The sequence below is a fragment of the Spinacia oleracea genome, chromosome 1 (genome assembly GCF_020520425.1).
Source record: "Spinacia oleracea cultivar Varoflay chromosome 1, BTI_SOV_V1, whole genome shotgun sequence".
NCBI classification, from domain to species: domain Eukaryota; kingdom Viridiplantae; phylum Streptophyta; class Magnoliopsida; order Caryophyllales; family Amaranthaceae; genus Spinacia; species Spinacia oleracea.
In genome coordinates this window covers 121,761,660-122,030,903 of record NC_079487.1, presented here as the reverse complement: position 1 = coordinate 122,030,903, position 269,244 = coordinate 121,761,660, and the positions used below count along the sequence as shown (strand labels likewise).

The 269,244-nt window shown below is 35.1% G+C and overlaps 24 protein-coding genes, 1 long non-coding RNA gene, 1 other non-coding gene and 3 pseudogenes across 34 annotated transcripts; 20 read left to right on the top strand and 9 right to left on the bottom strand.

Annotated features, from left to right (window-relative positions):
• Positions 1-9,643: 9,643 nt before the first annotated feature.
• On the top strand, positions 9,644-11,636 carry LOC110787435 (histidine-containing phosphotransfer protein 4). The gene is made up of 5 exons (XM_021992057.2): positions 9,644-10,258; positions 10,648-10,778; positions 10,859-10,927; positions 11,176-11,247; positions 11,379-11,636. Exons 1-5 carry the CDS (start codon positions 10,160-10,162, stop codon positions 11,476-11,478), a joined length of 471 nt encoding a protein of 156 aa, XP_021847749.1. The 5' UTR covers positions 9,644-10,159; the 3' UTR covers positions 11,479-11,636.
• Positions 11,637-14,609: 2,973 nt separating this feature from the next.
• LOC110787434 (uncharacterized) lies at positions 14,610-19,207 on the bottom strand. The gene is made up of 9 exons (XM_021992056.2): positions 18,802-19,207; positions 18,567-18,676; positions 18,338-18,456; positions 18,137-18,234; positions 16,297-16,384; positions 16,090-16,212; positions 15,764-15,872; positions 15,494-15,630; positions 14,610-14,819 (listed from the first exon to the last, which is right to left on the bottom strand). The coding sequence occupies exons 1-9, from the start codon at positions 18,861-18,863 to the stop codon at positions 14,775-14,777; spliced, it is 891 nt and encodes a 296-aa protein (XP_021847748.1). The 5' UTR covers positions 18,864-19,207; the 3' UTR covers positions 14,610-14,774.
• Positions 19,208-20,795: 1,588 nt separating this feature from the next.
• On the top strand, positions 20,796-26,049 carry LOC110787433 (phosphatidylinositol N-acetylglucosaminyltransferase subunit A). The gene is made up of 9 exons (XM_021992055.2): positions 20,796-21,241; positions 21,816-21,943; positions 22,362-22,934; positions 23,117-23,271; positions 24,279-24,369; positions 24,567-24,683; positions 24,764-24,867; positions 25,308-25,398; positions 25,504-26,049. Exons 2-9 carry the CDS (start codon positions 21,824-21,826, stop codon positions 25,597-25,599), a joined length of 1,347 nt encoding a protein of 448 aa, XP_021847747.1. The 5' UTR covers positions 20,796-21,241; positions 21,816-21,823; the 3' UTR covers positions 25,600-26,049.
• A 2,968-nt stretch (positions 26,050-29,017) lies between these two features.
• LOC110787407 (amino acid permease 6-like) lies at positions 29,018-32,985 on the top strand (annotated as a pseudogene).
• A 4,467-nt stretch (positions 32,986-37,452) lies between these two features.
• On the top strand, positions 37,453-51,230 carry LOC110787430 (amino acid permease 4). The gene is made up of 7 exons (XM_021992054.2): positions 37,453-37,716; positions 47,581-47,814; positions 48,568-48,661; positions 48,782-48,999; positions 49,114-49,253; positions 49,700-49,927; positions 50,688-51,230. Exons 1-7 carry the CDS (start codon positions 37,605-37,607, stop codon positions 51,114-51,116), a joined length of 1,455 nt encoding a protein of 484 aa, XP_021847746.1. The 5' UTR covers positions 37,453-37,604; the 3' UTR covers positions 51,117-51,230.
• Positions 51,231-56,756: 5,526 nt separating this feature from the next.
• On the top strand, positions 56,757-66,312 carry LOC110787429 (transcription initiation factor TFIID subunit 6). Of its 3 annotated transcripts, XM_021992052.2 has the most exons (14): positions 56,757-56,860; positions 56,959-56,996; positions 57,652-57,827; positions 57,952-58,038; positions 59,326-59,427; positions 59,508-59,616; positions 60,630-60,730; positions 60,814-60,951; positions 61,051-61,146; positions 63,395-63,519; positions 63,985-64,117; positions 65,015-65,140; positions 65,261-65,372; positions 65,563-66,312. In XM_021992052.2, exons 3-14 carry the CDS (start codon positions 57,702-57,704, stop codon positions 65,919-65,921), a joined length of 1,614 nt encoding a protein of 537 aa, XP_021847744.1. In that variant the 5' UTR covers positions 56,757-56,860; positions 56,959-56,996; positions 57,652-57,701; the 3' UTR covers positions 65,922-66,312. The 3 variants fall into 3 exon arrangements, with proteins under 3 accessions (XP_021847744.1, XP_021847743.1, XP_021847745.1); XM_021992051.2 differs by having other exon boundaries at positions 56,808-56,996; XM_021992053.2 differs by lacking the exons at positions 56,757-56,860; positions 56,959-56,996 and having other exon boundaries at positions 57,781-57,827; positions 59,330-59,427.
• Positions 66,313-72,615: 6,303 nt separating this feature from the next.
• On the top strand, positions 72,616-76,546 carry LOC110787428 (amino acid permease 6). Its single transcript, XM_021992050.2, has 7 exons — positions 72,616-72,995; positions 74,385-74,618; positions 74,708-74,801; positions 74,915-75,132; positions 75,218-75,357; positions 75,464-75,691; positions 75,994-76,546. The coding sequence occupies exons 1-7, from the start codon at positions 72,878-72,880 to the stop codon at positions 76,417-76,419; spliced, it is 1,458 nt and encodes a 485-aa protein (XP_021847742.1). The 5' UTR covers positions 72,616-72,877; the 3' UTR covers positions 76,420-76,546.
• Positions 76,547-77,274: 728 nt separating this feature from the next.
• On the top strand, positions 77,275-82,605 carry LOC110787406 (amino acid permease 8). The gene is made up of 6 exons (XM_021992027.2): positions 77,275-77,618; positions 78,743-78,976; positions 80,500-80,593; positions 80,709-80,926; positions 81,037-81,176; positions 81,807-82,605. Exons 1-6 carry the CDS (start codon positions 77,486-77,488, stop codon positions 82,458-82,460), a joined length of 1,473 nt encoding a protein of 490 aa, XP_021847719.1. The 5' UTR covers positions 77,275-77,485; the 3' UTR covers positions 82,461-82,605.
• Positions 82,606-93,310: 10,705 nt separating this feature from the next.
• Positions 93,311-97,227, top strand: LOC130459105 (receptor-like protein kinase HSL1). The gene is made up of 2 exons (XM_056842891.1): positions 93,311-96,152; positions 96,252-97,227. The coding sequence occupies exons 1-2, from the start codon at positions 93,530-93,532 to the stop codon at positions 96,689-96,691; spliced, it is 3,063 nt and encodes a 1,020-aa protein (XP_056698869.1). The 5' UTR covers positions 93,311-93,529; the 3' UTR covers positions 96,692-97,227.
• A 406-nt stretch (positions 97,228-97,633) lies between these two features.
• Positions 97,634-101,111, top strand: LOC130472299 (receptor-like protein kinase HSL1; annotated as a pseudogene).
• A 975-nt stretch (positions 101,112-102,086) lies between these two features.
• LOC130472295 (receptor-like protein kinase HSL1) lies at positions 102,087-105,434 on the top strand (annotated as a pseudogene).
• LOC110787427 (uncharacterized) lies at positions 102,437-118,103 on the bottom strand. Of its 4 annotated transcripts, none has more exons than XR_008932390.1 (5): positions 117,898-118,103; positions 106,022-106,345; positions 105,758-105,928; positions 104,092-104,172; positions 102,437-103,000 (listed from the first exon to the last, which is right to left on the bottom strand). It is a non-coding gene; the product is annotated as an uncharacterized lncRNA (long non-coding RNA). The 4 variants fall into 4 exon arrangements; XR_008932387.1 differs by lacking the exon at positions 117,898-118,103 and adding an exon at positions 107,507-107,643 and having other exon boundaries at positions 102,863-103,000; XR_008932394.1 differs by lacking the exons at positions 102,437-103,000; positions 104,092-104,172; positions 105,758-105,928; positions 106,022-106,345 and adding exons at positions 110,655-111,032; positions 113,708-113,788; positions 115,374-115,544; positions 115,638-115,961 and having other exon boundaries at positions 117,898-118,101.
• Positions 107,828-110,726, top strand: LOC110787391 (receptor-like protein kinase HSL1). The gene is made up of 2 exons (XM_021992015.2): positions 107,828-109,763; positions 109,941-110,726. The coding sequence occupies exons 1-2, from the start codon at positions 107,828-107,830 to the stop codon at positions 110,279-110,281; spliced, it is 2,277 nt and encodes a 758-aa protein (XP_021847707.2). The 3' UTR covers positions 110,282-110,726.
• Positions 111,669-115,050, top strand: LOC110787426 (receptor-like protein kinase HSL1). Its single transcript, XM_021992049.2, has 2 exons — positions 111,669-114,315; positions 114,461-115,050. Exons 1-2 carry the CDS (start codon positions 111,702-111,704, stop codon positions 114,898-114,900), a joined length of 3,054 nt encoding a protein of 1,017 aa, XP_021847741.2. The 5' UTR covers positions 111,669-111,701; the 3' UTR covers positions 114,901-115,050.
• Positions 118,104-119,189: 1,086 nt separating the features above from the next.
• LOC110787425 (nuclear poly(A) polymerase 4-like) lies at positions 119,190-129,943 on the bottom strand. Its single transcript, XM_021992048.2, is given in 14 exon segments — positions 119,190-119,729; positions 119,731-119,809; positions 119,926-119,987; positions 120,505-120,600; positions 120,700-121,638; positions 121,730-121,894; positions 121,983-122,312; positions 122,394-122,456; positions 122,553-122,666; positions 124,908-125,069; positions 125,208-125,270; positions 128,282-128,389; positions 129,293-129,370; positions 129,461-129,943. Coding segments are annotated over 14 exon segments (2,436 nt in total). The 5' UTR covers positions 129,599-129,943; the 3' UTR covers positions 119,190-119,690.
• Positions 129,944-134,609: 4,666 nt separating this feature from the next.
• On the top strand, positions 134,610-143,186 carry LOC110787423 (endoribonuclease YBEY, chloroplastic). The gene is made up of 12 exons (XM_021992047.2): positions 134,610-135,084; positions 136,557-136,808; positions 136,915-137,010; positions 137,501-137,678; positions 137,824-137,892; positions 137,979-138,079; positions 138,666-138,758; positions 140,356-140,427; positions 140,527-140,646; positions 140,771-140,821; positions 142,045-142,233; positions 142,731-143,186. The coding sequence occupies exons 1-12, from the start codon at positions 134,743-134,745 to the stop codon at positions 142,896-142,898; spliced, it is 1,731 nt and encodes a 576-aa protein (XP_021847739.1). The 5' UTR covers positions 134,610-134,742; the 3' UTR covers positions 142,899-143,186.
• A 502-nt stretch (positions 143,187-143,688) lies between these two features.
• On the bottom strand, positions 143,689-146,049 carry LOC110787422 (early nodulin-93). The gene is made up of 4 exons (XM_021992046.2): positions 145,809-146,049; positions 145,612-145,673; positions 144,456-144,531; positions 143,689-144,075 (listed from the first exon to the last, which is right to left on the bottom strand). The coding sequence occupies exons 1-4, from the start codon at positions 145,927-145,929 to the stop codon at positions 143,981-143,983; spliced, it is 354 nt and encodes a 117-aa protein (XP_021847738.1). The 5' UTR covers positions 145,930-146,049; the 3' UTR covers positions 143,689-143,980.
• Positions 146,050-147,061: 1,012 nt separating this feature from the next.
• On the bottom strand, positions 147,062-149,518 carry LOC110787421 (profilin-3). The gene is made up of 4 exons (XM_021992045.2): positions 149,264-149,518; positions 148,656-148,793; positions 147,705-147,847; positions 147,062-147,271 (listed from the first exon to the last, which is right to left on the bottom strand). The coding sequence occupies exons 1-3, from the start codon at positions 149,390-149,392 to the stop codon at positions 147,713-147,715; spliced, it is 402 nt and encodes a 133-aa protein (XP_021847737.1). The 5' UTR covers positions 149,393-149,518; the 3' UTR covers positions 147,062-147,271; positions 147,705-147,712.
• Positions 149,519-159,975: 10,457 nt separating this feature from the next.
• On the bottom strand, positions 159,976-162,879 carry LOC110787420 (profilin Sal k 4.0101). The gene is made up of 4 exons (XM_021992043.2): positions 162,553-162,879; positions 161,900-162,037; positions 160,415-160,557; positions 159,976-160,268 (listed from the first exon to the last, which is right to left on the bottom strand). Exons 1-3 carry the CDS (start codon positions 162,679-162,681, stop codon positions 160,423-160,425), a joined length of 402 nt encoding a protein of 133 aa, XP_021847735.1. The 5' UTR covers positions 162,682-162,879; the 3' UTR covers positions 159,976-160,268; positions 160,415-160,422.
• Positions 162,880-169,648: 6,769 nt separating this feature from the next.
• Positions 169,649-177,129, top strand: LOC110787419 (ATP-dependent 6-phosphofructokinase 6). Its single transcript, XM_021992042.2, has 14 exons — positions 169,649-169,977; positions 172,211-172,257; positions 172,352-172,391; positions 172,515-172,577; positions 172,664-172,801; positions 173,628-173,786; positions 173,888-173,941; positions 174,266-174,334; positions 174,485-174,614; positions 174,860-175,116; positions 176,098-176,143; positions 176,266-176,420; positions 176,530-176,686; positions 176,838-177,129. The coding sequence occupies exons 1-14, from the start codon at positions 169,882-169,884 to the stop codon at positions 176,894-176,896; spliced, it is 1,470 nt and encodes a 489-aa protein (XP_021847734.1). The 5' UTR covers positions 169,649-169,881; the 3' UTR covers positions 176,897-177,129.
• A 2,846-nt stretch (positions 177,130-179,975) lies between these two features.
• On the top strand, positions 179,976-181,193 carry LOC110787390 (YDG domain-containing protein At5g47150-like). Its single transcript, XM_021992014.2, has one exon. The coding sequence runs from the start codon at positions 179,976-179,978 to the stop codon at positions 181,191-181,193; it is 1,218 nt and encodes a 405-aa protein (XP_021847706.2).
• A 1,938-nt stretch (positions 181,194-183,131) lies between these two features.
• Positions 183,132-184,423, top strand: LOC130465648 (AP2/ERF and B3 domain-containing transcription factor ARF14-like). Its single transcript, XM_056834490.1, has 3 exons — positions 183,132-183,497; positions 184,146-184,206; positions 184,305-184,423. The coding sequence occupies exons 1-3, from the start codon at positions 183,132-183,134 to the stop codon at positions 184,421-184,423; spliced, it is 546 nt and encodes a 181-aa protein (XP_056690468.1).
• A 2,216-nt stretch (positions 184,424-186,639) lies between these two features.
• LOC110787418 (serine/threonine-protein kinase Aurora-2) lies at positions 186,640-190,214 on the bottom strand. Its single transcript, XM_021992041.2, has 9 exons — positions 189,951-190,214; positions 189,443-189,559; positions 188,129-188,275; positions 187,945-188,040; positions 187,627-187,722; positions 187,441-187,537; positions 187,226-187,343; positions 187,074-187,146; positions 186,640-186,994 (listed from the first exon to the last, which is right to left on the bottom strand). Exons 1-9 carry the CDS (start codon positions 189,984-189,986, stop codon positions 186,893-186,895), a joined length of 882 nt encoding a protein of 293 aa, XP_021847733.1. The 5' UTR covers positions 189,987-190,214; the 3' UTR covers positions 186,640-186,892.
• Positions 190,215-193,721: 3,507 nt separating this feature from the next.
• On the top strand, positions 193,722-194,731 carry LOC110787404 (oleosin L). The gene has a single exon (XM_021992026.2). The coding sequence runs from the start codon at positions 194,045-194,047 to the stop codon at positions 194,552-194,554; it is 510 nt and encodes a 169-aa protein (XP_021847718.2). The 5' UTR covers positions 193,722-194,044; the 3' UTR covers positions 194,555-194,731.
• An 8,510-nt stretch (positions 194,732-203,241) lies between these two features.
• TRNAE-CUC (transfer RNA glutamic acid (anticodon CUC)) lies at positions 203,242-203,314 on the top strand. Its single transcript has one exon. It is a non-coding gene; the product is annotated as a tRNA-Glu (tRNA).
• Positions 203,315-204,902: 1,588 nt separating this feature from the next.
• LOC110787417 (calcineurin-binding protein 1) lies at positions 204,903-220,940 on the top strand. 3 transcript variants are annotated; one of them, XM_021992040.2, is made up of 19 exons: positions 204,905-205,107; positions 205,222-205,296; positions 206,088-206,207; positions 206,295-206,335; positions 208,134-208,345; positions 208,518-210,355; positions 213,252-213,467; positions 213,552-214,142; positions 214,259-214,491; positions 214,573-214,783; positions 215,006-215,161; positions 215,650-215,807; positions 215,907-216,099; positions 216,580-216,968; positions 217,186-217,366; positions 219,008-219,240; positions 219,496-220,138; positions 220,322-220,400; positions 220,547-220,940. In XM_021992040.2, exons 1-19 carry the CDS (start codon positions 205,105-205,107, stop codon positions 220,819-220,821), a joined length of 5,847 nt encoding a protein of 1,948 aa, XP_021847732.2. In that variant the 5' UTR covers positions 204,905-205,104; the 3' UTR covers positions 220,822-220,940. The 3 variants fall into 3 exon arrangements, with proteins under 3 accessions (XP_056698849.1, XP_021847732.2, XP_021847731.2); XM_021992039.2 differs by having other exon boundaries at positions 220,544-220,940; XM_056842871.1 differs by lacking the exons at positions 220,322-220,400; positions 220,547-220,940 and having other exon boundaries at positions 204,903-205,107; positions 219,480-219,619.
• Positions 220,941-222,435: 1,495 nt separating this feature from the next.
• Positions 222,436-227,492, top strand: LOC110787416 (glutamyl-tRNA(Gln) amidotransferase subunit C, chloroplastic/mitochondrial). Of its 2 annotated transcripts, none has more exons than XM_021992038.2 (6): positions 222,436-222,623; positions 223,106-223,437; positions 223,531-223,571; positions 224,222-224,277; positions 226,949-227,000; positions 227,102-227,492. In XM_021992038.2, exons 2-6 carry the CDS (start codon positions 223,231-223,233, stop codon positions 227,175-227,177), a joined length of 432 nt encoding a protein of 143 aa, XP_021847730.1. In that variant the 5' UTR covers positions 222,436-222,623; positions 223,106-223,230; the 3' UTR covers positions 227,178-227,492. The 2 variants fall into 2 exon arrangements, with proteins under 2 accessions (XP_021847730.1, XP_021847729.1); XM_021992037.2 differs by having other exon boundaries at positions 223,102-223,437.
• Positions 227,493-227,762: 270 nt separating this feature from the next.
• On the bottom strand, positions 227,763-249,888 carry LOC110787415 (uncharacterized). The gene is made up of 22 exons (XM_021992036.2): positions 248,645-249,888; positions 244,746-244,861; positions 243,232-243,440; positions 242,816-242,935; positions 241,527-241,655; positions 241,313-241,438; positions 237,462-237,517; positions 237,283-237,382; positions 237,095-237,212; positions 236,035-236,244; positions 235,308-235,641; positions 234,677-234,770; positions 232,895-233,003; positions 232,395-232,666; positions 232,085-232,212; positions 231,726-231,960; positions 230,702-230,890; positions 230,309-230,580; positions 229,966-230,170; positions 229,619-229,861; positions 228,333-228,418; positions 227,763-228,227 (listed from the first exon to the last, which is right to left on the bottom strand). The coding sequence occupies exons 1-22, from the start codon at positions 249,472-249,474 to the stop codon at positions 228,080-228,082; spliced, it is 4,329 nt and encodes a 1,442-aa protein (XP_021847728.1). The 5' UTR covers positions 249,475-249,888; the 3' UTR covers positions 227,763-228,079.
• Positions 249,889-257,786: 7,898 nt separating this feature from the next.
• Positions 257,787-262,990, bottom strand: LOC110787414 (RNA polymerase sigma factor sigC). The gene is made up of 7 exons (XM_021992035.2): positions 262,683-262,990; positions 260,987-261,141; positions 260,363-260,905; positions 260,030-260,260; positions 259,269-259,409; positions 258,978-259,178; positions 257,787-258,301 (listed from the first exon to the last, which is right to left on the bottom strand). Exons 1-7 carry the CDS (start codon positions 262,777-262,779, stop codon positions 258,023-258,025), a joined length of 1,647 nt encoding a protein of 548 aa, XP_021847727.2. The 5' UTR covers positions 262,780-262,990; the 3' UTR covers positions 257,787-258,022.
• Between the last annotated feature and the right edge of the window lie 6,254 nt (positions 262,991-269,244).

The following is a 269,244-nucleotide window of genomic DNA, read 5'->3' as shown; positions in this document are numbered from 1 at the left end:
ATCACTAGAGTCAAGGTTCAAGTGTTTTGACTCTGAATCGTGCAATGCCCTCTTACCTACTTGGTAGCAAGGGCACAAGCCTTGTGTTGAAAGGGGCATTTTGGAGCTAGCCTTTGATTCAAAAAGGATACTGTTACCTATTGACGACAATAACGAGGATTGAAGGTCGATCAGACGCTTGTGCATGCAACAAGTACAATCAGGACCGACGACAAGAAAGTATATATTTCACATAGCTTTGTGGAATTTGGGTTCTTTAGAGATAGCGACTGCACAATATTTATAAAGGTGTACAACAAAATACTACTCATAGAGTAACAAAAAACACAAATGCAATAATTGGTGAAGAGTAAGAATTTCATTTATAGAGGTTTACTCATATTTTGAACAAGCTAAAAACTAATAACATTGGATTGATAACAACATAATAATTCTATCTAAAGTCTATAAACCTATTAGAAAAGTCATATAGATCATTAGATAAGAAAAATACTAAGTAAATGAAGATTGAATTTTAACAACTAGTAGTTAATAGATCGAACCAAGAGATCAAGTTGGATTGAGTCGAACCTAAAGTTTTAGGGCTATGCTATCCGCCCAAACTTCAAAAAAATCGAACAAGCTAGATTGATTCAAAGTTTACGGGATTAAGTTATTTCTTGTAACTTACTCATTCACAAGCCATATTCAACAACATTTTAGTTAACAACTAGCGTTTTGACTAAAATTAACAACTAGGGCTATACAAATTATTTTATGTATAACCGATTTACCACTTGTATGGTAAATATTTTTGAGTCGGATCGAACTTGCAAGGTCTAATACCGGTGGTACAGGTCACAAACTCCGTTACCGTGGACATTTGCCACCCTACAGTGCGATCATATGCCGGTGAAGTAGAGCTATTTCGTCGTCAATTGTTCTGAAACCACCAACCCCATAAGGTATTCCATTTTTTGATGAATTTCTTAATGTTTTCCATTTTTTGATGAATTTCTTAATGTTGGTTTTATTTTCTACTATATATTGATAATGATAAAGATTTTGCTGCACTGATCGCAATGCAATGATGATTCGCCCTAAATTTATTAACTTGTATCACAATGCAATGATGATTCGCCCTAAATTATTAACTTGTTGATGAGATTTGTGAATTTGGTTGTGAATTTATGACCCATTAAATTAACTTGTTGTTGATGTTGGCTGACTTAGTTGGTAAAGTATTACTCCTGTGAATCCACCATATTTGCCTGAAGTGCTACTCTTGACCTTACAATGTTGCGAGTCATGAATTGGGACGTAGGCAAGTATTTTGGGACAGAGAGAGTATTGTTTTCAGAGGTAAGTTTTAATAAATTTACAATGTTAGACTATTCAATCGTTTTACTGCAATTTGAAGTTGATTGAAAGGGTCTAGAGACCATATTACTGTAAATTTAGGGAAGAAGTGCTATCAAATCATTCCGCTTCCAATCAATTAATTAATTTTTCCTTCACACTATTTATTGAGTAGAATGAACTAATGGATCCAACAAAACTCAGGGTCTCAATCTGGGGGCAACAATGGATCCACCAAAACTTAGGGTCTCAATTTGGATAAATAATGTTGTGTTGCAAAATGATGAATGGACTTGCGTTTGATGCTTGAACTTATTAGTTGAATGTGCCATCAGTTTGATAGGACGAGTGGGAACCGGCATCGTTTTCAGATGAATACCATAGTTTTGAAATGAAGAATGGATTTGTAGTTTGATGCTTGAACTTATTTGTAGAACGTGACCTTTTAGTTGAGTACTGTGGTTTCAGAATTCAGATAGAACAAGTAGGAATCAGCATCGTGTTTAAACGAGTACCATATTTTTGAAATGATGAATGGATTGTTGTTGTTTGATGCTGGAACTTATTTGTAGAATGTGACTTTTAGATGAGTACCATAGTTTTGGATAGAACAAGTGGAACCAGCATCGTTTTCAGATGAATACCATGGTTTTGAAATGATGAATGAATTTGCGTTCAATGCTTGAACTTATTGAGTACCATGGGATAGAGCAAGTTGGGACCAGCTGTTAAAGCTATCAGGAAAATGCATGTATTCTAGAGATTTATTCCATGGAAAAAAGTGGGGCAGGGGGCTACTGGAATCTTCTTTGGTAGTTACACTGGATTTAGATAATTCTTACGCAAATGCAGAACTTTTCTGCTGCTGTCTTTATACCAGTTCAGATCTGAAACCAGTACCTGCATTCGAGCTCACTTGATGCCACATAGTTCAATTAATTGTATGGAAAGTCGGTAACAAATAGTGAAGAAAGTACAAGGATATGAACTTGCCCTCGGAAACCTTGTTCATATGAATTTGATACTACAAAGTTCAATTAACTTCTGGATTGCTCTTTATTCTTCTTTCCCTTTAGCACGTGAAGCCCACTTTGATGGGAGAACAGGACGCGGAGCTTGCTTTATTTTATCTCATGGAATTGTTGGACTTTAGATGATTTTTATGATCTAAGGAAGTTCTAAGATGGAAATTCAGGGCAGTTTGCGTTCTTCCGCATATGACTTTGAATATGGATTCCGCTCCTTTTTCTTGGCTGTTTTAGATTTTGAGGGTATCTATATTGTCTGTGCCAGGACATTACCATGGGGAAAAAAGAGAAAGGAACAAGGTCATTTGGTTAAGTCGGATTAACTGTTATCCTTTCATTTCTTTTATACTTTATTAATTAAGGGTAAAATTATCATTTAATTAGATTTTAGATGCCAAAAGTTTTAACTATTCAAATTTTTTCTGGGGGAAAGTTTTTATCAGATACTTCATATATGCTGGGTGGGGTGTATGTTTGGTGTTGTTTTCTTTAAATGCAGCATGGGATTATTATGACAAGATATTAGATATTTGTGTTAATCATGGAACTACAAGCTATCAACTGATTTATCCTCCGTTAGTGTATATAAGTGTCATATAGAAGTTGATGATTTGACAATATTGGAAAGTGCTTGATGATTTAACTGTGTTTTACTGGCAGAGTCATACTGATATTCCATCGAATATCGTTTGGGGATTATGTATGGAACTTTGAATCAGCTTCAAAACTTCAAATTTGAATGCATATTTTATGTTTTGGCATATGTGATAAAAAGGTATTTTTACTCAAATTTACTTGGTAGAAATTTTAAATTGATTGTGTTGATTACTTCTAGAGATTTGTAATTATGCTAGTCATTCTCACTGTTTGTTCTGTTCTGGCTTTTCAAGTCTGGACCTTCTGATCAGTCTTGAAGTTGATATGGTAGATGAAGGTAGAAATTGCCTGGCTATGTATAACTAGAGAAAGCTAAAACATAGTTGTTAAGTTGATGCATATGAACCCTCAAAGTCTAAGTAGATGTTTTTTTTTTCCGATGCCAAGCAGGGAAACATTAAATTAAATCGTCAAAGAAGCCACAAAAGTTTAAGCAGGCATTTCCTCCATAATAACATCCCTAACTAAACCGGATGGGTTAGCTAAAATAATTCCTACAGAGTCTGCATAAGTGTTACAATCATATTTTCTACAAAGTTTTGCTAGAATATCCGCTGCTCTTGTTTCTCGCCCTGCATGCTCCAGCTTGGATGATTTAATCCCACCTCTAAGCGCCTTGCATTGTATGATATTTTTATGATTAACATCATAAATATCATCAAGTGCTAAAATCCTATTTACAGCAGCCTTTGAGTCTGAATGAGCTAGGATTTTGCTCCACCTTGTTGTATTGCAATTCTCAATCCTTCTACAATTGCTAGATTTTCACCCAAGAGAACCGAGCGGACTCTGCACTTTCTTTGGAAGCCTAGGACTCCGTGTCCACAGCTATTCCTTAAGACACCTGCAATATTTAATATTTCAACCAGTCCAAAGGGGGGGGGGGGGGATCCAGTTCTGAGTAGTAGTGAGATGCTGAGGAATAAGCTGAGGTTTGGAAGCATAGAACTCCCAGATTTTCAATGGCTCCTCATTTGTTCTTCGCATAAGTTTTGCTGGTCCGTACTGGTCAAATATTAGTTAATAGGAGACTCAAGACTGTGATAGTTGGAGCAACATAAAATGGTTGCATCTTTAAGAAGTGCTTATGAAAGAAGTTTTGGAGCACAAAGGTTAATGAATGGATTTTACTTTTGTTTACTTTTTTATTTTACTTTTTTATTTTACTTTTATATATATTTTATGATACAAGGAGGTAACGCCGTGGTTTAGTGCTAAACTGCTAACCACTAGTTATGTAACCTTTAGTTGTAGCTAAATTGACTTGTGCACTCAAATTATTATGAATCTCAATGAAGGTGCTTCATGTATGATAGTTTTGGAGGTCTTCAGTGGTTAGCGATGGATATCTTTGTATTGTTCTATACTTGTGTAGTTATTCTGTTTTAGTGTTTTTAGTCCAAAGAAGAGCTCCTACTGGTTTGGTAAATTATTTGATAGGTAAGATATTTGTCATCATATGTCTAGAACTCTAGATGTACTAATATCAGCGGTGTGGTTCAGTGGTTGTACATTTTATTGACATAAATAGCCCTTGTCTAGCAAACAACATTTTGCCTGGGATATTTAGTTTTCACTTAGTTAAGGTGTTATTTTTCATGTTTAGGGGATAACATTTTCCATTGGCATTTTGGCCTAGTATTTAGAATCTCTGGTATCTGGGAGCAAATTAAGCCTATCAGGCTGTTGCCATAATTTGCTGATTGCCGTACAGGCCCACAGATGTGATATTTTATTATTATTGCTCTATCTCAAGTTGTGTGATGAAGAAATCAGACCAAGTTTTGTGTCTGATGATATAGATATGATGACTACTGAGTCACTAGCTTGATGCTGTGAAAGACACTTGTGAATTGGAGTAAGAAAGCAACTTTATATCTAGCTTTGATTGATTCCTCGTCGCCCACTAGATTTTGTATTGTAGCTACACAAGAATATTCTTGAGATGGGAAAGTTATCAACAAGGCATAGCGAATGCTTATATCGACCTCTCCATTTTTGACACGTGTGTGCTCTTATATTCTCCTTCAGGTCTCTTTACCATCTCTTTCTTTTTGTCTTAGGGATTCTGTTTAGTACTAGCTATTTCGCTATGTCTCTTTTTCTTTCACATTCCTCCTACATTATTTCAGGCACGACTCTTTCAATAGTTTTGATTTTGACTATTTATTTTTTGTTAATGCAGTCATCTATGCTTATAAATCATTCGTTTTCCCTCTTTAATTTTCACAAGTGTACTGCATATAAATATCACTTACTTACACTCACTTAAAATGCTTCTCAAAATGAACTACTAAAAATCGTATGGAAAAGACTTCGAAGTTTAAATTTCTAATTATGACGAAGAAGAAATAAGTGTAATTAGAGATGTTAAAGCCACAACTGCATGCTTCTGTTGCAAAACTTTAGCTCAGGGTTCCTGATTCCCAACCGACTCTTTCAATGACTAATTTCTTTGAAGGCAAGTGTTCTGCATGAATAATTGATTGACAAAAAGGATGATGTAACTCTTTCAGATGAAATTTCTATTTAGGATTTCATGATACATAGAATGTCGAAAATTTTAATGCTGTATACAGAATATTTCATTTATGCTTATTTCAGTTCATTGTGCTTACAAAATGGAGGATTTTCTTCGTTTTAATCAAAATTTCAGTCATAAATGTAGTGATCTTTCATTGCAAGTAGAATGCAATCCTTTTACATGAAATATGTCAAGTTGGCCGTATTGCAACATCTTTTCCACGGCATTTTTAGGGCTGGACCTCATTGTACGATTTTATCATGTCCAAGATGGAATTCTTATCAACATCAGAGTCCAGAGACATTGAAAGAAAGGTAGAATATCTTGTGTGGCATGTCTCAGAAATTAAAAGGGTGGAAAAAGAAAGTTAAGAATAAATGATTAGAAGATTCAGGTCACCAACCAATAGCTTTTGTTTATTTATCTGGTCCACACCCATTTGCAGAAATCACAGCAAAGAAGGAACAAAGGGTGCTCTTTTATCAAATGTGAATGAGATGTAGACTTCTTGGCTTGCCACGAGTCCTTTGGTTGAGGTACTCAGTGAGCTAACCTGAGAACGACTTGATGGACCGACCTGAGAACGACTTGATGGACCGACGTGCTGATTAAAGGTATGGGTAATGATTTGTTTTAGGTTTTCGTTAGCAATTTTTTTTTAGCTCTATGACATTTGGCTCCTTTCACGCGCTGTTTTTAGTACTGTACGTGTTTTAACGAGATCATAATTTTTTCTTCTAATGGCAAATACTTTGTGGAGATGAACTGTTAGAGGATCACACTGTCATCATTTATTGTGTTTATATTCTATCAGATTGTCATTGATGTGCATCTATGTTTGTGAACTCTGCTATGTGAAGGTTTTAAAAAAGTTTCTGCAAGCTCAAGGGTAGCTATTCTATTTCTAATGTATCTTGGAATACATAAGGTTTATGAAATTCCATCAAACATATTATAATTTTTAAGATTTTTGGCCCCCCTTTATTTTTGTTTTTGCGGCAATGGTCCTGCTTTATTTTAACATGGAAAAAAAAACCTCTTTTTTAATATCTTACGGTGATTATCTTTAGTGCAACGATGTAAGTTGCTTGATAAACTTCTCCACAAAAGCAAGGAGGAATACGGAAGTATAAACTTGATGATTTTCCTTTCTCCATGTTTTCTGGTTAAGGTGGCATTAGAAGGTATAACTGAGGGGAAATGATACATAAATTTGAATAATTTTCTTCGAAGTTGCTACTCATCTGTTATTTGGAGAAAATTGATGAGAGAACATGATATCCCTAGGGTTTGGTTTGATGATGCTATATATTTTTTCCACCGTTTCTATGATCATATCTACTGTTGGTTACATAGGTAGTACTAATAATTCTTTACATGATTACATAATTATGTGTTTTAGGAATTATTCTAAGATAAATGAAAATTTGTGAACATCGACCTAATATAACATGTTTTTTTTTAAGACAAATACGACTTTTTGAGTTTTATTTACTGAATTTAACTATGTAGATTTTTTTTCTTTTTTTGGCACTATCAGAGAGGGAATTTGTTCCGTCACAGGGGCCACACCTAATGTTTTTGGAACACAATCACCTCCTTTTTTAAACAACTGCCACTTTTGCATTTGCGCAATAATTTAGGAGGAGGAAAATGAGATGTTTTCTTTATCCTATAAGTCTATAACTAAAATCCTTTGAAATATTGTAACTCTAAATTCCTCTACAGGCATGTCTTTATACCAGTATTTCTGTGCAATAATTTAACTTATCAAAGTGGAAGCTACAGTGATATTCTAAAAATGATACTTATTTAGGAAAATGGAGGAAGTTAGTTAAAACGACAATTATTTAGGAACGGAAGGAGTATTTGTTTAAAAGTGTGTTACATAAGGTGTTGTTCACAAAATATCTTATGAATGTTTACCAAGAGAGAGAACTCCTGGTTGAATATGTTGAAGTACTGCTGCATCATTCTTTTTTGACTGAAGTGAAACTCCTTTTGTATCTAAAACAACTCCATGCTGCTAAATGATGCACAACTGTAGCAATTTTCTCTTGGCAGTTCAATTATCAGGAAGCTTGACATTTTCTCTTAGCTGATGGCACATTCAGCTGGATGATTAACCTGTGTATTCATGTTGTGAACTTGCATTGTTATGTAGATATTGTAGTAAACCTGAACAACTACAATATGTCGCGGTTAGGAAGATCAACCCTGGCACTTTTGGTTAATTGTTTATGATGTTTGTTTATGGACATTTTATGAATGAGTTTAAGACCCTTGTGAATGGAACTTCGCTTAGGCATTTGGAGACTGTGCATATAGAACTGACTCGTGGTGGAGGTTTTTTTATCCTTCTAGGCCCTGCTAAACAGGGGACATGTCCTTTAGAGATGATCAAAAGCTGTGATACTATAACTTACCATTACAAACATCAAAATGACAAGCCACTGTTTTGTATTGGATCTTATTCTTTGATAGTAACATTTCAGTTGGAGTTGGGTGCATTTTCTTTTCCTGGTTCCCAGAGGAATAAGGTAAGCTTAAAAAAAAAATTAAGAAAAAAAGTATTGTAGTAATTTAAAGAAGAATCGTGTCAATTACAATCCTCAAAACTGCAGATTATTGTCAAGAATGATTTTAGTCCTTATTATTCCCTTTGCTTCACAATGATTATCATCATTTTCCTTTTGCTTTGTTTCAAATTGGTTGTTCTTATTGTTCATTATCTATGCATTTTGTATACTGCTTCACCTTTTTTTATAGGTTCTTTCCACGTTACGTAAATCCTTGTGTTAACCCTCACTGTATGATAGGATTTTGCTGAGCATAATTTGGTGCCCACATGGCTGCACAATGCAGATGCGTTTTCAGTCATTCAACTTATGAAGTTCTGTCAATGAATCGATAGAGATTTATATGTTCAATAGGGATATTAGGGATAGAGCAGATTTAACTTTTAAGTATTGTGGATTATCTAGACATAGCCATACAGGTAAGACAAAAAGGATCAGACTTGAGTCCACGCCTAATTGATTTAACAGTTTAGAGCATGTTTGATATAGTGTTTTAAGTTCTGGAAATGAAATCAATTAACTGTTTCCACTGCCTAATGTTTGGTATTAGAGGTGGGGTAACAGTGTAACACAGTCCATTTCGCAAGGGTAAACGTTACCACTCATTTATTAGCCTTTCCAACTTGATGGTAACAAAACATGTTACCCTCAATTCCAAGGGATTCCTTTCTTAGTTATGTCAAACAACTAATAAATCGTAATACTCCCTCTGTCCCTTAATACTCGACCTGTTTTGACCGGACACGCTTGCCAATGTACAACTTTGACCACCAATTTCTTTAACTACATATTATAAAAACTTATAAAATATTAATATTTTGAAAATATATATTAAGATGAATCCAACAATATATTATATACAAACATTTGTTTTCATATACTAGAAATAAAATAGGGTCAAAGTGATTTATGTGAATAATGCAAAAAGTCTAAACAGGTCGAGTATTAAAGGACGGAGGGAGTAGTAAAGTTATCCTTTCTCCTTATTTGTTTCTATTCCATTTTCTTTCCTAGATTCATACCAAACATGTTCTAGATGGTTTCTCATTTTGTTCTTCTAATTTGCCTGGTCACTTCTATTTTTTCAGTTTGGAGTTGTCATTTGCTATTTGTTGTGTTTCTTTAGGCCGGGTGAAAGGCTGCTAGATGAAATCACATAAAGATTTTTACTCTATGCTTACCTCATATTTTACAGTTTTAATACAAAAGGTTAAGAAAAGGAAATGCCTAATCGTGTCCTCTAATTTTGACAGCATGACAATGGCGTCCAAACCCACAGTTTAAGCTGATATTTATGTAAAAATATCTCATGAAAGAATAATGCAACTCTTTAGCCATGTTAGATAGGTTCCCTATCCTCTTTTAATGAGAAAGAACTGTCCTAACATTCCCCTAAGTCAATTTTACAGCAAGATGATGGTGTCCAAACCCACCCTAAGATGATATTTATGTAAAAATATCTCATAAAGTATTATGCAACTCTCTAGCTATGTTAGATAGGTTCCTATCCTCTTTTAATGAGAAAGAACTTCCCAACATTCACCTAAGTCAATTTCGCAGCATGATGATTGCGTCCGAACCCATCCTAAGATGGTATTTATGTAAAAATATCTCGTGAAAGAATAATGCAACTCTCTAGCCACGTTAGATAGGCTCCCATCCTGTTTTAAGGAGAAAGAACTGTCCTAACATTCACCCAAGTCTTTCAAATCTTGCTTTTAATTTCTCCTTTTCATCTTCCTTATACTTGAATCAGTTTAATGTACTTATCCGTCTATAGGTGCAAGGAAATGATTGCATTGCAAAAGAAGATTCCAATTTCCAGGTTATTTTAACGTGGGTACAAAAGAATCTGCCTGGTTGTTCAGAAGGATAAGGATTTTGACTGCTGTCTATTTATATTCTCAGTCAACATGAAACCAAAATCTTGTATCTCTGTCTGCATGTTGAGAAATTTCAGAAATCATAACTATATAAATAGCACTTTGAGGCATTTAGACAATCAGTGACTAGTATCTATTGGTTTCTAAGGCATGCCTGTTAAGACCTGTATTCCACTAAATATTTCAAGAATGGATACTTGGTCTTTGAAAGAGAAAATTGTGCAACAAAGGAGGTCTCTATTTGACCAGGTTTTGTGCTTCTGTTCATTTGTGGATCTGAAATGTTAAAGCTGTTGCGTTTTTTTTTTTTTTTTTTTCACTTATAGTTTTGTTTTCTGCATTATTTCAAAGTTAATGAATGTTGTGAAAGAACTTCAAGATGGATTCATTGTACATGTGACTATTCTAGGAGGAAGTTTTAGTGATCGTGTGTGTATAGCTTGTGGGTGAGACACCTCAAACATAAAAAGTTTCCTGTTCCAAACTGCCAAAATTTCTTAATTTGCTCTGCATATTTATCTTTATTCTTACTGTTGGTCCCATTGTTGAGAGGCCATAGTGCCTGAGGAGGTCAGATATATGTAGCCTTCCCCTTAACTAGTTGTGATTAGTAGATTGATGTAATTTACATGCTGCAGGGATATCTTGATGAGCAATTTATTCAGCTAGAGGAATTACAGGACGGTGCTAACCCTAATTTTGTTGAGGAGATTGTAACCTCATATTATGCTGATTCGGTTAGACTAATCCAAAATATTGACCAGGCACTGTGAGTATACTCTTATCTGATCAATACTATAATATTGGCTTAATTCTCTCCGCAGCATATTGATTAATAACTTCATACAGAGCAAAACATCCATTTGACTTTGAGAAGCTGGACAACTACATGCACCAGTTCAAGGGCAGTAGCTCAAGGTATGGCTTGTTTAGCTAAACTAATGACTTTATGAGTCATGGCTTTGTTGTTTTTTTTTTTTTTTTTTTTGAGACGTCTAGGCGAAATGTATAGAAGTATTGGAGATCCATACATTTAGCTCAGCCATATTTTTAATTTTGTCTCTATTCACTAGTATTTTTCTGCTGATTTTACATGTTATGGATAATCACTAAATGAAATTGCTGAGCTTACCATATTTTGTTTCCTCAAATTGCAAAAATTGCAGTATTGGAGCTAAGAAAGTAGTACTCGAATGCTCACAGTTCAGGAAATATTGTGCAGCAGGAATAGCAGAAGGGTAAGTTTGATTTTAAATAACAATAGAGTCGCTTATTCTTTTACTTAGAAGAGTTACTACTTCAGTACAGTAGATCCCAACAGCAAGGGTTTAATATTTGAGCTGATCGAATTGGTTCCATGTGTTTCTAGGTGTGTCAAGACATTTCAGTTGATAAAGCAAGAACATGCGATGTTGAGAGTAAAACTTGAAGCTTATTTACATTTGTTGAGCTCAACTGGAAGGACTTAGAGAAAATACTTGGGCTGCTATCGTGTAACATTCAGTAATAATGTTGTGCTAAATTTAGTTGTAGAAGGTTGTATGTAGATGAAATGTTTGTAGTAGTCTCCTATGACTAATCAGAGCATTATATACCAATACAGCAGGATAAAAGCAGATTTGTTTCAGCTGATTTGAGTGCTAAATAAGGGGTAGTCATCCATGCCTTTGCTGGAAGTGTGGCGTGATTCCTTCAAAAAGTGCATACGTGTGAATGTACTTTGAGTCCTCTGCAATGGGGTTATGTACACCAGATTTCATTATGATGCATTACAATAACACTAGCCATACTAAGAAAAAAAGGTCTTCTTATGCTAGCATGTACCATACACGTGCACAAGGCACGGCGTGTTTGAGTCATGTGTTGACCACAGGCATAACACACGGTGCGTATCACATGACCCGACATATCGGTCTATGGGGTGGCCTTAAGTTATGAACTACAGTATTCAACAAATATTATGATTACCCATATTTACTCTCCAAACATGTCCAGCTTCATTTTTAGCAGCATTTAGTGAATCTATATGTTATGGTGTTTAAGTTGAAATAAAAAAACCTTTTCAAATGAAGATTTTTCTTTTGTTTTATTTAGTCCTCTCTTTTATTGAATTTTGCAACTGAAGATAGAAAAATAGACAATGCAATTATGTAAGAACTCTTAACAAGAAGCAAGAGAAGTTAGTTAAAAAAAAACATGTTATTGAGATCTAAATAATATGGTATGAGCTTCGCATCGTTGCGACACTCTAAAATTCTCTCTTAAATGGTACTCCACATGAACTTTGACATAGAGATGTATCACCAATTTCTAATCCCCATAACCGGTTTTAAAATAATCATCCAAGTAAGCCACTCAAAGAGCCAAAGTTAGATGACATAAAATCTACTTGGATTTTGAGTTTTGGGTCACTAGAGTTCGACTCAAGATTTTAACGAGTAAAATGTTTGGTACTTGGTACTCGGGGTGGGCATTTTGCGATCCGAAATTTCATATCGGAAAATTTTAATCCACTCGGACTGTAATGTCAATCGTCGCACCGTAAAAAGAGACAATAACGGCAACGTTCGGGTAATTACCTATCAAACGAAATCTAACCTCAAGATCGCAAGATTGGGATTGTCCTTCAACAAATTGGGATGAGATGCCAAAAGTTGTACAAAACCACTCGGAAAGCTAGAAACTGTAAAATGGATGGTCGTGCTAAGATAAATCATAAGCTATGATTATCTGTTTATTTGATCAGTTGAACTCTGACATCGAGAAATAACTCTGAACGTAATAAGGATGACCAGTCTTACCTTATGTTCATGAGCAGACATCAAGCGACAAATGAATTAGGAAATGCACACTAAAGACAAGTGGATACTGAAGAAAATATGTCCTTGGTTCAAATTTGCATTTAATGAATTTAATGCGAAATCTAATAAATGCGGTTCAGAACTAATTAAACAAGTTAATTATTCAGTGAGATCAAGTAAATAGAATGTCTAGCTAGAGACCGCTTCAGTTCAAGTGGAATTAAGACTGAACTCGTAGGGTCACACAAATAGTACGTGAACAGATCTACTCCCTCCGTCTCTTTTTGTTTTTTACGTTTACCATTTTGCACGATTATTAACGACTAATTAACGTGCATTGAGATTCTTCTATTTTTTTTTATTTAAACAAGAAAAATTACGTTTATTTATAATGTTTTCACTTTTATCAAAATTATGATATTGGGAATATGAGAAAAAATTTAATGTCCTAATAGAAATGTGTGAGAAATTAAATAACCAATGAATTTAATTGGTTAAAAAATCATTTGACACAAATTTTGATAGAATATTAAATCATTAATGTGATGATATAAAAGGAAATGTACAGAACATTTTGAGACACCCAAAAAGGAAAACGTAAAAAACAAAAAGAGACGGAGGGAGTAGTATTTAAGTGAACATAATATTTAGTAAATACTATGTATAAGTGAAGAACAAAAGTTGAATTTTATACAAATCAAGTAAACTACTCAAAAAGTTTGTTAACTAGTTTTAGTTCTTAAACAATATACCACATACGTAATCATTTGAAATTTACGTATACGTCAATGAAGGTTTTTTGTAAAATAATTTCAACATCATGTAAATCCCGGGACATCCCCGGGCCAATAGCACTAATTGACTTTAAAATTTACATGTGAAGAGACTGTAAAGTGTGTTTCGTGTCGAACCATGTACCTTAAGCCAATATAGGCCTAATCATCACTTGTTTCTTATCAGGCCAAAAATTTCAACAAGGCTGCAAGACATGACCCTAGCCCACGTGTCATGTTGTGCCTAAAAATTTCCCTCGATCGAACATAGCTTGTCATGATTTTAAAAGAAAAATAAAAAATCCTACCGGCAAGCCCATCCCACGATCAACAGTGTGCCTTTGTCGGCCGTTGTTTTTTGATGATAAGCAATGTCGTGCCTCAGGCCAGCCAGCCCAGTGCCATCTTTAAATATATTGAGCATGAATTGGCAAAGCAGTCTGGAACACTTGATGATTTGATGTTAAAGTCCTTGTAACAAAACTTGAATGGTGTATGTATATGAGGTGATTTGCGCATCCTTTTAAATTCTGCATTGAATTCGCTGAAGGCACAATACTTAACCCTAAAAGTCCAAAACTTAACGTTCTAATCTTATGATTGCTAAAACCATATCAAACTATTCTACCATCCATCCCCTGCTCTTGTAATTATTCAAACAGAGATGAAAACGGGAACATTTTGAGTCGGAAATTCAGTAATCCGAATTCAAACATAGTGCAAATGTGCAATACAACACCACAGAAGGGCTCCAAGTATTCGTGTAAACCTGATCAAAAGGCAGGCAGGACCGGGTTCTAAAAAATCAGCTCACGCTCAAGTTGATCAGGTCTACTTCCATCAACCTAGCAAATTTATCTCCAATAATTTTCCTAGATAGTATAAACTGACTCATTTAACCTTGTTTAGCCGAATGTAACTTTTATTTATTACAGTCAGGCCTAGCACTTCTTTCTTGACAACACATTTGACTCAACAAAGTTCTCGCTCGACAAAAAACTTGGGTAGTGACTAGTGAGGAACAACTGAAAGAAATAAACCGGAGTGTGGACTTTGCCACCCTTGCACAAAACTGAACAAAAATCATATTAGTATCACAATTGCTTACTACTACAGTTCCACCTCTCTTTGTTTGCAATGCAAGTATTACGTTACATAACCTAACCTAGTTTACAAAATTGAACGTAACTCTCAGTGAGTTGCTGCCTGTCTTTCTCCACCATCTTCATGTTCAACCTGCAAAACAGAACATGAATTCTGTAAAATGTCTACATCAACATATGTGAGAAAACACAAAACTTAGGGAAACAACAAACAACGATACGGGTCAACAAAAAGTTCTCGAGTTGCCTATTAGAGAGAAGGACGGACAGTTGGTATTGTTAGCAGACGGTTCCATGCAATATTACCAATAAGAAACATGTACCTCACAACGGAACAAAATGAACAAAAAAACACAACGGAACTGGAGGCCAGAAGAAAAACAAAGCTGCAATGAATTCAGCTCGTATCCACAAGGATGAAGGTTTTGAATTTTGAAGAAGAGGTGTGTCAAAGTGATGACATGCCAATACACTTCCCTACTTATAATCTAGCAAATATATCTAAACTCTCTCTTTCCCCTTCTTGATTTCTCCCTAATGGAGTGCTTATCAGAGAAGATGTAGGAAAACTTTCAGATTTATGATTTCACCCATGGAACATATAGAGAAAATGGATTAGTTAAGCAAGCTAGAAGTTTAGAACAATACCATTAAATAAACAAGGATACATTTAAAAACTTAGCTTAATATTCGCAATGAACAATTTGAATCCAAATAATCAATTGATTCTCTTGTCAGTACCGATAGGGCAACAATGATACTTATACAAGTCTAAAAGCACAAAATATAAAGGTTGCAAATATATACCTCAACAAGAACCCTTGCTTTCTTCTTTGACTTGGAAGGCTCATCTTTATCAACAATCTCTGAAGAGAATTTGGATTCTTTTCTGCCCCTCGTTCTAGTTGAACCTTCAGCATCTTCATCATCCGCATCCATGTCATCTGTTCCACGTATGGAATATATAAGTCAATAAAGAATTAAAGATCAAACAAAACAAATGGTAGAATTTACCAATAGCAGATTGATTATTCATGAACAGAAATCAAAATGCAGCCAGTAGATTTGAAAGGCTACCTTCGTCATCATCACCAAGGGGACCATTCTTTGCAAAAGCACCAAAATCTTCCATATCATCTTCCTCTTCTAGTTCTTCAAAGCCTTCCACATATTCAATCTCAGGTTCCTGATTAATCCAAAAGGTCAATATAGGGTCATTGAGCAATAAATTACCAAAAAAATCATCAATTAGCAATAGAAACATAGAATTGTACAAAAAGCATCCCAAACATCAATACAAATTTAAATATTGGACTTCCCTTCATTATTATCGTACTTCATTAAGTAAAGGGAGGGCCAACAAATTTATCGAAATCCTGATAGAGCCGCACTTTAACACATACCTCTTCAAGTTCCTGTTCAATCTCGTTTTCCTCCAGAATCTTTTTCCATATTTTCGTATCTAAGTTGCCAATGTCATCATAGACACCTCTGTTAAGACGTTCAAGCAATTCCTCCTCAATTTTCTGCAGCAAACACCAATTAATTATATAACTTTAAAGACCATTACAACAATCCCCTTCTGCATCAAGCTGTCAACACACTGTTACCTTCTCTATTACTGCCGCTATCTCAGCTTTCTCCAATCTTCTAGCATCCCTTTTCATCTCCTTTCTAGGAGTTGTCATAATCTTTTCCCTGCAACACATAAAACCAACAAATAGTTATAAGTTATTAAAGAATTTTGCATGGCTCCATTCCACACACACAAAGGGTAACAACAAGCTGTAGATATAAGAGGAAAGAAGATTATCAGTTTATCATGCAAAGCACTGCCAAATAATGCACCAAACTCAAAACATAGTTTATCAGAAGCATGCTTCTGAGATAACCCCAATCCAGTATGCATACTGACAAGCATATATCAGAGACGAGCAAAGTCTTAATTTTTGACAAATACTCCCTCTGTTCCTAAATGTTTTTCCCATTTCACTTTGGCACATTTACTAATGCGCGTTTTACATCATTAATATCTCTAATTACATGTTATTAAAAATATAAAATTCTCATATTGTCAAAGTACTCATTGAGACGAATCAAACAAGACCCTACATGACTATATTTTTTTTCTTATACTTCATATATTGGTTGTAATTCAAGAGATTTTTTTCCATTGTGAATATTGTCAAGATTCCAAATGGGAAGAACATTTAGGAACGGAGGGAGTACTATAATTTAAATCCAAAGAATTTAGGAAATCTGAGCATACAGACAATGAGACAATGGAAAGTGGAAATAACAAATAAGAGAAATGCAGTAAAAGCTAAAAAGAGCTCAGCTGCAAACAAATATCACAAATACTTTGTAGATGAAATGTTACAAGAGCCTTCTATTTCCCAGTTAGCTAAAAATCAACTACAGAACACAAGGAGAACATCATGTCCTGCTTTCATATTTACATTACTAGAAAGCTATGCAATGGCTAAGAGACGTATTGGACAGAAGTACTTGTCATTCTACAAACATTGGGGAAAAAACAACCATCTAATGTCTATACAAAATAAATACATTGTCATGCAGATGCAGGAAAGAAGATAGTACTAGAGCTCTTGTCTTTCTAATATTCTTTTTTAGATAAAAAAAAATTCCTCAATTTAGAATGCAAGCTAATACTTCTTTTTAATGGCTAGCAAATCTTTAATCATCTTTAGTAAGAATTATAAAAATTATGATATTTTGGAACTATAAATCGAGACGAATGTCACGTCTAACAAAATCCCACATGACTATATGTTTGATGTTTCGTTCCGTATAAAACGCAAAAGATGGTCAAAGAAGAATGTGTGAATACTGAAAAAGTCCAAATGGTGCCATTAAAAAACGGGAGAAGAATTTTAAAATACCATTCTTTGGATTCCATTTGCTCACCCTGGTATTAAGGTAACCTACATCCCCGTTTGTGCTTGTAATCGCTTTGGGATTTGGGGTAGGGTGGGGTGGGGTGGGAGGGGGACTCTCCTGTTCTTGTGTGACCTTTTTCTTAAAAATTACCATCTATCTTCATTTTCTGTTACCAGTTTCTTGTACTAATAATAATACATCAAAGCTCCACCTATCAGCTCCCACAAATCATGTTGATTTTTTCCAACAACCTAGGAACTACTACTCCATTACTTCCATGAATTATGAAAGATTTTTAATGAATTTCTTGGAACAGCCTCTCACCAAGGCCCATGCACCATGATTCTCAAATTTCTCATAGGTTGTATAGTTATTGTAAAGTTTTGGAGAAGTTCAAGTCATAAAACAAACTCCGGGTCAAAACAAGCCCATAGGCCCAATACCACTTCTGAGAAACTTGAACAAACGAGAAAAACATTACCCAAATGCCTCCTCTTCAGAAAGTGATTATAAAGCACATAGAACTCAGTGAATAGGAAAAAGAAGCACCTAGTTTTTAAAGCGAGCTTCCTCATCCGTATGCGCATTTGAGTCATCTTGGTCAGCCGCTGCTTTATCTTGTGCACGAGAAATTTCGGCCAATACATCTGAAAGTTTCAACGACACATCAGTGACAAACACCAACAAATCGATATTCAACTCAGAATTCAAACCATTCAAAATGAATGAACAGGAAAAAAAATCCAGTACCAAATGCTTATCGATGATTCCGAGCGCCTGCAAGTAATTTCTCGGCAACTTAACCCTTTCCCACAACTTGTTAGGCATATGAGCTCTCTCAATAGTTTTCATGTACAAGTAAAGTACCCCTGCATTTCCAAACCATAGCACATAGTTTCATTAAAACAAAAACTAAACCACCAATAAAAATTCAAAAGTTCACAACAACATTTATCATACAAAAAGAAAAGAACAGTACCGTCATGGTCTCGGATTGTAGCATATCGACTATTAGCAAGAGGGCAAGAGCTTCGGTTGCAAATCCCAGTCACATTATATGGATTTCGGCAAAATTTCCCCGTTTCAATTCTAATGAATTAATCAACAACACATAAAAGTTAACAAATCATTTAGACAGTTAGACAAACAAAAATCACTAAAAAAGGGGAAAATCAGATAAATGAGGGGATTGATAAAAAAAAAAGGGTTCATACTTGGACATGAAACTGCAGTGATTGTGGCGAATAACTTGCCAAATGACTTCATCGTGCTGCATCTTCGATCAAAAAGTTCTTCCAACAAGTAATAACTCAACAAAGAACGGGAATTTGAAAGTTTTGATTTTTAAGGAAAAATAATTAGGGTTTAGGGTTTTGTGAAGACAATCAAAACACCTTAGAGGCGGCGCCACCAGAGGATGAAGTTGAGGAGGTGGTTACAACTCAGATATTATTTTGCACCATTCCAACAACGGTAGCAACGACCGTCACGGCGGCAAATGCAGCAAACGGCAAGTTGAGTGACAAGGGAAGCAATGGGGAAGACGGATCAGGTTAGGTGTTGAGGGCTGGCAGTATCTTCTGGTTTGTTTGTCAAATATTGGGTGGTGAAATGAGGGCTACAACATTATTTTGGGTTTATTTTGGTTTGGTTTGGTTGGGTTAATGTATGTCTAGTTGAAATTGGGCCGGAAGTTTTTGGTAATAGTACCACTTTTGTAAAGAATAAGTATTTGGCATAAGCCACTACTCACTAGTAATATGGTTTAGTCTTTTATGCGTTTAAAAAAAAAATCTCTCTTAAATATTTTTTTGGCTTTTTTTATTTGTGTTTATAGGAAAAACTGGCAGTATCGTTAAGTATTATTATTAATCATGTAAAAATCCGAAGCAATTACATCCTCTAATATACTCGGGCATCCCCCAATCCAAACTCTTGTAGAGAATTCTTGTAGAGAATTTTTTTGGCTTTTAACCTAAGTAAGAAGGGGTTGCACCTTGATACTATCAGGGATAAAATGGTTACAAAGAGAGGTTTGATAGATGATAGCAAATAAAAAATGTACTCCGTAAAATTCGAGAAGAGAATAGAGAGATTACAAATGTAAGGGAAATTTTCATAAATTATGAAGGAGATAATTTAAAGATTTAATTTTATGATGGTTGAACATTATTTTAAATTTACAGTTAACTTTTGGCCGTCAAATTGCATATATTTTTTAAGATGAATCTAATAACACCCTCACGTAACTGTGTTTTTTAGTCATGTAAATAGAAATAGTGGAAATATAAAAGATTATTTCCTTAATATTAGCTATTAAAATGATATTTATAGTTCGAAAGGAAGTCTACCAATCCTGAATATTATAGTTTCAACAAAACAACATCGGGTCATCATCGTCCGAGACCACTTCTTCCATTTCGCGGTCATTCTCATATAGGGGGTTTCGCATTCCTCCAATTCCCTTTGCAAAAGGTGTTGCGCGCATAATGTGTACAATAAATTTATTGTACACCAAGATAACTTTAACCCTTTTTTTTTGTAACTTTAACCTAATTTTGATTAACTTTTATATTAGTAAAAAAAAATTGATAGATAAATATTTTAAAGGGTTAAATGATTAATTTTATACATTACTAGTTATTTTGAAGAAATAAATTTTACTAAAATGAAAAAAATTTATCACTGAAAAATAGATAACTTTTACTCCCTCCGAACCTAAATGTTATTCCCGTTTGTCATTTTACACGGTTATTAAGGAAAAAGAAACATTATAAGATTAACTATTATTAATGTAGTTTTATGGGGAATTGTTGCTTTTTGATTCCATTTTTACAAGAAAACAAAATAGTTGAACCAATAGAATTTAAGGAATAAAAATGGCAACTCATTAATCCATCCAAACTTAAACCAACCAATGAGAGTACAAGGTTTTTTATTGATAAACCAATAGAATTACAAAGTTAAAATTACAAGGAAGAGATTAAAAATGAAATAAAAAGAAATGGGAAGATTATTTTGGGACACTAAAAAAAGGAAACGGGAATAACATTTAAATTCGGAGGGAGTACATATATATATATACACATAACTTTTAAGCATTTAAAATTAACTTTTACTCCGATGTACAATATTATTGTACACCCATTGTAAATAAGAATTTGTGTTCCCTTAGTTGTTTGCACATACGAGGCATGCTTTTGGGCTCCTTGCATCTTACCCTGATATTGGTCCTGTTCCATCATCACCACATCTCTCCGCTCCTCACCATCCATCTCCTCGATCGGGTGGATTTCGTTAGCATTTCTCTTGAATTTCTTCGGAGATCATTTTCCTCACTTCAGAGACCGTGTTCCCTTCTCTCTCCATTTTCTCTCTCTACTTCCATTTTCCTCCCAAAAATTACTTCTACCAAAAAAAAAAAGTGTTCACTGTTCTATACTGGTACTCGCTTGTGTCTATCTGTCATAGTTCGAATACAGTCCATAATCATAGATCGAATAGAGGGGTTAGATTTGCAATTAGGCCACCAAATATGAAATTGTTCACTCAAAATTCTTTAGCTTTCTGCCATTCTCAATTTCTTTGAATAGACACCGAATTCCATAGCGCTTGTATTCAGAACTCAATTCTTTTGATCTTCTCTTCGAACTAGTAAGTATCCCATTGTTGTTTCCAGATTTTAATTACCACTATATGCGATTTCTTTTGTTTGATTTTGATGCTATGTAATCAGGATTCTTCAAAAAAAAAAGTCATGCGTTTATTTGAATCTTGATTATGCATTTGACAATTTAGTTTCCCGGTTTCTTTTTCATGCAATTTCCAGTTAATTTTCTCAAATTTAGCATTCTTCTCCTCGGAAAATCGTGGCATTGAATTTATTTTTTCTCAAACTGGGTAATTGTGATCAACACGACTTTCCAGAATAGGGTTCTTAGTTTCGTTCTAATTTGATTGAAGTTTCACTTAATTGATAAATGAAGTAGCTATTAATTTTGGTCTATGAGTTCAATTTTCATATTTTGAAATGGGTAACTGAATGAATGCGGATTTTGGAATGTTGATGGAAGAGGAGAACGGTGTCTTAGTTTTATAGTTTGATTAAATTACAATTGCAACTCAAGAGCATCTGATTCGATTTTCGTAGTCGATTTCAATGCTTCAATTATTGTAGAGAAATTCAGAAAGTAGTATGTTTCTCACATCTTGTTAACTTGAATTGCAGACTTCTCAATGAGTGAAAAGAAGAGGTATAGGATATTGATGGTGTCAGATTTTTTTTACCCAAATTTTGGGGGAGTAGAAAGTCACATTTATTATCTATCCCAGTGTTTGCTAAAACTCGGTCACAAGGTAAGTGATTCATCATTGTTCCACTTTGTTATTTAGTCTTTGTTTGTGACTTTGGTAATGTTTGGAGAAGTCGTATGTAAGTTAGGATATCATGTTTGATTGCGTAATTTCTGCAAGACTGTTGGTACGCACTATGCAGTATTGGTATCGAGTAGAGCTTATGGTGTATGTGCGTGATTCTACTGATTTAGTGATTTATGGATGTTTACTTTTATGTTGGTCCAAGTTTTATTCTAAATGGTGATTGCATTACTGTGTGATGAGTTGATGACTGTTCAGTACTCAATATTATTGGTTCTCTTGCTTTTTGAACTGCTAGTGTTTAGTTTGCTTTTGGGTGCAAAACTATTGGAAGTTCAAGTTGGCTTAGTTGGTTCTGGCGAGAAAACGACTTTGATGGTTTGTGGAAAATTTGTAGGTTGTAGTTTTGACTCATTCATATGGGAATCGCTCTGGTGTGCGATATATGACAAATGGCCTGAAAGTTTATTATGTGCCATGGAAGCCTCTATTCATGCAGAGTGTATTACCCACATTCTCTGGGACACTTCCGATTATGAGAACTATTCTTGTCCGGGAGAAGATTTCGTTGGTCCATGGACATCAAGCCTTCTCAACTCTCTGCCATGAAGCTTTGATGCATGCACGTACAATGGGATACAAAGTTGTTTTCACTGATCACTCCTTGTATGGCTTTGCTGATGTGGGTAGTATACACATGAACAAAGTTCTACAGTTTACCTTAGCAGATGCAACTAAAGCAATCTGTGTCTCCCATACAAGCAAGGAAAATACAGTGTTGAGGTCAGGTATTCCTGCTGAAAAGGTATATGTTATACCAAATGCTGTTGACACAGCTATGTTCAAGCCTGCACCCGAAAGACTTTCAAGTGACCAAATTGTCATTGTTGTGATAAGTAGATTGGTATACCGGAAAGGTGCAGATTTGCTTGTTGAAGTCATTCCTGAAGTTTGTCGTCTTCATCCAAATGTTAGTAACATGAGATTTTTTTTAATCTATTTTGGATTTAATACGAAATTAGTGTTTCCCGCCTACGTCTTAACTTATCAGAATTCAAATGTGGTTTTGGAACCTTTTTCATGCATAGATATTAGATATGTGGTTCATTTGTTTTTTTACTATTAACAAAGGATATCAACTTATCATCTTAGGTTCGTTTCATTATTGGAGGTGATGGTCCAAAAAGAGTACGGCTAGAAGAGATGAGAGAAAAACATTCTCTTCAAGATAGGGTTGAAATGTTGGGTGCTGTTCCACATGCTCAGGTTCGATCTGTGTTAATATCTGGACATATTTTTTTGAACAGGTAACTCTGTCTCCTTTAGATTTTAGAATAAGAGGAAAGGAAAATTTTCTCCATATTATCTGTCATGCTTTGTGCAGCCACTTACAATTTGTGGAAGTGTTGGATTTTCTGATATCTTTGTTTCTTCCTACTATGAACAGCTGTTTTTGTTGTCTTTGAGATAAATTTAACATCTTAATTGTTTCTTATCTCATTTAACTCCATGGAGGCTTGCTTTTAGCTTCACTTGGATTAGAAATATACAATTGAGTTATAATACGGTAGAGCATAAGTATAGGAGTGGCAGTCTGACTTTCTTGCAATAGATCCGAAGAATAGAATTGCTTAAACTTGTCTACTTTGGTTACACTTAACGAGTTGTATGCTGAGGAATAGAGTTGCTTACTTTTAATGCGTTTCTGAGGTCTATAGCTCTGTGTGGTTATTTTATTAAGTAAATAACTTACTGTGGGAGTGAATAGTTGAAGTATTCTTTTAATTCCATGGGAAGAATTTCAATTTGTGGGGCTTATATGTTCCTGAAACTTTCAAGGTATTTGGTTAATTTTGTAAGATTGGGTTGAGTAAGGATTCTCTTTCCAGCCAAACTCTTATTTTTTACTAGTTACACCAGATAAAAGCCTTTTGTTTCTTCTTTTGTACTACGTAGAAAAGATGAATGAGAAACCCTGTTGATTTCGTTCTATTTGTTTGTGGATTATGTTAGACCCTTTTTATGCTAGGAAATTTAAGGCTTTCCCTGAAGACTGAAGCCTTACAAGAACTCTAAGCTTTAATCATAGAACCGTGAATTTAAAATTTCAAACCTCATGGCTGAGTCAGATGACCATTTATGTCCTACTTGTAAATAAAGCATATTAGATCTAACGCTGAAGTTGTGAAGCTTCCTTTTTTTCTTTTTTTCCCCTACCTCTTCTGCAGTTGGGTAACCTTCCTGATGTTCTAAGTTCCAATGCTGCCTTGATGTTGGACGCTGTGTAATTTGCTTTGTTTTAACTTCTGGACAGTTCTTTAACGGAAGCATTTTGCATAGCTATATTGGAAGCCGCTAGTTGTGGATTATTAACAGTCAGCACACGTGTAGGAGGTGTCCCTGAGGCAAGTGTTAAGAATTACCTTATCAGCTTGAACTTCTCCTCATGTTTATCGTCCTCGTCTTTTAACCAGCCTTTGTCTGTGGATCAAACTGAATTTTCTGCATTTTAGAGGTATATATTAGTTGACTTAATACGAGGTATGAATGTATGATTAATGTTTTCAATACCTTGTGCAAATTTCCCCTTTTTACTTATTAGGTTTTGCCAGATGACATGATCGTACTTGCAGAACCGGACCCTGGAGTTATGGTGCAAGCTGTTGGAAAGGCTATAACCATGCTCCCTAACATTGATCCACAAGTTATGCACCTTCGAGTAAGTAAAATCATTTAAACTACCCACCTCCCCCCAACTCCCTTTTCTCTGCCAATATAATTATCTCCTGTTGCTGCTAGATGAAAAAGCTATACAGTTGGCATGATGTTGCTAAGAGAACAGAGAGAGTCTATGAGCGGGCTCTGACGTGTGCTGATCAGAGTCTTCTAGAACGGCTTTCAAGGTAATACGTGATGAATATGCTATTCTTCCAAGTTCCGAGGTATTATATGAGCTAAACTGTTGTAAGGCAGTACTGACTAGTGTGCTTGGTATCCCTTACGTGTTTGAATTCTATGCCCTTGAGCAGAAAGTGTCATCATTTGCATGGGGTAAATTTAGGTGAAAAAGTGCTGCTTGGAAAACAAACTCTTGTGATTGCATCCACAGTTTTTAGTCCTTCTTGCTTAACTTGAAAATTATAGGATCAGATGTTACAATGTATCAACCCGAAGCCTGAATAGTGTTGACAAATCCGAGTTGACAAATCCTAATTTTCTCTGACTGGTGCATATTTTCTGTTTGCCTGGATCATTTATCAGTGCTGGTACCCTTATATTCCTTTCGGCAGATTGCAAGATAAAGAGTATCAACTTGTCTTCTGATCAATTCGAAATTAAACAGGTACCTTGCTTGTGGCGCATGGGCAGGCAAGCTTTTCTGCTTGGTTATGATAATCAATTATCTTTTCTGGTGTCTGTTGAAACTATGGCAGGTTATTTTCTCACCTCAAGGCTTGAAACATGTTGTAAATGAATTGTGATGGTTTTGCATTATATCTGACATAATATTTCTTCATTTCACTACATTTTGCGTTTAGCCTGATGAGGAGATTGAGGAGGCTCCTGATGTTCAGTTATCTCATCAGCGAGGAGAGATATCAGAGTTTGCTACTGAGAACGGAAACATGAAATGACATGAATGTGTACCCCAGTTCATCTTTAGTTATGCAGTTTTTGCAGAAGTTAGGTATGGCTGGCAGATCATATCTGGATTATCTTGTTTTCACAACACTGACATGCAGTTGTGTAACTGGAAGCTTTCGCATGTCAATCTAAATTCTAAAGCATTTTACTGAAACAGCTCGATGAAAGGTCCATCTATTAAATTTCCTTGGACAAAGGCAGGCAGAGTTACTCCTTAGACCTAACTTTTCATTTCTTTTGTAGTTGTTAACATTTTTGTCTCCCATACTGTATATGTCATAGGAGGTACTCCGTATATCCTTCAGGCTCTATGTAACTATTGATTATACTTCAACCGTAGTACCATTGACTGTAAATTTACATCTGCTTTGTAATGGACGAAAGAAAAATCTTCCAAGTCATGATAATTGTTAATGATCAATGGATTATTCTGGTGTTAATATAGCAGTAGCAGTAGCAGTAGCAGTAGCAGTACCACCGGCTTCTCAAAAAACTATAGCAATACTGCTGCTTTCCTTTTGGCTACGATATGATTAGATTGCTCATAGCTGCCACTTTATAAATCAGGTACACGTACAGCTTATGAACGTGTATGATCACTGGGTACATAAGTTATGATTCATGATTTGGGATTTCTAAATTGTCAACTTTATTATCATGGCTCCTTATTTATGCACAAAAACAGGATTTTACCAGTGTAGCTATGAAATTTCCTACTATGGGTTCATGATTTCATGATTCCCCTCTCACAACTTGGTGGTCTTTGTACTACGAATTTCTTATGCCAACCAATATCAGAATTGCGAAAGTTGCTATTATAAGCGATAAATAACATGAAACGGATTCTCGTAAAATAGCAATCAAAGTTAAAGTTAAGGTAAAAAGATTGGTCTGGCCATCTGTTTGACATAAGAAGTTAAGAGCTACTCATAATATAAACTAGAAAAAAGAATAATTTTTTTTTTTTGGTTCTACTACGAGGAGTTCCCACCGCCTTCGACGAGGTAATCTCCTGTGGGAGTTTGCATAGGTACCTCGATGGACAGCATCCCTCGCAGTTGAGATTTTATCCTTAAACTAATAAAAAATAGGTAGTGTGATAAGATAAACTTAAACACATAATACTAAATGGATTAGTTTAATTTCCATCAAATCAAATTAAACACAAAACGTTTTCATCATCACAAAAGCTTTCCATCTCCTCATGGTTAATTACAATTAAACTCTAATTATGAATTAAATCAACACCTCTTCATTTCCTCTTCCATGATTAAGTAACTCTCAACTGACAACCTTAACACACTATATAATCTACCTACTTATCCCCATATTTCTTCATCTCTCTCCCTTTCTAAGTTCTAACCCACATATACACGCGCGCACACACATACACACGCGCGCACACACATACACACGTACACGTACCATGGCTATTTCACTAAGAATCCTCACCACAATTTTGGTAACACTTACAATATGCTCTTTTACTAGCACCGAAGCACGTCCTTTACTAGTCGAACTTAGTCCTATCGAGTCAACCAGCCTTATGACTAGGCTAAACTTGGATGGCAACTCAGTGAGTTGTTGGGAATCGTTGTTCAAGCTACAATCTTGCTCAAGGGAGTTGTTCATGTTTTTCTACAATGGACAAACATATTTGGGCTCAGACTGTTGTCATTCTATTCTTATCATAGTCCAGGATTGTTGGCCCGCTATGCTTGGCTCATTGGGCTTTACCGCTGAGGAAGGTAATATTCTTGCGGGTTATTGTGACGCTGAGGAGAATAATCTAAGCCCAAAACCTTCAAGCCCACCTCATGCCCCTGGGCCCGTTTAGGATGGAGTTGATTAAGATTAATTAATCTTGTTTAGTTAATCACTTAATCTTTAATGATTACTTTTGGTTCATAATGTTTGAATCCTTACGGATAAGGTTTGTTGGTATTTCTTGTTAGGTGTTGACTAGTGATAAGCGTTTGTTAGGTTGTTTTTTCTAATAGGTGATCTTATAATAAAAAGTTGGTCTTCTTCGTTACAATGCTTATTTTGCTGGAGTATTTGAAACTTCAAATCTATGTTTTTGGTTTTTTTGGGATTCATAGGAGGAAATAATCAGAAAATAAATAAATAAATAAATAAAGCATGTTTTCGGTTATTTTTATTTGTTTTATTCGAGTATTTCTACCATAGTTAACTCAAATAGCAAAGTCGCTTTAAACAAGAAATTGAAACCGTCTACATCATTGTTAACTGCGTCTAAATAAAGCAATGGGAATGCGTGAGTTGCTCATGTACGTGTAAAAACAAATCTAAACGCAAAACATAAAGGAGTTCATGTTGAATAATTATCCTTCAAAGTATGAAATAATTAGTCTCTTGAATAAGATCATTGGTCTACTTCCAGTCTACCACTAAGTTTATATGGTCATATTAGATAATCTTTCAAGACAAAAATAATTTTGAATTGGTAGGTAGCCATATCAAATCGAAGTACAATGATTCCTTAAAATGATTTTGTTGTTATTGTAGAAAATGATCGACAAAAAATTGGATTACATACAACAACAATAAGTAAAATTTCATTTTCAATGTCGATGCAGCATGAAAGACACATCCACCAACAATCTAGCCTCCCTATAGAAAAGGGATACACGCATCGGTTTTACACTATTCACATAATTCACTTTGACCCTACTTTATTTGTTGTATATGAAAGCAAAAGTTAGCATATAATATATTGTTGGCTTCATCTTAACTGTTTCGTTTTTAATTTGGTTTGTAACAGCTCGATCGTGGCAAATATAAAATGACATACAGTAGTAATTTGGGGGAAAAAAACATATAGATACCTGTAGTATTCAGTTGTTCACTAACATATTTCCACACCAAATCGACCCACATATATAAAATGATGTATCATATCAATTATTGTTGTGACTAGCCAAATCTAAACTATGCAATAACTCGTCCAAATTACTCTATCACAGTTGTTGTTTAAATTCGTATACTGATCATGACTAATTGACCAAATCGTTACCTTAAAACGATTACTACACTCAACTAACTCAAGCAAGAGTGCTACAAATACAAGTGAAATGATAAAGGTCGCAACATGCGACCTTTAAGCTGTGTCACAATTATGACATGGCATGCTTATGTGTCGCGATTTAAATAGGAAATTAAAATATTTAACTTATACTTCATGTTCTATTATTCATGTTTCAAAAAAAGGTAGGAAAATCTAAATATTCTAATTTGTTTCCTTCTTTATATTGATTACCGTATTTACATAATTTTATAGTAAAAATATTGCATTGATAGTAAAAATATTATGATGACGCATAGTATACGTGGCGCATACATGTACCAATTAAACTCCAACACGTAAGATTGCGACAACTAAATGTTTCGCCTGAATTTATCGTTCTTGTTGTATGATTTCTATATTATTATATATATTGTTGGAAGTTCTAGGTGAGAAAATCCAAGAAAGAGTAACATATATATTATATACCCTGTGAGGCTGTGATTCTTACTACAAAGTTACATCTAGGGAAGAAAATAAAATAAAATAAAATAAAATATGATGACAGGCACAGAAGATGATGAGAAGTTACAACATGGTGAATTTTCTGCTGATTACAAGATTTTTAGTGATGAAGTTGAGTTTGATGATGATGGCAAGCCTAGAAGAACTGGTACTTAAATTAATTCTCTTCTTTTTCATCAGCTGTTGATATATTTTTGTCAATGATTTGCTTAATTATTCGTTTATATATACTTGATTTATTGAATGATATATTTTGCAGGGACTGTATGGACAGCAAGTGCACACATTGTAACAGCAATTATAGGTTCAGGAGTTCTTTCACTAGCATGGGGTACAGCACAACTTGGTTGGGTTGGTGGACTTGCAACACTTATAACATTTTCATTCATCACGTATTACACTTCAAATCTTCTAGCAGATTGTTACAGATCTCCTGATCCTGTTACTGGAAAGAGGAATTACTCGTATATGGAGGAGGTTCGCGCCAATTTAGGTACCATAACATCATGCATCTGTACAATTACTTGTTCATCAAATTAAATGATTGACCTTATTAATTTAATTTAATTTTATATCATTATTGTAGGTAGATTAAGTTGTGTTGCTTGTGGGATAGTACAATATGCCAACCTAAGTGGAATGGTAATTGGTTACACAATTACTGCATCTATAAGCATGGTGTAAGTCTAACTATTTTCGACTTCATTGTAGCTGGGGTTATTTTGATATTTACCGCCTTTTAAGTTTCATGTTTTTGTATTTACCATATTATAAAATATGTTTTTATATTTACCACCTTGCCTTTATGAAATGTTTTAAATTCACTCCCTCTTAACTGTTTTAATCTAATTCTCGATCTATTTGAACCCTATTTAACCAACTACTTTAATTGGAAACCTAATGAAAGAGGAGGAAAATTAAAGATGTTGGTTAAGGGTAGTGCATTCTATTCACCTGATTTTCACTTATTTTTCCTGAACTTATGTGAACTTATCAAAACTTAATTAAGTTATAAATTATATTTGGTCAACCCTTATTTTTCCTGAACTTATCTGAACTTTTTTTTCCTGAAATAAGTGGAAATACGGTGAACAGAACATAGCCTAAGTGGAGTTGACATGGATGAAAAATATGATGAATTTCGTTATAAAGGGGTGAATATAAAACTTTTCATAAAGTTAAGAAGGTAAATATGAAATTACATTTCATAAAGTGGTAAATACAAAAACATGAAACTTAAAAGGGAGTAAACATGAAAAAAAATCCTTGTAGCTAGCTTACAGTTACAATTTTGATATTGACATGTATAAGTATAAGTGATATGATATTGATTAATCCAGGGCAGTGCACAAGTCTAATTGCTTCCACTGGAAAGGCCATGCTGCTTCCTGCAAGTTCAGCACAAATCCTTACATGATTGGCTTACTTTTTTGTCTACTCTTGCTGCGATTATGTCTTTTGGCTATTCCTCTATTGGTATAGGACTTGCTCTTGCCAGGATTATCTCAGGTACTTTTCTTTTCTTTTTTTTGTTATGTTTTGCACTTAATTAAGTAATGATATAGATCCCTAATTAATTATGATTATATCGAGTAATGACACCCAATTATAATTGATTGTTCAGGGAATGGAGGCAGGACAACATTAAGTGGTGTGGAGGTAGGAATAGATGTAACATTAGCTGATAAAATATGGACGACATGCAGAGCTCTTGGAGATATTGCATTTACATACAGTTTCTCTGTTGTACTTGTCGAAATACAAGTAAAATTTCATTGAGATTTTACTATGATTTTATCATCTGATCATTCACAAAGTTTGCAATGAACTTACTAGTACTGAATAATGATATCAGGACACGCTGAAATCGCAACCAGCAGAGAATAAGGTGATGAAGAAGGCGAATGGAATATCAGTTTTGACAACCACAACATTTTACATGATGTGTGGTGTGTGGTGTCTTAGGCTATGCTGCATTTGGTAATGATGCACCTGGTAACATGTTGACTGGATTTGGGTTTTATGAGCCTTTTTGGTTGGTAGACTTGGCCAACATCTTTATCGTTATTCATTTAGCAGGAGCATATCAGGTACGGAGTATTAAACAATAACAACATTTCTATATTTTCTGGTACCTAATTCTATTTTGTCATTTGTCATACTTTATTTGCAATAAAAGTTTGGATATTTTCATATTTACCACCTTTTAAGTTTCAGGTTTTGCATTTATCAGCTTATAAAATGTAATTTTATTCTTAACACGTACTTTAAAATTAGGGAACATTTGTCTTCGCCATTTTTTAACGGATTTCATCCAATTCTCCGTCCATGTGGGTCCCAATTAACGAATTAATTTTAACTTCCTTCTCTTTCGTTAGGTTTTTAATTAAAAAAGTTTGGTAAATAGGGTCTACGTTGACGGAAATTTGGATGAACTTTGTCAAGAGGTGGTAAATATAAAACATTTCATTTTATAAGATGGTAAATAAACGGTTAAATACAAAAACCTGGAATTTAAAATGTGAAAATATCCTAAAAGTTTAGATAATCTCGGGTGCACCTAAACATTGTTATGCTTATAGTTGAAATATTGATACTATAGAAAATTAGCATTGAGCTAACTAATACTTCGTACTTTTTATGATGGGTACTTAGTAGACCTGTCAAACGGGTCGGTCGGGTCGGGTTGTAAAAAATTATTTTCGGGTTCGGGTTGAATCGGGTCGGTCACTTTCGGGTTCGGGTTTATAAATGCTTGTTCAAGACCCAGAACTTTCGGGTTCGGGTCGACCCAACGGGTTGAGAGATTTTAAAACGCGCATTATATTTTCATTAATTTAGGTAATAAATATACAAAATATGAGCAAAAATTAACAAATTTTCCTACACAAGTTTATATTTAGTCAAATTCAACCATATAATGGCGTATAATTCAAATTAAAATTATATTACACACAACAATAGTAAAAACAACCTGTTTATTATGCTTTAATTTTCTCATAATCTCATTTTTTAGTATAAATACAATGATTTTCAATCGGTCGGGTCCTAAACGGGTTCGGTCGGGTTTTGACCCATTACATTTCGGGTTGCTCGGGTTCGGATAAAATCGGGTTACGGGTCACAAAATCTTGTTCAGGACCCATTATTTTCGGGTCGGGTTCGGGTCGGTTTTCGGGTCGGGTCGATTTTTGACAGGTCTAGTACTTAGGTATTTGCTCAGCCCGTATACTTGCTAATGGAGTCATGGGCCCGGAAGAATTGGCCCAACTCAAAATTTGTCAACTCAGAGTACCCCATCAAAATTGGCAACAAAATAGTGTTGAGCTTCAACTTACTTAGGCTAACTGGTAGAACCATGTTTGTGGTCTTAGCAACCACATTGGCAATGGCGATGCCCTTCTTCAACGACTTCCTTGCGCTGCTCGGGTCAGTCGGGTTTTGGCCCTTGACCGTGTATTTCCCGGTGCAAATGCACATTGCTCGAGAAAAAATCAAACAATGGTCGTTGAAGTGGTGTATGCTCCAACTTCTGAACTTTCTATGCTTGCTTGTTTCCTTGGCTGCTGCTGCTGGGTCCATCCAGGGAGTTGCCCAAGCTCTTCGTACGTCCAAGCCATTTCATTATAAAGTATGAAAGTACTTACTAATTATTAATTAAGTAATAATTGTATAAAAAAAAAAGTGTTATGGGATGAGAAATTTGTTAGGGTCTTATTTGTAATCATACATGTCACACAGTTTTGCTTGGACTCTTTAAAGAACCACTATACATGGACAAAAAAAATTGTACTTCTCGAATAAGAAATTTACACATCGTATACTATAATAACTAAGAAGTATATCATTCGAAGTGGCTCAAGCGTATAAACCTGCATCTCAAATATTTAGAGACTGAATTTTGACAATTTCATTACTAATTTGAGATAGAATTTTTGAACCTACCTATCTAAATCCGTCTCAAGTATGAGATGACTATATATAGTATCGGATTTTTGATATGATTATCTAAATCCATCTCAAGTATAGTATCGGATTTTTGAACTTATATTATCTGAACTTATTTAAATTAACTGAACTTATTTTATATGAGAAAAACTTATTTATGTGCGAAAATGTTTTATGAACTTATATTATCAAGACTTATATGAACTTATTTTATCTGAAATAAGTCAAAATATATCGAACAGAACAGAGCATAATACTGCATAATTCTGTAGGGAAAGACGATTACCCAGAGTAAAGTGAAGTAAAATATCCGCCTTATTTGCACTTCTTGCAAGGACTTCAAGGAATAAACCAATCATGCAAAGTGGGATATAAAGCACATGGTCAAAATTGAACAAAAGAAAGATAACCATGAGATTAGGTTTCAACCCCCACTCAGTCATAGTCATCGGACCGGACCAACCCACCTTGCTGATTTGCTGTGGCTGCTAAAGTAAACTAAACATGAGATTAGATTTCAAAATATCATAACTAACAATACTTTTCGGTTTTGGATCCTCTGGAGTTCTAAAATAATTCTACAAGGTAGAGTTTTAGCATATCAACCATTGAATAAAAAATCAATGGTTCATATATTATCTTTCCAAAATTCCTCCTATTTTTTCTAATCAATATGAGCCATTGATTTTAAAATGTATGGTTTAGATACAACTCTACCTTGTAGAGTTTTATTAAAACTCTAGAGGATCCGGACTCATAATTTTCTCTAATAAATATGACATTCAAATATTTAATTCCTCCTAATGTTATCCATAAGATGCTTATCAGATTAATACGGAGTACTAGCTAGCTATTGGTGCACGAGACGCATTCAATCGAACATTTTGAAAACTCTAGTTTATATGCGGGCTATTTTTTTGGTGTTAGCACCCGGTTCACCCTTAGGGCTAATCCAGATTTGGGGCGAGTTCTAGGTGGATAGATTTTATTCCCCTCCCAATTGTTGTTGCGGGGGATCGAACACGGGTTCTCCCTAACCAAGTTCAACCTCAATCACCATTGAACCAACAGACAATTGGTAGTTTTTTTTTTTTGACGGGACAATTGGTAGTTTATATGTAGGCTATGCAACTAATATTCCAATACTTTAAAAAATATAATTAACAATTTTATCTTAGTAAAGTAAGGCTGATTTATAGTTATTTCACGAGGGCGCAAAAGTTTTCAAGAGCTTTTTTATACAATAGAGATTTAATGCCTTTGAGATTTTGTTGGATTAACTAAATTATTAAGGAAATTACATGTTATTTTTTTTTTAAGAAAACAACACATTTTTTTTCTTTTTTTAAAGGGTAAAAAACAACATTTATAAATGTTGTGTTACTTAATTCTGTACGTCAATCCAAAACCAGTTGCTTGATTATTTTCATTTCAAATTGTTAAAAACTAACATGATTTTAAACAAACAATATTAATAATTGTTGTGTAACTTCTATCCGTCAAATGTAGCAGGGAAATAGCCTCATTGTTATATTAGGAAATATAATAACTTCAACTGGCTAAACAGTATATGCGGCTATTAATTAATTCCTAATCGGTAAATCAAATTAAAATTTTCATGCACTAAATAATTGAGGGTTGGTTCATCAACTTCAAACAATTAGGAGGGGTGGGTGGAGAAATCAAACTTTGTTTATCCTTTTACTAATAGATACGATTTACTTTGATAGTTTGAAACATTCTACTTGATAGTATAACGTAACGTTCCAAACATCAACTTTAAAAATATTTAATAAATATAAAAAAGCGATGGAACCTTAAAAGTATAATAACAGCCTATAAAGCCTTCACCAAAGATAAAAATGGATTTAAAGGTGAAGAAAAGATTAATTAAACCTAATCAAGAATATAACCATATGTTTAAAATAAAGATATAGGATAAAAGATGCTTCATGCTTTTAAAGTATGATATTATTCCATTGTAGAATTGTTGGATGTACACACTAATAAACTTGCGAATAAGCACCAATTAGCTAGATGCTTAACATGCATTAACGAAACTATTCCTAAAGGTCGTTTGGATCGGTTTCCATTCTGGTCATTTTGGGTCGGGTCAATTCGGGTGGAGAATAGTCCGGGTTAATTTCGAGTTCGGATATGTTCGATTTTGAGTGATATTCAGTTTAGGTCGGGTCACAATGATTATCGAGTAGTTCGAATAAGGTTGGATCAGGTACAATTTGGATAAAGTGATTTTGGGTAGAAGTTTTACCAGACCTATTAATAAGTAGTAACTCCAACATGTAAATTGGTGTTATCAAGTTTAAATGTTTAACGTAACAACTTATTTCGAATGTGTTATTTAATCTAGAGCTGGCAATGGGTTGAATTGGGTTGGGTCGAAATCAGGTCGACCCATTTATAAACGGGTTGAGATTTTTCCAACCCAACCCGACCTGTTTAATTAAACGGGTTGAGATTTTCAATCCAACCCAACCCATCTATAAACGGGTTGACCTGAAGTTGACCCGTCTAATTATTTTTTTTCCCACTTTTAAGTGTAAATTGACTTGACTATGGAATTGCGAGTTGATTTTTTGTGGCGTATCTCATAGCAAAAAGTTATACTTCAATATGTATTTAACATTAATCAAAACGTCAAATAATTATTCAATGTTGAAGGAAAAATGAGAAATAAAATCTTTCAAATAACATTCTACAGTTAACTATTACTCCATCCGTCCCTTAATACTCGACCTGTTTTGACCGAACACGCTTGCCAATGCACAACTTTGACCACCAATTTCTTTAACTACATATTATAAAAACTTGTAAAAACATTAATATTTTGAAAATATATATTAAGATGAAGCCAACAATATATTATATACTAGAAATAAAATAGGGTCAAAGTGAATTATGTAAATAGTGTAAAAAGTCAAAACAGGTCGAGTATTAAGGGACGGAGGGAGTACATACTTACTTAAACTTAAACGGGTTAGGCGGATTGTTTTCGGGTTGAAAATTTCAACCTAGCCCAATCCATTTAATTAAACAGGTTGAAAATCTTGACCCAACTCTTTATTATTATGGTATATTCGGGTTGGATAAGTGGGTTCGGTCAATTTTTGACAGCTCTAATTTAATCCCTGATCAAAGCTTGTCGACTTCATGTATAATTCATGATAGGCTAATCATCTAGGGAGTATTATTTTCGAAAAGGACAAATGTAAAATTATTTATTTCCACTACGAGTAAAACTTTAAGCATTCCGTTCCCACACCTCCTCCCACCAAGATCATAGTGATTGGTCAAAACTTAAAACAACCACACTTGTGAACTTGACTTTAAGCATTCTCCATTGACTGTATGTAAAAGTCAGTGAGAAGGTGACTTTTTGTTCAAAAGAATTTATTTATAATTTGTTTCAATTAAAGGTACTAACTTTTTGAAAATATAGGTAAAGAGATTTGTTTCCTTTCACTAAAATGTGAAATATATCCAAAGTCATAATTGCAAAATTAAGATGGGAGAATCATGTATGATACGAAGTACTCCCTATCCTTGAGGATTGTTTGAATTTTTTTGTACATGAATTTTCACTAATCATGCAAAATCTTCTAAAATTCGTCTATTTTTCTTAATAAAGTTTACTTGTATAGGATTGAGAATATCAATATTTGTCATAAACGACATTATCAAACCACGTATTTTAGAAAAATTAGTTTATACTCCCTTCGTATTTAATTAAATGATACTCTTTCTAACCAGCCGTATTTAATTAAACGATATACTTTCCTTTTTTGGTTGTCATGATCCCCACCTCAAATTATATTAATATTGCTTTTATTCGTTGGTCTTTAGTCTTTACCCTTACTCACATCATCTTTTTATTACAATAAATAATTCACCAACTACCCCACTTTCGTTTTTTTTAAATAAATTCAACTTATTATTCTAAAACTACGTGTTGGTCAAAGTGTATCTTTTAATTCGATACGGTACTTTGGAATCTAGTCAATTTTACATGAATAATGTTTTAAGAAGCTAAGTTAATTTTTTTGCTGGATTGTCCGTTAACAAAATTTTCCGGTGTTTGACTTTATTTTATACATTTTCCCTTTCTTTTCTTTCCTTTCCTTTCCGTTTTATTTTCACCCAATTTTTTTTTTCAAAGACGTGTCATGTTTTAGGAATGTGAATATAATAATTGGAGTAACTTTAATTGATAAAATATAAAATTTAATAATAAGCTTAAAATTAAATTTCCTTAAAAAATGAAGACATTAATTATTGTTTTGGACTAACCGGAGGAAGTTGTATATAAATAGCATGAGTTTCACACTAACCCAACTCAAGTCTCAAGTGACCACTACACACTGTCTCTCCCACTTGAGACTTGAGAGTTGAGAGAGTGTGTTTTGGCTTCCTCTTATCAAAATCATTATTCCAAAAATCAGGAATTTTGGTTTTTTTTTTATTAAAAAGAAAAAGAAAATGGGTGGCAAGAAAGATGAGGAATTCCAGCAAGGTGGTGCTGTTGATTTATTTGCTAACAAGTTTGCAGATGATGGGGAGTTTGATGATGATGGCAAGCCCAAAAGAACTGGTACGTACGTATTTAAATACCTTCTCTTTTAATCAAATCCCACGTATCAGTTAAGCTAGCAAACATTCATCATCTTTTTCTACCTTTTCTTTCAATCAAATCCCAAACAGACTATGTCAAAAAAAAAATCCCAAATAGAATAAATATAGACGGGATTTGATTTCAAGTGTTAGAATTTTGGTAGCACTAACTAAGTGATATATATACTTCGGTATGACGGATTGACGGTATCCATTAAGTAATTGACATCCCGAATAGATCATAATAATTATGTTCTATTCTTCTATGTTAGCGTTTTGAGGGGGTGTTTGGTTTGTGAATTCTAGATATTAGGTATGGCTTTAGAATGGTCTATACCCACACCATATGTTTGGTTGAAAATTTTAAACCCATACCTCACACCTTCAAGCAGTGGCGGATCTAGAATTTGAGAAATTGGGGTACGAATAAAAATTCTTATAGTCTACCAACGGAAAAAAAAACGGGTCCAATTTCGCTATAAAAAGGATCCAAAAAAGGGTTTAATTTCGGTATTAAAAAAGGGGTTAAAATTACATTCATTGTAATATTTTAGTCAAAGTAATTAAAATCTAAACCCATTGTTCACTTCATTTGTATTATCAATGATTGACTAGTCTTTCAATAATTCGATAAACAATAGAACAATTAGAAAAATAAAGGAAGTATTGAATTGTGTATATAAAAACCATTAATGAAATTGAAATCATATTAAATTTCAATAGAATTGAAAATATTATTCTTCACTATGTATATATATATTTTTTTTTGACGGGGACTTCACTATGTACTAATTTTTTTTTGACGGGGACTTCACTATGTACTTTTTTGAAATTGACATCTAGCATTGTGTTTACAAATTTCATTTTTTAAAAATTATTTATAACCCATGCAACTAATTTTAGCTAGGTACAAAAGTGAAATTCACAAAAAAAAAAAATATATCTATATAATTGAAATTAAACGAGTGAAAAAGAAACTCACAAATGATATAGCTAAAATCATTAAGGAGATGAAAAAAGGAAAGACTAAAATCAAACAATAGTTGAACGGTGGAAAAAATAGTAAGTGCTAAAGAATGAGAAAGTAAAACATTAAGTTCCAAACTCATACCACATTGATATCATTTCTGATTCCAACCCCACACACCAATTTGCGAACCACACACCCTAAGAGATCTGATCGCGCATGTGAGTTAAGTTGCAAACACCCCGAGTATGACCCTGTCTCGTTGCTATGACCATGCATGTAATTTTGGATTTGTTCCTAAGGTCGTTTTACACTTTTGGACATGCCAACTTGTGGATAAATCTTGTATATAAGGACATGGACCATTGGACCGCATTAATTATGACCTTCGACTCTCTGTTTTTTACTTTTAAAGTTTTAATATCTCGGACATATTACTCCCTCCTTATTTTTTAAGAGATATACTTAGTCGGACACGGGTATTAAGAAGAATAATTGAATAAATAAAATAATAAAGCAAGTGGGGTTGGATAGATATTTTAATAATTAAATATGTGGGAACCATGTCATTTTGGTGGGTGGAGGGTGGGGTGGGTTTATGAAAATATTTGTTTAATAGGATGGTGGGTGAAAGGGTATATTAGATGTATTATTTAATTAGATGGTGAGGTTGATAAGTTACTAAAAATGGCAAGTGTATCTCTTAAATAAATACGGTCGGAAAAGGCAAGTGTATCTCTTAAAAAAATACGGAGGGAGTAGGTGTTTATGTTTAGATTAATTTTTATATTATAATTTTTTTGATGGATAAATATTTTAAAGGGTAATATAGTTTTTTATTTATTTTTACGAGAAAAGGTAATATAGTTACTTTTGCATATTATTGGTGATTTTAAAGAAATAATTTTATTAAAGCAATTTTTTTTTATCAGATAACTTTTATTGCAACTTTTAAACATTTTGACTTTTCAATATACAATTTTAGTGTACACCACTTTTAAAAAAGAATTTATGTTAAGTTTTTTTCTTAGTCAATGCGAAAAAAGTATGACAATGCTAAATATCACAAATGATGTGCTGGATAACATAGAGATAAAGGATGAAGATGTGGTGAGTAAGGGAATAAAATAACAACATTATGAATTAGGAAATTAGATATTGCTGCCATAAATAAAATATTATTGGAATAAAAAAAGGTAGGAAATCGATTATATCCTAATTTGAATTATTTTGTTATTTATAGGAAAAATTGTAAGAGCATCTCCAATGGTTGTAGCTAGAGACTAACTTGAAATTTATAAAAGTTTCAAGCTAATAGCTAGATCATTGGAGTGAAAATAATAAATTAGTTTGGACAAGCAAATTAGTTTAAACAAGCTAATTTGTCTAACAAGTAGCTCTCAAAATTGCCAAATAATTAATTGACAAATGGACAGGTGGGACAAATTTAAATAAGAAGCTAGTTGCTAGCCATTGGAACACGAATTAGCTAGACAACAAAATAGCTTGAAATCTTATGTGACATAAGAGCATCTCCAACGGTAAGCTAATTTCTAAATTAACTTGTCATGCCACATAATATTTCAAGTTACTTTTCTTTCTAACTAGTTAGTACTGTAATACGGAGTAGTTAGTTACTAGCTTGATATTTAATGTAGTTATATTTGTCAATCAATATTTAAATTAAATTAAATTTAATATTATTTCATTGGCCAATTTTTTTCAAGCAAATTAGCTTAGATGAGCTAATTTGCTTTGCCAAGCTAATTCATCATTTCAACTCCAATGGACAAGCTAGTAGCTTGGAATTTCTAAAAAATGTAAACAAGTCTCTAGCTACAACCATTGGAGATGCTCTAACAAGCTAATTGTCAAATTAGATTACCATTGAAGATGTTATAATATATTCAGTTTTTTATATAAAAAATTAAAAATTACGTAGTTCAGTTTCCTTCTGTGGCACTACCAAGTACTCCGTACCAAGTTACATAATCCGTCTATTTTTTTTTCGTTTCATGGCTCGAAAACTACAAGGGAGATTGGAAATGGGAAAGAAAATTATGTTATTTTGGTTGGTGGGGGGGGGGAGTCATAGTAGCGGACCCGGTGAAATGAAAAAGTGGACGGATTCTTGCAAATCGGTAATGTCACCGAATATTTTTTGTTAGGGATAGTACGAGATAACAATCTAGACAAAACACAAACAATATAAATAACGTGGTAAACCCATGTTCCAACTTGTATTATTAATCAAAATCGTTATTAACAATACAATCAATCAAGCTCACAAGTGTTTTTCTCAAACTATGCTCAAGCTCAGGATCTCAAGCATATCCATCATTATGGTATATAAATCCCTATTTATATACCCCAACTTTCTAACCCTAGTCCTAGTATTAGGAAACACAATATTACTAGAATATTACAATTTAGGAGAGAGCAATATACTGACAAATCTATCCCTAAAATACAACTCGTAAAACAGGAATACAATTACATAATATATCTCCTAAATAAATATCCAGTAATATACCATAACTGAAACTCATTGCCATATTGGGTTTAATATTAACAATTCCTCCCCTTAAACCCAATATGGTTCCACAACCGATTTAACGGTCACCATTGATACATCGTCGTCCACCCGACAATGCCTCCCCTCGAACAAGAACATCTCCATCTAACCCAAATAGATTTCTTTTATTCTTCCAACCTTTGAATATCACCGAACCTTTTTTAGTGACCTCCAAACTACTGTTGTTCACCATAACAGTATAACCCAAACCATCTAACCTATCCAATGAAATTAGATTCCTTTCTAGCTTTGGTACGTACCTCACTTCAGCTAACTTCCGAACACGACCATTGAAAAGTTTTACCGCAACCTCACCAATGCCGTCAACTTTTACCTTCTTACCATCCGGTAAAGTAACCATCTTCCCTTCACACTCTTCATAGGATGAGAACCATTCCCTCCTAGCACATATGTGATGAGAACTTCCAGAGTCAAGCACCCAACCGTCTTTTGGCCCCTTATCGTCTTGAACCAAAAGAGCATCACCAAAATCATCATCATCTCCTTCCGCATACGAAACACGTCCCTTCTCGCGAGTTTTCTTCAACTCCTTCAAATCTTCTTTTGCTTTAGGACACATAGTTTGTATATGACCCAACTCTCCACAATAAAAACACTTAATATTAGGGTTATGTTTCTTACCAAATTTATTTCTCTTGTCACGTGCATCTACCACGAATGCTCCTCCTTCTGATGAGTCACCTGATCCTTGCTTCATCAATTTTTCGTTCTCTAGAAGAACAACACTAGTCTCTTCCAAAGCCAACTTTGTTTTCCCCTTCAACAAAGAAGTAATCACAGTATTATACTTCTTTGGTAGGGACACAAGTAGAAGAATAGCTTTGCCCTCATCCTTTAATTTTTCATCCAAATTATTCAGTTGGTTAATCAAACCCTTGAAACGATTCAGATGATCTCTCAAATCTCCATCTTCTTCTATCTCGAGTTGAGAGTATGAGACCGACATACGTAAAAGACGACTATACATCGACAAAGTGTACGACTGTACGTAGCTATTTTATTAGATGGTATGATTATTTGATTATAGAGAATAATTAATTGAAAATAATTGTGATAATTTACAATGGGTGATGATAAAGGTCGCAAGTTGCGACAATATTTAGTTGGGATCTTTTACCAAACTAGCTACTTCTACAATTTTATTTACCAAAATGACTATTTTTTAATTTTATTTCCCAAACTAGCTATTATTTTGACTTTGAAATAAAAACTAATGAACCGGTTTGAGTTTTTTTTTTTAGTGAACCGGTTTGGTTTGAATTATTTTTTAAAAATAGTGAACCGATGTGGTTTTTTTAGGGACTCCGACCAGATTTTATATAAATTTTGGGTTCTTTTTATCTTTCTTATATTTGAGTTGACATCATTGGAGCCTGGCGTTTTCTAATTTCCCCAACTGACTTATTTTTCATGCATATTTGAGACTCAATTATATTTCATTATATTCAATGTTCTGTAATTTTGGTTTCAATCTAATAAGAAATCGAAACTCTAAGTACTCCGTACAATACAAGAAACTTTTGATTGAATGTATTTTGTTTCAGATGTTATATTCTACTTCAAATGCATGTTAATTTTGTTTCCTTATGTTTGTACTATAGTTTTTTCTAATGTATAATATGGAATTATGGAGTATAAGTTATTATTTCTTTACAAATAAAGTACGGAGTAATTGTTCTTTGGTTTGTGATTTATGTTTTGGATTGATTATATTTGAGTATACTTTGCGGCTATTAGCAAAGCAAATGGTTCATTTTTGTTTTTTGCTTTTTTGATAAAAAGGGGAATGGTTCATCTGAAAAATAAACTCAAGAAAATACAAATTACTTACATTTAAGTAAAAAAAAAAAAAATCCAAAAAAATTGGTTCACTATACATTACGGAGTAAAAAAAGACCAAACCAAACTAGTTTAATATTTTTTTTACTCAAAGTCAAAATAGTCATTTTGATAAATAAATAGTACGGATTAGCTAGTTTGAGAAATAGAATTCAAAAGTAGTCATTTTGGTAAATAAAATTGAAAAAGTAGCCAGTTTGGTAAAATATCCATTTAGTTGTTGCAATCTTATGTGTTAGGGTTTAATTGGTACATATAGGCGCCACGTAAACTATGCATCATCATAATATTTTTACTATCAATGCATCTATATATTATACTAAAAGAGAGGAAATCAATGTGAAGCTGACAAATGTCACTCTCTGATTTGCCTCTCTTTTAATTAAAATAATTATTTTAATTATAAAACTATATTATTTTCTTTGGTTTATTTTTGTTAAAAAGGTCTCATACTGTATAAAATATATGGTACATAAATCATAGACCTGTTTCTACTTTAGAATGAAATAATAAGGAAGATAATTAGCCGGAGAATAAATTATGGGAGATATATAAGGAAAACTGTATTATCGATACGTTTTTGTCACTTATAAACTAATTGCGCTTCATTGCAGTATTATGTAAAAACCAGAAAATAATATAGTATATATAGTCTTATAAACTAATATGATTGTGAGGATACTTTCATACTATTTAAGGTGATCGTGTGTTCAAAACATAATATTGTGGACTAAGATATGTTAAAATTTAAACAAAATAATTATTCAATTAATAGGTACGTATAAATGAAGGGATGACTTTTACTCAATTAATATAGTTATTCCACACTACAAGAAATTGTACTATTAATGACAGGAAATCCCGTCGCTAAAGACAAATAATTGTTGGTTAACGACGGGATTTTCCGTCGCAAACCCGTAATAAAAGAGAGTCGTCGTTAATGGAAAATCCCGTCGTTAGCCCGTCGTAAAAGACATTTGCGACGGTTGTTCCCGTCTTTGTTGGGTTGTTATCCCCGTCGCAAAAGCCCTTTTGCTACGGGATTTTTACCCGTCGTTATTAGGTTGTCATAAAAGATACAGATTTTTTTAATGTCTTTATTGGCATATAAGTTGAAAAATAACATTTACAATTAGAATATTAAAGTTGCATGCCAACGATGAGTAAGATAACTATCTATACACTATATTAAAAGAGAGAAAATTAATGTGATGATGATAAACGTCACTCCATAATTTACCTCTGCTTTAATTAAAATAATTATTTTTAATTATAAAAATATATTTATTTTCATTAGTTTAATTTTTGTTATAGTAATCGTAAAAATACTTCATGAAAAATATCTTTTGATATTTCTAAATTCAAAAATATATTTTTTATATATTCTTTAAAAATAAATCATTTTCAAAAGTAACATATGAGTATGGTAATTAAAAAAATATTTTAATATTACAAGAAAAACGGATAGCATTTTGAACATATTTAAATATGCAGCTTCACAAATAATAATATGTTGAAATTAAAATATGACTATTACTAAATTATACTTATCGTTACAAGAATTCTTTTAAGAAAATGTATAAAATGAAATATATCTGATCGAGTACTACCTTCGTTCCTAAAATATCTTTAAGTTCACTATTTGCACGGTAATTAAGGAACTTTGGTGAACATGTGATGGCGGGGTAACAAATGGGAAAATGAGTGGCTATTAATTGTCCAACAATGTGACTATGTGAGTGGATGAAAATTCATATTAAAGTATTGTGAGTGGGTAAGTTATGATAGACTCACATAATACACAATATTCAAAGTTGTATGTTGTAGTGCGCCAAATGAAATAATGAATGTAAAATTTATATGTTAAAAATGGAATAAAGTAGAGTGTAAAAACCTTTCAGGAACGAACTAAAACGGAAAGCGTAAAGAACATTTAGAAACGGAGGTAGTGTGTAAAATTGGTATGTGCTTCCTCAAATACTATGAACAATATGACCAAAATCAAATTCTACAACTGGTGGACTATGGTTTATAGTCATATATGAATCAAGTCATGAACCCCAATTTACTTTTGGGACATTAGTACTTAGGAAAGGGCCCACATGCAATTATATTATTACTTCTTTTTTCCCACTGCTAATACCAGGGTCTCACACTCTCTCTCATCAATTAAAAAAATCACTATCTTGCATTTTATTTACTTTAATTTCTCAATAAAATAATAATTGATAACCACACTTCAAAACTTATACTAAAATTATTTGTCATGATAAATGAACACTTTAAATTGGCATGGAGGGAGTAGTTTAAGAATTATTTAAAAAAAATTAATGTCAATCAATATATGCTCAAAAGTATAAGGGTTAGTATGCAATAAAAAAGGTGGTGTTTAAGATGAATTATTTATCATAAGTGATAAACAATTACTTAAATAAAACACTTCGTATTAAGGCGCGCTTTGTTAAGTTATTTGTGAATAATATTTTTTTTAGCCGTAGAATATATAATAGGTTAATCCAACGAATGCAATATCACTTATGTATAAAATTTGTACAAAATTAATATTTTGATACGTAAATCAACCTTTATTTTTCCAGAATTTAACTCATCTGTAATTATCTGAACTTGATTGAACTTATGTGAAATTATTTTTAAAAATAAATGAAAATAAGTTGAACAAAACAGAGCCTTAGATTGGAAACGTCTTCCTAGCTTATCTTTCATCTAATTGATTATGAATATATCTACATCTTTTCACTACTAACATGTATATTATATATTCTGCTTATTACACTCAATCGCTTGAATCAGACAATCGGATTAAATTATAGAAAAGAACAGTGTTTTAAAATTCAAAACTCTCCTACCAAATAAAATAAATTTGTTGGGTCTAGGGTGAGTTTGAGATGAATCATTGATCTTATTTATTTCTTAAGATGAATCACTGATCATATTTGATACAAAATTACTTAAATAACACACTACGTCAAAATTCATCCACAATAGTAAATTTTGTTGGATCTAGAGGTGAGTTTGAGGCGGGTGTATATATTTGGGGGGTGAAGGTGGGATAAATTTTATTTTGTATCCAGCGAGGTGGTGATTGAGGTTGGGATGGGGATGCGTACCATATACTATCGTGGGTAGCAGAGACGGAGATGACATTATTAGGCGGGCATGGAAGTGGAGGGACCATATACTATCGTGGGTAGCGGAGACGGAGATGACATTGTTAGGCGAGTATGAAAGTGGAGGGACCATCTCCTGCACGCACCCCACTTCAGAGTCATCTCTACCTGAATAAAGTAGATAGTGTGGACATATGTTAATTGATCGGGTAATTGGTAGATGATATATAATCGGGTAATTAGTAGATGGTATATCGAGTATTATATGTTATTATTATCAGAGTAAAGATTGATGAAAATAACTTTATATATGTTGACATGGTGATGAACAGGGTCAAAATAATCTTTGTGTGGAATAGGAGGTTCTCCAACAAATTTGCTTCAAGTGTGGTAGATTTAGATTTTAATTAGAATAATATCTATAGGAACTATTCATAAGACAATTGTATATAACTATAGTTTAGATTTCATGAAAAAAATATTTAGATCATAAATCGTGCATCGCACGAGTACTATACTAGTTATATTTACTATGAAAATATGTAAATAAGGTAGTCGATATGAATAAGGAAATAAATTACTTCCTCCGTCTCTTTTTGTTTTTTACGTTTGGTATTTTTCACGCGTTTTAATAATAATTAATTTGCATTGAAATCCCTCAATTTTTTTTATTTAAACGAGATAAATTACGTTTATTTATAATGTTTTCACTTTTATCAAAATTCTAATATTGGGAAATGAGAAAAATTTAATGTCTAATGGAAAAGTGTGAGAGATTAAATGAACCAATGAATTTGATTGGTTAAAATAATAATTGGACACAAATTTTGATAGAATACTAAGTTATTTATGTGATAATATAAAAGAAAATGTAAAGAACCTTTTGAAATACTCAAAAAGGAAAACGTAAAAACAAAAAGAGACGGAGGGAGTAGAATATTAAGATTTTCCTACCTTTTTTTTTTGTAACAAGTATAATAAGTTATTTAAGTTAAATATTTTAGTTTTCAATTTAAATCATGACGCATAAGCATGTCATCATGTTATCATTGTGACACGGATTAAAGGTCGCATGTTGCGACCTTTATCATTTTCGTAATCTAAATACTAAGCGTTTAACAACAAAAACATGAACTGATAACCTAGTGTACGCACTAATTAAAATTTACTCTAAAATAATTTAGTTATAGACTCTGTAGCCAGAATCGAACCTTATTTCGTTTAATGAATTCTTAATAGAAGTTTAGCTTCAACTTAATCCCATCTACATTCACAATCTTGTATTAATTACCAATTTGAATTTTGTGTTTATAGGGACTGTATGGAGTGCAAGCGCACACATTATAACAACAGTTATCGGTTCTGGAGTTCTTTCACTAGCATGGGGCACAGCACAGCTTGGTTGGATAGGTGGAATTGCAACCCTTGTAATTTTTTCCTGCATCACTATCTATACTTCAAATCTTCTGGCAGATTGTTATAGATCTCCTGATCCAGTTACCGGAAAGAGGAATTATACATACATGGAGGAGGTCCGCGCCAATTTAGGTATCATACTGTAACCTGCATCATTGAACTAACAAGCTACTCTCTTTGTTCCGGAATACTCGTAACGGTTTGACTTTTTACACAATTCACAAATTCACTTTGACCCTATTTTATCTATTGTATATGAAAATAAGTGTTAACCTATAATATATTGCTCATCTTAATATAAATTTTCAAAATATTAATATATTATAAGTTTTTATAATATATAATTGAAGATATTGATGGTCAAAGTTGTGTATTGGCAAGCGTGTCCAGTCAAATCGTTGTGAGTATTCCGGGACAGAGGGAGTAGTTGACATAGATGGAGAAATACACAATTATAAATTATGCAGCACCCGTCACAAGCTTGCCTAAATCTCCGTTTGGTAGGGTGTAAAGCATTTTCATTGTAAAATGATTTTCCATGGAAAACATTTTCCAAGGGAAAACGCAATTCCAAACTAGTTTTCCTTTGTTTGGTAACTTAAAGGAAAATGGGAGAAGATTGTGAAAATTGAGGGGAAGAAAGGAGAGGGAGGTAAGGAGAAAAGAAGGAAAAGTAGTTTCCCTCCCTTTCAAATAGAAAAGGGTTTTCCACCTTTGGAGGAGTCATGGAAAATTGTTTTCCATTCCTTACCCAACCAAACAACATAAAATGAATGAAAAGGGGAAAATCATTTTCCATTAAAACGTTTTATGCCCTACCAAACAGAACCTAAGTTTGGAGATGCGGATTGCCTTGACTGATAAAACTATATTTCTGGATTGTAGGTAGACTGAACTGCATTGCTTGTGGGATAGTGCAGTATGCCAACTTAAGTGGAATGGTAATCGGTTACACAATTACTGCATCCATAAGTATGGTGTAAGTCCTTTTATATATGCTTTATCAACTGAAACTTTCGCTTCTAATTAATGTGCAAATGAATGTGTATATCTATTATCTAACTAGGGTATGTGTTTGGTTTGACTGGAAATATTTCAGGGCAATCCAGAAGTCAAATTGCTTTCACAATAAAGGACATGGTGCCCCTTGCAAGTTTAGTTGCAACCCTTACATGATTGGTTTAGGATTTTTTGAAATATTTTTGTCTCAAATACCCAACTTTCATCAGCTAACATGGTTGTCAACTATTGCTGCGATTATGTCTTTTGGGTATTCCACAATTGGTATTGGACTTGCACTTACCATGATCATCTCAGGTGATTGATTTGATTTACCCCTAACCGCGATTAATTACTTACTGGATACTTAATAAAATGAGATTAATTAGCTAGAAGCTAGCTGGTTATTTGGTTAATTATGGAATTATGCAGGGAAAGGAGGAAGGACAACATTAACAGGAGTTGAGGTGGGAATAGATGTAACATCTGCTGAAAAGATATGGACTATGTTCCGAGCACTTGGCGATATCGCATTTGCTTACAGTTTTTCTCAAGTCCTGGTCGAAATACAGGTACAAAATAGAAATACTTTCTGCTTCATTATCCAACTCTAACAAAAATTAATGAATGTTCATGTAATTAACTAATCGAAAATGATAAATTAAGGTCGCAACATGCGACCTTTAAGACGTGTCACAATGATGACGTGTCATGATTTAAATTGGAAACTAAAATATATAACCTATTATATATGTACAAAAAATGTAGGAAAATCTTAATATTCTAATTTGTTTCCTTTTTTATATCGAATACTTTATTTACATATTTTAATAGTAAAAATATTGAATTGGTAGGAAATATATTCGGATGACGCATAGCCTACGTGGCTCCCATATGTATTAATTAAACTGCGACACATAAGATTGCGACAACTAAATGTTATGGCAACTTGCGACCTTTATCATCACCCTTAACTAATTAACTATGTTCTAATCTTGTCCGCAATCTGTCACATTAGGATACATTGAAATCGGAGCCTGCAGAGAATAAGGTGATGAAGAAAGCAAACTCAATCTCAGTATTCATAACAACGTCATTCTACATGATGTGTGGATGCTTAGGTTATGCTGCATTTGGAAATAGTGCACCAGGGAACATGTTAACAGGGTTCGGGTTTTACGAACCTTTCTGGTTAGTAGACTTGGCTAACATCTTCATTGTCATCCACTTAGCGGGAGCATATCAGGTATATATTAAACGATATTCTGATCTTACCTCAGTCATTTTTTTACTTACAAAGTTGTCCTAAGAGTGCATAGAATCAGTCTAGTTTAGAGTATTGAACAACCCAACCAAACACGTGTCACGATAGGGCTGTCAAAAAATGACCAGATCTAACCGATATCTGACAAATTTGAAGTGACCCGAAAATCAAAATTCACACATTCAATCCGCATAAGCATAATAACCCCGTACAACTACATTATCCGATTATACCCGACCCCCAATCAACCGATGACCCGATTTGACACCACTAGCCACGAACGATTATGAACAAACCCTACAAATATAATGTAGAACAAATAGCAAAAACAATAATAAAAGAGTGTTTATGAGGAAATTTAGATTCTTCCCCTCAAATATTATCGTATTATTAAGTTCCTGCAAAAAAACACAATAACCTCAATGGAGATTTTTCTCACCCATGTATTTTTCCCTCATATTTTCTAGCAAGGCCTAACCCTCTTTTATAGGCTAAACTAAAAACCTACATCTACTAGAATTATATTTGCTCCTCAACCTCTAAATAATTATAGAAATTGTTACGTACCAAAAATATATCTAGTTTCCTAATTACTATTCTAATTAAACTAGGAAACAAGATATTAAACCAAACAAGACTTATATATGACTTCAATCCCATTTCGTATTCTTATCGACTTAACTAAGTTGTGTTTAATTCCTAACGCCTAGTTTAACGATTATTTCGATCCATGATGGAGCAGGTGTTTGCTCAGCCTGTGTACAGGCTGATCGAGTCACGTGCCAGCGAGAAGTGGCCCACCTCAACATTTGTAAAAGGAGAATATCCCATCAAAATAGGTAGCAAAAAAACTCTGTTCAGTATCAACTTACTCAGACTTACTGGAAGAACCATGTTTGTGATTATAGCAACCACATTGGCAATGGCGATGCCCTTCTTCAACGACATTCTTGCGTTCTTAGGGTCACTCGGATTTTGGCCATTGTCTGTGTATTTCCCAGTCAGGATGTTCATCGCCAAAACAAAGATCGAAAAATGGTCCATGAAGTGGTCTATGTTACAACTTCTTAACCTGCTTTGTTTCCTTGTATCGTTAGCTGCTGCTGTTGGGTCAATCCAGGGAGTTAGTGTAGCTCTTGGTTCCTCCAAGCCTTTCCAATTTAAAGTTTGATTGGATGTTGATTTTGTTAGACTTTTGGCCTTATTAAAAGAGCTATGCTTGGAGAGTGTACATGAAATTTAGATGTTTGCCATATTTGAAGCAAGGTCTTTTTCTTTTGACAAACATCATACTCCCTCCGTCCCTTAATACTCGCACCGTTTCGAACTTTCGACTGAACACGCTTGCCAATGCACATCTTTGACCACCAATATCTTTAACTACATATTATAAAATTTTATAAAAATATTAATATTTGAAAATATATATTAAGATGGAGCCAATAATATATTATATACTAATATTTGTTTTCATATACTAGACATAAAATAGGGTCAAAGTGAATTATGTGAATAGTGTAAAAAGTCAAAACGGTGCGAGTATTAAGGGACAGAGGGAGTATATACTAAGAGTATCGCTAATTGCCTAACAATTAAGCATTTAACAAGAGAGTTAGAGAGGGGTGACATATCGATAGTTCCCTTAACCCGAGGTTGACCATAATATGTTAATTAATCGACAATGAGTAATCTATCGACCTTGTAAAATATAAGACAGGGCATTTCCCTAGTCACTTTATTGCCACGAGCCCACGATCATACGTTTAGGTAGATCTGTCAAACAAGTCGGTCGGGTTGGGTTCTAAAAAATTATTTTCGAGTTCGGGTTAATTCGTGTTGGTCATTTTCGGGTTTGGGTTTACAAATGCTTGTTCAAGATTTAGAACTTTCGGGTTCGAACGCATTGTGAGACTTTCAAACGCGTATTATACTTTCCTTAATATAGGTAATAAATATACAAAATTGGTCATAAATTCACAAATTTTCCTACACAAATTTATATTTTAGTGCAATTATATTCAACCTTAAAATGGCATATAATTCAAAATAAAATCATATTACACCCAACAATTGTAACAACAACGTGATTATTATGCTTAAAATTCCTCATAATCTCATTTATATATTACTATAAATTTATTGATTTTCAATCGGTCGGGTCAGAAACGGGTTCGGTCGGGTTTTGTCCCATTACTTTTCGGATTGCTCGGGTTCGGATAAAATCTGATTTCGAGTCACAAAATCTTGTTTAAGACCCGATTTTTTCGGGCCGGGTACGGGTCGATTTTCGGGTCAGATCTACATTTAGATACCAAATAGAGCAAACAATTAGAGACGGAGGGAGTAGCAAAGACGAGTGCAAGTACATGTGTTGGTTCTTTGACACTTTGCCATGGATGGAACAAAACTTTTTTCTGTTCCAAAATCATGGAACTTTTTACACAAAATAGCTGAAAATGATACTTGGACCCGTACACAAGTATTCGACTCCAATTAACTTTGTTTTACTCCGTATTAAGGAAAATTGACCAAAATAGTGGTCTTCATCTAGACTTAATGACTAGAGGCCGGCTATCCATGAATATATTTTTTTTGTTTTTTTTTTTTTTGACATAAAATCCATGAATATGTTAGATTTTGGTTGCAAATGCTTGGACATAAACAAAAAATTAACTAAAAACAAACCAAAGCCACGCCAACTAAGTGTTCTTGGAGAATAAATTCCAATGGTAGCATTTGAATTATATCCAACTTTAATTTGTAGCTTGATGTACCGTGTGATTCATTCCACTCCCCATCCCCAACCCCAACCCCAACCCCAACACACACACACCGCCTAAGCGAAGTTATTTTTAAGTCAACAACCAAATTGTAATTGACACGAAAATTTAAATTATGGCCTCGCATGTATTACGAACACGAACAGTGTTGGTCCATGTCATCGTTAAATGTTATAAAACACCTAAAATATCACAGTCTAAGTTAATTATAGCGTGGACCAGATCCATGCAAGTATGATTGATAAATGAATACGTTCAAGATTTATTAATTACGCATTAATTGTAAGGGATAAAAAATTTAGTTAAATATTTTATATTAAAAAGATGGTTAAATAATAATTTTTGAATATGCGTGCGTGTACGAGACCTAATCTAGTCGATAACTAAAAGACACACCAAGAATTACACATGTCATCTCCTAGTGAGTTCTTAACATATTTGTATTTTTTATTTATTAAATTATCTAATATGGAAAGAATAGTTTCTAAAGGTTCAAAACATATGCTAAAAAAAATATGCGCCTTATCAAATAATTTTACAATATGATGTCAAACATAATATGGAAATAATAATAATAAATTTTTTTTTTTAAAAAATCTCATTAAGTTAGGAAAAGAACCAATAATTAAAATTTTGCATCACTCTATTTTTAATCATCTTATAGAGTAAATTCCAGGTAAATATTACGTCATATATACATATAGAATTTAAGTAGAATTCAAGTTCATATAATTTCACTGGGACCTATTATTATTATTATTATTATTATTATTATTATTATTATTATTATTATTATTATTATTATTTAAGTTTAATAAATGAATTTAATAGCATCCGTACGTGTATGGATTCTAAACTAGTTGGCTTATATAAAGTGGCTTTTAGGAGGTGAAAGAAAGAAATGGAAGTTTGATACAGGACAAACCGACAAAGGCACAACCCCACATGTCATAGTTCAACCAAGTGGTAAAAAGTAGGGTTGGGTAAATTGGATCTTCAATCCTAACACAAGGTAAATTTCGACCCAAATTCGATCATAATAATGGGTGATGATAAAGGTCGCAAGTTGGGACAACATTTAGTTGTCGCAATCTTACGTGTCAAATTTTAATTGGTACATATAGGCGCCACGTAGGCTATGCGTCATCTGAATATTTTTACTATCAATGCAATAATTTTACTATGAAAATATGTAAATAAGGTAGTCGACATAAAAAATGAAACAAATTAGAATATTAAGATTTTTTAATAAAACATGTATAATAAGTTATATAAGTTAAATATTTTAGTTTCCAATTTAAATCATGACACATAAGCATGACATATCATTATTGTGACATAGCTTAAAGGTCACATGTTGTGATCTTTATCATTTTCGCATAATAATTTCGGATTCGATTATGATATCCTATACTTCCTTGTTAATTATTTAAATTATTGTACACATCAACCTACCAAAACTAACAAAAAGGAGAGGGGAATAGCGACACAATTTAGATGGTCGACTAAGTTGCATAAATACACAATAAGCATGGTTCACCCAAATAACACAAATTTATAGCTAAAATAACATTAGTTTATGTGAAAAGATCATGAATATATTTGTAACTAGATTAGATCCCGTACACGCACGGATTTTGATAATTTTTTTTTACAAATTATTTAACGGATTATCTCCCAAACTACTGCATAATTATAACATTTTTACCATACTCGTTTAAATTTATTCATCTAATGTGCATATTTAAAATGCTAATATGGTAATTTGAGCAAAATATTTTGAGTGATATATTTTTCATTATTAATATAGCGATTTGACTAAAATATTACCAATTTAGAATAATTATTATTACGTCATATCTATTATTGCTATAGTTTATAAACTAAATTTTGTTTCCATACATAAATAGTTTTTAAAAAAAGAAAGAAAATAAAAGAAAATAAAAGAGATACACTTTTTTGGGAAAGTGATTTTTGGCGGGAAAAAATCGCACCAGGAATTGACACGTGTCATTCCCGGTGTCTCTTTTAGTATATAGTAATAGATTTACAATTTTAATAAAATAAAATAAAAGAGTGTATCGCCTGTTCTTTTGTATCTGTACATATGTTCTTTGGGGTGCATCTTTGTCCATAGTCCACAAATTAAATTGGATAGCGGCTTGAGATTGAACAATTTCTCAAACCTATATTAATCTTTTATCTGTATATTAAAAGGCGTTTATAAGAAAGTATACATGATACGTGGCGCTCTGTTTATCGGTCGATCGCTCCATGTAATCTTCATATACATATTAAATTTAAACAATAAAGTGTTTACCACTAGGCTATTACATGTGTTCATGTTCATCATTGTATAAAAAAATATAGGTAAATGTGAATATTATTAATGTATGTAGCCGCCGTAAAAAATAAAAATAAAATAATGTAGTAACCTGGGGCGTCGCCCGGGCCCGAAAACTAGTTAATATTTAATTGCAGACAAGTTTGCAACAAACGTAGAATACCACGTGTCCCTTCTAGAAAGCATCTTCCTATATTATTTTATTTTATTTAAGTTTCATGTTCCTTCATCTCCAATTTCATGTTTTTCACCAACAAAAATAATTCATGCCCTTCACCTCTAACAAATTATATGCCCCTTTATCTTACTAATCTATCTATACTAATATATTAAAAGGCGTTTATAAGAACGTATATGTGCCACGTAGATCCCTCCTTATTATGGCACATCACCACTACTAAGTATCATGACATGTAGTTGACAACAAAAACATGTAGCAAGGATTGAACACTAGACCTCTTGAATTAAAAGTTACCATTCTTACCATCTTAGCTAGCCACAATGATGTTATATTTTTCTATTTAAATAATAAATACAACCTTTTTATAATGAATTAAAGGGATAAAAAAACAAAAGGGAATTAATTACATAACTTATAAATGTACAATACTTCTCTTCTCAACTTAAGCTTGAAAAATAAAAAAAAACTTAGGGTAATGGAGTGTAATTATGAGTGTGGAAGAGGGAAACATTGACAAGAGTATAATAATCAACTAATCATGAAGAAGAGAACTCGACTTTGTTTTGATTTTCGGATATGGGAAGGAAGTTTGTTGATAGGCCACTGATCTTGCATGGAAATCAGATAATAGCACCACATATGCACATATTTAAAATAAGTAAATCCCACTAAAAGTAAAACTCGGAGCAACGCCCGGACCACAAACTAGTTAATATTTAATAATTCGTAGCAGACAAGTTTGCAACAAATGTAGAGTGTCACGTGTCCCTCCTTGAAAGCATCTTCCTATTTATTTTATTTAAATTTAAATTTCATGCTCATTCCTTCTCCAATTTAATGTCTCGTCACCATCAAAAATAATTAATGCCCTCCACCTCCAATAAATTTTATGCTTCTTTATCTTTTATTTTTTCCTATTAATTTCAAGTAACATAGTAGTTTATATTTCTATCTTAATTGTTTTCCTAGTTAACACAAATGAAATATATTTACTCTTTTTTGATGATATGAAAAATTAAACTCACCTCTAAACATAACAAAAGCCGTGCATAGCACAAAGTCAATACTAGTAAGATTTTATGGTTTTACTTTTAATAAATCTAAAGTATGAAAACCGAAAATTTAGAAAGGAGATTCAAATCCAATCCAATAAAATGAGAAATAGCGACCCAAATGTAAAAAAACGGATATCGATTTTGTCAGATTGAAACAACCAAGTCAGTGCCACTAGACCGAATTTGTTTGGCCAGCCCAAAAGAAAGAGGAGACGACCGTGTAATAGACCTGATCAAGATGAGTCCGGCCCGATTTTTTACTGGTTTGGACACAATTTTTCGGCCCGTTTTTGGGCCCGACCCAACCCAAAATTTTAAAATTTTACGTGGGGTTTAGGCACATAAAACTAATTTTTTTTGTTATAAATTTATTTCCACCCAAAAATGACCCGAAACTCCGGTATTTCAGGCCCGAAGAAGCGGGACTTGGCATAAATTTTCGGCCCGGATCCTGGCCCGGCCTGGCATTTAATCAGGTCTACCGTGTAACAACACTCAAATAAAAAAAGCTGATCACTTGCCTTTCCCCGCCGGATTCCTCTTCTCTCTTATCAGGTTCTGCTCTCTCTTCCTTTCTCCTCCAAAATCTGCGACGTTTTACGATCAACTTTTCGCATTCTTACTAAACACGGTTTTTTTTATTGTTGATCTAGGGTTTCATTTCCAGCATCAATGGCTCCCCCTGCGAATGGTACTTCCTTCACTAATCACTTTCTAATCTTCCATTTTCAATCCTTTTTATTTGATGTTTTTGTCATTATTTATTTGTGTAGTTGTTAATTTCATAGGGTTATATAAATTATTGGGTTTTATTTGGTTGGTTTATGTGTAATTGTAACAACATATGATCAAGTTGAATCTGGATTAGTTTTCTGGAAAACCTAGATTTTCCTAGCTTTTGTCTTAATAATTTTGTTTTCCTAAGCTTATTGTTTTATTAACAGTAATGTGCTAAATCTTGACTAAAAACAATCACATTGGCTTCAAATTGTTTTGCTGTTTTTTTTGTGTATAATTAGTCAATACCCACTCTATAGTTCTACTCTAAATCAGCTAATTAGCCTCTAGTAGTGCGGAATTGAAACCAATGTGATTGTTTTTAGTTGAAATTGCTTAAATTTTGTTCACTGTATTGATATCTAGGTTGTTTATTTGTGTAATGATAACTATGAGTTTTATAGAATTATCCGAACAAGTGTAGAAATTGATGGTTTCCGTTGTCGGGGTATGGTACCATGAAACTGAGATTTTATACTTTGGGATGCTGGGAAAAGGGAACCACTGCATTTAGTATACATTGTTATGTTCTTTCATTCATTGTAATATTATTATTACTCTTGATGCAGAGTTGAATGTTTAGAGTTGAATTCGTTATAAGACGCAAAAAAGGGGAAAAATGAGCATCGTCCCCAAGGAAACAATTGAAGTCATAGCCCAAAGTGTTGGGATTAATAACCTCTCTGTAGATGCTGCACTTACTCTCTCTCCTGATGTTGAATATCGAATGCGCGAGCTTATGCAGGTAACCAGTTTTTTTTAATTGGACTTTTGGTCCCTTTTTTTTGTTTTTAATTCCATTGTTTTCTTTATATTTCTATTGTTTTATTACTTAGACGAGCTTCTTCTTTTGCTTCTGTCATGGACAGGAAGCTATTAAATGTATGCGTCATTCAAGGAGAACTATTTTGACAACAGATGATGTAGATACTGCACTAAGCATAAGAAACGTTGAGGTGTGTTTCCAGATGTTTGGATAAAGGGGCTTGCAGTTTGTATGTAGTTTGATCCAATTTCATTAGTTAATTTCCATTCCCATATGACTTATTGCACCTATTGAAGTACATCTGTTGGAGTTTGATACATGTTCATGATTGCTTTGATTTAAAATCAAGATGACATCATGACAATGAAGAAGCTACATGAGATGTAAATTGGATTTTTCTGATGTGATATTTTGGGTATCAGATGTACATTCTCATTGGGATGGAACATTTATGCTTTACAAGTATGGTGATTGACGTTAGAGCATCCCCAACTAGCTCTCCACTCTTTCTCTACCACCATCTCTCTACAAGATACTCTCTCGAACCATTTCCAAAAAACACTCAACATTGGTGACTTCTTCAAAAGAGCTCTCCTATCTTTTTTTTTATTCAACCTCATAATTAATTGCCTTTCACAAACAAAGTGACTCCAGCCAAGAGCTTCCTTGAAGTAGCTCTCCATGAAGAGCTACTCAAGAGCCTCAATGTTGGCCAAGAGATAGTTCTCGTTGGAGAGCTACTTGGAGAGTCACTTCAAGAGCCCCAATGAACATGCTCTTAATGGTTTTCTGGAGACTTTATAAAACTGCAGAGAGTCACACATTGGTTTCTACTGTATTAAACTTTTTTTCCCCTGGGTGCGGGAGGGCGTGGGAGGGAATTGTTGATTTTTGTCTTCATTACTTGAACTAGATACATCATTTGATGTTCTCATTATGTTTTCATTGCTACACGGACTTCAATTAATTATGTTTCACTTGAAAATCCCATCTGTGTGCAATATAGTATTGTGAGATTTGAAAGTTTCACCAATGGCAAGCTTATGAGGCTTTTTGGATCGTTAAAGGCTCAATTTCTGAAGGCTCTGGTTCCATTTTGGCTTTTTAAACCAAAGCTCTTAAGTAGTTTGATAAAAGTGAAGTATGTCAAGATCTATAATTTTAAATAATTAAATCGATATGATTTTGTTTACTGTCACTTTGTTGAGATACTGGAACTAGTTACTCATGGAATACTATAGGTACCGAGGTATCCCCAATAAAATTATGTGAAATAATGACCTCACCTCTGAGAGTGTACATGCTGGTAGTGGTAGCTTTTTAATTGTTTGCACTTTTATATATTAGTACATTAATCAATTAAAGAGAAGCTGTCTTTTGTGTGTGTGTGTGTGTGGGGGGGGGGGGGGGGAGAACTATTGTGGGGTTGCCTTCAAACTGTCTCTTTTAATGAGTCTACTGTCTTTATTTGTCCCAGCCAGTTTATGGCTTTGCTTCAGGCAATCCTTTACGGTTTAAAAGAGCTGTAGGACACATGGATTTGTTCTACATTGAGGACAAGGATGTGGACTTCAAAGATGTAAGATAACCTAACGTCCTAAACTTTCTTTCTGGGTATATTTGTCTTTGCAACATATCTGAGCTCCTATCAACATGCAGATAATTGAAGCTCCTTTACCAAAAGCTCCGTTGGATACATCAATCATGTGCCATTGGCTAGCAATAGAAGGGGTGCAACCTGCAATTCCAGAAAATGCTCCAGTGCAAGGTAGGAGTCTCCTTTTGTTTGATTTGTAAATTTTTGCTAAATGTTAATAGCATTGTGTTAGTCTTGGAGCTTAAATACCAGGGTTACACCAAAATATTGTGATTATTTAATACGTAAAAACTCTAAGGGTGCGTTCTATTCACCTGATTTTCTCTTATTTTTCTGAACTTGTTAGAACTCAAAAGTTATTTTAGTTATAAATTGTACTTGGTCAACCCTTATTTTTCTTGAACTTATGTTATCTGAACTTATTTTTCCTGAAATAAGTGAAAATAAGGTGAACACAATAGAGCATAAAGTAACCAAAACAACTAAAGTTATTCCCAAAACAAAATAATCTACTTTGATCCCGCTTCTTGTTTTTAATGTCAGATTTGCTTTATTTGCTTCTTGTATCAAAGCAGGAGGTACTCTGATCCATCAGCAAAATCTTACTAGAGTTCTGCACTAGGGAGTCAATGATAGTTCTTATATCAAGATGATATAGAATGAGGACATATTATCTTAATGTATGTGCGACATATCTTCAGTTCTGCCCTGATTGGATTTGCCACTATAATCAACTTCCTAAAATGAATGTCATAAAGCAGTAAACTTGCTTTGGATGGTAAGAACTAGGAACTCCTTGTTCAAACATGAGAAAATGCGAATCTGGTGTACTTTCTGTAGTGTTTTGTCCGTGTAGCCTGCTTCATAGTCCTACTTGGCTATCATTTAAATTTTAGTTTGGTGATCAATATCTTGAACTCATTAATGGGAACTGATTTTTAGTATTAAGTCCTCCATGCTAAATACGAATGCAAAATTTCACCGTTTTTGTTTATACAATTATACTTGCATACATAAAGTTCCAATGACAACCTTTTTTAAAATAAACTACTCTTGTTCAAGTTATAGTTTGTATGTGCTTGCTTGTGTATGTCATGTTCTTGTTGCCTCTCATGTTTTGTTGTAGAATTTATTGCTCATAGATGCTCAACTTTTGATTGTTTATTTCTCTTTATTATGCATAGCTATCACTGTTCCTGATGGAAAGAGGTCCGAAAGTAAGGATGATGGTCTTCCTATTGACATCAAAGTACCAGTTCAGCATGTACTATCTAGAGAACTTCAGGTAGCCTTATGAATTGTTTCCTTTTCGCATGTATTTCATCTTGAATGCCAATTACTAATTTATTCAAACCATCTGTTGTATAGCTATACTTTGACAAGATCACAGAACTTACTATCAGGGGTTCTGAAACAGTTCTTTTCAAAGAAGCATTGGTCAGTTTAGCAACTGACGCTGGGCTTCATCCCTTAGTTCCTTATTTTACGTGTTTCATAGCTGACGAGGTATCACTCGAAACTTTCCAGGTTCTGCAGAAAAAGGTTGTGTTGGAAATGTTACATTGTATTAGTGCCAGCTGACATTGACTGTTGCAATTATGCCAGGTTGCTCGTGGTCTGGGGGATTTTAGTCTGCTGTTTGCTTTGATGCGCCTTGTGCGTAGTCTGCTGAAAAATCCTCACATACAAATAGAACCTTACGTGAGTTCATTTTCCTGCTCAACTACACAATTCTGTAATTTAGTAACTTTACAATGTTTTGGAAATTAGTTTTCTATACCTCTCTCTTACTGAGCTGAGTAACTAGATGTCAAAGGGGTTAAGATGGCAATTTGATTTTAAGGTTGGCCAATGTCCTGTTTATTTTCACCACTAGTCCCCAATTCCCCATACCCATTATTCATATTTGCTTGACTATTTATACTCATATATTATATTTATTATTTCCGTATAATAACTACACTATGCAGTTAATTCATCATTTACTTGTTATCTGTAGATGTTTTTGTAAGAAGTTAGTTGCTAATAAATCCCATTGTAAACGATATCTTACTTTTATCCTACCTATTCTTTTCATCTTCCTTAAATGAATTTTACCTTTAAACGAGCAAGTCGTACGCTGGTAGATCTTGATGGGAGATATTCTTGAAAAAAAATTGACAACAGTTTTATAACATACTAATAGTAACTTAACGTTTTGTTGATTATTTAATCACAAGTTAATTGTAATTTTTACTATTTTGTTTTCTTTGGTTTTTTCCTTCCATGATTGATTTCTCATACTTGCTCTGTTTTTTTTACTTGCACCATTTTCCTTTTATTGAAGTTGCATATTACTTGCACCATTTCCTTTTACAATATATTTTCACATTCTTTTTGGTGTGTTCACACTTCACACACTGAATACCCACTTACCCTACGCACATTTCACATTTATTATTGTTACCTAATATTTTCCCTCTCTTTTGTTTGTTATCATATCAACAATTTTTGGTGTGCAAGTAAAAAACGAATTGAGGAGTATGTGATTTGACCTCTATTTACATATACGATAGTAATGTAGCATTATTCCATATTCTTTAGTGATAGTTAGTTAAAACATACGCCCTGGCCTGTTACTCTTAAGCTTACTCTTAAAGCTGGATCCCCTCAGCTTTCCTTTCTGTTTTGGGTTGTTTTATAAAGTTCTACTCACTTCTCCTTTGTTCTACTTTGACAAACTCATTTTACTATCCTACCCTCCTCCCAAAACGGTACTTACACCTTCTCACCCATTTTCTCTTACTTTATCTACAATTTTCTTACACCCACCCACCTTTATACATTCTCTCTTACTTTATCAACATTTTTCTTACATACTCACTCTTCTCAAACTTTCCAAGAAACAAGTGAGTAGACCATTAAGGATTGGAGGGAGTATGTAGTATTAAATTAATTTAAATAGGATTTAGACTCGTATAAAAATATATAATTCTGAAGTTCTTCTATATCTTAAAGTATAAGAAAGAGTTTGTCTTTGTTGGGACAAGGTACAACACAAATATTGCAAGCAAGTTAGTATAACATTATTATTCCTCCATATTCCTAAATTGGCTAGTTCGCTGGAAGGATAAGGGGCTATGTGTGTGAAATATAAATCTATTCTTTTTTTAATTGAAACAAGGGTGTGAAGGATATTGACTATAATTATGATGATGTGTAAGATGCACACTTGTTAGGATGGGGATGCCTAATGGAGAGGTTTCCGGAGAGACCTGCTCATAAATCATAATAAAATAATATATAAGGCATTTCCTTATGCTTTACCTGTTGTCATACACATTCCTCACTATATTCTACTACGTATATGTTGACTGTTATATCATTTCGAAACTAATTTGATTTTAGGTTAGTTGTTTACTTTATCTTCGTGAGTGCCTTTTGGTCTTGTTACATTTTTAACTTTTTAAGTGCAAGTTACTTGTCCTATCCGTCACATCCTTTCTCTCACTATTCCGACACTTTTTTTTCTCTATACCTACTTTACTTCACATTTAGACACTTTTCTTAATCTCCGTGCAATAATCAAATCCAAATTAGCAACTACTGTAAATTTGTTTGTGGATTAGATAGACAGAAGTGGAAATAGTTTTGCTGAAGAATTTTCTTTCAACATACCAAAATTTTGTTGGCATTATGTCTGAAAAATAATGTAATGATAAATCGGTTTTTCTCAAAAAAGTGTAATGATACATCAGAATGTTATCTTAGTAACCTTTCTAGTGATATTTTATTTAGTTTGGATATCTAATGCCACCAAAAAACAACATATGTTGCAACGTTTAGGAAGATGTATATATTATAGAGGGTTAGATTTTGCTGACCTGCTCTGGTTACTAGCTGATTAGTGATTGAGCCAATGACAAGCGTTATTTAGTGATCTTTATATTCTTTTTTTCTTTTGAATCAGCTACACCAGTTGATGCCCTCCGTGGTTTCCTGTTTAGTGGCCAAAAGACTAGGCAACAGATTGGCTGACAACCACTGGGAGCTGAGAGATTTCGCGGCCAAACTAGTTGCTTCAATTTGCAAAAGGCAAGTCTATTTTAATTGCATATTGTTCAGCTTTCTATTAGTCAAAATTTTGTCGGAGAGTTGTTCAGTCGATCTCATGTGAAACATAAGTATTTTTTAATCCCGGAGATCTGATGGCCCAAGTACTGAATCTGCGTGTCTCATCTTTTAATCTGACACTTCCTGCACCTTTGGCATTTGACCGTGAAAATTGTTAATAAATTGGAAGATTAATGAAGTAGTTGTGGGATAATGAAATGAGATTTCCTTCTTTTCAAGAACTGCCTACTGCACTTTTATATTTTTCATTTCTTTTGGTCGGATAGTTGGTATAAATTGCCTCCAATTGTAAGTGTACTGCTCTATTTGCTCCATGTTTTAAAGTATTTCAATATTCAAAGAAGAGATTCATGTTTTCTAGTCTACGGAGTATATTATAATTTCATGATATATGTATATCTATTTTAAATATTGAATGATTGGCAGATTTGGGCATGCATACAGCAATCTCCAGCCACGCTTAACAAGAACATTGGTAAATGCATTTTTGGACCCCAAACGAGCCATCACTCAACACTATGGTGCAATTCAAGGATTAGGCGCCCTTGGACCCAATGTGGTACATTCCTAAATTGGACTTCTGCAATTTATATATTAGATTTTTTAGAGAGTATCTGATATAGAATTGGAATGTCCTTTTTGCTGTGGTAGTTTAGGAAATAATGTTAGGTTTTCTCCTATGTCTACCAAAATCCAGAGGGAAGGAAGAATAATGGGGAAATTCATTTTTAAGAATAGATGTAAATAGGTGGTTGCCAGTCTTGTCACCATCACTACTGTAATCCATTATCTGCATCATAACCAGTATTATTAAGATGATTGATGACGGGGAAGTCCTGGCTGCATAGTATGTTGGTGAGATATCGCCTCTGCCTCAAAAATTCATCTTTCATTGTCAAATCATGTTAGTCAGCAGCAATGCTGCAATATGTTGCTCCTCCAAGATTATCCTTCTTGCCTTTTCTCCTTTTTGCTTGTTTGTTGGGGTTCGTGGTCTGTGGTGGTGGTTTGGGGGGGGGGGGGGGGGGGGGGGGGTTGGAAAAGGGTTGTGGTTACCTTTTCTCTCATTTTAGGAAGGAGTTATTCAAATATAAAAAATCTCAATTAGAAATTTGTAATCAAGATATCATCAATACATTCAGTGGGACTCCTCGAGGTACATTAGCATATTAATGGTGACAATATCTTTATAAGTAAAAATGAGACGGAAATTGTTACCTGTGTCTTACGTCGTATTTGCCAATTCTATGTCAACAAATACTTGTACTTCATTTATAGAAAAGTATATATGTACAACTGTTTTTGCATGCTAATATTTTTGTACATCTGTTACTCTCTTGACTCTCGAGCCTAGTTTTTCGTGGTTAGAAAAACTTTGGTTAGGTCGTGTTGCTGGATTTTATTATTTGTTCTAAACATCATATAGACTATTTGAGCGTTTTACGTTTCTTTATAGGTCCGCCATCTTATTCTGCCAAATCTGGGGTCATATATGCGGCTTCTTGAACATGAAATGTCGCTTGAGAGTCAAAAGAATGAAATGAAGAGGCACGAGGCTTGGAGAGTTTATGGAGCGTTGTTGGTTAGTTATTTCTCTTATCAATGCAATATGAAGATTTATTTGTTACAGAAGAGTTCCCAGAATTCATTATTAAGTGTAGTAAGTCAATTATCACATGATCACTTGTGTATTGTCTTTCAGCATGCAGCTGGTCAATGCATTTATGGTATACTCAAAATGTTTCCTGCTTTGCCGTCACCACCATGTCAAGGAGTTTGGGGCAAGAGTGAAAGAGTTAATACATTGGCGCCAGGTGAGGAGCTAGGATGTTATCTTTTTTTTTTGTGTGTACTTTAATGTTCTGCCTCATTCCCTTCTGCACCCGTGCCTAGTAAGAGTGTTAAGGTCAAAACAAGTGATTTGATAAAATTTTCATATACTGGAGATTTCGTAGATGAATGAGACATTGAGTTTTTTCCTCTGTCATATTTTATCTGTGCAAGGTAAACGTAAGGCAAGCCTGGACCACACAGAAGAGCAACCGCCTCTCAAAAAAGTAGCCACCGATGGCCCTTTGCTGGACAACAACACCTCACCTTCTGTCAAACTAAACGAGGAGGAAGAAGTAGGTGGTGCATCAGATTTACCATCAACCTCCAAGCAGATGACTGTTTCTGAGAAAGTAGGCAGCAGAGATGACAAAAATAAGAGTGATGAAGAGTTTGTGAAGTTGTCAGGTGTCCTGAATCAGGTTTGGAAGGAAGATTTGAAATCGGGGCAGGTTCTTGTATCAATGCTTGATCAGTTTGGTGAGAGCATCTTCCCCTTCATACCCACTCCTGAATTGTCGTTGTTCTTGTGACACTTTTTATAAATATTAAGTCTCTATTTGTACATAATCATGTGATCCTCTTAGTGAGAGCCTTGAACTCTATAATATCAACCACTTCATTGAGATTTGAGATCATGGTCGAACTCGAGAAAGAGTGCCCCATAAGTGGTGGCAAGCTCTTCTGGTTGAACCTTGACATCAATCCCAAAGTGTGTCTCGAAAACACGGAGGCTCTTAAGCTCCTTGAAAGGATACCGTTTCATGGTTGGTGTAGATGTTTAACAGAGCACTAGAGATATGAGAAACCCTAAATCTCAAGTGACTTGTGTTAAATTAATTTAGTATTGATTGAGATTAGTGTGATATTTGTATATCAATACACTGCTAAGTAGTACCAATATGAGTAATTTTCCTTGTCGTACCAACATATTCTAGGTATCAATACTTTTTTTTTTGGGTGCAAAATGAGCCACAAGGGCGGGGATGAGAATCCCAAGTCATCTGGAACCGGGATGGAAGCTCTAACCAACTAAGCTATCCATCACTCTCATTCTAGGTATCAATACTCGATATAGGTATTACCGTTTTTTTTATGTTATAAAAATTTCACTATTTACTAGGGCCTGATTGATAAATCCGTACGATCAAACCGACTTTTTTAAAGTTTAAAAGTAAAATTTCTAATTTGAGTTTGGATATATGTTGTGCTTTTTATTTTATTTATTTTTAAAATGTACTTAAAAATGCAAACAATGGTGTAATGATAATGAATGAAATCAAGCTAGAAACAAAAGCAATAGGGTAATGATGTTAAATGGAATTAATTCTTTGGCACGTTCATCAAACGGGCTGATTATAGGAAACAAGAGACGTGTATTATTCACGGATGCATGCAGAATATGTTCCTCCGACTTAACAAAATATACAAATTATGAAATTAACAGTAGTCGATTATAGTTTACAAAGTAGTCTTTAGTAAATGCATATATCTTACATGAGGACTTGATAGGATTTTAGCAATAGAAACTGATTTCTGAAAAATTAGTTCAAAAACATTGGTTAAAAATTCCAAGATATGACTACATTTTCAAATTAATTTTAAGGTGGACTCCGGAAAAAAAAATTGCAATGAGACAAAAGATGCAAGTTATACTTGTATACAGTGGAGGCAAACAGACACATACTATAAGAAATTGTATCATTAATGATGGAAAATCTCTTCACTAAAGTCAAATAGTGGTGGGATTTAATGTCGCAAACCCGTCATAAAATGGGGACTTCATTGATGGAAAATCCCATCGTTAGCTCGTCGTAAAAAGCATTTACGACGGTTGTTTTCGTCTTTGTTTTGTTGTTAGCTCTGTCGTAAAAGGCTTCTGCGACGGGATTTCTGGCCCGTCATTATTGAGTTGTTATTAATAATACAAATTCTTGTAGTGAGTCATAGAAGACAACTGTACCAAATCGTTAGCCCGTCATTATTATGTTGTAACTAGTTTTCTATGCATACGATGTGTGCGTATAATTTAGAAACGTACACATAATAATACTTATTTGGTTATTATTTTTATTTTATTTTTTGTGATTTTAGTAAATATTTTTTAAATTGATTCCATTTTCCATTTTATATTGTAATATAAAATATTTTTGTGTTTAATTTATTTTTATAATTTTTGTAAAGAGTAAAATGAGTCCGGATCCTCTAGAGTTTTAATAAAACTCTACAAGGTAGAGTTGTATCTAAACCATACATTTTAAAACCAATGGCTCATATTGATGAGAAAAAATAGGGGGTATGAAAGATAATATATGAACTATTGATTTTTCATTCAATAGTTGATATGTTCAAACTCTACCTTGTAGAGTTATTTCAGAACTCTAGAGGATCCAAAACCAGAGGGTAAAATTGGCTATTAATATTTAAGTCGCCTCACACGTTGTTTTATATAATAGAGATCCTTTGTCTCTTTGGCTTTGCTCCACTTTCTTTTCAGTTGTCTCATCATCAATAATCAATAGTTACATTATAATAAAACTGACAAATACATGTCACTTCGTGGTGCAAAAATTTTCCGTCAAAAAATCCTTTCCTAATAAAACATATCTGCTTTTTTTCCTCTACTTTTATATAAACTAAGAGTAGTTATGTATGGAAAAAAAATAAGATTATATTATAGAATATGACAGTATTAGACGATTTTGGTAATATTTTAGTCAAATAGTCATTCAATAATGGAAAATATATTTATTCAATATTTTGGTCAAATTAACATATTTCGTATCAATATCCAAATTACGCAACAATGGGATTTTTTGGATAATATTCTTTCGTCGCTTTCTCTCTCTCCTTTTCTAGGGTTTATTTTCTTGGCCGTCGTAGGCTGGAAATAGTCTAATTTCGTCGGAAATGAGACTATTTCCGACTCTTTGTCTTCAATTAATTCATCTATTTTCTCTTAAATTCAATAAAGTTTCACCATATTGGCGGGGGTTCGTCCTTGTTCGTTAGTCTCCCCATGGTGGAGTTTGTTTGGTTGTCGTTTACTCATAGTGGATTTATGTAGAATTGATCCGTTGGTAAAGTTTTATGCGGGATCGCAACATATATCAATTTCTCGAGTACATTCAGATGAATCAAGTGGAAATCATCCTTCCGGCTACAACAAATCGTTAGAACGTCTCTCTGAAAAGGCTGCATGTTCTAGCGTTATACACGGGATACGTTCTACAGTGCAAGATCAATTCAACAACGGTAGTTTTGATGAAGGAAACATTTATTTGATTCAATTTGTCATGTATTTTTTAGATCTATATGTTTAATATATTATAAGTAGTAGGGCGAAAATTACATATTAAATGAGTATAAACACTATTATAAACTTGGTCCATATGCTAACTTAGCGTGAACTAGGGTAACATAGTAGTTTTGGCTGGGCAACAGGTGTAACTGTCACGTGACAGTTATTTTGCGATTTTAAATAGTAACTATATGACTTATGCAGTAACTCTTGATCTAAAGAGATATTATGTAATTTTTAGAGATTTTATGCGATTTTAACTATAACTATATGAAATATGCGGACTCTAACTCTAACATTTGCTTACTGTACGTTATAACGATTTATCAACTACTCCCTCCGTCCCGGAATACTTGACCTGTTTTCCTTATCGGGCCGTCCCTTAATACTTGACCTGTTTCTAAAAATGGAAATATTCTAACAATATTATATTTTTTCTCACTCCACCCCTATTAAACTACCTACCCCCTACTCCATACAAAAATTCAACCCCTACTCTCCCATAACCCCACCTCTTAACCCACCTCCCACTAACTACATTAAAATAATACCCCACTATCAATTACTAACTATTAAATTAAATAAGTCAATTCAAGTCCCTTAAACTCTGTGCCGGTCAAACCGGGTCGAGTATTCTGGGGCGGAGGGAGTATATTTGACTATAAATTTCATGATTATTTGATTATAATCGAAAAATTTTGTGCTCTTCTACAAATCGACGCAAGAATTTAAAAAAATTATATCTCGGTTCATTATTGTTAAAGTATTTTTAATTAAATTTGAAATAGTTACTATTTAAAATAGTTACTATTTGTATTATTATGTTCTTTATATGTTCTTTTTCTACTCCATATGTACATAGAGATGGGCAAGTAAATAAGGAAGGATAAATCGACTATGAATTAGGTAAAAACAGTGATTTAATGGTCAAGAATAAAATCTTTAAAGATATAGAATTTCATATTCGGTGCCCATAATAAACATGATTAACGCTACATAGAAGCTGACCACACGTTGATAAATGGAGAATTTTATAAGCTTTTTCTTTAAGCTATGATCACCTTACATAATTACATCCTACAAAGTTTTATTCCTAAAACCACTGGATCGTAAGATTAAGATGCTTTTAATTAAGTTGTAATTAAATAAATCCTTAAAAAACTTGTTGTAATTAAATAGAGATAATTACTATGGTTGGCCATCCCACCACTCTTATAGGAAGTTTAGGCAACAAATCCGATTATTTAAAGGGGGTGTCTACAATTAAGATTATCATTTATAGAGTGTTTGCTTTCTAATAGAATGTCCGAATAGTTGAGTATTGGCTTTTCATGCATTTTGTAGAAGCCAACCTAAAAAGCAATGGCATATTTATAGGTAGCTCCAATTCATGAGACCATATCTTTGTAGATTTTTTGTTTTCTTTTAAAAGTACGTTTACGCCATACCGTATACCAGTAAAAGATCATCTTGCAGATAGTAAACTGTCAAACTAGTTACATGTCTGGCCACCCTTATTTAATACTTCTTCTGTTCTTTTATTGGGTATCACAATTATTTAGACATGTTTGTCAATGCACGATTTTAAATATTAATATCTTCATTTATGGATAAATATCTTTTATAAAAAGTCGATATTTAAAATATATTTATTGAGACAAATCAAATAAGACCGCACACGACTATAAATCACAAAAAAAGTCAAAGAAGTTGGTGTGAATAGTGTCCAAGACCCAATTATGTCATGTAAATAAGGGCGAAGGAAGTATATATTTAAAAGTATCATCATCGTTATTAAATTAAAATCACTCTAATGTCGCTAACACAAACAAAGGAAATCAGAAAGTTAGTGAAAAATAGGTCCATTTTTTACTACTCTGTATTTGGGTAGGAAAGAGAACACAATTGGTTAAGAAATCATTGGGGGTGTTTGATTAGGAGAGGTTTGAGGGAAAAATAGCTTTTGGGGTGAATTAGAGGTTTGACCTTTAGAAAAGCTAATTTGGAGTTGTTTGGTTAGGAGAGGATTGGAAAAGAGTTTTGGGTGTAAAAGCTAATTTTGAAAACGCTCAATATAGGAGCTTTTTGCAATTAGAGGTTTGTGAAAGTGGATGAAAATGACTATTTTGTCCTACTATTGCCTATTATTACAACAACTATCAACCTTGTTACCCTACATATTTTTCTCCTTAAAACATTACTCACACTTTCTTTTTCATATTTACTAGATTCGTTTTTTGTTGTAATAAATTTTATATTAGTTCTTATTTGCCAAAAAAAAAAAAATTTATATTAGTACTTTGAAACAATTGAAGTATATATTGCAATCATGCTTAAAATATCATTAGTAATATTTCTCTATTGAAAAATAAATATTATTAAAAAAATTAAATTAAGAATATCTTTTTTTTAAATAAATAAATTTATTTTATCTAGTCAATGTTTATTAGAAAAATATAAAGAGAAAAAAAATTAACACAATAAACTAATTGTCTAATATTAATAAGAAACAAAGTACGTCATGTCCTTAATAGTCATTTTACATATTAAACAGTTAACACCTATCAGCTAATTTACCAAACACGTACTTTTATACAAACAAATAATGCAACCAGCTAGTCCAATCAGCTAAAGCAAACAGCTAACAACTAGTCAAATCAGCTAACAACTAACAACTCCTAACCAAACAGGGATGTTATTTAAGTAGTTTAACCTGCAGTTATATGTTCTATCCATAATTAATTAAGGATAGATTCTCCCTAAAATCAACCCTTCTTATTATTATTGATTGGTTCCCTAATATGTTACTTTTTTTTTTTTTTTTTTAATATTTTCATTTCTTTCCTTTCGATCCTAGAAAGGAAGGAAATAATTTAAACAAGGGAACATATTAGAGAACAAATTAGTAAAATGAAGGAGGTTTGATTTTATCCCATTATTTTTTTCTTTACAATAAATGAAATTAGACAAATAAAAACAGAACACCCTTAAACAGAAAGTAAAAATATTAGTGGTTATTACTTGTACTAGTAGAATAAAGGTGTATACAATTTTAATACTTACGGTCATGTCCGTTCCTAACTTTTTGGGGGGCCTAGGTAAAATAAGGGATTAAGGCCCCTTTTAGAAAAAGACGCATCAAAATTTTCGTCAAATCAGCTACATATTCATATTCAAATTCAAATCAATAAAATAATATTTTATCCCCTCCTAAAATTTCACCGGCCTGCTCTAAGCACTTGCAAATTATCAGTAAAATGGATAATCATTTAATTAAGGTATTAGGTAGTCAATATGAAGAAATAGGTTTATTATTTATCTAAAAAAATAAGATTTATTTTAGTATCATTATCTTTATATTAGTAGTTATTTACTCTTAGTTTCATTGAAGTTTGAAATTTGATTTTTCATAGTCCATCATACAGGTAAATCCGCCCACAAATATTACATGAATTACAATTGAGTATTAAAAGCTAAACTGGGTGTCAAGCAATACATATATAAATAAAAATTAACATACACAAAATATATGAATGAGAAAATCAATTTCTCAAAAATAAAAGTGATACAATGAATTAAAAAGGAAAAAAAGCTAAAATAAAATGAGCAAAGCAGAAGATGGAATGTTAGAGCAAAATAAAATGAATCAATGCGGTTAAGAGGAATCGAACTTGCGTTCCTCAACCACAAACATAATCGTTTATTTTTGTTGTTTATTAACGCGTTTATTTATTATTGTACTAATATACTATACATATTTCTATTTTGAGCCCCTTTTTGTCTTGGGCCTTAGGTAACTACACTCCCCGCCTACCCTCAATGTCGGGGCTGATTACGATTTTATGGTATGTTGATCTCACAAGAGACCTACATAATTTAAAAATATATAACAAAATTCCTTAACAGAAGTTTAGACATTCAATTAGTGTTTGGGATTATAGTAATTTAAAAGTCAAAGGTTAAATATGAATTTGTTTACTAATAGTAATTGTTGTGTTGCACCAAAAAAAAGTAATTGTTGTGAGCTTATAAATAGCATATTTTTTTAGCAATAGGATAGTTGACGAAAAACACTCCATTTCTTTCGAGGTTGTGCAATTGAGTTCTCGTTGTTGTTCGTTTTTTAACCAAGTAACAAGTCCACAACTAGTAATTTGGAGCTACCTTCAATTCCCCAGAAATTAAAAAATGGTTAGCAAAAGAGATGAAGAATCCCAGAAAAGACATGGTGTTTTATCGCCTGTTAGTTACCAATTTCCATACGATAGTGAAGAGTTTGACGATGATGGCAAGCCTCGACGAACAGGTACTTTCTCTCTCTCCCCCTATCAATCTAGCTTCCTCAATTTCGCAAAATTTAAGTGATAATTCGTAGTGACGAAGATGACATTGGGACGACAACCGAACTATACCAAACCCTAGCTTACTCGATCATGGCCCCAATTTCATCTTCGTCGTTTCATTGTTCAGAATTGAGACACTGCCCAATTATTAATTATTGGGCATAACAAACTTAATCTTTTAAAGGGTTTTAAACTTTCAATCCAGAATTTACATTTCAATTTTTATTCATTTCAGCTAATTGTTAAATGCAATTATTTATTTATGTTTGATGCATATATTCATGTGACAACAATTTAGGGACAGTCAGGTATGTAACTATAATACCTTTCTTTTCTCCTGAAATTATTATCAGATCTTGAAATTGTACGATTCACACATCACACATGTCCTACATTCCTAATTGAATCAAAATAAGTTCGATTCTCCAACATGTGGGGTTTATTTGATTCTTCTCCATAAAATATTTTAATAATATCAATCTTTTAGTTAATACTTCTTTCGTACTATGTATGTAGTTAAATTATTATGCTCAATCTTGGGTGCTCATTAGAGATTTAGAGGTGGTGAAAAATAAAGTATAGCTAGTTTAGTGGCTAGTTTAGTGAAACGGATGGTTTATAATCGTGTATGATTTTAGTCTAACTCCTAGCTAGAGGCAGAGCACACAATTGTCAAATTCTCATTCTACTTCCGTTTCAAAATAATATTTACACTTTCCGTTTTAGTTTGTTTAATAATGTTTTTTACACTCTATTTATTGGACATGAAATTTACTACCTTACTCTTCTTGCCCTACAATATTTACAATTTTCCACCCACTTTATCTTATTTTATTCAGTTTTCACTTACACCTACATAAAGATGGCCGTTGGTCGGGCCGGGTCGAGCCGAGCCCACGGGTTGTGGCCTGACCGGGCCCACGACATGCCCATGTTGTATTGTATTGGGTGGACCGAAAAATTCAAAACAAGTCCCAGGCCCGGACCGAGTCCACGGGCTTTCGGGCCTGGCCGGGCCGTCGTGCCTAAGGCTAATTTTACTAAATTTAGCGTGTTTTGTCGTGCCGGGTTGAGTCGTGCCGTGCCTTATCGTGCTTTTTCCAAAATATTAAGGCCCACATCCCACGTCTTCATTCCCGTGCCGAGCCGGGTTTTTTCCGTGCTCGGGCCCGGACGGGCTTTTTCCGTGTCGGCCCGGCCCACAACCATCTTTACCCATACCTACTTTTTTACACATTTCTCTTATTTTATCCATATTTTATTATATTCAACCAATTTTTCTACATTTGTCTTACTATTTATGCAAATAGTAACCGTAAAGATTTTTATGAAAAAATGGCGTATTTTTGCAGGGACTGTATGGACAGCAAGTGCACATATAATAACAGCAATTATAGGTTCTGGAGTTCTTTCCTTAGCATGGGCCACGGCGCAGCTGGGATGGCTAGGAGGAATATCAACTCTTTTAATATTTTCCGGCATCATGCTTTACACTTCCAACCTCCTTGCAGATTGTTACCGGACTCCTGATCCGGTCACCGGGAAGAGAAATTACACATACATGGATGAGGTCCAAGCCAATCTAGGTACATACTTGCTATTAAACAACCAAGTCTGACACAAAGACACATACTTACTCCGTATAATGAAATATTTGGATTGATTATATTTACAGGTAGGTTCAGTTGCATTGCTTGTGGGATACTACAATACGCCAATCTAACTGGTTTTGTAGTTGGTTACACAATCACTGCACCAAAGAGCATGGTGTAAGACCTTCTGTATAATGAACCGATCAATCTTGTACATTAACAGTAAGGTTAATGAAATTAATTAAGTGAAACTAACAAAATTAAGTTTATGATTGGATATTTAATTTCAGGGCGGTCCAAAAATCGAATTGCTTCCATAAAAAAGGACATATGGCATCTTGCATGTTTAGCAATAACCCTTACATGATAGGTTTTGGTGTCTGTGAGATATTTCTGTCTCAAATACCAAACTTCCATGAGCTAACATGGCTGTCAACTATTGCTGCAATCATGTCTTTCGCGTATTCTACAATCGGTATAGGACTTGCACTCTATAGGATTCTCTCTGGTAATTGCTCTGCCCCTGTTTATAACTAACTAACTATGATTAATTTCCCTCTTTTTTTTTATGGAGAATTGAGTGAATTGTGTAGGGAATGGAGGGAGGACAACATTAACAGGAGTAGAGATAGGAATGGGTATATCTGCTGCTGAGAAAACATGGAGGATGTTAAGAGCAATTGGAGACATTGCATTTGCTTATGGTTTTTCTCAAATCCTAGTTGACATACAGGTGCAATTTCCTTGATATGAACTTCAATTTATTTACATTTCAAATGGAAAACATACTACGTATTACTGTCTGATCATGGATAGAATTGGTTAACGGATGGACTCAGGATACGTTGAAGTCGCATCCAGCAGAGAATAAGGTGATGAAGAAGGCAAACGCAATATCAATGTTAACAACCACAGTATTCTACATGATGTGTGGTTGCTTAGGCTATGCTGCATTTGGGAATGATGCACCTGGCAACATGTTGACTGGCTTTGGATTTTATGAGCCTTTCTGGTTGATAGACTTGGCCAACATCTTCATTGTCATTCACATTGTCGGAGCATATCAGGTACTGTATAAAAACATCCCCTCGACTATAAACTTCATAGTATTATATATTCTAGACTTCTAGTGTGACATTATTTTAGGGCTGTCAAATCGGGTCAACAGTCGGGTATAATCGGATAATTTAGTCGTGCGAGGTTATTGTGCTTATGCCATATTGGATCGGGTCAGTTTTGACAGTCCTAATTTTTAGGACGGCCATAAAATGGCCTATCTTTTAGGCCATGTGTATAATTTTGTGGACTGCTAAAAGGATACAGAATGTGTTATTATTGGACCCTAATGGTTGTTGTTATGTTGGGCCAGGTACTTGCTCAACCCGTCTACAAAAAGATCGAATCATTAGCCACCGGAAAATGGCCCAACTCATTTTTTGTCAAGGCAGAGTACCCCATAAGATTAGGCAGTAAATTAGTGTTTAGCTTAAATCCACTGAGGCTAACTGGAAGAACTATCTATGTGGTATTAGTAACCATATTGTCAATGGCATTGCCCTTCTTCAACGACGTAATTGCACTTCTAGGAGCGCTCGGGTTTTGGCCGTTAGCCGTGTATTTCCCAATCCAAATGCATATTGCTCAAAACAAGATCAAACCACGATCATTCAAGTGGTTCTTGCTGCAACTTCTCAACGTCCTTTGTTTTCTGGTTTCGTTGGCGGCAGCAGCTGCTTCTATCCAAGGCATTGGTGAAGCTCTTCGTACTTCCAAGCCCTTTCAGTTCAAAGAATAGTCACATTTTTGTATGACAAAAGTAAGGCAATTGCGCAATACTTTTAGTATAATTTGTATTTGAGGTCATTATGTTGTATGCTTAGAACCAACCCAAGTATATGAGATAAAGAAATGAGTTATACCCAGTGGCGGTGCCAGCAAATCAGTGTTAAGGGTTCGAAAAATTAAAACATAAGTCGTATTTTTAGAAAACGTACATTAGCATATTTAACTGATTTGTGTGTGCAAATAACAGGGTTTATACGCACTATATAAGATAAATAATTAAAATAAAAAGTTTCAAAGAAAATGAATAAAACAAAATCCATTTTTACTTGAGCATTAGATAATTTTCAAATTTTGAAAGAAGTTTAGTAATAGAAATGTATAAAAATATGTATTTATTAAAAGTTTTAAACTATTGCTAAAGGTGCGAGAAACAAAATATTACTCCACCAAAACAAGAAAGAAAGAAAAATAAATCAAATGTTTAAGAATTCATGCCCCTGTGGTTTAACCGCTTCAACCAGTGTTCCAACATTCATTTCTTGTCTCATTTGACTAAATCTCATTTGCACAAACTTATTAGTCCTTAATCCTTATATTCTTTTATTTAATAGAGAAGACATTTTATAAAATAAAAAAAATAAAAACAACTACCAAATGAATCTAGTCTATAATCAGTTCTCTGGGATGGAATTAATTACCTCATGTTTTCACTTCCAACATTATGTACATAATTGGTTTGATGTATCTTGTTCATTACCACGAGTACATTCTAATTAACTATAAAAATAAGGTCAATTTGTATAATTAATGTTGTTTGAAAAAGTCCAAAGTATGTATTAAAGTAATTAGAGAAATTTTAGGCAAATATCGCAACCCCCAAAAAGAAAACACCATTCACTCCTTCACTCGTTCAGTATTCATAAATGTTGACGGATTATAAATAGTGTTAGTGATTTGTTTAGTTTCTCACTAACAACAATTCCTACTATCCCGTGAAAAACAATCTACTCCTACAATTAATTACTAAATTGGGATTGCAAATTAATTTTATCAAAGAAGAATTGGATTAATTGAAAATGGCGGGCAGAAAAGATGAAGAATCCCAGCAAGAAGATAATGGGGTTGATGTATCGGCTTCGCCTGCTATTTTCCAATTTCCAAATGCCGAGAAGTTAGATGTCGACGATGATGGCAAGCATAGAAGAACGGGTACTACTATCTTCATTCTTGACCTCTCCCTCTCCCTCTCCCTTTCTCAGCTTTCAAGACCTGTTAAAATTTACCCGACTTGATTGAAAACACGATCATCAATCAAATTATTATATATTGTTATTATATTTTTTTTTTTGACATAGGCTTAATATTGCATAATAAACGTTTACAACTACAAAAACAAGATTACAAAACAAACTATGAAAAAACTACAATAAACTGAAAAGGCAGCAATCCCTTCGTTGTTGGATCCTCGGTTGTTGATATGACTTTGTTTACACCGCCAATTTTCCAATAGCGTGCCAAAGCCATCTTTAGTGGGTTCCTTTGAGAAGATTGAGTTGTTGGGGAAGTAAGCAATTGAAGGCTCCCTTATAAACCTGTGACACTTTAAAACCAAGGAAAGAAGCGGAAGAGTGGTAACGACACAAGCTGGTTGCGAAAGGCTTGTGAAATGGTCACAAGCAACCAGAGTCACTAAAAGTGACTCGAAAAGCATGCTATGAACCCCCACAAAATGGGGAGCAGCGTTCAAATAAAAGGTTTTGAAAGTGACAAACAAAATTGTCGCTAACCTAAAATGAGAATTCTTTAGTTAATCTCAAAGACCAACTGACAACCAACACCCATGTTATTGTTATTATAACTCGTAAAATAAGTAAAAATTAGTTTGTCTACTAGCCCCAATTTACTCGACTAATTGTAGCTAGAGTCTATATCTCTCGTGCATGTTGCCTATGTTTTGTCAATTAATTTTGTTGCAATGCATGTATGCCTTCATGAAATGTTTTGCTTTGTTTGTCTAAAATGAACAAAAATCAATGTTTTAATTAAACCTTTACTAAAAAAGTTATGTACAAATTCATCTTGTTTACGGTAATTTATTTATTTATTTTATGGAAAACTTCTATCTTTATTTGGTAGGATTGAAATGCGTATGTGACTTTCAATCTTGAACACTAAGCCAATACCTCATCTATATCATATCTTAGTTTGATTATAATTTGATTATCGTCTAGTTTCGATCATAAGCTACTTTTCTGCTAGAGTACATAATTAATTGTCAATTTGTTTCCTTAATTTAATTTGTTGGTGTACACACTTTTTTGAACCGTACACAGGGACGGCATGGACAGCAAGTGCACATATTATTACAACAATCATAGGTTCAGGAGTTCTTTCACTAGCTTGGGCCACGGCGCAGCTTGGATGGTTGGGAGCAATCGCGACAATTCTAATATTTTCCAGCACCATGCTTTTTACTTCAAACCTCCTTGCAGATTGTTACCGCTCCCCTCATCCGGTCACCGGAAAGAGAAACTACACCTACATGGAGGCGGTCCAAGCCAATTTAGGTACAAACTTACATACCATGTTATACTTAATTGTATGTTATAACGTACGTAGTAGTTACCAAGCAACTATGTAGCATGGAAACGGGTACGGGGACAAAAACCGCGACGGGGACGGAAAACGGCAAAATTAAATTTTCAAGAAACGGATACGGCAAGGATACAGCAAAAACATCTGATTTTTTTTTAAAACTTTTAGCCAATGCATAAATCCTTAAAGAGTGTTACAAACCATTGGCATAAATACTAATTTACTTAACTAGGAGATTGTTTGGTTGATTGTTGTTTACTACGAAGTACATCATATGATATAAATTGCTAGGACTAAATCAAAATCAATTAAACCAACAGCCATGGCACATAACTGAGCACCTACATTATCATTCCACATCGACTTTTTATTAATTACTGAATAGTCAAAGAAATGCAAATATTATTGAATACAAGTATGCTCTTGGGTTCACTTCGCCATAACTCATTCTAAAATCAGTTAATCCCTAAAAGAAATTAAACAGAACAGACCATATTCCAATTGAAATCAATCGCCAATTAAACCAACAACCATAACTCATTGTCAAAAAATAAAATTAACTGAAATCAATCGTCGGAGTAACAAGTTAACAACCATAACTCATTCTCAATTAATCGAAATTAACTGAAATCTCAAAAAATAATGGAGAAGAGGAGGATCGAAAAGATGGATAAAAGGATATAGGGGAGAAAAGGAGTAGAAAGATGAAAGAATTGCTTCCCGGAGATCAAGTCGACCTGCCGGAGTAGAGCCACCGGTGGAGCAGGCTAAGCAGAGTCTGATTGCTGGTGCAGTGGTGGCTGGTGCTCCCTGGTTTTGCGTCAGTGTAGGTGGTCGAGAGAATATCAGTGCTTGAACCTAATATTTTGCCCCATTTTAGTATGGGTGCCTTTATTTTAGGCCCAAAGGTACCCGATACGTACCCATGAAACTTGTTGACCGTACCCGTTAACGTTGACCGTACCCATTTTAAGGATACGAATCCGGTACGTACCCTTGAAGTACCCGTACCCGAGAGGTACCCGGTACGGATACCTCAACAAAATGCGGTACCCGTGCTTCGTAGCCAAGCAATGACTTAGCCTACTGGAAATGATTCCACCTTCCAACCAAAATGTCGAGGTTTCAATTTATCTAGGGATACTTTGAGGGAAGGGTTCCCCTTACCATTCTCACAATTCTCAAAGTGTCTAACATGTTAATCTGGACAGGTTGACCCATGCAGGATTTTGACCGACAAGACACTTCATCTTACCTTTAAAAAATAAAAATTATTATAACGTAGTTTGCTATATTGTATTATCTTATACGTCAACCTTCACCGGTGGTTGATGTTCTATGGCTTCAATGGGCCAGCCCCAGTTGAAAATTTTCGTAGTGTATTTTTAGTTAAACCTTCACAAAAGCGTTTAAGAACAACAAAAGAACGGAGGGAGTAATAAATTTCGCTGTTTGAATTCCTGACTGACCAAAAATGCATGTTTTAATGATACAGGTAGGGTGAGTTGCATTACTTGTGGGATATTACAGTACACCAATCTTGGTGGTTTTGCAGTTGGTTACACAATAACTGCACCAATTAGCATGATGTAAGACCTTCTATGACGAATGGAGCTTCCATTTCTACACTTAATTAACAAATGAAGTGCAAGTAATTAGCTAACTTGAGTTTTTTTGGTTGGAAAATGGAAATTAATATTTCAGAGCGTTCCAAAAATCCAACTGCTTCCACAAAAAAGGACATGATGCATCTTGCAAGTTCAGCAATAACCCTTACATGATTGGTTTCGGAATCTGCGAAATCATTTTGTCTCAAATACCCAGTTTGCATGAGCTAACATGGTCATCAACTATTGCTGCAATTATGTCTTTCGCTTATTCATCAATTGGTATTGCACTTTCAATTGCTAGGATTATTGCAGGTAATTATATTGCTTCGATCTTCTCCTCCATTATTTCCTCCCTTTTGTGTTGTATAAGGGATGTGTAATAATAAAGATCGAGAAAACATAACATCATTAATTCTATGTAGGGAAAGGAGGGAAGACAACTCTAACAGGAGTAGAGATAGGCGTAGGTTTTACCGCGGCTGATAAAACATGGAAGGTGTTGACAGCACTTGGAGATATTGCATTTGCTTATCTCATTTCTCAAGTCCTCATCGATATACAGGTAACTTTGTACGGAGTACTATGTTAATTAGATCATACTGCATTCGTTTCAAAATGATCTTTATATTTACTATTTGCATAAATATCAAGACAGAAAATGAAGAGTGTGTAAAAACTAAGGTGGTTGAATATAATACAATATGGATAAAGTAAGAAAAATGGGTAAAATGGTGGGTAGGTGCAAGAAAATAATGAATAATCTAAGAGAAATTGAGTGGAAAGTTGTAAATAGTATAAAACACATTGTAAATAACATTATAGAATAGACTAAAATAGAAAGTGTAAAGATTATTTTGAATTAGTATGACGTATAAAGTAGTTTTTGCTTCCAAAAATGAAATTAGCTAGCCTTGACAAATAATGTGAAAGTTTAAGGCTATGATGCACGGACATGGTAAAAAGATGACACTAACTGTTTCCAAAACGTGCCGGATACGCCAAAACTCGGAAATGGGCTTATCAACCTATGATACCAACCTTTGATTACTCTTTCACCGTATCCTTATATTCGTATCCGTTTCCCGTATCTGTGCAACCTAGGTTTTAAGTGTATGATAATCACCTTTTTAGATGGATATTTGTCTGATCAATCGATCACAATTCACAGTGTTGGTTACATTGATGACTACAGGATACTTTAAAGTCAAGTCCACCAGAAAATAAGGTAATGAAGAAGGCGAACGCAATATCAATGTTAACAACCACAATTTTCTACTTAATGTGCGGCTGCTTTGGCTATGCTGCATTTGGGAATGATGCACCAGGCAACATGTTAACCGGGTTCGGCTTTTACGAACCCTTCTGGTTAGTAGACTTAGCCAACATCTTCATCGTCATTCATTTAGTAGGAGCATTCCAGATACTTGCTCAACCTGTCTATAAGAAGATCGAATCATTATCCATCTCGAAATGGCCGAACTCAGCGTTCGTAAAAGCAGAGTATCCCATTAAAATAGGCAGCAAAACTTTGATAAGCCTAAATCCTCTAAGACTAACTGGAAGAACCACATTTGTGATTCTGGTAACCGTATTGGCAATGGCAATGCCCTTCTTCAACGACGTTATTGCCTTGTTAGGAGCAGTCGGGTTTTGGCCATTATCCATATATTTCCCAATCCAGATGTATATTGCTCAAAACAGGATCAAACGATGGTCATTCAAGTGGTTAATGCTCCAACTTTTTAACTTGTTGTTTTTGCTTGTTTCGATAGCTGCTGGTGCTGCTTCTATACAAGGTATTAGTCATGGTCTTCATACATCAAAGCCCTTCCAATTCAAAGTATAACGAAATTGTTTGATCATCTTATTTCAGGTTTAGGCAGTGCAATGTACGTTTTGTATGTATAGTTTATCTACTAGTTTGTAGTTAAGTCTTGTGTGCAGGATGCTTAGAAACAATTTTATTAAGAAAAGTAAGTGTTTTTCCCCTAGTGTTTGATTAGTGTACCCGATTACTATTACCATTACGTACTACCTCCGTTTCAGAAAGATCTTTACAATTACTATTTGCACAAATATTAAGATAAAAGTAGGAAAGTTGGTTGAATATAATACAATATGGATAAAGTAAGAGAAATGTGTAAAAATGTGGGTAGGTGTAAGAACAAAATGAATAAAGTAAGAGAAAGTGAGTAGAAAATGGTGAATATTGTGGGGTTAAAAGGGTTAGGTAGTGAATTTTCATGTCCAAAAATAGAATAAAGCAAATTGTAAAGAACATTATGAAACAAAATAAAACAAAAAGCTTAAAGATTTTTATGAAACGAAGGCAGTAGTGATTACATAGAAAACCTTCTTATGATTACTATTATTACTACCCAAGTCAAAACTTCGGACAAATTGGCCGGAATGTGATGTCAAAATTGCGTACATCGTGTATGGGTTTGGCTGATTCCAAACTCAAACCCGATTTCAAACGTTGGTGAACAAAACGTCCTTTTAGTGATATGATTTATCAGGGGAGTGCCAAAGATATCGGGGGTCCTGTGCAATATCATAAAATGGGGTCTTTTTCGCAATTCAAACATTACATTGAAATTATTTAACTCAAACTAATAAATGATCAATTTCGTTTTCGTTTACTACTCTGTATTTCTTAATTTTACGGTGTACATTAATATCACTTAAAAACCCATCTTTTCTATTGACATATTATCCATATTTTTGTACTTGTATTTAAAAAGTTCATCAATTTTAGTGGCACAATAAGTGAAACAGACAAAAAATAAATAAAAGAACTTAAATTTTAGAAATATTACAGTTGAAAATTTTAAAAAGGTATTCCCTCCGTCTCTTTTTGTTCTTTACGTTTGATGTTATTCACGCGATTTAACGACTATTTAATGTGCATTGAGATTACTCCACTTTTTTATTTAAACAAGAAAAGTTACGTTTATTTATAATGTTTTCACTTTTATCAAAAACCTAACATTGGGAAAATGAGAAATATTTAATGTACAATGGATTTAATTGGTTAAAATAATATTTGGGCACAAATTCTGATAGAATATTAATGCATTATGTGATAATATAAAAAGAAATGTAAAGAACAAAATGAGACACCCGAAATAGAATACGTAAAAAACAAAAAGAGACGGAGGGAGTAGGAATGGCAATGGGTAGGGTCTGGGTAGGGTCTAGCAATACCCGGACCCGGACCCTAATTTTTTGACCTATACCCATACCCTACCCTTACCCTATAGGGTCTAGAATTACAAGACCCTTACCCGGACCCTATGGGTCCAGTAGGGTATGGGTAGGGTCTAGGGTCTGGAGCGGGTTCGTATTGCCTAATTTTTCTTTAACTTTTTTCAATTTTTTTTATATCCAGCCATATGTAATGCACAAAAAATAATACAAGACAAACGATTAATTTGACATTTTAAAACAAATAAATCCTAGTGCCCCAAATCATCCTTGTATTTCCTTAAACATATTACAATTTAATGTACCAAGGTCACGAATTAAAAAAAACTCAGGTTCTCAAGTACACAATGTCAATGTTAGAGGTTTTTTTTGACTAGTGAGTGGTAGTGTTGGATGGTTGTTAGAGGAGTAAATGTGATTTTGTGGATTGCCATAAGATTTTGTGTTATTTTTATAATTCTTTAATGAAATTTGAGCGGATTTAGTTTAGGGTCCGGGTAGGGTATGGATCTTAAGGGTCTATGGGTAGGGTTTGGGTAGGGTAAGGGTCTGAAAAAGTTGGACCCTTACCCTACCCTATTCGATACATCATATACTCATACCCTACCCTTACCCTATAGGGTCTAGAAAATTTAGACCCATACCCTAATTTTAGGGTAGGGTCCTGGACCCGTTGCCATCTCTAGGAGGGAGTAAGTCATAAGTAGAAATGTAAAAGGAAGGATAAAAATCAGAAAATTAAGAGAGAGAAACTACAGTAATGGGCCCCACCAATTAATGTTTAAAAGCTAAAAACGCAAAAAGGGGGGGGGGGGGATAGGTGGGGTTCGAACTCCTACCCTTGTTGTATTACATATAGAAATTAACCACCGAACCAAGAATTACCACAAAGAAATATTCGCGTTATAATACAAGTATTTACATTATGGGGGGCCCTTTGATGCGGGGCCCTGTGCGGTCGCCCCGCTCGCACCCCCTTCCGCCGCCCCTGTGATTTATACGTATAGGACAGAAGTATTTTTCAATTTTGGACTTTGTATATGCATGAACAGATGAATTGGTCAAGGATTGCTAAGAGATCAGATATCTATACTAAAAATATATTAAAAGGCGTTTTGGAAAACGTCTATGTGCCACGTAGTACTCTTCCCTTTGTGCCACATCATTCACTTACCAAGTGGTATGTCATGTCATAGGTAACCAGAAATCAATACAATGAGGTTCGAACTCTAGACCTCATGTTTGAATGATAATTCTCATTACCATCTTAACCAACCACCAATTGTGGTTTATTTCTTCACATTAATTTAAAAGTGAATGTTAACATGAAGTCTAAACCAACTTTTATTTGATTTTTTATTTTCTATGGAATATTTTGAAAAAATAAAAATAAATAATTAGGACAACTATGAAGAAACATGATGTCATTAATCTCATAAGCATCAACTATAGAAATACCTTGCATGGCTGTTTATATCTAATTTGGTGTTATTAATGAGAAGCACTTAGTTCCACTAGAAAACAAATTATACAATTGTAAGATGACCTAATTGAAAAATTACTTGGCATGATAAATGACGTACTGTGTCTATGTAGTTGACAAACTTAATTGATGTTTTTCACTTTAAGGTATACATGCATTTCGTCAAATATTGAGATCAAGAAAAATCTAAAATTTTAACTATTTAATGTAGCGATCGGGGCATCACCCGGGCCACACACTAGTTTCTTTCTTAAAAGTGAGACTGTTTTTTAAATTGCAAGAAGGCATAATCTCATAAAACTCATAAAAATGATATTTTAATAACTATTGAGATCCCAATTGACTAAAAGAAGAAATTATTATAAAATTTAGAACATGTGCATGCTTTGATTAATAACAAAATGATGGACCAACATGAGGTTGGATCAAGTGGTAAACTACCCGATATTGTTAAAGAAAGGTATCAAGGTTGAGTTGTATGTACATGTAGAAATCTTCCTTAGAAGACGCACTCGTTATAAGCCAAGTGTATAAACGGAACCGAATATGGTTGTAGTCGGGGCATAAGCTCTAGTAAATCGGATTAGGGAAACCCCCCAAAACAAAGTGATGGAAGTTAGAGATTCCTAATAGATGTAATTTATAGTTGTTGATTTTGGTTTGACGGGGTGGGGAGGAACCTTAAAATTTTGCAGCTAAAACATAACATTTCCACAAATTAAAGGGATGGAGTTGATTACCTACATCTTTGTAGGCTTTTGGTTAGTGAAAAATCTAGTGAAAAGTTTATTTTCATTTCTAATAAAAATGAAATCAAATACTTCATATACTCCCTCTGTCCCGGAATACTTGACCTGTTTTCCTTATCGGCCGTCCCTTAATACTTGACCTGTTTCTAAAAATGAAAATATTCTAACAATATTATATTATTTCTCACTCCACCCCTATTAACCCACCTACCCCCTACTCCATACAAAAAATAATTAAAAATTCAACCCCCACTCTCCCCAACCTCACCCCTTTACACATTTCCCACTAACTACATTAAAATAATACCCCACTATCAACTACTACCTATTAAATTAAATAAGTCAATTCAAGTCCCTTAAACTCTGTGCCGGTCAAACCGGATCGAGTATTCCGGGAAGAAGGGAGTATGTTCAAACAAACGACCACGTACAAATGTACAAATATATACTCCGTACAATACTTCGTACAATAAAATAATAATACTTCCTCCGTCCCGGAATACTTGACCTGTTTTCTTTATCGGGCCGTCCCTTAATACTTGACCTGTTTTTAAAAATGGAAATATTCTAACAATATTATATTATTTCTCACTCCACCCCTATTAACCCACCTACCCCCTACTCCATACAAAAAATAATTAAAAATTCAATCTCTACTCTCCCCCAACCCAACCTCTTAACACACCTCCCACTAACTACATTAAAATAATACCCCACTATCAACTACTACCTATTAAATTAAATAAGTCAATTCAAGTCCCTTAAACTCTGTGCCGGTCAAACCGGGTCGAGTATTCCGGGACGGAGGGAGTACTCCACTAAATAGGGAAAAATCAGACCAAATCTCCTTTCTTTTTAGGTAAACGTGCATGAACTAACTCTCCTTTCTTATTAGGTAAACTTGCATGAACTACAAAGTCGGATTGGTTGAAAACAATGGGCAACAAAATAGCTTTGCACTAAAATCACTATCTAAATAGTGAATAATTAGATAGCATTAGAGTTAAATCACTAGCTAAATAGTCAATGTTATGGCAAAATGGCATTTCCACTATTTTGATGGAAAACTTTGTACCAAACATTATTGTTTCACTTTAGAAGCTTTCTCGAAAATGTTTATCACTTTTGAGTGAATTTTCTTTTTATTTTCATTCGGCAAAAGTGTCCAATCATTTTCTTTACGTATGTTTTCCACTTCTATATGTCCATGAATTTAATTCCAACTTGGTACATAATGGTCCATGATTCTTTTGAAATTGAGGGATTAAACATTTATATTAATACTCCCTCCGTCTCCGTCTAAAGTAGAATGCCCAATTTGACTTCTTCGCTCTAAATACAGAACTTTAAACGTAAATATATCTAATTTTATGTGCGTAAAAATGATAAAAAAAAATGATATTTCAAAAATATATATTGAAACAAATCTAACAAAATCCTACATGACCATATTTTTTTTTTCTTATATGCTAATGTAAAATCATGGTGGGTTTTTAAAGTTTGTCCCAAAGAATCAGAATGGGGCAATCTTTTACCAGCGGAGGGAGTATCTTTTAAGCATTATCTTTTAAAAGCATTAAGTACTTTGTACTTCCTCCGTTCATTTTTACTCGCAACGTTTGTCACTTTCACGCATTTCAATGCACAATTTTGATCATCAATATCTTTAATTCTCTTTAAGCAAAAATTATAAAAAGTTAAAAGTTTGAAAATACATATTAAGACGAATCTAACAAGATCTCACATGACTATGTTTTAACTTACGTATAAATCATCAACAATAGTCAAAGTATAAAATGTGAATAGTATAGAATTCACAAACGTTACGAGTATTAAAAATCGAAGGAAGTATATGTTACTCCGTATTGATTACTCCTTCCATCCCTAAAACATTGTTTCATTTGGCTTTTTACTGTCTCCAAGACATGATTTAGTAAATATCAATTCTATCTGCATAAAAATTATAAAAAGTTGATATTCCAAAAATATAAATTGAGACGATTACTCTTTCTAAGATTAATGATAATTTATGTTCAAATTTTTTAAGATTTGTAACGAGACATCTTTTAAAAACATAAGGACTGAGGAGGTAATCGATATATTATTCTTGGAACATCTAAATACGGATTATTCTTCTTGCGTCTCCTGTAAAGGATTTACCTTTGAAGGCAAACAATAAATTAAATATAAGTTTTAACTTTTTGAACGTAAAGAGAGCCTCAAAACCTATGACGATAAATTATATAGACGGAATTCGATCTCAAATGTTGATAATACCATTTTTAATACTTTACCAACTAAATCTAACATTCACAACAAAGTAGTTTTCTACTTTATAAAGAAACACGTGCACCGCAGTTTGTACAATGACCCATGAACCTCAATATTGTTACGAAAGGCATAGAGTCAAAGTTTTTGTGGGCTTGGTAAAAGTCAAAGATAGTGGCTCTTTAACCAATCAATTAACTTGTCTTCTAGAATGTTGAGGCCCACAAAACACTAACTTAAGTGTAAACGGCTAATCCCACTTACCATAATCCCATTTACTACATACGTTTTAAAATGATCTTTATATTTTTCGCATTAGTCCGTTTTATAATATCATTTATACTTTTTTAATTTTATTTTTAGATATAAAAATTTACTCCCTTATCCTTCTTACCCAACAATATCTATAATTTTTCACTCACTTTCTCTTACTTTTTTTATTTTTTCCTTACATACATTCACGTTTTTACACAATTTTCTTACTTTATCCCTATTTTATCATATTCAATCAACTTTTTACTTTTATCTTAATATTTATGCAAATATTAACCGTAAATATTTTTATGAAACGGAGGTAGTAGAAATCTATAATCTCTAGTTCCCTATATTTTGGGCATGAAAATAAACGTTGGGACGAAATTTCTATTCTTTGATTTCCTCTCAATTTTGGGAAAGCATGCCATATGATCCTGTATTTTAGGTACAAAAGTAATCCGACTCCGACTCAGACTCAATCCAATCCGATTCAAGGTAAAATAATCAAGTAGACGTCCGATAAATTTAACCTAAGTCTAAATCCAAAATATGTCAGATATGAAGTTTGTAAAGTTCAACCCGACCCGAAGTATGCAGCTAATATTTTCAGCAAAGGACATGAAGTGTTATCAAAGTTGCAAAGTTGAGTGAAGCAACTCTCAACTCTCAACTCTCAACTCTCAAGTGATTGATTTATTAAAACCATGTAAGCTTCACGTGTGCTTAGGTAAGGTTCAAGTGCACGAGGAGAGACAAACTAAAAAGGTTCTTGCCAAGAATGCCAACAAATTTTGACTATAGGGGTGTGCCAATGTTATTTTGATTCTAATTTGTGTTTCAAAATCTTGCGATTTATGTAAATGTAAATACTTACGGATTCACTTTTTTGGAATTTAAGGAATACATGTACCAACTACCAAGTGATCATAAACAATTTAATTATCGGTATAAGTTTACTTCCTTATACGTAAACACCATAGACATAAACAATTTAATTATCGGTATAAGTTCACTTTTTTGAAATTTAAGGAATACATGTACCAAGTGATCATAAACAATTTAATTATCGGTATAAGTTTACTTCCTTATAAGTTTACTTCCTTATACATGTACAAAGTGATCATAAACAATATTTATTTTGGTCATATAAAATTTTTATTACAAAGTGGACACGTATAAGTACAAAACACAAAACCTCGGCCAACTTGCAACAACAGGAAAAGGCAAAAACAAAAACAACAACGAAACTAAAAAACTGAGGTACGAAGCTTGCTAGCTTCTTAACGTTTTTGACATAATGCTATGAGTATCTCTCTTCGTAGACTTAAATCTTCTACTATTTCTCTCCTTCCATAAGCAATAACAAAATGTATAATTTTGTATACCTAATGCTTTGTTTAATTGGTATTTTGATGTTGAATAAGAAACTGAAACTCCTCTAACCATGGCTTAGGATCTGGGAGGATAACTTTTATTAGAAATATGGGTAAATTTGACAACCACTATTAATGTGACAAGTGGCGAAATTTAACTTGTCAAATGTTCCTCTTGAGCACATGAACTATCCTCTCCAAATAGAGGATGAATGCTATTCCTCTTCAAAAAAGGATTCCTCTCCTCCATTTCTACAACAATGAGAGTCCTCTTAGGAGGAGAGAGAGTGCTAAGAGGAGGGTAGATCCTCATGGTTATTCATGCTCTTACCCGACAAAGACTATTTTTTGTTTTTATTTAAAGAGTTAAATAAACAAATGAAAAGAAAAAAAACATATTATTTAGGATTATTATAAAATTGGAGTGTCACTTAGTACATTGAAAGAGATCCCATTCTCCAAATCTTTTATTCTATCCAAATAACCAAACTTAAATTCGTAACCTCACAATCTTATCTCATATCATTATAAAAGAAAAAATATAAAAAAAACCATCTTAAAACCTTATACTAATGTCAAATAAGATATGTATCATGAGGGAGTGACCTAGACAATGCAATACATCTATAAGACAAATGACTTACACCCTCCGTCACTTTTTTAATTGTCTTTTTCTTTCTACAAAAGAAAAAACAAAAACAAAAAACAAAACCAAAACCAAACTAGTCAGACTCTCTAGCAAAAGTAATCCGAGAAAATCCCTCTTAAATTGCATTTCATGCACGATCATGCGCCTCCTGCACCTGTTCTCGATTAACCTTATAAATAACGCACCTGCAGAAAAACCTACCCAGTTGTCGTATCATGTCAATCGTCCACTGCTGATGAATATCTTGTGTTTGATGCTTTTCTAAAAACGAGACCAGAATAGAAGAGTCGGTTAAAATTAAGACTGAGTCAATCGAACAAGAGATAACCTATTGCATTCCATTTAGACACGATGTAACTTCAGCCTGGACCGTAGAATGTGACATGCCCCAGGCACGAGATCCAGTGTGTGATAATGTATACTCTGGAACTGATACTAGTGACCATCATGTTCCAGTACGATGATTGGCTTTATTCAACCTGTAAATGAAAAGGGGTATGACCATCCGTATGTCTCCCTATTTCAACCTTCCAAAACCCCGACGGCTGAATAGGGGTTACTTCAGTAAGACCGGAATGCAAACCCTATCGTTGTTTAAATTTGAGAAGGGTTCCCATCTGTTGCAGACCATCCAGAATATGGGTGATCACAATGTCAATACTTCTTATCTGATTTCGGAACACTCTATTATTCCATGTAATCCAAAGAGCCCATAAAGTGCAAATAAAGTAGGACAATCTTTGACCATTCTTCCCATCCGAGCTGATAAACGACCGGACATAATAGAGAATCCATTCCGGAAAAGAAAGATTCTCATCATAATTAGAGTGAATACTTAAATAACCATTCATCCAAACTTGTTGTGCTAGCGGACACAAACAAAACAAATGTTGCACATCTTCCTCATGTAAACTATAATGTGCGCATATAACCTCAGTACATATTCCACGATCCCGGAGATTAGTGCAAACTGCTAGTCCACCTAACAAACACTTCCAAATGAAAAGTTTTCGTTTTTCTGGGATTAAAAGCCCCACAAGATTCTAAAGAAATTCACTATGGATTGAGGGGTATCCCGAGATAGATTTTGTTCACGTGAATCACACATGAAAGCATAACCTAACTTCACATTGTACCTACCTGACTGATATTTTTGCCAGAAAAGATCATCTTTCTTCCCATTAACTAGCAATTCTGTAGACAAGATATCTCTTGCATCATCCCATTGAAAATTTTCTCACCATTGCAGCATTCCATTGAACAGGATTTTTGATGCAAAAGATCACAAACTTTCCAGCGTCGTGCATTACTGAGGCTTACTGTGGAAGAGAAAATAGGTACACGACCCTCAACCCATTTATCTCCTCTTGCTAGTACTCTATTTCCCGAGCCAAAATTTCAGGCACAACCTTGCAACAAAAGGTTTTATGTCTTCCTTATACCCTGAAACCCCCAAGAAACACGACCAGTGATACGAGTTTGAGCAGCTCATGTTAACGAAGAGAAACCCTTGGCTTGATAAACTTTTAAAAGCAGAAGTTGGGGATGAGTATGAAGACGCCAAGCCTGTTTCATTAACAACGCAAAATTGAACATAGCGACTTTCCTAATACCTAACCCTCCCATCCCTTTTGGTAAATGGATACTTTCACGTCGAATACAGTGCATTCCCCTTGCTCCTTGCTTAGCCCAAAAGAAAGCAGCTATCATCGAATCTACCTTATTTGCAATACCTAAAGGGATTTCTAAGTAATTGAGGATATGAGATATCATGGCGATGGCAATTGAATTGGTTAAAATAAGCTTCTGTGGCCGGGAGAGCTTGATCACATTCCAAGAAATCAGGAGATCATCAACATTTGCACATGCTTCTCGATTTTCTTTGAAGAATATCATGGCATCATCCGCAAAGAATAAGTGCGATATACAAGTACCACGACGGATTGGTTTAATGACCTGGATTTTAATTGTCATAGTCAAAGTTTACTTTATTAAGAATTAGATGTCAAATTGCTTTAATGTTAGTTATTGATGTATGTTTAGATTGTTAGATATCCCTTTTTCTTTTTGGTTCTACTACGAGGAGTTCCCACCGCTTTCGGCGTAATCTCATGCGTGAGTTTATATGGGTACCTCGATGGACAACATCCCTCCCAATTGAGATTTTTTCCATATCAAGGGCTCGAACACAAGACATTGGTTATGGAGCAAGAGACCCTTAACCACTCATGTCAACCTCAATTGGTAGATATCTCATTTTAATTGCCTTCAAAATTTACTTTATTAAGAATTGAGTGTAAAATATGTGTATAAGTTGATAAAAGTATGTCCATAAGAAAAGACATAGAGAGAGAACAAGTGAGAATAATTTTTATTCAAGGTATGAAATAATCTCAAAAAGACACCCAAAAAGAAATATGAGTCAAACGGAAAAAGACGGAGGGAGTATATACGAAGTATCTATATGACTTATATGATCTCATATATGTTGAGATTAGCATCTAAGCTACTCAATCTGCGTGATCTATGACTTTTCAACACAATTAATACAATATATTCATCACATATTTATATGTATAGTTGTCATTCTAGATAGAAATAATTTTCTGAAGTTTTTTGATTTGTCATTATTTGGAATATTATTTTACATTTTTCAATCTATCAATAATGACAAATGATACACCACTATATTTAACTTTCATTGACTTGACTCACAACTTTTATGGTCCCAATCACGATGCAGTGTGAAATTACGGAGTAATATAAACCCCCAATAATCAAAACTAAGCACACCAAATATGAACACGTTCATTGAAAGTCCTAACCAAATTTCTCTCTCCTAAAACATGTGTTCTCACTTCTAAGCTCCTCTGTGTCTGAAACAGAGTACCCAAAAACAGAGCAAAGAAACTACCCAAATCCATTTACAAAATGACAAATCAACCCTTTTCACACACCAAATTCCTCCTCCTTTTCTCCACACTCCTACCCTTTTTGGTAATTTCACAATCTCCTCCTTCAGACCAAGAAATCCTGTTGCAAATCAAGCAGGAATGGGGTAATCAATCACAAATACAATCATGGAATTCCACCACCTCCCACTGTCAATGGGTTGGAATCAATTGTACCGGTGGCGAAAGCGTCACCGGTATCTCCCTCAATAGCCTAAACATCGAAGTTGAAATCCCATCATCCATTTGTCATCTCAAGAATCTCACATACCTTGATCTTGGAAACAATAGAATTCCAGGTAATTTCCCTACATTTCTATACAATTGTACAAAGCTCCAAACTTTAGACCTATCTGCAAACTACTTTGTTGGGGAATTACCAAATGATATAGATAACCTTTCCCTTGATCTCCAACTCCTTAATCTTAGTCTAAACAACTTCACTGGTAATATCCCAACCTCATTAGGTAGAGTTAAAGGGTTAATCACCTTGCATTTAGACAGCAATTTGTTTAATGGCACATTCCCTTCTGAGTTGGGTGACTTGGAAAATCTTGAGACATTGGTGTTAGCTTACAACCCTTTTACCCCTACGAAATTACCTGAAAATTTTGGGAAGCTTAAGAATTTGAAGTTTCTTTGGATGACTCAATGCAATTTGATTGGCGAAATCCCAAAAAGTTTCGCTGATCTTGCTAGCCTTGAGCATCTAGACTTGGTTGACAATAGTTTGGAGGGTGGAATTCCAAGTGGGTTGTTCTTACTCAAGAACTTGGAATTTTTGTACTTGTACCAAAATTTGCTATCAGGGGGATTACCAACCTCAATTGAAGCCTTGAATTTGGTGGAATTGGACATTTCGCAGAACAATATGACAGGAATTATCCCTGATGATATTGGAAAACTGCAAAATTTAACGATTTTGAAATTGTTTCAGAACCAATTCCATGGAACTTTACCACCAAGTATAAGTCAACTTCCTTCTTTAACCCAGGTGAGGGTGTTTAAGAACCGGCTTTCTGGTACACTTCCCCCAGAAATGGGGTTACACTCGAAACTCGATAGTTTTGAGGTGTCAGAAAATGCATTCACCGGTCAATTACCGGAGAATCTTTGTCTGAACGGGAAATTGAGGGGTGTTGTGGCATTCAACAACTATCTGAATGGGACAATCCCAAGCTCTCTTGGCCAATGCAAGTCCCTGCTCGTAGTTGAAGTCTACAACAACAGCTTGTCAGGTGAAGTTCCTGAAGGGTTATGGACTTCGGAGAAGATGATGTTCATGCAACTTAGCAACAACCAATTTTCAGGCCAACTTCCCGAGATGACGGCTGAGAACTTAAGTCTTGTGGAATTGAGCAACAACAAGTTTTCTGGAAAGATTCCAGAAAGTATAAAGACTTGGAGGAATTTGCAGGTGTTTAAAGCTAGCAACAACATGATCACAGGTACTGTTCCATTGGAACTAACAACCCTATCACAACTGAACACTCTGTTGCTTGATGGGAATCAACTCTCAGGTGAGCTTCCCTCTGAAATAATCTCATGGGAGAGGCTAAACAGCTTAGATCTCTCTCATAACGATATTTCTGGTTCGATTCCTTCTGTTTTCGGGTCTTTGCCTGTACTTACTTCTCTTGATTTGTCTAATAATCAATTTTCTGGCCAAATTCCACCTGAATTGGGCCAAATAAAAGCTCCTTCACTTAATTTTTCCTCAAATCAACTCACTGGGGAAATCCCATTTGGAATTGATAACAGTGCATACCAGGCTAGTTTCTTGAACACCCACTTATGCTCTGATACCGGATTCTTAGACCTCCCAAAATGCTCAATTCGTCAAAGAAACCCGAATTTGTCTTCCAAATATCTTGCTTTGATCATAGTCCTTGCATTGGTTGCCTTAGTGGTAACTTTATACTACATGGTGTTCATAATCAGAGAAATCCGGCAAAGAAAGAATAGGCAAGATCTAGATACATGGAAACTGACCTCTTTCCACAAGCTACATTTCACAGAAGAGAAAATCCTTGCTAACTTAACTGAGAAAAATATGATCGGGTCAGGAGGATCTGGTAAAGTTTACTGGATCCCCATTAACCAATCAGGTGATGCCGTTGCGGTAAAGAGGATATGGAGCAACAAAAAAATGAGCAGTCATCTGGAGAAAGAGTTCCTTGCTGAGGTCCAGATTCTGGGTACCATAAGGCATCTCAACATAGTGAAGTTACTTTGCTGTATTTCTAGTGAAAACTCGAAAATGCTTGTGTATGAGTACATGGAGAAACAAAGCCTGGATAAATGGATCCATGAGGGTAAAAGGGAAACTATTTCATCAATGAGTGGGTCGATTCATTATCCGGTTCTGGACTGGCCTGCTAGATTGAAGATTGCTATTGATTCTGCTCAAGGATTAAGCTACATGCATAATGATTGTTCACCTCCTATAATTCATAGGGATGTGAAATCCAGTAATATTTTGCTGGATTCTGAATTCAATGCAAAGATTGCTGATTTTGGGTTAGCAAAGATTTTGGCTAAGCCAGGTGGAGAGCCTTACACAGTGTCTGCTGTTGCTGGATCTTTTGGTTACATGGCTCCAGGTAAAATTTCTAACTTATTCTTATCAAAGGACAATATATTATTTCAAAGATGATTACTACTTTGATAATTAAGCTGACATGGAAGTGTTTGTGTTGCAGAATATTGCCACACAACAAAGGTGAATGAGAAGATAGACATCTACAGCTTCGGAGTAGTTCTACTTGAGCTAGTAACAGGGAAGGAGCCACACATAGGAGATGAACACACAAATCTTGCAGAATGGGCATTGAGGCATTACAACGAGGGAAATCCAATAAAAGATGTCCTTGATAAGGAAGTGCAGGAGCCTTGTTATTTGGAAGAGATGACCAATGTGTTCAAGATAGGGTTGATGTGCACCAGTGCATTACCTATTTATAGGCCAACAATGAAGGAGGTTTTGCAAATGCTTCAACGACGTAGCATTTTAGAAGGTTCTGGAGGAGCAAAGACAAAGAATGACCGAGATGTTTCCCCTCTTCTCGGGGGTGAAAACTATATCTCTAGTTGTAAGAATAGCAAGAGGATAGTAGAAGAAGATGTCTACAGCATGGTTTGAGTTAGTACCCATGACAGGTGTCTGTTGTGTTTATGTAAGATAATAGGAACTAATTTTAATAAGAACTAGGTAACTGAATATGATGTAAATGAAAGTATATATATTTTCTTACCACAAAAGACGGGAAGAAGAAGCTGGAGGATGATCAAACTTCGGAAGGGCATACTTGAATTCACAACCAAACTACCAATTGAACTATGGCATCAGCTAAGAGGTTTGTATCAATTGTATGAGCCCCTTCACACAAAAGGTTTGCCACTGGAAACTGGTCGAGGAACATCCTGCAGCTATACACCAATGAAGTTAGTCTTGTTTAAACTGGACCCTGGATCCTGAATACATGAATATAAGTTGAGAAGATTAACCCACATGTAAGTTGAGACTAATTGTCCCACGTGGAAGAAATAAAGGGAGATTGATTAACATATAAGATTGGTGGGCTACTCCACCTATCACCACTTGGTTTTAGGATGGAACCCCGTTGGTGTAAAGTACCGTAAAAAGATCAAAACAATTTGGTATCTTCTTGTTTCAGAGTTGGAATTGGTTTAATTTACTGTTTTCGTGGAGGACCAGGAAGTTTAGAATTCACAAGGATTAACAATCTTCCCTAAGAAAAATATACATATGTAAGTATGTATTAATATTAACCTATTCATTATTTTCACCTATCTTCAACAGAGGACCCAAATTAGAAATGCCTGTATCATGACCAAAGAAAAGAAAAATTGTCCCTCTTCCTATTTTACGAGATCATGAATGCATTTTTGCATTTGGACGTGTGCAATACTTGCCAAATTGCAACGGTAGCTAATGATCAGGACAGTTATAGCGTTTACACTGCATTTGCGTGACTTGCAAAGTTCGTGGAAAAGAGCAAGGGCATGTTCCCCGATAAAGCCCTGTTTTTTCCTATGGTATTGACTATTGACTAATGACTCACAAAATAGAGAAGAAAAGGAAAAATATGTTTCGCCAATGTTGAACAGTCTACAATTCTAGGCCTGTATTATTTGATTATCACAAAATACTCCTTTATACAGGGGTGTTACTTTCATGGTTAACTACAAAATTTATGACAGTTTATCACGATTAGTTACCACAAGTTAAACCAACCACAAGTTAAACCAAGTCTAAAGAAAAACTCCAACAACAAGCCGCGTTATGGGGTAACAAATGAAGATATGTGGAGAACTTACCAGTCAATTGGTGGGATCTCTTCGACTTTAATTTTATTGAATGCTTCGAGCTCCTCTGCCTTCAACACCCACAATGTCATCCTGCTCTGTTTCATGCCCTTCTTCCTGCCTCACTTTCCCAATTTGGTAATTTCCCCTCCCACCTCTGATCAGACAATCCTACTTAAAATCAATCAGCAATGGCAAATACAGTTACATGATTCTGCCACTTCTCCTTGTAATTGGCCCGGAAATCAATATACCGGCGGCAAAACAGTCATCAGAATTTCCCTTAGTGGCCAACACCAACAAGCAAACAAGATTAAGCAGGGGGATTAAACGATGCTGCTTTCTTTCCTCACACTCTTCCTGTCTTGTTTTCCAATTCTGGTAATTTCCCTACCTCCCCTCTCTGATCAGGCTATCCTACTTAATCTAAAACATGAATTGGGATTACAATTTTGGAATTCCACCATCCCTCCTTGTAATTGGTACGGAGTCCAGTGTACCGGTGGCAAAACAGTCACTGGAATCTCTCTGAATTTCAGAAATATTGACAGAGAAATCCCACCATACATTTGTAATCTCAAGAATCTCACCACCCTTGATCTTAGTGATAATAACATCCGAGGGAACTTCCCAACAATTTTATACAATTGTACCAAGCTCCAAACATTAAGCCTATCCTTCAACTTTTTCAACGGGAAATTACCAAGAGACATCAACAAGCTATCTCCTAATCTCAAACACCTTGACCTTAGTTATAACAATTTCACTGGAGATATCCCAACCTCGTTGGGGAACTTGGAGAACCTTGAGGTATTGGGGCTGGCTTACAACTCATATTCCCCTCGGAACCTTCCCAAAGAATTTGGGAAGCTCAAGAGTTTGAAGTTTCTTCAGCTTTCTCAGTGCAATTTGAATGGTGAAATCCCAACTGAATTTGCTAATCTAACCAACCTTGAGTTTTTAAACTTAGGGTGGAATAACTTGGTTGGAGGAATTCCAAGTCACTTGTCAGCACATCTGGTTTTGCTAGATGTAAGCAATAACAAACTTTCAGGCCCTATTCCATTCAATATTACCAACTGTAGAAATCTAGAAACATTTCGAGCAAACAACAACAACTTCTCCGGCAATATTCCAGTGGAGTTAACTGCTCTTTCATCTCTTACTACTCTTCTCCTCAATGATAATAAATTATCTGGTGAGCTACCTTCGAGAATAATATCATGGAAGTCCCTGGAAAGTCTCAATCTTGCTAGAAATAACCTTTCAGGAACACTCCCACCAGCTTTAGGTTCTTTGCATAGAATTTTTGGTTTGGACTTGTCCAATAACAAGCTATCGGGTCAAATACCTCCTGAATTAGCACAGCTAAACCGAAACATGCTTGACCTCTCTTACAATAAATTCAGTGGGAAGATCCCGCGTGCTTTTGACAGCAGAGATTATGCTCTCATTATCACAGGCAATGCCAATTTGTGCTCGGATAAACAGTTAACAAACTTTCCTCGATGCTCTTCCTCTCGACGCAGATATCTTGCAACAATTCTGGTTCCTGGAGTAATAATTTTCCTGATATTTCTGTATTTCACATTCTTAAAAGTTAATAAGGGGAGACAAGCAGACTGTAGCAGTGAACAACAGGTATGGGAAATGACACCATTTCACAGGATAGACTTCACTGAAAAAAAGATTGTATGTAGCCTGACAGATATAAACATGATCGGATCTGGCGGCTCAGGAAAGGTATACAGAGTTACTGTGAATGATCAAGGTCAACAAGTTGCCGTCAAAAGAATATTGAACGGAAAAAAAACTGAAAGGAGCACTTGAAAAGCAATTTCTAACAGAAGTTGGATTTCTCAGCACTTTTAGGCATTCTAATGTAGTGAAGTTGCTGTGTTGTGTCTCAAGTGCACAAGAAAAGCTTCTTGTATATGAATACATGGAGAACCTGAGTCTTGATAAGTGGCTTCACAAGAAACAGAGATCAAATGAAACATCATCAATGAGCAGTCTGGATCCTAATAATACTGTTCTGGATTGGCCGACGCGATTAGGGATTGCTGTTGGTGCTGCAAAGGGACTATGCTATTTGCACAATGACTGTTCTTCTCCCATCATTCATAGAGACGTGAAATCAAGCAATATCTTGTTAGATTCGGAGTTCAGTCCCAAAATTGCAGATTTCGGACTAGCCAAGATGACAATCAAGACTGCAGAACCTCACACTGCATCTGCTGTTGCAGGCTCTTTTGGTTACATAGCTCCAGGTAGTAACCTTTTGATATCATAGTTTCTAATATTTTTTCCATTCTCATTATTAATCTGAAAATCATAAACTAAACTTCCTCAACCATCTGGTTAATATATTAAGAATAAGAACCCACATTCACCCTTTTCTTTTTCCGTTCCTGATTTCCTCTTTTCTTTTTCAAATGGTCATGTAGAATATTGGCGTACAAAAAGGATGAATGAGAAGATCGATGTATACAGCTTCGGAGTTGTTCTTCTGGAATTAGTAACAGGAAAACATCCGTGCAAAGGAAACAGTCACTTGAATCTGGCAGACTGGTCATGGAAGCACTGTTGTGAGGAACATCCCATCATTGACGCCTTAGATGAGGATGTCAAAGAACCAAGCTTTATTGAGCAGATGGTAAATGTGTTTAAATTAGGTCTCATGTGCACAAGCCAGATGCCTAGTTCAAGACCAACTATGAAGCAGGTACTCCAGCTCCTCATTGAATGGAGTGACCATGAACAGACACAAACAGCACTCCAGGAATGAGTATGTTGAAACTTGAAACCCTCTCCGGCCGGCCTGGTGGATAAAGATATTTCTGGTTCATTATTATTACCCCATTGCCTCAAAGAGGCTCCCGCAAAGAAGCGGGGTAAGGGGGGTCGGACGTACGCAACCTTACGCCTGCAATTGCAGAGAGGTTGTTTCCAATTGACCCAAAAGCGATAACGGGACGACAACGGGACGACCATCTTCTACTTCATGGAAAGGAAGCGAAGAGGTATTAAGAGTCATTTTGATTTAGTCCATTACATCCCACAGTCAAAAGAACAAATGAATTTTTGGCTCCATCGGAAGTAGTAGAAGATAATTAAAAACAAGGAAATAACAATATACGATACTCTGTAGTTGGAAAGTACAATATTAGCTAAGTGATTGTATAAATAATATAAAGTTCGTTACAAACTAATAGACAACATTGGCATTCTTATTTAGTCGATCAGATTGATACAGCTATACTATGCCACCTTGTTTACTTATTTCAGCTATCATTTCAAGATCAAGTTATACCAAGATATACAGAATCAGGTTGCACCATCTGAATGCATGCAGCTAAACCAAACAAATAAGTTTTTTCGTGTTTTCATGTATTTACGGGACCCAAAATCACTCCATTTCACTCTTCCCCCAGTGTTTCCTTGCTTCTTGTTTCCACCCCAATACCCCATGGTGCCACTGTGTGAATTTGTGCACTCATCTATCCCTTCCTGTTGTTTGTCTTGGAACTACAAATAAGCTGCGACTAAAAATAAGAATTTATAGACCGAGAAATAGAAAATATTCTGATAAAAAGAAGATTACGGAAAAAAGAAAAAACTTTCTAAGCCAGAAACCCAGAAAAAAGTACCCAACTATCATAAGGAAGTTCAACCCAATATTCACCCTGCAGTAAGGTAAGGTTTCATAAAAGTGCAGAGGGATACGTACAGATTACAGAAATAACGAACTACGAAAATATTCTTGGACATATCAGAGCACTATGATGAACGATGAAAATTTCAAGGAAACTCCAATTTTAACACAGAAATATAATGACCAGTTGGTAGGCAGTAATAAACTATGGTAACAGTGACGAATAAAGAGTACGAGTACTTGGTATTAGTCACTGGTCAACCAACAAGATCAAAGCTAAGTTTTGGATCTTTTTGATTTTGACTCCAGTTTATCAAGGAAAGCGTGGAGAAGGTCAGTAAAAATTTATCTTTGACTTGTCAGCCAAACTAACAATAGACTGTAGAAAATTTGATAAAGAGTAGCCATGATACCCATGACTGAGGTGGCCCGCTGCATTAGTCTTTTTTGACTATGATGAAGACAATCTTTAGGGAGGAGCTACTTATATTTTACACGGCATTTTCAAGTGATTAATTTCCAAAACACAAACTCAGCAGTATTTGCCAAAAAAATGTCGAAATTCCTGCTTTCTTTTCTTTCCATCTTCCTGACTTGCTTTCCCTTTTCTGTAAGTTCCGAACTTACCGTCCCAGAAAAGGCAATCCTAATGAAAATCAAGCAGCAATGGGGTAATCAACCCTCAATGCGAAACTGGACTTCCGCCACCTCCCCATGCCTTTGGCCTGGAATCAATTGTACCGGTGGTAAAAGTGTTACCGGAATCTCCCTGAATAGCCTAAACATCGACACAGAAATCCCGTCATCCATTTGTGATCTTAAAAATCTTACCTTCCTTGATCTTGGAAACAATACAATCCCAGGTAACTTCCCCACATTCTTATACAATTGTACCAAGCTCCAAACATTAGTCCTATCTTCAAACTTCTTTGTAGGGAAATTACCAAATGATGTAAATAAACTTTCTTCTAATCTTCAATACCTTGACCTTAGTCTAAACAACTTCACTGGAGATATCCCAACGTCATTGGCTCAACTCAAAAGGTTGATCACCTTCGTTTGGATTCCAATTTGTTCAATGGCACATTTCCTGCTCAGCTTGGAAACTTGGAAAACCTCGAGGAATTGGTGTTAGCAATCAACCCATTTTCCCCTACCAACTTACCCAGAGAATTTGGGATGCTTAAGAGTTTAAGGTTACTTTGGATGACTCAATGTAATTTGATTGGTGAAATCCCAAAAGGTTTCGCCAATTTAATTAACCTTGAGCATTTAGACTTGGTGGAAAATAACTTGGTGGGTGAAATTCCAAGTGGGTTGTTTTTGCTTCAGAACTTGACATATTTATACTTGCACAAAAATAGGCTATCAGGAGGGATTCCAACATCGATCAGGGCCTTGAATTTAGCAGAAATCGATCTTTCAACCAACAATTTGACAGGAACCATCCCGGAAGAAATTGGAAATCTGCAAAAATTAGAGATTTTATATTTATATGAGAACCAATTCTATGGAACAGTACCACCAAGTATAGGCCTGCTTCCTTCTTTGGAATGGCTTAAGTTGTTTAATAACCGGTTTTCGGGTCCACTTCCCCCGGAAATTGGCCGACACTCGAATCTCAAGGGCTTCGAGGTAGCAGACAATGCATTCACAGGCCAGCTGCAGGAGAATCTTTGCTTCCACGGGAAGTTGTCAGGTGTTGTGGCATTCAACAATTATCTGAATGGGACAATCCCATCTTCTTTAGGCCAATGCAATTCTTTGGTTGTAGTTTTACTCTACAACAACAGTTTTTCAGGTGAAGTTCCGAAAGGCCTATGGTCTTTGCGGTCTATTCATAGCATATTACTTAGCAGCAACCAATTTTCAGGTCAACTTCCTGAGAAATTGGCTTTGAACCTGAGTCGGGTGGAAATCAGCAACAACAAATTTTCCGGAAAAATCCCATCAAGTGTAAGCACTTGGAGAAATTTACAGGTGTTTGCAGCAAGCAACAATATCATCACAGGTACAATTCCATCGGAATTCACAAGCCTTTCACTCCTTAACACTCTCTTGCTTGATGGAAATCAACTCACAGGTGAGCTTCCCTCGGAAATAATCTCATGGCAAAGCTTAAACAACTTGAATCTCTCTCATAACAAGCTTTCTGGCTTGATTCCATCAGTTCTTGGCTCTTTGCCTGTTCTTAATTATCTTGATTTGTCTGATGATCAATTTTCTGGCGAAATTCCACCCGAGTTAGGCCAATTAGAGCTCAATTCTCTCAACCTTTCCTCCAATAAGCTTACTGGGAGAATCCCATATGGGCTTGATAACAGTGCATCCAATGCTAGTTTCTTGGACACCAACCTATGCTCTGATATTGAAATTTTAAACCTCCCAAAATGCTTGATTCATCCAAAAAACGTAAAAAAGTTGTCCACCAAATATCTAGCTTTGATTACAGTCCTTACAATTATTGCCTTGCTAGCAGCCTTATACTTCATGGTGTTCATAATCAGTGAAATCAGGCAAAGAAAGAATAAGCAAGAACAAGATACATGGAAACTGACCTCTTTTCATAGGGTAGACTTCACCGAACAGAAAATCCTTAATAACTTAACCGAGAGCAACGTAACTGGGTTTGGAGGTTCCTGCAAAGTTTACAGGATACCAGTTAATCAATCAGGGGATGTTGTCGCAGTTAAGAGATTATGGAACAACAGGAAAACAAGCAAGAGTTTGGAAAAAGAGTTCAATGCTGAGGTCCAAATTCTGGGTACAATAAGGCATCTCAATATAGTAAAGTTACTTTGTAGTATTTCAAGTGAAAGCTCGAAATTGCTTGTATATGAGTATATGGAGAGACAGAGCTTGGATAAATGGATCCATGAAAGAAGGCGAGCTATTTCATCAATGAGTGGGTCGGCTCATCATGCAATTCTGGACTGGCCTACTAGATTGAAAATTGCTACTGGTGCTGCTCAAGGATTAAGTTATATGCACACTGATTGTTCACCACCTATAATTCACAGGGATGTGAAATCCAGTAATATTTTGCTGGATTCTGAATTCAATGCCAAGATTGCTGATTTTGGGTTAGCAAAGATTTTGGCCAAGGCAGGAGATGATCCTCACACAGTTTCTGCTGTTGCTGGATCTTTTGGTTACATGGCCCCAGGTAAAATATCTAGATTATTCTTCTACTGCCAAAATTTTCATGCAGTATTTACCGCGAATTAGGAAAATTTAGTAATTAGGACAGTATTTCAATTATATACTAAACTACATAATAAACTGACAGTGAAGTGTGTTACATCTTGCAGAATATTGCCACACAACCAAGGTGAATGAAAAGATTGACATCTACAGCTTTGGAGTAGTTTTACTCGAGCTAGTAACAGGGAAAGAGCCACACATTGGAGATGAACACACAAATCTTGCAGAATGGGCATTGAGGCATTACAACGAGGGAAATCCAATAAAAGATGTGCTTGATAAGGAAGTGCAGGAGCCTTGTTATTTGGAAGAAATGACCAATGTGTTCAAGATAGGGTTGATGTGCACCAGTGCATTACCTATTTATAGGCCAACAATGAAGGAGGTTTTGCAAATGCTTCAACGACGTAGCATTTTAGAAGGTTCTGGAGGAGCAAAGGCAAAGAATGACCGCGATGTTTCCCCTCTTCTAGGGGGTGGAAACTATATCTCTAGTTGTAAAAATAGCAAGAGGGCGGTAAAAGAAGATGACTATGGCATGGTTTGAGTTAGTACCCATGACAAGTGTTTGTTGTATTTCTGCAGGATAAGATCTAGATAGCTAAAAATACTGTGAAAAAAGTATATCTTCTTTTTTTTTCTCTCAAGAAGAGAAGTTGAGAATAGCGCTACGAGTTTGATTCTACAATTTCATGAATGATTCAGTCACTGTAGTCTCTAGGAATGTCCATATCAATGATCTGAGTTATACTCTCGCTTGCAGCTACTGCCATGCCTCCTTTGCGGCAACATAAAACTAAAGAATAAAATTCCCCAGACTCACTATTTTCCCACAAGTAAAATATGCACAAGAAATCCTTCTTTACTGGTGAGTAAATGTGACTATTATTACTAGACGAAGGGAGCGCAATAATTGTACAAGTTCAACCACACTACAACAGGATGTTAAAACAGATGGCTAATCAAGTAATTAACAATTTAAGGTGCATAGTAGAAAGAGATCAAGCAGCAAATCTTTACCATATAAGAGAGGAGAAAGAAGCTGGAGAATGATCAAATTTGGTAGGCCATACTTGCTACAGTAGTCAAGAAAAGCAGCTGCAAAAAACCCCCACAGCTGAAAAAGCAGGTCCGACAATTTGAATATTCTTGGTCCGCTTTCTCTGGTTGTCACTTTTTCAAGCTGATTAGCTACAATTGAAGTTGCTGATTAACGAACACAAACCTTTGAATTCCAGTTATACATGTCCTTTTCAACGTAGTTTTGGGTTAAATTTAACTCACCCTCTTTTTCTCGCGGGCATCAATGAGGAAGACTCCAAAGTAAAAACCAATACTAGTAGATCAGACAGCCGAAGCTGAAAGGGCATGGTTCAAGGTGTTAGCAATAGCATAGCCTGACTTGATCAAATGCAAGGAATGGTGTAAGCGTGAAGAGAATAACACTCTGAAGGATCCTTTTAGAATGGAAAAGGTTGTACAATCCACTGGAGCATTAAAAGGTGACAAACTGTAGCGTCAACCCTGCTATGTACCATTGAGACAATCTGAGAATTACGAATTTGATCCTCGGTATTTTGCTGAAGATATCCATCAGTTTGCAACATCCTACAAAACATAACGTAAATTAATTCTAGCATGGTTAAAAAGTAAAAACATGATTAAATCTTATAAGCTCCTTCCAAAAAGAACCTACACAAAGTAAACTATAAAATTATAGATGCAGTGAAGGAAAACAATCGTATGCACTTGTCGTCTTTGAATTCACAAATTACAACCAAACTAACCATTGAACTGTGGCAACTTGTTACAAGGATAAAAGTAATTACAAGACTTAATTAGTTATTAGTGAAGTAAATACATTTTTAGTTAATAAAAGATCGCCCATAAAAGACACACAAGGAGAGAAGAACTCAAACTCCTCAACTATTAGACGAATGACTTATCACGTCAACTTGTGGGGCTGATTCCCAAACTTGTGGGGATTGATTAACATATAAGATTGGTGGGCTACTCCACCTATCACCACTTGGTTTTAGGATGGAACCCCGTTGGTGTAAAGTACCGTAAAAAGATCAAAACAATTTGGTATCTTCTTGTTTCAGAGTTGGAATTGGTTTAATTTACTGTTTTCGTGGAGGACCAGGAAGTTTAGAATTCACAAGGATTAACAATCTTCCCTAAGAAAAATATACATATGTAAGTATGTATTAATATTAACCTATTCATTATTTTCACCTATCTTCAACAGAGGACCCAAATTAGAAATGCCTGTATCATGACCAAAGAAAAGAAAAATTGTCCCTCTTCCTATTTTACGAGATCATGAATGCATTTTTGCATTTGGACGTGTGCAATACTTGCCAAATTGCAACGGTAGCTAATGATCAGGACAGTTATAGCGTTTACACTGCATTTGCGTGACTTGCAAAGTTCGTGGAAAAGAGCAAGGGCATGTTCCCCGATAAAGCCCTGTTTTTTCCTATGGTATTGACTATTGACTAATGACTCACAAAATAGAGAAGAAAAGGAAAAATATGTTTCGCCAATGTTGAACAGTCTACAATTCTAGGCCTGTATTATTTGATTATCACAAAATACTCCTTTATACAGGGGTGTTACTTTCATGGTTAACTACAAAATTTATGACAGTTTATCACGATTAGTTACCACAAGTTAAACCAACCACAAGTTAAACCAAGTCTAAAGAAAAACTCCAACAACAAGCCGCGTTATGGGGTAACAAATGAAGATATGTGGAGAACTTACCAGTCAATTGGTGGGATCTCTTCGACTTTAATTTTATTGAATGCTTCGAGCTCCTCTGCCTTCAACACCCACAATGTCATCCTGCTCTGTTTCATGCCCTTCTTCCTGCCTCACTTTCCCAATTTGGTAATTTCCCCTCCCACCTCTGATCAGACAATCCTACTTAAAATCAATCAGCAATGGCAAATACAGTTACATGATTCTGCCACTTCTCCTTGTAATTGGCCCGGAAATCAATATACCGGCGGCAAAACAGTCATCAGAATTTCCCTTAGTGGCCAACACCAACAAGCAAACAAGATTAAGCAGGGGGATTAAACGATGCTGCTTTCTTTCCTCACACTCTTCCTGTCTTGTTTTCCAATTCTGGTAATTTCCCTACCTCCCCTCTCTGATCAGGCTATCCTACTTAATCTAAAACATGAATTGGGATTACAATTTTGGAATTCCACCATCCCTCCTTGTAATTGGTACGGAGTCCAGTGTACCGGTGGCAAAACAGTCACTGGAATCTCTCTGAATTTCAGAAATATTGACAGAGAAATCCCACCATACATTTGTAATCTCAAGAATCTCACCACCCTTGATCTTAGTGATAATAACATCCGAGGGAACTTCCCAACAATTTTATACAATTGTACCAAGCTCCAAACATTAAGCCTATCCTTCAACTTTTTCAACGGGAAATTACCAAGAGACATCAACAAGCTATCTCCTAATCTCAAACACCTTGACCTTAGTTATAACAATTTCACTGGAGATATCCCAACCTCGTTGGGGAACTTGGAGAACCTTGAGGTATTGGGGCTGGCTTACAACTCATATTCCCCTCGGAACCTTCCCAAAGAATTTGGGAAGCTCAAGAGTTTGAAGTTTCTTCAGCTTTCTCAGTGCAATTTGAATGGTGAAATCCCAACTGAATTTGCTAATCTAACCAACCTTGAGTTTTTAAACTTAGGGTGGAATAACTTGGTTGGAGGAATTCCAAGTCACTTGTCAGCACATCTGGTTTTGCTAGATGTAAGCAATAACAAACTTTCAGGCCCTATTCCATTCAATATTACCAACTGTAGAAATCTAGAAACATTTCGAGCAAACAACAACAACTTCTCCGGCAATATTCCAGTGGAGTTAACTGCTCTTTCATCTCTTACTACTCTTCTCCTCAATGATAATAAATTATCTGGTGAGCTACCTTCGAGAATAATATCATGGAAGTCCCTGGAAAGTCTCAATCTTGCTAGAAATAACCTTTCAGGAACACTCCCACCAGCTTTAGGTTCTTTGCATAGAATTTTTGGTTTGGACTTGTCCAATAACAAGCTATCGGGTCAAATACCTCCTGAATTAGCACAGCTAAACCGAAACATGCTTGACCTCTCTTACAATAAATTCAGTGGGAAGATCCCGCGTGCTTTTGACAGCAGAGATTATGCTCTCATTATCACAGGCAATGCCAATTTGTGCTCGGATAAACAGTTAACAAACTTTCCTCGATGCTCTTCCTCTCGACGCAGATATCTTGCAACAATTCTGGTTCCTGGAGTAATAATTTTCCTGATATTTCTGTATTTCACATTCTTAAAAGTTAATAAGGGGAGACAAGCAGACTGTAGCAGTGAACAACAGGTATGGGAAATGACACCATTTCACAGGATAGACTTCACTGAAAAAAAGATTGTATGTAGCCTGACAGATATAAACATGATCGGATCTGGCGGCTCAGGAAAGGTATACAGAGTTACTGTGAATGATCAAGGTCAACAAGTTGCCGTCAAAAGAATATTGAACGGAAAAAAACTGAAAGGAGCACTTGAAAAGCAATTTCTAACAGAAGTTGGATTTCTCAGCACTTTTAGGCATTCTAATGTAGTGAAGTTGCTGTGTTGTGTCTCAAGTGCACAAGAAAAGCTTCTTGTATATGAATACATGGAGAACCTGAGTCTTGATAAGTGGCTTCACAAGAAACAGAGATCAAATGAAACATCATCAATGAGCAGTCTGGATCCTAATAATACTGTTCTGGATTGGCCGACGCGATTAGGGATTGCTGTTGGTGCTGCAAAGGGACTATGCTATTTGCACAATGACTGTTCTTCTCCCATCATTCATAGAGACGTGAAATCAAGCAATATCTTGTTAGATTCGGAGTTCAGTCCCAAAATTGCAGATTTCGGACTAGCCAAGATGACAATCAAGACTGCAGAACCTCACACTGCATCTGCTGTTGCAGGCTCTTTTGGTTACATAGCTCCAGGTAGTAACCTTTTGATATCATAGTTTCTAATATTTTTTCCATTCTCATTATTAATCTGAAAATCATAAACTAAACTTCCTCAACCATCTGGTTAATATATTAAGAATAAGAACCCACATTCACCCTTTTCTTTTTCCGTTCCTGATTTCCTCTTTTCTTTTTCAAATGGTCATGTAGAATATTGGCGTACAAAAAGGATGAATGAGAAGATCGATGTATACAGCTTCGGAGTTGTTCTTCTGGAATTAGTAACAGGAAAACATCCGTGCAAAGGAAACAGTCACTTGAATCTGGCAGACTGGTCATGGAAGCACTGTTGTGAGGAACATCCCATCATTGACGCCTTAGATGAGGATGTCAAAGAACCAAGCTTTATTGAGCAGATGGTAAATGTGTTTAAATTAGGTCTCATGTGCACAAGCCAGATGCCTAGTTCAAGACCAACTATGAAGCAGGTACTCCAGCTCCTCATTGAATGGAGTGACCATGAACAGACACAAACAGCACTCCAGGAATGAGTATGTTGAAACTTGAAACCCTCTCCGGCCGGCCTGGTGGATAAAGATATTTCTGGTTCATTATTATTACCCCATTGCCTCAAAGAGGCTCCCGCAAAGAAGCGGGGTAAGGGGGGTCGGACGTACGCAACCTTACGCCTGCAATTGCAGAGAGGTTGTTTCCAATTGACCCAAAAGCGATAACGGGACGACAACGGGACGACCATCTTCTACTTCATGGAAAGGAAGCGAAGAGGTATTAAGAGTCATTTTGATTTAGTCCATTACATCCCACAGTCAAAAGAACAAATGAATTTTTGGCTCCATCGGAAGTAGTAGAAGATAATTAAAAACAAGGAAATAACAATATACGATACTCTGTAGTTGGAAAGTACAATATTAGCTAAGTGATTGTATAAATAATATAAAGTTCGTTACAAACTAATAGACAACATTGGCATTCTTATTTAGTCGATCAGATTGATACAGCTATACTATGCCACCTTGTTTACTTATTTCAGCTATCATTTCAAGATCAAGTTATACCAAGATATACAGAATCAGGTTGCACCATCTGAATGCATGCAGCTAAACCAAACAAATAAGTTTTTTCGTGTTTTCATGTATTTACGGGACCCAAAATCACTCCATTTCACTCTTCCCCCAGTGTTTCCTTGCTTCTTGTTTCCACCCCAATACCCCATGGTGCCACTGTGTGAATTTGTGCACTCATCTATCCCTTCCTGTTGTTTGTCTTGGAACTACAAATAAGCTGCGACTAAAAATAAGAATTTATAGACCGAGAAATAGAAAATATTCTGATAAAAAGAAGATTACGGAAAAAAGAAAAAACTTTCTAAGCCAGAAACCCAGAAAAAAGTACCCAACTATCATAAGGAAGTTCAACCCAATATTCACCCTGCAGTAAGGTAAGGTTTCATAAAAGTGCAGAGGGATACGTACAGATTACAGAAATAACGAACTACGAAAATATTCTTGGACATATCAGAGCACTATGATGAACGATGAAAATTTCAAGGAAACTCCAATTTTAACACAGAAATATAATGACCAGTTGGTAGGCAGTAATAAACTATGGTAACAGTGACGAATAAAGAGTACGAGTACTTGGTATTAGTCACTGGTCAACCAACAAGATCAAAGCTAAGTTTTGGATCTTTTTGATTTTGACTCCAGTTTATCAAGGAAAGCGTGGAGAAGGTCAGTAAAAATTTATCTTTGACTTGTCAGCCAAACTAACAATAGACTGTAGAAAATTTGATAAAGAGTAGCCATGATACCCATGACTGAGGTGGCCCGCTGCATTAGTCTTTTTTGACTATGATGAAGACAATCTTTAGGGAGGAGCTACTTATATTTTACACGGCATTTTCAAGTGATTAATTTCCAAAACACAAACTCAGCAGTATTTGCCAAAAAAATGTCGAAATTCCTGCTTTCTTTTCTTTCCATCTTCCTGACTTGCTTTCCCTTTTCTGTAAGTTCCGAACTTACCGTCCCAGAAAAGGCAATCCTAATGAAAATCAAGCAGCAATGGGGTAATCAACCCTCAATGCGAAACTGGACTTCCGCCACCTCCCCATGCCTTTGGCCTGGAATCAATTGTACCGGTGGTAAAAGTGTTACCGGAATCTCCCTGAATAGCCTAAACATCGACACAGAAATCCCGTCATCCATTTGTGATCTTAAAAATCTTACCTTCCTTGATCTTGGAAACAATACAATCCCAGGTAACTTCCCCACATTCTTATACAATTGTACCAAGCTCCAAACATTAGTCCTATCTTCAAACTTCTTTGTAGGGAAATTACCAAATGATGTAAATAAACTTTCTTCTAATCTTCAATACCTTGACCTTAGTCTAAACAACTTCACTGGAGATATCCCAACGTCATTGGCTCAACTCAAAAGGTTGATCACCTTGCGTTTGGATTCCAATTTGTTCAATGGCACATTTCCTGCTCAGCTTGGAAACTTGGAAAACCTCGAGGAATTGGTGTTAGCAATCAACCCATTTTCCCCTACCAACTTACCCAGAGAATTTGGGATGCTTAAGAGTTTAAGGTTACTTTGGATAACTCAATGTAATTTGATTGGTGAAATCCCAAAAGGTTTCGCCAATTTAATTAACCTTGAGCATTTAGACTTGGTGGAAAATAACTTGGTGGGTGAAATTCCAAGTGGGTTGTTTTTGCTTCAGAACTTGACATATTTATACTTGCACAAAAATAGGCTATCAGGAGGGATTCCAACATCGATCAGGGCCTTGAATTTAGCAGAAATCGATCTTTCAACCAACAATTTGACAGGAACCATCCCGGAAGAAATTGGAAATCTGCAAAAATTAGAGATTTTATATTTATATGAGAACCAATTCTATGGAACAGTACCACCAAGTATAGGCCTGCTTCCTTCTTTGGAATGGCTTAAGTTGTTTAATAACCGGTTTTCGGGTCCACTTCCCCCGGAAATTGGCCGACACTCGAATCTCAAGGGCTTCGAGGTAGCAGACAATGCATTCACAGGCCAGCTGCAGGAGAATCTTTGCTTCCACGGGAAGTTGTCAGGTGTTGTGGCATTCAACAATTATCTGAATGGGACAATCCCATCTTCTTTAGGCCAATGCAATTCTTTGGTTGTAGTTTTACTCTACAACAACAGTTTTTCAGGTGAAGTTCCGAAAGGCCTATGGTCTTTGCGGTCTATTCATAGCATATTACTTAGCAGCAACCAATTTTCAGGTCAACTTCCTGAGAAATTGGCTTTGAACCTGAGTCGGGTGGAAATCAGCAACAACAAATTTTCCGGAAAAATCCCATCAAGTGTAAGCACTTGGAGAAATTTACAGGTGTTTGCAGCAAGCAACAATATCATCACAGGTACAATTCCATCGGAATTCACAAGCCTTTCACTCCTTAACACTCTCTTGCTTGATGGAAATCAACTCACAGGTGAGCTTCCCTCGGAAATAATCTCATGGCAAAGCTTAAACAACTTGAATCTCTCTCATAACAAGCTTTCTGGCTTGATTCCATCAGTTCTTGGCTCTTTGCCTGTTCTTAATTATCTTGATTTGTCTGATGATCAATTTTCTGGCGAAATTCCACCCGAGTTAGGCCAATTAGAGCTCAATTCTCTCAACCTTTCCTCCAATAAGCTTACTGGGAGAATCCCATATGGGCTTGATAACAGTGCATCCAATGCTAGTTTCTTGGACACCAACCTATGCTCTGATATTGAAATTTTAAACCTCCCAAAATGCTTGATTCATCCAAAAAACGTAAAAAAGTTGTCCACCAAATATCTAGCTTTGATTACAGTCCTTACAATTATTGCCTTGCTAGCAGCCTTATACTTCATGGTGTTCATAATCAGTGAAATCAGGCAAAGAAAGAATAAGCAAGAACAAGATACATGGAAACTGACCTCTTTTCATAGGGTAGACTTCACCGAACAGAAAATCCTTAATAACTTAACCGAGAGCAACGTAACTGGGTTTGGAGGTTCCTGCAAAGTTTACAGGATACCAGTTAATAAATCAGGGGATGTTGTCGCAGTTAAGAGATTATGGAACAACAGGAAAACAAGCAAGAGTTTGGAAAAAGAGTTCAATGCTGAGATCCAAATTCTGGGTACAATAAGGCATCTCAATATAGTAAAGTTACTTTGTAGTATTTCAAGTGAAAGCTCGAAATTGCTTGTATATGAGTATATGGAGAGACAGAGCTTGGATAAATGGATCCATGAAAGAAGGCGAGCTATTTCATCAATGAGTGGGTCGGCTCATCATGCAATTCTGGACTGGCCTACTAGATTGAAAATTGCTACTGGTGCTGCTCAAGGATTAAGTTATATGCACACTGATTGTTCACCACCTATAATTCACAGGGATGTGAAATCCAGTAATATTTTGCTGGATTCTGAATTCAATGCCAAGATTGCTGATTTTGGGTTAGCAAAGATTTTGGCCAAGGCAGGAGATGATCCTCACACAGTTTCTGCTGTTGCTGGATCTTTTGGTTACATGGCCCCAGGTAAAATATCTAGATTATTCTTCTACTGCCAAAATTTTCATGCAGTATTTACCGCGAATTAGGAAAATTTAGTAATTAGGACAGTATTTCAATTATATACTAAACTACATAATAAACTGACAGTGAAGTGTGTTACATCTTGCAGAATATTGCCACACAACCAAGGTGAATGAAAAGATTGACATCTACAGCTTTGGAGTAGTTTTACTCGAGCTAGTAACAGGGAAAGAGCCACACATTGGAGATGAACACACAAATCTTGCAGAATGGGCATTGAGGCATTACAACGAGGGAAATCCAATAAAAGATGTGCTTGATAAGGAAGTGCAGGAGCCTTGTTATTTGGAAGAAATGACCAATGTGTTCAAGATAGGGTTGATGTGCACCAGTGCATTACCTATTTATAGGCCAACAATGAAGGAGGTTTTGCAAATGCTTCAACGACGTAGCATTTTAGAAGGTTCTGGAGGAGCAAAGGCAAAGAATGACCGCGATGTTTCCCCTCTTCTAGGGGGTGGAAACTATATCTCTAGTTGTAAAAATAGCAAGAGGGCGGTAAAAGAAGATGACTATGGCATGGTTTGAGTTAGTACCCATGACAAGTGTTTGTTGTATTTCTGCAGGATAAGATCTAGATAGCTAAAAATACTGTGAAAAAAGTATATCTTCTTTTTTTTTCTCTCAAGAAGAGAAGTTGAGAATAGCGCTACGAGTTTGATTCTACAATTTCATGAATGATTCAGTCACTGTAGTCTCTAGGAATGTCCATATCAATGATCTGAGTTATACTCTCGCTTGCAGCTACTGCCATGCCTCCTTTGCGGCAACATAAAACTAAAGAATAAAATTCCCCAGACTCACTATTTTCCCACAAGTAAAATATGCACAAGAAATCCTTCTTTACTGGTGAGTAAATGTGACTATTATTACTAGACGAAGGGAGCGCAATAATTGTACAAGTTCAACCACACTACAACAGGATGTTAAAACAGATGGCTAATCAAGTAATTAACAATTTAAGGTGCATAGTAGAAAGAGATCAAGCAGCAAATCTTTACCATATAAGAGAGGAGAAAGAAGCTGGAGAATGATCAAATTTGGTAGGCCATACTTGCTACAGTAGTCAAGAAAAGCAGCTGCAAAAAACCCCCACAGCTGAAAAAGCAGGTCCGACAATTTGAATATTCTTGGTCCGCTTTCTCTGGTTGTCACTTTTTCAAGCTGATTAGCTACAATTGAAGTTGCTGATTAACGAACACAAACCTTTGAATTCCAGTTATACATGTCCTTTTCAACGTAGTTTTGGGTTAAATTTAACTCACCCTCTTTTTCTCGCGGGCATCAATGAGGAAGACTCCAAAGTAAAAACCAATACTAGTAGATCAGACAGCCGAAGCTGAAAGGGCATGGTTCAAGGTGTTAGCAATAGCATAGCCTGACTTGATCAAATGCAAGGAATGGTGTAAGCGTGAAGAGAATAACACTCTGAAGGATCCTTTTAGAATGGAAAAGGTTGTACAATCCACTGGAGCATTAAAAGGTGACAAACTGTAGCGTCAACCCTGCTATGTACCATTGAGACAATCTGAGAATTACGAATTTGATCCTTGGTATTTTGCTGAAGATATCCATCAGTTTGCAACATCCTACAAAACATAACGTAAATTAATTCTAGCATGGTTAAAAAGTAAAAACATGATTAAATCTTATAAGCTCCTTCCAAAAAGAACCTACACAAAGTAAACTATAAAATTATAGATGCAGTGAAGGAAAACAATCGTATGCACTTGTCGTCTTTGAATTCACAAATTACAACCAAACTAACCATTGAACTGTGGCAACTTGTTACAAGGATAAAAGTAATTACAAGACTTAATTAGTTATTAGTGAAGTAAATACATTTTTAGTTAATAAAAGATCGCCCATAAAAGACACACAAGGAGAGAAGAACTCAAACTCCTCAACTATTAGACGAATGACTTATCACGTCAACTTGTGGGGCTGATTCCCAAACTATGTACTTTCTGTCAGAATGGACAAACTTTGTAGACAGAGTGGGACAATCCCTCGTATATTTGGCATCAAGGCATTTAATCTCAGTGTCTTAGACAATGCCAATTTGTGCTCCAATAAACAAATCTCAAACCTTCCTCGATGCTCTACCTCTCGACACAGTTATCTTGCCATGATTCTAGTTCCTGTAGCAACCATTTTCCTTGTGTTTTTGTGCTTCACCTTCTTCAAGGTTATCAAAGGGAGACAAGAAAAGCATAGTCGTGAGCAACAACCATGGGAACTCAAACCATTTCACAGCTGAAACAAAGGTTATATCTGGCCTGACAGACAATAACATGATCGGATTTGGGGGATCAGGAAAGGTATACATGATTATTGTGAATAATTCAGGAAATAAAGTGGCTGTCAAGAGAATTTGGAATGGCAGAAAACTAGAACACGTACTTGAAAAGCAAATTCTAACAGGAGTTGAGGTTCTGGGCCAATTTAGGCATTCTAATATAGTGAAGTTGTTGTGATGTATCTCAGGTGAGGTGCCTAGAAAAGCTTCTTGTGTATGAATACATGGAAAATCAGAGCCTTGATAAGTGGCTTCTGAGAAAAAGGAGAGAAAATGTACCATCATCAATGATCTCGGATACATCAAGTAGCAGTCCAGATGCCAATATTGTTCTGGAATTTGGCCAATACGATTGACAATCGCTGTTGGAGCTGCAAAGGGATTATGCTACTTGAGGGGGGGATGATCCTTGAACCTAACTCACCCTCTCTACTTGAAATATTTCTGCCCTAGAAAAGCTTCTCATTCGACCAAGTGAATTTCTCTTATCTGGAAGTGCTAAAGAATCTATGTTCATACAATTTCGTTTTCCGAATTGCTAACCGGAGACAAACCCTAAGAATTGCCCCAAAAAAGTACCCTTACGATACTAATTCACACGGATTAGGACATTAACCATAGTTTAATAAAATTAAAGAAAAAAATTAAAAAATATATTTTTCATGTGATGATTTGTTAGGCGCATACCAAAGCTTCATGATCTTGCAAAATCAGTGGAAATGTGGAACATTCTAACGAGTAATTCCAAGTAGACGGATTTTCGGTTTCACAAACAAATTTTGGGTACCACTAATCAAATATATCAGCAGCTGAGAATATAGCTTTCTTCACAAGAAGAAATCAACTTAACAGAGATTATCATAGGCTAATACTTAGTTATTTACACTGATGAGGGTGATGATACCCACTAAATTATGAGCTACAGTACCAATTGAAACCCAACAATTTTGAAATTAATTCCAACAAAACAGGAGAAAATAAAACCAACAGATGTAATCATATTTCACGTAACCTAAATCCAACATAAGAAATCACACAAAATCTAATATAATTCAAACTTGAAATCTAATTGAGAATTGAATTTGCAGGTAAGAACCCCAGTTTCCGAATGAACACGTGAAATTAACGGAAGCATGAATTTAAAATATAATCATTGGTTTACAATTTCAAACAGATTATGAAACAACGCAGATTTACAGGAAATAATTGCAAAGAGATCGACTAACCCATGGGTTGGATGAAGCAAAACGCTGTTTCTTGTAATCCCGCCAAAACTGAATGCCTGAACGATTTCCCCCTTAATCGTCGTGATTTGCCTTCAAATTACCAATATCCTTTGTTAATCCTTACTGGAGTTTTGGAATCAGGAATGATAGTAATTTCCGTCACTGTCACAAGTTTGGTTCTATTTTTTATTTTACTTTTTGAAATTAATTCATAGATAAAGAGTAATAAGATAGAATTTGAATCTAACACATATCAAAATAGGTTTATGTATCCGGGTGCACAATGTTTACTGTGCACCCTGTTTTTAAATGAACATGTAATTCAAATACAAAGAACATATTATTGATACCCAAAGAACATATAGCTAATAGACATATAGTTCAAATCCATATAACATATAGTTCAAATCCTTAGAACATATCGTTGCACGATGAGCACTGTGCACCCAGGTGTATAATCCAAATTGTGCAATTTCGTATGAGTTGATTCTTGATTGTTGATAAATTTGATGCTTTTTTGTGTTTTATGTCAATCTATTGTTTACATTGATTTTAGCAATTCGTGTTTATTTAACTGGTACTTGATTGATTGATTTTGCTAAGGCTAAAGGGTATGCAATCTTTGTAATGGTATTGCTTTTGCTAGTGTTTGTGCGTTATGTTTCTGAGATGCTATTATTCCAGTGAATCCAAGATTTCTTGTATCAATGTTAATTCGTTTTGTCAATGGAGGTTTTAACGCCCAAAAAAAGAAAAAACACTCCATTGTTGGAAGCTATGGCATCAAAGGGAGTGAAAGAGGGAGAAAAATGAGAATAATTGTTCTGCGCTTTTAAGCAAAAATGAGAAACTACAACTACAGTATCGACTCATTTTTCTCAATTTGCACGATTTACACTCCATTATTCTGCGCTTTGTTTCAAATATGTTCATCGCATTATGCACCCGGTTGTATAATCCAAATTGCAATATATCATTACATCAGTACTTCATGGCTTTCGAATAGATTTTAAATAAAAGTAACACTTTCTAATAGACTTCAAACTCTTTTTGAACACATTAGTAGAGGTGGATTATAGTCATTATAGATACGGAGTACTACTGCATATAGGTTCAAAATATCATTTTAGAAAACCCTGCTCGCAAAGCAAACATGGAACAAATCTCAAACAAGGAATTCACATTTCATCATAATTACAAAATTAACATACTTTCTTAATTCCTATTCAATTCCAACTTTGCACCAACTAAAATTTGCACTTCAAAGTTGGAAGAAGATACAGCAAGCCAAATGAAAGAAGAAAATTTCAGTATTAAGTCAACATTTCACATTCTCATTGGAGATACTACATAACACAAGTTTACAAACTAAAATTCATGGATTTAAAATCTAAACACTAATCCCGCGATAAATCACACTTCGTCAGCCACTCTACATTACTCTAATTTTTCCATTTTTTTTTTAACTTTCCTTTTTCATTTTTTTTTTCTTTTTCTGGTTGGTGCAATACATAAAATAAAGTCCTACATGATGTGGTGAAGATCCCTTTGTAGTCTGGTCTCAAGTCTCCCCTGCTGCTGATGACCCTAGTTGAGGGTTCCCAGATCCACAGCATTCAGCAGCTTTTGTAGCAAGCTGCATAGAGACCTGCTACAATGGCGGCTCTGACCCCACAAACTACACCACATCCTTAATCATACATATCTCACACAATTATGGGCACATGAACTCATTGCAGCTGTTTGCTCCTTCGTGACAAGGTTGGAGCAAAGTGCACCTGGAAAACCATAATTTAATCCAGCAGTAAATTTTTGGAACTTACCGAGTCTGCTGGTACTTCTATATACAAGTGCTTCATCATAAGATAGGATGATACTTCTAACATTCTGTGCCGTCAATCTCTGCCTCAACCTGCTACAAGAAATGAAAGCCACACAGACAACAAAACAACACAAATACATGGTCACTACTTTTGCAACAAAGAGAATAAGGTTTTTAAATTCATGCCTTGTGATTGGCTTCTGCACAAGTTTGCGGAATTTGTAGTTCTACCTCGAGTTTCTATGGCCATGCCAGCCGCAGTACTTGACTACAAAACAGGGACAAACGTAAGAAAATGGCGTTAGATTCAACAATAAGGAAGATCATTAAAGTAACAAATGAAAAAAATCAGAAGCAGAAACACATGATGTTTATGATCGAATCAACATACTCATAGCTAGAGAAAGTTGATGACACTTCTAGAAATGCCAATAGAAAGGATCTTCTGACCAATCTAGAGATCGATTGCATTTTATCAGTAAAGCAGATTCTGAATATTACACATCAATCAATAAGAGAGAGATAAATAACTAGAAGAAAGATAAATTCTTCAGGATACTTCTCTTGTTCAAATTATAGGAACAGAGATAGAAACAGATCGACTGGGAAGGGGAGGCATCATAACCTAGAACAAAGAAGTGCTTGAAGGTAAAAGCTTCTTTGGCACAGTCCAAAGTACACACACTTGGAAGTGAAAACATAAACAGTGGACTGACAACAAAATCACAACAAAATAAGCAGACCTAATTAAATAAAAGCAAGAGGGTATGATGAAAGCCTCAAACCTCTAGCTCTTCCGCGGATCCACCCTGGAAAACACCAGTCCCGCCCAGATATCCATTATCCGAATGCAAATCAGGATCTGCCCCGTGTTGATCATCCTGCAAAGACCCCTTTCCTCACTAATTTCGAAACTTTACTATTCTCATTGTCATCTGCCAGTTTTCTTAACCCAAAGTCCTTATGACAGAGTAACTCACCTCATGATTGAGAGTCTGAGTGTCGGCGCTTGACCCAAATTGGATCCCGTTTTCAGCTCCCTCGGTCTGCTCACTATGACCCATGACTTCATCAATATCATCCTTTGCAGCCCTCTCTATTAGGTCCTTCGCTCTCCGGAAAGATTCAGTCTGACAATTCTGAAGGCTAGAGGTTTCTTCATCCTTTCTAACCAGACAAGCATCCTTAATTCGATTACAGATATCAAGAGTCTCCTGACCGGAGACATCCTTTGGAAGTGCCTCCTCTATACTTGCTTCATTTTCAAGCGCAGAAATACTATCCTTAATATCCTGCTTCGCCAGTAAAATGGTACTATGACTGATCTTGTCTAGAAACACGTTGTGTGAGTCCATACTTCTGTCACCATCCAGAAATGATGGTGTATCTTGCGAGTGGATAAGCATATCTGAGGTTGAGCTCAAAGGTGAAGGAGTGTAAAATCTAGAAGTGAACTCTGGTGAAAGAGTTTCCAGCCGTTGTGGACTGATAGATGCCTTCTTCTCAAGACGTGATGGGGTCATATCCCCCATCTTAGAATCCGTCCGCCTCTTGAGTGGTCTATCAGCAGACACAGCGGTATCCCCTTCAGCATCACCACACATCTTCTCAACCTGGTGGCTCATGTGTCTTCGAGGTCGTTTATAGCCTTCAGGAAAAACATATGGAGGAAGCTGCTTTCTACGAACATGAGACACATATATATCCATGCCAGGTTTCCAATACATATACATATTGACTTCCTGCCTAAATTCATCAACAGTTCCACGAATATCAAACTGCTGACCTTCTTTAACTTTCTCGCCTTGTTTCCTCTGCAACCCCAAGAAGAAAGCACAGTGGCCACACTGCTTAGATGTGTCTACAAACTCATATGGGTAAGGATGGCACTGCAACATGCCATTTGTGTCTCTCTCTATCTGTAGAATACAAGCAATAATCAGCAAGAACAATGTGTACTATTATCGCCAGCTTAATAACATATGAAGGACCAGTTAAAGAAAATAGTACCTTCAAGGTAAGCTGTCGAAGCCGAGATTCTACCCAGCCTCTCCAAGCCAGCAAATCAACTGCATCTTCTGCAACAATATCAACTTGCAAGTAATTTTTGTACGACTCAAAGAAAAGATATGGCTCAAAAAGAGTACTCCATTGGGCCTTTGTCAACTCAATCTCCTGGACAGACACAAAACCCAGAATAACCCATGAATAACGTGTCATCAAAGAGGGAAAATATGGACAATAGAATCAAATATACTCTTACCTGACAAATTTTATTGCCATGATCAAACTGCTCCATCATAACACGGAGCGTACTTGTTGAGACATTGTAGCTAGAGTTCATGCACGGGTATGCAGGAGTAATAATTGGCATATGATGGGTGCGGTCCCGAGGGTTTTTACGAGGATCCCACACAGGGAAACCAAGATCCTCCTCTTCAATTGGACAGAGCATCACAGGATTTGGCCAACGCCATTGTGTATAAACTCTAAAAAATCGAGAAAGTAACATGCTAGGAGTAGCATTTGGGTATAGTTGGCATACTCTGGCAACTAATAGAGCCCAGTTCACACCACCAAGAAATCCAGTCACCTGCATTTGGAGGAGAGCATGAGAAGTTCAAAGTTACTACTCAACAACTACTTTTTCAATGATAAGAAAGTTCCATCTTACATTTGAATAGACACCCCGTCGCTTTGCCCAAAACTTGAGACATCTTAGTGTTGTTCGGAAGTGCTATAGAAATTCCAGAAAGGTCAAGATGCATCATCAAATAAAAGCAGAAAAAGTCGGCCAAAAGTGGAACTGGCTACAAGAATATTCAGCATTCACCTCAACATTAGGAACTAGCTTAAGAATTTGGTCTGCAACTCGACATCCATTCAGACTACGTACTGTTGGCTCATCAACATTGTGAAGTATGGAGCCATCTGATATGTCCAAGTCCTGAACAATTCACATTAGTAAAAATAGTAAAGCAACCACCGAAGAATTATGAAAACATTAACATGATGAAATATATCTAAATGATTATTAAACCACTTTTGATGCCAGGATAACCAAAAAAAGAAAATATAACTTAAGTGACTGTCTGAGCAGCATAAAGCAATCATATTTCAGAGTCAAGCGTTCATATCAAATACCGTATTACAAACTGTGTGTCTGCATAAACCTAAAACACAGTTCAAATGGACCTCATTTTATGACCTAGTAATCTTGACCAATATATAAATATGATGTATATGATGCATTAAATCATGTTGTTTACGTGAGCTCGAAAACCTGCAAGAAGTACCCAGCACTATATGCCATCCTCTGCTAGTGAGTTCAAACAGATTCTTATACTGATGCATTTGATTTATGTGAACATATATTTTAACACATGAATCCAACAGAAGAAGTCCCAAAGACAAGACAAAAAATACAACAATGACATTAGATCATCAAGACATACTATGGCATTATGACATTATATTCAAAAGAAAATGTCTCCAAGTAACAAGATCTTGACATTTTCTAGGCAATGACAATGAAAACACAACAAGATGTTTGATCTCCACCACAGGATAAACTAACGTCCGCATTCTCTCATAACGGTTGAATGAAGCAACAGAGGATGCAGTACATACGAGGACCATTTGCTGATATTTCGAAAACAGCAGAAAAACAGAATATAAAATCAGCCAGCTTCTAAACATTTAATATCATCTATATAGAGGTCCATTGCCTTTGGAGAAAAGAAATTAAACGATAGACTAAAGAAGGAAACTCAAGAAGTTGGGAGGCTTCTTATATCAATATATCTCAATTATTAAAAAAACAAAAAAACAAAAAAAAAACATAGAGTCAAAATGAAAAATAATTGCAGAAAATAAATGAACAGTTATTTTATTCCTTTTGGGTAGTCAGCTCAAGAGGAACGAACGATTTCAGGCAATAATGCTAGAAGATATGTAAATTCCCAAAAATACGTTTCATTTTAATTCATTTCCCAGTCTACCGTCCACGTCAGCAAGCAACTTGGTCCAATTTTTTTTTTAACATTCGACAACAAACCGCCAACTGAGATGGGTTTACTAAGGAAACCGCTATTCAATTGGCGGTTTACTTGGAATCAAGTAACTTACCAAAAGTAGCAGACTGGAAAGTACTAAATAATTTGTCAGCAACACTACGATAACCAGTAATAATGGTCTGATTAATACCATCACCAATCATCATAATATACCTCTTCTTCTTATCAATGGAGACATTCTCTTCATAAACACCAGCACTTACATAAACCAAGTAATACCCATCACTCGCTTCAGTTTTATTAGGTGCAGCTGCAACATCGTCATTTATCGTACTAATATTCCCGCTACCAAGAAGCCACTCTTGACGACGGCTAAGACTGGCCTCGAACACGACCCGAGCATTGTCGGACCTTTTTAAACCCGCGAGGCGGCCGCCATTGATACCGAAGAAGCCGGAGTGTTTCTCTCCTCGAGGAGGCTTTAAACCCTTTTTCAATTCCTTTTTGCCATCCATGCTTTGGTGGAGTATAGTTTAGTGTCCATTGATACGGGAGAGGTAATCCCACAGTCTTGTAAGGATGCCACTGCAGAGCGTGTGAGATGGCGGTTTAGTTCTATTCAACCGCCAACTTGATTGGCGGTTTCCTCTAAAACCAAACCGCTAATTGAGTTCGGTTCAAATTTGAACCGGAAAAAAAAATTAATTTTCACTACATGTTGCTGACGTGGACGGTAGACTGGGAAATAAATTAAAATGGGGAGTATTTTGGGAATTTACATATCTTCTAGCAATATTGTCGGAAATCGCTCCAAGAGTAACAATCAGAAACCAAGTTGAAAGACATACGAACAACATACTACATCCGTCCCTAAAAGATTGCCCCAATCCATTTCGGTTTGTCCCTTTGGGTTTGCCTCATACCATTTATAATATGTGATCCTCACATGTCTTCTCTCACATTCTATTATTTAAATTAGCAAAAAGACCAAAGCCTTCTATCTTAATAAAGTGAAAAATATGGTATAGGGCAATCTTTTAGGGACGGAGGGAGTAATAATATTACAGAACAATTTAACTAGATCAAAATAACCAAACAGGGCAAACAAAAAAGTAAAGGAGATAATGCAACTATGCAAGTGATAGAAAAATATGGAGAGGCATGTTGCTTACATCAGGAACAACCAGCATTGAAACACTTGCATAGAGGAGGTCAACAGATACTCCTTGAAATTTGAATTTCATTACAGGGACATGAGCATCAGGGACTGGCTGAAGCTCAGTGACTTCTTCAGTTTCAGCCAGAATGTCATGCAATATTATAAAGAAGTCTTCCTGGGTGACAAAACCTCAAAAGGTTGAGTGTCTCTGTTAGATGTGTCCGAGAACAACAATATCTTCAAGAAAATATCTAAACAAGTTGATGTACATCTTCAAGATGACAACTTCAAAACTAATACAGTCATTACTTACATCACGGTTTACATAGGAAGGCCCAACGCACAGAGTATCAATGTCAGCCCCAGGTCCATGCACCTGCCATGTGTCACCAGTTTCATTTTAAGTATTTGTTATAACAATACATATAGATAATACTAGTCACCATGACAAAAGAATATGTTGTGTTCCGAAGAGCTGGAGAAAATCATATATCCATAACCACAGAAACTACAAATTGGTATAGCTATAACCCAGGGTGACAAAGTGTAAAAAATAAAAGTGAGTTACTTCTTCTATTGTTGTTTGGCTGGAGTTAAGAAAGTAGCTATTGGTGATGGGGCTCAGGTATGAGACTAAACTCCCAAAAATCCAGAAATCCTATTCTACTACAAATGCAAGCGTGCTAACATCTGACCATGAAACATCACGTGTGAGAGTCCCACGTTGATAAAAGAGAAGAGAGTTAATCACTTAATAAGGCCAAGGGGCTACTCCCCTTATTGCCATATTGTTTTAAGGTGGAACCTCCTTTGGACTTGTTAAGCAACTATCATCAAAATTACGAAAAAGAAAGGGTATATTGACAAGAGACACGTATCAATCCTTGTGAACCTTATTATCAAGATAACCTACAGGAGAAGGCATGGAGAAATTACTTCTCGCTAGAAAGGCCTTCATAATCCAGGATTGTGCTGGTTGTTCCTTATCAAACTCAAACTCTGCAACTCCAACATATCTTTCCTTACCAGCCCACCACAAGTCTAAAACGACCTTTTTGGAAAGATTTAAGTGGCAAACAACTGCCTCAAAAACAATATTAGAACGCTAGATAATGGTATTATGCAAAAAATATTTTAAAAAGCATTTGATAAGTCCCACGGTCCCACCTGATGGCCCTAGATAAAAGAAAAGCTTGTCTTTAGTTTAATGTATGTTCTGTGAGAGGAGATTCTTGGGCAGCTTACTTCCCTAGTTCTGCTCATGCTCTAATGTCTAATTATATAACATGTCCTTGGGGCTAATGCATGACTGGCGTTTTCCTTTTTTCTTTCTAAAGTCTGATTCTGTTTGAATTCTATCATATACTCCGTGACTAAATCTAAAAGATGTTACACCCAAAAAAGTCGAGTGCAAATTATCTCCTAGTGAAAATTCTAAGGTGATTGTCCTAAAGACAACCACCATAGTGGAATCATTCTTAGCCACATTCTTTTTCTTTTTATTTTTTTGTTCCAAAATTTAATTAAATGATTTTTATGAGAATATTATAGATTTATAGCGATCAAGATTTTAAGCGATTTGTCTGCATCCAAATTATACACACAAATTTAGGTTATCTCCTCCATGTCAACAGGTTCCCCAGACCATAGAGAGTCTTTCATGGCCCATCAGGTCCTCACCAACTGTGATTTACAAATTTCAAGTTGAGAACCGCTTCTTCACCATGTGAATCTAACAACAAAAGTTTCTCCTCTGGAGTGTTGTACTCTTTAACAGCACCTAGACATAATCAACAACCTTAGCCGCACTCATCTTCTATCTTCCCATTTCTTTCCTAACTTGACACAATTCCTTAAAACTGTTTCAGGTGGCAAACAAATACTATCAACAACATCATCAATCGACCAATCAGGCAAGTTCAAGAAAAAAACATGGAACCTTACCCTTACAGCCTTACTTTATTGATAACATGATGGCTTGCTTCCAAAAGAGGAGTATGACTAGGATTTTAGGCACTTTGTACATCAGCCAAAGCCTCAATAAGCCACATAAAATTCTAGTGCTTTTGTTCTTTTCATCCAATAGTATCAACAAGACTCCAGATAGCAACAAGAAAGGTGCCACTGCAGCAGCACCCCAAAACCCCACACTTTACGAAATTAAAAGATAAAAGATATTGCCCAAATTAGAGACTCAACACACAGATCTCATAAGAAAACTAAGTGATCCAAAGGACCAAGACTAAGGGGGTTCAGCTGGACATTTTTTGTAATGGAGTTAGAAACTACCCCCTCCAGGAATTCCTAAGTGTTACGCTTGAATCTCATACATGGGGGATTCTTGCTCCACCCCGTCTCCCTAGAATCTCATACCCACGGACCCACCTCCCCCAATGAGATTCACATTACATTCTACCCTATATCCAAACCCTAACTCACATGAGAGGAGAGGGAAGTCGCAAAGGTAAATGACAACCACCACCTTGGAATCCGGCCAGCGACCATCACCATTGGACCTTCCTTCTTCTCCAGTAGCACAGTAGATCCAGATAATGATTCTCATGGGAATGGTTGATAATAACTTCACAATTTGGTTTGTTTTTTCAGATGGGATTGTGTTTAGAAAAATACATCCCATTAATGAGATTGCATTTTGAATTGATGTGGTTTCAAATGGGATTTGGTCATTTTTCTTTTGCATTTTGATCTACGGCTTTTCAAGTTTCAGTAGCTTTTTTTTCTTTTTCTCTTGCTTTGATCTTTGATTTTTTGGATAATATCAGTAGTATGTTATTATGAGGTTAGGGGGAAAAAAATATAGTTAAGAAATAACAAAATGGCTAGGTGGCTTATGTTCCGGAAATAATTATAAACGAATAACACAGTTAGCTTATATATATTAATAAAGTTAAACTAAATATAAGATAGTTAAAAAATAATAATGCATACAAAATTAGAATTCATTTCAAAAGTAAACAAACATCAACGATGTATATAGAATACATTCCAAAGTTTAACCAAACAATTTCACCCCTAGTATTGGGTTTTGAACCCAGACCTCCCTGTAATGGATACCCATACCAATCTATCCCGGTTTATTGAACCAAACGGCCCCTAAGAGAAGTATTCCCCCTTGTCAATCCGAAAGAACGCATTTATACACCAAAGACTACAACATTCTCAGTTTTTCATAGTTATCCTAGGAGATAATTTACAATGCCTTGGCAGTAGGAGCTAAGCTAAGCAATATGTGATTTAACCTTTTCCTCTACTAGAATAGTTAACATCTGTACCACGCAAGAAAGGACGAAAGATATACAAGATCTCTCGCCACGTTACAGAGATAATAATTTATTTATTTTTTTAAGAAAGGTAGCACCTACTTACCCCTAATCGATAAGACCCAAAAGTATAAATCAGAGCATTTGCATCATCTACCATTTGATCCGTGTATCCTCTTTGGCGAGTCAGCTGCTTTACCCACCCTTTCACAATCTGCATCACAAGTTATGACAACCATTTAGGATTTTTTCTCTTCAACTTATTTCATAAACTAATTACTAATTCTTATTTGAATTAGCGGGATCTTCTAATGTGTGTTTCATGCGCTATATCTTTGTATTTAACAGCTTATTCATGTTAGTATTTGTTCATATGGTAGGAGGTGGAACCGTGGAAGCAGTAAAAGGCAACAGGAAGTATACATAAGACGAATGAAATTATGCCATTTCCATACTAAGATAGTTGATTCACAAAGAAGTCTTGAGTAGATGCTATTCAACACCATCAAAAACACCTACATTGCCAATTATCTACACCAAATCAACCATACAGTGATACAGCTCCCAACAAAAGCAATCAATATAAAGTCGTCCACCGGGAAGGGAAAGAACCGAACAGAAACCTTCCCTTCCACCTATCTTTGTGCATTCACATTCACCGAACATATGGACCTTATTCTTCCTTTTCGTCACTCAGTCACTCCCCCAACCCATTACCACACTCAGTCTCACACCCAAATCATTCCCACTTATTCACTTCCAACTAGCAAAATAAGACATTAATAACTTGATTCTAGTTCCTACGTTATCTTACCAACTTTAATTTATATCAACTTTTACCCAAAATACCCGAGCTTATTTCTTAAATATGACCCTCAACTAAGCAAGATACCAATTGTGAGACAATAGTAACTAGTAAGTATCTTTCAACTTTCCCATACTACCCAAAATGTAGCACCACTTACCCAACTAATCTACGCTACCATCAATGAAGCATAAATCATGCAGTCAATTTCATTCAAAAATGAAATTTATTTTGGTTGAGTTGATTAATCAACAATTCGACATACATTAGCTAAGCAATTACATAATTATAAAACATAAAGAAGATAATTACCTCGCGAATCCGATTAAGAACCTCCTCTCTCTTATCTCCTTCTTCGTTGCTCTCATAAAGCTCCGAATCAATCAAAAACTTCAAAATCAACAACCATAAATAGCTAACTCAAATCACATAAAAAACAACTGATTTTACCCGAAAACAATAAATTTCAAAAAGAACTACCTTTCCTAATTCAGCATTTCGTATAAGATCAACCTCGGTAGGACCCGCAAGCGAAATCGGCTTATTAATTACATGCCTTTTCAATGGCAACGGAGGAGTAGATGAAATACTATTAAGCTGCTGCTCAGAACCCCCCATATTTGAATTCTACCCAAAAAATAAACCCAAAAAAATTACAAGCTGAAGTTGATAATTCGGATCCAAAAAAGCTCAATTCCTTCGGAAATCGAGCATCCCCCCTTCCCCAAAAGGGGGGAGAAGCCAAAAAAAAAACTCAGAGAAATGAGCAATAAAGTTCAGAGATGCTAGAAATTAAATTAGAAAGGGGTATTTTGATTTTCTAGGTTCGGTAAATTTAGGGTTTACGAGAAAATGATGATTGAAGAAATGATTTGGTAAGAGAGAGAAGGGACAAATACAGAGGAGAGAGAAAGTGGGCTGGAAGGAAAAGCAGGGGAAGGGGAGAAGAATGAAAGGAAGGTCAAGTCAAGTGAGTGATAATTTTAAAGTTAGGGCTTGTTTGGTGAGAGAGAGTGGTTTAAGACTATCCCTATGTGCCACGTATCTATTATCTATACTATATATTAAAAGGCGTTTACAAGAAAGTATACGTGACACGTGGCGCTCTGCTTATGGGTCGTTCTCTCCATGTAATATTCATCTACATAAAAAAAAATGGCAAACATGGTTTGTGTAAGGTTTGAACTCATGACCTTGAGTTTAAACAATAAAGCTTTTACCACTAATCTATTACATGTTTCATGTTATCATTACAAAAAGTTATATATAAGTAAACGTTAATGTTATTAATGTAGTAACCCGGGGCATCGCCCGGGCCTAAAAACTAGTACTAATATATTAAAAGTAGAGCTGATCAGCTGATCAACACTGACCCGGCCCGACCCGGCCCCAAAATTATCGAGTTTTGGGCAAACTTTTTTGGCCCGGTCCGACCCGACCCAAAATTTTTTAAATATTTTGCGGTCTTTGGACAACGTAAAACAACAATTTTAGTTACTCCCTCCGTATTTTTTTACAGCGCGTCTCCTGTGAGACCAGTCACACCATCAACTTGATGGTGTGACGAGCGCGAAAATAATAGCGTACCTCCCATAAAACTATATAAAAAAAAAGTAACAGATCTAAACTATAGAAGTAACATACCTAAACTAAAAAAGTATCTCCTCTAAAATTATATAAAAAAAAAGTAACATGTCTAAACTATAGAAGTAACATACCTAAACTAAAAACGTACCTCCCCTAAAACTATTCCGTATAAAAAAAAGTAACATGTCTAAACTATAGAAGTAACATACCTAAACTAAAAAAGTATCTCATCTAAAATTATATATATAAAAAAAAAGTAACATGTCTAAACTATAGAAGTACTACATAAACTAAAAATGTACCTCCCCTAAAACTAATCCGTATAAAAAAGAAGTAACATACCTAAACTAAAAAGGTACCTCCCCTAAAACTACTCCGTATAAAAAAAAAAGTAACATGTCTAAACTACAGAAGTAACATACCTAAACTAAAAAAAAAATACCTCCTCTAAAATTATTAAAAAAAAAGTAACATGTCTAAACTATAGAAGTAACATACCTAAACTAAAAAGGTACCTCCCCTAAAACTACTCTGTATAAAAAAAAATAACATGTCTAAACTATAGAAGTAACATACCTAAACTAAAAAAATACCTCCTCTAAAATTATTTTTAAAAAAAAGTAACATGTCTAAACTATAGAAGTAACATACCTAAACTAAGAAGGTATTTCCCCTAAAACTACTCCGTATAAAAAAAGTAACATGTATAAACTATAGAAGTAACATACCTAAACTAAAAAAAGTACATCCTCTACAATTATATATAAAAAAGTAACATGTCTAAACTATAAAAGTAACATACCTAAATTTGCAAGTGTGAACTGGTCTCACCATCAGTTGATGGTGAGGACAGTCTCATATAAGAATTTGAGATTTTTTTAAGAGATACACTTGCCTTTTCCGGCCGTATTTATTTAAGAGATACACTTGCCATTTTTAGTAACTTATCAACCCCACCATCTAATTAAATAATATATTTACACCCCACTCCCTAAAATGACATGGTGGGAGTGGGGTGTAAATATATTAAATAATACATCTAATATACCCTATCACCCACCATCCTATTAAACAAATATTTTCATAAACCCACCCCACCCTCCACCCACCAAAATGACATGGTCCCCACATATTTAATTATTAAAATATCTATCCAACCCCACTTGCTTTATTATTTTATTTCATTCAATTATTCTTCTTAATACCCGTGCCCGACCAAGTGTATCTCTTAAAAAAATACGGAGGGAGTATAAATTTGGCTCGGCCCGAAAAGCCCGCTAATTTTGGCCCGAAATAACGGGTTTTGGGCACAAAAATTCGGCCTGGAGTTTGGCCCGACCCGACATAATGGCCATATTTTTATGCTCTCGGGCCGGCCCGACCCGCCTTTTGATCAGGTCTAATTAAAAGAGACACCGGGAATGACACGTGTCAACTCTTGGTGCTATTTTTTCCCGCCAAAAACCACTTTCTAAAAAAAGTGTATATGTCTTATTTTATTTTTATTCTCTACATTTTTTTATAAACTATTTATGTATGGAAATAAAATTTAGTTTATAAATTATGGGAATAATGGATACCACGTAATAATAATTATTCTAAATTTGTAACATTTTAGTCAAATCTCTGTATTAATAATGGAAAATATATCACTCAATATTTTGGTAGATTCAAATTACTCCGTATATTAACATTTTAAATATGCATATTAGATGAATAAATTTAAACGAGTATGTTAAAAATGATACAACTATGCAGTATTACTATATATTAAAAGAGACACCAGGAAAGACACGTGTCAATTCTTGGTGCGATTTTCCCCGCCAAAAACCACTTTCCAAAAAAAGAGTGCATGTTTTATTTTATTTCTATTCTCTACATTTTTTTATAAACTATTTATGTATGGAAATAAAATTTAGTTTATAAATTATGGCAATAATAGATACGACGTAATAATTACTATATATTAAAAGAGACACCAGGAATGACACGTGTCAATTCCTGGTGCCCGCCAAAAACCACTTTCCAGAAAAAGTGTATCTGTTTTATTTTATTTTTATCCTCTATATGTTTTTATAAACTATTTATGTATGGAAACAAAATTTAGTTTATAAATTATGGCAATAATAGATACGGCATAATAATAATTATTCTAAATTGGTAACATTTTAGTCAAATCTCTATATTAATAATGGAGAATATATCACTCAATATTTTGGTAGATTCAAATTACTCCATCCGTCCCATAATATAGTGTCCGTTTGACCTTTTTCACGGAAATTAAGAAACTTGAAAAATAACATGATGAACTATTAATGTTATTGTACTTTAATAGGAAAGTACATAATTTATTTTATTTTTTAAACAAAAAGACAAAAACTAATAAACTATTGGACCACTTTTTCATGATAGAAACTTTAATGATATGACTACACTATTTTCTAGGTACAAACATTAAATATTGGACCACATTTTGGGACATCCAAAATGGAAAACAGGCACAACATTTTGGGACACCCAAAATGAAAAACAGGCACAACATTTTGGGACACCCAAAATGAAAAACAAACACTGTATTTTGGGACGGAGGGAGTACTCGTATCATATTAACATTTTAAATATGCACATTAGATGAATAAATTTAAACGAGTATGTTAAAAATGATACGGAGTATAACTATGCAGTAGTTTGGGAGATATTCAGTTAAATATTTTGTGAAAATGATCAAAATTCGTGCGTGCACGGGATCTAATCTAGTTACTACAATTACTGACCCCACTCAACGTATAAATATCAAAGTTAAATAATGATTAATTCACGAAACGTGATACACCATTGGAGGATAGCGAATTTTCGTCTCTATACCTACCAAAAAAGTAAAGAAAATAAATTGGAAAGGATAGCACACCCCTTAAATGAAATGGTAAAAGTGTTCTTCCGGTTTCGTCGGCAAGTGCTAATGTAAGTGCACAAGCAACTAATGTTAACATAAGTGATAAGGCTCCAATATATGATACTCCAATGTTGGAAAATTCTAGTGATGCTCACGATGCTTCTTTCTCATTAGTGAATGCTCAGACTACTCACATTTGCAATTTTATTGCGAGTAATCTTGTAATGAAAATCCATGTTCATCGTCATGGTAATAGAACTCCATTTCTAAATGGGATTTTTTCAAAAAAAAAATCGAATATTTTGAAGTAACTACGATGGAGTCACATGCAATACGTTTTTACATCGAGGTAACTTTTACCCAGTATTTTAGTAACTTATAATACATTTTGATTAACTTTTTTTATGAATAAATTGGTGGATAAACATTTTAAAAGGTTAAATGATTAATTTAATACATCATTAGTGATTTTGATAAAATATTTTTTATAAAATAATAAAAAAAGTTATCACTAAAAAATAGATAATGTTACATATATAGAGGTAACTTTTAAGCATTTTGAGTTAGCTTTATTTCGCTTTATTGTACATTACTTTCAAATACACCACATTTTGTGTTACCATGGATATAGGTATGCAATTTTCTTTAAAATTGACTTAGAAATTCCTTAATATCACTATGTATTTTCACCTAGAAAATAAACAACTCATTTTAAATATGTATATGGGTGTTATATGTATTCGATCAACTTAAAATTAGTAATTGAAATGCTAATGAAAATCGATCAAGCGCTCGGATTTTAAAATTATCTTTGATTTTTTGTATATCGTTTCATGTAGAACGCAATTTGGATTATACACCCGGATGCACAGTGCTCATTGTGCACCTAGTTGAACATTTATTGAAAATCTAATGAATATTGAGAATGATTTCAATGTACATGTACTAGTGAAATATTTAAACTATATGTTTATGGATTTGAACTATAAGTTCATTGGCTATATGTTATTTGTATTTGAACTATATATTCATTTAAAAACAGGGTGCACAGTGATCATTGTGCACCCGGGTGTTTTGCATATAGAAGGCAGTCGAATCAAGCCACAAATTGGATAGTTAATCAAATTAGCTTAACCTCAATCCCATATAGGAGTGAATTGTGATAGGACTCACTCCACAAAACTGCCAAAGCTCCAAACTTTAACACCTGAAAAGCTCACATCTAACACCACTCATCACCTCCGCCGCGTTCTCCACCCTCTATTTCCTCTCCTCCTCTCCAATGGCGCGCGCCATGGCACGCGCCATTCCTTTCTCCATGAAACCCACCTTCTCAAAACCCCGTTTCCTCTCCTTTTCACAAACCCATTTCAGAGCTAATCCTTATCTTAAATCTTCATCCATTTCTGGGTTATTATGGGCAGGGAATGATCTTAGCAATGCAGGAGGATGGAGGGTTTTCAGGGCACCTGGGATGAGTGTTTCCTGCGACGGAGGCGGTGGTTTTGGGGGCGGAGAAAGAGGGTATAAGAGGACTAGGAGGTTTGAGACGAGTAAGAAGAATTTGAAGCTTGATGTTAAGATTCTTATTGAGGAGGGTTTACCTAATGACCCTGAAGTTTTGGTAATCCTCTTTTATCTTCTCTTTTTTAAGGTTATTTTTATGTGTCTCTTGTTATACAAAGTATATGTTAATGCCTTGATATAATGATAGATGAATGATGTAATCTGGAATACCATGATTATGAATTATGATCGAATGGAATTTGTTATGAGTTATGTTTGATAAGAGAAAGCTGAAAGCCGAAATGGGGGGTGTCTACTTTCAAGAGGACCGATTCCCATTTAGTATTAGGGATTATTCTCATGTATTTTCCCTGCAGGGTACAATTTTACTAGTGTAACTCTTTAACGCAGTGTATGTCAAGGAGTTGAAAGTTTTTGTTCTGTGTTTCGTGAAGATTATCTCGAATTTCTGTGTGTTTTGGATTAAAACTGTAACCTGTTAGAATGTGATTCAAGAGTTCTTAGTAGTTAGCCAATGTATTTAGAAAAAAGGTTCAAATATCTTGAATTAGAGGGGCTATGTAAACAACGGAAATGTCATGAGGAACTTTCTTTTCAAGTATTTTGTCACAACACCACCTGTTATTTGGATACACAACGCGGTTTTTACTGTGAAGGCATTCTTTTGGGTAGGAAGGGAAATACACAGTATATCATAGTGCACAAGAAAGTTTTCTCGAAATATAATATACATAGTATTATATCTGAGAGGGGAGACTTTGGAGTGTGAGACTAGTACAAATGACATAAAGATTGGATATGCTGGAAGGGATGATCATATCTTTCTTTTGACTGAAATGTTTATTATCATATTTCTGTAGTCGTATCATGTATGTTAATGTTTGTATAATACTGATAAAGACTGAAGCAGCTTCGTTGAGCAATGTCATTCTGTCTCAAATGGAAATAAGATGGTAAGAAAAAAGCTCTAGTTTTGGTGGGCTAGTTGGGATTAGAACCTCAAGTGTTAAGGCTAGGGGTCTTACGGAAAATAACATGTTTGCGGAGGAGACCATGGACATAAGCAGAGACTTTCTTTGCAAAATTGCATTGAAATCCATTCTCATTACCTCCATTATTATCACCTACAAAATGGGCCATTAGATTTTCAGTCGGTGGCTGCAAGACCTGGGAAATAATTTTTTGTCATGGTTCTAAATTTGTTGGAAGTTCTGCATTCAATGCTCAGAATATTATTTGCCCATTGCATGCCTATTACATGCAAATGTTTGAAGTGTTTGAAATGTTTAAGGTCAATACTCTTACATATACTGCACGTCTTGTATTGAAATGATGTCCATCTGCAAAGCTTTGAAACTTTGATTTTTTGTGGTTCCATTTTTTAGTGGGAGATATATGGAGTTATGGACAATATGGTTATAGCTAATTAGAAATCACGAATGGATGGATATATCAATATATGAAGTGATGGTCAGTGAGGCTGCTTCTTATCTACGTGTTCATGTTTGCCATAGTTGTTGCTTTCTGGTTCTTTTGTCAGTTTATCTTAATAATCTTATCATTTTGTAGAGCATTGCTGAAATGCTCCGACTAAATGCTCCAATGGCAATGAAGTTGGCGTTTGATGGATTGAAGACTTCAGATTATAAAACAAGAGATACAACAATACATGATGTTGCTAAGTTTAAAACCATTGAGTTGTCATTACTTCTATGCAATGATGAGTTTATTCGAAAACTAAATAAAGACTGGAGGGATGAGGACCATGCAACTGATGTCCTCTCGATGTCTCAACATATCCCTGGACTTAAGTTACCAATTGTAAGTACGATAAATTGGATCAGAATTTTCAGTTTTTACATGAAAATTTTAGTCTTTGGAGTAAAATCCTTCTGGAATTTTTTTGACTACTATGTTCTTGTTTCAGCTTATGTTAGGTGATATTGTGATTTCTGTCGAGACGGCCGCTAGACAAGCTGAAGAACGTGGCCATATATTACTTGATGAGATACGCATTCTTTTGGTTGGTTCTACACTTGTACTTCAGTAGACATCCCCCCCTGAATTGGGTTGTGATAATTTATTCTGTTGTATTTGGAACTGATTTACAGGAAGAGTGAAAAATTCATTGATTCTGTGACAGAATCAAATTGAAAATTTTCCGAAATCTGAAAATAGTTATGTTGAATCTGCTGGATATTTTGAGCTGTATGTGTCTTCACTATACACTTTTTGTTGACCCTGTGCTTCCAAATTCTGGGATTACAAAAACAATGTCTTATGCAGGAGTGTTACGTACCCATCCCAAAAAATTAACTGAACTTATGGGGGGGTGGGGGGGATTGAAACATAGAATTAAATGGAACAACTCTCTATTTTTCCCCTTTGGCGTTGATGTACTTCATTGTTGCATGGGATAAAATATTCTGATGTTTAAGACATTTTTATATTCACTTTTTTGTTAGTATGCTGTATATTTCTTCAACCATGAGTTTAACTTAAATCTTATTCAGGTTCATGGCCTATTGCATCTTTTGGGTTTTGATCATGAGCTAAGTGAAGAAGCAGAGGCAGAAATGGAGCTGGAGGAAGAGCTACTTTTGAAAAATCTTGGTTGGGAAGGAAAAGGGTTAATAAAGAGTGCATGCGATGCAGCAAATGACGGGAGTCTTCATGTTCATGATACTGATGGTAATTCTAATCTATTGTTATCCCTTTTTATTTATAACAAATATAAGTACATCACTCTGCATGAATGCACACCTTTTTCATTTTTTTTTTTACTTTTTTGTACTAGTCTGCAGTGATGAGAATCTCACATGCTGATTGCTAAAAGACAGGAAGAAAGAAGGCAGTCTTCGATTCTATAGACCGAAGTTCAAATATATCTTCTGTGATATGGATGGTAAGATTTAAACCGCTATTCCAGATGTTATGTTTCTTTCTTAGTCGATTGTGGCTTACACTTATTCCTGTACTCTTTGATGTAAGGTACTTTGCTCAATAGCAAGAGTCAAATTTCTTCTGCAAATGTAAATGCTCTAAGAGAGGCATCATCAAGGGGTGTTCAAGTGGTCATTGCCACAGGAAAAGTAAGATCCCTCTCTTTCCCTGTATCTTCAGCCTTATGCCGTGGTAGCGCTCATAGCCGTGCTAGGCACCTGATGACTCTTTTGGGTCAAGGGAAATTTCTTTTTAAATGTAATGTCGGTACTGGAGTATTTGTATGATTCTTGTAACTGACGGGACAATGAAGAAGCATATATTTGAGAAAGTGAGAATTAAAATGTGAGCCTTCTCTATGCATTAAATAGCTCAACACTGCAGCATATATATTTGAGGAGTTTTTCCTTCTGTAATTCTGTATCTATATAATATGATGTTACAGCAGCCTTAGGCTTGACTGTTTTGAACACAACGATGGTGTAAAATAGAAGAAAGGAATGAGGGAGAGAAGACAGAGTTCTTTAGAGAGAATTGGAGAAAGAATTGAGAAGTTTGTTATTTTATTTCATGACTAATGCAATGGCTGATTACATGTATTTATATGCTACACTAACAAATCAAAGTAACAACTTATCTAACTGATTACTTAAGACTAATTGATTTCAGGAGGATCTCAGGTTAGCTCCCCTCACATATGATTTTAATTGGTGATATGTGATGTTATGCTTATAGGCTCGTTCTGGTGCCATGGACATATTGAAGACTGTTGATTTGGTTGGAAGATATGGTATTGTTTCCGAATCATCGCCAGGTGTTTTCTTACAGGTATAGCTCAGAACTTGTTCTGATTTATAATGCCCTACTGTACTTTTTGTTTGTTATATAAACTTTTATCAGCTTTCAATTGAGAATACCTAGCGTGAAGTGCCGACTTATTTTTGGCTATATTGCAGTTTTTTGTGCATGATCCTGTCTTAGTTCCAAGGTATAAGAATTTAAGAATTATGAGAATACATCCGATAACGAGCTGACAAATTTGCAGAATTAAAGCAGAGCAGTATTTGTCATGTGCTCAATGTTAGTTTTAGAAGGCACAAGGGGCACAAGGTCCGTGGAGCCTAGCCGCAAGGCGAAGGCGCACGCCTTTTAGATACGAGGCGCACCTATTTTATTTTTATTTCTACTGATAGTCGTTCAAATAAGAGGATAAAAAAGCTACAAATACTTTTTGTTAGGGGAAAAAACTATTGTACTTAAAAACCATTAAAGATGAAATTATGAAAAGAGGGGAGGGATCCTTGATCATTTACCGGCCACAAAATAAAACAAAAGGGTAAAAATAAATTAAAAAATGACTGAAGCAAAGGCTTTTGAAGCTGGATCAGTAAGTAAACGTAAAATTGAAAGTAAAGAAGAAAAATGAAAAAGTGGCTGATGAAAGAGAGAAAGAAAAGACCGGAGAAAAAAAAAAAGAGGCAAGGGACACCAATTGAAGAAGATACAAACCTGAAAACGCAAAGCTTTACTGGAGTCGAAGACCGGAAGATCTAACGCCGGCAACCACCATATATCGCTCGCAGACATTCTCTATCATCACCGGCGAGTGACCGACCACAATGGCTATCCAATTTAAAATTGAGTTCTTTTTAACAATTAAGGGTTTCAGTTAAGGGTTAAAATAGAGTAAACTCATGCAGTTAATTGAGGGCGTTTGCTCGAATTTGCGTCATAAAGAATGGGTAAGAGTTCATTTGGAAAGACTTGGTCTTTTTTATATTTAACTCAGTTATCCTCAATCCCTTGCCTCTTAAGTCTTAACCCAAGGCGCGCCAGACTCACCGCCTTGCGCCTTGTGGAACCTTCTGGAATGCGCCTTGCCTTGGTGGAGGGATGCGCTATGGCCTGCGCCGACGCTCTTTTAAAACTAAGTGCTCAATTGGAAACCCCTAGTGTTTGCAGTATTTGTCAGTCGTACTTCAATTCTGTCTATAGTCGTTCCATTTAATGAAAACTGCTAATTTTACTCCGAGCTGACTACTGGACAATGAAATCAGACAACATGTTGGCAAGTGTCAACTGATTGAAATAAATAGACTTATGACTTACTGATTCCAACAGTGATAGCATGGAGTATGAACCCAACATAACCCATTGTGCTTCAAAGTCACTTAAACACTCACGTGTCTCATAAAAATATAAAAAGTAGGCATCCAAATCAAGTTTGTTTATTATGACAATTCTGTTAAATTTTTTTGCTAAAGAAAATTTCTTGACTATAACACTTGATTTTTACTTAGAAAGAGTTATGTGGCTCATACTTGAAAACAAATGGAGATGTAAAATTTATTGACAAGTTAGAAAACTTCATGTAGCTAATACTTGTACTAGTATTAACTTTATCAGCTGTTCTGGTTTCACACAGGGATTGCTTGTTTATGGAATACAAGGCCGTGAAATTTTTAGAAGGAATTTGGACCCAAACTTTTGCAGGGAGGTATGGGCTATCTTTCAAAGCTGCCTACCTTAACTTAATCTGCTGTATTTGGTTCTTGATATTAATAATGAGTATCCTTTGTTATTGTAAAAAAATTAGGTCTTCTCCTACTCCTTGGAGCACCAAATCGCACTTGTTGCATTCTGTGGTGATCGTTGCTTAACATTGTTTGATCACCCGCTTGTAGACTCACTTCATAGTGTATACCATGAACCAAAGGTACCTGATATCAGCTTCTTTGTAACATTGTGGACCCCCCTCCGTTCCCCGTCCACCGCCTCGGACATGTGTAAATATTTGCTAATGAAGCTGATTGATTACTTCTACAATGGAATTCCTGCAGGCAGAAGTTATGCCTTCAGCTGATCAACTATTGGCTGCTGCCGAAGTACAGGTAGGACACTTGAGCTTGCTCATAAAATATATGTATTATGTACTAATGAATTAACGGTTTGCATGTGAATTCCCGACTTATAATCATTGTAGGGCCAGTCAAGAAAGAAATGCGTTTGCCACAAAATTTACACTAAAGGTTTATTTGTTTGACTGGTCCCAAGCTTTTGCCTGGCAAATGAGACTATTTGCTTGTTTCCCATCATTACAAGGCAATATGAGAAAGTAGTTGTATCTAAGCACCCGGGTAACTATAACAAGATAGTTCTTTTAAATAAGTGACATACTTGATCCATTCTGAAATAACTCATGTATACTGTTTTGGGAAGTCTGGAAAAAGTTCTCGCCTTTTCCAAATTAGAAACGATTCAGTATTGGATTTATATATCAAATATTCCCTTAAATCAGTGTTGGGTACCTTGGGGGAGAGCGTGGGAATGGCCCAAATATTGTATCTTCATAATGGTTTGGGTATTAGGACATTATTTCTGGATAGAGGGGATATGATAAACAGCAATGGCACCCATTGTTTTTTTACGCCACGAAACACTGACATAATGCATGAATGCTGTAATTACATTTCTGGGGAACTGTAAACTTTTTCCTGTGATCTATATGTTCTGGATCGGTCTCACTTTCTGCTTTGAATATGAGGCATGGACCTAGGCTATCTGCAGTTTACTTGCTTAATGCAAACACTATATAAACACATGCATAGGTGTAGAATTCAGGCATAAAGGCTTGAACAGTTTCTTTTTGAGTCTGGGGTAATTAGCTCCCATGAAAGATCCACAGAATGAAGCAAATTGCAGAAATCCTTTTCTATCGACATGTTTGTAAGCTGGCATTGGTTATCCTGTGAAAACATTCTGGATAGATGTTCTCAATGAATTCACCAAACCTTTTATGTTAGAATTTACTATTTAGATAACAAATGATTCTAAATATCATAGATTCACCGATCCTGGCTATTTGTTTAGTCACAGTGAGTTAGTACGTCTAGAATTTTCAATTGTATTTGGATACTAACTTGACTAACACCCTTCTCCCCAGAACTAAAAAATATATGATCCTGCTAATAAGCAGTCCTGGAAGAGCAGTTTAATTGGAACTAATCTAGCTTTTAAGATATTGTTAATTATTTTTCTTCTTTTCTTATTCAGATAGTTGTTCTCTTTTTATTCCCTTTTTTGTACATTTGTATTGACCCATTAACTTCCTCAGAAACTGGTGTTCTTAGACACCACTGAGAGAGTGGAGACTACAATAAGGCCATATTGGTCAGAAGCAGCTGGAAATCATGCTAGTGTTGTTCAAGCTATTCCATACATGCTTGAAATTGTTCCCCATGGGACATCCAAAGGAAATGGTGTAGAATTACTCCTTGGCCATTTGGGAGTTTCTGCAGATGAGGTATGTTATCAAATCTTCATTCTTGTATTCTATACATAGGTAACAAAGCCATCTTATGGAAGTTTTTAGGGGACTACCATTGCAATAAGTTCTTTGTTGAGGGATTTTCTGGGAACTTCTGATTTTCTATCTAGTTGAGGCTAAATCCGAGGTCTGAAAATATTTGTTATTTTCACCTTTAGACTAAGTTTCATGAAAATAAAGTTCAGATTACTTCAAATAATTTCTGACAACATTGATAAGGACTACCCAGTACCCACCCAGATTCAAATGAGGCTACCCAAGCTCAATTCACTCTAATATAAGCTCCCATCAGCACATTTTCGAGTGAATAGAACGAAGCCATAGTCTACAAACAATTTAACTTCAAATTAACGGGTTTTAGTTTGCTATCTTCAGGTGCCTGTGTCATTATTTCTTCTTTCTTAATGTTGCTGTTTCTGTTAAAGTACTTCTCTGTGTCAAATTACTGAGTCATTTCAATTAATTATTTCCAGATTATGGCAATTGGTGACGGGGAAAATGACATCGAAATGCTCAAGTTGGCTAATCTTGGTGTTGCTCTTAGTAATGGTTCAGAGAAGACAAAAGCCGTTGCTGATGTGATCGGTCTTAGCAATGATGAACATGGGGTTGCTGATGCCATCTATCGATATGCATTCTGAGCTTCTTGATGAAGAACATGAATGGTGCAGCCATTTGGGTGCCATGATGTAGCCCATAACTTTCACCCTCTTCACAATCTTATTCTTCATTTTCCCTTCTCTGTATTAATATTGGTTGTATTTGTTTCTGATTCCTACAAAAAATAGTCCAAAATACCCCCAACCTAGGTTAGCAGCATTATATTTTTTCACAGAAAGTTGCAATTTTTTGTAATGCCTCACTTGATGTTTTTGCCAACTTCATGTATTGAGATAATAAAGACCTTATGATGAATATTTTTTTCCCAATGGGTTTTATCTGTCATAGTTGGTTGCAAATGGATTCCAATTCAAGGGTGATATCTCTTGTAAATTTGTAATAAATCATTAAATTGTAAAACCTTGATTTACGTTACTACTAGTTTTTGCGGCCGGGCGATGTCCCGAGTTACTACACTAAATACATTTACATTTACTTATTTTTTTCCGCAATGATAATGTGCATGAAACATGTTATCTTAGTGGTAAAGGTTTTATTATTTAAACTCAGGTTGGGGGTTCAAAGTTCAAACCTTATGCAAACCATATTTGACAAAAAAAAAATTATGTATGTAAAGATTACATGGGGTGAATATCATAAACAAAGCACCATGTGGAACATAAACTTTTTTAGAAACGCCTTTTAATATATGGTGGTATAGATTGTCAATCACTCAATCCCCAAATAAAGATGAATCTGATAGCATTATAGCAACTTGAAGATAGCACATGGGATTGGAAGCAATCATGCTGCTTTCTGAAATCATAAACAAGTTTTCAGGAGAAATTGCATTTTAATGCGTTATGCAGAATAATTATTGTCAATTGTGTACATTAGCCATCCCAGCAACACAATAGGCGAACCTACAAACATAACATCAAAAACTATCTTCCATATAAGACTTTACAACGAAAACTGGAACTGGGAAACCAATTTTGTCCACCACAATAAACTTTTGGTTTGACAGTAGCGCCATCTCAATTCACAAGCATGCTAATCAGATAACTTTGTCCAGTATTTTTTCACATGGAGAATCTGATTGCATTCTGCAACTGAAGTTCTTCTATTCATTATATTTGGAAGTGTCATATTTTGCATGTCTTGTAGCACATTCCAGAATAGTTTTGTCAGCAGTAATGAAGTAAGAACTGATAGTTGCTGCACACAGAAATTACATACTTCAGATATTGTACCATAGAGCATAAACAAACATAGCTATTAGTACAGTGAATTGCATCTAACCTTTTCAAATTGCGAGTTTAAGGCAAATAACACTATGTTTTATATACTACGTACAATATTAAGCAATAGTATAATCCATGTAAACTGTTTTTCATGCATACCACAGGAACGAAGTCATAGTGAAGTGTTCAATTCAAAGGACTAAAGTATGTAAATCAGTAAATGTGAAACAGATCATATTATCATATATCAAGTTTATAAAAGTCTATAAGCTGAACAAAACATTAATGATTACGTATTCTACAGGAAAAGCAAAGCTTGAGAAAAAACTTTAAATAATATGATCCAGGCATTACCTGCAGATATAAGGAGTGCTTGAGCACTATAATTAAGGTTGGCCTTTGCCCATGGGTTGAATCGACAAGCAGTTAGCTGCAATTTAAAAAGAGACACCGTATCATAAGAAAAGATACGCACTAAACCAACTTCCACATGCATTGTATAACCATTTCAGAGCTCGGTAACCATTGAAGAGATTCTTAACCAAGTCTTGTAATCCACTTCCTACATCCAGAAATCACTATTTTGGAACTTTAAGAAAAAGTTGCTAACAATTCCAAAAACCTAGATAGACTGTGATAGTGTGATTGTTATTCTATATTATGATGAGTTGATGATGTGAAGCAATGTCACAAATATATCCGAATGAAGAAGTAACATATTAGGAATGAGAATTTTGCTAGAAATCAACGGAATATTGGGAACTAAAACAAGTTCATAACATATGATTCTCATCCATGGCCATTTACATCGATTTCCAGTATCACAAACAATTGACAGAATGCGAATGCATTTTCATACAAAAACTTCCGTGATTTCACAGAACTTGCAACTGCTTTGAAGATAATGGTTTTCCCTAAAAGACTCAACTGAACTCCACATATATTCATAGAGCCTCTTAAGAATATGATAAACCGTAATATAGTCACTCTACCAATAAGTCAATAACTGAGCATAATCTTGTGTATCTAATGGGATTGGTATTCACTGCTGATTCCTGCAGATTGGATACACACTTCAGAATCCAAATTTGGTGCAACCAAGCTCATCCTCGATAATGAACGCACCACTCTTTAAATGCTCATTTCTTACACACATAAGCTTCAAGTCCACAAGATTACGATATTTGAACCCTTCTTGACTAATTCTTCAACACAAAACCCTTTTTGACTAATATATAATGTCAAAAATTCAAACCTGGAAATCAAGCATGTTCGATAAAATCACTAATAAGGGCAACTATAATCATGAATTAGGGGTTTCTGGGTTTCAATTCTCTTATTTATAATCAGTAAGGACAACTTGATACAATTCTTCTGGATTTTATACTATAAATTCTACTTCCATGAATTTAACAACATATAAAAGCTTGAAAAATTCCACTAAAGTTATTACAGTAATCAGACAAATAAATTAGAAAAGCACGGTTACTGATTAGAACAACACACATACCACAGTAGCACTGGCAACAACAGAAGCCATAACTGCAGCTTTAAATCCAGCTACGGTTGCCTCTGCCAATATTTACCCAACAAAATCAGCAATTCAATCCTCCCATGAAAATAATTAAAAATTCAATCATAAAATCACAAAAAGATAAACCCAAATCTAGAAGAACAAACGATGAACAATGAGAGATCCCATAATACCTCGAGCGCAATCAGCTTTGATTTTCTGAGCTTCAAGAGGAGCAGGGATCAAGAAAGATGACATGTTGGTGGTGTTGTTATTGACATTTTTCTGACCCATCATTGCGCTTAGAATTCCCATCTCTCTCTCTCCTTTCTTTGTTTGCAAATTGGATTTGTTCTGTTCTAGTATTTAATTTGCGTTATACTTAACTGGGTGAATTGTATTTGTTCATCTCCATGTATGGATTTGATTGACCAATTTCGGTGGGCGTCTTAGCTTGTTTACCAAACACATGTTCCAAATTAATTCTTTGTTTTGTTTTCTTAATAATTCATTTTTCCGTGTCGAAATACTCGCAACGGTTTGACTTTTTGCACTATTCACATAATTCACTTTGACCTTTATAATATATAATTAAATATATTAATAGTTAAAATTGTGCATTGACAAGCGTGTCCAGTCAAAACGTTGCGAGTATTCCGGAACAGAGAGAGTACTACGAATAATCAATTAAATAGTTACATTTTATTATCATATAACTAGTGTACGGCTTGGACATTGTCCGAGTTTTATTTTTAGTGGGGTTAAGTTTACTTCTTGTAAACATAAACCCATTATAAAAGAATGTATTTTGTAGTTAAATGAAAAAAGATACGGAGTAACATACGTAGTAGCTAGCTAAAATGATAGAAAGTGTAACTTTTAATTCAGGAGGTTCGGTGTTCGATCTGTTACCTGTTGAGGAAATATCCTTAGAGACATACCCAATATGGCAATATGTTTATAACTTATATTTAGAAAATGCAAGCAAAAGTTCCCTACATGTTGCTACTTCGATTATTTTTATATGTTTATAACAGGTTTAATGTCATGTCACTAAAAGATAGTTATTTTTGTTCTTTTGTTTAAGTGAACATGGTAATTCATTAGTTATTTAAATTTTTGTTCTTTTGTTTAAGTTCACACATGGTAATTCAGCTTCTAGAACATGAGGTAATTATCAAATGACAACTAATCAATAATCATGAATATTAACCTCCTTCAGAATTATCACACTTCCACCTTTGAGTCATACTCATGAAAACATTATAATCACTCCTTCATACAAACTACAAAGTTCTCCTCAAATCATTTGAAGAGTCTATTTTTCATTAGGAGCTCCTCGTTACCATTCTTCCCCTATGAAAGTATTGACCGGGCTTAATAGCCCGCTTAAATAGATGCCATTTGCAGAAATATTATTCCATATTTGAAAACATAAGCCGCTGTATGGATCAACTATCTCCAAGATTAAAGCAAACAATTCATACAAAATACATCAAAAAGCTTCTCATCTGATGCCAGAAAAATTTAACACAACCCCCTTTTAAGGGAAAAGGAACAAAGGCTAAAAGTTCACAATAGAAAGCCAATCCCCACTTTATAGAGCAGCAAATCCACACCAAGCTCCTTTGTGTACATCAAATATGTAAATATTAACCTACACGGAAAATTTATACCCCATTTAGTAAGCAGAACAATGAGATATCACGGAGTTTATTATGTTAGTTTTATGTAGGTACTTGCAATATTTCACAAAGAAGTTCAATGTTACTTTGACATGATTATAAAGAGTATTGACGTAAAAATTATTGAAGTGAGTGAAGAGAGAAAGTAAAAGAGTGAGATGTGATGGAGAAAAGTGGGAAATAATTTGTAAATTATAGTCTTTTACTTGAATATAAAGGAGAGATTTCTTTTTGAAACGCTCTGATTTGATTTGATTTGATTTGATGATAAGGAACTCTATATTGGAGAGAAGGGAGTGTTTTCAATAAAAGGGTAATTGAAGCCTCGTCTTTTCACATTTTATTCAGCGGTAAATACAACATAGAAAAGTGAGCAAATTTTGAAGCAACAAGGACTGAACTTACCAAGCTATTTAGAGACCCTGCTCAATGAGATAATCACCCAGCTTTTCAACAATGATGTTGCACTGACCAGGAGTCACAGGCTCATCGTATATACCGATAACCAAGGCTTGCGCGGTCTTCTTCACACAAATGCCACCAGCACCCTGAAAATAATATGAAAAAGAAACAGTAAGTACCAGCATAACAATGATGCAACTTAAAACTGAAGTACCATTCCAACAAATTGATGATTCCTTCTATTCTAATATCAAGAAATAAACGAGTTAAAAGGAAAAACAGGATATCACTGTGTTGATGTGTGGTTGATTAGCACATAGTGACCACAAAAAAAACCTTGACTGAGGAAAGCAGTGCACCACATGGTGAAGGACTCGAAACTGGAAACATTGTTTATCGACTTTGTCTATACGCTGAGGCTGAAGGAAGGGCTTCTCAGACCGCATTCACAATTTTAGTATATAAAGATTGACTGGTCCAAGTTTTAAACATTGAACTATAAAAACACCCACCAAACGTGATCACAGTTAAAGAAATACAATACACCAAAATGACCATACAAGACGACTACCTTGATACTTCGCATTGAAACCAAACCCTCTAAACCATAAGAAGCCTCTTCCATTCAAAGTATCATTCTAAACATGGGTCAGAATTTTCTTAAAAGCACCGGAACTGGCTCAGCAAAGGAAAGACAGAACAGAACAGGACAATATTTTAACAGATGCCGAATCCAATAAGACGCATGCAGGGACTCGGCACAAGAGAATGCAACAACCTAATATATGGCTCACACAGGAGTACAGGACTACATCCATACATAACAAACATTTTCTTGCCATTTGCTTCTCACCAATGAAGCCATACATATACCTAAACAAGGGAAAGCCATCACCAATTCACCATGACATAGCATGAGGTCTATATTTTTCATCGAAAACAATCAATCTTTACCTTCTTGCCACGAATAACAGCCCCGGGTTCACCTTGAATAACCATGTACTTGATACCGCCAAGGAACAGCCCGGTGGGAGCAAGGCTTCCAGGCTCATCAAAATCCTTCACAATAGCAGCTATTTCTTCTGGCTTGAACTGTAGCATCGCGAAAGACAAACCAAATACACGATTAAGCCTTCATACATATCAGTACAATAGCTAGATAAATCAGTAAAACCAGTGACAACTGACAAGATCTCATCATTTTATCGACTCCTAAAAATCACACAATTTTTCTGATAAATCAGTTAAAGTGATTGCAAAATTTAGGTCCAATTGTCAAATTCCACAACCATCCACTTGAATCTTAAAATCAACACACAATTCAGCTTAATCAAAGAATAACAGCCAAAGATCGAATCAAAAATTGAAATAGACTGAAATAATCAAAAAATTGAAATCTACCAATCAAAGGAAACGATGAGACCAGAAATACCCATATGATTAAAACATCAGATCAGGAAAAATCAATCATACCCACATGAAATTAAACATCAATAAGATCTATAAAGCTTGTAAAATTCCCCGAAAATCCAATACAAAATAGATAAATGAAGAAAAAGTACCTGAGGAAAACTGGCACTCTGAGCCCAGACGCTGCCGTCAACGCCGAGGATAGCGGCGGCGGTGAGGTGGTTGCCGGTCTCTTCGATCTCGCACAACAAGTGGTCATCGACGTAAGTTTGCCACGACATTTTTGGTGTTGTTTTTCTTCGATTGGGAAAAAGGAGTTACAGTTGTTAAGCTTGGAGATGCAGAGAGAGAGAGAGGGGAGAGAGAGAGAGAGAGAGCGCGATGGAGAAAGAAATGTGACAATGAGAAGAGAAAACGAGTAGGGGATTTAGGGGAAGGGGTAATTCTTGTCTTTTCGAATCTGACAATGATTTTTTGATTTTTTTAAAACATCTAAAAAAATTTCATTAAAAAACAAATTTGTGAGAAAGGATATTTTATAACCCAATTTTGCTAAAAATAATCTTATACTCCGTGTATTTTTTTTTTTTGTTAAATCACATCATGTAATTTTTTTTTCGAATACAACCTAAGAAAAGTTTACGGTATTGATTGAGCCTTCTCGGCTATTGACTTGCACGTGTGACTTCATTTTGCTATATTTTCAACAAAACGCATTGTTAAAGTGATGTTTATTGTGGTAGTGCTCGATTTTGATATACCGTGTCGTGTTTAAGGGAAGTTGTTTTGTTTCCACTAAACATGCTAGTTTTACAAGTTAACATGTAAAATGAAGCCACACGTGTTGCTCACGTGCAAGTCAATGGCCGGAAAAGTTCAATCAATGCCGGAAACTTTTCTTAGGTTGTCTTTCGCAAAAAAAATTATATTAAGGTGCGATTTTACAAAAATAATTATATAAGGTCCTTTATGCAAAATGTGGACTATAAAAGGTCCTTTTTGACAAATTTGCCTCATTAAAAAAACGGTTTTTTCATGAAATGCCCCTGAGGTTTGCAATAATGCACCAAATACCCCTGCGCGTTTCAAAATTCATAGAATACCCCTATTTAAACTTAAAGTGCACCAAATGCCCTTGGATTTAACGGCCGTTAGTACTCCGTTAACGTTAATTTACGTTTATGCCCTTATTCACCCAATAATCTACATTTTAACTTTAAAAAAAAAAAATCTTATTTCTTCTCTCTCCTCTCATCTCCTCTGTTGTTTCTGGCCCTTCTTAAATACTCGCCCCTCTTCTTCTTCTTCATCGTTTCTCTTCTCCCCTCACCCTCCTCTCTCCTCTCAATCTCACATCTCTTTTTCCTGGGTATCAAAATGGTGAACCCAACCACAATTTTTCCTTCTTCAAACCATCTTCATCAAACATCAATTGCTAACTCAAATCCTCAAATAATCGAACCCAAATTTTCTAGTGAATTGAAATCGCGAATTGAAGTTTGATGAAGAAGGGGAGGTTTAAGCCGATGACGAAGGACGGAGAACAAAAATAGATAGAGTAGAGAACATAGAGGGTAGCGCAACAATTAAGAGAGAATACATAACTAAATCGAGGGAGCATATGAAATTAGAGTAGATTTTGGAGCAACATTTGTTTTTCAGATTTTGATTTTCGTTGCTTTTCCTATTTTAGATTTTGGAGCTGAGTTCTTCGTGAGCATAGAATAGCAGCGGCAGCAGCAAGGGGCGAAAAACAGCAGAATTTCGGTAGATTAGAGAGAGATTGTAGACATTGGAATTCGAATTTGTAGTTTAGATTTTTCGATTTTAGGAATTAAACTCTCAAAATTTAATGTTCTCTTCTTCAATATTATGGGTTTTTGTGTTTGAAGGCTGTGTATGTTTCATGGTTGCTCCTGCTGTGTATGTGGTGAAGGATGTGTATGTGTTGTAGTCATTCTGCAGGTTCTGGTTTCTGCAGGTTCTCTGCAAGCTCTCCCTTTCTGCTTGATGCTGCTGTGCAATACTATGGTCTTTGTATCAGGTGTTTGACCTGGTTTTGGTTGTGCTGTTGCTGTGAAGTTCTTGTGTGCAGGGTGTCCAGTTAAGGCTGGTTTTGAACACCTGGTTTTGGTTTTGCTGCTGCTGTGCAGTCCTTGTGTGCAGGATGTCCAGTTAAGGCTGTGGTTTGCTTGCTTACTGGTTTGCTTCCCAGCTGCTGATGTTGTGTTTATGCTTGTTTGTTCTTTGCTGCCCTGGTTCTGCTGGTTGTTTTGCAGTCCGAGTGGCTTGTAATTAATGTTTTTTTGTGTTTTAGTTAGGGATGCGGTTGTGCTCCCCTTGCTGTTTGTTTCCTTGTTATTTGGGTTTGTTCTTAACTAGTTTCTACCATTTTGGTAATAAAATTTGCCTTATTTACCAAAAAAAATATTATGGGTTTTGTTCTTCAATTTTCAGATGTATTGATCTTCAATTTTGGGCTTCAAATTCATTTATTAATGGTATAAGCTGTTTGGGTATTTGGTGCAAAAAACTTTATAAATAGATGTGTATTATGCAAAAAGTTTATAAATAGGTGTATTTGGTGAATTATAAACATGACTTAACGGAGGACTAACGAAAGTCATAATAGGGGTATTTGATGAACAGTTCAGAAAAAATAGGGGTATTCTATGAATTTTGAAACGCGCAGGGGTATTTGGTGCATTATTGCAAACCTCAGGGGCATTTCATGAAAAAACCGTTAAAAAAAATCTATTACAAACTTTTACGAGTTTTTGAGAGTTTTTATTTGAAAGTTCTACGAAAAACTATGATAATTGAGCTTACTATGTACCGCATGTTCGGGATGATGATAGAAGTACACAAGGTGTGCAAGAGCATCTTGCACACCACCACTTATAATTTGCCACATCAATTTTAAAAGATTCTATCTCTTTTGAAAATTTCAAACTGAAATTTGAAATGTGTTTTGAAATTTAATTTTGAATTTCAAATTTGTTTTAAGTTCCCAACACAATCAACAATTAATTATCTTTAATTCCCATAAAAGCAATGAGTGCATTCCCCATAAAGGAAACGAGTAACCAAAAAATTATCTAATATTTTGATCTTTTCATGACTAAAATGATCCCGTAAAATGGTTTTGATCCGCAATTAAAAATTTGGTTACTTAGCCTCTTGAGAAGAATCGAACACGGGTTTGCGCAGTTAGTGTAGATGTTGTAACAGGCTAACAGCTTAGTAGTGACCATTGTAGCAAGGGGTATCAGCACGTAAGTCATTGCAAACATAAATCTTTTAATCTAATTTACCGAGTTTGAGAATTCTAAATATGATTTATGTAAAGGTGAAATGATCATTTATATTCGTAGATAATATTATAACACATTCATGTGTTCTAGCTATTTTTTCTAATCTTGGTGGTGGGTCATAATTTTGTATTATAACAAGAAGTGAACAACTTACTCAGTAGATGTTTATGAAAATGTTAGGAGTTACACATCTATTTTACTTGAGTTTCAAAAGTTATATAATCTTGTGTAATCTTAGCCAAACTTAGTAATTAAAGGCTAACTCTTCGAAGTTTGATCTAAACAATTCATTTACAACGTACGGAGTTATTTTTTTGGATAACGTTACTATTTTACAGGTTTAGACATACGGTAATAAAAATTTCATTTGGAGATTGATAAACATTTGCTGGTATCATTAAGTTTTATTGTAAGCCTTTGTGTAATCAAAAAAATATGTAGTATATAATTTTTAAAAAATAAATTATATTTTTAACAACCAACTCTTTTTTGATAGTGAGGTAAATTAATTATCAGATAGTCCCCATAAAGATAACGATTTACCAAAAAATCATAGTTAAAGGTGAAAAAAATATTCAATATTAAGTTTGATGTTTTATTTACTAAAATGATCCCATAATTTGGTTTGTCGCATTTAAAAATTTGGTTATTTTTTCTCTAGTCAAGAATCAAGCACGGGTTCTCGCAGTTAGAACGAGTAGATGTTATAGCAGTGTAGTAGTGACCCCCTTAGCAAGAGGGATCAGCACATATGTCATTTCAAACGAAACTTTTTAATACTCCCTCCGTCCCAACTAAATGTTACACTTACCTTTGCACAAAGTTTTAGGTGATAAGTGGTTGTTTGGTTATCAATTGTTATTTTATTGAAAAGGTAGATGTGATAGGAGTTAATGGGGTATTTTTTTTAATTGAATGAGAGAGGGTGTGGAGACAAAAAAAATATTTTTGGGAAGAGAGAGACAATATAATAATTGTGGGGTCATTCCTAATTTAGAAATGTAACAACTAATCTGGGACGGAGGGAAAAAGGAAAGTGTAACAACTAATCTGGGACGGAGGAGTATAATTTTATGGAGTTCGAGAATTCCGAATAAGATTTCTCTAAAGGTAAAATCATCCTTTTTAATCGTAGATAATAATACAATATTCGGTCCTAATTCAATAAGGGGTTATTGGCAAAAAAAAAAAATATTATATTTTTACTAGGAAGTACTCCGTGTGTTTTTTCAATGAAAATTAAATTTTATAAGTATGTATTTTAATACGTGGGATCATTTTATGTATTATGAAATCTAAACATTCGCTGCTTATAAAACCTTATCTATATTCTCAAAATCTCAAATATATTATATATTTTCTAGCACAAATGGATGTGCTGATACCCCTTGCCAAACTAGTACGGAAAAGGCTTCTAGTACGGAAAAGGCTTCTAGTGACGCTTTATAAATGTCTATTACGACGCATTAAATCGCCGCAAATGCTTTTACCGACGCTTTCATGTATTCTAGCTATCTTTTCTAATCTTGGTGGTGGGTCATAATTTTGTATTATAACAAGAAGTAAACAACTTACAAAGTAGATGTTTATGAAAATGTTAGGAGTTACACATCTATTTTACTTGAGTTTATTTTTATTTAAATTTAATTTATATATATATATATATATATATTATATATATATATATATATATATATATATATATATATATATATATATATATATATATATATATATATATATATATATATGATCTTGTGTAATCTTAGCCAAACTTAGTAATTAAAAGCTAACTGTTCGAAGTTTGATCTAAATAATTCATTTACAACGTACAGAGTTATTATTTTTGGATAACGTTACTATTTTACAGGTTTAGACATACTGTAATAAAAATTTCATTTGGAGATTGGTAAACATTTTCTGGTATCGTTAAGTTTTATTGTAAGCCTTTATGTAATCATAAAAATATGTAGTATATAATTTAATTATCAGATAGTCCCCAAAATCTCAACCCAACACAAAAGTGTACTAAAAAAAAAGTGGGTTTCCATCTTTTTGCACATGGCACGATTAAATTTTTTGTAAGTTTTTCTCTTGACAAGAATCGAATACGGTGTATATCCAATATATTGATTATTTTTTTTGACTAAAATGATCCCGCAAAATGGTTATTAACACTTTTAAAAAATTAATTTTGGGCTTTTGTTAAGAATCGAAAACGGGTGTGCGCAATTAGAGTATATGTTAAAGCAGCGTATCCGTGATCATTGTGACAAGGGTGTATCAACAAGTTAATTTTTGAAAATGAAATTGTTTTAATCTAATTTAATTAGTTCAGTTTATGATTTTTATGTTATGATTTCTTTAAAGGTGAAATGATCTTGTATGGTCGCAGTCAAAGTTAATACAATTGTGTTGCAGTTAAGTTTTCCAATCTTGGTGGTGGATAAGTTATTTCGTATTATAAAAGATGTGAACAATTAAGGTTATTATAAAAATGTTAGGAGTTACATGTTTATTTTAGTTGAGTTTGCTTTAATTTAAATTTAATTTCTTTAAATATAAAATGACCCCGAATAATCGTACTCAATATTAATAAAAAAACAACATGTAACCTAACTTTTCAAAGTTGCAACCTAAAAAATTTATCTACAACACAAGAAGTCGTTATTTTTGTTGATCGTAAAAAATTAAATATCATACAGGTTTAAACATAAGTAGAAACAATCTTCTTTGGAGATTGTTAGCTATTTTCTGGTATCACCATGTTTTATTATAAGAGCTTGTGCAACCATAAAAATATGTAATATATATTATAAGAAAAAACCAATCTTATATCTCCAATAAACCCCTTTTTGGTATTGAGGACAATAAATTATCTAATAGTCCACATAAGAGCAACAAGTTGCTAAAATATCCATATTAGGGTTGAAAAAATGAACGTCCAATATTTTGGTTTTCTTATGACTAAAATGTTCCCGTAAAATGGTTGTTAACACTTTAAAATTTTATTGTTGGGTTTCGTTAAGAATCGAACACGGGTGCACGCAATTAGAGTAGAATAGTAGAAGTTAAAGCAGCGTAACAGTGACCATCATGACAAGGGCGTATCAGCACGTTAATTTCTGGAAATGAAATTGTTTTCATCTAGCTTAATTTAGTGTGGGATTTTTATGTTATGATTTCTTTAAAGGTGAAGTGATCTTGTATAATCATAGTCAAAGTTAATACAATTTTGTTGCATCTAACTTTTCCAATCTTGGTGGTGGCAAAGTTATTTTGTATTATAAATTATAAACGATGTGAACAATATGTTATCATAAAAATGTTAGGAGTTACACATCTATTTTAGTTTTAGATTTTGCATGCTATTATATTTTGGAAATCGTTATAGATTTAGGTGAATAAAATTATTTATGATGTCCTCAAAAAACGTAATCAAAATATAAATTATGTGACACAAATTTTGATTTCTTTAACATTAAAATGATCCCGACAACTATAGGTAACGTTAAAAAACGCAAAGTTAACAAGAAAGGTGTAAAACACTTCATTACAAAGTACGAGCATCAGATTGGACTAGCAATATCAATATGGTAGCAACACACAGCGCATTAGACATCAACATGCATCATCTCAACCAAGTCAATCTGAGCAGACATGTCATTGCCTAAGCTCAACTGATTGAACCTCCAGCGGTGTATAAATATCAAACAACGCATCACAACCCCGAGAACCAACTACCTACCCAACACCTTCACCCAATCTGACTGTTGCCAACACACCAGAAACAACAGCAACACAGCCTGCAGAAGCACAAAAGCAGCAACATAATTTGAATCTAAGTTAACCAAGGACTTGTTAACAAAGTTGTATCAAACTTCAAAAAAACTACACAGTCTAACTAGAAACCCCTGAATAGACTCCGACTCCGACTCCAACCCAGACTACAACCCAAAAAACCACATTTTCCTGCACATGAGATAAACACAACCTAGCTAAGCAAAACAAACCAACCATCACAGAACCTAACACTGCAGCCAAACTACAAACCAACCCTCCTAGCTATAGTCAACTAAAGTCACAACTCACAACTTATAGTGACAACGATAGGAAAAAAAAAAAGTGTTAATATATCACCCGATTTTCTCTACTACGATTAGAGTACAAGTTAAAAACTTTTTTTTTGAAGTTTTAATTTTTTACCCCTGCAAGTAAAAGCTTTTAGCCACTCACACCCAGAGATATACTAGTTGTTGTAAAGCTTTGCATACACATTGAATATATAAAAGGTGTGAAGCAAAAACCTTTAATAAACCCATTTAGTAAATACGTATAGGAATCATAGTTTATGGCATGCCAAATTGCCAACAACGTCTGAAAATTATGCTCTATAGTATTATTTGTCACAGAGGAAGATGAAGCCCAATCCTGCAACTTAGAACAAAAGTTTGGGTTTGGTTAATCCCAAATACCTATGATATGGTTAGGCTATAGCTCTTCGTTGACATTCGTTTTCTAATTTCATAGCTTTGTCTTGATATACATATATATGATTCCTTACTCAACAACAACAATGCAGTGAGCCCACATTTTGGTAACCCAAGGAAACATTTTAGTTCAAGTACTTCAGGGAATGTGAACAAGAATAAAGAAGCAAGACATCAGTTGCATAAAAATATCATTAGTCTTACAGTTACATTAACGGTTTTACAGGAAAAAAAAATCACTCACAAATTCGATTACAAAACAATCTAATCTTCAATGACAACGTAAATTTTTTGTTTCAATCAATAACAAAAATCAGATATAAAATAAGACAATTACTTGAAATTTCAATCCCAATTAAAATTTTATAACCCATAATTATATACAAAACCAAAAACAAAAGAGTAACACTTAAACAATTGAAAGAAAATTCTAGATATTTTCAGTTAAGCATTTTGTCGAACACTTTGTATGCAATAACAATTTTCAACTTCTTGTAGAACAACTTCACAAATATAATCAATCAACTCATTACCTTCAGTGTAAAAAAGAAATAGGAGATAATCAAACAAACAAACTCACCCGTCAATGGCAATGTGAAGTGCCAGAAATAGTGTTCGCGATTTTAGCAGACAAATCTGGTTTTTAACAACAGTCACAAAACTGAAATCCCATAAAAAATGGAGGAGAATTTCTATGGCTGGGCTCACCATATAAATATCCAATTTATATACTAAAACGTCGATTAAACACACAAACTCATTACCATTCGAAAATTATTTCACGAATTATTTATGTAAATGAAGATGAAATAGAATTTAAAAAAATAACTTGTAATGGCAGAAATTGAATGTTTTCTCTGGTTATTAATGCATAAAGAAAACTTGAAAAGAAGAAAGCTTGAAGAAGATGAAATGTCATTTACAATTCCTTGTGGAGGGAAGGCGATAATGTTGGCGCTCAACCAAAATTATCCCGCTCTCAAGAAGCTTATGGCGCAATTTTGTGAAAAAAAGAACCGCCCAAAAACTCTCACTTATTTTTTGTTTCCCCCTCTTTTCTTAGTGGGATTTATGAGGTGTCCAAATATAAGTGGTGGTGTGTAAAATGCCTTTGCACACCAAGTGTATCCCTAGCCTTTTCTGCATGTTCGCACCATATTACTCAAAATCGTCCTATTTATTTTCCTTCTTCCTTTCACCATTTACCTTTCTCTTTTACCTTCTTCCACCTCTAACCTTCTCACCACATTTCTGACCATCACACCTCCGGCTGGGGACGGATGTCTGAATTTACCGACAGAACCTCGACGACTTCACAAGAGGTGTTTTTTTTTGTTTTTTGTCTAGAAAAAAAATCACATAATTATGCATTTTAAGTTTGTATCATGGTACAGAGTTATGAATTTTGAACTTCGGTCAAGGTATAGACTTATCAGTTTTAAACTCGTACCATGGCAGGAGCTTAAAATGTGGAAGTCTACATCATGGTATGAGCTTAAGTCTATACTATTTAAGTGTTTTTGTTGAATTTATTAATTTACCCGGGAAAAAGTTAGAGACTTATGAACTTTGAACTTCGACCATGGTAAGACGTATAAATTTTAAGCTCATAAAAGCTCAAAATTCATAAGTTTGTACCATGGTAAACAAGTTTAAAATTAAGAGTTTATACCATGGTAAAAGACTAAAAGCTTAAAATTGCATAAATTTGTGAATTACATTTGAACAAAAAGAAACCCTCTTGTGAAGTCATCGAGGTTCCGTCAGTAGACTGGGACATGTAACAATTGCCACGTATTTTCTTGCCGGTGACGTTAGTTGATGCGGTGGCCGAATTGACATCCGAAGGTGGCGGCCAGGGATGGTGAAGTGAAGGTGGGTTGTACGTGGTGGTGGTTGACAGGTGAAGCACCAGTGGAGGTCTTTCTCCAATAATGGGAGAAGTGAAAGTTGAAGGATAGAGAAATGGAAAATTGAGATTAAGTAAGGGTATTAACGTAAAATGGGTGATTTTGAGTATACTGGGTGGATATGTTCTAGTCCCCTTCCAATTGTTGTTGTCGGGGATGGAACACGCAATCCTCTCTACCAAGTTCAACCTCAATCATCATTGAACCAACAAACAATTGGTAGGTCATGATTACATATCATTACTCTTTATATTTGAACAATAATAGGTTGATAATAAAAACTGAAAAAATGAAATAAAAATCCTTGTAAATGAGGGGTTACATATAAAAAGCCAAAAATGGATACATTAACTTTACTCGACATTGATTCATGTCTGATAATATCTATTGTACACAAATCTTAGTTAAGAATTTGTGTTAATTACATCAATCGATGTGTCATTGACATAAACAGTCCTAAATTAATTCTAACTAGCTTTTGAGCCCGTTCAATAAACGGGCGATTATATAGTCATTGTTAAGCCGTATTTTAAAGTGTTGATTATATTAAGGGTTTTGTGATTTTAGTGGAAATATATGATTTATATAGAGGTGAAATTTGAAAGTTGAAAATATATAAATTAGATAGTGAATTAATATTGAGTGTTAAAGCGGGAGATGGAGTGCAAGACGTTGAATGAATAATATGAATTAGTAAATTGATGTTAAAGGAGGAAGATGAAGTGGAAGATGTGTTGAATATGTAAAATAAATATTTCGTAACAAACAACAAAAAAAATTATTTTTTTTTTAAAAAAAAAAGATGAAAGATGGAGGTGACACGTGTGGATGAAAGATGCAGATGACACGTGTCGTCTAACAATCAATGGTCTTCCTAGGTATAGACTAGGTATAGATTTAGGAAATACTTATCATTACCCTTTGTTTTTATATAAAGCTGATGTTCATTTTTTCTCCCTTTGCTACTATGGTTACAATATAATTTTGCAATAATTCAAAAAAGAATACAGTAGAACATTATTGTTCACTAATCAATCTCATAACCATAAAGGTGGTCAATTATTGAAAATATGGCATTGGCATAGTATTATTCCATACACAAAGTTTGCTGCTTTGATCAACTATGCCTTTAACAATAATACTAAGAGAATTCACACAAAAAAGTTGCCAGTTCATAACATTGATTTTGCACAAGAGTATGTACTTTCAAACTTATAGTACGCGATTGTGCTCAGAATCATAAGCATCAATACAGCATGATCTCAGCAAACAAATTCATACAAGAACACCACAAACCTTTCCTATCATTAAATCTTATGCCAGAAGAAACTAACATAAATGTAAAAAAAAAACACAAAAGAAGAATAGTTCACGTAAAACGCCAATCTCGAGCAGCAAATCCACACCAAGCTCCTTGTGTATATCAAATATGTAAATATTAACCTTCAAAAGAAATTTGAACTCTAGTTAAAATCAAGGTGATAAGAAATTTAAACTCCAGTGAAAATGAGGTGATAAGAAATTTGAACTCTAGTAATGACTGAGTTTGATTATTTTTCCGGGGGTGGGGGGTGGAGAAGAGAATATACCAAAGTATTTAGAGGCCCTGATCAATGAGATAATCACCCAGCCTTTCAACAATCATGTTGCACTGGCCAGGAGTTACAGGCTCGTCATAGAGACCAATGACTAAAGCCTGAGCAGTCTTCTTAACACAAATGCCACCAGAGCCCTGAAGAACGAACAATGAATTACAATTAGCAACAAGGACATATCATTCTTTTATAGGAAAATGGTAGCTGATTAGCTGATGCATCAACTCTTTCAACATTTAGCCGATGCCTCAGAAATTCCTGTCTTTATTAAGTATAGTACTAAAATGGAGCACAAGTAAGTCATTCATTATCATTATCATTATGACATTATCATTACCCCATACCGCAAAAAGCGGGGTAGGGGGGGTCGAATGTACGCAACCTTACCCCTGCAATTGCAGAGAGGTTGTTTCCAATTGACACAAAAGCGATAACGGGACAACTATCTTCTACTTCATGGAAAGGAAGCCATTTTGATTTAGTCCATTACATCCCACAACCAAAAGAACAAATGAACCTTTGGCTCAATCGGAAATGGACATAGCACAAGTAAGTGTATTCAAATAATAAAAAGGTACAAAACATGATTAGAGCATGACTAATCACCAACATAAGCACAACCCATTCACATTGAATATGTAAAGCTAGTGACTGCTCCCACCTCCATTACTCTTTACCTAATATTGAATGACCACACTCTTAAAAGGTATATAAACTACTCTGTGAACATCATTTTCAAGTTGCGTGGAAACCAGGTACTTCTGAGACTTCTTCTCCATTTTAGTTTTAAGACCCATCCTTGTTTCCCTATAAAGTACTTATGTACTAAAGTGGCAGTGGTCGTTCAGTTTAGTAATTGAGCAAGTTTTTTTTGGATCTTTTTTCTTTTTTATCATAACATAGATGTAGAAAAGGGGCAACAAATTCTTTTAGCACATCCAGCATCACTAATGATCATATAATTATGTTGATAGCATGGAATTGCACTACATCATGAAATCCAGTTTGCAAGCTTTCTCTTGTGGGGAAACACTCTTCTTATCTTACCATATTTCAGATCTATAATGATCAATCCTTCATCATAGACCAATAAAGAACAACGCACTCCCAAGACAAGTATGATCACATGAAATCCATTACCAAACAACGATACAGAAACAAAGCAATGATCCAATTCATCAAAGCAACATGACTATAAAAGCCTGCCCGTATATTTTACTATCAAGACACAAACCCATAGCAATGAGATCATAATGGTCCAGACATATTCCATCCATAGATAAATGATACCGAGTATTTAAAGAAGCCCGCATAAACTAATCGTGTGGCATCTTGATATAAAAACTGAACCTCTAAACACTAATTCTACCTCCCTTATGCGACAGATTGCATTTTCAAGTACGCAGCAACAAGGCAACAATATGTCAAGAACTCAGTCAGATCAAACAACTCAGGGTACAATGAGAATTCATCTTTTACCTTCTTTCCACGAATAACAGCTCCAGGTTCACCTTGAATAACCATGTATTTTACGCCACCAAGGTGCAAGCCAGTCGGTGCAAGGGTGCCGGGCTCATCAAAATCCTTCACAACAGCAGCAATTTCATCCGGCTTGAACTGTAATTCCAGGAAACACACAAACCATATCAAAATATGTCCAAGTCCTATTAAATCAAAGGGCATGACTCATGAGCATATAAGAGAAAACCAGTGAACAAACTTGCATTTTTCGCTTCCAACCAAATTTTGCAACTACTAAATTTATTAAATGAATCAACTAACAAACAATCAAATAGAATCCCTCCACTCTGTATTAAGGATCAAACAATTTCATTCAAAAATAATAAAATCGGTCACAAGAATTGACACCAACGCTTCTCTAAACGATCATAATTCCCTAATCCGACATAAATCAACACAATAATTACAGTAATTAAGTTGCACAAACAATATAATCACAACCTAAAAACCCAATTACATAAAATGAACAAATTAAACACAAAACCAAAGACAACCCATCAATGAAAAATGACCCAGAAAATTAAAACATCAGATCAATCAAAATCAATCATACCCACATAAAACTAAACCCAAATTAGATTAACAAAACACCAAAATCAACTAAAATCGACCTGAGGGAAGGAAGCACTCTGAGCCCAGACACTTCCATCAGTACCCAGAATTGCAGCAGCCGCGAGATGATTAGTAGTACCCTCAATCTCACACATCAAATGATCATCAACGTATGTTTGCCACGACATTTTCTTCTTCTTCTTTGATCAAAAAAAACTTCGAACTCTTGGTTAATGGCGGGAGGAAAGAGAGAGACAAGTGGTGAGAAATGAGGAGAATGGGAGGGAGAGAAATAGAGGGAGGAGTGAGATTCGAATTAATGGAAGAAAAAGTTGGCGTAAGAATGAAGCGGATGGTTGTGTGTGTCAGATGATTTGGGTCACAAACAACCAAATCTTTGCCGTGAATTTTGTTGGCCTTCTATTTTTAGCTTTTTCCTTTTCTTTTGGTGGTGGGTGTTGTTGCATCACTAAAAAGAGGGAAATAAAGGTGTTGATTAGGGCATTGATCGATCCTCGTTACTTTGACGGATCTTGATTTAGTTAATTAATCAAAGGTGTTGGTTTGAGCAATATAATGTGATAATACATTATTTAGGTGAATTTTAATTAAGTTAATTAATAGTAAAAAAAAATTAAAAGGTGCAGATTCTAATCTATTTTTGTGTGGTTTTATAGGTTTAATTATAGGTGGATTTTAAATATATAGACAAGTATTTATTTTGGGGAACTTTCGTGTAAGATCGTCTGATAAAATCGTTAAGACACCGCTCTTCATGTTAATGTCATCATGATATCATCATATTGTTATATCACAAAAAAAAAATTATATGTTGGTAACGATGCTCAGACTCATGATCATGTTTTCATTGATTTAAATTTTAACCACCACTCCAATTCATCAATTTATGACTTTAAATCAATCAAAAATAAAATGTGATATCATTGTTAACACTTTAATTTAATGCCCAATATTTGAGTAACCATTTATGATAACAAAATTTTGTTTAATTTTTCTTTATTATATGCTCAAATCATATACAAGTAAGGAGTAACTTTTTTTTTAAAAGTTATTTAAATCATTCATGTAATTGTTAAAGGTATATAATACTCCAGTAGAAAATAGTAAAAGAACATTGTTCATTTTAGCTGGCCCAATATGTTTACCCCCAAAAGGTTTGTAACCCAATGTACAATTTATAATTTAAGAAATTTCATATGCGGTACTACGTATAAGTACATGTGAAATACAAAATTGTCAATTTTTACACAAATCAAGTAAATTACCCAAAAGTTCGTTAACCAGTTTAGTTCTTAATCAATATACTACATACGCAAATGATGTTATATATGATTAAATTTACTGTATATATATGTCAATGAAGTTTTTTTTAAAATAATTTCAAAATCATGTAAATACCCTGGACATCTCCTTATATTCATCGTGTCTTTGTCGAATTCGGGTTTTCAATTTTGAATTAGCGTTTTGTTGTTCATTGTTTAAATATTTGTATAGAGTACTATTGTTTAGCCGTTTCAGTCAAATTATCATACTCCCTCCGTCCCGGAATACTTGACCTGTTTTCCTTATCGGGTCGTCCCTTAATACTTGACCTGTTTCTAAAAATGGAAATATTCTAACAATATTATATTATTTCTCACTCCGTCCCTATTAACCCACCTACCCCCTACTCCATACAAAAAATAATTAAAAATTCAACCCCTACTCTCCCACAACCTCACCTCTTAACCTACCTCCCACTAACTACATTAAAATAATACCTCACTATCAATTACTACCTATTAAATTAAATAAGTCAATTCAAGTCCCTTAAACTCTGTGCCGGTCAAACCGGGTCGAGTATTCCGGGACGGAGGGAGTATAAGGAGAAAACCAGATACATTTATGTGTACTATTGACGCACGCAGTACATGCATATGAAACTAGTAATATACTTCATCTGTTAAAAAAACACTTTAATTAGCACGTTTGTCAAGACACGACTTGGACCATAAATATCTCTAATTATTCATATTTTTACATCTTAAAATTTTAATATTATGAAAATATACAATGAAACCCATCCACCAACATTTTATTTATAACATTCAAACTTTGTAAATTAGTAAAAATACATGGTCAAAGTTAGTATATGAATAGTGACAAAATTAAAAGTGTTGTAATTTTTATGGAACAGATGAAGTATATTTTAAGGTTGACTCTAAGTTAACTTAAAGTGTTTAAAAGTTACTCTGGTATAATGTAAAAGTTAACTATTTTTTGGAATAAATAAGAGAGAAATTAATACAAAAAGAAATGAAAGAGAGATATTTTATTAAAATAATAATAAAATAAGGTGGGTGAATGAATTGAGGGTTGTGAATGAATTAAATAATGCGGTGGGAAAATCAATGAGAATACTTGAGTATGTGGATGGAATAAAGATAGGATATGGTAGGAAATTCAACTATAGAATGAGGGTATTTTGAGAAAAAAAAAAGGGCAAAAAATAGTATAGATTCCAAATCGGAAGAACATTTAGAAACGCGAAAAATAGAAACGGGGTTTAGGAACGGAGGGAGTATCCATTTAGAATCACTAATAATTTACTCATATAAAGGTAACTATTCAACCCCTTAAAAAGTTTATACATTAAAAAATATTTCGTAACATAAAAAGTTAATCAACATGTTAAAAGTACCAAAATGTACATAAAAGTTACCCTAATGTATAATATACTTTCTCCGATTTTTAATACTCGCAACGTTTGTGTATTTTACACGTACTATTCATATATTATATTTGGTGATTTATATGTAAGATAAAACATAATCATGTAGGATTTTGTTGGAATCGTCTGAATTTGTATTTTCAAAATATTAACTTTTATAATTTTTGCTTAAAGAGAATTAAAGATATTAATGGTCAAAGTTGTGCATAGGCATGCGTAAAAGTGACTATCGTTGCAAATATTAAAAATCGGAGAAAATATTTGTTATAAACTGGATCCACCAAAACTTTACTGTGCACCGAATACACACAAGACTTATATAAAAAGTACTCTGTATTAACCTAAAGGTATTTTGTGTGTAATTTACTCCCCTAACATATGTTCTTTTATTTTAAACTACATTTTTACCCACATCTACTCATATTTATTTTATAATAATAACTAATTGATTTCATACGACCGAAATTAAGTTTTACCAAAACTTATTTTTATGAGCCGAAGAAAATACGACATATTCTATCTATACTTTAATATATGATTGGTGCATTTGCTAAGCCACCGTATTTAAATGATTGGTGCACTTTTTATTATTGAAAATTTCCTCTTATTTTATTATATTTACACCAAATACCCACTACTAATATTTAGGCTCCATTCTATTGGATTTATTTTGACTAAACTTATATTATCTGAACTTAGGATCTGTTTTGTTCGACTTATTTTGACTTATTTCAGACAAAATAAGTCAAGATAAGTTAAGTTAAGTTAAGTTAAATTTAGTTAACTTCAGATAAGTTCAGATAATATAAGTTAAGCAATAACAAGTTGTTCAGACATTTTCACACACAAATATGTTTATTTCAGACAAAATAAGTTTTTTTTTTAAATAAGTTCAGATAAGCTCAGATGATGTACCAAAGGGCTTTCAACCATGTAGCTGAAAGATCATCTTCTAATTTATGGATGAAACACACTTCATAAAATTAAGTTCATATAAGTTCAGTTAAGTTCAGTCAAAACAAGTCCAATAGAGCGGAGCATTATCTGAACTTAACTGAACTTAACTGAACTTATCTAAAAAAAACTTATTTCTGAAAAACAAATAAACTTATTTTGTCGAAAATTAACTTGTTTGTGTGTGAAAATGTCTGAAAAAACTTATAATCTTATATTATCTAAACTTATCGGAATTTATGTAAACTTATCTGAACTTAACTGGACTTATATAAACTTATTATGTCTGAAACAAGTCAAAATAAGTCGAACATAACCCTATTTACCCCACCTCCATTATCTTTTATTTCAATTATTTAATCCACATCTACCCTATTTATTTCATTCTTTTAATAAAATCAACTCATCCTTATTAAACTCCAAACGCAAGAGTACCTCTATCATTAAAGTAGAGCTGATCAACATGAGTCCGACCCAAAAATTACCGGGTTTTGTGCAACATATTTTGGCCGTTTTCGGGCCCGGCCCGACCCAAACTTTTTAAAAAAATTACGGGCTTTGACAACATAAAACTACCATTTTAGTTATAAATTTACCGCAAATTTTTAGCTGTACCGGGGTACAACCAAAGTTGGTTGTACCCCCATCCAAAACTACGTCGTTTTGTGTTGTTTAAGATGAACATTAATATACTCGTATGGAAATGAACATTTACTTTTTCGGTAATGAACATTTATTTATTTATTTGGAAATGATCATTTACTATTTTGGAAATGAACATTTATTTATTTATTTGGAAATAAACATTTATCTACTCATTTGAATATGAACGTTTATCTAATAATTTGGCAATCCTCATTTATTCAACCAATTTAGAAATGAACATTTATTTACTGATTGTGAAACAAGTATTTACTAATTTTAAAATGAACATAGTTATTGCATTAATAAATTATTACTTTGAACATATATTTACACATATTGAGCAATTAAAACATGTCAAATGACATATTTTACCAAAAAATTGAACATTTTAGGCATTGTCTATGTAAAATTGTACTTGAATTACAAGATATTGGTAGAAATTATCCACTTATTTTTCTATATCTTCAATCTTGAATCTTGCTTTTGATGTAGTCCCAGATTCTTATACTTTTGAATGTGTGTATGAAATGTGATTTTAACACAATATTTGACTTTCACGATTTCAATTCCTCATTGTTGTAGGCTGAAAATGAAAGTAGCAAGTAATTTGATATGATGATCACACCTAATTTAAAAAATGAACATTTACTGATTTGAAAGTGATGAGCATGCTAAGAAAACAAATAGGTTAAAAAGAAAGAACAAGGGTTTAAAAGATTCTCAGTAATAGAAGAAGAAAGAACAGAGAAAAGGTATGAACAAATAAAACAAAAAGTATGAACAATTTCATTATGAACAAACAATTCAACAAAGAAGAACAAACAACGTACATAAAAAAGAACATAAAATTCCAGAAGAAAGAACAAACAGAAAAACAATTATGAACAATTTTATGATAAATTTTAAAAAGGAACATGAAAGAACAAACAGTACAACGAGAAAAAAAAAATAAACAATACAAAAAAAAAGAACAATCAATACATGCGCTTGTAAAAACATAAAAGATCAATGAAGAGTTTAATTTCATTATGAACATTAACTAAATGATTATTATGAACAAACAAATAAATAAGAAAGAACAAACAATTCAACAAAAAAGAACAAACAATATTAAAAAAAAACATAAAATTCCAGAAGAAAGAACAAACAGTATAACAATTATGAACAATTTTATGATAAATTTTAAAAAGGAACATGAAAGAACAAACAGTACAACGAGAAAGAACAAACAATACAGGCGCTTGTAAAAACATAAAAGATCAATGAAGAGCTTAATTTCATTATGAACATCGACCAAATGATTATTATGAACAAACACATAAATAAGAAAGAAAGAACAAATAAATAAGAAAGAACAAATAATATAAAAAAGAACATAAAATTTTAGAAGAAAGAAGAAACAATAAAACAATTATGGACAATTTTATGATGAATTTAAAAAAGCAACATGAAAGAACAAACAATATAACGAGAAAGAACAAACAATACTAAAAGAAAGAACAAACAATACAAACGCTTGTAAAAACATAAAAGATCAATGAATAGCTTAATTTCATTATGAACATTAACCAATGATTATTATGAACAAACAAATAAATAAGAAAGAACAAACAATTCAACAAAAAAGAACAAACAATATAAAAAAGAACATAAATTTCCAGAACAAACAGTAAAACAATTATGAACAATTTTATGATGAATTTAAAAAAGAAACATGAAAGAACAAACAGTATAACGAGAAAGAACAAACAATACAAAAAGAAAGAACAAATAATACATTTGTTTGTAAAAACATAAAAGATCAATGAAGAGCTTAATTTCATTATGAACATTAACCGTATGATTATTATGAACAAACAAATAAATAAGAAAGAACAAACAATTAAAAAAAAAAAGAACAAACAATATAAAAAAGAACAAAAAAATTCAGAAGAAAAAACAAACAGTAAAACAATTATGAACAATTTTATGATGAAATTTTTAAAAGCAAAATTAAAGAACAAACAGTACAACGAGAAAGAACAAACAATACAAAAAGAAATAACAAACAATACATACGCTCTAAATCACATAAAAATTGACGTGCGAGAAAATGGAGAGAGAAAATGGAGATTCAACCAGAATTTTTTTAAAATCACATAAAAATTGATGTGCACACATACGTAGAACATAAAATGAAAATCTAATGAGTTATCAAAGACATTATTCTAATCAACATATAAATTCAATAAAAAAAACAAAAAAATTAAGAAAATTAAAAGCAAATAAGGAGAAAAAAGAGAAGAAGTTTACAGCTAGTGGCCGGCAACGACATCATTCTCGTGAAGGATAAGGGCGGCGCAAAGGCAAGCGGATTCTCCGATTGACATTGTTACTCGAGATTAGAAAAAAAAATCACATACAAATGAGGAGAGAGAAACTTTTGGGGAGAGAGAAAACAAAAATGAGGAGAGAGAAACTTTTGGGGAGAGAGAAAACAATGAGAGTTTTCTGATATTTGAAAAATTTATATGCCATGTTTTTGTTTAAAAGAAAGCACGTGATATAGCTTTTAATTTTTTTTTTAAAGAATTCCAGTTGTGCATCGTTTTTGACGGGGGTAGAACCAAGTTGGCTGTACAAGGGTATAGCAATTAGGGGTATATAAATTTACCCCGGCCCCAAAATGATAGGAAAGTCCGCTATTTTAGCCCGAAATAGCAGGTTTTGGGTGCAAAAAATGACCCGGAGTTTGACCCGGCCCGCCTTATGGTCAGGTTTACCTTAAAGTACCGGAGTAATTCAATCGTTGCTAAACAGGGAAATGTGTTTTTTACCCCTCTTTGACCCAAAATCCCAATGGTAAAGAAAATTTCAACGGCGCAGCGCCAACTGGTTTTCTTGCGGTAGGAGAATTACTGTCCTCTTACAAATTTCAGTGATAATAGGCGCCCATTTTCCAGATCATTTCTTTAAACGTCGTTTCCTGGTCTTGTTTCGACACATTTTCTCCATTTCTTGTCGCCAAAAAAAAAAAGAAAAAGTCTGAAATCACATTAACAAATTTAAGAGAGAGAAAATGGCGAATGAGGTGCACATGAAGGTCGTCAATGGCGAAAATGGATACGTTCTGGAAGACGTTCCTCATTTATCAGATTACATTCCTAATCTTCCTGTACGTTTTTTTTTGTTGGATTTTATAATTTGATTTTGATTTTGGGTATTATTATGCTGTGAATAATTTGATGCGTTATAGTTGATTGTATTTGTTTTGGGATTGATTTGGTCTAAATTAAAGGTCTTAATGTTGACATTGTGTTTAATATGGAAATTTTGTTGAAATTTTTATTACTAATCATATTTCTTAATCACGAGTTTGAGATATTCTCATGCATTTTGGAAATTTGATGTTCGCTTATTTTCATTTTAAGAAATCGATTGTTATGCTATGATGGCCAATTTGTTAATGGTTGTACAAATTAATTGACCGCTGCTAAGAAATTGATTGTTATGCTATGATGATCATTCTGCTGAGAGAATCCTAATTAGGAGAAAAATTGTTATCACATAAGAGAGTTCATAACTTCAATGTAATGAGGTATTTGATCACGGTAAAGTGTAAATGCATACTCCCTCTATTCCTTAAAGTTGTTACATTTGACTTTTCCGTTGTCCTTAAGTGTTTGAAATGAAGCTAACTATACAAACTTTTATACCAAGACAGTCTTACCCAAAAAACCACTTTGTTAAAGTTAAACAATAAAACCAATTAGTTAAGCAATAGAACCAATTAGTTAAGGCCCTGTTCGGCACCATTTATGCTATGATGGTCATTCAGTATTATAAAGTGCTGAGAGAATCCTAATTAGGAGAAAAAATGTTATCACATAAGAGAGTTCACGTAATGAGATATTTGACCGCGGTAAAGTATAAATGTATACTCCCTCCATTCCTTAAAAGTTTGTTACATTTGAATTGTCCAAGACACGTCCATCTTTAATATCTTTAACTGAATAAAAAATATAAAAATTGATATTTTGAAAATATATTTTAAGTGTTTGAAATGAATCTACCTACAGAGTATACAAACTTCTACATAAGGCGTCTTACCCAAATAAACACTTTGGTGTCATAAGTTAAGCAATTAAACCAATTAGTTAAGCAATAGAACCAATTAGTTAAGCTCTGAAACCAATTAGTTAAGCACCAGAACCAATTAAGCAATGAAACTAATTAGTTAAGCAATCAAAACGGTTTTTCGGTAAGGCTGTCTTACACAAAAGTTACCGATCTAACTATATTTATTATATTTTTTTTGGCACTTGTCATCTTATTCTTTCTTTTTTGCATTTTATTTCCCGTTTGAAGAGTTGCAATTTTCATTTTAGCTCATATAAGAGTAGAGATTGACCACATATAAGTCTGACGGAGTTCCATCCTAAAATCATTTGGTGATAGGTGGAGTAGTCCACCAATTTTATATGTTAGTTAATGTCTTTACTGGACCCTCTTAATGTGAAGTTAAACACTTACTTGGGGCATTCACTTATGTTGGGCTACTTGCTCTAAATAGATATTAGACTTTTCTCCATATTGCAAATTCTTCAATATCAGTGGACCTACCTTTTTGGGATAAACAATTGGCCAAGACCGTTGGCTCTGATACCATGATAAAATTAGAGGGCCATACACAAGCTCATATAAGAGAAGAGATTGACCACATATAAACCTGTCGGGGTTCTATCATAAAACCAATTGGTGATACGTGGAGTAGAAATTAGCCATTGATTGACAAGAAATCATGTCATAATAAGATTTGAAGGTACTCTTTTTTCCGATTTAAACCTGGTTATATGCTAATGGCTTTGGTACCACACCACTAGAGATGTTATGATGAATCTTCTGGGCCTAGAAAGCTGGGGAAGCACATAGTAGACCATTTGCTAGGAATAAGCTTCTTTGCAGCTATAGGTGTAAGGCAAAAAAGTCTTATTGCATAATTATGGTCATTATGGGTACAAATGCACAATCCTTTCATGGCGCTCCAAACATGTATCCTTGAATTGATAGAGGCATTGGCTTAGTTGTAAACCTGTGGTAGTTACACTTAGAGAGGTTGATGGTTAGAGTGAAGATTATACTTATTGAATTTGGGTATTTTGAATATGAGTAATGTATGGAATCATATACAGAGTATGCAACATAACCAAAATAATGTAAAAAATACAGACAAGTTTGGTGTGGTTAGTCTAAAGCACAACGAGGCCTGTGATTATTAGTGCTTGTGATTTGTGTGCCTCAGACTTTAGTGTAATGTTTCATACTTCATTGCATTACATATTCTTTTATTTACTGATCTAATTATAATCATACTTGCTTGTGATTTACATGTTTTCCCTTGTCCGCAGACTTACCCCAATCCTATACAAGATAATCCCGCCTATTCAGTTGTTAAGTAAGCCAGTTCCCTGCTGATCTATGGCTCTTTAACAAATAAAATTTTCCTATAAAGCTTGGGTTGATAAATTATTGATCTTATTTTCTTTCAGGCAATATTTTGTTCATGAGGATGATACAGTGGTACAGAAGGTATTCCCTATATATTTGTCACATAGCTAAAGATTAATTTAGGATGAGGTCTCGAAAGCTTTGTTTTTTACATCAAATTAATCATTGGAAGAGATACTTTCTCAGTTTTTTCTTCTCCTCTAGGTAGTAGTTCACAAGGATTCACAAAGGGGGTTGCATTTCCGGCGTGCGGGTCCAAGACAGAAGGTACTTTCTCTAATGAATTTTATGTAGATGCTGTGGGAGTTTTCTTCTGGATGTCAATAATAAATCAATATCTTTTCATAGTCCAGGTGTACTTTAATTCTGGTGAAGTGCACGCGTGCATCGTGACATGCGGAGGTCTATGTCCTGGACTTAACACTGTCATCAGAGAAATTGTCTGCGGTCTCTACCACATGTATGGTGTCAGCAAAGTTATTGGAATTGATGTAAGTAATTCCTTTTGAAATTTAAAAGATTCGTAGCATGTTTTTAGTCAGTTTGAATCTTCTGTATCTTATGCTATCAAAGTTTATAGCCCTAACCATGTGAAGGAGCAACAAAGAAAGAAAAAATAAATATAATTGAAGAATTTGTGAGTGTAAGGTGCTGAAACAACCGTAGATAATACAATGTTTGCTTCAAGGGCTAAGATCATTGGTTACTGCATCATATTTTCTTGAAGTTTTATCCAACACATAAGGTTTGCCAACTATGTCATCTTTCTGGAACTTTGATATGCGTTGTTTTTTGTTTGCAATATAACTTGAATGTTTGAACCTTAGTGGGGCAATTTTGCGGTCTTGATACGAATCTTTTCTCTAGTAAATAGAGGGTGTGAACTCTTGTCTTTATCAAGTGCTTTAATCATTCAGCTTCTTTACTTAATATCCAGTAAGTTTATAAGGATACTGTGCCTCTCTTTTCCTGTGCATTTCTTTGTTAGTCTTCTATCAGAAATGTTGGAAATTTAAGCAGTAAGTTTATAAGGATATAATGCCTCTCTTTTCCCATTCATTTCTTTGTTAGTCTTCTATCAGAGATCTTAGAAATTTTTATTCTTGTTAATATGGGGTTCTTTTTAAAGCATTAGTAAACAATTAGAGGAGGTTTAATTCATGGATATATTTAATCTCTGACTCTCTATAATAACTTCGTTTAATCATGATCATTATGCACCAATTCTGTTGAAACTTTGTATTTTTGTGTTCTTGAATGATGTACTTGTAGCTGTTAATGATCTTATTATCTGACTATTTGAACTATGAACTTTAGGGAGGATATAAGGGTTTCTATGCTAAAAATACCATCCCATTGACCCCTAAATTTGTCAATGACATCCACAAGCGCGGTGGTACAGTAATTGGAACTTCTCGAGGTGGCCATGATACCAAAAAAATAGTTGATAGCATTCAAGACCGTGGAATAAATCAGGTATTAAGCGATGATATGCCTTTCATACAAGGTCAACTGCATTTTCCTAGGTCCTTTTGTTAATTCTGTAGTTCTATGTTATGTGTCTTTGAACAATTCAGGTTTACATAATTGGTGGTGATGGTACACAGAAAGGAGCAGCCGTGATCTACGAGGTATGTTTATTAGTGACAAGGACTTAATTTGTGAAGTATGTCAAATACAAAATGGTGGCAGCTTCAGATAGCAAATTTTATTTCTTTTAACTTATCTTCTTTGATTAATTTTTTTTTTGCCTACCCACCTCACTCTGAACTTTTGATAAAATGATGATCTCTGATTATTCCAAGAGGATGACTAAAAATGTCTCTGGCATGAAATAAATCTCTTTGAAATGGTCATGGTATGATGACCTAGTTCATCTCGTTTAGAAGTTGACTAATACGTACTTATTGATGTATGCCCAAAATTTTATTGTTTCCTGATTTGTAATTACACAGGAAATGAGACGACGCGGCCTTAAAGTTGCAGTAGCTGGAATCCCCAAAACTATTGATAATGATATTTCGGTACTTGACAGCATTTAGAACTAATTATGTTGCTATCTAGCTACTCTATGCGCCTTAACTTTTAAATGTTGCTTTTATTGTGTTGTTGAATTTTATGAATATGATTTCTATGGCTTATGCCTTATTGGAGTTATGGTTTGCCATTTCCAGGTAATTGATAGGTCATTTGGCTTTGATACTGCTGTAGAGGAAGCCCAACGTGCAATAAATGCTGCCCATGTAGAAGCTGATAGTATGGAGAATGGTATTGGTCTGGTGAAATTGATGGGCCGTTACAGTGGTTAGTTATCTCTTTCTGCTGAAATTATTTGTCTAAAAAGTAGAAAGTTTCATGTGCTTGAAATACAGAAAAGTTAGTATTTGCAAGTTTCTATTATTCTGTAGCATGCTTAAATAATTCCCATGTCATTAAGCAGCTGTTGGAAACATTTATGTATCATCAAAACTGAATATTGATAGTGGCTTTACTCTATTTCTTTTCCCTTCTCTTACTCCTCTTTTGTGGGGTCGTTATTCTAATTGCAGGTTTTATTGCAATGTATGCAACTCTAGCTAGCCGAGATGTTGATTGTTGCTTGATTCCAGAGTCACCCTTTTATCTTGAAGGTAAGGGTGGGCTTTTCGAATACATTGAGAAAAGACTCAAAGAAAATGGGCATATGGTTATCGTGATTGCTGAAGGAGCTGGGCAGGAGCTCCTATCAGAAAGCCGGAATGAGAAAGATGCTTCTGGGAACAAGTTGCTGAAAGATGTTGGCCTGTGGATGTCACATAAAATAAAGGTTTGTATCTGTCAATGTTATCCATAATTTCTTTTGACGGAATACTCAAACGTAGAGGAAACATCAGGAAAAAAAATCAGATCGTTGCTCATGCAGACATGCAGTCATGCTGGCTTTATCGTTTTCTTTCTTCTTCTTTGGTAAGATTGATAGTGGGAGATTGTGTCAAACAAATTTTCTTTTAAAAAGATTGCAAGTGGGAACTTTTTTATAATTCTATCTTTTGTTGATTCACTTCAGTATTTAGGTTGCATCAGTTGCATATTCTATCTTTTGTTGATTCACTTCAGTATTTAAGTCATTGGCATGAGCATTTAACTCAAGAGCTGAATTTTTGACCTTTATCATTACAAGTGATGTCCTTACTCATGCAAAATGTATACAGTTAAACACTACTACCTCCGGATATGGTAATAAGTAATAATGGCCAATAATCAGTGCATTACAGGATGTTCTGTACAGTAGGAGATTAGGAGAGTAGGAGGTACAAGAAGGTTTTATTGCTTGCCGCCTGTTAACTACAAGATAAACATTAAGGGACTAATGATGAGTTAGAGTACATTTTCTTTATTACTACCCATGCACCTCTCACGGAGTAGTGATTAAGTGATGCTGAAGATGAATAAAAAGAAACACTTATACTGGGCAGCTGAATGCATTAGCATTGCCATGGATATTCACACGGGCCATGTTATATTTAATGGCGTGTTTTTAGTTATGGTGTTTGCATCACATGACAAAGCCCTCTTCTTAATCAACTTAAATTCACGAGGGACTAGTTCTTTTCCAAGTCGTGAAATGATAAAACTTCTCTGTGGTTATCTGATTTTATTTTGTTAAGTTTAACTTTGTTGTTGCTACTTCTTTAAATGATAAAAGCTCGCATGTGTTAGTTGAGAAGTAATGATTTTTTTTTGACTCTATGATTAAAGGATTACCTGAATCTTCTAGATTCTTAATGTTTACTTTTCATGATTGTAGGAACATTTTATGCAAAATAAAATGATCATAAATCTCAAATACATAGGTCAGTCATCTGTTTTTCTAAACTCCGTACTTGGTTATATAGGGTTTAGTCCATTCTGAAATAGACTAAGAAAGAAATACAGAAAGAAGAATCAAGAATGACCTTGAGCTAGTTGTTTGCAGATCCTACCTACATGATCCGTGCTATTCCCAGTAACGCATCTGATAATGTATATTGCACACTTCTTGCTCAAAGTGCTGTACATGGAGCTATGGCGGGATTTACAGGCTTCACAGTTGGTCTTGTTAATGGAAGACACACATATATTCCCTTTGATGTGAGTTAACTGAAAAATGTCACACAAGTTTTAATTTGCTCCATTTTTCTTAATTTTTTCCATTTTTAGTTTCTTTTGCATGACATTTGTTGCTTTGAAATGTATGCAGCGCATCACTGAGCAACAGAATCAGGTGATTATAACGGATAGAATGTGGGCTAGGCTCCTTTCATCGACCAATCAGCCAAGCTTCCTGGAGGCCATAGAAGTTGCCAACATAAAGGAAGAAGAGAGTAGTACTGCTCAGTCATCGGAGGGAGAGAATTGTAAAAACAAAAACAATTCTACATAAATTCTTTACGCGTGACACAATAACAGAATCATGTTCTTCATGCAGCTTGTGTCAACTCCTAATTCCTTGAGCTATTTAGATTGAATTTATCTTTTTTTTTTCTTTCTTCTTTTTTCATTTGGTAGGTAAGAAGAGGCAAGGAAAGAAACCCATGACAATGTGCTTTTGTTTTCCTGCTCGGTGATTTTACACCAGCAATGGGGATTTTGCTACAGGTTCTTCAACCAGTATCAGTCTTTGGAACCAGTGAGCTTGCTGTATAATTCTTTTGTTTTGGTACAATATTGTATAGGTATGTCTTGAAAAGGGTTAGGGAGTTTTGAAATGTATAGGGTGCAGGATTGGAGTCCTGATGAATGTTGATTCTTTACATTTGTTAATTTGATTTTTGTCAAATAAAGCAGAGAATTCATATAATTTATCAAACTGCAAATGTAACACAGACTGAATGTACATTTTGTTATCTTGTCACTCTGTATGAAATGGTACTGTTTGAAAATTGATCATACATTGTAATTTTGAGACTTTGCTGTGAGTGTCCAGTGAACATAAATGTCAGAAATACAAACCTAAATATTTTGATTTGCGTACTTAGCTGGTAAAATAGCGTACAAAGTTTGTTAAATGCAGGTTTCAAGGCATTTTGAGAGATGTTTGTTGCACCTATATGTTGTTCTCTATGCTAGGGTTTCTTCAGAAAATCCCGTGTAGACCCAGGTTTACATACGTCATAGCGCATATACGTGTGACAGTACCAAAATAAATGAACGGTTTTCCACTATAATTCTTCTATGCCTAAATTCTAAAAATACACTCCTTTAACAAATAATTTTCGCCATATTGTCCACATCAGCATCTTTTGCGGAAAAAATGTATAAAACCACCATTTACGAGAGAATAACTTCGCCAATTCCATTGTGTGACTTTGCCTAGTACAAAAGAGTTGCTAGTAGTCTTTTTTCGCTTCAGTAAACCGCCAACTGAATTCAAAGTTTTTTCATAGCTAGTAAACGGTAAAACAAATAAAACAAATCCATTTTGCAAAACGTTGACATGAATAGTGTCGTGGAAATTATTTGTTTCGTGGAAATTATCTTTTAGCATTAAGTGAGAAATCGTCAAGAAAATGAACATCCTTTTGGGAATCTATGGAAAATAGAGGGAGTATTGTGTTTTTAGAAATCTTATTTTCCTTCTACATTACTCCGTATAACTTTGTTTACTTTGTTCATCATTTTCTAATTTTAGACCTCACACAAGTTACACCTACTCATCCAATTTTTTCTCTCTATTTCTCACCCAACAAATTTTCCTCACACAATCTTTGCCTTCTAGAGAGATTAAGCATTAAGTATATCATCTACATTACAACTGTTTTTTTTTCTTCTTTTCATTTTAAATCATGGAAAAATTGGAATCCTCGTACGGAAAATATTCACGACATTGTTACATTGACCTTACATGACTCTTGAACATGCAATTTTTTTAAGAAGATTGAAAGCATACAAACTTACCACCACACAAAATGGAGAGATTTCAATGTTTAAGAAGATTGAAAGCGTACAAAACTTACCACTACACAAAATGGAGAGATTTCAATGCTTAATACAAGTACATTATGAAGTATTTCGTACTTAATTACTCCCTCCGTTTCATAATGTTTTTTTCATTTGGAGTTTTTCACGTTAATGAAGGAATTTGGAACATTGTATTATTTGCAATTATTATAATACATTTGTACTTGTACATTTATTGGAAAATACACAGTTTAGTGTTGATAAAGCAATAAATGAATTTGTTGTATTTAGCTCATACTCTGTATTTGAATTAAGAAGGTAAATGTTTTTCTTATGCATATAGTATTCAAAGTGAGCATAATTTTCTGAAAATAGTTATGATAAATTTGTCATAAAAAAATTTATAAAGATATTTTAGGGGGAAAATATATGTTTAAAAAATAAAGAATTAAAATGAGAAGATAATTTTAAGCACCATTAAAAAAAAGTAGGGAATATTAAAGGCGGAGAGACACCACAACCCACTAGGGATGGTAATGGATCGGATTCGGGTCGGATGTAGTAAACTTCAAATCCGATCCATTTAAAATTCGGACTCTAAAATTGCATCCATATCCAAATCCATTTAAAATTCGGACTCCAAAATTGCATCCATATCCATATCCATTTAAAATTCGGACTCAAAAAACTGCATCCATATCCAAATCCGAATCCATATGCATATCCATATCCATATCCAAATCCGAATCATGCGTTAACTTTACTTACATAGAACTTGTATTTCTTAATTTTAAAATAAATTAGAAATCATATTTCTCATTTACTAAAATCTAATGAGTTTCTAATAAATTAATAATTTACAAATATATGCGCTTTAATTAAATATATTAGAATAAATTAGGAACATTCTTTTTGAAAAAAGTTATGTACGAAAAATAATACACTTTGAAATAATTTCGGGTCTGATTTGGACTTGGATTCGGACTCGGGTCGGATTCAGATCGGAGTCTCTGCAGACTCCATATCCGATCCATATCCATTCGGATTCGGATGTTTTTTATCGGATTCGGATTATTTTTTCTCGGATTCGGATCGGATTTTTTCCTTCGATCGACTCGGACTCGGTTCGGATTCGGATGTGATTGACATCCCTACAACCCACAGGTAAAGAGAACAATTTACAAATGGCGGAATTAGAGCAAAAGTTACTCCATACGTTTTTAGCATAATGATTTATTTAAGAAATCGTTTTGGAAAATATTTGTAAGTACCAAAAAAAAAAAAAAAAAAAAGGGCAAATGAATGAGTACCATGGTTGTTGGTTAACACTATAATCCAAAAGTAGTTAAAAATAGAATCTGCGTCTCTGGACTGTAGTACATTTCTACTGCATTTCTTTCCTTGTAGGCTGCTGCTCTCAAAGCTCTTGTCAATGGCGTTCGTTCTGACAACTTTCTCTCTCCTAAAACCCCATTAAAATCCTTCCTACAACTTCAATCCCCACTTTTACATTTCCTCCACCAAATTTGAACACCCGAAACTCAGAAACTTAGAAACTCCCAAATCCGACTTCACTGTTGCACTAAACCCTGGAATTTTAAGGGTTAATCGTCGTTTTTTGCTGCAATTCTTTGTTCTTTATCAATTTCTTGAACTACAAACTCCGAATTTCTCATAATTTCACTCACATTGAGGTTTGATTCATACTCATTTCCCCTCTTCCCCTGTTTTTCAAAATTTCAAACCATGGAAGTCGAAAATCATGGGAGTAACTGTTCTAGGGTTATATTTTCCCGTGATTTTCCTCCAGAGTTTGGGATTCCATGTTCCCCATTTAAGGGTTTTTCAGCTGTGAAGAGAATTCATCATTACACTAGAGATTTCCCACCTGGCTGTGGCCCAAATTCCCAGATTACCACTAATATTTACGCAGAGAAGAGTGATAGAAAATCTGGGTTTAGTAGTGATTCTTCTACTTGGAGGCGCTCTGTTACTGCTGTGAGGAGCAAGCCACCATTGGGTGATGTGACGGGGAAAACGATGGTTTTCAACGCTTCTAGTGAGAGGAGCTCAGGGGAGAGAGAGAAGGTGGTTGAAATGGAGAAACTCCAGAAGATTTCTAGGGAGAGAGAGAAGGTGGTTGAAATGGAGAAATTCCAGAAGATTTCTAGGGAGAGAGAGAAGGCGGTTGAAATGGAGAAATCACAGAAAATTTTCAGGGAGAAAGAGAAGATGGTTGAACTGAAGAATTCCCGAAAGATTTCAGGGGAAAGAGAGAAGGTGGTTGAAATGGAGAAATCACAGAAAAATTCTAGGGAGAGAGAGAAAGTGTTGGAAATGGTGAAACTGTTCAGGAAGAGGTGTGTGGAGATATCATTGAGTGGGAGGGGAATTAGAAGGATTGATACAGCAGCATGTGCTGAATTGAGAAAAGAAGGGAAGATTTCAAACCAATCTACCTTGATAATTGGGGCTGTACCTGGGGTTGAGGTTGGGGATAAATTCCATTATAGGGTTGAATTAGCTTTTGTTGGGCTGCATAAGCATTACGAGCGGGGTATTGATAGTATGGAGTGGCGTGGGGGTAGATTGGCTACATGTATTGTTGCTAGTGAGAGGCATTTGGACAAGATGAATGATCCAAATTCCCTAACTTACATTGGAGAAGGAGGTGTTGTCAGGCGAAACCAGGTTGGGAAACCTCCTGATCAGGAGCTTAAGAGTGGGAATCTGGCTTTGTGGACTAACATGAATGAGCAAAGGCCGGTTAGGGTGGTTAGAGGACTTAATCTTGAGAGGAGTTATAACAGGAAGATTTTGTATGTGTATGACGGGTTGTATGAGGTCAAGGCATGTGAGAAGAAGAAAGGGCCGAATGGGAATATGATTTTCGAGTTTCAATTGACACGGTGCACTGGACAACCTGCTGTTCCATGGCAAGCTTGTAGGCGGTATCAATTTTGAGATTTTGGATTACACTTTTGTGCAGATAGGCGCTTTCAGTGTATGTGGTTACTTGCATAGTTGCATCATGTTTTGCTTCGTTAGCTTGCTCTTGTATGATATGTTCTTGAGTGTATGCGGTTCAAGAAAAGTCATTATACAGATAGGTTGCTATTGAATTGAAGAAACTGTAGATATTGGTCAATATTGAATCCAGTATATGTAGAGACTTGTCAAGGTTTTTTGTAATACAGTGACTAAATAGACGAAACTCCTTTATTGTTGATTGTTCTCTTTGTGTCCAAGCTCTTTTGTTTTATTGTTCATAAGCTTAATTAGATCCTTTTTAGTACTTGCACCAAATTTGTTTCCTTTATTTATCAGGCTGGGAGGGTACTGGTAGTGGTGGGGAGGAAGAGAGGGTCGTGTAAATTGGCTATTGCTTAAATAAGTTTGGAGATAATGATGCTACTTGCATAGGATCAAAGGTATGCATTAGTGATGATCATATTGGTAATCCTCCTCTGTACTGCTGCAGATGAAAGGAAAAAGATGGTGTTTGCTGGCATATTAAATTCTTTAGATTAATTGCTTTTATTGATGTCCTGCTTTGTCCACAGGTGTTGGAGGTTGTACTTGGTTCTAGTTCTCTTTGTAATGCTTTTCAGGTTACCACTTTCTTTGCTAGTCAATTTTCCTATCTTATAATTAGCAGCAAGAAGGAGACATAGTGTCATCTGATACTTCATGTTCCATCTCCTGAGATATAGAGGTTAGAATCCATAATTTTGTCTTAATCTTCTTTATTGCATCTTCCTTATTTCAAGAATTCACTAATTAGTTGGACCTTTGTGAGGTTAATGCTCTTGGAGTTAGGTTGTATGTGTGCTTACTGCAGTAGTTCTTGATTGAACTTCATTCTGTACTGTCTTTGTTGGATTCATTTGGGTTACTTGCAGCCTCCCCCCCCTCTAACTTCATGCATGTTTCTTGTCACATTGCATTAAGGCACTCTTAACACTCGAGGCCTTGAAATCTTCTCAAGATTCTTACAATTATGAACTCCATGCTCATTACTTCATTGAATAACTAAAACATAAATTCTTATTGATGGAACTTTTAAGATATCCAATGTGTTCAGATCCTTGAGGTTAGTCTTTTAGCTAACCTTTTGGCAGGTGGCTTTTGGATGTAGGGGGTCAATGGTTTCAAATCAACTGTAAATATTGTGGCATTGTTGCATTTTATTATTAGGTCATTTGGTGCATCCATTCCTAACTCTTTTCATCTATTAAACTTTCATAATAGATGCTACTCTCAAAATTATAAGCAGACTATCTTGATTCAGTGTCATTCAACTCTATTTTGAGCTAAAATCTTATATCATACAAGGAGGTAGCAACTTTAGGTTGACAAAATCTGTCATTTCTTTTAAGAAGTATGATTCAAGATCCACTAAATTTCCCTTGACTCCATCAAGCTTCAGTTCTTAGATCTTCTTTATGAAACGATTTATTGAATCTAATCTATAGCCTTCATTGCAATTTTCACTTTTAAACAAGAATACCTTTGCAAAGTTATTGACTCTTGATTTTCCTTTGTTCATGTCGAAGGCTTGGATAAGAACACACCCTCTTTAGGGATGGTTTCCTTTACCGGTGACCTTTAATCGTGTAACACGTGTAGGGTGGTATTATTGGAAGTAAATTAGACTGAAAAAGCAGCAAATTTGAGGCTTCCAAATATGTCGATATAGTCTGAAATATCTAATATATTTCCTTTTGCTTGAAATGTCTTACCATAGTATAGTCATTTCCAAGCCTTTCTTTTTGTGTGTGCATATATACTTATATAGTCAGGACTTGCAGATCCATCAATCTCCATCTAGGTCTTTCTCTCTTCCTGATTCTCCCTTCCGAATCACATTGAGAAAAACTTTAATCTCTTTCAGCATTAGTTATGCAAGGAGGCCAGACTTCTAGGTTCAGAGGTGTTGTTTTAAGGAGCCCTGGAAAATGGGGTGCTCAATTCAGCGTGAAGAGAAAGCAATATTGGCTGGGAACCTATGTATCAGAAATCGAGGCTGCAATTGCATATGACACAGCAGTTCAGAAGCTTCATAGACGATCTCTTAATTTCCCAGGGAGCATGAGCGCTCAAGAGATACGATTTCAAAGCATGTATTCTCATGAAACAATTGTTGACATGATCAAATTTGGATGTTATATGCGGCAGTTTGTACGTTTCAAGGTGAATGAGCTTATTTTTGGCGTTGGAAATGGGCTGCAGAGTTCATGGGATGTTGGATTTGGAGTTGGCTCTGAGGTATCGAAACCAGTTTTGTTGTTTGGTGTGCGAATTGGTTAAAGACTCAAAGAAATCCATGGTTCTTTAAAGATCTGTAAACCTTTGTTTGCTGTTTCTGTCATGATGTTTTAGTGATTTTGATGTTTTATCTTTAAGGTTGTCAAATAAGGTTTCTTATGTATGGATGTTTGCATTCATAAGAGGACATGATGTTTTAGTGATTTTGATGTTTTATCTTTAAGATTGTCAAATAAGGTTTCTTATGTATGGATGTTTGCATTCACAGGAGGACATGATGTTTTAGTGATTTTGATGTTTTATCTTTAAGATTGTCAAATAAGGTTTCTTATGTATGAATGTTTGCATTCTTAAGAATTATCCAATTGAATATTTTATGCTTCATAATTTGTTCTGTATCTGTTGGTCTGCAGACTGCATGCCTTTTCATTTGTTCTCCATTTGTTAGTCTAACCGATAGTGGCCAGTGAACTTCTCTCTGCATCAATTAATTTACTGCTGCAGTAATTGGGAGAAAGAAGTAATTGACAAATAGATAATGCATGGAATGTGTCAACTGCAGGTAGAAATTTATTCTGTTTATTATCCAATCTCCTAAAAGGGTATATGTGAAGTTTAAACAAATACAGATGCTGTATATGGATACAGGTTCAATATCTATTTGTGATCTTTCAACCAAATCAGTCAATACAGCATTACAGTGAGATTGGTTCTTAGATATTATATGTTTCCATTGTAAATTGCATTATGACCTATGACCTGCATTATTATCTTGCCAAATGATGTCCTGCATTATCATCTTTACAGTGAGATTAGCTCTATCACCTGCATTATCATCTTGCCAAATGATGTCTTTAGAGAAGTTGCCAATAGATGATCTATTTCTACTGTTACCTGGGATTGACTTGAGAATTCTTGATTGTTAGTATCTTGCCTGCATCTTGTTATAGTGTAATTGTGTAAGTTTACCTTATCTGATGCTTTTCTGTTTCACCTGTCATGGAACAAACAAACAGTAAGGAAATGGTAATCCATTTTAGTTAAACCCCTATGCCGGCCTTGTTTTTTTGCTTGCATTCTCAAGTTCTAATTTTTCATACATTTCCTAAAGATTAGAAGCTAAATGTCTGATGATTATGTGATTAATTTAGGATTTTTTATCATTTTATCTTAAATTTGTTTGTTTGTTTACAACTTTACATTGACACATGAATGTGATTGCATGACTAGTCTAGTGGGAGGAGTATTTAAGTGGGTTGACTATGAATGCATTGTTTAGGTTAAGTCCTTCAGGAATTCTTCTAGAGAACTGTTTCTGTGGACTGAATTATCCACAAATTGGTAGTGATACGGTTGTGCCTGAGTTTTGCGAAGTTTCTCTTTGTAAATTACTAGTTAAGTTCTCAGTAGTCTTGAGTTTTTGTTGTTGAGCTGCTATATTCTGTCTGTGGTATGCTAGGTAACCAAATTTCAGGGGATGAGTGTTTATTTAATTCTGTCTGTAGTATACATTAAACAGAAATTTTGCTTCTGTAGTGGTATTTTCTCTAGTTCGTATAAGATAACCAGAGTTGCATTCTCTGATAAATCTAAGTCCTGATAGTTCCAAAAAGCTTAATAAGTTTAGACAAGTGTTTTTCAGGTGAAAAGAACAACTATAATATTTACTTATTTGAGTGAATTGTAGCTATGCATGAATGCATCCTTTTTGTTCTGTACCATGTTACTGGTATCAGCTGCAACCTGCAGAAAAATATTTCCAGAATTTGTAGAGATTTATTTCCATGATCCGCTCATTTGCCAACTTTCTTTTGTCTTGGATGAGAAATTTAAGGTTTGGGGAGAAAGAGAATTACTCATTCTAATGAGATTATGGAAATAGGTAGCATGAATATATATTGCAGCAGCAGGTGGCTAAAATACAATGATTTTGGTGTTGGTTTCTGATGGTCATATATCTGTTAGTTGCACTGTTATTAAAAAATGAGTTTGATTTTACTTTATTTTACTTTATTTTGCATGATTTCTTTGATAATTGATGTTGGTGATTAATTGATCACTAGGGATGAAAAGTGCAATTGTCACACCACATCAACCATACAACAATTTACGGTTGTATTAGATGTTACTCTGTATTGACCTATTGCATTACTCCATATTGATTAACTGGGCACATATCAATATTTGTACCAACTACTATTATAATATTTATCCCCAAAACTAAACAGATTATGGTTTGGTGGCTGATCAAATGACCCTCCTCCCCATTTTTCATAAAAAGTTGAGAACATCCAAATGGATAAAAGGGTAAATTTCCTCATGTTATAAATCAGTTTTTTTTTATAAAAAAAAAAGTTCCCTCCATTTTCTTTTGGCCTCTCACTCTGCTTTTGTGTGATTTTTTTTAGCCATGCAATTTCACCAATACTTTTCTGCTGGTTGTTTTCCCCCCATCAAAACCTCGGAGAAACGACCCTTCGTTGAAATGGTGTCGTTGGAAGGTCTAAAATCATACCAATTTCTATGATGGTGGAAAGTTTCTGCTATTAATGCACACCAATTAATCTTCATACAGACCAATTAAATACAATAATTGATGGGAATTTTTTTAGGGTTTCAATAATTGGGAAGGAGATTTGGATTCATACAGGTTTAGGGTTTATCATCAACTCGTCAATCAGAATAATTCGTGCGCATATTGCGAAGGGCTCTACTTGGAAAGATGCGAAAACATCGAAAATCACTGCTCGCGTTAAGCTAGAAGCGGTCGAGTACGAGATGTGCTTTAGGATGCAGAATAGTAATTGTTTTGATTGTAACAGTTATGTATTTTCTTTGAATATGTGGTATGCATATCTATTTTATTATTGTAGATGCCGTATGGCTGATTATCAATGAAATTGTTCTTCCCCGTCAAAAAAAAAAAAAAACACTGTATGAAGATTAGGGGAGACTTTGATAGTTTAAAACCCAAATGCAACCTCATTTCAAAATTGGAGTGTGTTACTGTATAAATGACTGTAAGTCTGTAACACTTCGTTTATTTTCTACTGCCCTTTCACTGCAGAAACTTTAATCAGATCGGAAGTGCACAAGCAATAAGCCTTTATTTAGTACTTATACAAGCATTGATCTACAACTGTGAAAAAAAAGAATTCTTATACGTAGTATATATTTGGGAAAGAATAATACGGAGTATTCACTTAACAAAAGTCTACATCCCTAGGAAAATAGCTACATCCATAGGGAGGACTTCAGAAGACATGGTTGTTTTACATATTAGCCATCCTGGGGAAGCATGAATTAGATGACAGTTTTACAGACAAGTACTTGGGTCTTGGTTATAATGACATGGCGTATCATATCTCAATGGAGCCGAATAGTACATTACATTATTAGAACTTGTAAAGACCTGAAGGATCTGCATTTTGTACTATCCAAGTATGTTCCAGAAGCTTGTGCAATGGAAGACGCTCTGACGAGTCTTTAACGAGCATCTGATGTTTAACAATGAGAGTCACTAAATTAGGTTATGATTTTATTGGTTACTGATAGTTAAATTAAAAAGAAATTTACCTTGCTAATAAGGTCCTTTGCAGCTGATGATACAATGGGTTTTGGGGGAAACTTCAAATCGACTAGAACAATCCTGCAAAAGATACGAGTTTTTGCAGATGTTAATACAAGAACTATTCTTTCAAACAAACAACTGAGTATGACAGTCTCACCTCCTATAGGTGTCTGAATGTTCCTTCGCCTCAAAAGGAGGGAAACCATACAGAAACTCATAACAAAGGATGCCGAGGCTCCATATGTCGACACTTGCATCATGTTCTACGCTCTCAACTGTCAAGGAAAACGAGGCACAAAAACAATCTTGTAAGTACCAACCCAAAACAAAAGCACTCAAGTAATCAAGGTTTTGTTCACAAAGAATATATACCCATTTCTGGAGGAAGGTAGTCAAGTGTCCCACACATTGTCTTTCTTCGGTTGAATGTATGAACTGCCCAACCAAAGTCAGCTATCTTGAGTTCACCCTGACAATCCGTAAAACTTTCATAATTAGCACAATCTGTCAGATATAAGAAAGCATGGTAGAATTGGTAGCTTAGTCATGCATATTCACCTGTGCACCTATTAGGAGATTCTCCGGCTTAATATCTCTGTGTATCACGTGTTTTCCATGGCAGTAAATAAGTGCTCTAGCCATTGATGCTATATACTGCACCCAAATGAATATGTCAACAGCAAACTAGTTAGCATTCTTTACATCAGCAGAAGTATAAGCAGCAGTAGATGTTGTCAATTATCTAAGGCACAATCTTTGAAAAAAGATAGGAAATTTTCTGGTGAAAATCAAACTTTTTGCAACAAATACTGCTGAACCCTAGAATCAATCCTCCAAAACTACCAAAATTAAACTACTAACTAGAATGGAACTTACAGTTGCAGCGCGCTTTTCACTGAAGTACTTGCACTTCTGGAGTTCTTTGTACAGTTCACCTTTGGGTGCATATTCAAGTATCAAATACACTCGTTTCTGCAGAGATATAAAATAGCTAATCATTTCACCACCATTGCACGAAACTGTCATCTAAATTTAACAAATTCATTACATCAAGCAGTACCTGATCGTAGAAATATCCATACAAACGTAGTATGTTTGGATGGCGAAGATGGCTTTGGATTTCGACTTCTCTCCGAATTTGGTGCTCGACTTGCGATTGCTTTAGCTGACTCTTGAAAAGTACTTTCAATGCCACAATATGATTACTCTGCTCCAAAAATCAGCAATTTAGTAGAGTAATTTCAAAATTCCCTTTTAGGTCAAGATTCATATCAAAGGGATAGGGGTGCAACTAACAATCACTGAGAGAAAATATGGAGAATGAGGAACTTAGTGGAATCATGCCAGTGCTAAAGACAGGCAGCTAATCATGAACTCAAACCTTGTTTTGAACTAGTAAAGAGTACAAATGTCAAAGCAGCCATGAGTTAAGTCACAAACAAATTAAACATTCAAGCTTACAAACAAAAACCAATAGATCACACACATCCGTACACGTATATATAAACATACATCATACACATCCGTACACGTATCCGCGAGGAAACTACAGAAGAACTCAACTCTTGTAGAAACACATACATATAAGCAATACCAATTCTTTGCTTCCAATAATTCTTTACAATTAACCAAAAAGAACTGTTATCAGCCAAAATCTAAGCATGTAACACACTACATCCATTCTTGATATCCTATATACCTATTAGTCAACCAGGATTTTGTTTGGGGTTACACATTCAAATACAAAGAACCAAAAATCAAAGAACTAATACCAACAAACAACAGGTTGTCTAGAAAGCTTCTGAACCTGGAGAAATCTCCATGGTTAATTCCTATTAACAATGATCAATCCTGTGTAGAGTTTTGTCATCCAAGGAGATTTCAACTAGGTACTGAAATCGATCTCCCACCTTGATACCTTAAATTCTGCCCAAGTTTTGATGGTAAATTCTGCCTAAGTTTTGATGGTTACATATGTGGTGTGATTTTTAAGAGATACTATACACTAGCTTCCCCATTTTCTTAATTTCCAGTGACATGGTACAAGACCACAGGGATGGTTATATGTATTATTACAACTCAAACAAATAGATATTATAGTCTTTTCGTTGTTCTTTTCACCTTAAGACCACTGATCTAAATTTGTCCGAACTTATTTGAACTTATTCTATGAATAGGGTAATCTGATTGGAACTTAAAGAATTTTTTTTTTGAGTTATTGTTTCAATTTAATTTCCAAATTCGGTATAGATCATCATAACTCTGGGTTAAAAAAGAAGCTATGCTCAATCGACATCACCAGATAAACAATACAATTAAATTTCACAATTGAACAAACAGTAACACAAAACTAGGATAAGATAAAATGGCATACTCTCTTCTCTCTAGCCAAGTAGACATGGCCAAACTTTCCTCGGCCGAGAGGCTTCCCGATATCGAAATCGTTTAGGACCCACCGTTGCTTCTCCACTGCAGGAACCTCTGCAGGTACCTGAAAAAACACACAGATTCAGCAAAAGAACAAATGCTAAAAACTTCGTAATTCAAGACTACTTAAACTATATTGCAGTCAACTCATCGACTAATCAAAGCTGAAAATAAACGGCAGATATTCCCACATTCATTCAATAAACATGCCTTATCTCAAAATTATCACCAATTTTTTTTACCAATTTCCGATTCAAAGAATGAACTAATCGAAACAAAGAAACAAAATAGATGCCAGAAATTAGAACATCAGCGCCGAATTTTTCAAAAACCCTAGCCTCGTGCGAAATAATTGATTGATGCCAAACCAAAAAAACTTAATTTCCGAATTCAAGAACAAACTTAACCCTAACTTTATTCCAAATATTCAAATTCTTAATCTTTTTGTTGCTCACCTTCTCCTCGGTCGGTTTTTCCGTAGAAATCGCCATCGTAGAGAGAGAAAGAGGAAAAGGAAAGTATAAAGAGAGAGAATGACAATGGTGTTGAACGGTGGAGAGGGGGAGGAAATGAAGGTTTGATTTTACAACGGTCGAATTTTTTGGTGGACACGTGGGACAATGATATTCGTTTTAGAATTCAAATTTGCATTTTGTAATTTGTTTGTTTGATTTTGTTTAAGGAGGAGCGTTACCCAGAATTTGCTGTCGGGTTTTTGTATTTCTGGAAATTTTGCTCAATTGCCGGCAATTCAGCCATTTTTTTAGTCATTTTAACTGCAACATTTTTGTAAGTTGGCCAATTTTCCAAATTAGTGAAAAGAAACATGAAGTTTTGTTTTTGTGTCATTGTTATTAAAAATCACAATATTATACATTTAGCGAGATTTATATAGTTTTCTTTTTTTTAATTTAAATGTGAAACTAATTTCGAGTAGTACATCTGCATATAGGTTTGAATTAGGAGATGGATCACTGGGGAGGGGGTAGTTACTCATAGTAACTAGCATTTTGACCCGTGCAATGCACGAGAGTATTTTGTAAAGTGTTGTAAAAACTTACATTGCTCCATATAAAATAACTTTAGGTATTATTAAATTTTAATTTATTTATTTGCATTCGTAAATTTTGTTTAGCGTAAGATATAAATATAAATAAATAGAACCACATTATACATATGTTAAGGTTATTATTAAATTAATCTAACAACATTTAGAGAGAATAATCAACAATGGTGATAATGTCATAGCAAAACAAACGATTATTAAAATAATCTTAATAAATTGACGAAATTGAAACTTCGCGATAGAAAAAGAGAATAAACACATAAAGTAAAACGTACATTACCTGTGAAAATGAATGAATGATATAGAGTTGGCTGAATAAGTGGTATAACGAAAATGCTTGTTAGTCAATGCATCTATAAGGAGTGCATGGAGGATGAAGGTTGATGACTTATTTTGAGAAGATGTTTAGTTTCTTATGCATTCTTTATGGTTAAGAATTTGAAAAGACTATTAACTCATAAGAACTAATGTTTATTGTTATTGTTATGGAATATTAATAACAAATTTGAGTTAGCTCACCGAGTTATGATTATTTATGTATATGAGTGTCTTTTTTTTCTTTTTTTTTCCAGAGGAAGTCTTTTGGATTTTCCCTCTTTAATACATGTATACATTGATATTGATCTTTTTTTAGTTTTCTTTTTTCTAATTATATTAAAAGAAAGAGAGAAAAAGGAGAGATTGATGAGGTTAAGACACATGTCACATTGTCACACATGGTTTCAGTTTTTAAATACTAGGTATAGACTAGGTATAGATCGACTATGTATAGATGTATAGATTGCACCATTTTTCTTCACATAAAGAGTTTTTTGTTCTTGTGTTTAAAAGAAGATATATATATATATGAAGGGGTAGAATTGGGAGGTTGGAGGAAGAGATCAATTTGCAGCTATTGGAGGGGAAATTCCGCTTTAGACTAACATGTCTAGTCCTGCCCTCGGTCAACTGAAAATGTAACGGCTTTGGTCTAACTAATTTCAGTACGGTTCACAACCCTAATATAGTTGGATAAGGGAGATGATGTGTGTGGTTGTGACAAGAGTTAAACGAGGTGGATAATGCGGTATCTTGTGCAATAAAGTGGGAAAATCGTTATACATCTCTCGTTCTTTTTTTCATCTTTCTAGGAGTTTGTTTCATTTAAAATTGTGCAATTTATTTAAATTATTATATTAACTAGTTACAATTTGTAACATAACCCTTTTTTTTTTATTAAACCTCCCTCTGAATCGTTACAAGTTCTCTTTCAATGCGTAAATCTTTTAAAGTTCTTTAATTATTTAACCGATGCTCAAATTGGAGGATATTGATTCTAGCTAGGTCAATCTCCAATTATCCGACTCTGCAAAAATATGCGGATTTGAGCTTAAGTTTTGTAGTAAAGCCCGGCCCGACCATTATTCTAATTTTTTGTCACCTCTAATTGAGCTTATTTGAGTGTTGAACAAACACAATACCTTTATTAGCTAGGTAGTCAATTTGCTTGGTTGTTACCCTCCTGGTAATTTTACAATTGCAGATCCAGGATTCGACTACTTTAAAGAGAGACCAACAATTGTTTTATAGCATCATCGTTAGTGTGGGCATGCAATTTCTACATATACAATTGGTTGTACTTTATGCATACAACCGACACTATTAATTTCTTCATGCATGTACTTGTTCTTATGACCAAAAGTGTGAAAGGGCCTAGTGACCCTCTTGGCCTCTTTGATACTAAAATCTTTTCATAGGGTTTAATTTATGTTATTGGGCTCAGATAATGATTCATTTGAATATCATATTATGTTGAGTAATATGTAAAATTTTAGTATAAAATATACACATGGATGTATCAATCTATATATATATTTGTGTGGAATAATGATACAAAAGGTCTTGCGCGCACAAGGTGTACAATAAATTTATTGTACACCAAGATAACTTTTATGCAGTTTTTTGTAACTTTAACCTATTTTTCTGTAACTTTTATATTATAAAATTAAAAAGTTGATAGATAAACATTTTAAAGGGTTAAATGATTAATTTATACATTATTAGTGATTTTGAAGAAATAATTTTTATTCAAATGAAAGAATTTATCATTAAAAAATAGATAACTTTTACATATATAAATGTAACTTTTAAGCATTTTTAGTCAACTTTTACTCTGATATACAATATTTATTGTACACCCATTATAAGTAAGAATTTGTGATAATGATAACAGTCCATGATTTATTTGTAAGCCTCATATCCAAACCTTATTAGAGCACGTACATTGGTCATAGCTCTTCAACTAACTTTTTACTCTCTTTCTACCACCACCTCTTTACAACACGCTTTCAATTCAACAACGCCCTTCCAAAAATACCCAATATTTGTGATTTTTTAAATGAGCTCTTCAATCTCAAATTTACATGTTATAATCCTCGAGTCCAAATCTTATTAAAGAATATTTTTATATACGTTATACTATAAATAGTACTTCGTTGTATTACCTATTTTCTTGGTAAAGAGATTATATTGCATGACGTGAATGTTATGTAAATAGATTTATACGGTTGCTCGTGAGCTCGTGAGCTCGTTAATTTTTGTTTGAGGAAGAAAGATACAATAAAAATTAGGTAGTCTTTTCTCAAGACTGTACACTTACTTATCTAACTATATAAAATAAGAAAATTTACTATTTTTTTCTTAGGGATCGGGACAATATCTTGAATATTTTTAATGTTTTTTTAGGAATTAAGAATATACGTGGGTCCATTGTTAAGTGAGAAAATTGATATAATATTAGTAAAAATATATCATTTATAGAAATAGAGCGAGTATTGAGGGACGACTTTATAATTAGAAAAGTGGGCCGAGCATTAAGGGACATGGGGAGTATGATATAATTACTTAGAACAACTATAGGCAAGCTAATTGTCAAATTATTAGCTTGTCATGCTAATTTACTTTCTATGTAATTTATAACTCAATAACAAGCTAATTTACCAAATTAACTTACTATTTTATGTGCATGTTTCACTTTAATTATAACCCACCCTATAATTGAACAGTTTTATCAAAGCTTAGTTGGCCAAACTAAATTTATCAAAATTACAATGGTTAAAGTAATAATAGCTTGAGACTTTTTTCAAACAAGTCTCCACTCATAAATCATAACCATTGAAATTGTTGTTATAATTACAAATACAAAATAATCTATATGCAATTGACTTCTGGATAACCATATCAAAACACAATTTTTCTCATAGCCAACACTAAAGAAACCAAGTTCTCCACATGTCAAACAACCACAAATTTCCATACATGCAAACAAACACTTGCCATTCCTTACCAAACATACTCACCTCTTCCCATCTTTTAACCCTCTTCCACGTACACCCCTCTCTTTACAATATATCCTTCTTCTTCTTCTTCTTGTTCTTCTTCGTCTCCACTCTCACCAAAAATTAAAAAAATTAAACCATTAATTACATTATACATTGATCAACAATGCAAACCAACATGTCATCCTATGAACAACAAATGCAACACAAACGCCACCCTATAAGCCCAACCACCCGCCAAGCCGTCAAATTCTTAACCGCCTCCACCGTCGGTACCGTCCTCTTAGTCCTCTCAGGCCTCACCTTAACCGCCACCGTCATATCCCTCGTTATCGCCACTCCAATCCTAGTCCTCTTTAGTCCTATACTCATACCGGCGATCATCACCGTCTTCCTTATTGCTAGCGGTTTCGTGTTTTCCGGCGGTTGCGGGGTTGCGGCCCTGTCGGCGTTGTCGTGGATCTATCAGTATACCACCGGAAAACACCCGGTGGGAGCCGATCAGCTGGATCAAGCGCGTAATGCGATTGCTAACGCGGCTTGGGAGGTTAAGGAAAAGGCTAAAGATAATTTACAGTATGTGCAGAATAAGGCACAAGAGGCTATTACGACGACGACGACGACTACTACTACCGATCCAGATACTCATCGCACTACTACTCAATCGCGAACTTAATTAATTAGTGTTTGTTTTGCAGGGTTTTATCTTTGCACCGACCTTTTAATTTCTTTTTGTGTTGTTTTGATTTTTGTGTTGTTTTTTTTAATTTGGGTGGGAGTGCAAAACTGTATGTCATGAAATGTGAATGAACATGAAAGGATATAATTAAGTGCATTTTATAAATGGATCAAATGCATGCGTGTTCTTGAATATTGTACGGTGCTCATAATATTCTGGGGTTGAATCTTCTACAGTTCTACCTCACCGTTCGTGTCTCGATTCACAATACTTGTGCAGTTGTGCTTGAATGATAACTATAAAACCAGAAAAAAAAAAAAAAAAAAAAAAAAAAAAACAAAGAAACAAAAAAAAAAAAAAAAGAAGAAGTTGGTATTGCCGTATTGGTATTGCCGTATTGGTATATATAGTGGTGGCTCATTTTGGAAAAAATCATTGGGAGTGAAGAGGAATTATATACTCCCTCCCTAATCTACTGTACAGAAATTCTTGTCAGTAAAACCCAAAAAAGAAAGGAATAATTACTTTTAATAATCCAACCTTTAAGCGATTTTCCAAAATTAATCCAACCTTTCGATTATTATTTAATAATCTAACCTTTATATCCCATTAACTTTCGTTACACCCAACCAGTCATCAACCCATACAACAGGTAACATGCACACGTGTTATACAACAATTGGCTATAATTTTATTTTTTAAAAATATGTTTTTTTTTCTCTTCCTTCCTTGTTTTTTTTTTTGGTGAAAATGAGTTACTTGATTACTTAAATATTAGAGTGCACATACATAATAAGTTTTCAGCTAACTCCACTCCGTGTGGAGGTCAAAATACAGGCACATATCGCCCAATTACTTTGAAGCAAACATGCTCCCAAAAAATTAGTGTCATTGTTTGATGAGATATCAGTAGTTAAACTGGGGGGGGGTTCTAAATCACTGCCTTGATCCAACAGACTCAGCCTGTCCTTGGCCTTCCTTGCCACGTAGTCTGCTTCCATGATGTGCTCCCTTCTTCTGAATTTCACCCAGAGGCTCCCGTGGGTTCTTTGCAACTCCCTGCATTTAGCATATAGGTTAGACAGCCAAGAAATTGGAGGGTTGTCATTGTTTAGGTGTTCTGCTGCTGATTTGCAATCTGTAAATATAGTCACATTCTGCCATGCTTTGATGATGACCCATGAGCTAGCTATAAGGATAGATTGAGTTTCTGCAGCAGCAGCTGAGGTACTGGTGAAGGTTCCAGCTATTCCAGCCATGAATGTGTGATCTTCATTCCTGCAAATTGCTGCATAGGAGGCAAGGAGAGTGGAGGAACAGAAAGATGCATCGCATTTAACAAAGTAATTTGAGGGACTAGGGGGGTCCAAATGCACTGGCTTAATCTGTTGTGTTCCTTTACTCTCTATATTTCCATGCTCTTTTGCTAACCATAGAGTTTGGTGACACCAAGACTGAATATTTTTGTTTTCTTTTTGAAAAATCCATAAGTTCCTTCTATTCCATATTCTCCAAAGGCAAAAGATGAAAACTGTTTGGTTTGTAGTGTTCAAAACCTGGGATAGCCCAGTATCATTCAAGTTATCTAGGAACCAATTTTCAACATCAGAGTGGAGATGGTTATACTTGGGTTGAAACTCAATATTACTCCAAAATTCAGTAGCTCTGGGGCAGTTTAAAAACAAGTGTACCATGTCTTCCTGGGTATTAGGACAAAACTGGCAATTTCCATTAGGGATAATCTGTCTACTGGATAGGTGGGATGCAGTTGGGAGTCTTCCCCAAAGAATAAGCCAAAGGAATATTTTCAGTTTAGGTGGGCATCTAGCTTTCCAAATGCAACTCCATTTATCACTTGAGTCTGTGTCAGGGAAGTGGGTGTTCCAAATGGTGTTGTAAGCTGTTTTTGAGTCAAAGTGGAGCCCTTTTGATAGAGAGCAGAAGGGGGCATCCTCACCAAACTGAGGGATGGGAATGGCTTGAATCCATTGGATTAAGTCAGTGGGTAGGGTGAAGGAAATGCAGCTTAAGTTCCAATGGCCATCCCTCCTAATGTCACTAACAGTGTGTGCAAATTCATCTCTGGTTAGGGGTCCTTGTATTAAAGATCTAAGTGAACCTTTTCCTGTCCAATTATCTAGCCAAAGGTTGATCTGGGTTCCATCCCCTATACACCAAGCAGTAAGGTCCTTGTACATGTTCCACCCCTTTCCAACATTTTGCCAAATATGAGACCCTTTTGAGAAAGGGGCAGGGTAGGGTCTATTATCAACATACTTTTCCTTGATTAGGCTACTGGCTAGGTTTTCCCCTGTGTTAAATTTCCAGCAGAGTTTAGTCATTAGCACTTTATTCATCATTACAGCTGATCTAACACTAAGCCCTCCTACTTCCAATGGTCCACAGGCCTTGAGCCAAGCTACAAGGTGGGTTTTCTTTTTCTGGGGTTCTGAATCCCATAGGAAATTAGCACAAGCTTGGTCAATAGTCTGGAGGGTTTTCTTTGGTAAGTACAGAATTTGCATAGAGTAATTTGCTATGGTGGTCAAGGTGGACTTTATAAGTACTAACCTACCAGCTTTGCTGAGGCATTTAGCCTTCCAGGAGGCCAGTTTGCTCTTAATTTTCCTGCAAATGTCTAAAGTTTGGTTCTTGGTTGGCCTTTTGTCTGTCAAGGGGAACCCTAGGTATGTTCCTAAGTCAGGGCTTGGTTGTACCTCTAGAGTGTTACAGAACAGATCTTTTTGGTTTTGGGGGGTGTGTTTGGAAAAATAGATCTTGCTCTTAGAGTTATTCATTTTTTGGCCAGAGCAGTCCCAGAAGTTCCTAAGGACCTCCTTCATGCCACTGAGAGTTTTGGCAGAAGTATCTCCAAACAGAAGCAGATCATCTGCAAACATCAAATGGGTGATGGGGATGCCATTTCTCTTCAAGTAGAAGGGTTTCCAGTTTTCCTTAGAGGCAGCCTCACTAATCATATCAGCTAAGTACTCCATGCAAATAATGAAAACATATGGGGATATTGGGTCTCCTTGTCTGATTCCTCTAGTGGTTTTAAAGGAGGGGGAGGGCTTTCCATTTACAATGATAGATGTTGCAGGAGAGGCAATGCAATTAAGAATGAGGTCTGTGGAATTTTTATCAAAGCCTTTCCTTGCTAAACAGAACCTAATGAAGTTCCACTCCAGCCTATCATAAGCTTTTTCAAGATCTATCTTAAGAGCAAACCACCCAAACTTCCCTTTTTTGATTTTCATGGAGTGTAAGATTTCAGAAGCTGCAATGTAATTAACTTCACAGCCCCTTCCAGGAAGGAAACTATTCTGATTTGGGGAGATGATGTCCTTCAAAAGAGGTCTGATCCTGTTGACTAATATTTTTGACACTATTTTATAGCTGGCATTACACAGGCTTATGGGCCTAAATTGCTTTATGGACTCTGGTAGGGCAGTCTTGGGTATAATGCAGATAGTGGTATCATTGATGGACTGGGGAAAGGTTTTGGTCTGCAGTACATTATCCACATACTTATATAGGTCTTTCCACAAAACACCCCAGTGTTGTTGGTAGAAGTGGGCATGAAGGCCATCTATACCTGGGGCCTTAAGGGGACCTAGGTCAAACACAGCTCTCCCAACTTCTTCAATATTGGTGGCATGGTCAATACTGATTTCATTGGAGTAGTGGTGGTTTTCACAGGGGGGAATGGTCTGTTCAGAGGTGAAGAGGGTGGAAAAGTAGCTGGCAATATGGGGCACTAGATCTTTCCCTTGGATATCCTGACCCACTTCTGACCTAAGGCTAGTGATTTTATTCCTTCTTCTTCTTATGATGACAGACTTCTGGAAATAGCTAGTGTTTTTGTCCCCATTTTCAATCCAACTAGTTCTAGCCCTAGCCATCCAGAAGGCTTCCTCTTGCTCATAAATGAGACCTAGCTCATTAGAGAGGTCCTCATTTAAGTCCAAGAGGTGCTTATTGGTTGGCTTGTGTTCTAGAGCTCGTTGGATACCCATGATTCTAGCACACAAGACTTTCCTTTTTTTGAAAATATTTCCTATATTGTCCTTAACCCAAGAAGACATGGTTTTGGAGATATTATTGAGTTTCCTAACCAAGTCAGAATTATCAACATTTAGGTTTTCATCCACCATGGTTGAGAAACCTGGTTCAGCATACCATAAAGGTTCCATTTTGAAAACATTTTGGTGACCATGATTTTGCAAACCAATATTTTCCGTTATTAGCTTAATTGGATTATGGTCAGAAGCTTCTCTAGGCAATGTAATTACAGTAGAGTTAGGAAACAGATTAAGCCAGTGCATATTTACCCAAGCCCTATCAAGTCTTTGGTAAATGGGTTTATCTTTCTGTTTATTAAACCAGGTAAACCTGCTACCCACACAGCCAGCATCAACTAGCCCACATTCATTCATGGCATCAGAATATCTATCTGCCCTATGTTGTTTGATCAAATTGCCCCCCAGTTTCTCTGATTGACAAGTGACTTCATTAAAATCTCCCATTACTACCCAAGGAACTGTTATTAGTTTAGACATGTCTATTAGGTCATGCCAAGTTTCTAATCTACTTTTGTACTTGGTACTAGCATACACAGCAGATAAGCAAAAACTAAAAGGGGGGGAAGTGTTTACCTCCACAATACCATGAATAGTATGCAGGTCCCTTCCAATCATCTGAAAGTTGATGAAGTCAGGGTTCCACATAACTATGATCCCACCAGCGAGGCCATAGGGTTCAGCTAGCACATACTTTTCAAAGGGAGTTTTCTTCATGATTCTTGCAGTGTTTTTGGGGCTGGTTTTGGTTTCGGTTAGTATTAGGATTTGGGGAAGGTGCTCTTTAAAGAGGTGGCGGATATTGGATTGGAATCCCCGGCGGGCAATTCCTCTGCAGTTCCAAGCAACTATTATCATGGGATCAGGTGTTTTTCGAGTTTTGGAGAACTCCTTGAACTTCCTGTTGGTCAGAGGATCTATCTTGTGTATGAACTCGTTGTTCCTCCTGCTCCATAGGGTCTCCTTCCTTGCCATGAATTCCAGTTCCATCTCGCAGTCCCCTTCTTCCACCTCCTTCACTATTATCACTTTGATTTCCACTTGGTTGAACTTCTCCGTTGTCGCAAGTACCATGAGTGCATTTGTTGTCTCCCCAAAGGTTCCCTTGATCGGGTTCCTTGCTGACAACGGCCAGGTCCTCCTGACTTGAGGTAGCACTGGGATTGGGTCGCACATAAATTCCAGCTCTGGTGGTACTATGAACTGCCCCTTCTGTGCTTCCTTGCTTAGCATCCACCATCGCAGAAATTTCTCCAAAACAGGGGAAAGGGCTTTGATTGTTTTGAGATCCGGCAGATGGACAGGTATCATCATACCTCCTTTTTTTTGCGACATTTCCATATCCTGGTATGGGAAATCTAGCCAGTGTGGTTCCAGCATGAATTGACGTATCGCCGAAGGGCTGACATCTATCCATTGTGATGAGAGTTTGAGGGTGAACCTCATGTTGTTGAAATGGAATTCCGGGAAAGTCGGGATCGGTGGTTCCTTGCAGACATAGTGGGTTAGAGAAAGATCTATGGTGGGTTCGATGATTGGAAATGGGTACTCCAGTGGGAGAGGCTGGAAGGGAAGAAGGAATTTGGGGTTTGGTGTGGTTCGGCGCTTGAAGTAACTGTGGATGTATGGTGGTGGCTTGGTGGAGTCTTTTTCCTCCTCCGACTCGCTTCCAAGATCGAACATTTCCGTGTCCAAATCGCTCGACATTCTTGCTGGGTTGAGGGTGTTCTGAGTGGTTTTTTTTTTCAGCGGGAGGAGTTGTGTTTCTGGTAGGGGAGATAGTGGGGTTGATGGGTTTGGGGGCATTTACCTCATTAGGTTTTACTGTTGAGGAGAAGGTGAAAAGTTGCGATCGAGCGGCTGTGGTTTGCTGGGGAGGGGGGGATAGATGGACGGTTTGGATTGTCTTTGAGGGGTGGCTTTTGATTGGTTTAGGTGGCGGTGGGTTGGTATTGGGAGTTGAGGTATTAATGCTAGCCGTTTGGGTTTTTTGATTTTCAGTGGTGTTTGGGTCCATTTCACAACTGGGCTTTTTGATTTGGGCTTTGGTGAGATCCTTCTTCCTCAACTGGGCTGACAGTTTGTTAGTAACATTTTGGACTAAAATTGTGTACCTCCCTGTTGGAGCATTTGGTTTTTTCTTTTGTCCGTTGTGGTTTTGTCTTTTCCCTCCTTTTCCTCCAACATTGCCTTCTGCAGCAATCTTCTGCTCAGCTTTCTTGTTTCTTGGAGCCTTTTGCCTTTCACCTCTCTTACTTCCCGCTGTCGCCTTTTTTGAAACATGGATCCAAGGGCCTTCCCCTTCTTCCTCTCTATCAACCCTTTCTGCTTGTGACACGTCTTGCCCTAAAATTTTGTCCTCATCGGCATCCCCTGTACTCCCGCCGTTCTTGGTTATCTCCATGATTGTTCTTTTCTGGGGGCACCTTTCTTCTCCATGGCCAATGGAGCTGCATTGGTGGCAAAATTTAGGTGTGTCTTCATACTGTATGGTTTGTTTGAACGCTCCTAACCATACGGCTTCCTTCCTCTGTTTTGCCAAGTCCAGCAAAATCTGAATTCTGGCAAACCTTACCCTGTTTTGCTCAATTGCATTCATGTCTGTTTTGATGAAGGCCCCGATTTCATTCGCAATTCGGTGCAGGATTGGTTTGGTGTGGAATTCTATTGGTAATTCCGGTAGCGAGACCCAAACTGGGGCTTTTGAAATAATCGCTTCCGATGGTTTAAAGCCTGGTGTCCAAGGTTGGACAAGGAGCATATGGCCTGCAACAAACCACGGTCCCTTCGAGAGTATACCTTCTCTTGCCTCCTCCGAGGGTATGGTGACATTGTAAAACCCTTTCCCTAGTGCTATGAATTGCAGGGGTGGGGTGATTTTCCAGATTCTTTGAAGGGATGACTTCAAATAATCAATTGAGAATGACTTCCCTATTGCCTTCACAATGAGGGAGCTTACCCATTTCTCCGAGATTGTTGACGCATCTTCCTGGTTTAAGCTGATGAATGCTTCTGTGCTCTCATCATAGTTGGGTGGAGGGGTGGTGGAGACAATGTTCATTAGTTGGTTGAGGTTGGTAGCCGGATGGGTGTGCTGCTGGTTTTTGTTTTGTAGCATTTCTGCATAGGTTGGTTTGTGGGTTTGGGATTGGGATTGGTTTTGGGGTTGGGTTTGGTCAGGGTGGGGATGGAGGTTGATGGTGGTTGAGTAGTGTGCTAGCTGAACCTGTGCTTCCTTGGCGGGATCCGGTGGCTGTGGAGGGGGCTCTCTCTCTCTCTCGCTCTCTCGCTCTCTCTCTAGCATTTTTTTTGGGGCTATTTCTACACGTTAGAAGATGCAACCTTCTTCCTTCCTTGTTCGTCCTCCTTCATTCCTGCCTTTGTAAATTAGTTCTCTGAACTAATGAAAAACTTAGCCCTCATCCCCACTATCTCTCTCAACCAATACCACTACAAATCACGACCTTCCTCCATCTTTCCACCACCTTCCTTCACCTCACCTACTCACCACCACCGTCGCCCTCATCCCTCCCTAACCCACTATCGCTCTCACTCTCTCTCCTCCAAACCCCTCTTCTCCACCACGAAACCCACCCTTTTACACCTGCCAAATTTTCCTTATAATTTTGGCCTTCATCTTTGAATAAAGATCCAGCCATCAAAAAATTAAAACTATACCCTCTTTAAAAAAAATCTGTTGTTATAATCTTAAACATAATCTCAAATAAATCAATCGATCAAATTTTTGAGCTGAAATCTACTTAGTTCTCCTCCAATCTCACCCGCCAACAGTCCTGTAAATCCGTTGTTATAATCTGTAAATTGGGATTGGTGTTAACGGCGGTGGCGGAGTGGTGGGGTGACCCTAAAGTTGGTGGTACTTGAGATTGCCAATTTTAAGCGTATGATTTGTACTCAATTGTCACTAATCTGATCCGCCAAAATGGTCTTCAATGTTTTATGTTTTTGGGAGGAGGCATATGGGGCGGTTTCAGGTGACTCTTCTAAAAAAAAGCAATTAAAATAGAAAGAATACCGGCCTTCATCATCATCATCAATCTCATCACTAAATTAAATTCCCCATTCACATAATATCGTCACTTTTCTAGAAAACCCATTTATCCTAATACTACTTCCATTGAAATTTACTAGAAAAACACAAGCAAATATCCCCAATCCAAACACCCTATTTCTACTACCCCTAATAAGTTTACACTGAGCTGGATGTTCAATGTGCAATATAGTATCAACAATTTCATTCCACCTTGTAGAATGAATTGGGCCGTCAATGAAAATGTTGAAAATTGAATGAAATGAAGAAGACGTAGGTTGTTGAAATTAGTTGGTGAAGGATGACCGTTTAAGGCGGTTCCAAGTCAAAGGGGTGCATCTAAAGTAGATGGGGTATAAATGTTGGATTATTAAATAATAATCGAAAGGTTGGATTAATTTTGAAAAATCGCTTAAAGGTTGGATTATTAAAAGTAATTATTCCAAAAAGAAAACTTATACAGATGTTTTTTAACTAGCTTTACCAACAGTTTTAAGTTCCTAACTTCTGTTTACATTATGTATTTATAAAAAAAAATTAGCTAAACCAACAAATCCGTTGTAGTCTAGTTGGTCAGGATACTCGGCTCTCACCCGAGAGACCCGGGTTCAAGTCCCGGCAACGGAATGTTTTTGCTTTTCTTTTGATGTGTATTTTGCATACAATATTGACTGGAGTATAGTATTTTGTTAACGCGTACGATTTTATTTTGTAATTTATTTATTTTTTGGCAATTTTTTTTTTTTTGTTAATATTAACCAAATGAAGAGATTATACACGACTCCAGCTCACCAAAATCAAAACGCTAAATGTTCTAACTAAATGCATCATTGTTTACTCACCCCCACCTTGGCACCTTCTATGAAGGGTTGAGAGAGCAACTCTTCATTTGCAACCATAAGACTTACGTAGTACAAGTGTACAACTTAATTAAACATGTGTAATTTCACTAATAAAATATGTGTAATTTCACACGCGTTAGACAAAATAAGTTTAAGATAAACAAAATCTCCTAACTTTAAATGGCAACTTTTGTGTAAGACCGCCTTACCGGAAAGATCACTTTGGTTGCTTAACTAATTGGTTCCATTTCTTAACTAATTGGTTACATTGCTTAATTAATTGATTCAATTGCTTAACTAATTAATTCCCTTGCTTAACTAATCGGTTTCAATGTTTAACTAATAAGTTCAAGTGCTTAACTAATTGGTTCCATTGCTTAACTTATATTACACTAAGGCGGTCTTTTGTGTAAGACCGCCTTATAGAAAAGTTTATAAAACACGTTTTAAGTACCGAACTTGAAATAAGATTTATGTATGGAGTATGATACAACCAGTTAAATACTTAAATGGTCCTTGAGGTGACCTATTATTATACCTAACAAATGAATCGTTTGGATCAGGTTTTCGACCGGGTAACTTGAATTCAGGTCGGCTTGGATATGGATCTTATCCATTTGGGTTTCGGGTTTAATTCAATTTTTAATAGTCAGATTGGGCCAGGTCTTGGGATTAATACCAGATCAAATCAACATCAGATAAGTTCATATCAGATCATTTCATATTGGATCGGGTTTTTCTGGTTAGATTAGGTATTTTCGTGTTAGATATATATAACTTCTCGAGTTCAATCAATTTTTTTGAGTTTTGATCAGATTTTTTTCGTTTTAGATTTAATTGTCATTCATAATATATTCAATTACGAAGTTTATTATTCAATATTTCTTACAAAATAATTAAGGAATAAACGTAAACTGGTTGAGAGTTTCCTGGTTTATGGTAAATATTAAACGTTAAATTTTTTGTTATTTATTTTATACTATTCTAAATATGAGTTTTCCTTCGTTTATGATTGGTTCGGGTTAATTCAAAATAGTTATTTTCGGTTCGGGTTAATCCAGTTTCGGAGAATATCGGTTCGGGTTAATCCAGTTTCGGAGAATATCGGTTCGGGTTACTTAGAATGGGGCCGATCCGGGTGCATGTCGGGTTATTTGGTCAAATCAATTCCAGTTCAATTTCGATTTTGAGTCGGATTTCGAGTTAATTTAGAGTAATTATTTCGGGTCAAAATCAGGTTACAGATCACATCAATAAAATCGATTTTACAAGTTCACAAGTTCAGGTCAATTTTGACATATCTACGGACCTATTATTGTCAATATACTTATTCCGTACAAAATTAGACAACGAGGGCAAAAGAACACAACCCCCGTTAATTTACGGACGCAAAGCTCAGTTGCCAAAACTATCAACTTCCAACTTCCTGAACTCGACTCCCGCGCCTAAATTTCTTTCTCTACTGCAAATTAACTCACGAACAATTCTAGCAAATTCCCAGAATTCCAATTATGGCTGCTCGATTCCTCTAATCCCTTGAATTTAACAACAACAACAATAGCAACCGCACCAACAATGGTAAATTGAATCCCATATTAGCATTTCTGTCACCATCTATTTCATGTTAATTTATTGATTCAATCAATTTTACAGTTCCTGAAAGTTTGAGAAATTTCCCCCTTTTTTTTGCAGTTTGCAATTTCCGCCATCAATGACACAGACTCGAAGAATGAGTGGGAGCCTCTAGCTCCTACCAAAGAAGCCCAGGTACCCTTTTCTGAGTCTATTTTCATTACCTTTGCTATTTGGGATTCTTTTATTTTCTCATTTTATACTGTTTTTTATGTTGTTTTTTGTTTTATTTCTTCTGCTACATTATTTTTGTGTTTTTAATTTTAACCATGTTTTACAAATTTTTGAGGGGCATTAGTTAATTTACGTTTAGTATTTGCATTTGATTAAGAATGTTTTGAATGATACTGTGATTGCTAGTTTCTGGTTGATTCCTAGATTATCTTATGGCGCGTTTGCATTTATTTTGTATGTCTGGGTTCAGGGTGACTCATTTTTCAGCCGTGCCGGTTTGGGCTGTTTCTGATATTTGCATTATGTGAATGGTCCGACGAAACCCTAACTTGGTTGACAATGTGACTAAGGACAAGCTGATATGATATCACTCTAAAGGGCATTGTGCGGATAGTTGTAGTTGTTCGCTGCTAATTGCTTCAATCATGTGAAGTTTCTGAATGAATAGAAGGGTTTTCACTGGTGTCATATCGGCATGCTGCAAACGGTGTGCGTAGGGTTTGGATGTCTATGTATTTTCAAAAAGCTTGTTGCAACCTACTGAAAAATATAATCTTGATTGCCATGCCAGTTTTTAATATGAGAACCTAGGGATTGTTGTTGTCTTATTTTTTGGTGCTCCTGTTGGTTTAATATTTTTTTTTGGAATCCTCGCTATGTTCAAGTTGCTCGTATTCTTGTTTTCTAGCCTCAATTGATGAGAAATTTCCTTTTGCTCTAAAATCCTCTCATATGATTCTCTTATCATATAGGAGTTCCACCTTACACAAACCTACCATGATGGACTCTTGAAGTTGCAAGCTAAAGACTATAAAAATGCACGTGAACTTCTGGAAGCTGTAGTGAAAGACCCTCTGGTATCTACTACTCAGGTGATTCCTTGCTCATATGATATCTTGATATAAATTTGTATTAATTATAAGTTTGGATAAGGAGTCATGAGTTCATTGTTATCTTAGGTGGAGAGCACTGCAAGTGATGACCATCTCTTACAACTCAAGTAAGTTGTTGCAACCCCTTAACTAATTGCATAAACGGAATAGCCGTGTGAATTTGTGCTATCTAAGCTTGTCTTGGCAACGCTTTGATTGTTTTCTAATTCGTAAAGATCCATATTTTCTGAGACTGGAATAACCAATACACATCTCTTTCCTTTCTTTTTGCTTTTCCTTCTTTCCCTCTAGCTTTCTTCATGATTATAGATGGGTAATATGGGTTAGTTACCTTTTAAGTTTTAATAAACTGTATCAGATAGAATAAAAAAAGTGCAATCACTGTTCTCAGAAACTGTGCTGTATAGAAATTAAATTTTTTAAATTCATTATTTGGTGTCTTTCTCACTTACTGTGTGTGTGTGTGCGGGCACACATGACATGAAGCTCTACTAGCGTCCGTCTGAAATTTCTAATCCACCAACCAATATACCTGCATTAGTGTCACCCCTTCTCCAATATGGATAACAGATACTTCATACAAGCATTAAGGAAGAACCATAGTGTATGACCAGATTTGTGGTTAATTCGTTGCATACTTCACTAGCTTAGTCTTTGAGACCACCCTTTCTCCCCTGGTGTCCTGATGTAGTTCTCAGTAAGATAGATACTTATCTCTGTGCTGGTGGAGGTTCCTCGGTATCACATCTCAGCTGCATCATTGTGTCGTAAAGGTTTTTAAGCTTACTATGACAGCGATATTAGATAGTGGTTGCGGCAAACCATTCACATTACCCAAAAAAGTGGTTCGATGACCGTTATGATCATCACTACTCACTACTGCGTCTAAAAATTTAAATTCCTTATGGAACCTCATCTTCATTTATGGTGGCCAGTCTTCTGGTGATGGTGCATCAGAAGTTGTGTTAGGGTAGGGGTGTGTTTTAAAATAGTTGTGCTTCAATGTTAGAAATGTTGAGGATGGGGCACCTTTTTTTAGGGAGGGGCTATCGGGACTGGTTTTGTTTACATGTTCAACGAGCTATAACAACTTGGAAAATAGACCATAACTGGTGTATTTGGCTTGGATATAATGGCTACAATAAGAGTTTCTTACCTATTACCGGCTGCACCTTGGCTACACATGGTCATGTTGGAACTTTTCTTCTTATTTCAATTCGCACTTTTTGTCTTTCCTAGAAAGTGGATCTGAATCCCAAACTGGGGTTGACAGTCAATACTTGTCATATTTTTTGGGATCTGAATCATTTGATTATTTATAAAGGGGCAGGGGAATGGAAATAAAAGAGACTCAAATGATAACCAAAGGGAATCATATTTGCACTCCCGTTATTGATTCAGAAATCTCTCAATCAAAACAGTCCAATTTATTGAGGCATGTCTTACAGAAGTTACAGGTTAAGTACTTAGAAATGCTAATTGTTTCATTGATTAAAGCTATTTATTAATTGAGTGACTGGCTAACTACTCGATAACTCTATGGATACTGACATTGGCGAGTATAGAGAGGTCCACATGTACCTGCTTTTACTCCGAACCAGTCTAAAGTCTAAACATGCAGAAAAAGATTGATATCCATAAAAACTAAGCCTGTACATTGAAAAAATTCTCAGGTTCATCCATATGCAAATAATGGTTGTTGAAGAAACTTAAACAAAATTTGTTTGAAGTTTTAAACTTTTACAGATAAACTCTGATTTTGCGGCTCTGTACACTCTCTCTTGGGATCCTAACCTAGTATGCCCAACTATATATACATACTTACAACCAACCTTCATATAATGGCCCTGTTACCTTCACAAGTTATAGTTCTTGTTGCTTCAATTTATATCTCATTTATGACAGGTTTTTAGCACTGAAGAACCTCGCCACTGTTTTCTTGCAACAAGGTCCTGCACATTATGAAAGTGCATTACACTGTTATCTGCAAGCAGTAGAGATTGATACTAAGGATTCTGTTGTCTGGAATCAGCTGGGCACACTGGCTTGTTCAATGGGTTTATTAAGTATATCTCGATGGGCATTTGAGCAAGGGCTTGTTTGCAGTCCTAACAATTGTAAGTGCTCTTTGTCTCTCTCACAGCTGTCGTTCTTCTGTAATTATACTCGATCAGCTCTTTATTTTCATGGGATTAGTATTTGAACGGGTTTGCTATCTCTTCAAGTACTTGTGCTTTTTCTCTTGGTTGAGAATGAAACATCATCTTGTCTTCTTATTGTTATATGCAGGGAATTGCATGGAGAAACTTTTAGAGGTGCTTATTGCTATTGGAGATGAAGTTGCAAGCCTTGCCGTTGCAGAATTGATTTTGCGGCACTGGCCATCTCATGCTCGTGCTTTGCATGTCAAGAGAACTATTGAAGAGTCGGAGCCTGTACCGTTTGCCCCAAGAGGAATAGATAAACTAGAACCAGAGCATGCCAGACTTAAATTTGTTGACAAGAGAAAAGCATCCAACAGTGACCTGGACATTGACAGTGTGCCAAAAAGGTTGAATCAGACCATTGAATTGCAGTTAAAAGATCTCTCATGGACAGCTCTTGCGGATATAGTCTTGGGACTCCTGTTTTCACATGATGGATGTAATTTTGAGACAGCAGGTGAGAAATCTAATCTGTCTAGAAATACGAGAATAGCAATAAGCTTGCCATCAAAATTAAAAGATGCTGAAATGCCTACTGTCAGTTCTTCTCAAATCATCTCAAATGGAGAGTGTAAGACAAGAGAGGAAAGTATTACCGATAGAAAGGAAGTGCATTATTCTGAAGAACAAATACATGAAAGGCGAAGCATTCGTCTGGTAAGCCTTAGGAGTCAAAAAACAGGAAAGGAAGATGCAGAGTTTCCTGGGAGTAAAGACATGGAGAAAGTTGTGATTCATTCTCTACAACCTTTTATCATAAGTGGACAGCAGATTAGGGATTTGGATTATTCGTCAAGTCATTCTCTGGACAATGAATGGCAAGATGTACACAGTTTTGTAATGCAAACTTCAAAAAACTACGGGGCTTATCACTTGGGACATCTGCTTTTGGAAGAGGTTGCAAAAAGAAAGCCTGTTTATCATGATACATTTATGAAGTTTTTAGAATTGGAAAAATTGACTAGGCTCTGGGGCTGTGATAGAACGCCTGAATGCAGTCTCTTTCTTGCTGAGTTATATCATGATCTGGGATCATGTTCTCCCAGTTCATCTAGAACGGATGAGTTTATGCACGAGGCATCCTTCCATCTCTCAAAAATTATAGAGTCAGTTGCTATTGAATGGCCTATGGATTCAGGTGTAAACTGGGATAATGGTTGCTCTAAGGTTGGCGAGTCTGAAGATGGCAGTCAAAGTTCTTCTGTCTTCCGTCAACGGCAAAAAGAATCACTGCATGCACACATTTTAACAGAGAAAAGTTCCTTTTGGGTGCGATTTTATTGGTTAAGCGGTCTTGTGTCGATTTCGGAGGGTAATAGATTGAGGGCTCATGAAGAGTTGTCAGTTTCTTTATCCCTTTTGGAAAACAACAGAAATTTGAATGATATACCTGGGACTGTCCAAGTGCCTCACTGCAAGGCTAACAAAGAGTTGACTACTAATAAGATTATGCATGAGATTAATCTGCTAGAGGTTGAGTTTCTGTTGAAGAATGATGTTTCTGAAATGCTCGAGAAAGAAATGTATGTGGAATGCATAGACTTGCTCTCTCCACTTTTGCTGTCCACAAAAGGTGTTACTGCGGATGTAGCGCCAGCAGCTGATGAATCCACTGTTGAACTGTCAGCATTAGACATTTTGATCAAAGCTTGTGAAAAGGTAAACCCACTGAATTTGGAGGTTTACCTGAACTGTCAGAAACGCAAACTCCAAATACTCATGGTTGCAGCTGGGATGGAAGATTCTGTTGCCTCATGTGAGCTATCTTGTGAGAAGACGGCTCGAAAAGTAATGTCTTCTTGTGGAACAGAATTAAAAGACACTTCAGTAGATAACTATTTTGATTCAATTGCAGAGCAAGTCAAAGCAATTTCAGAATGTGCATCTCGGGTGAAGAAATTTATTGATCAACACAACGGTCTGGTAATGAATGTATCCTTGTGATAAATTTATGTTCCCAATTCCCATGCCATATTTTCCCCTCCTGTCGAGTCATGCCAATAAATTTTATAAAAGTTGCAATAATTGTGTTGGATATGAAGGTTAAATCAGATGGTAAGACCACTCTATACTATCATTACTTTGAAAGTATCCAACTAGCCGAGGCTGTTGGAGGATCTTGATTTTATAAAAATGCCTTACCTGAGTATTATTTTAGATAAGTTAAATAGTTTGTGAAGACAGTTTTTGTGCTCCGTTATACACTCCCCCTGTTCCTTCAACCCTCAATACCTCCAACCAAAAATAGGGAAAAATACTTAATGTTTTGGTTATCGGGATGAATTATAAGAAATCCTTTGTGTTAACACCATTGACTTGTCATTTGGTGAGTGGGAAGATATTTAGTTTTGACTAACTTATAGAATGGATGGACAAGCCTACAAGGACAATATGGAAAGTTGATGCTATGTTGCTTGGTGGTTTGCAGTTTAGTGTGGTTTTGGCGATATCCCTTTTGTAACTTCAGGGGTTATCAGAAGGCCTGATCAATGTACAAAAAGGCTCAAGGTGCACCTAGGTGATTTGGATTTCCGTGTGCGCCTCATTGAAGTGAGGCACACCTAAGAACAGTAAAAAATTGTGGTTTGCGCATCAGGGGGTACACCTTAGTGCGCATTAGTCTAGGCGCTTCTGTGCGCCCCAATCACCTCACCCAGACCACAAAAGGCGCTGACTTCAAGTTCAAACACTAAGCTCCTCAGCGCCTAAGCGTGCCTTTTTTTATACACTGGGCCTGGTTATTGGGTGGGTCAATAACAAGGCGTGTCAAACCGAGTCACTTAATGTGTTAGCACCCTAGAAAAAATACGCGGATGCGGTCGCGGTAACGGTCGCGTTGTCGCGGAAACCGCTTGTAACGGAAGAATAAAACGGATCACGGCTAACGCGGTGTGAATTTTTTGAAAAAAACCACATTAGCATGTCTAAGCCTTATTATTACATTTTTAGTCTAAAAAGTATTATATCAAGACAATATAACCAAATCTATCCTAATATTAGTGACTATTATATTCTGTGAACAAATAAGCGCTAGAAATATCATGTTTCATAAACTACATAACTAATTACAAAAATACTTTTGGTCAATTTATGTAAAAGAACGGTGTAACGGAGAAAAAAACATCTAACGCGGCGAGTCACCGTTATGTAACGGACGTCGCGGGGAGAAAGACGTGATTTTTGTCAAACCGTAACGTAACGGGTTTTCGCGTAACGGAAAATCCAAAATAGGTTACAGAGTTTTAATTCCATGGTTAGCACTCCATATTAGTGTAGGCATATAGTTTAAAAGACCAACAAATGATGTCTTGGCCTAGCGGTCAAGACTAAGGGTCTGTGTACAAGAGGTCACAGATTATAATCCTCTCCCTCGTTTTTAATTTGTTTTCTCTTTGGCTCATCCGCACCTAAATAAATAGTTTCAAAGATCACCTAAAAAACAAGGCTATAAGAGGATAACAAATACATACAATTAAATTAGTTCCAATAATAAAAATGTGCTAAAACAGAAACTCTAATTGCTGCCATTGGATTATCTTAAATTCACTGAAGGACAGACGGAGGGTTCCCCTGTGATATCTGCTTAGTAAAGAGAAATAGAAAAGAAATTGAAGAGAGAGAAATAGAAACAAATTGAAGAGGAGAAATAAATTGAAGAGAGAAAATAAAGCCGTTGAGAAGAACCCAGAACCACCACCACCACCAAGGATGCAGAAGTCTGAACAGCCACCGCCGCTGCCGACAATACAAGGCGGTGCAAATTCCGGCAGCTTGACCTTCAACAGTAGTATTACCTCGACTACTGGTTGGTTTGCAAAATAAATACCGCTTTGGTGTTGGTATGCAAGATGAAGAGATCAATGAAGATGAAAGCATGAATGCCTAAGAGATGACGAGGGAGAGAGATGTTTGTCTGGTATTGGTCCTTTTTCTTTATAGAAAATTATTGGGCTTCTAATAGAAGTTCTATAAGGGTAGACCCTATAAGAATCCTGTCCATTAAGATAGTTAAAGGGTCAAGAGTCAAGACCCTGCTCCCCATTTAATAACCAGGCCTAGCTAGCAGTATACTGTCATAGAACAATTCGATGCTGAATATATTTAATATCCAACTTCTTAAACCACTTTGTATTCTGACCCACCAACTACCGAGAGTTTCATTTTGAAAAAGTACTGTCCAAAGATACTGGGAAATGATAAATCCAAGGAAGAATTTCACTTCTTCAAAGGAAATCAACTTTGAAAAATGTGGATTTCCTTGGAAGAAGTAAAAAATTCCTTGGATTTCATTTTGCCCTGACTTCTGTTGTGCATGCTAACAACAAGTCTTTTTCTCTTTCCCCCCTGCACGTCTCTTGGTTACAGTCACTTCATTACTAAATTTAGCTGTATATTAAGAAGTTGTACTCAGTAATAAATGGTTGTCGTTGGTTTACAAGATACCTCTTTGCAAATAAACCCTAAGGCACTTTCAAAATATTAGCAAAGTTGATAGTATTCTGCTGAAGTACATCAAACGCAAGGTTACTTGATGATATTTCATCTATAGATTACGTCATAGTTGAAATTAAATACTGATACAATGATATGGTTAACTTATATGCATTTTCAGGTTTAGCAAGCTTTATCTTATTATTTGATATTTTAAACCTTTAAGATATGACAATTTCTAGATCCTAACGTCACCTTATCCTGTTGATGCTATGTTGGCATGTAAACAGGATGATGGAAATGGTAGTCAATTTCTGTATTTGTATATGCTTCTGCTTGCCTCAAACGTTACCTTTACAGCTGCTTATATCTGATTATATTGTTACAGAAGGAAATCAACATCCCTAGAAACAGTATTGCTGATATTCAGGCTTTATTGCTGGCACTCATGTGCAACATTGCAAGAATGTGCTTTTGCAAGAAACCTTCTGATGTCTCGAGTCCGGATCAGAATGAAGAGAAACAAAAATGTTTCTTCGTCAATGCAGTAATTGCATTCTGCAAGCTTCAACACCTGGATCTGTCAATTCCTATTAAAACTCAAGTGAGTCAGCTTCATAGTCTTTTTTCCTCCATTTGTTAGGTTCTTGCCTTTCTTCAATGTTCTTTACATAACATCTTATACCAGGTTGATTTAATTGGAGCAATTCATAATGTGCTTGCGGAGTATGGTTTGTGTTGCGTTGGCGAAGATGGTGAAGGGGTGGACGGAACATTTCTTAAACTTGCTATAAAACATTTGTTGGCTATGAAACTCAAGTCTAGTCATCATTCTTTGAGCATGGAATCCAATGGATTTGATGCCGATGCCAAGACACCTGCTGATGGGCTAAGTAAGGGAAATGGTCCAGCTGCAGAAATCTTTAACGAATCTGATGAATTGGTAGTTCCTGATAGTTATTCCTCTGTTGAAAGCGAGCAGGGTAAAGGCATAGAAGATATCTCCATAAATAAGTTGAGCAATGAGGAAGAACTAGACAAGCAGGATTCTCCTGCTGGATCTGAACTTTCTGAAGATGAAAGAGAAGAACTTGAATCAGCAGTTGATACTGCCTTGAATCAGTGCTTTTTTTGTCTGTATGGTCTAAATCTCCATTCTGATTCATCCTTTGAGGATGATTTGGCTGTGCATAGAAACACTAGTCAGGCAGATTATCAGTCCAAAGAGCAGTGTGCTGATGTGTTCAAATACATACTGCCATATGCGAAGGCGTCAACTGTCAGTTTCTTACTTATTCCTTTATGTTTAAGTAATGATTCATTTTCATACTTATTGTCACTGCTAGGCTGCTAGCTTATGTCTTTTTTCTTTGTTTGTAATATCTTCCATCTCAGAAAACGGGGCTGCTCAAGCTCCGAAGAGTGTTGAGAGCCATACGTAAGCATTTTCCACAACCACCAGATGATGTTCTTGCTGGAAATCCTATTGATAAATATTTAGATGATCCAAATCTATGTGAAGATAAACTCTCAGAAGAGGCAGGATCTGATGGATTTCTTGAATCAGTAGTCAAAGACATGTTTTCTGATACAGGAATCCTCAACCAGAAAAAGATTTTAGCAGGGAGGTAAATTAATGCATTGCCACTTGAGTTTGTTCTGTTATTTTCTACTTCAGTAAATCTTTACCAGTGATGTTATGACTACAGCTGTGAGCCTTATATGGAGGTTTATAGCGACCTATATTATCTTTTGGCCCAGTCTGAGGAAACAAGTGCTACTGATAAATGGCCTGGCTTTGTTCTCACGAAGGAAGGGGAGGACTACGTTCAGCAGAATGCAAATGTTTCCAAATATGATTTATTGTTTAATCCTTTGCGCTTTGAGAGTTGGCAGCGTCTTGCCAATGTTTATGATGAGGTAAGATGAATCTTTTCTACTGTCAAGGTCTCACCAATACCTTCTTTAACAAGTTATTATCACTCTGTTAATTCCATGAATGAACATTAGTTTTGAAGAATGAGAAGAAAGGTGATATCTTACGTTATATTTTTGAAGGCATAAATGTTTCTCCTTTTCTCTTTCCCCCCCCCCCCCCCCCCCCCCCTTTTTTTTCTTTTCACTTGATAAATGTTGAAACAGGAGGTAGACTTGTTACTTAATGATGGGAGCAAGAATATAGGTGTAACTGCATGGAAAAAGAATGCTTCATTGCCTCAAAGAGTGGAGACAAGTAGGAGAAGGAGCCGACGGTGCCTATTAATGAGCCTGGCTTTAGCTAAGACTTCAGAACAACAGGTAATACATCTTATTTGGCTTGGCTTAGACCTTGTGGTGGAGCTTCTCAAAGTTGGCGACGTTTCTAATTTCTTGTATTGAGCAAGACGTTAGTGTACTTGCCTCGAAAAGAAAGAGTGGGGTGGGGGTTGTAGTGTTTGAATTTGTCTGCTAATATCCTGTTTTTTAGTAGCTAGTGGTCATGATGCTTAAGTTTGTGGGTTACAGAGTCATCCAGAGGGGATGACAAAGTGAGTCTGTGATGTAGACTAATTGGAGAATTGAGATTCTATTCTGTTGGAATGGAGTTACCAAATCCAATTAGAGTATTAGACATTTAGACCATCACTTAAATGAGAAAGAAGAAGTAGGGGAGTGTTTTCTACATGGTATATTCTTTCCATTTTTCTTCTAGAGGCACCAATATGGCAGTACCCTACTTGGGCTAATATTTTTTTTTTTTTCTTTTTCTTTTCCCTCTTTGGCCATCCTTCCAATGTAAACTACAGGCTGAAATACATGAGATGTTGGCACTGGTTTACTATGACGGTGTTCAGAATGTGGTACCATTCTATGATCAAAGATTAGTTGCTCCAAATAAAAATGCAATTTGGATGGTGTTTTGCAAAAATGCAAAGAAACATTTTGAGAAGGCGTTTTCCCACAGGTATTGGCTGGTATTTTCATCTTCTTATCAAGTATTCCCTGTGTTACTGAATTCCGTAATTGGTTTTGGAAGTTTTTATAAATTTATCTTTGGTTTTAGACAGGATTGGTCACATGCGTTTTATTTGGGGAAACTTTGTCAAAAGTTGGGATGTCCCCCAGAGATATTGTTCTCTTATTATGACAAAGCTATCGTCATAAACCCATCAGCAGTTGATGCGGTTTATAGGATGCATGCTTCTCGTTTGAAGTTACTCTATACATGTCAGAAGACGATTGTAGAAGCTCTTAAGGTAGGATCTCATTTATTTTATGTAGAAAATGTGATTTTTTGTTTTAGCTACAAATACTATTTGGCACGCAAGGATTTGTTTTTACCCGATGTTCAGAAGCAAGTTTCTCAAGTACATTTTGTAAGCTGCAATATATATATACATATACATATTCATATACATAACATATACACGTGCAATCAGTCAACTATATTGCTGTTTCTGTCCTAAAACAGTCACCATTTTCTGTATCTTGGTTCAGCCTGATAAGCTGTGAACGTACTGTACGTAGTGATAATGTGATAATATAGGTCTTACTCTATCATGCCATGTTTCCTGATTTCCTCAAAGGCTTTGCACTTGTATGGCAGTTTCCAGGAAGACTGATATTTTTGCTAAATTTGCTGGGTTGACTTGAATGTCTTATCAGCCTCCGCTGTACATTTTTCTGGAATTATCTTTTGAAGTCTCCGCAACTTGACTTTGTGCTATTTGATCTAGGTTTCTGCTGCTTATTCCTTCAATCAGATTACCAAAGAGACGGTCATGAAAATCCTTGACAATTTGGAAATGCCACAGTTGCCAGAAGTTGATAGGAAGGATAATATTCTATCTGATCTTGATAGCCCAAACGACAAGAGAATTCACCGATTGGACGTAGCGTGGCGCTTGCTGTATTGTGATTGCCTTTCTGCTCTTGAAACTTGTGTGGAGGGGGATCTAAAACATTTTCACAAAGCTAGATACATGCTTGCTCAAGGTCTTTACAAAAGAGGTGATATTGGCGATCTTCAGAAGGCAAAGGATGAGATGTCTTTCTGCTTCAAGTCATCACGCTCTTCATTTACAATTAACATGTGGGAAATTGATAGTTCAGCAAAAAAGGGAAGGTATATATGCAAACCATTATGTGTTAATTAGCCCTTCGTCCTTATTCTTAATGATGCCTTTTCATGTTCGGTGGATAAATTTTTAACACGGACTGGGTAAGTGGTCAATTTACTATTGTGAGACCTTTTGAAAAGTGTGTGTGTATAGTGTATGTGTATGTTATATACTTTAGAAGCACTTGAATATGGGCTTTACCTGTCCTATCTTTGGTATCAGACGAAAGGCACCTGCTGTAGCTGGGAGCAAAAAGGCCCTTGAAGTTAATTTGCCAGAAAGTTCTAGAAAATATATAACTTGCATAAGGAAGTACTTGCTATTTTATCTGAAACTCCTGGAGGAGACTGGCGACCTTTGCACCCTTGATCGGGCGTATATTTCTATCCGAGCAGATAAGCGGGTAATGCAAATTGATTTTTATGGTCTATGATCTTCATCTTTTTATTACTGTTTATTTATACAGAATGTCCATCTAAACAAGAAATAAAAGTTTCTAGGATGGAAGACCAACAAACCTCCAGAATATGTGTCGGGAATTCGGGATGAAAGTCTAAAGTTCAATTTTGTAATACATTTGATAGAGAATTTATAGAGAGAACATATCCTGCTAAAAAAGATTTGTCATAAGAGCAGAAAAGGCAAATCACCATAAAAAGCTTAAGATCCACTTTTATTCCATTTTTCTCTTGGTTTTGTTTTACCTTGGCTGACATTTTATTGAGGATTCATGCTTCTCGCAAGTTGAAGTAATTTTGAGTATCCATTTTCTTTTCTTTTCTTTTCTTTCTTCTCTTCTTTTATTTTTCCTTCTTTGTCTTGTTTTAGTTTTTGGGTGCTCTTTTTATTATACTTTTGGCTTGTGAATAAAGTGTCCTCCTTCCTTCTGTAGAAGTCATGTCGCTCGTATATTAAGTTAGATCTTCTTAACAACTTCTCTTTTTCTATTTTCAGAAAGCAGAAAATGTGGATTTGAAGTTTGTTTCAGTAAAGTATTGGCTTCTGTTTTTTTATTTTTAATTAATGATTTCTCAATTTTTTCATTATGTAGACAGTGTTAGACACTGATGCTAATGTTAGATTGTTAGTGAACTTCTCAGTTTTTGTGTCTGAACCTTGTACATATGTCAATGTCACATTAACAGGGCGTAACTTTTGTTGTTCCGGGTGTCTTATTTACGGCAAGATTAGAGCTGTGCATCCCGTGCCATAATTTTCTGATTTAAATCTTTATTTATTTGTAGTAATTTGGCTCCTGGATCCTCCAGTGTCCAGTCAAGCCTGCCCCTTCGCCCGTTGGTTAGATATTGTGGGAAGGGGAGGGGACTGACCCTAAGTTGTCTGCTATAGGAATTGAAACTAGATCAGCTCAAGTGTTGAAAAAGTCAAGATAGCACGGTTGCTCAAACTTCTGGATCATATGAAAGTCCAGCATAATGTAATGACTAAATTTATCCGTTTAGGAAAACATTCTCAATGTGTCTGAAATCAATTGTCACAAATGAGAAGTCAAAAAAGTTTGTAGAATCTGATCTATGGTGATCTGGAAAGACTTATCTTGATTCTTGACCATAAAGCGGACGCGTGAGTAATTATTACTCGTATAATCGTGTCAATTAACATAAAATGTTTGTATAACTTTTTTTGGAGCTATTTGCTTGGCCCTAAAAGAATGTTACCATCTGTATTCTATAATAAAGATATTGATATGTTGCCTTTATTCTTCCCTTTGCCTGACGGCGGATGGCCCTGGTCAATCTCTGCCTCACGGAGTTTCGTGGGAACTTGTTCATTTTCCTAAACTTTAATGTTAGAGCTTAAGTCAAATTGTTCTTTGTAGAGAGGGATTATGTGATGGTACGATCCTGTCCACTTCTCTGTGAACAGTTTTCCACTTATATGCCATTACTTTGGGTTCCTGTGTGTTGTACCTCTTTTCTTGTTTGTTTGTGTCTGCTAGCATGCGTGCACATGTTTTGTACTTTTGGTTTTCCACTGGTCTTGAAAGAAAGGGAGTGTTATCTAACAACTTGTTTGAATCCAGTTCTCATTATGTTTGGAAGATCTGGTTCCTGTTGCTCTTGGGAGGTTCTTAAAGACACTTATCTCATCCATGTCTTCAGCTGGTAATGCCGCTTCTACTGCTGCAAGAAGCTCTCCTGAACAGATACTTGAGAAGATGTTTACTCTGTTCATGGAGCAGGCTAGCCTGTGGCCAGATATTTGCAGTTCGGCAGATATTAAGTGCCCGGAGTTATCAGAAAGTACATTATATGGGTAATCCACTGTCCGCTTGTTCTTTTTATCTGTCGTGAGCCCTCTTCTGCATGTTTGTTTTTTTCCTCTCCGATTGAGTATTTTGAGAAATGCATATTTTGGTTTTAGAAAATTATGAAAAAATGCTTGATTTTAGGGTTATATCCTTTTGAACAATAATTTCAAACTTGCTTCTAGACTCGGGTCATTTATTGTGCTAGATATAATAAGCAGCCAAATTCTGTATTGAACTGACATAGGAAGATGCTAATGTAGTTATCTACATCAATATCTATATTCCTTGGAGAAAGATGTCAAGCTTGAAGCCCTTGAAGGCTTAAATGAGAAGATACGGAAACGTTGCAGAAACCCAAAACTGTCGAATACCAGTTGTTCTGGGGTTTTCAAGCATGCCTCTATTGCCTGGTGCAGATCTCTTGTTATAAATCTAGTTATGATCACACCATTACTCTCTAGTGCCTGTGGTGAGGCAACTGCTGATTTAGACGAGCAGCTTTTGTGTCTAGATTTGCGAACCAATGATTTCTGGAATCCTTCATTTGGAAATTCAGCACACCTTGAAATTCTTGAAACCAAATGGAATACATTATTGTCAAAAGTTGAGCATGTTGTAGTCAAGAAAACTTCTGAGGGAAATCTGGAAACTGCAAATTCTCTTCTGAGATCAACTTACAGCTTCTATCGTGATAGTTCATCGATAGTGCTCCTATCTGGCTTCAATCTCTTCTGGGTTCCAGCTCGACTGATCACAACCGGGAAGTTTCACAGTAGCGCAGATGGAGTTCAAATTATTGATGTGAGTGTACCTCGGAAACTTCTAATGTGGGCCTACACACTATTGCACGGGCGCTGCCCAAGTCTCTCTGCTGTTGTTAAGTACTGCGAAGAAAATGTCAAGGTACGTGAGCCATCTTTTGCTGTCTTCTGCAATCATGCTAGCTTCTTAATTTGTTTCTGCGAATAATTTAGTCTTTGATACTGTAATTTGAATAGGCAACATATTGTCATTTTTGTGACACGTTTAGGTTACGAGTTCCACAACACAAACTTCTTTTAACCTAATTTTATGTCTGTGTACCAGACAAAAAGCAAAAAATCAAGCTCTGCGTTATCCTCGGCTTCCACACCCAGCATGCCAAATGCTCCAACTCCTCAGTCAGGTATGCAGATGTTGGTGAAATTTATAAAACTTGGTTATATTTGGGCAGTATGAGAAATGAAAATCTTGCATTTAGATCATCTTTATAATTTGGTTTCCCTCTTATTTCTGAATTCTTTTGCCATTACATTTGAACTGTTACAGTAGTTATTGGTAGCTGTAAAGATGGAGCGACAGGTCACGGTGGATGCAATGAAGGTGCAGGAAATGCTCCATTAACTGGAACACAGTCTCCTGTTTTGACTGAAACAAGCAAAAGTCCAGGATCAAACGCTTCCCCTTGTGTAAATGACAGCCAAAAGATTCTATCCACAGCTCAACAACTGCACCATTGTAATAATAGTAATAATACCATTGTCGTCCCAGAAAGAAGAACTTTTGATCTTAATAGTGATGCTGATGCCGAACCAGAAAGAAATTGAATATTTTGACATGATCACACTGGCCCTTTTGTGTTTATTTACATAAATTATATATTGGGTGAAAGATTGTTGTTTTTTCCCGTTATATTGTATATATGATAGTCTCTCCATTTTGGATATCTGTTCATTGCTGCAAACTCTATATGTGTGTGTGCCTCATTTAGGAACTCAGCAATTTGTCTAGGATTTGGCCAATCAATCTCAAATCAAAATGATAAAAACCACAAGCGCAGTGATATTATACTCATTTTTAAAAATAAAGAAAAAAAATATAGCCTCTTACTTTCTCTCTATAACAGTTGATGTTAAAATAAAATAAGCGATTTTATTTTGGATAATACGAAGTATAAGTTAAGATAAGTTTATGTAATATAATTTAAGGCAAAAAAAAGTCAAATTGTACAAAGCCTAAGTTGAACTATATATGGCCTAAGTTGGTTTTATTTGGGGTTTATGCAAATTGGGCAATAGACTTAATGATGACAATTAATAATTTTCATTTTCCTTATTACAAAGGAAAATTTGTCATAAATAATCCCAACTTTCACACATCTTCTAAAAATAATCTCAACTTTGGATTATGTTAGAATAATCCAAACTTTGGGGGTTACCTTCTCGAAATATTCCGAATTCTTTTTTTCTTGTCATTACTAATCCATTTTGGGTCTATTGTACATAGGCAAATTGATAGTTTGGATTATTTTGAGAGCGTAACCCCTAAAGTTTGGATTATTCTAAAATAATCCAAAGTTGGGATTATTTTGAGAAGATGGGTGAAAGGTGAGATTATTTATGTCAATTTTTCCTATTACAAAAATGTTATGCATAATTGATAACTATTACTTGTATGAAAGACATTGAAATCTTTCGTGCACATCACTATCGCCCACTCCTTTTCTTCTGAGGATCGGCTTACACTGTGTAGGTCAACTCATGAATAACTTCACTTCATAATGGACTCTTAAATCATTCTATTTGTTATTGTGTAGGTCAACTCATTAATAACTTCACTTTATATTGGAGTCCTACATCATTCCATTTGTTATTATTTATGACTAGCCTTATGACATAATCACTAATAATACAATTACAAACAATTAACAATATAAACTACAACCAATGAGCTTGGTTGAATGAACTCTTTGTTTAAACTTAGCATTGATCTTCTAAATTGTCAATGTATTAACTTGTATGCATATAATTGATGTTAGAAACTAAATAAAGGTTATCGATATAAGGGCATATTTATACGCATATAGTCAATCAGCTTGTCTGAGTCGTCTAAACTAAGTCCTCTTTTGGTAGTGATCGATATAAGAGCATCTTTATGCACATATGGTCAATCAGCTTGTCTGAGTCATCTAAGCTAAGTCGTCTCCTACTACAGTCATAATCAAGCGCAAATGTCATTATGTTGATCTTGTTACAGGTCAGCTCATCGATTGTTTTCACATGTAAATGACATATCCCGTGTAACTGTATCAAAACAATAATTGTACATAAATACAAATCTTGTTCTAAACTATTTGTCTATTTTTAAAAAATTATGCAAAATTGACAATTAGTAATTACTTGTATCATTGTACGGAGTACTTATATAAATTGTCAACATCGGCTTTGCATTGTGGATCATTCCCCTCACTCACTACCACCCAGTCACCCACTATATTCCTTCATTGGAACACCTCCTTCCCCCACCGCACCTGCCACCGGAGACGGAGGCGGCGACACACCCGACTGTACCTTAATCTCCGTTTTCCTCTTTACTTTTCAAATTCATCTATCATTCCCCAGTTTCTCAGGTACTTGAGTTCACTTCTCGATTATTTTTCTTTCAGAATTTGTACTTCCAGTTCCAATTATTAACTCTTCTCTATAAATGGTGTAATTGATTTTTATTTTGATTTTTAATTTCTTACGAAACATTTTCTGTAATTCGGTTCAATTATGCTTTCTGAAATGGGGATTTTGTTTTAGAGGAAAAAAAATGAGGAAATTGGGTGTTCAACATGATAGTTTCACCCTTCCGAGTACTGGAACATATATTTTTATGCTTGGGATTGAATGATTGATTCTACATGTAGGAAGATGACACATTATGTTTGAATTTTTATTGGTTTTAGCTTAATTGTGTATTTGTGCAGTACATTGATGGGTTCCTATTTGATGATGAATGAATGTTCTTTAAATTTGATAATTAAGGGATATTTTTTGGGTTCCTATTCATTTAAATGTTGTCTACATTAATTAACTTATGTCATTTTTTTTAATTACCTAAAGCTAGGGAGTGGTATCCAATCCCATCTACATCATTTGTGCTTTGTGGCTCATACACCCGGTACAAAGGCTAGGGGGTGGATGAGAGATCAGTTTACAAACTAGCAGTGTTGAGTAATAGTTAGGACAAAAATGGCAAGCTGCTGCAGCAGAGTCATGGTTGCAATGAGATCAGGAACAACCATGCTAGTTGGTAGTACAAGAAGCACCACCACCTTCCCCAGTTTGCTTTTTAAGAAGAGAGAAAAACGCAGTTACTCTATCAAATCTTCTACTCTTGACCCTCCTGATGTCGGTCGTTTGGCTGAAACCGCTCGTATAGCTCTCACCCCCAAGGAGGTGAACAAACAATGATATTGGCACGTTCTTTTCTTTTAACATTTTTCTTGACTTGAGTTGGGTTTTGTTTAATTGTTTATCTTCTGGTCGTAGGTGCAAGAATTTGGTCCTAAAATTCAGCAAGTCGTTGATTGGTAAGTCTTCCCTTCTTGCTCACTACCCGGTGTTTAGTTGCACCTATGTTATTAATTAATTGCCAATTGCTTACACTGTCTGCATTGTCATTTAAAACTTTTAATAGTAGATTAGTCTTTTAGATGTTGGCATTTTGAGATCTTCTTTGTTGTTATATTGCCTTCAGATTTCATATTCACAGATCACAGGATTGATTATGTCTTGTGGTTAAGTAGCTTGATTTATGAGGGAATTTGCTTATGTTGTTAATTGCATGTGTTGTATCATTGCATGTTTTAAAGAAGGGAAGCCTTGATCTGAAATGAGGAATAGCTTTAACTATAATAAGCATTTTCTAATTTCTTGTGTTGTCTTATTTTAGCTGTGGGGTTTTTATAATAGATTAGTCTAATAGGAACGGTTAGTGTAGGTATTGCATAATTAGTTTGTGAAACTTGAAGTGAAAGATAGTTGGTTACTTAGAGGGAAAAGAGGATAAAAAATGCTATAAATAAGGGAGATTAGGAAAAGAAGAGGGCATCTAGAATAATAAAGTATAATTTTAGCTTGATAACTTCATATTATCAATCTTAATCTCTTTATTTTTCCTTTAAGGTCTGATTCATTATGCTAGTTAATAACAGGCTTTTTTTCCTGGTCATTTTCTCAGGTTTGGACAACTTCAAGCCGTCGATCTTGAAAGCATAGAGCCGGCTATTCGTTCAGGTATTAAGAAGTTCTCTACTAGTTTCCCCTTTTGCGATATGATGTGACTGACGTCCCTTTGTGACTTTGTGTAATCAAAGAGATCTTTCTTATTATGTTGAAATCACAAGTTTTTCCCCGAGTGCATAGATGTTTGTCTGGGAATGTCGTTTCTATTTCATCGCATTGAAAATTTCAGTATATGATAATATTCTTATTTTTGTATTTACTGGAAACCATTTCAAATGAGAAGTATTTGCTTCAGGTGTTTATGCAATAATGATACCTGAAAAGAAGTCTGCATTTAGTCATTAGTATCTGGCTTACCTCGTGTTGTTCCTGCAAATGGTTTCACCTGTGTTGAACCTGTTTTCACTCGTACTGGCTCTAAGCCTCTATTCTTTAGTTCCTCGTCCTTTAAATGTGTCCCTCTTTAGCCCTGATTATCTATCTGCATTGAATTGGTTCTTTTCTCTCACTGGGACTTTTTCGGTTACAACAACATGATCTATCAACTTATCTAAGAGATCAGGTAGTCACTTACGATGCTGAAATTATGTGAATAGCTGGCATTGCACCTAATGTTTGTTCCAACCGCTTCCTAGGTGCATGATACAGTCTGTTAGTAAATTGAGCTTGATCTTGGAAAGATGCTCCTTTTCCTCGTATATTCTCTATGCACTTACCTGTCCGTTTGTGCCCACTCTTTCCTTGGTTGCAGTCAAAAGATGCTCTGACTCTTTAATCGATTTAAGTAGGATTCTGCTATGAATTAACAGAACTGGAAAACAAATTAAGGAGAACAAGGTGATTTTGATTAATGTGCTGGAAAATACAGAAAATGAATAGGCATTCAAGCTTTTAAGAGGCTTGATTCTCTCCCAATGAACTCTTGAAAGCCCAACAAACTCATTATTCCACGTGTCCTACTGTCCTTCCTTCTCCCTAACTTACTTCTTTTAGAGCAGTACTCTAACAAACTATTTTCTTCTTCAAGCTACTAACAACATAAATCTATTTCCTAAAGTGTCCCTACCCCTTACATAGTTCATTGCAGATTCCGATTTGATGGACTTCATGATGCTTATAGAGACATTAACTGAAGTTGAAGAAATTGCATACAAACATGTCTGCAGAATTATATTTCTATTATACTGAAGTACTTGATCACCTTAATTCTTCTGACTCTGGTTCGCAAACTATGCAAATAGCTTACATGAGCTCTTTAGCAGTTAAGCATTCCATTTCAGTCTCATTGGTGATAAAAATCCTTTGGTTTTAGTGTGGCGGGTATTCATGTTAATCATGTACCATTGTATCTGTTGCTGTTACGTTTGCTTCGGTTGTATGTTGGGCTACATCAAGAAGTTTTCTTTTAGACTTATTCACTATTGCATTTCTATATATTCTAGAAGCTTCACAATAGATTCATGTAAAATGTCAACCAGCAGCTTGGCAATTTAAACGACACATTACAAAGCCGTAGTTGAATAGTTCTAAATTCACATTCAATTTTTAGATCTTCTATTAGAGCCATTATTGCGCGTCTCTTTTCCGCATCTCTGAACTGGAGGAAACTGAAAACTTTACTAGTTTGAAGAAACGTATTGTGATTCAGAAAATGCAACATGATTGTTCAAATAGATATTGATTGAGTATTAAAGTTTTTTTTTTTGTGAGTCTGACCCTTAGAAAAAGATTCACTAGGAGAAAACCTGTTTGACCTTTACCTGAACTGACTTATGAAACGGCATCAATCATATTATTGGGAATGTTTGTTCATTGGTTCCATTTTAGTGTAATCCCTGACTGATGTATGCGTTGACAAGTAGCATTTTATTTTTCGTGATTATGAGTGCGTGAAATCAAATTTAGGGGGAGTTTGGTTCATGACTTAGGAAAGGAATGGAATCAAGAAAGAGAAACGGAAGGAAATATATGGACATATCCCTAATCCCCCATCTTGTTTGGTTAGGCGAAAGAAAGGGATGGCGCCATGGCGGTGGTTAACCAGCAGCCGTTCCAACTCTTTTTTTTGTCAAGTCTTCATCATTTCCCCAAAAACAGTAACACCTTTTTCTTCAACTAACCTCAGCCACCACCACAAAGCATCTCCACCGCCGCTATGCCATGCCGCCTCACTTCCGTACCATTTGGCTGACACAAAAGCAACGCCACTCAACAACAGCCACAAAATATGACCGTTGTTGGTTGAAATCAACCAATCAAAGCTCTAAGTCTAGAGATTTTATGGTGGATTTTATCCATATAAAGTCATATTGCAAGGTTTTTTGGCTACTTTTTTGCCCTCTCCCACTGTCTATCTCTTTGATGTATGCTATTATGATGGTTTCCCGGGATCATGATGGAGTGAAATGGCAGTGGTGTAGGTGTTAGTGGGTTGGTGCGTGGTGGTAAGATCGGGGTAGTAGACTGGTGGGGTTATTTTGGGTGGTTGTGGTGGGTGGCGATGATGAATGGGTCATTGCCGGTGGCCATTGGGTGGGCCTGTGGGAGTTCAAACTAATTGTAGGGGAAAGAGATTTCCACGTACGGTACCTGAGAATATTGGTTGTGGTACATTAAACTCCAGGGAACTGCTTTCGCATGATTAAACATGAAATATATTCCTGAAACAATATGGAGATGTACAAATCTCATTTCTAACATAAAAATCCAATTGCACTTGCAGATATTGACGGCAAGAATTTACGGGAAGATATACCTCAAACATTTGACAATAGGTTAAGCTTCCCTCCTTTTTCTTAGCCATCATTCTGAATTACCAGGTGCTCTTAAAGTTCAATTTCTTATGTGAAATAAGTTTTCTGTTTCTCTTGTACAGAGATGCTATTATAGCTGCTATCCCAAGTTTTGAGGAACCATACATCAAGGTGCCCAAAGTTTTAAACAAAATGTAACAGCTGATATGGTTTTTGTTTCAAGAATTTTCTGAAGCTGTTCAAGGAGATCCCTAGTCAGAACAATATCTAACTGGGAATGAAGTACTTGTTGTCTAACTAAAAGTGAATCGGATTGTAAGGTATTGGAAGGCCATTTGTAACGCTTACCGAGTTACCGACTTAGTCCATTTTGAATCTGAAGCTTTGAAATCCTTACCGAATGTCAATCCTCATGTATTCATGGTATACTTGAAAGTGGTTTCTTAACCTTGGACTTCATTTTGTATGTTCACTTGCTTTAATGTCGGTGGCCTGTGCCATGATTTTCTTGGATGAGTTTGTGCTTTTATCGACAGATGCCTCAGAACATTTCATTGTTCCGGAAAGTACAACAGACTTGCTACAAGTTCCTACTCAAATTTTAGATTTCAATTCTCTAGTTCTCTGTTATTACTGCTCAAATGCCTAATAATGATCATAAATTCCATCTCCACAAGTAGTAAGTTTTGCCAACTACAAGTATCATTCAATGGCGAAATAACAGCAAAACAATAAATGCTCCATTTTGAAGAAGAAATGACAAGTAATGCGTACAAATCGGTGTTAGTAAGAGTCACAAGTGTTTCTGTTAAATAAGTATGTTACATTTGTCAAAATGTCAGAGAGATTCATACATAGTAAGAAAAGGGAAGCGCATATGTACTCTATTATGTACAACATGAGATACAAAAGACTACACAATGGATCAGCTACACAAAAGAATGACATTTATCCTAGCTCTAATAAATTTCTTTCACTCCTGTTGTTTTCTTTTTCCTTTTCAGTTCTTTTGTTTCCCTCTCATCTACGCCCAAGACAAAATACAAAAAACCTAATACTCGGGCAAGAGACCAAAAAAAAAAGAAGATTGATGTTATGACTTATGACTGCCAAAATACGTCAAAGTCGGAACTATACAACGAGCGATCTTGTATCTCCAAATTCGCAACATGCCAATTTATCAGTCGAGACTGAAGACATTTACACAAAAGCAGTCCCACTGGAAAAATCCACCACTCACCTTCATCCCTGGAAATACAGCCAGCAACAAAGGGAAACAAATATCAGCTACAAGCCTACAATTGCTTCAATCTTATTAAGTTAATGAGAAAATAAGTCAAGAGGTTAACTTACATGCCCCATGGCTGCAAATATGGAATCATTTTGCTTCGTGACGCTTGAGTCTTGTAGTGAATATAACCACAAACAAATGCAACCACCTGTTTTTTACAATTGTAGCAATTCAGTGGGTGTTATGCAGGCTACAGGATGAGTAGAAGAGGAAGCAATTGCTATTAAGAGAACCAAGCTAAAGTCAGCCACGTTCAGTTAGCTGATTGGCAAGTAGAGTAATGAAGATTATACTACGGAAATTGTTTGAGGATGAGCAGAACTCTAAAACATCTCCTGTATGTATTTAAGCATCAATTATACAAGGTTTGGAAAAAGAAAACCTTTTATAATATAAAAATGTATTTCCACGGTAAAGATTTTTCAAGTAAAAACACAATTCCAAACGAGTTTACTTTTGTTTGATTCCTTGAAAGAAAAGTCTTAAAAAGAGGAAAATGGGAGTGGATGGGTGAGATTTCATTGAAATGGAGAAAAGGAGGTAAGGAGGGGAAAGTGGTTTCCCTTTAAGGCTCCGCTTGGTTTGGTGAGAACGTTTACAATGAAAAATGATTTTCAAAAACACAATTTCAAACTAGTTTTTCTTTGTTTGGTTCCTTACAAGAAAATTAATAGAAGGAAAATGGAGAAGATTGATGGAAGAAGGAAAGAGGGAGATAAGGAAGAAAAGTGGTTTCCTTCCTTTCAAATGGAAAAAGTTTTTCCACCTTTGAGGGAGTTATGGAAAATTGTTTTTCATTCGCTGCCAAACCAAACAACGTAAAATTATTGAAAAGGGAAAAATCGTTTTCCATGAAAATGTTTTACATCAAACCAAAAGGAGCCTGAAAGGAAAATGACCCTTTCCAAGACAAACAACGGAAAATAATTAAAAACTAGTTTTTAGGCCCGGACGATGCCCCGGGTTATTGCATTAGTAACATTTATATTATTCTTATTTCGTATTTTGAAAATATTATTAATCAATTCATTTTCATTACATTTGTTCGTATATATTTCTTTTTAAAATGATAGCATGTAATGTGTTATAGCTCAATGGTAAACACTTCATTGTTTAAATGTGAGGTCGCGGGTTCGAATCCTATACATGCTCCATTTCTAAATTTTTAAATATATGAAGTTTACGTGAAATGAAATATTCCACAAACAGAGCGCCACGTGGCACATAAACTTCTTTAAAAACGCCTTTTAATATGAAGTATAGATGGAAGTCATTTTCCTGAAGAACACTTAACACCAACACAAGCACATCCTAATTGTAAATTAAGCAAAAGAGTTACTTCACTTACAACATTGACCAACGAGGTAATGTTCCACAGAGCGTACAGACGTGCAAGACCAGCTGAACGCCGAGGACCATGACTGAACAAAGCATTAATCCCAGCAGGAAATGGAAGAAGAATACCCAGTGGTAAAATAAGTAATACAAGGAAAACATCCACCATTGAGACCGAATAAAGCTGGAGTAGAGTAAGCAGCACTAGACTGAAATCCCCCAAAAGCAATATAGATATGACCAAACCAACAAGATCCTGCGAGAGAAGAATAAGAGTGATAGTGTGTAATTAGTCCATAAGGCCCCTATTACTTTGATTCAGTGTAATTCATTTCAAAATCAATCAGCAAAATCTATTACCTGGTGCCCTACAGGCTTCGTATTATGAAGAATGAGAGAAAAGGGGAAGAAAATATCTCTCTTTTCTTCCAGACCTCGTATATTATCAATGTCCAGAATTGCTCCATACGACTTCTTCTGCCTCATCAAATATTCATTTGTTTTGCTAGCATGGTCTAAGAGGGCATCATCCCAGTGGTTGCTCGATGAATTCCCTCCACAGTTGCTGTTATGAGATCAGAAGCATTCATCAAAACAGACTCCAGGAAAATAAAAAATAAAAAGATACTAGATGCAGAGTATATGCAGTAATGCAGGTACATACAAGGATGTTAGAATAAACAAGAATGAAAAAACAAAATACCTGGAAGGTTGTTCAGGACACTCAACAGATAGAGACTCGAGGTCCTCATCAACAGCATAGACTAAAAGACCATACTGACAATATCCACAAGCTGTGGCTTGAAACCAAGCAAGATCAATACGAAGACCATAATTCTTCAGCTTGGGGTGAGCATGACTTTCAAGCCACCTTAGAACAGGTCGGAATGTTTTCCTTAAGCATCCACGGCGTACCAATCGTAGATGTGCATTAAGACCGGCCACCAGACGATACCAAGTAGTAGGTGGGACAGACTGAAGTGAATCATACCCCAAAATAAGCACACACACAATCAACATTAATGAAAACATAACATCAAATCATTTTTTTATGAATATTTTTTTCCTTCCCAGAGTCGAATTTATAACAGCATACCTGACTCATAAGGCTAGTAAGAATATTGTCACTGTGAAGAGTGAAGGGTGACATATAACTTCCATCCCCGCCAAAATGTATAGCCAAAGGACACCTTTGATGTAGACGAGGAGGGAGATCACTCCTTTTCTCATCACCACCGAGGAAAAAATCCACGTATGCCAGCATCAGATCAGGAGTAGCAGCAACCTATGAAATACAAATGTGGATTTTACAAATACAAGAAACAGCTAAAGCTTTAAAAACCAAATCAATTCACATGAAAACAAAAAAGAAAATTCAGAACAGGTGAATGGTGTCCTCCCAGATTCCCAGTACACAGCAATAGAGGTGGCAAACAGGTTGTTCAAATAAGGTTCGTTCTAGAATACTCCGTTCGGTTCATATTCAACGAATGAGTCTCTCGGGTCAGTTTGGAACAAGTCATATTGAGCTATATTGTCGAGCAACATATTATTATAAAGTAATTAATATAAATCACAAAGGTTTTCAGGTTGGGGCAGGTCAATTTCGGTTTGGATCATAATCGGTCATGTAAATCCAGGCAAGCGTTTGGGTAAGGGCCGGATGATTTATATTAGGGTGTAGGTTCATTTGCATATTCTACATAGCAAGCACCAAATTTTATCAGCCTACAAGCATTTGGATACACATTCACATGCAAGCACCAAAAAATCTAGAAACAAGAAATCATTTTGCTAGCGGCGATATTAAGCTTAGTTTTAAATCTTTACTCGAATACAGTCAACCATCTGCACATATCATACTTTCTCAAACCTATCCAACTCTTGCTGCCAGTTGTCTATAAAAAATAATGCCCTTCTGTCAAATCAATATCTCAACTGAGAAAGAAATCCTAAAAACAATATAGTATCATCATCAGCTAGAAGTACATAACAGTCCAAGAAGAAGCAAGTATCATACGGGAAAAAAAATCCAATAAAGGTTGGTGATAAATAAAAAAAAAGACAACCCTGTTCCAGAAAAAAGAAAAGGAAAAATATAAGCAGGTTTTAAACTTAACCTTAATCCCCTCGTAAAGAGCACGTGAACGACAAGATCGTAAGCAAGCATGATCATATTCAGATCGAACAAATTCTCGAAGTCGCTGCAATTTAATCCTGCGGCGCCACTGCTGCCAAGACCAAGCCAATGGATGTACTAAAACACCAAGTATACTGTATACTGATCCCTCCCACCACTGGTACGTCGCTAGAATATTAACCTCGTCTACAAATCTATTAAAAGCACCCTCATACCTGCAAATATGAAACAAAATATTCTAAGAATTTGCAATAGAATTCAAGCACCAGTAAAAATTTAGAAGCCATTTCAGGATATCTATTGATTGAATATTTTAAAATCTGGAGAGAAAATACTTACACAACTTCTTTTAATTGTTCCGGTGGAGAGTGAGGGAGATGCCAAGGTTCAGCAAATGAGTTTGGTCCCATAAAATACATCCTATGAACGTGGCTCTGAGACTCTTCAGCTCTATTTGTTTCCAAGACCTGCAACAAGGGACAGCAAGATAACGTTATTACCACTGCAAATATAGATGACCATAGCCAATTGAAGATCAACCCCAGAGCTCCATTACATTTCAAACTTCCTATTAAATGGAGACCTTCACCCAGCCCTCCCCCCAAAACCCCAACCCACAGACAAAAAATTAAGATGGGGGATTGTGCACCTCATTAAGTGACTCCAAGAAAGGAAAAGAGTGGTCTATCTGAGAGCCATGTTGAGTTGGAGCAGGACCAGGTAACTCATCAACCCCAACAAACCTCATACGTGCCACACTGAGCACAAGGGCCAACAAAATAAGAAGGCCCAGTAGAATAAGACCAAACATCCAAGGTCCTCCAAAAGTATAAATCAGCTCCTCAAGGGCTGTGTAGCAGTGTGGCATATGATATCTGTCTGAAACACATTTGTAAGGACATGGAGCTTCAGTGACACCACCTATCAGAAATGATCAATTTATCAATGAGGCTGTCAAGATCTAAGAATTTACGCCCACCATATTGTAGCTTGTGGTGATTAGGACGTGCGAGACTGATTAACTTAGGAAAAAAAGTACAAATATCTAAATAACTTCAAGAAATCACATAACTACTACTACAACCTTTCAGCTCAGAAAGCGTATGTAAACCTCACACTGGCATTTTAGGAATCAAGATATAAAAGTACCTCTGACATATATGTAAACAGCACGATGGGAAAGATCCAATGTAGGACAATGATGGCAAAGGGATTCTTCAGATCCAATGACATCTTTGTAAGTGCCAGGGGGGCATTCCTGTAAGGAAAAGCATTAATCTAGGCAAATGGACTACAAGCAAATTTTTTTACTCTATAAGCACCATGTCAGCCTAGTAGCCTACTTCCAAGCCCATAAAGATGGTTTAAGATGGAGGAATGATGGCACATTAAGAAACACATAGGTGGACATAGAGAAGTATATGACTGGCGTGGGAGCACATATACAGAAAACAAAAGCATTCTTTGATGCATCCGAGTAATAGACCTGGTTATTGGACAGGGTAATCCAATGGATATAGGGTTAGGGTCAAGTTAATAGGGCTTTTATTGGACAGGGCTCTTATTGGACAGGGCCTTTATTGGATAGGGTCATTATAGGGTCAAACTTATACTACAATTATTTTGAAAATTAAAATAGTAATGATACAAAAAATTACGTGTATAGCTTCGTATTTACTTGTACTTGCACATGGCTCTTTTGTTTTTCATTTTTCAATGCTCGTTTATTGACCCGCCCACTAATGACCCGCTAATGACCCGCGACCCGCTTTTGACCCGCCCATTATCGACCCGCTAAAAATGACCCTTTCAATACCCGACCCTCTTTTGACCCGCACCGACCCTGACCCGCCCGATAACCAGGTCTACCGAGTAATACATAACATAGTAAAAACAACCAGGGGATAATCAGCTGTTGGACATAAGATAAATGGACACCTAGAAGTAAAACAAATGCTATCAGTCCAAAAAACCATGCATTATTTCATCCACAAAATTAAGAGAAGACAAGGGCAGCTAAGAACTAAGACGGCAATTGGCTTCAACTGTATGACGACCAAAGAGACCACAAAGCTCCTAACTAGCATCAAAATAATAAATCAGCCTTACATAAATTCCAAATAAGACGAGTTTCTAGCTGGCAGTTCCCTTTTCCTTCCATTTCATTAATTAAAGATAAAAAAGATAAGGGAAATTTGCCAACTACAACCTAATAAAGTTCCATATTTGCCAACTACAACCTCAAACTTCTAATTTTGTCAATTACGACCTTAAACCTATACTTCCATTTTAAATTACAACCCGAAGTCATATTTCAGCAAAAATTACCGGAGAATGATGTCATAAGGTTATTAAAAAAAATTATATAATTTCTGTAAAAAAAATTAAATCGAAAAATAAGAAATTGGAACAAAATACTGGCAAAAATTAAGAATTAAAAAAAATCAATTTTTTTTTTTATAGATAATATGTAAGGAGTAATTATTTTTTTAATAAAATTATGACATCATCTTCCGGTTACTTTTGCCGGAAAATGACTTCGGGTTGTAATTTAAAATGGATGTATAAGTTCAAGGTTGTAATTGGCAAAATTAGAAATTTGAGGTTGCGATTGAAAATCTTATTAGGTTGTATTTTAAATTTGCCAAAATATAAAGCTGCTGAGAAAAAAGGAATTATAAATCCCACACCAACAGCAATACCATCCATCTTAGAAATTTGTTCTCTTTGTTTGGAAAATGAGTCCAGTCACAATAAATCTTTTCTATAGCAATGATATAACTATATAAGACATCTATGCATGATTGCAAGGTGGGTGGCCCAACAGCCCTTGTTTGAGCATTGTACATAAACCTACAGTATCAGTACGTGTAAAACCAATTGCAATGGAAAGTAGAGAAAATTTGCAAAAAACTTCACGTTGCACCTCACCTTGCAAAAGATGCCATAGAGGCCTCTTGGGCAAGCTTTTCCTGTTACTGTTCCATTTTCTCCGGGACCACCTTCATCAACACCTGATCCTCCCCTATAATAAAGTAATAACACATCCAGGTGTCATAAGAAACGCTAAAAAGGGCAGTACAAAGAACACAACTACCGTACATTTTCCAACACATAACAACAGCAGAGTGCTAAAGAGACACCAGTTCCAGAGGGAGAGAGAACAAAGAAGGGTTTCGTTGGTATGGGGGATAGGGAAAAGGTGCTAAAATTTTCTGTCGTGAAAGTTAGTTGAAAATAAATTCAACTTTCCATGGCAAACAATTAGAGCTCCCCGGACAAGAAAAGAGCACCATATGTATCCCAGAGTTACTATCTCAACCTATAAATGAAACCGGTAAAAGCGCAGACAGTATTTATAGTATGACAAGGTAAAACACCAAACAGGGAACAAAACAGAGACCAGATAGCGAGATGTAAATAATACAAAAACCGGATTTAAATTCATAGTATTTACAAGACAAAACAATACAGTAACAAAACAGAGCATGCAGATCTAAAGCGCTTACGATAATAAAGATGCATGCAAAAGAATAAATGAAGCCAGGAAGCTAATACAAACCCAGTGGCAATTCTTCCTCCCACTCTGGCAATCGGCTGATACAGGTCACCCGATGGAATTTCAGACCAGTGAAAATGCACCCTGCCGCCAGCACCGCCACCACCACCTAGCGGACCACCATTCCCACCTACACTGGAAAGGGTGGCATTGTCGCCAATAGTCAATGTCCCCATGAATAATAAAACAGTGCCACCTGATCCACCTCCAAGACCTCCACTAAAGCTGTCAAAAACAGCATATGCTTTGCTACTGCTATCTTGATAGCTTCCTCCATCAGCTCTCAATGAGCCCTCAACAGACAGGCTGGACAATGGATGCTCCATGGAACCCATGACTACACACAAGGACAATAATCACCAAAAGAGTAAGTACAGAATTAGTTATGGCATATGCCATAATCCCGTTTAAGGTAGTACTTTCCAACATTTTTTTGAAAGGCTGTAATTTTCAAACTTGTTAGTATGCTGGGTATTGACAAATTTCCCCAAAATGGTTGAAGTTATGCATTGGTAAGCGTGAAAATAGAAATATAGAATCAATAAATAAATGAAGTATCAAGCAATGACAGAAAAATTGGTGCAATGCCAAGATGATACAGTAGGGAGGCGAAGTTTAGAAGTACACAAGGGTTTAATAGCGACCGACAAAAGCCAATACAGCTAGGAGATGAACAGAGGTAACGAACTGAGCAAGTCAGAAATTTTCAATTTAAGCCTGTGGGACTTACCAACAATACCACCACCAGCTGTGGTACCAGCTAGGCTATCATTTCCACTTCCACTACCAAGTTCACAGGGTAAATATTTACTTCCATATGATACCCCACCCTCGACACAAGTACCACCATGACATCCAGCCCCACCATTGCCACCATGACCACCACCACCACTAAGCCCCCCACTGAGAACCTTTCCTCTGCCTATTCCACCAGAGCAACCTGTACAATTATAAAAACACAGTCACTCAAAAACATACAAATAAAAACATGACCGAGTATTGAACACACCCAATTGCAGCCCAGTCAAAGGTAGCATAAAATAAACAAGAATATGAAAAAGGAAAGCAATAGGAATTCGGGAAGGGGTCAGAGCCCTTTTCACAGCCAGGCCCGGCCCTGAGTGTTGAAACGAGGGGCAACCGCCCTGGTCCCCCTGACGGAAAGGGCCCCAAAAATAACAGTTTATGTTAAATTAGTTATATAAGATTAAAACTGCAATGGTACATGACAATAGGAGAGGCTCAGCTGGTTAAATGGGTGAAGTTTGAAACAAGGTACAGGGGAGAAACCAGGTGTGAATCTTCTCGTAGAAACTTTTACCCTTTTTTCAATTGATTTACATGCTTTATTTCTGTAGGCCCATTAACCTTTTTCTATGTATTTTTTTTTAATAACAATATTATATATTTTTCCAGGTACAAGCAAGCTAGAAAAAGTTATTATGGAGTATAGAGTATTGGTTTAGATTGATTGTCTATGTTTCTCTTCATTAACCCTCTTTCTTTAAGTGAATTGTTTTTGCGTATTCTTTAAAAAGGAAAAATAATATATCCAAGGCCCAACAGCCCAAGTGTTATACGATCTATTTTCCAAAGCATACAACAGTTTTTCGCTGTTTGTAAGGGGTCCTTAAATTATATTTCGCCCTGGGCCCCCAAAATGTCAGGACCGCCTTAGCAATAGCTTCGGGTTCTTCTGAATCTCTAATCTCTAGAAGGGATCCAACCAGTTAACGAGAAATACAACATCTGAAGTCTAAACAAGCCATAAAATATTAGAAGATACATACCCAAGCCCGACGCAGTTATAGTTCCAAATGGTCTCACATTTATAGTCCTGGCTCTATGAAAATGGACGACAGATCCTTCTATAGCGCCTTCAACGATAACATCTTCAACTCTGCATACCTGCCAACAACTCCGGGTAAGTAATGTTATCCTCTGGATCTTAACAGTAGCATTCATTTAAAAAACAGACCTGAAGAGTAAAAGACAAGGAAGAGTTGACATTGCAATCCTCAGGAGGATGCAGCAATTCTTTAGGACAGTCATCGCGATCACAGTACAGACTAGGTGTCCTAGAAAAATGAAAGAACCACTTAAGTACCCAAACGATGTGATAAGTTAACCAGAAATGACGGTTCAACAAAAACTTACATGTCATCTTTCTTCGCACTCTTCAGTGGACCACGCAAGAATGCTCCTGGCCCAATCTGCAAATATTAAGAGAATTGTAGAAATGAAATTACTGATTGCACAAAAGAAACAATCCTAAGTACAACAATTAAGCACAACAAAAGATGACCTCTTTCCATATCATTCTCAAAACATAGTTACCCAAAAGAAGCTATCCTAAGTAACAGTGAGGATTTAGCATAATGCTTAAAATAACCCTCTCTTTAAAGGATGTCTGGCATAACTCCGAGGTTACCTTTTGTGTTAGAAAATACCTTACTAGTACAGAAGGCTAGTGCCATTAAAATATGAGTATTTAACTATTTACATTCAAAATTATTTATAAAACAGAAGAAAAAAAACCTTTCTCTTTCCCCCAGCCTACCCTCCATCCTCCTCTGCTCCTTTTTTCATCCTGAACCACGCTCGTACCTTCCATTATCCCTTTGTCAACCACCACATTTCTTTAAAGAAAATAACAAATTATAAAAAAATAAAAATAAACAGCCTAAGAATCCCTCTTTCCTCGGCCCACCCTTCATCCTTCTATTTCTCTCTAATCTCACGCTCTTGCCTTCCCTTATACTCAACGTCCTTGGACCACACCACAATAATGGATTTTGCAATGGTGGCAAACAAAGACGAGCAATCATAGCAGGAACTACATATAAGAGTAATAAGACAACAATAGTTGACAACAAGCAGCGGCAACCAAAAAACAAAACAGTCCTGGCAACGACAAACAAAAAAGAACGGAGGAGGCTACAAGAGAAAGCAGAGGAAAAGACAAGAAAAATGGTGTTCATGGTGGCAGACTGGCAGCTATCGGCAATAACCTTGAATTAGGGTGGTGGGAATGGAATCAAGGTGCTTGTAATGGCAGATGAGGAGTGGACTGCAGAGCTGGTGATGCCAATGCATGACGTTTTTAGGAGTGGTGGTGGTGAGTTCCAATTTGGTAACAGCGATAGTATCCGTTAATTTTTTAATCCAGAGAAAAGGGAAATCTTTGGGGGAGTGATTCCTTCAATAGCATCTAGATCTGAGATTACTGCATATAAAGTACAATGCATAACGTTTTTAGGAGTGGTGGTGGTGCGTTCCAATTTGGTAACAGTGATAGTATCCATTAATTTTTTTAATCCAGAGAAAAGGGAAATCTTTGGGGGAGTGATTCCTTCAAAAGCATCTCTGAGATTATTGCATATAAAGTACAACCTACATGTGTGTATTGAGGAGGGGGGACTCTGCTGGCAGCAGAAAGGAGCGCATAAATTGAAAAAGTATACTGCAGCGCTGCAACTACTGCTAGTATCTTCAACATCCAATTCCATCCAAAGAGAAGGAAAGAAGAATTGAAGGCACAACAAATTCAAATCATCACCTTTGTCCTAATTACGTTTAACATGATCGTTTCATGATAAGAAAACTGGTTTTTGACTAACATCTTTTTTACTCAAGGAATACAAACATTGAAAACCATGATACCAAGAGTTCACTCCGTAATTTTTAGGAAATTTTGGGAATGATTTTCAGAACCAAAAGGTGGCATTACTGGAGTTACAAAGACTGTGAGAGAGGAAATACTCAGGCACTAAGAAGACTTTACTTGTAGTAACTCTCGTCAAAAAAACTGAAGGAACATACACTGACCCACAACAAAAACAAGGCATACACCTTCGAAATTGTTATACTCTCTAAACATAAGTCCACGGATCTCAAACTTAACCTAGTAGTTTGCATTCAAATGAGACATCTAAGATTCAACCCTTCAAACCGCATATCAGATAATTTCTTTAATTGTGGAGCCTATCATGTTATAGTCCATCAAGCATAGAAAAGTTTGGTGGGTCGTGTCAAAATGTTTGTGAAGAATCCAACCCATATTTTACGCATACCCATGTTGACAAGGGTAGTGTTTGGCCGTGTCCAGAAAACACAGGAGGAATGCCACTAAAAACAAATCACAATGAATGACCAATAAAAGAAGTGATTACGATGCAAATATTTCCTCCAATTTGTTTTTGGATGCAACACTTCCATTTTCACATTTGCCAATGCATCATTTAAACCATTAACATCTCTAGTTATCAATGTGTAAACTTTCTTTTTAAATGATATTTGAAAATATACATTGAAACGAATCTAACAAGATCTCACATGAGTCATGACTACATCTTTCCTAATGTATAACTCACCAAAAATAAAGAAAGTGGAGGAATTGCTAGTCAGTCTTCTTGATTGGAAAAATAAGCCAATCAAGTGGCAAAGGCGTAATAAACAAGAAAAAAGGGTAAAATTGTAATTGATGAGAATGGCAAATTTAGAGGCGGCAAAGTTTACGTTGAGGATGCTTTACATATCACTTTCATTCCGAATTTCTCTCTCACCTACTTCATCCATGGCTTCTCTCTAATTTACAAACCAGCAATATACAATCGATTCTCCATAATATACAATCATTTCTTCGACGACTTCGGCATATGTCACCGCCGATAATTAGCTGAATCAACCACCACCAGGTCTTTGACCCTGCAAAACTACTTTCGGTTGGAGGAAGATGCCGATCTACTCGCCCACATCGTCTTCAACCTATTTCCAAAACTCTTGTCGTCGCTTTTCATCTTAAACCTCTCCTCCTTTTTTCGTATTAAAGTAGCTAACGGAGTCTATCGACCTTCAGAGACGTTTTCTTATTTTTCCTTATTTTGCGTTTTCTTTTAATTCAATTTCCTATTCTTTTGTGCTTTTATTTGCGGTTTTTCCACTTGATATGCGTATCTTCCCAAATTCTGACCGTGTAAATAGTGTAAAAATCAAAGTATTACATCTTAAAAAACGGAGGAAGTTTATGAAGAAACCATACACCTTTGTTAGAAAAATATAGGCCAACTTTCCATCAAGCTCATCGAATAAAATTTCCCCGCCATGATTGTTTCAAAAAGATAAACATTGAAGAATGATACCTACTGGATCCCCAAAGTAAAATATTTGAACTATACACTCAAGCAAATAAGTGAATCTACTAACAAAAGCGGAATGCAAAAGTTCACCCATGGCATGAGACTTGCCAAATTTCAGGAAGTCCCTCAATTAACTGAAAATATCAAGAACAGAGTGACATGCAACAAGCCAACAACTTATTCAAACTATTCTAAACCATCAGACAAGGAAAATATAGGGTCATCAACATATCACAACCCGTAACAGAAACCTAAAAAGTACAAACTTCCTCCGAAAACAACTTCCTTCTATGCTAGAAAATATATATTTGAAAAAAATTATTTCATAACTTTGACCCCGTACTTGATTAGCTCGATTAAATTAAATAGCGGAATAATAAACACGTGTGAAGAAGAAAAACACAAGGAATAAAGAAATCTAGCAACACAAGAAAAATCGAAAATCCCTTTATTCTCCCTGTGAGGGGGGGGGGGCAAATCTATTACATTATACTAAAATAGACATCAGGAGTGACATGTGTCACTTCCCGGTGAAAAATTTTCCCACCAATATAAATCAACTTTATTTATTTATTTCAATCAACTTTTATGAAAAAGATTCATTATTTTGACTAAAATTTTATCATTCCCACTGTAATTAATTTTATTTCTCAAAAATAATATTTGTAAAAATCATAAAATATATCCCAACTTTATTCATCTGTTGGAAATCTGCAAGACCGTTTGTACTCCGTACTATTTTATTTTTGAACAATTATTTTGTTGCTCAAATATTACAAAAAAATGGTAAAATATTTTTTTTTAACATCCGTGCATGCACGGGATCTAATCTAGTAATGGATAACTTGCAAATTTTAAACATAAACTTACATGGATGCCATAAAATAATGACAGCACCAGACGTTGTGCCTCAATCACATCACCAGGACCTGTCAAATTCAGCAAACCTTGCCCATGAACTCCCAAGTTAGCATTAGAGTGTATGGAGGATGATTCCTGGCATACAAATGAGGGTCGGATTTCAATACGCATAAAATTTTGATGAAAAAAATAAATTTAAAAAAAAAACATGACAGGAAATTACCCTAAGAACCAGCAGATTACTAGCCTCAAGCAAAGAAGTCGCAACAGCGCCATCAGCACCACCATCTACTAGCAATCGAGAATTCCACATCAAAAACATTTTCACAGACATACGAAGAGCTCCATACACCTGTACTTAATTAAACATTCAGAAAAAAATAGTTAATAAAAAAGGAAACTTAGGTGAAGGGGAAAAAACAATAAGCATTAAATACTTCCCTAACCATTCCCTAAAACCTACTGGGCACTGCCAATGACTAGTGAACTAGGCATCAACCATTTGCAAATCTACTCTAGGAATACAAAGACATGTCTTTATGGATCATTCAGCTAGACAGTTTGCAAAATTGAAATGCAACTAAGGAGCCCAAGCGAATGTGATGGAGGGGTTAAAAAAAACAAGAATATCAAATTGCATCAAGGGAACGAGATAAGTAACACAAGATTAGCAGCACCAAAGCATCACTCACTCAATCAATGGACTAGACCTGGAGGTCATGTTTTCTGTCATGAAAACAACCCTACCCACAGAACTACAGAGGTGGAAGATTGGAAATGTACATTAATGACCATTCATAGAATCTGCTCCGACATATCCTGTTGTATAATCCATGCAAGAGGCTCTAAACAACCAACAAACCAAAATGAAAAGCACCTTTTTTCAAAGTTCTTACATCAGATTAAAAGCAAATTAAAATGTACTCCCCACGTCCCAAATTACTTGACATACTCACACACACTGGCGGGCAGAGAGTTTTGGAGAACTAATTTATTTCTTTATTTTATTAAGTGATAGTTGCTAGTATGTATTTTTTTATTATAGTTAGTGGTAGTGGGACGATTCATGTTAGCCGACCCCAAATCATTTTGGGACTAAGGCTTTGTTGTTGTTGTTGTATAGTTAGTGGTAGTGGGACGTGATCTTTTGAAAAGTGTGAATGGAGTATCTCCTTTTTTAATGTTTTTTTATTGAAAGTAGTAAATAAAATGGTCCAAATAAAAGTGAGAGAAATCATATAAAAAAAAGTTGGTCCATGCCATTTAAGGAAATAAATAGAAGTGTTTCAAGTAATTTGGGACGGACGGAGTATTTTTATTAACTAGACTTGTTATAAAATACGGTGATTTTTTCTCTTAAAAAACCTAACCAATTAAACTGAGCACTGAAATTCTTGGGTAATGGGTATATTAGTTTGCTATGTAAAGTAAGTTTCTAATTTGACATTTTTATATTAAAATAATAATTCCTTAAAATGAAACCAGAAGGCAAAAGTCTGAAGTAACAGAAACCTTGATCACTGAATCACTCATCAACAATTCCTCAGCCATTAGTTCAAACTCTGACGAAGCGTACTTTGCCAGCCCAAAGCTCAATTCTCCACCAGCCTCCAGTTTAATCTGGCCTTGAACCTACAAATTACACTATGAAAATTAAAATATGCATTGATACCGGATGCTAAAAACTGAGAGAAATACGCATGAATCTAAGGATGGAAGCAGAATATGAGACTATTTGAGCTCTCTGTTATGCTAGACAGGCTGGGAATGCATGGACTGCTCCCTCCCCCAACACTGCAAATCAGGAGAAGGGAAGTGAAGCCGAGACAACTTATTCACTATTTTTATCATACAAGTATTTTTTCATTAAACATGCTAACATGTTACTGAAGACACTAAATGAATAAAGTAATAAACAATGAACTAACCTGCACCCGACTCCAAAGCAATGGAACAGATGCCTTCGCATGGTTTCGTACATATACATTGGTCCAAAGAGGCTGATTAGGAAAATCCATCAGCAAGGTGTTTGTGTCTGTTGAACGATTGTGATTACTAACAAAAAGGCTGCGGGGAACAGCGTCAAAAAGAGTCCCAGCACCACCAGCATTATCTGAACATCCATAACTATTTCCTCCTGCATGCAGTAGTAACATAGGCATCAATATTTCAATAAATACTTGCATGACAGACCTCATCAAAGAGTAAGTGGACATGAGGACATCTCACGTCAAAAAAAAAAATATCTTCGCATTACTATCAATACAACAAAAGTCCTACGTTTGTCCATCAATAAGTTCAATTTTGTAATTGAAGGGTAGCACAAGAATCGATGGAGCACTGGAGCCTCAATTACTAAGTCACCAATAGACAGCAGACATGGTTTACAGAGATATACGTTTGAAATATTGAATAACCATCATACAGCAAGACCTAAAGCATTATTGATGATTAACTCGCATGACATATCGAGTCTGACATGAGTACCCAGAGTTGGAGTAACATAGACAACAAAAGAAAATGGCAGTTCAAAAATCCTAGGACACAAACATGTTTCAAAGTTAGGAAAACAATAATGATAAAATTAACATGATTTGCAAAACCTAACCTTCATTTTGAACTTTTAACAAATTTATGATTAACCAAGTTTTTAGTTAAAAAAAATGAAGGTAGAGTGAGTTTGAAAATATTAATAAAGTAAAATTTTCTAACAGAACAGTACTGCGAAATAATTATAGCTCGTCGCTGCGTCAAGGCCCTCAAAGGACTCAAAGCATGTCCTTTAGGACATATTATAAATATACTTCCTCCGTTCCACAATAGATGCATCGTTTCTCTTTTGGACACTATTCATTAACTAACTTTGACAATTATTCTTTCACATTATGTAAAAACAAACATTGTCAAGTGAGATCTTGTTAAATTCGTATCAATGCGAGGATTCCAAATACCAATTTTTTATAATTTTTACTTACACACAATTAGAGATATTAATGTTCAAAGAAGCATGTTGGGATCGTGAAAAAAGAAATGATGCATCCTTTGCGAAACGGAGGAATTATTAGATACCAGACACACCTCTTAGAAATGTTTGTACCACCTAGATTCTTTGTTGTGCTGTACTTCCATATGAAAGGCTTAGTGATCCATAATCAAGAAGACAAGAAGCTTCTCATCTCACAAACTCCCACTTATGCTTGACCAAATTAGCAGCAGCCTTATATTAATGAAATAGTAGATGCAAGGAATCGTATGCAAACTATACAACATGAAGTTTGGGAACCACGGAGTACAACAGTACAGCAGGCAAATAGAAGCAATCTAATAAACATAGAAAAGAACTTCGATGCATAAAAAAGGAAATCAAACAGAAAATGATAGAATTGAACGTAATGAAATAAGAGGGGATCAAACAAAGATAAGGAAATAACAGATATCTCACCATGAGAAAAAGTGTCTGGCTCATCATGCCAACTGAAAACATCAATTGAAACTCGCCCACCACCTCCACCACCAAAACCATTGCCCCCACATGCACTTACTTTACCATCACCAGACCTATATATGAGCAAAAGTAGCCCCACAAATTAGAACATAATATAGAGTCAATTTGATGTTCAACTTGAGACATAAAGCACATAGAAAACATAGATACAACTCTTAGTCACTATACTAAAGAGAAAAGAGGGGAAACCCAAAGGGGGGGGGGGGGGGGGGGAGAAGCTGTGAAATTCATTATTAAGAGATTTCAACTCCAAAACATCAATAGTAACATAACACCCAAATATATATATATATATATGCATGTCACCTACATCTCTCTCTGAGGAAAAGAAAAGCACCCCTACTTGGCATCAGCTGTATGAATTATAACACAACAATATTTCCTATTTGGAGCAATACCTTCCCAACTGGTCTAGGTCTTCAGTCTACCCCTTCTCCTATTACACCCCATAGGAGATTTTCCCACCTTCCGCTAACATGCTTAAACCATCTAACACTTTATTTCTCACCTTATCCTCAAATAAAAGTGACCCCCCACCTTATCTTGTACTGATTCATTCCTGGTTTGATTTCTTCTGTTATAGACCTTATGGTTGCATCTGACAAAACATCTGTAGTTCTGCATATCCTACACCTAGCTTCTAAACTTAGGATCTCTATGGAAATTAGCAGATTACTCTAAGCTGTTCATTGGCTCATTCTACTTTATGATTTGACCCATTGTTTGCAAGATAAGGTTTGGAAAAATTAATAAGAAAGCCAAAACAGTAGGTTACCAGTTTTATGTTAAAAATGACAAGGGACATTGTCACGAGTTTTTGCTGAGTCCTTTAAAGTACTCCCTCCATTCCTAAATGATGTTCCTATTTGGAGTTTGGGGTGGAAAATAAGAAATGGAATCTTGTAATGATTGAGTATAAGAGTAATGATTGGGTGTAAGAGAAAGTAATAAATAAATGAAGGAATGTAATAAAGAAATGAAAGAGAGAGAAGATATTTTTATTAAAGTAACAAAAAATCATAAAGTTGGGTTGGGAGGGTGAATGGGGAAATGTGAATGAATTAAATAAGGGATGGTGGGGAAATTTATGGTAAACAGTCATGTCCAAAAATAGAAACAGGAACATCAAATAGGAACGACATTTATAGAAACAGGAAGATAAAAAGGAATGGAGGGAGTACAATCTAAAAAGTATTGGATAACATAGCCTCTTAAATCTCAAAATCAATCCTCTTTTGTCAAAAGAACTTCCACCCTCAACATATGGAAACTAGAGGATGGAATCCAAACCACTGTAGTAAGTACTAAGTAGTAATCTGTTAATTAGAAAACACCAACATTAGAGGATTTGACTATGTCAATCATTTAAAAACCACCTCAAAATCCTATAATTTTTGCCCAAACCTATGTTTTCCAAAAAGGACCTCATTTTTTTTTATCGGACAACACTAACCCCACATAGAGTGATCATTCTAATAGCTACAAGATAGACCACAACCTTGAATTTTGCGGTATGTTTGGGTGCTTAATTAAGCCACCCGACATTGAAGCAACTCATAATATCTTTAACAATCACACCACCTTGAGAAATTGACCACAAATATTTGAAACACTCTTACCATTTCTTTACAATAGAGAAACCATCTCAATCTTAAAATCACATCCAAGACATCCCTATCTTTCCCAACTATACAATCCAAGGACTCCATCTTAGAAACCTTAGACAGTTTGGTATCCGTTTGAACTTCATGTCACTGACGTCTTCTCATCACATCCATCAAAATCATTTCAGTGGAAAATAGAAAAAACCACATACGTCTCCTTGAATCGTCTTTACAAGCTCATCAACAACTATGAACTATGGAGAAAAGATGGGGCTCAATTAAAACCCTTGATAAATTCCAATACATATAAAGCATGCACATCTGCTAGGAATTCTCAAACTCGCCTTACCTCCCCCGAAGCCTGAATTTATGAAATACAAATCCCCTTTTTGTCGTTATGGAACTCTACACAATGTAATTAGGTACTCCCTCATGAATTTCCATAGACCAATAAAACCCACAAGTACAGCCTATAATTTATCCTTTTAGTACTCTACTAAATGCTTGAGAGCTAATAGCTTCGATTATAGATCTGCAAGGCATGAAACCAAATTGATTCTCTAATATGGATGATGTTTAAGTGAACGAGTACATATCCAAAAATAGGTTTGCATACAAGAACCATTAGAGTTGGAAACTCGAGAGGGGACACGCCATTCATGAAACATAATCCTAATTCTCGAAAACAGCTGCAAGCCTTTTCAGATTACAAATACATGTACATACAATGTCACTTGTTTGATAATTCTAGTTGATTCTTCTCTTTATAATTCAAGGATACAGAGGTACGAATACCATAGAACAGATCGTGTTCAAGTAAGGTTGTATCTAGTTGAAATTCTTATCTAAATCCTAATTTTATGCAATATATTGCATGTGACGTTATCCTCGCTTTTCCTCTTATTCTATAGTTGTGCTTTACAAATGTGGATCAAGATAACTGAGGTGCCGGGTTGAAAGTGAAACATCTAAGTAAGGATTGCATACCCTTGTATGAGTATTTGAAACGGGTACCTAAGGAAAGTAGAAGAGTCAGAGTAACATTGTCTTTCTCGGTATTCTTCTTCACTCTTACCAAAAATTTTGACAAGTGGGTAAGTAACTTTATTCTTCTTTAGTTACATACTCTATCAAGAATTTTATATAGTAGAACTTCCAAAAGAAATTGATTCCCCAACAAGGATCTATCAAGCCTCCTTGTTAAGAGGGGGGGGGGGGGGGGGGGGGGGAATGGGTATATTGGACAAGAATCAACCCCAAAACAAAATGATGCAAATGACACCTTGAATACCTATATGAACCAAATACTTTGATAACCAAATGTTAACACATAACATACAAAACACATTATCAGTAGAAACTATCGTTTAGCATTTGGCACATGTCAATATGGACAAACCCTAGCATAATTAGGGCTTTATAGATTTGCCAAATATTTTTTTCTGTCTCTCCCCCTGTAGATTCCATAAATACCTTGAGTGATTCCCTTCTTGACTTCGGACCTGAGATGCAAGCTCATAGACTTGTCACAGCAACCCAGCCATGATCAGTTTTAGAATTTCCATAACAAATTAACATCAAGCAAACATGTGATATAACAATAGACCTCATACTTTAGGGTGACATTTCGAACCATCTAAGCTAAAAAGGAATAATCTGGTATCTAGAGTTACATACGTAACAGCCTATTTATTTTTCAGACCAACTAACTAATATCGCAGGGTATTGCTAATAGAAACAACATTGCTCTAAAAAGACACCACCAGGCGATACAGTCCCGATAGATAGTCACACGGGCAAGTTACCCACTCTAATTATCTTGATGAAGAAAAAGTAACTTTCACAATAAAAGTGAACTGTAAAGCTCAACCAATGCCACAACCAAAAAGTAGATGAACTCTCAAATTTTCTAACAAAAAAGCATATGTAATTGATTTAATTACAATGGCACAGCATAAGATAGAATTAAGTGATTGAACTTGATTGAGACCTATATTAAAACTACTAGAGCTGGCAGAGAATGATTACAAGGTGATAACGCATCACCAATAAGTTCATGAAAACTCATACATTTAAGGGAGACACTAACTAAAAACAATCACACATGTTTTGCTAGAAATAGACAACTGCATTGGAAATATTTATCCTACTAAAATGAAGTACACAGAAACAACCTAACAAAAATAAATTGAAAAAAAAACATAGCTTGAAATAAGAGTTGAGGGAATTTACATTTTGTGAGCTTTGATGTGGATGCTCCCACCAGAGCCGCCACCACCTTTGTTTCCCCCCTCGCCCCCATCAGCCAAAACCTGCGCATTTACCACCAGGAACTCCTTCACACGAATTCTAACCCTCCCACCACCTCCCCCACCATAATCGACCTCCTTACTCGTAGTTCCTCCCTTACTTCCGTAACTCCGAGGCTCATCCAAGGTTGACCAAGAATAAGTATCCCCGCCCCAATAATCCTCAGGGCTCTTCGAATTATCCAACATACAGCACGCACCTCGCCCTCCATGTCCACCACCTGACCCATCCAATAAAGCAGGAGACCCGCTCGTCTGGGGAGGTGGATCGCCGGCTAATCCAGTAGTATTAATCACTGACCCTTCACTAAATGATGCATTCCAAGCATCTAAATCGAAAGTACCAGCAATAATAGTAGAGTTTTCGCCTAAGCTAAAATTGCCAGTGATGTTGATTGCAATTTCACACCCAGGAGCCTTAGAACAGTTGAGTTTTACATTAGGGAGGATGAAAAAATTGCCCGCCCCTTGTATATAAACACTATCAGTAAGATTCAAATCAGATACTATTTGACAAGTGGTATCCAAAGAACCAACACCGTCTAGATCCCCCTCACACGACACGGTCGGCGGATGCGGTGGGGGAGGAGGCGGCGACGGGGGAGAATAATCATGATGGGATAACAACAGCAAGCTCAATTCAACATCATCCGCAACGGAAGAAGAAGCATAAGCTATTGGAGGAGAGAGAAATCCAGGGTTTAACACAAAAAGCAGCAAGAGTGGAATCATTGAACAACGGAAACTCAACATTACAGTAACAGAATAACAAAATCAAGCTGAACTCGATTCAACACCAAAATTGAACAAAAATCTAGGGTTTAAGAACAATAAGAAGAGCGGGAATAGAATCTTAGGAGAACTGAAATTCGCCATTACAGTGTCAACAGGAGAGGGGGGGAAATCGAACCGAATCGAATCGGAAACTTCTTCTGCTTCATCAAAATTGATGAAATTGGAAAATTCAGGAACCCGAAGAAAAGGATAAATTAGGGTAGAAATTGGGGGAGATTTGAGATGAGATTAGGGAGTAGAGAGCACCGGGAAAAACCCTAGAAATGGTGTGAAATCTGCTCTCTGGAGTTGAACAAGGGTAGGAGAAGAGAGAGGAAAAGAGGGAGAAGTTTTTATTTTTTTTCTTCTTAAAGATAGACGGTTAATTTACCAATTACAAAAAGAATTGAAAATGTTGTTCGAAAATGATGTAAAAATCTCTTCCGTGTTCCGTCTTCTCCCAACAAAGTTGAAAGAAAAAACAATAAATATTTTGCATTATTCAATAAGAAATGAAATTTCTTTATCGATATTAATTAGTTGTTAAATAACATGCATATGGATTATATAAAAATAAAAAATAAAAATAAAAATAAAAATAAAAATAAAAAATAAAAATAAAAAAATATGGAGTACTCTCTTTTTATTCTTTTGCATTTAGCATTATGCATGTTATTTAACAACTACTCCCTCCGTTTCTTTTTGTTGTATCCGTTTCCTTTTTAGTCGTTTCATAATGTTGTATCCACTTAGAATCTTTCCATTTTTGGACATACTTTTTTTCCTAAAATACCCTTATATTTCAATCTAATAACCAAAAAACCTAAAGAATCTACCCATATTCCCACCTAATTTTCCCCACCCATAATATTTTATTCATTTAACCCACCCACCTCCCTTATTAAATTAATAAAACCCTAACGTCACTCTCACCTCTCTCTCCTTATAACCCGTCCCTCTCACCCTCTCTCTCCTCATTCTCTTCGGATCCCTCTCTCCTCCTGTCTCCCTCTCTCTCCTCAAGAAATCTCTCTGTTTCTCTAAAAACCCTAACCTTCTCCGCCCCTGTTCTTCGTTTTTTTTGGTGAGATCTCTCAGATCTTTGGGGTTTTCGCTCAAAATTGTTCTCAAACTTTAACCGGAACGACATTCCGGTGAGATCCCCTCTAGTTTTGTCCCCTTTGTCGTCCCAAATCCCGGTTGGTAATCGATTCTCTGGTGAAATTTTTTTGGGGATAAAATCGGAGTTTTATTAGGGTTTTATTAATTTCTTAATGGGATCCTCTTCCTCCAAATATCTTCCGACTTATTCGGTTGGTACTTCTGGGCAACGAATTCCTGACTCAAACTGTGATTGGGGCTCGAAATGCATTTGTCCCAACAACGAGCACTCGTATTCTGGCGAGTATCTGAATAATCTGAGGTTGGCCCAGAAGGAGAACACGAGTACCCGAAATTATCTCAAAGCTTGGTTTGAGAAAATGGAAGTGGAGCCTGGTGAAGAGGTGGAGTCCAAATACGAAGCCATTAATGTCCCCTTGCTGATTAATTGTAGTGCATTTATTGCCTTTGGTTTTTTGTTGTTGTAACTGATATTAAAACAGTTGGAATTTATGAGGGTTTTTGGGTAGAAATTGTCCCCTATTTATAAAGGGTGGTAAATGTATAAAGTTTGGAGGGAAAAAGTTTGGAGGGAAAACTTTTTGGTAAATTTCTGTTTTTGGAGGGAAGTGTAAAAAGGGAAGTGGACTTTCCCAATTTGGGAAGTTTTCCCTCCGTTTTTTTCTGTTGCTGTAATCTCATTGGATGAAATAAATCCACCTCATGTACTTTGGTCCCCACTTCAATCAGATTTTTTCTGATTTTTGATTAATTAAATGAAAATATCCCCTTTCCCATAATTCTTTAATATTTTCTCTCTCCTTACTTTAATCTTTAAAAAAGAATCTCTTACACATTCTTACACACAATCATTTCTCTTACACCCAATCATTACACTTATACCCATACAAACCAAGATTCTATTTTTCTTAAAAACCCCCCAAGATTCCAAATGGATACAACATTTAGAAATGGAGGGAGTAATTAATATCGATAAAGAAATTTCATTTCTTATTGAATAATGCAAAATATTTATTGTTTTTTCTTTCAACTTTTATTCAAAATATGATATTGGGAAAGTATAAGAGATGTAATGTCTAATAGCATCTTTAATGGTAAGCAAATTGGTAAGTTTCTTTCATTTGCCACATCAGATTTTCAAACTAATTTTTCATGTGTATTTTGTTTTAATGGTTAGCAAGTTACTTGAAATTTTTAACAATATTTATTTTTATTATTCAATTCACATGTTTATCAAATAACCAATTTCTTTTCCGGTTTTTTTCCCCCAAGCTAATTAGCTTTGTATAGCTAATTTACTTAACTTAGCTAATTGCTCATATGTACTCCAATGTTTATCTAGTAGCTAGAAATTTTATGAAAATTGCAAGTTAATCCCTATATGTAACCATTGGGTATGCTCTAAATGAGAAAGTGTGAAAGGTTAAGTGTCCCAGTGATTTTAATCAATTAAAATAATTACTTGCACAATTTTTAACAGAATATTAAGGACATTTATAATACAGTATAAAAGAAAATATTCTAAATGTAAAGATTAAACTGAGATACTAGAAACGAAAAATGTAAAGAATAAAAAGGAACGAGGGAGTAATTTATAGTCTATTTGAATTATCTTGGATTAGGTTCGGTAAATATTTCATGATGTGCTTAATGTAAAAAGAATGGTACGTGCGGATAACAGTTACTAGGGAGTAAAATGTTTTAGTGTCTTAATAGTTTTTTTTTTTTTTAATCAAAACTTGTTTTAATTACATAGTATTTTTATTTATTGATCTTGGTATATCTAAAGAGAAGAAGTGAACAGTGGTAGGAGGAAGAGAGAGAACAAGAGGGGGGTATTTTATCTTTCTAAAGATGAGACCGTTAATTTATTACTTACCAAAAGAATTGAAATTTGTTGTCCGAAAATGATGTAAAAAAATTTCTTTGGTCTTTTTCAAACAAATAAATAATTTACTGTCTCTTTGGATTGTCTTGGATTAGGCTCGGTTAGACCTAATTAAAATGCGGGGCGGCCACGCCTTTAAAAATCTGCCCATAAGGTCGTGCGGGGCCAGGCCAAACTAAACTACTGGCCAAGTTTTCCTGCCCAAAACTCGTTGCTTCTAGCCAAAAATAATGGGGTTTTACACTATTTTTGGGTCATGTCAATTTTATAACTAAAATTTTAATTTTGAGTTGCCCAATATCCACCCAAAAAATTACAACATTGAGGGGTTCTGGGCCAGAAAATCGGCCCTACAAAACCTGCTATTTCCAGGTCAATCAGGTCGGGGTATCGGATCGTGCTCATGATGATCAAGTATTTTCTCGGTGAACATTTTATGATGTGTTTAATGTAAAAAGAATGGTATCGATAATATTTACCTCGGAGTAAATGTTAGTGCCTTAATGTTGATTTTCGTTATTTGTAATCAAATTTTGTTTTAATCACATAGTATTTTATTTATTGATCTTGGTATAAAGAGAATAAGAGGTGAATAATTTCTTGAGATTTAAAAGTTCAACTAATTAAAATTATAATTTGTTGATCTTGAAGAGCACAAGAAGGCAAGGAAAAATAAACCATCAAAATGTATTATGTCATAAATAGTTGTGATCTTATTCTTAATTAGATCATAATTTTTTAATATGTACTACGTATATAATAATTTTCTTGTTGAATTCACAAGCTTAAATTAATAACTATTTTAAATTGTGAATTGCATTAGGTTAAAGTAGTGTATAAACAATCCGTGGACTATGTACCGTGGTGCACATAGAGCATGGTGCACCAAAAGAACATACGTGCATAAGCAAAAGAACATGACACTACGGGAAAAGAACATGCGATGTAATATTTCACTTTTTTGTTATAAAAATAATATATTTTACTATTTATTAAAAACATAAATAAAAAAAATACTCATGTTCTTTTCTCGTAACCAGATTTTCTTTCAATTATTATATACTAGTGTCCTTAAGGTGCACCATGCTTTATGTGCACCATGATCCACCTTCTAAATTGCGTCCTTCTTGTCCACCGTGTCCACCTCAAGATGAAAAATATGATTTTGTGACGTAAAAATAAGAAGAAAAAACATTTTACATTAACTCGAAAACCTGCGAAATTGTACATGTTGCCATCCATAGGATGTCGTTTGTAGCATGTTCTAATGATTAACAAAATACAATTATAAGATTTTCACCTTAAGATCGAGGGGAATGCATATTTGTAACTTCATTTTTTTTATAGGAAAAGAAATAGATAGTTGGTTCAAAAAATGTTAAATCTATGTATGGAAACAAAACATGACAAAAATCTTGTCAAAATTAAACTTCACCAAGTTATTCAAAGTAGTTGATGTGGATTTCCCGAATAGAGGAAATATATGCACAAATTCAAGTCCAAATTTTCACCTTTCCGCTAAAAAAGAGTCTAATTTATCCAACAAATTGTGCACATATTGAAATGATTGCACTGGAAATTAGTTTTGAATAACCACTAATCAATAAGACCCTTTCATTTTTTATTAATAAAACGGAAAAAAATCATGCATATTTTACAACTACAATATTTTCATTTACTAAGAGAACGTTTGTTATGTTAGATAAGGATTAGGTGATCGATATAAAGAAAAAATAGTGAAAATATTGAAAATATTTTGTTTCTAAATTTATATTTCATACCCTATATGAAAAATAAGGGAGAAGGGGGAAGGGAAGAGAATGGCTATATGTTGAGAGTATTAGGCAACTTTGACAAGAACAATAGAACATTAGTTATCCTAATCCGGTCCCATTATGGTATTTTTATCACCATTCCACTATTTTATCCCTATCTCTCATACAAAACTCTCGTTTATAAGTCTATAATGCTAAAAAGATGGTCAAATTCTCCAAATACACTTTTTTAGCCAAATTTGTTTTTTTTTTTTTTTTAAAAAAAAGTTCCAACATGCTATCCACTAGATCCATCATGTTTTTGCAAAAAATAAATAAAAGTAACTATAACAAAAAAAAAAAAGGTTCACCGCAACCACGCTAATCCAATCAGTGGTTCTTCCTAGTAAAAAAGGAGACCTACTAGCTAGTACTCCCTGCGTTCCCAAATGTTTCATGTTTTCCTAATCGGGCGTTCTTAAAAATGTTTCATGTTTATATGTTTAGTCATAACTCTGCCCACTAATAAAAAAAAATAAGATTGTTTTTTTCCACCCAACCATCCCCACATTAAAAAAAAAAAAACTTTTCATCAAACGTCCATCAATTTTGCATATTCCATATACAAATACACAATAACACAACCATGTTTGTTTTTTCTTACACACACTTACAATTTCTCATACCCGCATTTTTTATTAAATAGGAAACGTTTAAAGGAAATAAGGGAGTAGCTGTTTTTCCTCTAATAAACCGCTAATTTAGTTAGTCGTTTATTTACCGTAAGATTGCTAAATAGAATTAACGGTTTACCACTGACTCACGAGGAACGAAATTGGCTCATATTTACATGAAGTTGTTTATTAAAAACGTATTTTATGGACTTTAAGCAGTTTATAGGACAATCGTTCACTTTATAGCTTTGTTTTTTTAGTGAATAATAGTTCTCATTTTAGTGCGAAGATACCGTTTTCACCTGAACTTCACTTACCTTATCTTATCTAGTTTATTGGCCCTAAATTTATCTTATCTTTTACATTATCTTATCTTATCTAATTGGTACTTATTGGAAGTTATAAAATGCGTCATTTGAACTTATTGACGTACTCTTATCTTATACTCCGTATTATATTATCTGAAACTATTAACCCTTATTTTATCTTAATCATATTATCTTATAGCCCTAAAAATAAGTGAAATAGGGTAATAAAACAAAGTAGGAGTAAATTATATTATAATATATGGATTGTGATTTGTGTTAATAATATATTAAAAAAAAGATTGTGGATTAATTTGTTATAGAGAGTTTCCAATTTGACAACTTACAAATTTAAGTTTCTTTTGTACACCAATAAGAATATTATTGTCAAATCACATCTCTTTTCTACAAGGGGACTTTTGAAGAACTATTACTTATGTTGACTTTACGCTTCCCAACACACAACTTCAACCCTTAATCTCTCGAATTACGCATAAGTAAAAAAATATGAAAGTTTGACATTTAGAAAGTTATTATCGATATAAATCTAACAAAATCCTACATTATTACATATTTCTTACATAAATATTACAAAAGATGGTAAAAAACACAACGTAAATAATGTAAAAGTCAACAGGGTGCTTGTGGAACAGAAGAAATATGTCATTTTGAAATCCCTTTATTATTTGTACTAACGTGTTTTAATTTGTTAAAATGCAAAAAAATATCTATTCCTTTATTTATATAAAAAGATCACTTTAAACCCAAAAATATATACTCCATATCATATTTCCATTATCTAAATAAACATATGACTTATTTTATAAAAATTACAATTTTCAATGAAAAAAAATTACCCACGCCACCCTAATATTCACATAATCGATCACATTAGAATATTACGGTAGATATTAGCATGAGACGAGCAATGAGAGAAGTGGAAGATCTAAAATAGTAAAATGCACGTAGCATTAAAATAATGATCCAATATTGCAAGTCATGAATGAGTACAAAAAACTCATCAATTTTGCAGTAAGAATGCGGCAAACGCAACTACAACAATGCACAAAATCAGCATCAAACTTATTGCTCATTTACTCTAAACCAATGCCAATTGCACAAAACACATTGGTTTAAATTGGACATTTTCCAACAATTAGATGGGATTTGCCTTAAGAAATAAGTAGGCAATTTTTGGTGGAAAAGTTGTGAAAAATCATGCTATCTCTATTGTGAATTTGAACATCATGTGTTCTTTTTTATTTGTCTTACTTGTCTTTTTTATACGGTTTTAAAACACGCGTTCGACCATAAAAATCTTCAATTACTATCTTGGTTTTTTTTTATATAATGTTCTACCTTTTTTTTTATGTATTTATCTGTTTTTTCTAAATTATAATCACTACACCTCTCATTCATATTTTATCACCTCTCGCGTATTTTGTGGTATCTAATTATATGTAAGGATTATATAGATCTCTGACATTTATTCTTCAAAAGGAAAAAGTAGAGAGGTATCTCTCTTGAATTCTCCGTTAATGAGTAGAATTCGAGAAAATGTAGGTGATATGTATTATTAAAGTCTAATACTTTAATCGATAATGCATATCGTGGCAAATCTAAAAAAAATTACAAGAATACGTTTCTTATGTATGAGAACTCTTAGAGTGAAACTCTATATCTTTTTAAATAAAAAATTCTAAATAAGATAAACAAAAATGAACGAAAAGAGTAGATTATAAACGAATAAGAGAATGGAGACACACATATCAAGCTAAATGCATAAAACAAAGCTAAATAATACGAAGTAAAACACATGAACAAATTTCTTGTTCCATTTTTCATCATGGGTGATGTCGACTCATTTGTGTCACAATTCATGAGACCCTCTTTGTATTTCGACATTAATTTCATCTCTTCCTCTCAAACACATGCTTGGAATCCAAGGAATAAGATATTAAGTATAGATAACAAATTGACAAACATGTTTGAATTGAGTTTTTATATATTCGATTTGCGTTTATTTTGATTCATGTCATATTCAGGTGATGGGGTAATCCGTAATCGGTTTGTTTATCGTTTGTAAATTCATGTATAGCTACTAAGAATTAATTTATTAAAATAATCGGGGTTCTCTAATATCAATCATACATGTTACTTTAATAATATTCAAACCCATTAGATCCGCCTACGTAATTAACAAAATAAGCCAACAAAACAACACCATTTTATTTCGCCTTCTAAGAAATTTCAATTCTCATGTTTTCTTTTGTAAATCAAACAATCACTTACTTCCAAGTGTACACTTTGTTAGGACATATAGTACGTGCCCGGGGGGTTTTCTAAACGTTAAGTGACGTGTGATCAAATTGGATACAACTCACCAACATAACCTTTTTTTAGTACCAACAAATAGTATGTCACTATCAATAAGACAATAACGCAAATGCCTCGTATTTGTATTATTTGTTATTGTATAAATATCAAATTAATGAATATTCCGTATAAGCCACTTTTGACATACACTTGCCAAAGCGATTACTCCATATATACACCAATGCACATTTCTTCATTGTAAAAAAAAGTTGTACTTCGTATATTATTACACAAGTACTACGTACAAATTAAAAGAGGTACTGTAATTACTAGGGGAGGAATATGACACAACAATCTATACGCTTCTTCTATACAAATGATTTTATGTAAACAAAAAAAAGATAAATGGGATGGAAAGTTTACAAAGGCAGCTGATATTTTGGCTCAAGTTTGATTTCTAACTATAAACTAGAGATTCAAATAATGCTTTAAATTGGTTTGATTCTGTTCAGTCCTTAACTTGGTGAGAGCCCTCTTCTCCATTTTTCTTATCCATTCTTTGCTTACATCAAAAACCTTTCCAACCTCATGAAGTGACATACAATGACCTTCCAAACCATATCTATGAATCAAAACCCGTCTCTCTTTTGGATCGAGTTCTTGGAGAAGCTTATGTACATCGTTTCTCATATGCTGCTTCATTACTGTTTTTTCGGGCATCTCTAGCGCTGTATCTGGTGTGCATTCCTGAAATATCACAATTCAAAGATGCCAAAATGAAATTATAGTCTACCCTATTAAGGGATGGTACTTAATTGGTAAAAAACAAACACGACAACAAAACTGTCAGAGGACCGACTAAACTAAAAGCTTAAGCGGATGGTTGAAGCCACAAAATTTGTTTAATACTCTATCACGCCCCCTCGCATGAAAACGCCCCCTCACATGAAACCCCTTAAAAACCTTGAAGTGTGGATGCAGCATAGGTCTCCTCATATCCAGCGCGAAATAGTCCACTTTGAAAGGAGGGGTGGATGAGATTTGAACCCGTGACCTTTGTGTCACGCGGGCTCTGATACCATGTCAGAATAATACAAAATGCATTGTAAAACAATATTTTATTAGACTCTTTAGCTGATATTCTGGCACATAAAAGAAAGAAAACGTTTTTAGGCAACTCAACAGGGATACATCAATATTTCCCCATTGAAACAGTGAAAAAGAAAGTAAAATTCTTTTATCAATCATACAACAATTTGAAAGATGCAGTTTAAACTCTCAGATTTACGGAGCCTGACATGATCTCAGTTCATACAGGTGGCTCGTATTTGGAGATCGGGTTTTTGCATCTAGATAAATTAAGACATAAATTTCAGATAAGACACAGGTTTAGTCATGGAATAAAAGTGAGGTGTACTCTTACCAAATATTTCATATTTATGAAATGTCCAACTTTCTGATCAAGTGAACCCACGATTCTTAGGCAATTGTCAGCAGATTTAATTTTATCCAAGGAAAGACCAGTAGACTTTGAAACTTCAACATCATCTGGGTGTTTTCCCTGACTTCTTTTAAGGATCTTTCGAGCCTTTTGTACGCGGTTTATTGTAGTGCTCAATGTCGTCTACATGAAAAAAGAAAAAAGTATATATAAATGCTAAAGAATAAAATTGCAGAATAATGAATTGAATAGCCACGTAATGTAAGTACATACAGGAACTTTAATCCCTCTTCCATGCCGTGACACCAACTGAGACATTGCTTTTCTGATCCAGTACTGAACGTATGTAGAGAATTGATATCCCCTTGTGTGGTCAAACCTTTCAGCACCTTGCAATATTCCAATGTTCCCTGCCTATGACAACAATAGTAACAAATAAATTATCTTCATTAAAATCAGCAGATTCAGCACATACGCTCCAGAATGAAACAAATTAGCTTGGAAATGTTATTTGGTCATTGATATCAAGTCATCAACCCATCTAAAAGAACAATTATTTAGTGATAGTCACATAACTACCCCAAAAGAAGTCATATTCACGCTCCGTTCTATTCGACTTATTTTGTCTAAACTTATATTATCCGAACTTATTTATTTGAAAAAAAAACCTATTTGTGTGTGAAAATGTCTGAAAAAAAACTTACTTTTATCTGAGCTTATATAATCTGAACTTAAATGACCTTATTTTGTCTGAAATAAGTCAAAATAAGTCGAGCAGAACAGAGCCAATATATATTCAATCTTTGAAGCTAAAGTAGATTGACAAGAAGTCTTTAGTAGTTCTCGGTGTACAATTACCATGTTGAGTAGAGCAACATAAGACAAACTATTACTAATTAATGAAGTTGAAATATTAGAAACAGATGAAATGATGCAGGGCATTAGAAAACAAGGTTGACTAAGAAATTGATAAATGTTCATGGTGGAGTTATTCACCCATCAAGCAAGCAACATAAATTGGACAAAAAAAGCACCTGCATTAAGTCTTCATGTGCGACTCCTAGTCCTCGATAGTATCTCGAAAGGTACAACACCAAGGAACGACCACTTTTAAGAAGTTCGTCCCTGCAATACCAACCAAAGTGCAAATCATGCTGCAACACCTTTTCATCAATACCAGCTGCTTCAGCCCAGCAATTTAAACTCACTGCCTTTCCAGTTTCCTTTTCCAAGGTTAATTTCACCTTTTCTAATTGCGCAACTACCTTAAACAGTAAGGGGTTATAATAAGTAACCAGCCGAGAATGTGAATATGCTAAATATAAAAATAAATCTAATAATAATAAAAAACAACAGCAGTAGATAACCTTTATCCCCCTCGACATTTCTGCTTCATTTTTGGCAATAATTGCTCTTCTGCCTCTCGCCTTGGTCTTCTTTGCCGCAGTAGAAACTACATGATGAATTGAACTTTCAATGGAACTTTCTGATTTACAAGCACATCTTTTACTGGTACTAGCTTGTAACCTCCTCTCTTGTCTTAATTTTCTTTCTTCCTTTCTCTTCGAAAAAACCAACTTTTTTTTCAACTCATTATCTTTTCTGACATTTGCTTTGCCATCTTCAGTGATCAGACCTGGTAAGTCTGACATATCAATGATCCTAGACAAACATGCATGAAACAGCTGCAATGCTCCCAACCTTCCTAATTGAACAAGAATATCTTTTTCAAGCTTCAACAACTCAGAATCAGAAACTTTATTCTCAAGTAAATTGATGTTTGCCATTAGAGTATGAAAATGTGAAGCACTACAGGATTGTACACTTCGGACATATACAGAGACGTCTCTATCAGATAATACTTCAGTATCGCTGATCAAATCTTTGCAAGATCTTTTACTGATAGTTGTCTGCAACAAACAAAAGATTGGATCAAACACTTTTGATGCTCAACATATTGTAAATTGGAGTGAAGTAACACACCTTATTACCTCCAAGTTTGAGTAGTCATTCTCAACAGTTAGTGGAACTGAAGATGAGCCTGCATGTGGTCTTAATGTGTCTTTACGCAACGTTTCACTCTCATCGAAGCCAATTGTTAAAAGAGACAGCCTTGCTGAGCCAAAATCAAGCTCTTTACCTCGAACTGCAGGTTCCAATATAATTATAGAGGGTGTACAAAATAAGTTAAAACTGAAGAATACCAGTCTAACATGTGTGATACTCTCCTTGTCCCTAAAAGAACATAAATATAGATATCGGACTGGAATTAACAGTTAACACAATGAATAAGTTTCAAAAGATATACGAAGTATTTGGCTTTGGGCAAAAAGGAAAACAGATGAATTGGGCAAGTTCAAAAAGGGTTACACAAGGATAATTCACAATTATACAAAAACCTTGTTGATGAGGAGGCCAGAGAAAGATTGGAAAATGTATTTTGAAGAGACAAATAGAAAAATGATCCAATACATTCTCTTGATTCTATGAAGGACATTCTTTCTCAGACAGCTTGAAATGGAAGTGATCTTCTTTTCCTAAAACAGTAAATATAATAGCAATACTAGTCCCTGCTTATTCATCATTATTATTATCATTACCCCATTGCCTCAAAGAGGCTCCCGCAAGAAGCGGGGTAAAGGGGGGTCCAACATACGCTACCTTACCCCTGCAATTGCAGAGAGGTTGTTTCCAATTGACCCAAAAGCAAAAAAACTAGTCCCGCTTGGTAAAGACAGGTTTACGCAAAAAAAAAAAAAAAATTGAAGGATTGGGTTATTTCTAATCTAGAAGATTGATATAGTCAAGCCTCTCTACTTGTATTCTATAATTAGCTATTATTCAAAGGAGAAATTTGGGTTCAATACACTAATTCTGAAATGCAGGATTTAGGAGCTTTTCATTTAAAGGTTTGCAGTTTTGGGACTCAAAATATAAGTTCGCGGACAAAAACTAGGTTCGATAAAAGGGCACTTTATAGTCAAGAAACTCCCAACAATCAATGACTATCAGCTAAAGCAAATAGCTAATGATATAAGTTATCAGATATTAGTGTTGCATTCAATATATCTTCATAGTTCCAATATTTGTGGCTCTCAACTCATCACTTTGGTATATCATAGTAACCTGCAATCATAATTCGGCGAGGAATTCTTTCGTTATCTCCAAGATTTCGTGAATAATATAAATTTTATTAATGATTAGCCCCCAAATATCACAATGCTGCGTAGATACACCAGTGTTCACAAATCTCAATAATTAACTGATCATCTCTCCAATTTCGTAAACTGGTCAGTATAGTAATTTGTATAGTATATCAAGTTCAAATCATACCCTAATTATTCAAATCATGCAATCATAAAAATAACATTTGAAAGACTTGCATCATCAAAATCCCAACTAATTAACTAAAGCTCTTGAATTTACCTAAAAACTCTTACATTAAAATCAATCAATCATCAAACAAAGCAATAATAGTTAATTTCAAGTAATTTGTATAGTATATCAAGTTCAAATCAATCAATTCTAATAGAACCACTAAGAGCAAGTTCAATTTAATCAATTTTACATTATTACACCAACATAAACTCGAACCCACAAAATAATTTGTAGGATGATCGAAAAATATGCAAAATGTTAAGCAATAAAATAAGAAATTAAAAGGGAAAAAAAGAGAGAATAACTCACAGGAAGTAGAACAAGGAGGGGAAGAATTGGTGGTGAAAGGAGAACGAAGTGAAGGAAGAACACATCTCATCATATTCAATTTGCAGCCAAAACCCATCAAAAATCAATAAAAATACAACCTATTTTAGGCCATTGAAATTGAAATTAAACCGAGTTAATAATAAGCAAGTAAAGAGCAAAAGGGATATGATATTGGTAGTATTTAATATGATATGTGCACCAAATGGGTGCCTTGGCTCTCCACCACCGGTTCTTCATCTTTAGGGAAAGGGAATTACTGGATATTTTCTGGTTTGCGAGGATTGTTCCAGGTAGATTTGCCCCACGTGTATTATTTTTTTTATTTTTTTTAAACAATATGGTAAAACCGATTTTCGACAATATTGCTAATAGATGTAAAATTTCCTAGATTCGCTCCTCTTTCAACTAATTCTCAATCTACCATCCACGTCAACACGGGTCTAAAGAAAATTTTATTTTTTTCCAGTTAGGCACAAAATCGTTAGTTAAATTGGCGATGTTATAAGGCAAAATCACCAATTTAACTACTGAGGTTACGACTTACAAGGCGTCATGGCCATTTGAATTGGCGAGTTTTCCGAGATTTCGCAAAACAAAAACTTTATGCTCAATAGATTCTTTGTAGGTTACACCACTACTTTGATTGACTACGAGTCTATGACCATTTATCACGACCACCTTTGCGAATTATGCATCAACAATTTTTTAATTATGTCTACATCGATTGGGAGAGAACTCGCCCATGCAAATTTTAAGCAATTGTGGTGTTCTATGCTGTTGTGGACGGTATTGCCAATTAATTGAAAAAGGGGTGTGTTTCGGAAAATTTGACCACTTTAAACATTATCGTCAGAAATTGCTCGGGAATATTCTTTACCTATTATGGTTGAAGCCTTGAAGGGTGAATACGGGTACAAAGGCATTAATAGTGAGGATTGAGGGTGAAAACATGGAAAAATTACAGGATCAATCGAGCGAGATTCCAATTCCAACCCTTAACAATAATACGAATATTAATTTTATGATGACCATAAATATATACTTCGAGATTTCATCAAATATTTCATTTGATGATTGTTTTTTGTCTTTTTCCAAATGACAATGACAACTCAAAATTCTTTTCATTTTAACTTTTGAGATCATCTTTCCTTCGCTAAAATTTCTTTTACAGGTAGAGCCTTGAAAATCTCAACATTTTTCACCTTAACTTCAAACAAAATTTTGGTGATATTTGGTTGACATGAAATACAATGAGAATTATGACTTCCTAGGAATTGAAAGATTGTGGGGTTGTTTGTTTGACAAAAATATGGGAAGTCACATTTCCTAAGAAGTTCCACTTCCTACAAAATGGAGGAAATTGCTTACGTAGGTTCCCCTAGGTAAGTGGAACTTCCCATGGGAATTTATTTTCCATGTTTGACCAAACAATATCAGGTTGCGTTTGAATATCGGTAATTCATTTCAAATAGTTGAATTCAAATTCTGAATTTGAAATCTTAGAATTCAACTCCAAAATTAGTGTTTGGGAGACATGAGAATTTCAATTTCGGAATTTCAAATTCTACAGATGTGTTAGAGGCAAACTGGAATATCATTTGTGTTAAAATTTTCAGGAGTGGAATTAAATTATTTGATTAATGAATATTGATTAACTAATTAATAGCATCAACATCTGATAAGATTTGAAGGGAATCAAACCCTTACTAAAGATTCGCCCCTTAAAAAAGACCCTGAAATTGTGTCGATATAAATGTTCTTCGCCCCAAACAATGAAAATCAAACCCTAAATTAAAATCCACCAAAAAAATGTCCAAATTTGATATCTCAATGAAGAACAGGTGACCACAGTACCACAACTCCCTTCAATAAGGAATTTTTATCCTTCAATAAAATCGTAAGGATGCACCTTCAGGTTTTCATATTTTCTGCGTCAATGGATTTGTTTCCATGGTACAGTTTCCAAATTTCAGAATTTCGCGTTAATGATGGGAGGCTGCACATCTGTTGGTGGCGACGACAATTGAGGAGGAGGACATAGAGTGAGTTTAGGGGAGAGAGAGTTTAAGGTAGTAGATGTAAATGGAATAGTGAAGAGGGGATAGATCAAAGGTGAAGAGAAGAGAGAGTTGGCAACGCTTGGAGATCGAGCTAGGGGAGAAGAGAGAAAGGGGAGAGCATCACTTTTGGATTTCAAATGACGATATTTGAAAGTGGATTTCTAATGACAAAAATTGGACTTATTTTCCCTAAGTTTGGATTTGGGCCAAATCCAAATTTTTTTAATTTCCAAACAATATATTTGGGCCAATTCCATCATTTCAAATGAAATGATAGTTTCCAAACAGATCATCATTTACTTCCTAGGAAATGCTAATATACGGGAAAAACTTTTTCCTAGCAAATTCTACTTCCCACGGTCAACCAAACTACCCCTTTGTACTTGTAGGCTTGTAGCTGTACCCTTTTAAAAAAATATGTGTAACTATGTAAAGATTGGTTTGTTGCTAGCAAATGACTTGATAGTTTATACTTCCTACTTTCTGTTTAGTTGCAACGTCTACTGTTCATCTCAATTTTTACAATGCAAGGAAATATGTAGTAAATTACATTCATGCCCCCGTTTATAGATATAATTAGGGGGAATAGTGTGATATTGAATATGAATGAGAGTTGTTTGGTAAAGTGAAGTAGGTAAAGATTTCAATTATATATACGTAGTAGAAAGGTTGCAACTACAAAAAAAACATCAAAAAATAAAACGTTGCAACTAAAAGAAAACAGGGGAAATATGCAAAATCGACTTATGTTCAGGATCAGACTCAAAAGTTTTACTAAGGTTTTGTTCTGTTCAGCTTATTTCCACTTGTTTTAGGAAAAATAAGTTTAGATAAGTTAAGGGAAAATAAGGGTTGACCAAGTATAACTCATAACTAAAATAAGTTTTATAAGTTGAGATAAGATAAGTTCAGGAAAAATGAGTGAAAATCATGTGAATAGAACGCACCCTAACGCCTCATTCACTTCAACTTATAGGACCTTATTTAAATAAGTTCCAGTTCATATAAGTTCAAATAAGTTCCAATAAAGTTCTACGAAGTATAAGTTTCTATAAAGTCATATAAGTTCTAATAAGGTCTATACGTTCTAATAAGAATATTACAAGGCCAAATGAATAAAATATGTAATACGGAGTATTATGATTATAGTATCATTATCGTATATTTTTTATGTAGTTATATTAAATAATTATATTGTTATTGTTATATAGAAATAATTTATGGTTTCTAATTTACACTTAATAATTATCGATGATATATTAGTACAAATTATTATATTTATCAAATAGCTAATCACAAATATTTTACAAACGAGTCGAAGGGTCTTTGAAAATAAAAGTATTAATTAGTATGGAGTTGTATTTTATGTTAATAATAACATAAAAGATATAATTATTGCAATCAAAACTATTATAAATATGCCAATTGCTAAAAGTTTTAAAATAATCTAACGAACTTTAAATAAGGTCTAATAGGGTTCAATAAATTCTTATAAGGTCGTATAAAATTCTATAAATTAAATAAAATCTTATTAATTCAGATAAGTTTAGGCCTTATAAGTTAAGAAAACACCCTCTAAATTGAAAGTCAAGTTTTATACATCGGGATATTATACTTCATCATCATCATCATCATCATCATCATCATCATCATTATCATCATCATCATCGGGCATGAAGCCTTATTTGTGTTTGTCAATTGATAAATTGATAATGGAGTGGTGAATCTATTCTAGTGGTCCTGTATGGCCCAAGTATCCGCCTGCCTATGATTTATGAGGCCATTTGTCCTACCCTTGTAAGGCCCAACTCTGTTCAATTGTAAGTTCGACCCAAAATATAACTACAACTACAACTCGGTATCGTTTTTTGTTTTCAGTTTTTTGTTTTTTACAAAACTGAAAATCACAAAAAGTAGTTTCCAGATTTTTTTTTGCCAGTTTTCAAAATCAATATGATTACTATAAATATGACTATTTTTTAGTTAATGGCTCAATCAAATTACATGACTTTAATACAAAAAAAAACCAAAAACTGCAAACTGATAGTGATACCGAACGAGCCCTAACATTTTTGCCCATTGTTGAAAACTTGGAGAGTCGTAGTTTTCAAATAATGCTTTGTTCTCTTCGTTATTCTGCTTCGGTCTGATTTTTCAAGTTTCTATTCTCGTGTGAGTTTATTTTTCTCACCAGATTAAAAAATTTCGAGTATGCTCTTAATATTTTTTGTGAGTGTTTTTAGTTTTCCCCTTTATTTTAATCTGATTTTTTTATCCGATCTAATAAGTATCGGCTACAAAATAAAAGATAAAGTAAAGAGATCATAGGTTAAGGGTGTATTTGCTTCATTAATGACATAGGGCCACGGTGACAAATTGCACGTTTAATACTTTAATTGGGGTTCGTTTGGTATGTTACCAATGTGCCACCATCTTTCCTTAGAATTTACTTTATAAAATACTTAGTACAAATAATATAAGCCAGTTTGCTAAAGAATAACCAAGGTCGCCGTCATGTTGTGTCAAATGCCCACTAATTGAACATACCACGTATTTTCTCTATCTCTTTTTATTAGCCTCTTATCAATTTATCCCGTTTTTAAATTATTTATTATTACAAATGCTCATAGGAGATCATAACTTTACTTTCACATAAATAAATTTGGCCCCATCAATTTATTTATTTCCTCAATTTCACTCAGCCAACTCTTAATAGAACATTTTTGATGCATGAACACACAATTAGAGACGGAGAAAATACATAATTGGAATATTACACAGAATTAGAGGAATGTTTTTCTTTACTCTGCATTATATTGTTTCAATATAAGTTGAAGGGTATATATGGATGAAAATTATTTTGTGCATCCAAAATCACAGTAATATGAATGATTTTTCCGTTTGAATTATACACGTATGAGGCTATGATATACTTATTTGTATGCTCCTCCTAGCACGCCCTTTACGAAAATTATCTTCTTGTACCGTGAACATCTTTGTCTTACTATATAATTAGCAATATATGACAAACAACTAATAGTTGAAAACTTTAATTCTCAATTGAATGTAGATTTTGGTGATTACGTACATGAGCACATTGAATTGATTTGAAAACACAACATTAGGTCATTCTTAGAGAAAATTAAGTGTCTTGGATGACAAACAAAAAAAATACAAGTATTAGTCAATTTACAAACCAATTAAAAATCCAATTAGTGGGGCCATAGTTATGATGAACAATAAGTATTAAATTTGGCACATTGCAAGGAGTCTTCATGGCATCCAATCCATGTACAGAAATTAGTAACCAACTAGTGTGTAGCCCGGGCGATGCCCCGGTTGCTACTTTGAATAATTAAAATTCGATTTTTTTTTTCAACTCAATATTTGACTAAGATACATGTAGACCATAAAAGTGAAAAGATTCATTAAGTTCATCAACTACACATGTACATTACCTTCATCATGCAAAGTAATTTTTCTAATATTTTAATTGTTTAATTCACGGCTTTCCTAATATTGTAACTGTTCTTTTTATTCTAATATAGTCCATACGAAATAAGAAGTAACATAAAAATTTAGTTGTTTTAGACTTCATGTTAACATGTATTATAAATTTACGTGCATGGATAAACAACAATTAGTGGTTGGTTAAGATGGTAATGAAACTTAACTTCTACACATGAGGTCTTGTGTTCAAATCTCATAGCATTAGTTTTGGTTGTCTATGACATGGCATAACACTTTGTGAGTGGATGATGTGGCGTAAAGGGGTACTATGTGGCACATATACATTTTTCACAACGCCTTTTAATATATTATATAGATATGACAAATTAGAAGAAGTTGCTTGGTCAAAACTCTAAAGTAATTGCTTCTCCTTTTAAATCATGTTTTTCTATTCCACTTTGTTTCCTCTCTGCTAAACAGCCAATATACATTGGGCCCATGGGGCCACACACACTACTAGCCCATAAATCATGGTACGAGGAGTCATTATCTTACAATTACTCAGTCCCGTTTGATATCGTTTTTTTTTCCAACCTTTTCTTCTGCCTTTTTAGAAAACTAAAAAGAAAAATATCGTAAAAAAATTATAGAAAATAGTCTTTAGTATTCTATGTATTTTCATTTTTTAAAATCAATATGATTATTATGTGATAACACATTTTGAGTTTATAATCCAGCTTAATCACATGATTTTGATTGAAAACTGACAATAACACTAAACTGAGGCTAACATTTTAACTTTCTTTTACTTGAGGTGGATAGAACAAGGTGCTAACTTATAATTTTACTTTCTTTTACTCCAGAATTCAGTGTTACTTGCCACATTTTGCCATTTTGGTCTCGTGTACGATGGAGCTGTTTCGCCTGGTTGGTCAGGTGAAGTTCACTTTCGCGTAACATTTTGTATTGAACAATTTGCGTAGGGAACGCACACATTTCTTTGTCGTGATTTTGTTCTTCATATAAACTTT

Coding starts and splice junctions, on each gene's coding strand:
- LOC110787435 (XM_021992057.2), top strand. CDS start 10,160: ATGCCTGTTAAGACCTGTATTCCACTAAATATTTCAAGAATGGATACT. Junction 10,779..10,858: donor CAAAATATTGACCAGGCACT/GTGAGTATACTC, acceptor AACTTCATACAG/AGCAAAACATCCATTTGACT. Junction 11,248..11,378: donor GCAGCAGGAATAGCAGAAGG/GTAAGTTTGATT, acceptor ATGTGTTTCTAG/GTGTGTCAAGACATTTCAGT.
- LOC110787434 (XM_021992056.2), bottom strand. CDS start 18,863: ATGCAGCACGATGAAGTCATTTGGCAAGTTATTCGCCACAATCACTGC. Junction 18,235..18,337: donor GAATCATCGATAAGCATTTG/GTACTGGATTTT, acceptor TGAAACTTTCAG/ATGTATTGGCCGAAATTTCT. Junction 15,873..16,089: donor TTGAACAGGAACTTGAAGAG/GTATGTGTTAAA, acceptor TGGATTAATCAG/GAACCTGAGATTGAATATGT.
- LOC110787433 (XM_021992055.2), top strand. CDS start 21,824: ATGAGTGAAAAGAAGAGGTATAGGATATTGATGGTGTCAGATTTTTTT. Junction 24,684..24,763: donor CACAAGTTATGCACCTTCGA/GTAAGTAAAATC, acceptor TGTTGCTGCTAG/ATGAAAAAGCTATACAGTTG. Junction 24,868..25,307: donor CTTCTAGAACGGCTTTCAAG/GTAATACGTGAT, acceptor GAAATTAAACAG/GTACCTTGCTTGTGGCGCAT.
- LOC110787430 (XM_021992054.2), top strand. CDS start 37,605: ATGGGTGGCAAGAAAGATGAGGAATTCCAGCAAGGTGGTGCTGTTGAT. Junction 49,000..49,113: donor ACTTACCATGATCATCTCAG/GTGATTGATTTG, acceptor GGAATTATGCAG/GGAAAGGAGGAAGGACAACA. Junction 49,254..49,699: donor AAGTCCTGGTCGAAATACAG/GTACAAAATAGA, acceptor CTGTCACATTAG/GATACATTGAAATCGGAGCC.
- LOC110787429 (XM_021992052.2), top strand. CDS start 57,702: ATGAGCATCGTCCCCAAGGAAACAATTGAAGTCATAGCCCAAAGTGTT. Junction 58,039..59,325: donor TAAGCATAAGAAACGTTGAG/GTGTGTTTCCAG, acceptor TATTTGTCCCAG/CCAGTTTATGGCTTTGCTTC. Junction 59,428..59,507: donor AGGATGTGGACTTCAAAGAT/GTAAGATAACCT, acceptor ATCAACATGCAG/ATAATTGAAGCTCCTTTACC.
- LOC110787428 (XM_021992050.2), top strand. CDS start 72,878: ATGGTTAGCAAAAGAGATGAAGAATCCCAGAAAAGACATGGTGTTTTA. Junction 75,133..75,217: donor ACTCTATAGGATTCTCTCTG/GTAATTGCTCTG, acceptor TGAATTGTGTAG/GGAATGGAGGGAGGACAACA. Junction 75,358..75,463: donor AAATCCTAGTTGACATACAG/GTGCAATTTCCT, acceptor GGATGGACTCAG/GATACGTTGAAGTCGCATCC.
- LOC110787406 (XM_021992027.2), top strand. CDS start 77,486: ATGGCGGGCAGAAAAGATGAAGAATCCCAGCAAGAAGATAATGGGGTT. Junction 80,594..80,708: donor ACTGCACCAATTAGCATGAT/GTAAGACCTTCT, acceptor TTAATATTTCAG/AGCGTTCCAAAAATCCAACT. Junction 80,927..81,036: donor AATTGCTAGGATTATTGCAG/GTAATTATATTG, acceptor AATTCTATGTAG/GGAAAGGAGGGAAGACAACT.
- LOC130459105 (XM_056842891.1), top strand. CDS start 93,530: ATGACAAATCAACCCTTTTCACACACCAAATTCCTCCTCCTTTTCTCC. Junction 96,153..96,251: donor TTTTGGTTACATGGCTCCAG/GTAAAATTTCTA, acceptor TTTGTGTTGCAG/AATATTGCCACACAACAAAG.
- LOC110787391 (XM_021992015.2), top strand. CDS start 107,828: ATGCTGCTTTCTTTCCTCACACTCTTCCTGTCTTGTTTTCCAATTCTG. Junction 109,764..109,940: donor TTTTGGTTACATAGCTCCAG/GTAGTAACCTTT, acceptor ATGGTCATGTAG/AATATTGGCGTACAAAAAGG.
- LOC110787426 (XM_021992049.2), top strand. CDS start 111,702: ATGTCGAAATTCCTGCTTTCTTTTCTTTCCATCTTCCTGACTTGCTTT. Junction 114,316..114,460: donor TTTTGGTTACATGGCCCCAG/GTAAAATATCTA, acceptor TACATCTTGCAG/AATATTGCCACACAACCAAG.
- LOC110787423 (XM_021992047.2), top strand. CDS start 134,743: ATGGCGCGCGCCATGGCACGCGCCATTCCTTTCTCCATGAAACCCACC. Junction 137,893..137,978: donor TATCTTCTGTGATATGGATG/GTAAGATTTAAA, acceptor CTTTGATGTAAG/GTACTTTGCTCAATAGCAAG. Junction 138,759..140,355: donor CGCCAGGTGTTTTCTTACAG/GTATAGCTCAGA, acceptor GGTTTCACACAG/GGATTGCTTGTTTATGGAAT.
- LOC110787422 (XM_021992046.2), bottom strand. CDS start 145,929: ATGGGAATTCTAAGCGCAATGATGGGTCAGAAAAATGTCAATAACAAC. Junction 144,532..145,611: donor TTGTTGCCAGTGCTACTGTG/GTATGTGTGTTG, acceptor TTTAAATTGCAG/CTAACTGCTTGTCGATTCAA. Junction 144,076..144,455: donor AGCACTCCTTATATCTGCAG/GTAATGCCTGGA, acceptor TTCTGTGTGCAG/CAACTATCAGTTCTTACTTC.
- LOC110787421 (XM_021992045.2), bottom strand. CDS start 149,392: ATGTCGTGGCAAACTTACGTCGATGACCACTTGTTGTGCGAGATCGAA. Junction 148,794..149,263: donor AGAGTGCCAGTTTTCCTCAG/GTACTTTTTCTT, acceptor GCGATGCTACAG/TTCAAGCCAGAAGAAATAGC. Junction 147,848..148,655: donor CTGTTATTCGTGGCAAGAAG/GTAAAGATTGAT, acceptor TATTATTTTCAG/GGTGCTGGTGGCATTTGTGT.
- LOC110787420 (XM_021992043.2), bottom strand. CDS start 162,681: ATGTCGTGGCAAACATACGTTGATGATCATTTGATGTGTGAGATTGAG. Junction 162,038..162,552: donor AGAGTGCTTCCTTCCCTCAG/GTCGATTTTAGT, acceptor CTGGAATTACAG/TTCAAGCCGGATGAAATTGC. Junction 160,558..161,899: donor CTGTTATTCGTGGAAAGAAG/GTAAAAGATGAA, acceptor TTCGTTCTTCAG/GGCTCTGGTGGCATTTGTGT.
- LOC110787419 (XM_021992042.2), top strand. CDS start 169,882: ATGGCGAATGAGGTGCACATGAAGGTCGTCAATGGCGAAAATGGATAC. Junction 172,258..172,351: donor CCCGCCTATTCAGTTGTTAA/GTAAGCCAGTTC, acceptor ATTTTCTTTCAG/GCAATATTTTGTTCATGAGG. Junction 174,335..174,484: donor CTATTGATAATGATATTTCG/GTACTTGACAGC, acceptor TGCCATTTCCAG/GTAATTGATAGGTCATTTGG.
- LOC110787390 (XM_021992014.2), top strand. CDS start 179,976: ATGGAAGTCGAAAATCATGGGAGTAACTGTTCTAGGGTTATATTTTCC.
- LOC130465648 (XM_056834490.1), top strand. CDS start 183,132: ATGCAAGGAGGCCAGACTTCTAGGTTCAGAGGTGTTGTTTTAAGGAGC. Junction 183,498..184,145: donor GATTTGGAGTTGGCTCTGAG/GTATCGAAACCA, acceptor ATATGGATACAG/GTTCAATATCTATTTGTGAT. Junction 184,207..184,304: donor ACAGCATTACAGTGAGATTG/GTTCTTAGATAT, acceptor TCATCTTTACAG/TGAGATTAGCTCTATCACCT.
- LOC110787418 (XM_021992041.2), bottom strand. CDS start 189,986: ATGGCGATTTCTACGGAAAAACCGACCGAGGAGAAG. Junction 188,276..189,442: donor ACTTGGCTAGAGAGAAGAGA/GTATGCCATTTT, acceptor TTTTTGGAGCAG/AGTAATCATATTGTGGCATT. Junction 187,538..187,626: donor ATCTCCTAATAGGTGCACAG/GTGAATATGCAT, acceptor ACGGATTGTCAG/GGTGAACTCAAGATAGCTGA.
- LOC110787404 (XM_021992026.2), top strand. CDS start 194,045: ATGCAAACCAACATGTCATCCTATGAACAACAAATGCAACACAAACGC.
- LOC110787417 (XM_021992039.2), top strand. Junction 215,162..215,649: donor CTAAGACTTCAGAACAACAG/GTAATACATCTT, acceptor TGTAAACTACAG/GCTGAAATACATGAGATGTT. Junction 216,969..217,185: donor AGTTCAGCAAAAAAGGGAAG/GTATATATGCAA, acceptor CTTTGGTATCAG/ACGAAAGGCACCTGCTGTAG.
- LOC110787416 (XM_021992038.2), top strand. CDS start 223,231: ATGGCAAGCTGCTGCAGCAGAGTCATGGTTGCAATGAGATCAGGAACA. Junction 224,278..226,948: donor AGAGCCGGCTATTCGTTCAG/GTATTAAGAAGT, acceptor TTGCACTTGCAG/ATATTGACGGCAAGAATTTA. Junction 227,001..227,101: donor CCTCAAACATTTGACAATAG/GTTAAGCTTCCC, acceptor TCTCTTGTACAG/AGATGCTATTATAGCTGCTA.
- LOC110787415 (XM_021992036.2), bottom strand. CDS start 249,474: ATGTTGAGTTTCCGTTGTTCAATGATTCCACTCTTGCTGCTTTTTGTG. Junction 234,771..235,307: donor GGAGGAAGAATTGCCACTGG/GTTTGTATTAGC, acceptor ACTTTATTATAG/GGGAGGATCAGGTGTTGATG. Junction 233,004..234,676: donor TCTATGGCATCTTTTGCAAG/GTGAGGTGCAAC, acceptor TTTTCCTTACAG/GAATGCCCCCCTGGCACTTA.
- LOC110787414 (XM_021992035.2), bottom strand. CDS start 262,779: ATGGGTTTTGGCTGCAAATTGAATATGATGAGATGTGTTCTTCCTTCA. Junction 260,261..260,362: donor AAATGTCGAGGGGGATAAAG/GTTATCTACTGC, acceptor TTACTGTTTAAG/GTAGTTGCGCAATTAGAAAA. Junction 259,410..260,029: donor CACATGAAGACTTAATGCAG/GTGCTTTTTTTG, acceptor TTGTTGTCATAG/GCAGGGAACATTGGAATATT.